Source organism: Glandiceps talaboti, chromosome 18 (genome assembly GCF_964340395.1).
Source record: "Glandiceps talaboti chromosome 18, keGlaTala1.1, whole genome shotgun sequence".
NCBI classification, from domain to species: domain Eukaryota; kingdom Metazoa; phylum Hemichordata; class Enteropneusta; family Spengelidae; genus Glandiceps; species Glandiceps talaboti.
Window position 1 is genome coordinate 6617429 of NC_135566.1, and position 288358 is coordinate 6905786.

At 36.0% G+C, this 288358-nt stretch overlaps 20 protein-coding genes across 34 annotated transcripts in view; 5 read left to right on the forward strand and 15 right to left on the reverse strand.

The window, feature by feature from the left end:
- LOC144449304 (Na(+)/citrate cotransporter-like) overlaps window positions 1-7248 on the reverse strand; it is an 8988-nt gene extending 1740 nt beyond the window's left edge. Inside the window, exons 1-10 of the mRNA XM_078139822.1 lie at window positions 7166-7248; window positions 6392-6542; window positions 4819-4904; window positions 4217-4486; window positions 3449-3568; window positions 2661-2786; window positions 1969-2070; window positions 1522-1619; window positions 1003-1121; window positions 35-196 (exon numbers count right to left, since the gene is read on the reverse strand). Coding sequence (XP_077995948.1) covers window positions 35-196; window positions 1003-1121; window positions 1522-1619; window positions 1969-2070; window positions 2661-2786; window positions 3449-3568; window positions 4217-4486; window positions 4819-4904; window positions 6392-6542; window positions 7166-7248 — 1317 coding nt within the window. The remainder of the gene's footprint in view (window positions 1-34; window positions 197-1002; window positions 1122-1521; window positions 1620-1968; window positions 2071-2660; window positions 2787-3448; window positions 3569-4216; window positions 4487-4818; window positions 4905-6391; window positions 6543-7165) is intronic.
- Window positions 7249-37683: 30435 nt separating this feature from the next.
- LOC144448873 (E3 ubiquitin-protein ligase RNF10-like) lies at window positions 37684-49808 on the forward strand. 2 transcript variants are annotated; one of them, XM_078139209.1, is made up of 18 exons: window positions 37684-38093; window positions 38715-38882; window positions 39417-39603; window positions 40078-40168; window positions 40785-40969; window positions 41860-42064; window positions 42299-42352; window positions 42851-42895; window positions 43431-43509; window positions 43768-43835; window positions 44145-44451; window positions 44865-44998; window positions 45383-45500; window positions 45761-45862; window positions 46066-46242; window positions 46605-46765; window positions 47307-47532; window positions 48199-49808. In XM_078139209.1, exons 1-18 carry the CDS (start codon window positions 37997-37999, stop codon window positions 48288-48290), a joined length of 2496 nt encoding a protein of 831 aa, XP_077995335.1. In that variant the 5' UTR covers window positions 37684-37996; the 3' UTR covers window positions 48291-49808. The 2 variants fall into 2 exon arrangements, with proteins under 2 accessions (XP_077995335.1, XP_077995333.1); XM_078139207.1 differs by having other exon boundaries at window positions 38715-38878; window positions 39413-39603.
- Window positions 49809-51623: 1815 nt separating this feature from the next.
- On the forward strand, window positions 51624-100059 carry LOC144449566 (CAP-Gly domain-containing linker protein 1-like). Of its 8 annotated transcripts, none has more exons than XM_078140120.1 (25): window positions 51624-51700; window positions 61540-62225; window positions 64030-64062; window positions 65555-65653; window positions 67455-67942; window positions 68802-68944; window positions 69419-69659; window positions 73054-73095; window positions 76154-76257; window positions 76694-76754; window positions 77175-77279; window positions 77817-78074; window positions 78594-78651; window positions 79211-79617; window positions 81697-81912; window positions 82490-82693; window positions 83338-83582; window positions 84268-84388; window positions 85435-85487; window positions 92451-92568; window positions 93347-93539; window positions 93980-94032; window positions 94814-94938; window positions 95297-95466; window positions 95879-100059. In XM_078140120.1, the coding sequence occupies exons 2-25, from the start codon at window positions 62117-62119 to the stop codon at window positions 95923-95925; spliced, it is 3693 nt and encodes a 1230-aa protein (XP_077996246.1). In that variant the 5' UTR covers window positions 51624-51700; window positions 61540-62116; the 3' UTR covers window positions 95926-100059. The 8 variants fall into 8 exon arrangements, with proteins under 8 accessions (XP_077996246.1, XP_077996247.1, XP_077996250.1 ...); XM_078140121.1 differs by having other exon boundaries at window positions 92466-92568; XM_078140124.1 differs by lacking the exon at window positions 73054-73095.
- Window positions 100060-101156: 1097 nt separating this feature from the next.
- LOC144449305 (sodium-dependent glucose transporter 1A-like) lies at window positions 101157-103536 on the reverse strand. The gene is made up of 3 exons (XM_078139823.1): window positions 103291-103536; window positions 102674-102956; window positions 101157-102373 (listed from the first exon to the last, which is right to left on the reverse strand). The coding sequence occupies exons 1-3, from the start codon at window positions 103534-103536 to the stop codon at window positions 101157-101159; spliced, it is 1746 nt and encodes a 581-aa protein (XP_077995949.1).
- A 1986-nt stretch (window positions 103537-105522) lies between these two features.
- Window positions 105523-107939, reverse strand: LOC144449306 (sodium-dependent glucose transporter 1A-like). Its single transcript, XM_078139824.1, has 3 exons — window positions 107790-107939; window positions 107110-107392; window positions 105523-106739 (listed from the first exon to the last, which is right to left on the reverse strand). The coding sequence occupies exons 1-3, from the start codon at window positions 107937-107939 to the stop codon at window positions 105523-105525; spliced, it is 1650 nt and encodes a 549-aa protein (XP_077995950.1).
- A 564-nt stretch (window positions 107940-108503) lies between these two features.
- On the reverse strand, window positions 108504-112688 carry LOC144449100 (sodium-dependent glucose transporter 1A-like). Its single transcript, XM_078139543.1, has 3 exons — window positions 112132-112688; window positions 111025-111307; window positions 108504-110731 (listed from the first exon to the last, which is right to left on the reverse strand). The coding sequence occupies exons 1-3, from the start codon at window positions 112336-112338 to the stop codon at window positions 109530-109532; spliced, it is 1692 nt and encodes a 563-aa protein (XP_077995669.1). The 5' UTR covers window positions 112339-112688; the 3' UTR covers window positions 108504-109529.
- Window positions 112689-113761: 1073 nt separating this feature from the next.
- Window positions 113762-115920, reverse strand: LOC144449307 (sodium-dependent glucose transporter 1A-like). The gene is made up of 3 exons (XM_078139826.1): window positions 115729-115920; window positions 115118-115403; window positions 113762-114873 (listed from the first exon to the last, which is right to left on the reverse strand). The coding sequence occupies exons 1-3, from the start codon at window positions 115918-115920 to the stop codon at window positions 113762-113764; spliced, it is 1590 nt and encodes a 529-aa protein (XP_077995952.1).
- Window positions 115921-117674: 1754 nt separating this feature from the next.
- On the reverse strand, window positions 117675-121385 carry LOC144449309 (sodium-dependent glucose transporter 1B-like). The gene is made up of 3 exons (XM_078139827.1): window positions 121170-121385; window positions 119631-119916; window positions 117675-119358 (listed from the first exon to the last, which is right to left on the reverse strand). The coding sequence occupies exons 1-3, from the start codon at window positions 121383-121385 to the stop codon at window positions 118061-118063; spliced, it is 1800 nt and encodes a 599-aa protein (XP_077995953.1). The 3' UTR covers window positions 117675-118060.
- Window positions 121386-123708: 2323 nt separating this feature from the next.
- LOC144449310 (sodium-dependent glucose transporter 1A-like) lies at window positions 123709-126732 on the reverse strand. Its single transcript, XM_078139828.1, has 3 exons — window positions 126541-126732; window positions 125535-125820; window positions 123709-125018 (listed from the first exon to the last, which is right to left on the reverse strand). Exons 1-3 carry the CDS (start codon window positions 126730-126732, stop codon window positions 123709-123711), a joined length of 1788 nt encoding a protein of 595 aa, XP_077995954.1.
- Window positions 126733-129637: 2905 nt separating this feature from the next.
- LOC144449461 (sodium-dependent glucose transporter 1A-like) lies at window positions 129638-134352 on the reverse strand. Of its 2 annotated transcripts, none has more exons than XM_078139995.1 (4): window positions 134249-134352; window positions 132501-132684; window positions 131976-132261; window positions 129638-131238 (listed from the first exon to the last, which is right to left on the reverse strand). In XM_078139995.1, the coding sequence occupies exons 1-4, from the start codon at window positions 134269-134271 to the stop codon at window positions 129827-129829; spliced, it is 1905 nt and encodes a 634-aa protein (XP_077996121.1). In that variant the 5' UTR covers window positions 134272-134352; the 3' UTR covers window positions 129638-129826. The 2 variants fall into 2 exon arrangements, with proteins under 2 accessions (XP_077996121.1, XP_077996122.1); XM_078139996.1 differs by having other exon boundaries at window positions 132501-132678; window positions 134249-134290.
- A 3045-nt stretch (window positions 134353-137397) lies between these two features.
- On the reverse strand, window positions 137398-140183 carry LOC144449311 (sodium-dependent glucose transporter 1A-like). The gene is made up of 3 exons (XM_078139829.1): window positions 140028-140183; window positions 139492-139777; window positions 137398-138809 (listed from the first exon to the last, which is right to left on the reverse strand). The coding sequence occupies exons 1-3, from the start codon at window positions 140181-140183 to the stop codon at window positions 137398-137400; spliced, it is 1854 nt and encodes a 617-aa protein (XP_077995955.1).
- A 3593-nt stretch (window positions 140184-143776) lies between these two features.
- LOC144449312 (sodium-dependent glucose transporter 1A-like) lies at window positions 143777-146884 on the reverse strand. Its single transcript, XM_078139830.1, has 3 exons — window positions 146714-146884; window positions 146176-146365; window positions 143777-145047 (listed from the first exon to the last, which is right to left on the reverse strand). Exons 1-3 carry the CDS (start codon window positions 146882-146884, stop codon window positions 143777-143779), a joined length of 1632 nt encoding a protein of 543 aa, XP_077995956.1.
- A 2426-nt stretch (window positions 146885-149310) lies between these two features.
- LOC144449313 (sodium-dependent glucose transporter 1A-like) lies at window positions 149311-151714 on the reverse strand. The gene is made up of 2 exons (XM_078139831.1): window positions 151432-151714; window positions 149311-150713 (listed from the first exon to the last, which is right to left on the reverse strand). Exons 1-2 carry the CDS (start codon window positions 151712-151714, stop codon window positions 149311-149313), a joined length of 1686 nt encoding a protein of 561 aa, XP_077995957.1.
- A 2757-nt stretch (window positions 151715-154471) lies between these two features.
- LOC144448960 (sodium-dependent glucose transporter 1A-like) lies at window positions 154472-168928 on the reverse strand. Of its 2 annotated transcripts, XM_078139347.1 has the most exons (5): window positions 168820-168928; window positions 163934-164178; window positions 160016-160305; window positions 157485-157770; window positions 154472-156943 (listed from the first exon to the last, which is right to left on the reverse strand). In XM_078139347.1, the coding sequence occupies exons 3-5, from the start codon at window positions 160211-160213 to the stop codon at window positions 155601-155603; spliced, it is 1827 nt and encodes a 608-aa protein (XP_077995473.1). In that variant the 5' UTR covers window positions 160214-160305; window positions 163934-164178; window positions 168820-168928; the 3' UTR covers window positions 154472-155600. The 2 variants fall into 2 exon arrangements, with proteins under 2 accessions (XP_077995473.1, XP_077995474.1); XM_078139348.1 differs by lacking the exon at window positions 168820-168928 and having other exon boundaries at window positions 163934-164388.
- A 5289-nt stretch (window positions 168929-174217) lies between these two features.
- On the reverse strand, window positions 174218-177412 carry LOC144449604 (sodium-dependent glucose transporter 1C-like). Its single transcript, XM_078140170.1, has 3 exons — window positions 177295-177412; window positions 176417-176702; window positions 174218-175609 (listed from the first exon to the last, which is right to left on the reverse strand). The coding sequence occupies exons 1-3, from the start codon at window positions 177376-177378 to the stop codon at window positions 174486-174488; spliced, it is 1494 nt and encodes a 497-aa protein (XP_077996296.1). The 5' UTR covers window positions 177379-177412; the 3' UTR covers window positions 174218-174485.
- Window positions 177413-185528: 8116 nt separating this feature from the next.
- Window positions 185529-195140, forward strand: LOC144449506 (vitamin D3 hydroxylase-associated protein-like). The gene is made up of 15 exons (XM_078140051.1): window positions 185529-185747; window positions 186066-186179; window positions 186674-186730; window positions 187158-187247; window positions 188143-188276; window positions 188513-188719; window positions 189401-189441; window positions 189875-189999; window positions 190532-190657; window positions 191063-191172; window positions 192000-192090; window positions 192536-192622; window positions 193311-193422; window positions 193809-193951; window positions 194464-195140. Exons 1-15 carry the CDS (start codon window positions 185529-185531, stop codon window positions 194578-194580), a joined length of 1773 nt encoding a protein of 590 aa, XP_077996177.1. The 3' UTR covers window positions 194581-195140.
- Window positions 195141-218103: 22963 nt separating this feature from the next.
- On the forward strand, window positions 218104-229962 carry LOC144449328 (vitamin D3 hydroxylase-associated protein-like). 2 transcript variants are annotated; one of them, XM_078139850.1, is made up of 15 exons: window positions 218104-218322; window positions 221587-221700; window positions 222307-222363; window positions 223302-223391; window positions 223602-223735; window positions 224459-224665; window positions 225228-225268; window positions 225944-226068; window positions 226469-226594; window positions 226814-226923; window positions 227226-227316; window positions 227804-227890; window positions 228338-228449; window positions 228693-228835; window positions 229436-229962. In XM_078139850.1, the coding sequence occupies exons 1-15, from the start codon at window positions 218104-218106 to the stop codon at window positions 229544-229546; spliced, it is 1767 nt and encodes a 588-aa protein (XP_077995976.1). In that variant the 3' UTR covers window positions 229547-229962. The 2 variants fall into 2 exon arrangements, with proteins under 2 accessions (XP_077995976.1, XP_077995975.1); XM_078139849.1 differs by lacking the exon at window positions 218104-218322 and adding an exon at window positions 220862-221145.
- A 3533-nt stretch (window positions 229963-233495) lies between these two features.
- LOC144449433 (uncharacterized) lies at window positions 233496-245161 on the reverse strand. The gene is made up of 6 exons (XM_078139965.1): window positions 245039-245161; window positions 238899-239142; window positions 237824-237971; window positions 236429-236574; window positions 235486-235665; window positions 233496-235033 (listed from the first exon to the last, which is right to left on the reverse strand). Exons 2-6 carry the CDS (start codon window positions 239104-239106, stop codon window positions 234849-234851), a joined length of 867 nt encoding a protein of 288 aa, XP_077996091.1. The 5' UTR covers window positions 239107-239142; window positions 245039-245161; the 3' UTR covers window positions 233496-234848.
- Window positions 245162-245444: 283 nt separating this feature from the next.
- On the forward strand, window positions 245445-274215 carry LOC144448769 (SH2B adapter protein 2-like). The gene is made up of 7 exons (XM_078139047.1): window positions 245445-246181; window positions 261360-261461; window positions 263640-263758; window positions 265460-265557; window positions 267065-267274; window positions 267926-268167; window positions 268494-274215. The coding sequence occupies exons 1-7, from the start codon at window positions 245555-245557 to the stop codon at window positions 268968-268970; spliced, it is 1875 nt and encodes a 624-aa protein (XP_077995173.1). The 5' UTR covers window positions 245445-245554; the 3' UTR covers window positions 268971-274215.
- Window positions 274216-274617: 402 nt separating this feature from the next.
- Window positions 274618-288358, reverse strand: part of LOC144449588 (serine/threonine-protein kinase NLK-like) — a 32966-nt gene continuing 19225 nt past the window's right edge. For 3 of the 4 annotated variants that reach the window (XM_078140149.1, XM_078140151.1, XM_078140152.1), the window contains exons 5-10: window positions 283501-283586; window positions 282317-282526; window positions 280142-280330; window positions 279351-279549; window positions 278509-278602; window positions 274618-277780 (exon numbers count right to left, since the gene is read on the reverse strand). In XM_078140149.1, coding sequence (XP_077996275.1) covers window positions 277726-277780; window positions 278509-278602; window positions 279351-279549; window positions 280142-280330; window positions 282317-282526; window positions 283501-283586 — 833 coding nt within the window. In that variant the 3' untranslated portion in view covers window positions 274618-277725. Of the gene's footprint in view, window positions 277781-278490; window positions 278603-279350; window positions 279550-280141; window positions 280331-282316; window positions 282527-283500; window positions 283587-288358 lie in introns of all 4 variants that reach the window. The other variant, XM_078140150.1, reaches the window with a different exon arrangement.

Here is a 288358-nt window from a genome sequence, read left to right on the forward strand (position 1 = left end):
ATGTAGGTAAAAAAACCACACCGCATTTACTCACCAGTGATGCCAGAATTGGGAGGAAAATGGTGGCTATTGCAGTGTTGCTGGTGACTTCGGTGAAAAAGCAGACGACAGTAGTACAGACAAGGACAAGAACCCAGGTGTCAAGATAATCCAATACCGTCAACTGTTCACCAATCCAATGAGATAATCCTGACAACTAGAGGAACAAACACATATCATCAGGATCAGATGAAAGGCCTTACTACTCTAACAGTGTCACAGTATAATTCATTTTTCTATGTGGTACTTTTTTTTAGTCGGTCAAAATTATCTGCAAGTTTCATGTATGGGATCTGTATGTTATTGCTCAGTTGGAAAACTCCTGAGGCCCTTCCTCAAGTGAACAATAAAGACGTGTTCGTAACTTAAAGTGACTAATCGGTTTCAAGAAAAGACGGAATGCTCACAAGATTTGAAAACCAGCTTATCTTTGTCATCATCATTAACAACAAAAAATAACAGATACCCCCCCCCCCCACTAGACCTGTTCGGAGGCATGCTGTAACCATCAATTATTCATCTATTTAATGTATATTTGCCCAGCGCCTTCAACTCGAAGTACCATGACTGCGCTATCAGCTGACTATCTCTCGGGTACTAGGTGGAGGTTCATAGCACGTAGATATGGAAAGCTGAACACGTACACAGACTTCAACTAGCACGCGTACCACCGTATTATAGTTTAAAGATGTCATGTAATGATAATGAATAACAGTTTCATCATAATGGTAGTTGGACTGACAGATTCGTTGTTGAGGGCGCACAGCATGTGGCGTGCACAACAACGAATCTTTGCAGACAGTGCAGTGTGCAATTCTATAACGATAAAAAGACAATTTGTTCATTTACAGTAGAGCCGATCACTAACCTGGTTAACATGTCTACCATCATTGAAAATGTGGCGGCAACGTTTGGGAAAATGGGCAAGAAAAGAATATAAAAGTAGTGTGACCTAGAACATACCTCACAACCTTCGGCAAGTGCATAACCACCTCCTAACAGAAGCACCAAACCCCAGGGTAGATTTTTATGAACGGCTGGCCAGTTTAAGATACTTGGCTTAGAACCAGAAGGTGAATCATCTGTCGTACAATCGAATTGAGGAATTCAAATTAGTCATATCAACAAAATTATTTTTAATTTTATCAATAAAATATATTTTCTTCGTTCACCAAAGGGAAATAATACGAGTGACCTAACAGGCCTAGCCACTACGAGTCGATAGACGAGTAGTAATTTAACGGGGTCACGAGTATTTTCCGGGCGATTTTGTATGTTTTGACTTATACTTCGGACATCGTAGAACCAATACTGCCGTGATGTAGAACCGCCACGGGCAGTGTAGAAACCCCATATTTACTGTTCGAGTGGGTTCAAACTGTTTGTGGGGTAATAAGGTTTATATATCCGTGTGTTTATTTATTTGATTTGATTTCTTTGATTCGTAATTGGTGACAATATATAGTCTGAGAAGACAATTACCTTCTTCAGGACGCATGCAGAAGAAACTTGGACATTCAGAGGGTATGCAAAACAAGATGACAGCCATCAGAATGGCTGGGGTTGAGTCGGCAACGTAACTACAAGAAAGTGGACGAGTTTGTGAATGAGTACGCGGTAACAGACTCGCGCCGACAGAAACATCTCACAACCGCGGATTATAGTTAATCAAATACTGTATGATTGACGACTTGATCAGTCATCCTTATCACTTGGTTTTAGCATGTCTCATATCCCAATTGATTACGTGCCACATTCCTAGTCGATGTTATCTGCACTGTCAGTATTGTCGACGGGGTGAAATTTTTTTGTAAAATGGTACTACTACTTGCATTTAGGTTTTGGTATTTCAAAACACAGTTTACATTTTAGATAAAACTAACCAGGAAATAATCAATGTAGAAAACAAGTAAATATAACATTACTTACCCATCAGCAAACAAACTACCCCAACCATATCCCCCTATATCCCTAAAAATCCAGAGTAAAGCCAAACAGACGAAATGTACCAATACAGTGATTTCAGCCCACCTGATACAGAGGAATAGAATGAAAGTGGTGTATCAACATGATGTACATATTAGATCGAAGCTACAAATACATACATACATACATACATACATACATACATACATACATACATACATACATGCATGCATGCATGCATGCACGCACGCACGCACGCACGCACACACACACACACACACACACACACACACAGACAGACAGACAGACAGACAGACATGTATGTATGTATGTATGTATGTATGTATGTATGTATGTATGTATGTATGTATGTATGTATGTATGTATGTATGTATGTATGTATGTATGTATGGATGGATGGATGGATGGATGGATGGATGGATGGATGGATGGATGGATTTATTTTATTTATTCCTGTATTTATTTTAAGTGCGTTTATTATATGTACGTGGTTATCTTACGTGCCTATATGTGCCTTGCCCAAGGAAAGATCAAACAGAATGCTTGCTTTAAAGTATGTATCGCTGTATGCTTTTCAAAGTCTAATATAAAGTGTTATCTTATCACTTACAACCTGTATGGTGTAGTCAATAGACATCGACTTCTTTACCAATACAGTCGATATTTATACTTACGTCCAGGATCCAAGTTTCTTATATTCGTCCTTGATCACTTTGTTAATGATTTTTTCCTCCTCAGTTGATTTGCAAGAACATGAGCATGAGCATGCACACTTGCCGTCTTTTCGCCAATTCCTTGGACTGGTGGTGAAAAAAAGTATCGAAACAGTCATTTCAATATTCAGCGATAGATTCTAGTGGAAGGTGTACTGTATATACAAGCTTTGTAAATTGATTGATATTGGTAAACATTCGAACAGTGACGAATTGTGCCGAATTATGTGTGCTTGGGAGTAATCACTAGAACTAATAAATGGTGCTTGGTTTGAAAAATAGTTTTCTGTAGCTAGTTGTACATATACAAAATTAGCCCTCAAGACTAAATGAATATTTCAAACTGTGTCTTACGGCTCCACTGATTAAATACCACTAATTAATACGAAAGCCTTAGAAATATAACCACAGGGTCTTGAATCACAACACATACAATATAAACGAGCAAAACTACACTTTATATACATGTACAAACTATATCGTTAGATACAAACTATGACTGTGACCCTAGTGCTTTTAGACCGCTTCATGAAGCGCCACCAACGATATATCGCAAATAAAACCTTTGGTAGCGCTCTTTGAACTCCGCCACCAACGACCAATCTTACAGTCTGTGGAGTGCACCTGTATGCCGTCATACAAATGCAACCAGAACCGTGTATGGTGCTCTACACAGCTCCACTATCCAAGGGAATGCTAGTAGAGCTATACATGTGTGGCTGGCTGCCGTATTTCACAGTGTAACTTACTTGAGATCGAGGTAGACGAACAACAGCCACAACCATGCCACGAACAAGAAAATGAAAGCAGCTGGCAGAGAGTAGACCATAAAACTCAGAAAATTTACAGGATGATCAGTACCGTAACGGCTACAAAACAAAAATGACAAATAAATGATTTAGATCTCCATCCGTTTGCTCAATATTGACAACAATCCCGACGAGGCATCGATATCACACGACAAGGGGGTAAATAGTTCACCCACTTCCAAACTTTGTTGTGGTGGGGGGCGGAGGGGTTCAATGTTGGGGGGGGGGGTCACTGTTACATTGTACTGTAATTGTTCATGTTAGAATTAAAAGTATCAACATTTATATTACATCGCATTGTTTGTTTCTTCGGTTTGTGGAAATACGATAGTTAGACCTATCCGGTAGTATATTACTATGAGTCGGAGACGAGTACTAATATGGACTAGTGCCATTGTGTGAAGTTTGCAACGAATCCTCTGTATGTATTTCGCCCCATGTTGTTGGGTTTTTTGTGTTGTTAGTTTGTTTACTTGTTGAGGGTGCCTCTGAAAAATCTATAATACGAGTGAAGTCTCTCAAAATGATCAGATTACATGTATTAACACATCATAAACATCGGCAAATTGTGCGTCAATATTCTTAATAAAATTCCTGGCAAGTGTTTGCGCCAGTAAATTTTAGTAGACTTCACGAAAATAGTAACAACGGTTGAAATGAGATTGTTAGACATTAAAATATGTCTGACTGTGTTAGAATATTACTTACTCGTCAAATACTCCTACCAGTACCAAGTTTGGCGTTGTGCCGATTAATGACGCTGTACCACCGATATTAGCGGCATAAGCAACGCATAACATCATGCCTTTACTCATATGTTTATATTCGTCAGCAACTTCGAATTGGTTTTCCATGTCTTCGTCTCCGTTTGAGTGTCCATTTCTCGTTTGTCCGTTTTCAGCGTTTCCGTTTTCATTGGATGTATCTTTTTGCGGGTCTGATTTTTGTTCGATTTTTTCAAGATGTAGATCTGCTCCTCTGTAAGGTGAAGATTATGACGTTATTGAGCATGTTGTGACGTTATATATTGTGAATGTTGTGAATGCAGTGACGTCAGTGCACGTTGTGACGTCAGCATGCATGTCCACCATATAAACGTGTATGCAATTTACTGGAATTCCATGTATGTTTTGTTTTCTACCTGTTGCTTTAGTTTGTAACAGAACGCGTTAAACATAAATATGGTATTCGTTTTGCATGTACACCGTTTTCGGTTTGTATCTGTCAATTCAGCGTTTAAACGTAGGATATGCCTCGGAAATACAAATCTAAACTTGTTATGTTATTTTACTCTGTGTGTCGAAACTCACGGTAATGCTCCATCAGCGTGGTCCATGACAATGTGGGCTTCGGCACCATCGTAATGCTGTGGAAACGGTTCCGCTAAATCTTTTCCCTACAAAAACAAAAACATAAAATCTCGATTAAAACATTGTGAGGTACGCATTTGTTTTGAGTGATTCTTTGTCTAGCGATTTTTATGATTTACCACAATTATTACTTTTCGTAAGGAAAGGTGTGTCATAGCTCTGTCTGTTTGTCTGTTTGTTTGTCTGTCTGTCTGTCTGTCTGTCTGTCTGTCTGTCTGTCTGTCTGTATGTATGTATGTGGCACGCATGCACGTATGTAATGTATGTATGTATGTATGTATGTATGTATGTATGTATGTATGTATGTATGTATGTATGTATGTATGTATGTATGTATGTATGTATGTATGTATGTGTCTGTCTGCTTGTTTGTATGGCGGTCTGGCTGTGAACACGATATCTAAGAAATTGCCGCACCAATACTAATGAAACTTGACTATGAGAATCACAAGAACTGATCGTGTTTGAATAGGAATTATGATTATAGTAATTATCATGTCTTAAGAATGCAAGTGTCAAATTTCTTTCCTTCATACTTCAAAGTTGTAATTTCATTTACTAAATCCCACAGGGAAATTAATCAAATTGCTTGTTTGTCCGTAAGGAAAACATTCCGCTTACATATGGTTTCAATTTTGCTAATCTTTGCAAGGTATTTACATACAATACCATATAAATAGATGAAATGTAAATATATGCAAATGAACACATCCTAACTTGTTTCATCGATTGAACTGATAAAAGTGTTTTTGCATCCAGGAATCTCTCAGGTTCAGTTAAGTCATTTAAAGGACGTGGAAACCTGATGACAGTTGTTCTATGTATATTCATGATTAATTTGCATAATTCATGATATTTACAATTAGGTGATATATCATCAAATACTGCTCACAATTTCATTCAAACTTAGCGGTTATCATGCTGATGTCATGGAAAATAATTCCTATTGATTGGAAGGTGTGGCTTTACATCTAATTAGAATATACTATATTTCTTTTCTTTTCTTCTTCAAACTTCCTTTACAGAAATATAAACAGGTATAAAAGTTTATCACAAAGGTAATTGATTATTTTACATAAAAGTTATTTCTAATGATTATGCAAGAGCTACAAATTGATTTGTCGAAATGCTGCACAGCCTAGTACTTGCACCGATTATTGCATTATGATAGGCAGGCATCCATGAATATTAATCACAGTTATTTGCATATAAATTACTATTTTTAATAGTTGTGATTTCTGTTCAAGGAATGTATTGGTATGCCTGCCTTTTTGACAAAGAGATATGTCCGTTCCTCCTCATCGCCCTCTTCTCCACAACGTCGACATAAAACTACACACTGAGATGGGTAGATAGATAGATAGATAAATAAATAGACAGACAGACAGACAGACAGACAGACAGACAGACAGACAGACAGACAGACAGACAGACAGACAGACAGACAGACAGACAGACAGACAGACAGACAGACAGACAGACAGAGCGATAGCGGGTCAAATGGTATTCTTACATCAGTTTCACTTCCAGTCTCGGACTCTGTCAATCTGTCAGACAGTCGTAATAGTACGGCCTGTGCGATTGGTAACATCATGGCTGTGGTGGCAGTATTACTAATCCACATAGATAAGAACGCTGTTACACACATAAATCCTAACATAAGCCTGAAAATAAATAACATCATTTTATGTTTACGTCAAATACATGTTAGCCGATATCGTATGACCATGCATCAGATTTCAATCAAGTGACATGAACTTATTCTGTAGATACACGGAACGTCTGCATTCTCAATATTCAATATTCATTTTAGCTTTTAGTTTCGCAAACGAGCATGATGGTAAGTTGTGACCTGAATTGCGCCCCCACTGGCTAGGGAGGTGTCTGGCTAACGCAAACACACTACATAATTGCAGGAAACACCAAATTCAAACTCTTTTCAGCTCTATTGTTCTCTCACATCTGTCCACCGTTCGTCGCCTCATGGGACTTATTAGATGTACACTACTTAAACAGCCGGCTAGATAGACGTTTCGGGCTTTCTTCCGATACGATACGACAAGCGACCGAAGGTGATGACACAGACAAAAGCTAAGTTGAATGATCCTCTGAACCTCTATCTCGGTCGTAAGTATTTAAACGACAACGTCTTTATTACATTGGTAACTATGAAAGCATTGTCAGGAATAAATCCCGAAACTATGTAACTTTATCTCAGAAGCACTGAAACCAAAATATATTGTTTCGAATTTGTAGAAAATTCTCATTTCCGATTCTGTGCACTTACCATCTGGGTTTGGCTCCAACCACCATAAGTACGGCCAATGCTATTCGTTTATGCAAATTCCATTGCTCTATAGCTATAGCCATCATTAGACCTCCTATGAAGAGAGCGTTGGTCTCTTTGAAGTACATCATTGACGTGTGGCTCGCCGTCATCACACCGAAGAGTGGAAACATGAACAACGGTATTAGAGACGTCGCTGGAATGGGTAGGGCCTCAAATACCCAGTACACTGCCATTATAGTTAGAACGAAGCCACAATAAGCTTCCTGGAGAATGGAAAAAACAAACATTTTAATTAAATATGGTGCTTACGAAATACATCCCTAACTTTCTCTAACCGTTGCCTTTTACCGGCTTTGTGATTTTGATCTGGATTCTTTCGCAGCTCCAGCGTGCCTATAATGGATTGAAACATAATCCACTACAAGTCCAAGTTTAACGAGTTCGTCTTTTCAGTGCTACTGATGTCGTTATGTTGTTGTTGTTGTTGTTGTTGTTGTTGTTGTTGTTGTTGTTGTTGTTACATTGGAATAAACTGATTGTTTGGTTGGTTGATTTATTGGTTGGTTGGTTGGTTGGTTGGTTGGTTATTTGGTTGGTTGGTTGGTTGGTTGGTTGGTTGGTTGGTTGGTTGGTTGGTTGGTTGGTTGGTTGGTTGGTTGGTTGGTTGGTTGGTTGGTTGGTCAGTCAGTAAGACAGACAGACAGACAGACAGACAGACAGACTGTTTGTTTTACTTGGCATTGGCATTTCTTAGGGCCATCTCTACTTTCAAAATACATGCGAGGTCGACCTGTCCTTGCAACTCTTAAAAAAGTTTATCATGACATCCAAATGGTGCTCTAATCTGTCCATGTCTAATGGTCATAAGTAAGAGATAACATTATCTGTCTAGTCAGATCGACGTAGGATTCACTATTTTCACCGTGAATTTACAGACTACGACAGAGCGAGCATCGCACAGCACGAATATACATTTACTTCATTTACCTCTTGTTGTATGTTACAACACTGAAGGTGTGTTAGCACGTATTATGCACCAAGCGGCGACCAGCTTAACTATCTACAAATAGACGTGGATCCTATGGTGGCCCACAGGTGACATAGGAACTATACATTTTGTGGAAGAAATAATTAATTTTTTTATCTAACCGTATAGCTGATGTTAAGTATAATAGGATAGAGCTAGGTAAATAGTTACAAATGATGAGAACTGGGCGATAACGTGGCGATAAAACATGGATCATGTGAGGGCTATAAAATCAATTAAGATTCGTCCGTTTTTCTGATTTTTACAATTTGGAAATATTACCACAGGATACTTGTGGTTTTAGGACCATACGCACGTCTTGACCTGAGCCAGGAGACTATATTTGTCAGCAAATGCTAATTTTTTTTTTCAGATTTGAAATACTTCCTACCCGCCGTTACCTAGCAAAATATTCATGTTCCTGTTATTCGGGTTAAGGACACGAAAGCTTCAGTACCATGTTGTGATATTTCGGCAAAGGTTGTACCGATTTCAGTCATGGTTTCCCGCCAATTCGCGAATGTTCACGTAGCAACTGTCTGGCGTTTCAATAGTATATTCATTATTAAAAGAGTTTTGACATCGACATCATATTTTAGTACGTAAACAAGAAAATGTCGATATAGTTTGAAATTTTGTCGCATGGAGTATAAATTTCTCAGGCAAAGAGACAGTTACTAGAAGTCGTCGTCTTAAGTCACAGGCCCTTTTTTACGACACCGTCCAAAATGTGCTCGTATGTGCTCTGGCTTACGAGAATGTTGTCGAAATCAGAATTGAAATAAGGCCTACAAAAATATATTGTTTGGTTGCGGTTAACCAACCCCACCTCGTTTTTTACTGCCGACCTTAAACATTTTTTTGCGTATTCGAGAAAAAAATAGTAAAATCGCGAAAATTGTGAAGTCTCGCAAGAAAATATTGGATGCGAAAACTGACATCAACTCAAAAAGGCAATATAACACTGTTGTTCAAATCTGTATTGCCTGTACATCTGATGAGAAGAAACAAATAAAACATAGACCACATGGAAAACAACTGAACGCATAACTACCTGAACTAGACACTCACATTATGAAACAAAAATATATATATAAAAATAAAATAACAAATATATCTACCCCACCTATTCTAAAATTGAGCGTAATTGGAACCATACAAATTTTTTTTGTTAGGCTTAATGTACGAGTGTCGTAAATACAACAGAAAGTGTAGAATTTTCTTATATTTTTATCTCAACTTTAAAATCGAAACTAACTCCGTAGACACATAAGTGAATATCTTTCCCTAGAATATCAGTATGCCAGGATAGTTTGACAAGGATATCATGTCCATTGCACATTTCGGTTTGAACTGCTTGTCTTCAGTATCATTGTGAATGCCGATCGTGTTGTGTCTCATTCTGAGAAAAAAAGGTGCGGTACGCGGTATGGTTTAAAGGTTTTAGAACAGCAAACATAGCCACGCATTTATGACTTTAGGAGAGATATGGATGTTATTCTCTGGTAGTCACCAGGAACTTTACCTTAGATTCAAATACACAAGTGCGGTGACCTATAGGCTATACTAGTGCTATCATCGGAGGAGTACAAGCAGCTACACAGGCAGACGTAGGAATATTTTACACAATGTAATATGTGTGTCTGTGTGTGTGTGTGTAGGTGTCTGTCTGTATGTTTGTCTGTGTCTGTGTCTGTGTCTGTGTCTGTGCCTGTCTGTGTCTGTGTCTGTGTCTGTGTATGTGTCTGTGTATGTGTATGTGTATGTGTCTGTGTCTGTGTCTGTGTCTGTCTCTCTGTGTGTGCAACAGACAAGGGAGAAAGTTTGTGCATGCAACTGCACGAGCGTGTGGCCTTGTGCAATGGTATATGTGATGGTGAATTTTCTTTCATATATGAGACTTTACAGCAATGGAAACCCGAGGGAAAAAGGGGGGCCACGAAAAAAAATGGGGGATGCAAAGGGATCACGAAAATTATGGTAGTCTGAATGGGAGTGGGAGTGGCGGCAGCATCTGTGATCTATCGCAACTGGCCTGGACGATGTGTCGTCAATTAGTTAGAGCGCCAGCAACGGCGATTCTTTCACACTCTACTCGGGTACGCTAGTTACAACAAGTTCGTGTAGTTGATGTCTGAAATTGTTCTTTTGAGATGTTTGAAATATGACATCAGCAGATCACAGAGTCAACGTGCAACACACATTCTGTTCAGATTTCACCACAATACGGACCTGATAAAAACCAGAATAATCACAAAAGATTTTGAATGATTTGCCTTTAAGTTTTTGCGTGTTTAACAAACCATCGGTATTCCAAAGTTAAAAATTAAACTTAATTACCACTTTGATGTGTGTGTGTGTGTCGTGACAATCTACTACTGTTAATTGTGTATATCGATGTCCTTCTATGTTTGTTAGTCTGATTAAATGAGAATCTCTGACCTTGCCAGCGTACGCGTCCCTCAATATAAGTGCAAGTCACGTGACGAATGACGTATTTATGACGTAAAGCCAGTGTTTTTCGGTATTTTAAATAGTTGACCTGCTTTCATTCTACATGTATTATCGTCCTCACCACGTGTCTTCAACATTTCTGTGAATAAACTTTTTTTTCTTCTCATTTTGTTGTTTATTGATGTATATATGCAATTAATGTTTCGATCTTTAGATATGTTCCTCTTGTGGCTTATTTTGTTCTCTCTCTCTTACTCTCTCTCTCTCCATCTCTCTCTGTCTGTCTGTCCGCCTCTCTTTTTCTCTCTCTCCGTCTCTCTACCTCTATATCTGTCTCCGTCTCTCCCTTTTTCTCTCTCTCCCCATCTCTCTCCGCCGCCTCTCTAGGAAAAAATATGTTTCATTCTCGTCGATTACACTTTTGCTGTAACATGATTTGTTAAAATACGACTTATATAAATACTATCCATCGTGATGGTTGTAGTCTTTTAAACTTATGATGTCTCCATGGCACATATGTACTCAAATCAGTCGCGTGTTTGAGACATGTTAACAAAGGACCTTCATATGTCATTCATCCATCCATATTTGGATTAAGTAAAGAGTACGAGCCTTTATCCGGATCGATTATATGCAATCAGTATGACAATATCTCAGTTTACCTGAGCATGCGCATTTTGGTTAACCAAACATATTGTTACTCTTTTAAGAGTCAGAAACTCTCAAACAGACATATTATTGAGTAAACTTGAATCGATGCTTGTATTTTATGGTTAAATAACACGTCGAGTAAAGGATGAACTGTTCCAGCAGGGCCTGACAGTAGAGTCAGGCGCGAATGGTGAAATTGACACACCTGTTTGATTCGTGTTTGATGTGTGCTGGGTTCACGTCCTTGATATGTCAATTTCAGTGTCTTAATTTCATGTCATTTATGGATTTATAGACATCGTTAACTGTACCGTGACCACCATTCACAAAAATGAATTATTAATTATTGAGTATTACCTTTCAAGTCAAAACCACAAACCACAGACACACTGCTAAATATGTACAACAATATATTATAAATTATATGTACTTAAAGTGACACAAGCTGAGTTTATTAGCTTTTACTCAAATAATAACCTCCTTTAAACTATTTCAAAATTGTTGTTTCTTCTGGTGTTGTTAAAACAGTTTATTGCATTGTAGGGATTTCTTGAACCTTTTTGATACGTACATTAAATTATGTCATTTGATCATTTATGAGTTATATCTTGATACCAGGTTTGAGTTCAGTTAAGGTATAACATATGTTATAAGGCAGTGGTTCTCATTTGAATATAGACTATTTACATTTTGCATCTAACGTTCTTATCCGAGTTATCATCTGCTTTCGAGGAGACATAAAGAACAGCTGTACTGAAAGGACGTTTTGTCAGATCGTCATTGTGTGTAAATTTATAGTGTCACCCACTTTGAATCAAACACATAGATATATCTTGTGTGTCATATGATTAATACGATCATATTTCTTTTTAAATGCAGTATCGTTTGAAGTGTGTAAATATTGCCCACGTTATCACTTTACTTCATCTGCTGCGTTATAATATATGTATTCATGAGGTCTATGGTGAACAATTTTGGACACATCCTCTATCTGGTCTTGGTGTATATAGACATTTCTCTCAAATATTGATTAAACTACATATAATATCAGTTTTTCTGTTGAACTGGTTTTCCTTACGCTCCATTTACAAAATGTCATTTTCCGATGAAAACGCAACTATTTTGATACGATTTCACCGACCGTTGAAAGAAATGAAAATGCAACACTTTGAAAACACTGTCGAAGATGGGTCGCTCCATTTCTATTCGAAAACAGAGTTCCAGTGTCCAAACAGACGAAAACGGACAAATTCGAAACCAGCTAGAGTCGTGTAAACGACCAAAAACGTAACAAGTCGAAAACACATATACATGTATATGACTCTAGGCATGGCCCTGTTACAAGTCCCATTGGAGAAGTTACGCATGCTCCCAACCGCGTTGCTATGGTTGTGCCTGTGCAACGACGTCACTTTCGATTTGTGTCATCGTTTGTGTTTCCGCGTAAGCAGCCAAAAAACGTTTACCACCCACGTGTAAACACATGAAAACACACAAACTATACTGTTGATTTTTAGTGTTTTTATTTGAAAACGTCGTGTATGTATGTACGTCAGATAACCGCAGCCTTATATTATTAGTTATCACATAGTGCAGACATTGTCGTAAACCTCTGAGGCCGCTTTACGGCATCAGGAGAACATTTTGGGAGAGTGGGGGCGTATTTTTGGAGTCGCCCGCAGCAAATCCCTGGTCTCTAGTGGGCTTTGAACCCATGACTCCACGATTGCTAATCCTGAGCTTTGAACACCACACTACAGTGAGCAGGTTTAATACATTGTATATTTGTAAAATTTGTTTCTTTGTCAAATAAAAGCATATGAGTTTCGCCTCATTCAAACGAACTTACAATCTCCTTTATTTAAAATCTGTAAACAATATGTTGTTTTTTTCCGTTAATCTTTACAACAGATACCATCATATATACAGACAGATATAGAGACAATGAGAACTCCATTTAAAGATACGATGGGGAGAGAGGGGGGACGGGGTAGAGACACGCACAGAGAGACAGATATACAACACACACACACACACACACACACACACACACACACACACACACACACAAGCAAATTTCTAATGATTCTTTAAATGAGCCGTTTGAGATGAGGTAGATTGGGCACATTAGCTTGGTCATAAATTTAATACGATTCGTCCATGAATTTTATTTCAAATCATGACGCATGTGTTTTCCTAGCTAATCTGTATAATCTGTATGAAGTTAGTAAATGTGTCGTGTGAAACTGCAGGTGTCGTTACACGTCCGGAAGGTTTTAATGATATGGTGGACCAATAGTCACGAGTTTCACATTTGAATGTCGTAACAAAATAAGCACGATGCGTTTTGTTAATATGGACATAAAACTAGAATTTCAACCTTAAGACGTTCTTCTTATGGCAAACCACGAAACATATGACTCATCGAATATGTTTTGATAACAGACAGAAAAGGGTGGATTAGTTGATCCTGCTCACTAGTTGAAATGTTACTGTATTGTGACATTTAATCGAAATTATTTAAACTAATACGCGGACTTTCAAAAGTTAGAGTTAAAGCATCGCTATAAGCTTATGTTGCTACATACTTCTGGTGGTGTATGATTTACGGTGACGCTGTTTTTCTGGTTCATATCTACGTACACACACACACACACACACACACACACACACACACACACACACACACATACATACATACATACATACATACATATACATACATACATACATTACATACATACATACATACATACATACATACATACATACGTGGGATGTAGAGCAATGTTGGAAGATAGAAAGATAGAGATGGTGGGCAGCCGACCTTTCATCTCAAAACAATGTCCCACCCTTTTGTTTTGGAAATTATCAATAAATTAGTCACAACCCAGAGGGCAATGACCTCGATGATTGCTATGACAGCTCTCATTCCACCAAGGAACTCTGTACATAGTGTATTGACAGTGTACAGATATCAGCTGCCATGGAATGAAGTGTCCACCAATATAATGTTAACGCTCAGACCACTTACAGATTAGTGGTCTGAGGGTAACGGGAATAACTCAGTAATCTATATATGATAGAGAAGGTAATCTAAAGTCTACGTGATGTGGACAAGATACATTTTTTGGTTTACAACTGCAGTAAGAAAGATTGACACATAATTAAACGGAAAGGATACAATGCGATTTCACGATTTTTAATAAAAATATGAATACTAAACATGATAAAATGTGATGGTTTCATTCACGTTCACTTATCGATATGGGAGAAGACGTCGGTCAAAATGTCTCTGCACTTACGGGCGGAAGTGACGTATGAACTTAGACGCTACTTCCGTTGTCTGCTCGCATTTTGCTTTCTTTACCATATTTCACGTCTATTGTATTTGTTTACGTTCTCATTTGTGTATACCTCGGGTGACGGCCTTCTTACCTTTAAAGAGTCATAAGACGAATTTAAACTTTTGTTGCTGGTAATTTTTGCAACATTATCAAAGGATACGCCTTGCATTCTAACTAAAAGCAATTCAAGGTGCTCTTTCTATAACTCTGTTAATAAGTCTGTTATTCTGGCATATTATGTAAAATAATCCATTTGATGACGTCATTTATTATACGTATGCTACTACATGTATCGAGGAAACCCTTATTTTGCCATTAACTGTGCTAACAACATTATCAATGACAACTTCTATTATACTAGAATAGTTTAATCAACGTTTTAGGTATTTACACTCTAGTAAAAAAAATCGTGTAAACTCAGCTTGTGTTACTTTAATGGCAACATCACTAATTATCTTCTGAGTTTATACTACTAAATTTACTTTAAAAAATGACCCAGATTATCAAAGGTTAGTGCTATCACTGACTTAGGAGGTCGTGATTAGTTATCACCAGGAGACATAGATAAGATATTTTCTGTCCGTATCCCCTAGCTCATTCTGAAGATGTCATCCTTTTAAGGTTTCTGTAGGTGCTCTTGAAAGTGGGAGGGGTGGGGGGTATTTGAAGAGAAAATGAATCATAGAAATTGTATTTGAATGGTTGCATGGCTGAAATATTTGTTTTCCAAATTGACTGTTTCAATTTTGTTGAGGATTTTAACCAAACCGTCTTACAAAACAGTTCAAATATATGCCAGTGTATACATATGAAGATTGATGGTGTACACGCAGCACGATATTCGTATATGGCATATGCACTATAAACTATCAAAGCTGAAGAAAACAGCATTAAAGCATAGACCCTTTCATCCAAAGAAATGGCAACGCATAGACCCTAGAAGGTCTATGGGCAACGGTAATGACAAATGTTCAGACATCGTGTATTATGACTAGAGAAACATCATCAGAAGATCTTTTCTCTCCCTGCTATTCAATCACTAATTAGTAAAACGTGCTTGGTATAGAGGTCGTGTATTTTTCCTCCACACTTGTTGAGATAGATTGAAATCAAAATGGTTACTTAATAGCACGAGCGAATTAACCTTTGCCTTACATCCAGCTTTTCTACTCCAAAAGCTATTCTGTACATGTATACATTGATACGAAAAAAAAAACTGTTACGTCACACAACACAACACAACACAATGTTTATAGAAATTGTGTTCAAAGTCTTGCAGTACTTCAATACCCCACTCCCTTCAGAATATTCACACAAGTTTCGCTTGTTTTAACATCAGTATTACTGTAATAATTCACTTGATAACGAACTGGCTGTTAGAGTTGGACCCCACGTCCATGTACGCAGTCCACTTATACAAGCATTTCGTTGAAAACGTGTACTGCTAAGTACATTTCAGCTTTACGTATGCTCCCTGGTAGCAGATCGATATACAGACTTGAGTTATATTGATGTTGCTCATCCATTAATCAAAACATCTACTGTACAGTAGTTATGTTACTACCAAACCAGAGAGGCTTTAGAGTTTCATTCAGGCGGCACGATGGTTTTTCTCATTTCACATGTTTTTGCTAGCATTACACAAACAAAATACAGGCACTGAAAGCGCGAACGAACATGAAATGCTACATATTATCTCACTGTGAACCCAAATAAACAGTTTTGTGTTTGAATCTTCCTTGTTTCACCCAAAAATGATGTTGATTAGTGTTCACAGTGAGATAAACTCTAACATACTGTGTTGGTGCGTCTGTGTGTCTGTACCTTGTTTCATGTAATTCGTTACAAAACACCTCGTGTGAGACGCAAAAACATTGTGCCACCTAATTGAAACTCTACAGTCACTCTGGTTTAGTAGTACCAAGACACTGGTAATAACGAAAACAAATTCGCAATAAGTATTCCAGTTGTTTTGGGACTATATTGGAAGAGTTTCCTCATCCAAATAAATTCGTTCGTAGTATTATATGTTAGTTCATTTTTTTTAAACTATTTTTTTCTTAACTTTTCAGTGGAACATTTATAACCTCGGGATTTGTATGTTTGGGAATAGCCCGTGACCTAAACATGACATGAACGTGAACTAACAAAAATTACATATGGCGGTGTTGGAATTCTGTACGTCATGGGTACCATGAACTGGATGCTATACTCTCTTAGACTACTAGATTTCCGTTCGAGTGTTGCTTGACACTAAACCGGAGACAAGACCACTTTATCTCGTGGTATTTTAGTTAAAGCACGCTTTGTTATCAGCGAATTACCACGACACTACTAGACGCATACCAAATTCGGAGACTGTCAGTCCGAGCCCCCTCCCAGTTTGTAAATACAAATGTACATATACACGTGACATCTCATGAATGAATAATACGTTTTTTTGACAGGAGCTGCATGGTTGTGAACTATGTACTGTATATACATGTCACTTTGTAAGTTGGTTCGAGACGCCCTGATTGATTATTTAGATAATGGATAAACTGAAACACGTAGTATTTACATCCTCAATACTACCATCCTCAATACTACCATGATAGTACTTTTAACATCATTTCTGTAGGTGTTTCTTTTGTAAATTTAATGCAAGATGTGGGTAGTCCATAATATAAGAATGGTGCAGTAGTTAGTAGACCACTGTATGGAGAGTGATGGAGTGTGTATGTATTCATTTGGAGTATTGGCCCTGAATGTGTTAATCAAGGTATTCTTAACTTTTCTAAATTTCCGTGAGTTGTTTCCCTTATGAAAAAACACACAAATACTTTACAAAAACGGTGTGATCATTCAGATAGCTACATCTCTGCCCTACTACTCGTTGAGGGCTCACTGACACTGTGTTGAGGTCAGTATGTAAACAATCGAGAAAGCGGTGATGTACAGACATTTTCTACCCGAGTACTACCTAACTAGAAAAACTAAAGTTTCAATTAGCCGGCACGATATTTTTTACATCCCACACAACGTATTTTGTGTTACTAATTACACAAACAAAATACAGGCACTGGTAGCACCCAAGCACATGAAATGGTATATTTCATCTCACTATAAACATAAAAAGTTCTGTGTTTCAATCTTCCTTGTTTCATCCGACAGTGATGTTGATTTGCGTTCACAGTGTGATAAAATATATTATTTTATATGTGTGTATGCTATCAGTGTCTTTGTTTTGTTTTGTTTTGTTTTATGTAATTCGTAACAGAAAGCGTTGTGTAAGACGTAAAAACATCGTTTCGCCTAATTGAAACGCTATAGTGACTCTGGTTCGGTAGTAATACCAAATTGTGAATTTGTGGTTGATAAAGTTTTAATTCTAGGTGATCATACTTGCTGTAGCAAGTACAATTATAAAGACGTCGAAAATAATAATATCATACTTTAATGTATCAAATATATGAAATAGTTGTTTATAAGTTTACTTATCACCTTTTCAATCGCACATTTGACAGTTTTTCGTCACTGATTAGAAAATGTATATGTATTACTCTTATAGATCGGTTTATACACATACTGTACATTGCGGCTTCGAGTCGTTGTACCAAATTCAGCAATACACAACTGCAAAGAGTGTATAGGTACAGGTACATGCATGTATGTTTTCACAGCTTGTGTTTGACTTTATCCCACGTGCTGTTGTTTTGGTTACACAAATGGAAACACGTAACCAACGTAGCCGTTTAAATTGCCACATATACACAACAAGCTAAAAGCTGAAGATTTGTAATATTTTTAATTCTGTCATCATAACAACCATTAACTGCCGTGATTGTTATCATTTGAAATTATCATTTCCAGGTCCCATTTTCCTATTTGGCAACATCGATGGGTTTTGTTTGTGTTCAATTATTGAATGCGTCACAGATTTGCAAGACGTACTTGGCAGTTTATGTTTTTCCTGAATAGTATGTTGAATAGTTGGCATTCAAAATCACACTGCCCTTAGATTTATATCAAAACTCAGTACCGTCCACGAAAGCATAGTGTCGCCTTGGTAACGTCCTAAAGGTGTAGAGAAACGTTCTATAGGATATGACAGGTTCCCTGACGGAACGTCCTCAACAAACAAACAACAACATACAAACCAATGCAACCACGGAATCAACAGGTTCTCGGTGTTCTTTTGCGCGTGCGTGTTCTGGACGTATGAACGTGATGTGTATATTTTCAAAAGTGATAGATTCACAACATTGAAAGCAAAAATTGGTGATTGTTACATAAATGCAGAACTAAACAAAATAGTATTGTACAGACCAAGCAAAACAGAAAAACGCTTAAAATTAGGACATGTGAGACTCCACATTGTCATTCTAGATCTGTGAACACAATAGAGCTTCAGTGTTTCAACGGATAACAAGGAAGTGTTCTGTGTTATGTGTAGACAGACAGACAGACGGTCCAGAATTTGACAAAGACATTGACGGGGGGGAATGTTGAAGACTCCTTCCTAATGGTCTCATTGTAGGTGTATAGAGCTTTGTGTGTTTACCTGTACAACAATTTGGACTGCTCATTATTTTTAGACATTGAACCAAGGATATAATCTAGTAATCTGTACGATATCCGGCCAGACTCTGTGGTGTATCCTTACCAACTATCACAACGTTAAGAAAGACAGATACCTTGATTATATCCAAGTTGTGATTCTTGTTTTCATGAAGGTTTATTATGATATATATTTCAACGATGAAGTTTAGAGGATTTGTCTTTTTAAGTGAATACATATACATGTATAGATAATTTTTACTATATTTGTCTTTGTCACTGATTTAATGTTGTGTGTTGTGTTGTGTTGTGTTATAATTTATATTATGCTGTGTTGTATTGTATTGCATTGTATTTTATTGTATTGTATTGTATTGCATTACATTGCATTGCATAACATTGCATTGCATTGCATTGTATTGTATTATATTGCATTGTATTATATTGTTGTTTGTGTTGTTGTTGTTGTGTTGTATTGTATTGTTGTTGTTGTTGTTGTTGTTGTTGTTGTTGTGTTGTATTGTATTGTGTTGTTGTTGTTTTGCTATGTTTGTGGAGTACTATACTGTATTGTTTTGACGATGTTCAACACTGTGTTGTGTTAGTGTCGATCCTAATATATGCTGGGTCTATGAATAAATGCAAGGAGAATCATGTAATATTATATTGTCCAATTATGCACATAAAACTGTCATCTATTGGTAAAGTGAACAGTTTATATTCTAAGTTTTGACGTTATTATTCCAATTCCATGAGAAAACGAAACGTGTTATTTACCTTTTGACTTTTCTAAACGAAGCGTTCAAATATTAGCCATAAAAGGTTTTACCAAACATGACACATCGTGTATATGTTACTACGCCCTGATATAATTGAAATATACACAATGAGCTATGTTGTATTTCTTATGACGTACACCGTTCACACGTGACCAAAACAGACACACAGTGCCGGTATAGAAACGCCCTCGCCACGCTCACGCCTCTCATAGCATCGTTAAAGTTGTAACTTCTGACAATGACAATGGCAAAGGTATGTAAAAGAGATATTATAATGGGCAGTGCAGGATGATTAAGATGTCAATTAAAAGTAATAAATAATTAGTTGGTAATTGAAAGTTTTTATTCTTGTTGGACAACTTACAGGTCTGGGAATGTCTAAAATATCATCACATTATATTTCCGTACGATATTATTTGCGGAAAAGAAAATACTTTAAATGAAAAATTTTCAAGGTTTACTTCTTGCATCCTGGCTGTGTAGATCTGCGACACACCGGTATACACATAACACCTTGCTATCAAATGTCAACAATGCGAAAGGTCATTTTTATACGTAATGCTGGCTTCGTGGCCCGCCGCCCATTTGGGCATTTTATTTAACAAGATAAAACTTGAAATAGAACTGTAACTGAAAAGCACTTACCGACGTCGGAATTAGGATGATTAGAGGAAGGCATAGTAACGGTGTTAAAACAACGATTTCTGTACTCCGAAAGGCCCAAAACTCCCAGCAAATTGTCTTTCCTGTCCATCCCATGTCTTAGCGGTGTGTGTTACAAAAGACTAACTGCCGGTAAAACAGTGCCAACTCAGATGTGTAGTATCTTATCTATGTTAATCAATAGATAGATAGAAGCATGTGACGTCCTCTGAATTGTTAATCATTATCAAAGTTAGCACGGCATGACTGTGTAACAGACGCTATTCATTTATATCGAAAACGGGACAGGGACAAGCTTAGCTTTAAGGACTCCCCAACACACTGACAAAAAAGACTACGGAGCCAATACCGGTACTGGTCACTTTATCGATCATAGGAGATTTGTATTTCCTTGGCTTTGTTCAAATTTATTTCCACCAAATTTTCAAGATGTTGTACAATATAAGCCAATTAACCTGAAACGGAACGTCCTCTGGCGTGACAAAAATTCTTTTTATCGACTGGCTTAACAAAAATGTTTTACTGAGTAAAATTGTCAAATTTTAATCCTTTTATGGATGAGATCAGGTATAGGTAGCTCACGCAAAAAAATGTTGAGAGGATTTTTGTGGCGTCCAACTCGCTGTTAAGATTTCAGTGTGTCGTGACTGACGATGAAATGTAGCAATGTTGGTTGGTACTCAATGTTGACCTAGATAGACGATATCGATGATATAGCAATATTAGTAAAATTTCTGTTGAGTTAGACGATCAAATGCAGCAATGTTTGTAAGATTTTCTTCGAGTCAATCATACAGCAATGTTAGTAAGATTTTTGTCGACTCGCCAGACGATGAAATGTGGCAACGTTAATATCAAGATTTGTGTATAGTCTGACGGCGTTGTTTCAGGCTAACTGGCTCCTACATGTATTGTATAGAAAATGCACTAGAATCATACTGGTATGGGGCACGAGAGTTACAAAATGTACTAGAAGCATACTGGTATGGGGCACGAGAGGTACAAAATGTACTTAGTAATTATAAGACATAATGATGAACATGCACAACTAAGTGTATTTAAAATCAAATTTATATTGTTTATCATATTTGAGTAAAACAGTGTAAGTTTATAATATAATGTTTAGTTAAATTGTTATTTTTTATTCAATTTTGTTATTTCATAAGAATGAATAAAGGAACACGTGTCAAAACAAAGAGTACCAAAACAAACAAACAAACAAACAAACAAACAAACAAACAAACAAACAAACAAACAAACAAACACACACACACATCCACACACACTCACTCACTCACTCACTCACTCTCATACACACACACACACACACACACACACACACACACAGAATCATCTACACGCTTAAACGATTATTAACTGTGCATAAACATTAAACACATACCTAAATACTAAATAGCTAATCATTATTTTGTGTCCATCAATTATTCGGTGTTTTCTGATGATGAAAATATTTTGATACATTTGGAATGGGGTGCAGATTGTTTACGTTTTGTTGAAAAGTACACTATTGAATCATATTAATTCCAGTATAAACCAAAAGACAGTTTAGTGATAATAAAATCATTAAATGAAATAGGATAAAATGACTCTCACTCATAACATAAAAAAGAAAATAGTATATGGAAAAGTTGAGAATACAAATCAAAAGTTAAAAGAAAGTTTAATATTTTAAGTAAATAGACAGACAGGCAGGCTGGTGGGTGGGACCGGGGGGACATGCAGGCAGGGCGGCAGACAGGCAGACATATAGACATGAAGGTATAGGCAGACAGACAGACAGACAGACAGACAGACAGACAGACAGACAGACAGACAGACAGACAGACAGACAAAGATGGGTGGCCTGATGGACGTCCGGACGGGTGAAATATAAAAAAGTAGCGCATTTGAATTTCTTCACCATAAGAATAAATTTTGTTTACGTTGCGTACAATTGTCTTTAAGATTTCAGTACCATCAGTTTAATACATGGTCTTACAATTGACAGGCAGGCAGGCAGGCAGGTAGACAGGTAGACAGACCAAAGTCGAAAAAAAGAAAGAAATGTATTCGTGTGAGAATATGTACCGTACTCGATACATATCCGGTCGATATCGACAAGTTTTCTATCGCATCATACTAAACAAACAATTGTTTCATATTCAAATCTTTGGGTAATATATATATCCAAGAAAGATAAGTGTGTGAAACGTACGTATTAAATCAACAAGCGCACGCTATGTGTCTTGTGATGATTCTACGAAATCGGTCACAGTCATATTTAACATATGGGCATGAATCAGGTCAGTATGTTCACCTTATAATTTTAATGATCGACTTCAATGTTGTCCAAAGAGTATAAAGACCGTTTTAATTAATTCATCCCACAGCACTGAGATGTGCTACAATGCTTTGCGTATCAGAAATTAATTTGCCATTGCGCATGATCAGTAGTTGGAGTTTACTACGACACTGTCGGTCGACTTGCTGGCTTATCAACCCCTATGATTTATTACAGTGTAATTGACAACACAAAACACAAAATTTTCAACAGCAAAGCTTCAATTCTCGGCACAAAAACATTTACCGAAAAACTTCGAAAACAAAACATTTTTTTTTTACAAATGTAAGATTAACTTGAAACAACACAAACTAAATCTGTGAATGTGCAAAACGTAATTTGGAAATAACATTTAGAGGCCACAGCATTTATGATAACGGGAGAGGTTTTTGTAAATGATAGGAATCCCATGAATATCAATTAAAGTGAATCTGAGAAAGTCATGTACAATAAAATATTTCCTTGGGATAACCAAGGTGGAACATTTCGTGATATTTTTCCTCGGCTTATGGGTGTTAAGCACTATCTCTCTGGTTACTTTACGTTCTACTCCAAACCAGAAACTCGAAGCCAGCAGAGACTTGTGTATAGGGTTTTATTGTAGTCTGAGATTCAATACTTAGTCTAGTATACTGGATCGCCATAGCAAACTCACTGTCATTTAAAGGCATGTGACTAAATCTCATGTTGTTTGTTTGTTTGTTTGTTTGTTTGTTTGTTTGTTTGTTTGTTTGGCATTGGTGACGCAGTAGATTATCATGTCTTACATTGAAATTAACCCTAATCCGAACTTGGCCTTTTAATTAACAACCTTGTTTTCTTCAGGCTATACATTGCTCATGTTGTCATTTCAAGACAACCTTTCCATCAATAATGCTGACTAAGCAGTATTCTGATATTCCATATTTGTTTGAGGCGTTGTGGCGATCTGAGTGTAGTAGCAGTAGAAACTATAGTTGTAAAATTCTTTGACTTCTTGATCCACACTCCTCAGTAAAATGTATCTACAAAGCTCTTTTTTCTGTTTTACATTTTTTTTTGTTCATCATTTACCATAATAGGGAACGACTACTATGTACATTCGCAAATTTTATTGCAGCTTTGCCACGATAATATACAAGCTTATATTGAATTATGAGGCAGGTGATAGCCTGTGTCTGTGTCTGTGATAGCCTGCCTCTCTGTATCTATCTATCTGTCTGTCTGTCTGTCTGTCTGTCTGTCTGTCTGTCTGTCTGTCTGTCTGTCTCTGTCTGTGTGTCGATCTGTATCTACATTCTCAAGAACTTCGAAGCTTTATGGAAGGAGCTTGAGTGTCGAGTCGAAAATAGAGTAGAAATCTTATCATAATACTTTGGCCCTGTTTTCACACCTCCTCGCGTATCTATTGAGGACAATGGCGGGAACAAAACTGCTAACCAGTATCTGATTTCTCAATATATCACTTTAATAATAAATATGTCATTGGAACGTCGACACCCTAGAGGTCATATCAGATAGATTGCTGCATAATGTACCCCTGGATGTCTCCGTTACTAGAGTGATCAAAACGTGCATATTCATTAGGTGTTTGATTTTTCTATCATTATTAAAGATTTCTTTATTCATGAAATATTTCTGTTACAGAAATCCCAGGAGAAGGACAGTGTTGAAATCAAAGTAAGACAGTACAGTAGAGTTATCGTTTCTGCAAGGAACTGTGACCACCCTAAGACGCTTTACGGATTTCTAGTGAAGAATGCGCCTCGCTGCAAAATCCCTGAAAATCAAAGTCATTAATATCTCTCCGGAAAACTTGTTCCGACTCGTTTTGAAATAATACAAGAAATGTGGGGGTTCACCGTCTTGTTTTCAATGAAATCATCAATCTTTTACTTTCCCGAAGAGTTTAACACAGCATTCGGCGGCCATATTGGATTATGTTAATTCTAATATATAAATTATATTGTATGGTGACCCTTGACATTTTTCTTTATTTTAACTGAGAATTGGGTTGAGTTTTCATGAACAAAATTATACCAAGAGTTTAAGACTACCATTTCTGAGGCGCAGATTACTCAGTATAGATTCTACCCTCACTTCAGGGTCAGAATGTCACTGTTATTTACTAGGCAAATTTGATTATTAAATGTCACATGATTCGACATGAGTTTAGTGTTATGCGATTTGTTCTATTGACAAAAGAAACTTTTTAAAATTTATTGCTCCTGCCAATGACACACAGGTCACGCGTGGCTTGATATGATGGACGAGAGCTGTGGCAGTGCAGTACATGTATAATCATTATAAAATTAATAAACTTCATTTCAACTCCATAGCCTTGGTATAGGTATACGCCTCTTTTCACAAGGGTCGAGCACAAAAAGAAGAAGATATTTATATACAAGGATAACTACAACACGGGAGATACGTCACAAAGTTACATAAAGAAACTGGCCATCTAGTAAGAATTTGTGTGTAAAAATTTGTAGATAAAATTTATAACAAGCATGCTTAAGAGCTCTAAGACTTGTACAACTCCTTATAGGTATTAAATTCGTTGTACAGGCTAGGAGCAGTTACTCTAAAAGACTGTTTTAATAATTCAGTTCTAACAAATGGTACTTGTAGGGCATTGCTACTGACAGGTCGTAAAGATCTCTGTGGATTGTACAGACAAGCAGGCGAGATTATCTTAGCAGCTTTAAAAATGTGTCTGCAACGAAATACGAAGTCTAATATTTACCTGGCGTTTTAGCCCATTTATATTTAAGAGGTACTGGCCGAGTTTATCAGCTCCCACTCTTTACTCGAGTGAAAATACTTACATAAAACCTCGATTAACTATTCTAGTATAATGTTACTGTCGATACAAACTTTCTATAACATTACAATTGTCTTCTGAAGGCATTGTTACAACAGTTGATTGCATAGCAAGGGTTTCCTTGACATTTTATTGAATTATGCAGATATATAACAAATGACGTCATTGCATCGACGGTTTATAAATTATCTGCTAATACCAAGTATGGGTTCAGTTAAATGCAAGTGATGATTAGGCCGAACTATGCTTCAGTAAGTAGAATACGGTGTAAACATTACGCCCCAAAACGTATAAACTCTGTGCATGGAAGTGACATGTATGTCTAACATCATAGCCTTCATAGGTGATTGACGAGTCCCTGTCAAAACTTTGAATTTGGTGTATTTACATATTCTTACTTGATGGATTGCTTGAAAGCAGAACCTGAAGAATGAAATATATATCAACGCCAATAGAGGCAATATGCATGTGGTGTGTGTGTGTGTGGGGGGGGGGGACATTGCTGTTACTACTACCCGTCACCTTGGAGACGTAGTTAAAGAGCGTCCCCATTGATTAATAAACATGCCATGAAAATGAAATGAGTCGTGACCTTGCTGCCATCACTTACATGTAAATATGTAACACTTTTGATGTCTCTGTCTGACTGTCTGTCTGTCTGTCTGTCTCCCCCCCCCTCTCTCTCTCTCTCTCTCTCTCTCTCTCTCTCTCTCGTGTCAGCTATGAGATAGAACAATACTACACAATTCCATAATACATATAATATATATAACTCCCCACCAGTCCAACATATCATGATGGACTTTGGACGTGTGGGAAAAGACGCATTACGCAAAAGATTACCCATTGAGTAAAAAACCCCACCTATTTTACATGACTACAGTATATGCTGGTACAAATCTCAAGTACCAAAATGGTGCACACTCAGGTTAAATGTGACTCTTGGATAATGATTGATATCAAAAACGCTCCACTCTAGATATGACAACTCAAAGTGTATCACGATCTTTACTCGGGCAAACATACTTTAAGGGTTTGAAAACACAATGCTTTGACCCAAACGACATTGAACCATTGACATGATGACACCAATGTAGGGACTCTGTATTTTGTTTATGTAATTTGTATCTAAAACCTTGTATGCCCTGGTTTCGTAGTAGGATAATGTATACGTGTATGATCGATGTAGGTGGCTGAGTGTGGATACAGATACTTGGAAAACTGAGAATGATAGTCTCTCGGCGAAATTTTGATACTCCAAGATTTAGATCATAATGCACCATTATCTGAATATTTCGTAAGGGCTTCATCAATTTGACAAAATTCAACATGTTTTCAGTTTGTTTAACATATTAAGTATTATATTTGAAAATTACCCAAACCACATAGTTACACACTGTGTCCCTTTAAACAAAAGTAACCACCAAAGATCGTAAAGTTACAGACTGTGCCCCTTTCAACAAAACTAAGTTTACACTAAAACAATTTACAGACGTCGAATGTACTTTTCAAAACGAAAATAACCATTTCATAAAGTTACTGACTATGCCAAAAGTAACCACCAAAGAGATACAGTTATAGACTACTCTGTCCTTTCAACGAAACTTCCCTCCAACGCGGGACTGTGTTTTCCGAATGGGTTCGAACTCCGACCGCAGTGGTAAGAGGCAAGTGGTTCAACCCGCACTCGGCCACCGACAACCTAACATACACATCTATACGATGGAGCTTAGCATGTTTACACTGGTACTGAAATAGACTTGTGTCTTTGAACATGAACACAACTGTACAATATAAAAGTACATTCGAATGTCCTCTCTTACGTCTTATGTATAAGCCAGGTTATCTTGTAAGATTGGTTGATTGTATCATAACTATCTGACCTTTGACATAGAACTCAAAGTCTGGTCAAAGACCATGCTGTTCAGACTTTACATGTTTAGCTGTTATACAACTTGTGACCCCAATATAACTTTTGATGTCACATTTATGGATATATCAATTCATATCTGAGATCAGACCATCTGTAAACATATTATAAACGTAATATTTATTATTACATATAAATACAAAATAACGGAATAAAATCAACCCCCAGCCCAACTGTAACTATGACCCGGTGCTGTATCTCGTGGATAGGGTTTCTGATAGTTTATGAAGTTACGGAGCCGTCGTTACCTACGCGTTGGATGGTCTGAGAAATTAAGGGGGGGGGGTCACTCGAAAATTCGACATATACAAGGGTGATGGGCAATGGAAAAGGCGAAATGGCAGGGGGCACTTAATTTGAGTACCTGAGCAAAGCAGGGGTGGTCTCATTTCGCAGGGTCTGTCGGAAATCCACCCCCCCGTCGTAAATAATGACTACCCCTTAGTCGTGTGTGGTGGTACACGCACACATACAAACACAGTGATAAAGTCCTAGATTCTTTCGAAGTTTGATATGAAAGGACCCTGTGTACGTACTGAGTTCCATACAGTTCAAAGGTTTGCTACTATGGGTTGATGACCGAGTCATCTCGTGTGTGTGTGTGTGTTCTACATCTGTGTAGAACTTATAGAAGAATGCTACGCTAACTTTTATGATTATACCAAACACAATTGCAACAGAAGGTACGATTTTTTGTCGAATTCACATAATCTCCAAATTTTGTATTTTTGTGTTTATAAGTTAATATCAATAAAAGTTAGGAATGTCATCAAAAAGTTATCATGAAGTGCTTTGATTCGAACATTTGGCCCATCTTCTGTCCGCAATGGGGGGGGGGGAGACAGAATTCGATATACACCTCTCCACTCGTGGTAGGGTAGTAAATCTCTATGACTATGTTTGGAGGGAAACGGGCGAACTATTACATGTAACTAGACTAGTCAAGATGTACTTGGTCTTGCACGACAGCCAAGGTCACAATAAAAGTGAACCCAAATCAAAAACAAATTATTGACACCCACTGCTACATTTGTAAGGCATGCACCCCAACAACGATGGAACAGAGCTGAGGTTATGTTTTCTTGTTTCATCCTTGTTCACATGACGAGAAGGCTTAGCCTATATGTAATACATAAAGATCTTCTTGAAATAAGAATATTGTCTTTCTGTTATATGACGCACAGTGAGGAGGGGGTGTGGGCTAGTTTGGAGGAAGGTGGGAGGGTGCATGTAATGTGAAATCCAAGAGAAATCGACCAACTCAGTATCCGGGTTATTCTGGGTTATAAACGGATATATAATCAATTGATGGCACTAGAGGACACATTAATGAGAGATGTAATCACGATGACAACCCTGGATGACACTGAGTATAAACAATGTCAAGGTTTCTACAATTCTCGTGGTTCATAACATAACCACCACCACATTACCCTCAGCTCCCCACCCCACCACCGACCCTAATTACGACACACTGCTTTTGACATGCTAGGGGCTAGAGCCCATATCAATCGAAGTTTTAAAAGAAAATCTAGTCGAAAATACGACATACTTGTATTGACTTCATTAAATTTGATTTCTGTCAACTTCCGTGTCCTTATCGCTGAAGACGATTTACAACAACATGATGGATTGGAGATAGCTCGGAAGAGTACCGTTAACGGCACACACGCTTCATCATCAATTTAGAGTATCCGGGTTAAAAACAAAAACAATTTCAAGGGTTATGTGGAGGCTCAAACAGGAGTTTACACACTCACGTATCACGTTCATCAACTTCGCCATGGTGCAGTTATATACTCTAGACCGATAAGGCCAAATAAAAAAAGTTGTTTGGTTCCGGTTACCCAACCCCACCTAGTTTTTCACGCCGACCCTAAACTTTTTTTTTTACGTATTCGAGAAAAATGATAATAAAATCGCCAAAATCGTGAAGTCTCGCAAGAAACATACAGTGGGTGCGGAAATTGACATCAACTTAAAAAGATAATATAAAATTGTTCTTCCAATCTGTAATGGCTGTACATCTGATAGGAAGAAATAAACAACACAGAGACCATTTGGAAAACAATGGAAAACCTGAACTAGACTCACACATGAAAAAAAAAATATAATAAAATAAAATAAAAAATCTACCTACCCCACCTATTTTAAAATTGAATGTAATCGGAACCACACAATTTTTATTTTTACGCTATAGCTGATGCTACGATAGGGACTATCACTAGCTACGTTCATGTGTTTACCATCAGACAACTTTCAGACATTCAATTAGAGAGGTAAATTGTATGAGATAACCTGTTGTACTATCTACGTTTTATTAGAAGGAAGACCCATATGAAATTATACAATGAACTGCTATAATATGACTAGAATAGTCCTAATAAACTGAAGATGGTATGTTTGCACTCTTATGCCCACACACACCACGCGCTCAGCGCGGCAACACATACATGCAATACATGTTTACACGTACACCCCCCCCCCACACACACACACACAGTAGTAACACACACAAACTCGCCCACTCAATAGGCTATGATGGCAGTCTAGCATCTGCAGCAATGTTTTGTTTTCCTGAAAGTGTACCTCAAATCAAACTAAATTTGTTTCGTCGCAATAATAATTAATACTCTTACAATTAAAATATATGATAATTATTATAACTATCAATTTATGCTGAGTTACATCGAAGCTTCACAGTATAGGTAATCACCGAGTTATATACTTACTGATACCGATAGAGGGCGCTGTTACAGGTAGCGTCAAATACATTGAAATTAAATATTCTTATGAAAACTATTTGATGATCATCTCTTATATTTTAATACAAAATTTATTTCACCATACAATACAATATAAAATAAAATTAATTTCCAAATCCTAAATAAGACTTTCTGAAATAAAAGCAAACACTGCTGTTGCCAATATCCATAAAAAGTGAGACATCAGGGGTTCACTGAAGACTACCCTTTTCCATACTCCATTGTGTACAATACTGCTGACTTGATGTCCCATTATCAATAAAATTAGCAGTAACAGGGGTAATTTCACTATATTTCCAATTTGCACTATAAAATGGTAACCCCCCCCCCCAGGTTTTATCTTAAAGCTGAATCTTTTTTTTAGGTACAATTACTTACTCTTAATATCGTATACGGTGAACAGTACTGCATCACTTGTGGGTAGACATATTTTATTTTTTTGTGTAGCTGTATACATGATAAACCAAACCTGTGCCCTCAATGGCGATTCACAATTTCAACTTGTTTCTGGACTGCTTATGGATATTAATCATTTATTGACATGTACGATGTCTAATTATTGGTAGTTGAACAGTTTTCAGTGAATATATTGTGGTTGTCTGATTGAAAAATGATACTACAGTTACAACTAGTACAGTTTTAACATGATGATACATTCAAAACCAAACTTTTGCTCAAGATTTAAAATTGTCACTACACTACCCACAGATAATATTGAACACATATTCCCTGGCCATGAGGGCTATAGCACCTGTTTATTACACCTGAGGGACTGTGAGTTACCAGAATCACATGCTATTTCCCGAGGCCAATAGCATGTGATTCTGGTAACTCACAGTCACGAGGGGGTAGTGAACGGGTGCTATAGCCCGAATATAGGCCAGGCAATATGTGTTTTATAATATACCTCATGCTGTGAACTCGTGGTGGCAGACGACATCGCCAGAAGCTGCCATTTTGACCTGCTGTGAACGCGCGGTGGTCACGTGACCATGTAAAAGTTGATGGAACTATTTCCCTAGGGAAATAGTCATTCTATTTTCCTATCACGTGACTGATTTTAGCGAATCATGGCACAGCATTATCACTAGGTATATTATAATGGCCACTAATTAACAGATACAATGTCTTTTTATAAGTAATTTATCAATTTTAGTAAATATACCTTTGGTTATTTGATAAAAAAAATAAAAGCCCCAGTTGCAGATAGAGAAGGTTTAAGACTATTACATGATTCTTTTTTTTTTCTTTTTTTCTTTTTTTACATGATTCTTGTCAAGTGACAAAACAGAAGTATATACACAGGTAATGATTAACTAGTTGACTATCAACCAACTGACCGCAATCACTCTGAACTGAAGCCATAAAAAATGAAGAATATGTACAAAGTTTGAAAAGACTGAAAGCCGACTTCTCTTTCAAGGAGAGGTAAAGGCACTGTCGTTTGGACTATTAAATCCACTACTAGGACTAGCAATGCTGTAAAGTGGACTTCTTGTGTTACGGAATTTCTCTAGAAGTTGGACATTAAATGTTGTAAGCGGACTGGCAACTTCTTTTGGGGCAGACAGTTTCCTTTTGCTGTTGCTGTTAATGCATGGAGTTCCCCCAGGCGATCTGAAACAATTATGGAGAAAATCGTATTTCACTATACATGTATATTACCCTTTACTCTAATGAATTTTGCACATGAGCCAGAGACTCCAAAATACAAAAAGGGATTGTTGTTAGACTTGTTCCAATGACTGTTCTAAACTTCATTTTCTGGATTGCTTGTGAGGAGGAGGGGATTTTCTGTTTGTGATAGATCTCACTAGGTATTAGTGTGGGTATTGAAGAGGGGGAAATATTTCCACTCACGCTTTCAGTGCTTTCTGCCACTCTTACAACACCAAACACCAAAAGCACTTCTGCAGTATGTCACACATCCACTCATACATCATGGGATAGTTATTTTTACATAAATATAAGTTTATCCATATCAAATTTCACAAGAGATATTACTGTGTGTTCACATGCTTTAGTGTACTTGGAATGATTGTGTGCTCATTTGCATACAGGTTGGCTATACTGTTTTCGGTATGCACAGCAGGGTAAATACCACTGGTATGGACACACAGATACAAGTTTTTGTATGGTGTTTGTCTCTTTTAACTTATTGTGCATTGCTTTTGAATATTTTTAAAACAAAGGAAGCACTTTAGAAATGAACTAAATGTTAAACGTTAAATAATAATTTTATAAATCACTGCCATCATCACATTTGACAATTGGAAATGAAAAGGATCAACTATTCACCAGTTTGATATAATAGGGCTTACGTTCTTACCTAGTTTGTCCTGTTGACCTCAGGTTGTGATGGCTGAATTTCAGCAACTCATCATGAAAGCTTGCCACAGATGCATTTTGACTGAATCAACAAAAAGAAGGAAGAATATACCAGAAAGAAAGTGAAATAAACATGCATGTAGCAATAATTAGTTTGTGTACCATGATGAAGGGTTCTCATTACTTACAGGTAGTATTTCGCAAATATCATCGTCAGAGAACAGAACACGTTATCAAGGCAAATTAGATGATCTCTCCACATCAGAAGACAAGGGGTAATACTATGAATAGGGACAAGGAGGCATACCAATTCAATCATCTCTACAATCACGTCATCATTACTACGCTGCATTTTTTGTCAGTCACCACATAGTAAGAGATAGGAGAACACCGAATTTTGGTGCGTCACTAGAAACTGTGTGCATCAGTGGTGAGTGTCAAATGGCTTCGAGGGCACACTGATCTGGAGTATCCATAGGTTTGTTGTTGCATGAAATGCCATCTTTACAGTTCCCAAGCCACTTCAGAGGTTAAATTCCCCTACCAGGTGTTGTATTCTAATTTCTATATCTCTTTATTTTAATACATGGAAACCCATTTATAGATTGTGTATAATCTCCAACTGATTTTTCAAAAACCATACAATCAAATAAAGTTCACCAGCCAGAAAGACACCCTGTTTTTCTTCAAAGTTATTGCATATCGCAAGAAGATGTGTATATGAAGGCTATCTTTATACAAACCTTTGAGATGACTCAAGTTTTGACTTCTTACTTCCCTTTTTTAATCCTTCACCACTTTTCCTCTTTACTTGGGGTGATGAAATCTAAAAAGAACAGAATATGAATCGATAAAATCTGATATTGTTAATCAATGTTTTTCTTTGTTCAACCAAGGAAAATACGAGTGACCCATGGGGCCTTGTCATTATGAGTTGCTAGACAAGTAGTGACAAATTTGTTAGTCACAAGTAGAATATAATCATATCTTTGCATGTGTGGGGAAAATAATGCTGATTCTGAATGTCTTGTCTCATATTTACAGTACCACAGAACCAATGATGTAGACAGGCACTGACTGTTGTGATGTAATACAACCAGGGTATAAATTCCATATTTGCTGTTTGAACATGTACAACTTGAGCATGGTTTAATATTTATAGATGGTCTGACATTATCAAGCCTGTAGGGTGTTGATAAGGTGGATGCCCCGGTATTAATATGGTTGGATTCCTAGATGTTTAATGTTAACAGGAATCAGATTAGTCCCCCTAACTTAAACTTGTTTTTTCTTCAGATAGGGTTAGGAATAGAATCAGATTAGACCCCCTAACTTAAACATGTTTGTCTTTCACTAATCATGGATGGACACTGTTCTGTATTTGTTTTCCTTGACAGTAGCTTGATCACTCACTGTGTTTGTCTTTTCTTGAAGTGGTGTTGACTTGGTATCATTTTGTTGATCTAGTGGTTTTCCTGGTGGTTTGGACTTTGTTTTCTTTGTTTTGACGTCAGGTGTCATAATTGTTGGAAGTGGTGGTGGTGGTGGTGGAGGGGGGTAGCTTGGTGCTCCATTGTTGTTTTCAGTTTTCTTCTGTTGTTTTTGTTCATTTTCTTTTTGTTGATGTTGTTGTTGTTGTTGTCTGGCTTTCTGTCTAGCCCTTTTCAATGCTATTCTTTTGGAGAATCTGACTGGCGTATCCTTAATTTCTACAAAAAGATATAAAAAAAACCCACATCTATTGTAGAAATCGTTGCATCATTTGATAACAAGTTTTATGGCTCCTTTACATGATACTGTAGCTAAATACACAAATGGAACTAAAATTAATTTGTGAATGAAGCTATGAAGTAAAGAGACATAAATTATTACTGCTTGAATATCTCCTGTTGTAAAGACAAAAGATCGTATACTTTGTCCACTAGGACTAAAGTAGGAATTCAAATCCAAACCCTGCATAATGGCTGTCTAGGGCAAGAATTGACATGAAGAATATTTCTATGATGGATAGGAAACCTGCCTGGAACAAAATTTTGAAATAAAAATCACGACTTCATGTCTCTCTCTGAAGATCTGAGGAGTCAAGTTGACAAGTAGGATTTTATTTTAAAGTATTTGCTGTAGTAAAAAGTTCAAATTGATTTGTAATCTGTGTTTCTATATCCTCATTTGTCATACTAACCTAAACTGTAAAATACATCATGTCATTCTGCCCTCACTGGCCTCCTCTCACCATAGGAGGGGTTGACTGATGTGTGAGGGCAACCCATCACAGCGTACCTTACAGACTAATACATACCTTGATTGTAATCAAATGCTTTGGCCATATTATCAGTCAGTTCTTGCATTTTTTCATTACATTCAGTGTCATCCACTTCAACAGCTTGTTGTCCCATAATATTAACAAGAAACCTAGTCTGGAAAGTAAAATGAACCAAGGTCTATGTTATATACTAAACTGCTGTATGAACTAGAAATTGAATATACATGCACAATACCTAATTTTGTTTAATTTACTAGTTGTGTCAGTTCTGCCATGTGGATTTGTCAATGCTATATTTTACAAGCATTATATCCTGAAAACTAAACTGAAAGCTGCACTAGTCGCAACTGAAACATTAAAAAAAAAACCTCTTTGTTAGATTTAAGAAATTACGCGTAATATTGTACACCCTGAACAGTATTGAATCACATGTAGGTAATATATTTAATGTATGTAGCTGTATACATACTGGTAATATGATTCAATAAATCCAACCACATTGATTTTTGGGTCCACACCCAAAATTGAGAGAGACCAAATGCAATCACAATTACAACATATTACTGGACTACTTCTAGACAAAATTGACAATCTAATTAATGTACAATGTCTAATTATTGGTATTTTGACAATATTCAGTGAATATGACATTGGTTGTCTGATCAAAAAATTATTATTTCAGTTACAGGCTTACAGCTAGTGCAGGTTGAAGGAGTATCGCAAATTGGAGTTTTGAGGAATTGTATTTTCTATATTAAAACTTAAAGAAATCAAGTTGGAACAAACCTTTGGAAAACCAACTGATGAAAGTTTTGGCTAATATCTGTTTTCTAATTTCAGGTTTCTTACCTTTAGAAATGAGAATATACTTTCGTTCTCCATTTCATCTTGTTTCTTCTTCCTCAATATTTCTTTATAGATATCGGGATGTTTTTCCATGTACAATATCAAATCCTGTATTAATTTAATATAAAACAACAAACTTGTGAGTGCCTTTTTGTGAAGAAATCTATTCTTCATACTCCTACCCAAAGTCAGTTGTTGTCCTTGTAAAACTAAAAATATATGTTGAACCTCAGACCACTAGTTGTCTGAGGTTGAACCCACCTTAACTTGACTTTGGATTTCTTTGAGAAGTCTCCTTAAGACCCCTCTGAAACCATACATGTACTTCTAAGTTAGACTCCCTAGCATGGGAACTACTAAAGAAGAGAAATGGAGGAAATCAGTAAATTGAGTAAAGATTCTTTTTGTTCAAGACTACATACTTCAAGACCTTTGGCAGTCTCCTCTGTTCCTTGCTCTTCAAAAACCTTCACAGATACCGGTGTACAGTATTGTCTTGACACTGGTGTAGCATTGTCAAATTCACCCATGGACTCCATAATCTGTCAATAAAATCAATTATTCGACATGTAAGTTGTCACCTCTTTTAATGGTGTTGTTGAGGATTTTACCAATATAGGTAAGGGTGGCCTTACTAATGTCTCATTGTAACACCTCAAAAAGGATGGGTCAGTCGGTTGATTAAAGTTGGATACTGTTAGGTAGTCAATGGATTTGCCTGAAAGGATACACAATGGTAATATACATGGAGTTGTCTACTTTTCCGTGACTACGTCTTGCTTTTTTTTTTCAAAGATATATGCTCATCAATGTTCTGTTTTGAATGAGTCCTTGTAAATACCTAACCTGCACATTTTCTCTATGAAAGAATGCATATGTGTTTAAAGCAGAATTACACTATTGTAGCAGCCATATGAAAAAAAAAAATATTCTAAAATGAAAAATATTTAGAAACAAAATAAAATATAAAAAAGAATAAAAAAGTATTGCAAATAAAAACAAAGCTACAATTATATATTCAATACTACATGTATGACAATAGTATACTCCTACTGTGTACAGACAACTGCTACTGCAAGTACTTGGATAAAATAACTGACAATTGGACGTTGCAGGTAGAATTTCTCTTGTACACAGCTGTGGAATAATCCAGTATTTCAATCTGCCTCCTAGGGTGCGAGGGTGAGGAGATACGAGAGCTAACGATGCAAAACAACAGCGCAGACAGAACCTCTCACGCGTCAAGTATCAAAAGTCAAATCTCATCTCACCAACGACGAGAACGTAAACATTGCCAAATCTTCAAGAACAGGCAACAATTCCTCGATAAATTCCTGACAGAAAAACAAAGTGTAGTAGCCAATTAAAACCTATAACCGTTACTCACCTATATTTACAACGTTCGTTCTGAAAAATGTCAGGTAAGTACTTCGTAGATTGTGGAAACCTTTTATAGAAACAATGATCATGGCAAAGTGATTTTTAAAACTTCGCGGAAAGACTGCTTAACTTTTGTAAAATAATCAATATGGGTCTAACGTCTCTTTTAAACTGAGGTCATTGATAGCCGCATGCTGTGATAAAAATATTCAGAAACTCTGTCTTTATTGCAATGAAATAAGTAGTCAATTTTTTTTTAACAATCAAGTAATGCACTAGTTTTAAAATTACACACAAAGACTAGACAGAAAGCTAGGAGGTTTGAGATTCGTATCATCCTCTCGCGACAATCTCGCTCTACACGAGACATCCGGGAAGCGCTATTAATCAATGTCCACCATCTTTGCCGGTGGGAAGTGTTTGCGAGAGCAAAATCGTTCATATACGTGCCCAAAGTTTGGCCTTCTGAGCCAATTTTGGGGAGTGACTGTCAGAGCAATCTGTTGGTTGTGCATATCAGCACAGGTACGTTAACGCCTTTAGCGTTTGCAATCTATATTTTCAGTGCAATAATTAAGAATTTGCACGGAAGTATTTCCTTTTTCGTCTGAAGTCAACATGGAGTTTTGATTTACCATGAAGTCTCAGAAGTTCAGAGTCTCTCCAAAGTGCGGAGCGACCGCCTGGTCATCAGTATTTACTAAGTTAGTCAATGTTAGAGGAGGAGGAGATGGAGAAGAAGTCAGCTACGCGTTCATCGTCTGCACCACCACCCAACAAGGGGTCCAGCGGGGAGTCTAAGAGTAAAGGTAACGATTTTACATGTAATCCACTTTATTACTCAAGTTACTGTACACATTGTGACTGGTAGTTATAATATTATTATGCTCAATTAGTGTCAGGTGACATCACAAAGATGTACTATATGATGTGATTGAGTGAGAATCATTTGCATGCTATCCCTTGTCTTGTTCACCCTATAGTAATAAATGACCCGGACCCTGGTACGGTCCACGGTCCACAACTGCATGTAGGTCATCAAACATGATGTCTGGTGACGTCACGCCCAACACAACAGTGTCTGTCACCTGACATCATCGCAAACAAACTAACATAGTATTTCACAAGAAAACGCAAGCAGGGTGGTTTACTACGGTGTTAATGGGCCACACGACTCGTGAAAGGACCATTCTAAGTCTGCCCATTCTACTGTAAATATCCTATATTTCCGTGTTTCAGATAAGTAAAATGAAAGCACACAAGGATGAAAATATTCATATAATGACATTCCTGTTTCGCATTGGGACTACTACTTCTGACATTGGTTTGGAACGGTCTAAACTGAAAAATACATACCTAACAATTAGTTTTGGGAAACCTTATGAATTCCAACTCGGAATTGTGTTCAAATATGGGTCATCACTTTTCAGATGGTGCTAGATCGAATAATGGTGGTCCAAAGTTCAACAGAAGGAGGGAGCCATCATTTCCAAGAGGGGAACCAGGTTCTGCAAGGAAACCCATTCCCCAGAAAAGTAAGGCCATTGACAAGAGACCTCGTACTAGGAATAATAATGGTGGCAGACGTGAAGAGGTCAGTTCTTTATTTATATTTCATTCATCACAAATGTACCAGTTCTGCTGGATCTAGCAGTGCACTTTGACTCACAGTCCCTCGAGGAATCAGTAGTTGATTTCCCCAAAACCTGTGTGATTCCATGATGTAAACAAACATTCACATCTTTCTCTCTACATTTTGTTGTGTCAAGTTATAATTCACACGTTATTACCTTTGATAATTTACCTATTCAATAAAATCTGGAACCACATGAAGCAAGTGAAATAAAAATTCATCCTTGAAATGACTTTTGAAAAGAGGCAGTGAAGTTGGGTCATGAGATATGTTCAACTTAAATCATGATGAAAGCAAGGAGTCATGCAAAGAACCATTTATAACATAATTTCAAAATAGACGTTTCTAGGTCGGTTCTAGAAGGAGTGGTTGAATGAATGAACATTTTTGCAAGTTGTACAAAAAGTAACCTTTCTAGAACTTCAGATACAGTAAACACTACAGTATACTTTTATATCAGTATCTAATTCAGACTCTCTTCGGTTTCTTCTTCAGGTAGCAAAACATCAAAGAGCTGAGTTTGGCTCGCCGTTATCTTATGGACCTAAAAAGATCAACTTGAACCATTTGTTGAATTTTACCTACGCTCCAAGGGAAACTTCTGGTCAAGATAGATCATGGAAATCCCGAAATAAATGGGGCATCAGACGTGTGCGTTACAATAAGGAACAGTTTCTTCAGGCAAAGTAGGTACCAAACATGTACTTGTACATGCGTTTTCCCATTAGCAATAACATTGTTCACCTTTCAAGTAAATTTGTCAGCAAGTCATATCACTTTCAAAACCCTGGAAAGTCCTTGAATTGTAATAAAGAGTATGAGCCCAGGTACATTTTGTGTGCCAGTTCACCAACCATGGGCTTAGATATTCACATTATTTTCCCTATTGATGTTGAGAATTTTCATGGACTTACTAGACAAGTAAACATTTTGACAAGTTAAGTCAAATGATGGTATGTCAGTGAAATGTACTCCAAACTTCTCCTGGATAATGGTACAAGTTGACAATGAAAGAAAACAACTTCAAAACTCGAACACTGCCAGAACAGTCCTTGAATTTTGATAGCAGTATATGAACTCTGATGTGATAAATTTGTATGCCAGTTCACAAACCATGATTCTAAATAATCATATCTTTGTCGCTTTTTAAATCTTTCCAGCTGTCAATTTATAGTAGCAAGCCAAGGAGACTACACAGTGCATGCAGCTGATCCTGATATCTTGGTTGAATGGGATCTGATAGAACAAGTGGTAAGTTACATCATATGGCACTTGGTTATTTTGTGATATGTTAGATATGTTGGCATACAAATGGTATCGTTACAATGCCTCAGTCAGCTTTCAGAATATTTCAATTTCCACACACATTGATGTCCAATATCGATACATCACAGATGACAGATATAAAGATGCAGGTTACTTTTCATGACTTGAAATCAACAAGAAGTCTATTGAAATTTTACCTTGAAGAAATTTCACAGTATTTGCTGATTTTGTCTCCAGTGTTGTAATGTTCTTTTAAAAGCATTAGACAAGATCAACATTATGAATATGTCAAAAAGATTTGACATTCCGTGTATGGATATATATGTGCTCATCAGAGATCAATTCACATCATTTGCCATATTTTTATCAAAATTGAAGATGCCAAAGAAATACATTACAAAATCAGATTGATATTTGAACTCGCCCTGTATTAGTGTACATGTGTGTGAACATTCACAAGTGACTGAATTTTGAGAGATAATGGTATGGCAACTTGAGAGTTGTATGTAGTATATGCTTCTAGACTTCTCAGATAGGTTGTTTTGACTTCTTCAGATAGGTTCTTCTGAAATTTACACTTGTTTGTGATTATTTTGACTAGCGAATCTTCAGTCATGATGTTCCATCTTGTCCAATCTGTCTGTATCCACCGACTGCAGCCAAGATAACCAGATGTGGGCATATGTATTGCTGGACATGTATTCTACATTACCTATCACTGGGTGAGAAAACATGGAGAAAATGTCCAATATGTTATGAAGCTGTGCACAAATCGGATCTCAAAAGGTACATAAGTTATATTTTAGAATGGAAATTTATATGAAATGTGTCACGTACTTGATAGTGTTGCTAATATTATATTTCCTATGTTGACATACAGTTGTAAAGATATCAAATTTTGAATGCAATTTGTTATCCAATTCATGAATGTCAGTTGGTTTGTAAGACAAACAAGTATCAGTCCAGCTACAATATAAAATAATCACCAGTTGTTGTACACAGAAACCTGCCTTTTGGGAATTGTGGTAGATTTTTCGGAAAACCTGTGCTTATGTATTTTCATACCTACACAAATGTCACCTAGGTTTTAGAACCCAGTTGAGAAAGAAAAAATCTGGTAAAAATGGTCATCAGTTACCCCATCTGAATTACTGTGCCAGTAGTTTAGTGGGTATAACGCTTGGAGAATGCATGTGAAGTGTGACCACATGAATTTCAAATTCATGTAGATTTTACCCCATACCAGCCTTCATAGAACTTATATGGCTCTGTGTACACAAATGTGCTGGTACTGTTTCACTATCCTTGGATAATGCCTCGTCATTGTTCAAGAGTAAACCCTGCAATGCATATAGTATCAGATCACACAGCCATCTTTTGAAATCAAGGCTTTTATAGATTTGAACTCAGTAGATATGAACAATGCATTTGAGTTGAAGACCAATAATGGTGCTAGATAAGATGCATCTTATATAGTCCAGCTGCAAGACCATTCTATTCTTCTAACTACTAACACATGATAACAATGTCAAGCTCTCCTCTGGAGCTGTGTACCACAGGAACTGTCAACTTTTGTTGGGCAACCTTCCAAGCGCAGATCCAAGTTTGCCATTACTTGTTTTGTCATTATGTCAAAAACTTGTCACTAAAAAGTTGTTTCTTCTTTGATGCCACAGTGTGATGTTAATGGAAACACATCATTACATACCTGGTGAAAAAATCACCATGAAATTGATGAAACGAGAGAAAGGATCTAATGTGGGATTTCCCAAACAGCAGTGGATACAAACTGAGGCTACTCCATTTGCATTGGGTAATGATTCTATTGATACATGCTTTGTCAAGTTACTGGTTGCAACTCCAGAACAAGTTCAAGAACAGGTACGAAAAACTTGTGAAATTTTGTCAGAAGTAGCATTGCTTTTAGCCATTGGTGTTGTTTTTATAAAAATATAAGTTAGTGAACAAGCAGGTTTCTTGTATTTTTAAAGGATCCATGAATCAGAAAACATAGTAATGTCCATTATCCAAGTGATGTTTGTTCTTTTACTCTTTCTGTGGTTATTGATGACAAACCATATTTGATACACAAAATATATATCTCAATCCTTGCAGATAATTAATGTTGAGAAGACAGCATTGGAAACAAAACTTGCAGACAAGGATGAGGTATTACTAATTTAAAATATTTGATTTACAAAATATGAATTTAGTAACAGGATATGTAGTGTGTGATTTTTCTCCCAGCAAGAAAATGTGTAGCTAGATACTTGTTCAACACCTTAAAAGACAGTTTCTCTATGGTATAGTTTGAGTACAATTTTAAGTAGATATTTTAAAATCATAATGAGTTTTATACATTTTCCGTCTGATACAATTTCGTAAGTGTTTATTTTCTTCAGTACAAAGCATCTCTCATGAATATTCATAGTGCAACTATGACTATATTGTTTCTGCTGACTCCCATGAAGCCACAACAAAGATACCCTGTAAAAGCACAAGGTCAACTTGATGTTTCTCTGAAATCGCAAGTAATTATAGGTGATGTGAAATCATAAAATTGCTCTAGAACCCATAGTTTATCAAAATGCTTGTATTTTATGAAATGATGTTTCCCAAAAATGATCTCATTATGCAGTTTATCAAAACCTTTTGTTTTTCTTCCAGGAGTCTGAATCCTGTTTCATAGAAGCAGCATTTGCATCATTGAAAGTAAGTCAATTGGTGAAACTGTATTAACGTGTGTGGTTGCAAACAGTGAAGAGGGTTCACCCAATTGATGGCTTGTCTAGCGATGGTCATTTGGAAATGATTTGTTTGCTGTGAAAGAATTCACATTTTTGATTTCATCAAGCTTATATACACAAGCAATAATGATGAAGACCTTAGAAATAATTCACTATCTTAGTGGTTTTTCTCAAATTTTGAATGTCATCATTTTATTGTGTGGCACATTGTATTATGGAAAAGTGAACTTTCAGAGAGCAGGGCATTAAAGCTCCACTATCCATAACAGGAGCATAATTTTTTTGGTCAGACAACCAGCAATATATCTATTGAAAGTTGTTAAACTACCAATAATTAGATATCGGATATGTGAATGTGAAGTTGGTTTTATCTGAAAGTAGAATGATAACAAGTTCAAATCATGCTCACGTGAGATGCAGATTTTAGGGTACAGACCAAAAATCAATTTGACTGGATTTATTGTACCATATTGTGAATTGATAACTATTGATTATCACAGGAAAGGGAAAGAGGAATTGGTAAGAAAGACGGACATACCGATGAGAATGAAAAACAAGAAATTGACGAAGTTACACAAGGTAGGCTGGTTTGAACTATTAGTAAATAAGTTTGTAGCAAAAGATTTGATCAACATTTCTTGTGTCGCAATTCTGTAATCTGCTAAATACAGTATAATGCTTTGGAATGTGAAAATTAGGAAAAGTTGTCACAACTCATATTTTTGCATGGATGACCCAGTCATATTTTGCGTAGAAACTGTTCTGAAAATAAGTTTGACTCATATTTTGGAAAATTATGATATTGTTGTCATGTACTGTCTTTTGATTTGTTCACAGGTTTGGAGGACGTTGATATTCAAAGTAAAGAAGTTGATGTTTCTCCAACGAAATGGGTGGCAAAAGAGGTAACATAGCTGGAAGTTTGAAGTTGAAGTTGTTAATCGTCTATAGGTTAACTAGTTATTAATTACTTTGTCTGCCTCATCAAACCTCGTCTTTATGAATATAGATGTCGTTTGAAAATAGATTAATAAATTGTCTGTAGTTTATTGTAAATAGTAAATTTCAAACTTCTACAAGTTCTAGTTGTGTATTGGTGAAAAGTACAGGATTTCATGTAATAAACAAGGTACAATATTTGCACCTCGATATATTGCTGTCAGTTGAAAATCGTATATTTCCAACACTTTATTCTCTATTGTTGATAACTACAGGATGCCATAGTGTATTCATCAGCATTTGATGATGAGATAGATGCTAGTTACACAGCAGACAAGAAAGGCCCTGAAACTAAACTGCATCAAGCTGAACCAGATACACAAGTATCTAGCCCTGCTGATATAGCTGAACAGTTGGATGAATCAATGGAGGAATCATTGAAGGTAGTAGACGAAGAGAAGGTAGTAGACGAAGATATTGATAAGGAAAGTGAAACTAAGGAAAACAGTAGTTTTCCTGAAGGAAGTAGTCACATGGCATCTCCAGCTGCTGAAACAGGACACATGTACTACTTCTATCAAGGTAAGTTAACATAGCGTGCACTTTAGAATCTTATATTTATATTTATGCTGTTACTTTGTTTATGAAAACTCATCCCACTGTCATAAAGAGAGAAAAAAGGTAAACTCAGGATCACTTTACAGCCTTTTAATATCGAGCCCAAAATGAAATAAATTTAAACCATTTTAGAATTCAGAATGGCCACCAAGTACTGTGTTAACTGAAGAAAAGTAAAGATTGTTCTTAAAATTTAAGATGATGACCCCTAAATTTCTATCACTATTTCAAAGGATCAGGAACAAGCTTTCATATGGCAAAGTTTGGAGAGATTGGGAAGAACTTTGATTTTAAGTGAATTGTCCCAGTGGCACAATAAACCAATTTTGATGTGTCTTTTGATGTGTCTATCTCTGGATTTTCTGTTGTTTTAACAGCTGAAGATGGACAACACTTATATCTGCATTCGATCAATGTGAGGTGTCTTATCAAGGAATATGGAAGTTTGGAACATTGTCCTGAAACTATCACAGCTGATATCTTGGAAGTTGAAGATAATTCCATGACAGAGGTACTGATATCCTGTTCATTATTCTCCCTTTGGACACACTTTAGCAATAACTCTATGCATTATGCAACTTGCATGGGAGGTATAACTATGAGCATTGGTACATTACATGTAATTATTACACAGAACTACAAAATTGTTATTTTCTTACATCATATTTATACTAATTATTACATTACTTTTGAAAATACATCTGCTGGCAGACACAAATGTTCTTGCATGTATACATATATAAATCTCACGATCTGTCATTTATGCTTTCAACTCCCTCCATTCCTTGTTTGCTCACTCACAGACAGACATACACACACACGTACACTCACCCACCCACTCACTCACTCACTCACTCACATTTCCATCAGTAAACTTTGTATATTTTGTCTGTAGGAGTTACGCAAAAGGCTTAGGTACCTGCGTCACCTACCACTAACTTGTGAGTTCAGCGTGTGTGAACTGAAGTTACATCCACCAATCGTCTCAAGGATGACTTTGGACAGCTTTGCTGGTAAGCCTGAATTTGTTGATTTTAGCAAAGCTGATCTTTGTGATTCTGTTGTTCAAATATCTTGTATGCTATCACAGACTTGAAAACTTCAGGTGTGAAATGTTTGATGATACAAACTATAGAACGATATGGTTTCTGACATTTGTTGATGCTACCTGTGAGGGCGCTCTATACATTCTCATCTATGTTGCCAAATGACATACATTTCAACGTTTTGTATCGTCAAGTTAAAAATATGCCACTGATGTTATTTCTACCAGGTGACTTCTTGAAGAGAAAAAAGACAAGAGACAGAAAAGAAAGAGATGAGAAGAAAAGAGAGAAAAGAATCCAGATTGAAGAGGAGAAAAAACAAGGCAAATGTAAGTATTTGGTTGTGAAGGGAATTTGCAGTTTGATAGTTTAGTAACCACTGGGTTTTGATATTTGAGATAAAAACATTAATTTGTTCATGATCTTTCAACATTATAAATCAGACTTAGGAATCATACAAGACTACAGGGAAAATGAAATCATTTGACTTTCAAGTATTAGAGCACTGCTCTCAACTTTTTCTCATGTATAGATCCCAGAGCAAATATCACCTTGGAAAGTAACAGACAGTTTCCTGTATGTGGTGGTATACAGAGTTCTTCGTCAGCCACAGCAGTGACCACTACCAGTCAGGCATCTAGTCCTGCACTCTCAATTACCTCTGGTACATCTGACAGCAGTAACTTCCTTTTTGGAAGCCCTCCACCAGGTGTGTAAGGAATCCGGAAAACATTTAAACTATTGTATTTATTAAGAAAGTTATTTGTTAAACATGCATGGATATCATGTCATGGGAAATGTCTACTTCTGAGAATTTACTTTCTATGGCTAAACCAAAAGAATGAAACAACTTTATAAAATTTATCAGGCAGCAAAATTGTCAGGTATTTCAGTTACGGTTTATGTAAAGTGTATGACTGAAAACTACACTTCTGAAGAAATTTTTTTCAAATTCTGAAGAAATATGTAGACTTATTGTGTAGAAATGTGAAATGCAATGGATGGGAAGTCGCCTTTCATGACTCTTAATCACAAGTTTATTCATATCTATGAATGTCAATAATTTTTCAGAGACTGCATTGAATCCGAATGCTAGAGAGTTTACTCCTGGATCACCACCACCAGTGGTTGGTAGTCTTGATAGTGTTGGTAGTGTAGATAGCTCTGGAAGTTCGGTTGGTGTTGGTAGTCCTCCTGGAGGACACCTCCCTAGATTTCCATCCTTTGCTGAGGTAAGTACATGCAAACTTCACAAATGATAAAAGACTTACCAGTAATGAAATCGTGATGGTCAAATGGTTAGAGTGGCAAGCTGGGAATAGGGAACTTGCAATCCAGACTGAGCATGCTCAGCCGCAAAGGACTATGGGATTATCTGTGGTTATCGTAATACCTGATCTTGAGCTACGGATAAAATAAACCTCCCACAAAGATCAGGGTGACTATGAATTGCTCATTCGTGGTTACAAACAATGTAACAACATCGTTTACAATGCCTATTGATTAGTATTTATTATCATATTTCCCATGACGCAACATTCAGCATGGCGGGTTTGCAAGTTCCCTATTGAGTTTGTACCTTGATTGTATCATTAATTTAGTTCATGAATATTAAATATGTAAATTAGAATAAATATTAATGAGTAACCAGGACTAATCTCAAGCTTGGCATAACCCTGCTGTTAATGTAACAGTGATAGTTCCTTTGAGTTTCGTCAAATGCAACTGTTGTTACTTCAAAATGAAAACAACTCTTTACTTATACCCCTATAGATGTTACGTGCAGGTAAAAACAAAGAATCTCTTCCGAGACCAGCATCTGTACCTGCCAAGTTAGAGCTGCAAAATCAAGCAGCTAGTCGTCTACTCTCACCAGATACTGAGGATAGTGAATCAGAAGACTTTGTACCTGTACCATTGTACAAAGATGCATTTAGTGATGCTATACAGTTAGCCATGGATAAAGCTGCCTTGGGAAGTGCTGCTGCAGCTAAGCAAGGTAAGCATTATTTTCAGAATTTTACAGCAGTGGCGAGGTATGTCAAAGCATGGCATTTCATGTGTACACAAATAAATGGTATGTCTACATGAAAAGACACCACGGTTGCTTCTAATGACAGGCATTCTATTGAGTTTCTTATGTTATGTCCTTATGTAAACTACACAGCATTGCATTAGGCAATAACTTACACTGCTTCGATAATAAACTCAACATGGTGTTTTTGACACAACTATGACGCACATTAACATGCCATGATGTGAAAATAAATCCTTTAACAGGAAAAGCTAACTTCTTGGAAATTCTTACAGTCCATTATTTCGCAAGTTGATATTTCTGACAAACGCATTCAAAATCCTGATTTTTGTTAGGACTTGGGAGTTTACCCATGGCAGACAAGAAGGTACCCCCCCCCCCCCCCCCCCATGATGTAGTGATACGATGTCACCATGCATTTAGTTGCCAACTAGTGCAGATTGATGCAATATTGTTACCAAAGAATTGAACTAGAGTATCTGCTTTTATACCGCACAAGACTTATTCGAGACCAGTCACTGAACAACTTGAGATTGCAATGTATTTTTGTGAAATTTGTTTTTGACCTCCACTAGTCTTCCTTGCATACAGAACATAATATGACATATCTCTTCTCAATTCTCTGTATAGATGAACAGCCAGTCAGTGGTGGTGGTAAGAAGAACAAAAAAGGAAAGAAGAAGCAACTGTTGTTTTCCACATCACTGTCTCGTTATAAATAAGCATTATCTCTCAGTATAAAATGTGTTTAACTTTGAGTGCTAATCAGCAAAAAATGGCCAATATTGCAATTTCAATTTGAACAACTGCTATATGTCAAAAGAACTAAGTGAGTATTTACACAACCAATCCCCAAACATGAATGTATCTGTGTATTTTACCATGCTGATAGGAGATTAAACTTCCATGTCAAGTTACAATGTTTATTATGAGAAATCAAGCCAGGAACTCACATTAGTATTTTTTTCTGAATTTATGGCAGAAGGTATATGATAAAATTACTGTAGTCCAGATATGTGTTTTAAAGCTTATGTGGCCTTCTGAACCAACTGAAGTAAAAAGATTACCATTATTATTGGGGATATTTAAATTTCTCTGCGAAGTTTAGAATTTTTTTTATCTATTCAGGGTGCAAGTACTTGTGTGAGAGAGTTGCTCCTACCACAAATCACATGTAGGTGTACCGCTACAAACATTTTACTCTACATTGCGTGTGGCAAGGAGAGAATTTTGTCATGATAGTTTTGCTGCCTCTGTCGTAATGTTTTCCATCATTAATGGTTATTTTATTGTAATTTGAATTTAAAACTTAAGACATAATTATTCCTTTTGAACAAGTGACGTTTTATCTTTTGAATTCACATTCTGCTATTGTTCATACTTAAAAGTAATGCAGGTAAGATATCAGACAGAGAAGTGTATTTTGATGAAGACATCCAATTGGACTGTGTCGGTGTTAAAAACGCAAAGTTAAAATCTTACAGAATGACAACATGGTAAACACATTTAAATACTAACCTGAAACGGAGCACTGTATATCACATTAGCAGTAACTTATGAACATCTCAGTAGTAAATACAGAAACTTTATCATGGAAGGCTTGTAAGTTTTCAAAATTTGGTTGAAGTGCATAAGTGAGGTTTAGCAATCACATTGACGCCAGACCCTCTAAATGAATGAAGTTCATTAATTGAGCTTATGTGACACTGTGTGATCATCCCTAGTAACTCTACTGCTAAATCATGTCATTTTCGCAGAATATGTTAAATGGAAATCTGCCAATTAATTTTGTCAAACTTGATACTGGCATATATTACTTTTCCTGAATTAGCTTGTATTAAATTTCATTCAGTTATACATTGTGTAAGACCTTGGTTTTAAGGAAATAGTAATTAATATTCATAAACTGTGGTAAGTAACCATGGTTTTAATTATAATTAAATTGATATATTTCTGTACATTTATTTTACTTTGGAAAATGTTTCGGAGCGTTTTACGTTTTAATTTTATGTACAGAGAAAGCATGGCAAATAACTAAGTCTTTAAAGTGTTTTCAACCATACAAAGGTCTGGGTCAAAGTGGTGTATTTTGCTTTCAGTAAAAAATATATTATGGTACTGTTCAGTAAATAAACTTTACATGAAATAATATCCAGGTGCTGTGTAACACGTAAATCTTTTGAGCTGTTATTGAAATTGTCCAGTTTGGGTCAAAGTGGGGCATTTTACTTTTCATTGAAAATGTAGTACTGTTCAGTAAATAAAGTTACATGAAATATTACTGTGTAACATGTCAATTCTTGAACAGTTATTGAAATTATCCTGTCAGTGCTGTTGTGGAGTTGCACAATGACAAGTCTTTGAGCTAGCCAGTCAGTTAATACAAAATTATTGCATATCATGGTTGGTAATATTGATGTGTCTATATTTTGTTGATAGTATCTTTAAAATCGTTGATGAGTGTGTTTATAACTTGTTTGTTAGCAGAGTTTTCAATGTTTACGTCATATCCAAGATATGTGTATGGCTGTTTGCGTTCGAATATCGGCATGGGTGCATTTTGTATTGTCACTTGCATATTAACAGTTGTGGCATTCCTTTTCCACTTCACTGGCTGTGAAGAATTTAAACACTTCCGGTGCTTTTTTTTCCATACAACTTACTTCCATAAAGCTTTACATGCATGTATGCATGCATAATACATACATATATACATCCATACGTACCTACATACATACACACACACACACACACACACACACATACACAATGATCTATATGCAATTGATGTATGTTGCATACCCAGAAAGTAGTTTCAGAAAACTATTACATGATGTAGAAAGTTGAGTTGTTACATAATACTTAATAGTATACTCTTGAACGAATTCTACAATATTTTACATGATAACTTCATAAACTTTGAGAATCACAGCATGAGATGCCCTTTTCTTGCATTGTAATTCAAACTTTTTTACTCTTGAGATCTGCACTTCAAAAAAAGTGCTGTGAAAAAAACCAATTTAAAAGCAAGTATATTGCATAAATTGCAATCTAAGCACTACTATTATTTTAGAAATGAAAAATCAACACAAGTTATGAACTGAATTGATAATGGAAAACATAATGAAACATCCAAAATTATCAATTGCATACACCCCAACACACTCCCCTGACATTTAATTTACATTCGATCCACAAGTATTATTTCACTGTGACAACATTCAGACCTTTGAATATAGATAAAAAGTCAAACAACAAGTCTTAACATTCAGGGTTAAAGCAAAGTTGCATGAAAATAAAAATGTTCTTGGCTTTCACTGACACTGAAACACAAATTTCAGTGTCAAAACAATATGCAAAATTTGGCATAGACCAGATACATGCTTACACAAAATAGTTAAAACCAGAAAGAAATTTCTTCCTTGTCTGTGTAAAACTAAGCCATGCGAATGGAGCTGTTATAAAAAAACACAATTTGAACCCAGCCACTGATAGTCTGCTAATAGTTGTCCATATGTCACAAATAGAAAAGTCATGTCAATATAGCACATCTAAAGTAAAAGTGTTGTCATGAAATTTCTTTTCAAACACAAAATAACTGGATAATTTAAGAATGCCAATATTTTTTAATATTGAACATTACATATACATTTATATATTAAATTGCTGGTGAAGGGTACGTTAGAGAAGATTCACAAATGTGTTGTTCCATAAATATACATTTTCAATTCTCCATCTATTTTTTACACGACCTTATGCGAACACTTCGCTACCTTGCTCACCTGCGACTTGACACTTTACCTTCCTTAATATAATCTTCCGCAATAATGAAGGAATTATAATGCTATAGTGAATCACCATATTCCAATAGTATAACTTAATATAAAAGGCAATGTTGTATATAAGTAATTATCAATCCATTGAACTGGTTAGTTATTGGCCTCATCTCAATATCACCGGTCTGAATAAAAGGTACTACTCTTCGCGGATGAATATTTCAGCTACTTTGGACGCCATTTTGAATATTAATGAACTTCCGGAACTCTGACTGGTGGTGATTTGTCATTAGGTTTACATGTTTTCTGAGACGAGCAAAGGCGTGTGGACTGTGGACTATCTGACAGTGTGACAGGTAAGAATAATTCGCTAAAAAATCGTCTACACCTAGTAACCCACCTTCTCTGTATATCGCTTTCATGTAGTCTAAAATAATGAATACGGAAACAATCTAACGGATTTGATCGCGAGAAACAAGATAGCAGTTGTACAATTTTCTCAGTCTCGTCTGCAGAAAGATCTGATTCGCTGCACATTGTATTTTAGGGGAGTGTCGTCCATCTGTGTATTGTTACGGCTGCTTGTCCTTAGTCAACGCGAAACTGCCAAATATTTGTAGTTTAAGCTTCTTTGTTTATCCAGTCAGAGATTGGGTTATAATCACATAAAATTTCAACAGTTGGAAATAGATTTTTCTGTTTTGAACTAATTAACTCATCCATAATAATATGCTGGTCACGAGCCAAGTTTGTAACAGTAACATGCTACTGTATGGTCCTTGATTTTATTGATTTTATTTGTTTACCTAGTGCAACTCTCAAAATTTGTGAGGGTGATATTTTGAAAAAAAAGACATCTCTATGAATATTGTTACAATATGGACAGTGTCAACGTGTGTATTATGTATATTATGCAGAAAAAGGCAAATCAGCCGCATGAGTCATAATTTCTATGCCACAGCAAGACGGTTTATGTATGTGTATTTGCTGATCATTGTGTTACTGTTACACATACACAGGGGTAGCTATTTTCTAAAATATGACCCAGTTGTGATGTTGTTTGATACAGGAGCACATGTATAGAATCGGGTGATGAATTATTAAATTTCAATATCACTTTCTGTTATGCAAATGCTTCTGTACTTGACATTATAGTTGTAAATCATTACATGTAAGAACTCTTACCAGTAATGGATATAACCTTTTAGCTCACATATACATTTGTAGTAGGCAAGCTGCACCCACAAAGTGTATACTATCTAATACAGGTAACAGATATATAAATTAATTGAATTCCAACCCTTTGGTCCAATTCCACCCAATATGGTCTGTATAATTCGTATGCACGTGTGTGTAATCAGTTTGAGCTATTTTTTTTGGCTCAGATGAGATTGCCATTTTGGTTATAGGTGACAGGTGTGAATGTGAATGTGTACACACTTTGCATACATTACGATGTACAGTTAGTGCTCACTGACATTACTGTCTGGATGAGTGATGATTTGCCCCAGTAGTGTGACAATAGGAAGAAAGCACAGTGTAAGAGACAACAACATGAGAATAGTGTGATTTGTACCAGCGCAGCGTAAACAATCATTGTGAATGATGACCTCATCTTGCACATGAATATCTCTAGGCAGGTAGAATTAGCCATGGAAATAGCCGTCGGGAAACATTCGTTACAATAGTCAATACAGCTACAGAATGTTGACTAGACTGGAAACACATTCTTTATTACTGACACTTAATCCTGTTAAGATCACTAAAAGACTCCCATATTGATTGACACCTTGTTGTGTAATATTGGAATGCACCTTTATTTACCTAAGTAATTATAATATCAGTGTACTTGAATTTTGGACTTGTTTGTTTTTGAAACCTAGATCTCAAGGTTGCTACTGTGCATGTTCTAGACACTTAAGTTGCTTAAGTTACAGTAATTTGATTATGTAGGAGTTAATGTAATTGAAATTATATATATATATATATATATATATATATATATATATATATATATATATATATATATATATATATATATATATATATATATATATATATATATATATATATATATGTATGTATATATATATATATATATATATAATATAATATGTGCAGTCTATATACTGTAAAGCTAATTTAATAATTGTCTGGTGACTTATAAAAAATGTATGTTCATTCCTTTTTGCCAAGGTTTTTACCCTTCTTAGTATGTCTATGGTTATTGATATCAGAATTTGCATTCAGCCTCCTAGGTTAGGAAAGTACATGCTGAAACCGGGCTTACTGTTTTGACATAAATTGTGTTAATCTAATGGCGACCAACACATCGAGCCAGATAGTCAAGTTTCTGGGCAAGGAAAGTCTGAACCAGTATCTAAAATCAGATGAGACTGGACCACACACACCAACTCGTTGACACTAGTATAATTCAGAATGTGTAATGTTGTGTTTGTTCATTATGTTACAAATCAGCAAGTGGCAGGCATCCTGGTAATGGTTAAAGGATTCAGAACCTTTTGTCTGAAGCTTAATTTTAAGTAGCCTACTTGATGTACATCACCAACAGTAAAAAGTGCAACATACGTTTCAGGGTTTGTTTTACATTGCATTCTCGCAAACCAGAGTTATATTATTTCTACCACTACATTTCAAAATAAATGTGCCTCCAGTGGGAGGCTCATTAAGAACATTGCCGTAAAACAGGTTGCGAGGATGGTACATTGGAGAATGAATCTATTAGGCAGGAAAGTTTTGAATTACAATGTACATCAAGGACAAATAACTGATTTCTGAGTGACAAGGCAATAACATCATCTACAGTCATACAAATGCCAAAACACACCCAAACTAGTAATTGCCAATATTTTGGATTCCACACATGCAAGAATTGTTTGATTTGCATGACCTAAAAGTATGCAGTGGTCATGTTTACAGGTTGTAAAAGATAAATTACTGTGTGTGTGCATAGGAACAAGTCTGATTGTCAGCATCTCTCTTTTCTTAATTTGTCATGCGGGGCAAATAAAAGAATAAAAAGCCGAAGGCGTCATTGAATCTGTTCATCTAAATTAGGTTTAACTGGTTAATTTGACAATAGGTTCAGGGAATTATCATGCTGCAGACAGTTGAGGGCTTGTCTTATGAATTAACAATGTTTTAGTAAAGATGCATATTTATAGCTTGAAATGGTACCATGGGTTATGTCCCATGGGGAAGGACAACAAAGCTAATTTGCAAGTAATGATCATCATCTACACATATTAGATGAGTAGCATTTAATTTGTAATCAAATTTAGGGTGTACATGTACCTACAAGTTTAATTAAGAATAAAGAATGTTTGATCAGGAAAGGTCATTTTAGTAATAAAAATATGAGTGTGTTTGTTACACTTTAAGTTTTGATGTGTTTCAACTTTCTTCTTAAAAGTCTTGAAATGTAATATTAGTTGGTGAAATCTATACATTATGCATGACTTTGAGCTGGGTTGTGAATGGAGAGATCAAGGATATTTAGGGCCTGGTATTTAGTCCAATTTGGAAGTAGTTCTTGACAAGAGATTTTGATGAAATAAAAGAAACCCTGTGTGATTTCTGCATTGAACAAGTTCAACACAGTGGCTTTTGTGTGAATGCTTTGTTAATGGAGTGAATCAGATATAAAGAATGCTGCCTCAAGGTGTGCTTTGGCCAGTCTCGCTCGATAATAGTCCATTGTGAACAAAAAATGGACTGTTAACTCTCAGAATAGCACTTTAAGGTTGGTGCCATAGGAAAAAGCTGAATGCCCTGTAGCTGACCCTCCAACCCTCTTTTAGTGGGCAAAATCACGTCATCATTAATTTGTATAATCCTTACATATTCTAAGGTCAGAGTATAATGTTGATGACACAAATGAACAAAAACACGCATTGTGCTATGGAAGCAATGCACATCAACTTTCTATACAATGCATTCATGTAGTTTATGTGCTGCTGCACATATAATGAGCAGGTAAAATACCCATTGCGTGCTGTCTCAGTGAAAGTTGGAGAGTCTGTCAACAATACAAGATTGATCTTTTTTCTGTTGTTGATCAGTCTGTCAATAGCCCTTACTTCAGTGAGTTATTTTACTGTTCAAAGGTTAAGAAACAACTTTAGTCTGTGGCATAACTGGTCAAGAGTGTATTCATGACTGACCCCTAGATAGTACGGTGATAAACAATAATACATGTACGATGTAGTTGTTGGGTGTGGAAAAAAGTAGTTGGGGAGTCATGACACTCAGTCACTCTAAATCAAAATCAGTTGATTTTGTTTTAAAACATTCTTTGCCTCTGTATGTTTACATGCATGTTCAACATTGTGTGCTTGGTCCTGAAAAAGAATTGTATCAACAAAAGTCTAATCATCTACATGATTTACTATATGCACACAAGAGTAAAATGAATATAAATGAGAAAATTATACCAGTAATAGTCAATGAACTTTTTCTTATTTAGCTTTTAAGTACAGTAGAACAGCTGGAACATTTACGAAATAGCTAAGTCTAAAATCCCCTGCTTTGGACTTTGTATCTCTCATGCCATGTTCATTATCTGTAGACCATGGGCAAAAAATGTACATCATGTATCACGGTATGTATGCAGGTGTAAGAATTAACTAGGTGTACTTCTGGAAACTGTCTTTCAGTTCCTCTATTTTTGATGCATATACAAGTGTAGTTGCTGTTGCGCCATATTCCATGATTTGATTAACTTATTTTGTATTTTAAAAAAATACTAAACTATCCAAGTTATTCTAATGCTTGGTGGCCAACTTGCCACAGTGGAAAGACCTACATGTAAGAATCTTGAAATGAAGTATGGTTCGGGGTAGTAGTAATTGATATAACTCATTGACATTTAATAACTTATAAATTGATACAGGCTTCATTAAACATGTGAGAAAAAAGTGTAACCATATACATTGTACCTTACATTTTCAAATCTGTAAGCTCAGTGGTTTTATGTACAATAGCTACATGCATTAGAGTGTGAATAGGAATCAAAGCAGCAAGAACAACCTTTGTACTAGAATTTAGAAATTGAAAAACCAGTTAAATCACTGGTAATGTGTACAAGAAGTGGGTCAGGGTGAGGAATTGTATAATGCTATAAGACCTCCAGACATGCAGCTATGCATTCTTTTGATAGTAATTACTGTTTTGATTACCTTGTCCCAGATACCACATTGCCAAGGTCAAACAATGACATGTACAATGTACCTCCCTCCTACTAAGATGTGGAATGCATATAATTCATTGTAACAGAGATTCGTACTTGAGGTTCAAGTCAAACTTGAAAATCAAAGAATATGTATTTTTTACAACCTGTGTAAACATAACCAGTGCATAGTTTTCAGTCCATGGTAAATCAAACAATTGCATGTGTGGAATCCCAAACTTTGCAATTAATATTTTGATGCATTATGGGTGTGGGCATTTTGTCATGACTGTTGATAATTTTATTGGCCCGTTCAATTAATCAGAAATCAGTTATTTGACCTTGAAGTAATTCCAGATTTTTTCTCCAATGTAAAATTTATGTTGTACTTTTTGCCTTGTCAGTGATTTATGTCATGCTTAGTGGATTGTATTGTTCTTCTTAAAATGGGTAAGACCAGTGAGTTTATACAGTTCTTGACAGGGCATGAAGTGTTAACAGTTATAATGACATGAAGCACCTGTTGTTGAGAAGTAAATCCCATTTGTATTATGCATCCCTGTGTAGTTGTGGTAGGGCGAAGGATATCATGGTATTTCTGGTGTTTACTGTGGCCACATTGCTAAGGTTCTATTCATTTACATCTTGTTAACATTTGGTGGTTGGGGAGTTGCAAACCAATGCTATAGAATTCTTTGTACTGATACCATTATACACGATTGAAAAATGTAAACTGTACATGTACATCTATTCCCTTGGCTATATTCTCTCTCCAGAGGCCTCCTACTCTTTCCGTATCAAAAGGTTCGTTAATGTATATACTATTTGCATATATATTTTTAATGTACATATTGAATGTCACATTTCTCACATATTCATACATGTACATGTACATCAGCATGCAGCAACCATATTGAATCATATACATATGATAAGACAAAGGTCAAAGTGTACAATTTTTGTTGCTCCTGTGGATGGAGCACTGCTGGCTTACAAGTACATGTATCCATTGCTTCATGTGTTCATATCTAGTTGGTTTTTTTGCTGATACTAGCTCTGTACCAGTAGTATGAAATGATAAGCATCAGAATTCTCAAAGGAGACAAAGACTGTATTAGCCTATCATTATAACACTCATCCATCAACTGTTACATATTTGTAACTCACACAAGTCTGCACGCAAATGTTGTAGCCTTCTATCTCATTCAGCAGTCCAGTCAGCAAGAAATAATCAATACAGTCTCTAGCATTCTCAAGATGTGACTACTTAAAGGCCAGAGTTTGAATCCTGTGTTCTCATTAGTGTTATCTTCTCAGTGGAGCCATAAGAGTTATATGGGATCATTCTTTTGTCCTGGACCAGCTTTTTCAATAACTTTCCCCATACAACTTTTTTTTTTTACCTAATATTTTTAAAGTTTGACTAGAACTTAGAAGAAGGGAGGATTCCGTACACTTACAGTGTAACACACTTACTTTTTGTGCAGCTGCATTGTGAAATAGATTTTGCCTGTCAACATTAAAATTTCCCCATGCTCTTTACATTACAAGAGAGTAAATTAACTGACAACAGTTGGGATAAATATGTAACTTCAAAACTCGTGTTGTGATGGAACAGGAAAACATCCTGATGTGTTGAAGAGAAAGTATTTATAACCATAAAGGATAAATAACAGCACATCTAACCAAGATGATGATGCTGTTAAACTCTGGGGAATCGCAAATTAGCTCAATATTCAGTTAATTTACATATATGTAAATTATTCATTAATTTATATATTAATGTATTAAAATTAACATGTCAATTTATGTAAATTCATAGTAAATTTGTAATATATGTGCATATATGTATGTACAGAGGTCATGTTAATGCATTATTTGTGCATATTTGACACCACATTTATTTGACACTGGGGATGCAATTTTTTGGATGTATGCGTCACATTACGTAAATGTATACAGTAAATATGTGTAAATTAACATGAAAGAAATCAAATTTGTCGATTACTCTACGATATGTACATGTAATTAAAGGTAATAACAATGAGACACTGGTAAAATAAAATTTTTAATTCTGACTGTATAATGAACTGTGGGATTGATTAATTATAACATGTAAAAGTCCACTATCTCAACCAGGGAAGAAAAGGCTAAGCATGGAGTACTCCACATTCCGATGTTTTGTTTTAGAGGGTGTTGTCATTTTAACATATGGCTATCTGTTACCTGCCCTATGGTTAGACCTGCAATACATGTAGGTTTGTTCAGTCTTATGGCTACTAGACATTTGTGAAGTGTAAGAACTGTGGACAAATACTGTGGGATATTATATTTACTAATAAATTACTGATTTCAACAACTAGATGACAGACACTGTAATTTATCTCCTTGATACTTGATATTGCTGAGTTTACAATTACTTGTAGTGCTGTAAAGCAAAATCAATCAGTAATTGTTAATCTGACTGCCATCCTTCATTTCATAAAGCATCAAAGAAAATTATACAGTGGATTTCAAAATACTTTTCAGTGGCTCTGTTTGATACAACCACGTAGAAATCAATAAGAAACTGCACATGTTACATTTCAATAGCAAGATTGTAATTTATTGATACATTTAGTCTGAATGAAATAAACAATTTGAAACCAATGTACTGCAACAGGACCCAGACATGGGAGTGCCAATGTTCTGATGTCTGTATTTGATGTCTGCTTGCTAGCACATAAGTTAATTTCATTTAAACAAAATGTTGCAAGAAACTATTTATTCCTGTCGTGCTATCTTAAAGTGTAGCATGGGTAGTTTTGTATTATTAGTTTCTGCGTGATTGTATCAAACAGATCCGCTGAGCAGTATTTTGAAATCCGCTGTAAGATTCCATTGTCTATGATTTGATTGAGGGATGAAACCACAAACCACAATAAATTTGTGAGGTCTAACATTTTCAAAATAAGGATAATCAATGTACTGTAGATAGTTAGATAAAAGTTTTCCCTTTCACCAATAGTAAAATCAGTGATTTCATAAAACATAGCCAGAATTGGTCTATCAAAATTAGTTATCAAAATGCAGATGTATGTTTTCACTATGTCGGAGTTTACATGTAGTAACTGACATTTGACCTGGTACATGTATCATATCAAAAATATAACTCTGCCTGTCAATCTTTACAGACTTTTGACCTGGTATCACTTAAAAAAATATAACCCTATCAACTGTATCATTTGCAACCTTAAAATAGCTGCCAGTTTCTTTTGTGATGTGTTAATGATCTACCATGTCTAGTAAATGTATACTAGACTATATTATAGTCAGTTATAGCACATACTATAGATGAAATGATCATAATTAAAATGAAAGAAATAATAAGAGTCAGTTCTATCAGCAGTATTGCTACATGTAAGAAGATAAAGCTCTGCTGTTGATGAAAGAGAAAAAAAAATGAAAAGATATGCCATCTTAAACAGAAATCAAAATAATCAAACTACGAAATGAATTACCATAGAAAGTACTAAATGTGTTGTTGTTTTTTGTGTGATGTATTTCAGTGTTATCAGGTGAAACAGATCAGACTGTATTATCATGGAAATTACTTTCAATTGTATGTATTCAATACTAGGATCAGTTCATCAAGTAAACAGTTCATGTCACTCTCATTCTGAGTATATGTTATGCAGCATTCAAACCCTTCTAACAGTTCATGTCTGTGTCTGTCTGAACAGTGCAGTGCGTCACTGCGATTGAAATAGTGAAACGCAATGACATCATCAGCAGTGTCTAGCATGCTGATGTGGTAAGTGTTATTCACTACCACGCACATTATTTGTGTCAGGAAATGTATATGTAATGATATGACGTAGAGAAAGTGTGAAGTATAGCCATACTTCTAGTATGAATCTACAATGTTTCAATAGATAATCACTGTCTGATGGGAAAGGTATTGTTTTTTGCCAATGTTGGTAAGAAGGCAAATTTCACATAGTTCCTTACAATGTAAATGATGGGTTTCTTCACCAAAACAGTGGTACAGTGTATGGGAAACCATGTCAATTTTATGTGATTTTCGTTTCTCCTGATCCTAGAGTTCCCAAACCTGCTGAAGAAACATTGTTTAGGTATTGAAATGTTCCTGTAGTGAAATATTGATATACACTGTACTGTATACCTCCTGTATCTGCAAATCTACAAAATGTACTTCAGCTATGTATTTGTCAGACACACTCACGTAGTTGATGATTAGCTTTGAATTTACAATAGGTTGATAGTGGATTACCTACATGCAATATATCAGTTTTAACTGTAAGGGATACAGCCTGCATGTGTTATAAAAATAATGTGTTTATGATTATTGTGTGTGCTTTATTTCGAACCTTAGAGAATTCCATAATCTAGTTGTAACAGCAGACAGTGAGACAGTGAGACAGTGCTGTGTTCAGTCTAGTCATTGCCAATTGAAGCTTTGAATACATAATCTAACAGAACATATTGCAGGTATCTGCTAGATATACCTCCAGAAATAACACGTGTAGATGTGACAGTTAATCTTCCAGATCATCACTTGTATTGCTATAAGATGTGGCATCTCAAGTTGGTATTGTGATAATCTTGTGAATTTGCTGTCTTAACTATTATAAAGTCATGCAAAGTGATGTATGGTACCTCATGTACATGTCATATGTTGAGATTGATACATCAGTGAATATAATAGAAAGTACAGCAGAACTGCTTTGTGACATTTCATAATATTTTTTGTAGGAGGGGAATGGCTTAACATATTTCATTCATGTGTTATGAAAAAGAAAAGAAAATGTATGTAGAAATAAATGATGAAATTTCAATGTAGGACGGGGTTTATTTTATTATCAATATCAAGATGAACTAAATACATACATACATATAACTGTAACTAGAGTACACTGTACAATGTACATATCGCTTTATCTTATTTTGCTATTGATTTCCATCTTCAAAATTCTGATTAATGAACATAATTTGTTTTTCCTCCAGTAGGTGGTCTATGAATCCTGCTGGGAGAGACTTTGGTGGATCTATATATAAAACAAATCATACAACACATCCTAAGAATAGAGTGTAAAGTTCAACTCTCCTTGATCTCAATGAAATAGATATTCCAGACAACACAAGGAATATATTAAAGTCAAAGGAAGTCAGCGTCAAAGGAAACCACAGCACTGAAATCGGAAAGTTATGTCAAAGTGTTTCCTGGGTTTTCCATGATGTTGTAAACCTCTGCTATATAGGAATATCGAATGAGGAAGACATCGGACAGGATTGTGATTCATTCCCGTTGATATTTTTGCATCCCATCTTTCCATTGTATTTGAGGTCACTGTTCAACTTCAAGTCGATGTTATGACAAGGAAACAGTGAGACTCTACCGTATATCTGAACTCTTCTCTGCTCAAATTTAATGTCATCACAACTTTTTTTCTGCTTGAAATGCTGTACACATATCCACTGAGGCAGCTGACTAAGTACAGATAAGACAGCAGAGATTCCAGTGAAATATTCCAAGAGCTTTGAAGACCATATTTTTCTGATATTTTAGAAGAACTGTTGAATCATGAGTGGAGGAGGAAGCAAACCATCTGGTCTTAGACCACCATCTAAAATAGCAAGACCTCAAGCTCCAAGTGGACTACCAAAACCAGTACAACCAGGAAAAGTTGAAGGTAAGCATGTTCAGACCTGTAATGGGAGAACTTCCATGATCTTTACATTGTATTTTCATATTGATCCTGTTTCCAAAATGACAAAAGTTTTCAAACATGTAAAATGTAAATGTTGATGCATGCAAGAAAACATTGGTACATTTGTATTTCAACTCATAGACGTTTGATGAAAATTTTGCTGAATGACAACATCTTCAAAAAATAAAATAATGAGGCAAGGAAGAGAAGATTCTTATTTCAATTCCTATGCATATTTTGATGAATATTTATTGTTAATCTGTATTGATGCAAAAATATTTATTAATTTAGTCCTGACATTGTGTGTTGACCATTGGCATTATTTATATAATTTTTAAAGCAATGAAGCAGATACTTCAGTGATGCTCAGTGAAGCTATACTAAGTATGTCTAGCTAGACACAATGTGCTTGTAATCCCAAAACAAAATTATACAGCATGACTTATCTGAAGCATTCACATGCAGAAATGCACTGTTGCAGTTGGTGGCGTTGATTTTTATATTATATTTATTTTATGTTTGTATGTATAATTATTTTCTTCCTTTTATAATGATACAGGAATGAATCATCAAGTTTTGTTTGTTCATCATTTTGTTTCATGGTTAATCACTATCACTATGTCACTATTTTCCCACAATCACATTTGCATATGATTTGCATATGATTCACATTCAGCACATGATTTGCATAAACTAGTCACAAACATCACATTTGCATGTTATTTGCACATGATTGGTAATAATTGCATATATTGACAGCACTATTGAGAGATATGCACTTATTATTAGCCCTTGTCATGCCAGACAACAGTATGAAAAGTTTCTTTTGAAATGATGAAGAAATGAAATAAAATTACATAATTTTATTTGTTCAATATTTCAGAATGGTTTCTTACATTGATACATTCATTTTTATATCAATTTATACCAAGCAAACTTTTGTGTCAGTTCTACCTTCAAATTGGAAAGGAAGAAATTTAGGAGAAATGTGAACAGTTTGTGTTTTCTAATACCAGACACAAATGTGTTATATGGAGGCGACAATGGCTAATGACAACATGGAAAACTGCAATATATAATGTACATGTATGCTAAGTTCAATACTGATGATCTGATCATAGTACTGTAGTTTTGAATGTACATGAACTGAGCAATAACATAACAGTCAAAGCATAGTCAAATACAAACAAATGAAGATTCATCACGTCAGGATTCTGATGTAGACCAAATTTAGATTCCAATATATTGACTGATTTGACTAGTAATATACTATATAGTATAGTAATAGTTTGTCAAGATTTTTTGTGTGTTTTTTTCATAAAATCACACTGAAAACAGACCTGAACAAAAATTGTGATTTATCATGATGAAACATGAATGTATGGATGTCCAAGATTATAAAATGAATAGGAGTATTATTGATCTTGATTTCTGCAGCTTGGTCAGATTGTCAGAGTATATGCCTTAATTTTTCATGCTTGCTTTTTAAGAAATTTGCAGATTTATGCCACAGTAAATACACAATGTTGCTATGGTGTGCCATAGAATAGAATGCTTCGGACATATACCTTGTAATCACTGCACAAAATAAGCACCCACCTCACAAATAAAATAAGAATCCACCTAGAGGGTTATGGTAAACTACATTCCTTAAAGTCCCCATAGATTGTCATATAGGTGAAACCCCTACCCCCACCCAACATTCATCATTGTGTGTGGTAATTCACATTCTCTTGTTCCGTGTTTCTTTCTTTCTTTCCCTCTGCTGTACTATATATCCCAATAGCAGCGAGATTGTTGAATGCCACACGCACTGAAGGTAGGACATTGGTGTCATCCACCCATCCGCTCATCATTGCTTTGACCCCCATTCCATACCATTGCTTCTAAACTCTCCCTAGCATCATAATTAAATTCATGCATGCCAATCATATTTGTTAACCCTTGACCCAAAGCTATGCCATCTCATTGATATTGATCCTATGTTTGATTACTAATTATGTTAATTATATGTACTCTTTCATATCGTCTTCTCCTGAAGCCATAACCACATCAGGTATTGTAATTCATGTTATCATCGCTGACTTTCCGTTATTTTTTATCTTTCATAGTGTGCTGCAATACAGAAGGCAACCTTTATTAGTATACATAATTATGTATATTCCTCACCGTTTCATATTTTCATCCAATTCCCAGTCCCGTAACTGTCACAAAACTACAAACAAATCATTACCAGATTTGTCAATTTCACATGAAATGTCACTTTCATGTCTGTTTCATACATACATACGCATAGAAATGAAAAATGACAAATGACAAATTCAAGGGCTGTTGCCTATATATGGGATTCTTTAAACATTCAATAATGTGTCTTTTGTTCAATATATGTGGTATACATAGGATGGTAGCTCGATTTTGAGATCAGTCTTTTTAAATTGTTGCCTTCTGATATACAAAATGCAAGTGTGTGAACTAATTTCAGAAAAATCACCATGGATGCAGTCTTTACTTTAACTTGTTACTAACCAAAGACTCATTCAGATGATCGATCTAATGCAAACTGCAGTTATTCTTCTCTAGCAGGAACAAAGTTCCAAAAATATTTTGTTGAATACACAACATGTGTGTCTCAAAATATTTAGATGCGTATGATTTAAATCTACTGAATTTTTTCCCATACGCGTTTGTGTATTTCCTTGTTACTGATTAGAACAAGTCTAATGTCATTGCATACCATTTTGTGCAGAGTACCAGTGTAACCACCATTCTACCATGGTAATTTCTCTCAAGTCAAACACAGACAATTTATATTTTTTTGGTTTGCCAAAAGTATCATTCTGTGAGAGTATTGGTACTTCTAATTCTCTTTGAAATTCTGATTTATGGTGGTTTTTTTTTATACATTTGGAAATACACTGTGGCTGAGATTATTCTAACAGCAAGGACATTTCATGCAATATGGAATGTTCTCTTTGGGATGCGCGTGCTACTTCTTCAGCAGGGATATTACGTAGTGCACCCATATACATTCTAACCAATTCGGTATCAATGGAAACACTGGTGATGGTAGGGGTCGTTATGATGAGCACTTGACAACCTCATGTCACTTCCCTCAAAACTTGCATCATTGCATCTTTTTATTCTCATTTTTTGTTATCTTTGATATTTTTTTTTTTAACATTGCAGTCTTAATTTTTTTTTTTTTCAAATTTGCTTACAATATTTCACATTGCACATGAACATTCGATAAAAAAAAACTTGAATTGAGATTCCAAGGAATTAAAGGGTTTTGTCTGGGATTTTACATGTAGATAAAAGGGTCTACTATGTCTTCGAACAAACTGATGAAAGTTCCAAGACAAGCAGTGACAAGGGAAAAAACAAGTTCCCATGGGAACGGAAAATGGAAGGTCAGTTACCCTAAAGGCAGTACTGATCTGATGTCATTTCCATGATGTGTAGAGCAGTGTGCAAGTGGCCATCATCACGACCACTACCATACAATGTGCCATACAACCATCGATACATTGGTTACATTGCACAGAGTTGTCAATCTTTTTGCACACCTGTGTGAGCGATGCTGTGTGGTTATTCTGTGTGTAACTTTGAAGTTTGAGCTGTCATGGATATAACATGCTAACATGATATTAATAAATCATGGATTCTAATCTTGGTACATACAGTGTGCTCCCTCAAGGATGTAGTACCAATCCATGTGTGATTGGCAACTGATATTGTACACTGTACTTATACGTTTTTATTTTTCCAGTATTTTCATTCACAGTTTCAAAAACATATCAGATCAATGGCAACTAGTGGAGTTTTAATTTTTCCAGCATTTCATTCTCAAAGTTTACAGCCATAAGGGTGGTCTAACTTTATTGAATAATGTCAAACATATATGTAATCTGCAGATATTGCATTATTTCAGAATTGTGCATAAAAATCTAATGTCAAAATAAGTCATCAAAATTTCAAATTTCTAATAAGTTGAAGAAACTGAATGATTTCAGGTCTACCGTTATATAGCCACTACATTTGAGGTGTACAAATTGTTAAAAGTCTCATCTTTCAGGGAGAATACTGTGCCTGTCATGATTTTGCAATTAAATACATCATGAACAAGCTTCTTACATTGTGATTAATAATATGCAGATGTAACAAAAAATCAGTGTCGTACTTTTGAAAAGTGCTTATTTCCGAATGATACCTTACTATAGTTTAATGTTTCAAATCAAGTAATGATTACCAGCTAGGTGGATACAACATGAGGGTATAACTGATCATTAACAACTCTGGCATCCCTATACCAAATGACGTACATGATGAACGTTACATGTGAAAGGGCAATACAGATGATAAAAAATGAAATTCATATGACCAGTGTGAAAGGAACTTTATCTCTGACTCAGTTTCAATGTTTAGTATGTTTACTGTACTTAGTCAAGAGGTCACGATCAGAACATAATAATCAGGGAGCCCAGTCGACCTAAGATACGTTATGTCTGTCTGTCTTACTTGGCCCTCTCATGAGTGGTGGCTGATAGGGTGGCACGACACATTGTGTCTTGGAGACAATCTTTGCAGATAATCACGCTTGAGATGTTTAATGAACATTATGATTACTATTCTAAATGAGTTAAGCTATTTCACTTGATGACTCACCATGTTTTAAATTCTGGAACAATACAAATGTCTCAGTTTTAAAACAATTAATTAAAAAAAACCAGTGTTTGTCATCTGTATTGCCACTTTAACAACCAACAACTGACATTTATTGATTTCCTTTCGGCTTGTAAATGCAATTCCATTAACAAAATAAAATTACATAACATGCTTTATTACCAAATGTTAATTGACTGTTACGGGAATAACCAGTCTAATATCGATATTCTGTTAAACACTTTCAGCTCTGTAGAATAAGGATCTTTTGTCTATCTTAGTTTAAATCAGTATGCACTGAAATACCTACAGGGCACACAGGCCGAATGCTTTCCTTGTAGATAATCTTCATTCTTCAGAAGCTGAAATCAGAAATAAGGCGTGTGTGAAATTAATGCTGTCATTTCATATTGCTTATAATCAACTTGGCGTCTCATCGTAGTTTTGCATGTGGTGACTGATATTAACCAAACTAATATCATATGCCTTGGAAAGACATAAACTCCATCGCCCACAACAACGGTCATCTCGTTTTCTTACCATTTGTAGATGCTATAGCACATTCTGCTAGGGCTGCGGGTATGAAGTCAACCGATGCAGCTCAGTATGCTCGCCAGCTTGCCCAAAAAATGAGCATGACAATGGCTGACAGTACAGACAGAGGTGATAAGCAAGATGATTTTATCATAGGAGATAGAGTATTAGTTGGAGGCACAAAGCCTGGAGTAATCCAGTTCCTTGGAGAAACACAGTTTGCTCCTGGACAGTGGGCTGGAGTTGTTTTAGACGACTTTGTCGGTAAAAATGATGGCTCAGTTGCTGGTATCAGATATTTTCAATGTGAACCCAAAAAGGGTGTCTTTGCCAAGGTGTCTAAACTTATGAGGGAGACACCTGCAGGGACTCCGACAACACCAGGTCTACACAAACCAAGTGGGGCACCAAGCACCCCTCGTATGGGTACCAAAGTGGGATCTAAAATACCATCTGGGAACCAGAGTGGTGCTGGTGAAGGACCCGATAACCTAGGTCTAAAGGTAAGTGGAATCGGCAATAATATATCATTCAGATTAGGGTGGTTGGCCAGGACAGATCAAAAGCTCAATGCCAAAAAACGTTGAACTGCTTGTGTATTATTACCATCGTAAATCATTTATTAAAGAACTGATATTTGCATTGACAGTGTAATATTTTTGTTGAAAAGAAAGTTTTTATTCATGAGCAAATCACTGTAAACAATAGCATACACTGAACTAGGGTCAACTGATATCAGATTTGTTGTTGACATAATGGAATTTGACACTTAATGATCAATGTATTGATCAATTGAGAGTGTACAAAATTTGGTACAATGGCAGAACCCCATGTGGCATGAGGTGCCAGTGTGACATACTCAAGAGTGTTGACACAAGTACTTGAGGTGTTGTCTGTGGATGTATGCGAAAGGAAATACAACAGAAAACATCTCAAGTGCAAGTACAAATCAAGTTTCTGTTTTTATTGTATTGAGCAAATTTTGTAAAAATAAAAAAATAAAAAGTATTTTAAAAAATACAACTGTGCATTCACATGATTTATTGTAATAAGTTGTACATAACATGGAATGATTTCCCATTCATTCATATGTGTACTGCTGTCAGTATAATTGCTCTGTAGTGAAAAAGTCAAAAGTCTGTATCACAGTATATGCACCAATGTGTGCAATGAGAATGAGTGATAAATATATGTAATAACATTGGTTTCTAGAAAGCGGAACACACAGAAAGCATGTGTTGTATTCTAACTTTAGACTTGTTTTCTTCTATGATGAATGACACGCACAGGGCACTAACACATTCCCGTTTATACCAGGTATCATTATGTAATGTTGCTACGTCATATAATGTATGTCCATAGGTTGGTGATAGAGTAATTGTGAGTGGTACTAAGCTGGGTACACTGAGATACATTGGTACAACAGAGTTTGCCAAAGGAGAGTGGTGTGGTGTTGAGTTACATGATGAACTTGGTAAAAATGATGGCGCCGTGGCAGGCACCAGGTGAGAGAATGCCAGTGTACTATGTTAATGATGTTACAGGGATTAATTGGCAGTGATTTGTCAGTCTGTGTGTTATCCTGCCTGTATACCTTTTTGTTGCTCAGTTTGTCTTTTGTTCTGTCTGTCTATATCATGTATGTTTGTCTGTCTGTCTGTCTGTCTGTCTGTCTATGTATGTATGTACCGGTATGTATGTATGTATATATGTATGTCTGTATTTCTGTCTATGGTAGTATGAATGTTCAATCCTGAAACAAATTATTTTTCCATAATTGTGTCTATTTTTGCAATGAGCTGAATTCAAAAGTTTATCACAGTTTCATACTATTACTACATGCATCAGTACATTGATCTGTCTATTTTAAACTATTTTACAAAAAAGTTCAAAGTTTTGTAGAATGCAGGTGTGTAAACAAACCTGTCACTTTGAAGGTTAATCTTCTTTTCTGACCATAAGTTACTTCTTGTCTGTAGATACTTCACATGTAAACCCAAGTATGGCCTATTTGCACCCATTCATAAAGTGGCTAGAGCCAAGGGTGGTAAAGCTATGAGGACAGTGCCCCACTCGGATGCATTGTCCAAGGACAAACGTAGTGACAGTACTAGTTCTATGAGTTCAGTAAGTTCTATGTCTAGCTTGTCACGGAGTGCTGGTCAAAGTTCAGTTGATCTGACATCTCCAAGATCACTGGAAAAGAGGAGACAGTCACAGGTAAGTTTTCTAAGAAAAAAGTGAACTAGAATCTTGTAAATTTAGAAATATAATTACTATTCTGAAGATAAGAAGATATAAAATTAATATGCACCAAAATTTCTTGGAAGATAGTTTTCCAGCTACATGTATGTAACCCCATAAGCTGTCTTTCTATTGGCTATTTTCCAGTATTGGGTGCTTAGGTAACCAATCACATGGTGGGCACTTTGATGCACTTCTCATCACCATTCATGTAATGTCAGGTTTCTTACAATGGATTTACTTTTACCAGCTTTCAGAGGTCATATTGTCCTATGAATATTGCAGTTGTTGTAAAAGTACACTTGAACAATCTGTCATTGTTTGCAACTCCTGCAATTGTTCATGTCACACAAAAAAGTGATGTGGTGAACAATTCAGGGCCTGCCCATGGTGAATCTATCAGTGTATGGTTAGAATATCAAGTTGATTCTGTCTATTGATGTTGGTATATGAATTTGAAAGAAAACATTTCCCCTTGCAGTCAGGTTTTCTTTTAATGAATATTTTTTGCATTTTGGAAAGCTATGTCTCAGCAGAATTCTTTCATTCTCTTTACTTGGTGTTTTATTTTTGTTGTTTTTATGTACATTTGGCAAATATTGTATACATTTTCGGAAGCTATTGTACCTTTCAGCAAAATTATTTCATAGTCATTCATCCATTGTTGTTGTTTTTTTGTTCTTTTTATGTACTTTCTGTAAGTGCATGATTTTTTATTATTTTTTTTTACTTTTTATCATTTGCTGTGTTCTCTTTGTGGAATGGTTCTTTGCTTTCTAGGACTCTTCTGCTGCTGAAAAGCCAGCCCAACAAGAGCAGCATGCCGCTGCAGCAAAGCTAGACACTGAATCTCAGGTCGAGAACAAAGACAAAGCTTCAGCCCAAACTGCTGAGGTATGCTGTGTCACAAACAAAAAAAACTGCATCAACTTGTAAAACTTGTAATATACTAACTCATCAGTTCATGTTAACAATCAGGGCTTGAATTTAATGCATAGACTTGGTAGTCAGATTCAGTTAAATTTTCTCTTGATTTCCATTGGTCTAATGGATTACCCACCTTAAGGACGATCACATGATGTCACTCAAGCTCACTAAACAAACTTTGTTCGAGTTCGACCTCGAGGAGGTCTGGTATCAAAGCAATTGCTGAACTTCATTTTTGCACTTCTTACCAAATTTCGAACTTTTTCACACCTTCAATGATGAAAGATTCTGCTAAGATGTTGACAAGTTCATTAAATTTTACTGCTAATGTGATATACATTGTTGGGTTTCTGGTTACCATTTTAAAGTGTTTAGCATGTTTTTACACCGTATTGGTTGTAGTGATGTCAACACTACAATTTTCACCATGGTTTACATCATACATAAACATGTTGATGTTGCACTTGTGAATGTCCATGGGGAGGGGGCGGGGTCTTTTAGGGGAGGGGTTTTCACCTAAACAAACAACATTTTTTTTTGTTGAGCTTATGTGACATTGTGCAATCGTCCCTATAAATGTGGTAGTCCAGATATGATGTGTAGTATACATGCCCTTGACTGCTGCTAATTTCAAGCCCTGACAATGTATACAGTCAATCTAGTTTGCATCTAGTCTGTGGCAAGGGAAAAAAAACAATGCTTTACATAGAAAGTAAATTCTAATCTTAAAATAGTCAGTTTAAACTATTAAAACTAACTCAACAGTTCATGTTACAGTATTTATACAGCTACTTTACATTGACCAAAATCGTGTCAAGGAAAAAAATAATGCTTAGCATAGAAAGTAAATTCAAGCTGTAATCAGAACATACTAACTTACACTAGTTGTAATGTGTAGTCAGAAGGGTTTCATTCCCTCACTGAAAAGATAGGATATTTAGTAGGCAAGGGGGATGAAATTTATTGTCGAATTAAAAAGCTTGCGTCCAATAATTCTTTGATTTGTGAAGTTAAAATGCATGCTTAACATTTGCAAATTTGAAACAAATCATGAAAAAGAAAATAGCTTAATAAGTATATAGAAGTCTATTAGTAAAGATAGTTGCATCCCAAATTCATAGCTTTGTTATTAGTCTCTCCTCTTTGTGTATACCACACCAACCTAGTGACTCTGGGGAAACGTTACAGAAAACTCTCTGGTTTTGAAGCGAACAAAAACAGATAAAACATGTACGCACTTACTAGCCTAGAGACATTTCATGGTCTCATTCTGTCAAACTGTAAACCAAATACTGTAGGCTTGAGATAGTGAGACCAGGGCAAGTCTCTGGGTTATATAAATGCAAGTGTATGATGAAGGGAACAAGTTGGAGGTATGAGTTATTTGTATCCCTTGTAAATTCAACTTCTGATCTGTGTATCCTAACTTGACTACTTTTATCTTGAATCAGCCATCGTGTCTAACAGATTATACAACTTACAGTGTTTCTCTAGATTCCAAGGGTTGACAATGTGTGGACAGAAAGAGACTACTTATTAAGTTAGCTATATTTACAGCAAAATAGAGAGCTTCTAACTTTAATCTAAATAATTATCAATAGATTCCATTATTATATGGTTTCAGTTGTAAAATGTTAGATATATATTTAAAATTTATGAAATTTAAATTTTATTGTAAGGTGTAGATTTGCATTCAGATCATTAAACACTTAGACATAACACAGCTTTTTGTCAGTGATAAACCTTAGTGGTACTAACTCCATCCCTCTAACTTGTGTTATTCTGTATAATCTTGCATTCTAGCCCACTTACACTTTACTCTGATTTCTCATTTTCATTGCAATATTGCTTACCAAATACTAACAAATAGAAACCCAGATAGTTGGTATAATTATTGTAGACGTGCTGTGTTGTTATGTTAGTCATAATATATTTGTAATTTTAATCAGTGAATTGTAAAATAGTTGGTGCATATTTCCTAAAATGTCAATAACCCCGTAGCAAACTGAATTATGACAAATTAGAGTATAAATTTATAGGACTGAGATTCCTTGATCAGTTCACCTACCATCAGCTGTCAGCATGAAGACCCAACTGCTTTGCTTTTCTCTCTAAAATGTTCATGAATGTATGTTACTACTAGCTAGCTAGCTCACTTGATGCTGCATCAGTTTGCATTTCTCATACCCAGCAGTGCAGAGTTTGGGCCTCAAACTGGTAAAAGTAAAACACGTCACTTGTAACCCCCCATACATACATACATAAATACACATACAACATGCACATTGCAACTACTCCAGGTGTGTGTGCACAATGCCATGTAGTTTCCTCCCCCCAGCAGAGATTTGCACACAACGTGGTGATGTTGTAACCAGTGCTGCTGTGCATGCGATGCCCCACGGATCTTACTCTCTTGTCCTTTTTTCTTCATTAACCCCAACAGGCTGAAAGTGAGCTTGCAGCTCTTCGTTCAATTCATGACAAGGTACATTACATATAATCTAGCTATCCTCTATACTTTAATTCTCTCTCATTTCTCATCCTAGTATGTTCAAATGCTGTGTAATATTAGCACTGGGTGCACAAAAACGTGGTATTCGTAAAATGTAATGATTTAGTTATTTCTTGTGCCAGCGCTTCTTACTACATGTAGTGTTAAAATACTCCTAGACATAGTCATAGTCATAGTCATAGTCATTGAATTGTTTAAAGTAGCATATACCATAATATGTTTTTATTTCTACTTTGTACTTTCTATTTACTATTTTATACAAAGATGTACACGTACAAGGGAAGTGAATTAAGCAAAGTTGAGACAAATTACTGAGAAAACTTCATTACACAATTTAAGGGCCAGGGTTTCAGTCCCAGGTTCTTTCATTAGTGTTACCTTATCAGTATATAGCCATAAGGATTATAATTTACATAGGATACCGGTAATTCTTTTGTTCTGGATCAACCTGTTCTGCAATTTTGCAAGTGATGAACTTGTATGATGAAGATTGACAATTTTAGTACATGTTGTGTGAATATACATGTACGGTACTTGTTTGTGCTGATTCAGCAAATTATTGCTGATATTGAAACCAAACTAGTATTCCTGTTCAAGAACATCATCATAAATTGAATACCAAAAGCATAGTGTAGACAAATTAAACTATTCTGATCCATACTGTTGAAGTTTATTTTTAATCATTCAAGTGTTATTTCCAGACTAAGTGCATGTTTGTTATCTGAAAGTAATGTGAGAATGCAAAGACGCTGCCAGACATTTATAAATCAGTGACAACAAAGCATAGCTGACATACCAAAATAATAGGATGACATAAATTACAGACTGAAATAAAAACATAAGATGGTGTTCACTCATTCAGCTGGTACAAGTCTTTAGTGCTGTGCTGTGCTGTGCTGTGCTATGCAATGCTACATGTATGTTGTGTTGTGTTGTGTCGTGTTGTGTTATGTTGTGTTGGGTCGTGTTGTGTTATGTTGCGTTTTGATTGATTTGTCTTGGGATACTCTAGTTCTAGAGATAGTGTCAATATATTGTGTGGTGAAGTGCCTCTTGTATGTTGTGTTGTGTTGTATTGTGATGAAGTCATGGGGTAGTTCTAGAGATAGTGTCGATGTGTTGTGTTGTATGGTGTTTCATGTAAATGATGTATGTTGTGTTGCGTGAAGTTGTGTTGCGTTGTAAGATTGTCTTGTCATGAGGTAGTTCTAAATATACTCAAGATATTGTCGATATTTGTGTAGTGCTTCATGTACATGTATGTTGTGTTGTGTTATATCATGTTGTGACACGGGGTAATCCCAGAAATATAGATAATTTGTGTTTTGTTGCATCGGTTCAGGTCATTTCAGGTCATACCATATTGTGTTTGTACTATATGCTATATTGTTACTGGCTTATCATGGGGTAGTCTTAAAAGTAGCGTAGATATTTGGATTTCTTTTTGATATGATATTAATAGTTGATATAAGTGTAACAAAACTAGTTGATATAACAAAACTGAATGCATGTAGGGAGACTAAGGTATTAGTACATTTGTACATACAGAGGTGATACTTTATATACAGTATATACATTAGGTGAAAATTCACAACCTGTATCATATTAATCTTCCCTTCATCCCAATCACGTAGGTTCACTTTAACTTGTGTACAGAATTCCAGAGTGGTTGACCCTTGTAATGACTAATTATTGTTCATATGATATCTACATGACTAATGAATGCTGGTCTTATTACCCAAGTAATGACATATTCACATCATAGAAATATTTCTCCCATATACAATTACTTTAAACAGAATTTATTGAAAGCTGAGACTGAAATCAACACAGCTGGTTAATTAACCATAGATTCATTTCTGTATGCAGTTGTTATATAATCAACATTAATTGTAGCAATTACTGTAGTTAAAAAATTCAATGAATTATTCCCCGTTCATTGACCTTGCACTGTATCACTTCCAGAAACTACACAACAGAGACCATTGACATACCATGTCAATTCTACCTGGGTCTTTTTATAGTTTTGATTTCCTTACACTAGTTTCATAGTGATTGTTATTAGACTGAGGTTTAATATAGAATCAGATGCAGAATTTTTAAATTTATTTATGCCTAGAATAGTTTAAAATATCCAAAATGTGTTTTGTAATATTTTTATGATTTTAATTTTTGTGCATTAGTGTCAGTGATAGTTACAAGATTGAGTCTATAGTTGAATTATTATCAGTCTAGAATCCTTTAGAATAAAAAAAAATGTATTTTGTATGGTTTTGATTTCTGTGATATTAGGTGTACAGTGATAGTTAGAAGATTGTGTTGTATTGGAATAAGTTGCAGAATTACTAGCAAGTTGAACGATACTTGAGAATAATATTTGTAACATTGATGCTTAGCAGTCAGATTGTCTATTTTCAATTTGTACTTATTTTAGTAAAAAGTCTATCAAATGTGTATATCTAGTCTAGTCTACTCGTGATATCAAATCGTCTTTTTACCTTCGTAATGAGAGATCTTGAGATTTGATGCCACAGATACCAGTAAACTAAAATATATCAGGCTGGTGTAGTGTAGTCCGTATGTAGCACATTAGGTTCACTTTGATTATTCATTCACTAACTCTTGTAAAAAGATGATATTTCATTTTTCAGAATGGAATATTTTCTTTTTGGCCTGTGAAAAACATATCAATATACCAGTACATGTGATGGCTTTGTGAACAAAGATGGAAATCAGATTCAATCTTTTTTTTTATTAAACCATAAGTATGGATTTAGTTTTATTTGATATATTTTAAAGACATTATGAAAAGTTATGGAATCACAATAGAGCACGTTTAGGTCAAATGTGATTGATAGTTTTGAATCAGTCCCAAATCCTGAGAATGAATTCAAATGTTTACCAATTCAGTCAGTCACTGTGAACACAAATCATGACAGCTATAGATTAATAGATGTATACTGTGCAGCTGAGGAATGTTCATTTTTTTTATTGGCATAGAAATAACATACAAGTTTGTTTCTTTGTGCAGTATGTAAAGGAATCAGAAAGTAACCGGGATGAACTGAGGGCATTGGTGGAATCAGCTGATAAAGAAAAAGTTGAACTATTACAGCAACTAGAAGAAGAAAGAAGGTAAGAGTAAACTTACCCTGCACTAGCTGTAACAAAGGTATTATTTTTTCAATCACACAACCAACAATATATTCACTGAAAATTTTTAAATACCAATAATTAGACATTGTACATGTCAATTAGAGGTGTACTTCATCTATAAGTAGTATAGAAATAAGTTGAAATCATTATTAATTGTGGGTGCTGATTTTTGGGTGCGGACCCAAAAATCAATTTGATTGGATATATTGCACCACACTTTGTGTGCTGCTACACAAATGGGTTACCCAGGTCGAGGGTATTCAGTACATCTTGTGGTGAACAATACTGTGATTAAGTTATTATAGCTAAGAAAACAGTTTCATAAATGTTCAGGTTACTAGTGCAGCAGTCTGAACATATCCATAGGAGACTACATGTACATACTGATTTTTAACAAAACTGTCTTTTTTTACAGGAAAGTGGAAGATCTTCAATTCCGTCTTGAAGAAGCTGCTATCAGTAAAGATGATCTTAAGGTGATTATGCTCTAGGTAGTTGTAAGAACTTGGACAGTATTGATGCCAAGGACAGTCTAGCAATGCTTGTAACGGAAAGTGATAAATCTGGCAAAACTGATAGTTTCCAATACATTATACTATAATTATGATGGGAAACTCTGGTAAAATGACAGGGGCATGCAGGTATAGATTTTGTCTACTTTATAGTTATACTACACGTAGCAAATCACAGTGGTAATGATGTCCCCTATTGGTGTTAGTATTAGAGCATCTGTCTGACATGGACAAATTCATGATGATATGAGGAAATGTTATAAGCATGTCTTTTTAAGAAGGGGTGGATTTGGTCAGGTTGGCCTAGATTGAAGTATCATGTTTTTGGCTTCTATTTTGAGGAAATATTTGTCAACCATTACCTTGTTGTTTGTATGCATATAGGCTGCCAGTCAAGAAGAGTTACAGAGAGTGAAAATATTAGAAGACAGATTGGTTGAAGAAAATAAAAGGGCTACAAGGTTACAGGAAGAAGTGGACAGCCTTAAAGTAAGCAAATACGTTGATAGGGTGCAAAAGTAAGCAAATACGTCGATAGGGTGCTTAAAGTAAGCACATACGTCGATAGGGTGCTTCACAAAGTAGTATATGCTTAGTCTAGAAGCTATGCATGGTTTTGATTCTCTTTGATGTCGCTCTCACGTCTAGTCAAATGCACCTGATCAAGTGAAAATCTAGCTTGATCACATGTTGACAAAAGTTAACTTCTGGTGCAATTTGCCAGTGCCATTGGCTGAGTAGTTAAACCACTGACCTCTTAGCACGGCAGTCAAGGTTCAAAACCTTCATCTGGGTTTGATTGCATTTTTCACGCTGCAAGTAAGAAGAGTGTTTTTACAGTTAGACTCTACCAGAGAACATCGGTTTTTCCCCTGGCTTTCCAGTTTCCTCCTGCATTAACACTGAACCCATGAGGGTCAGCCGTTTGACTTCTTTGGAGACAAGTATATAAAAACTATCCAGTGTAGGTAAAGATGATCTGTTATTAATATGATCTGTTTTGCTGTTTATCGTGTATTCTCTCAGAGTGCAAATGATGAAAAGGATTTCAAGATTGCTGAGCTTGAAATGGAAGCATCAACGTACACAGAACAGATAGATGAAATGCAATCCAAGCTGAAAGAGACACAAGAGAAGATCTCTAAACTTGAAACATCAAAACTAAAAGATAGCGAGCTTGGAGAAGAACTAAAACAGAAAATCACCAGAATTCAGGAATTAGAGTCACAAGTACTATGTACAACAAAAGACAGGGCAGATACAGTAGCTAAGCTGTCAGAAGTGGTAAGTAGTAAAAGATCTGTTATACTTTGAACATTGGTATATCAATGTATAAGGTTATTTTTGCTGCCTATTCTAGTCTAGTAACTATATGTGTGGTTGTTTCCTATGATCTCTCTCTCCACGTATAGTCAAATGGATTTCTCTAGTACAGCATTCTGTTCTTACCACAGACAGCAGTAGTGGAGCACTGATGTAGTCATGGTGACATTATCGCGTCCTCACATGACTCACTCTAACGGCTGGAGGTTGAGTTTGTAGTAAACTGAATGAAGTAATCTATTACAACCACCTGTCAGTGTCTTAGTAATGGACTACTACTGACATGCACTGTTCACCCTTTCCCCAGTAGGAGATTTAGCTCGATTTTTAGTAGATTATGCTCAGTTGACTTGACTTGTGGAAAGCAAAAGTTTATTGAGACTGTATGTTGAGGGCACCCAACCAGTTAAATTACAAGTCCAGAATACGGAAATGTTTCATAAGTTTGTTTGCTTTATTTGTTTGTTTGATTGATTGTAGAGAGAAGAATTACAAGATGCGGTAGTTGCAAGGCAAAAATTAGAATTGTCAGTTGAAGGTAAGTTAATTGAAATGCAAATCTAAATTTGTTCTCATATATAGTGCAATATAATCTAATATGTATGTCATAGAAAGAGTAACAACAATTGCAGATACAATTTTAATAACTGATAATTGTGTGTACACACGAGTGCATACTTGCATGTATGAATGTATGTATGTATATGTGTGTGCATGTGTGTGTGTGTGTGTGTGTGTGTCAGCATTTTAAAAGTCAAATGTGATTAACATGTTGAAGTGCTCTTATTAGTTGAAACCATACATATTGTGACACAATTCTTTGCATGCATAGACACTTGACAGCAGTCGGTGACATGCTCAGAACATGTTTATAAAGAGTATTAAAACAGTATATGCTTACAATTGTAGTTAACAGTTTTACCTAAGTTGTGTGTGTGTGTGTGTGTGTGTGTGTGTGTGTGTGTGTGTGTGTGTGTGTGCATGTCTACATTGAGCTCATGTCCAACCAGAGACGCTTTAGCCTATAGCATGACTGACATGATATTCTAATTTTTTATTCTTTTGTTGTAATTACCATTTTTTGTTTTTATCTGTAGAAATCCACAGTAAATTGAATAGCAAGGAATCATCAGTTAGTAATCTAGATAAAGAACTTCAAGATTTTAAGAAATCATTTGCTGATCTCCAAAGGCAGTTAAAATCTAGTGAAGAAAAATGTGAACAGCTTGTGCAAGACAAGGGCAAGTTGGAATCAGAAATCTCTGAATTAATGCAGAATTCAGGAGATAGTTCACAACAACTCAGTTTACTCAATGAGCAGTTAAGGTCAAAGGAAAGGAAAATAGAAGAGCTTCAAGATGCTACATCTTCAACTTCCCAGACTATCAGCAAACTAAATGACACCATTCGTCAGAATAAGGAATCATCGGAAAAAGAAATACAAGTGTTGAATGAAAAACATCAAGAGAAACTGCAGGAAGTCAGCAAAGAAGTCAACACTTTTGTAAGTACTTGGTACAAATTAACTATCAAAAATCAACAACAGGCAGCATTTCTGAAATTAGCTAAATTGAGAATGTTTGTTTAAATATTTACTCATGAAAGATGGTTATCAGCAACTGCTCAAACCAAATTTATCAGTGTCAAAGTTTCATATTTTGAGAAGAACCCAAGAGGGAATTTCTTTATTTTACAAGGTCTTACTCTTAGTGAAGTTAAGAAGTAATTGTATTCTGATATTCTGTAATTCTAGCCATAGATATGTTTCTACTGGCAACTTTTAGTTCACAGTTGCCTTTGATAGAAGTTTACATAGCACTAAAAGGATATAAACTGAGTTTATATATTGTTAATTATGTTTGCTACATAGTAATGAAGTGAAACAAACCGAATAGCAACAATTAAACTACCTAGCAACAAATTAAACAATTACATAGTAACAATGAAACAACTATTTAGCAACAAATGAAACAAACTACATAGCAACATATTAAACTACATAGCAAGAAGATAATTAATTACATAGTAACAATGAAACAAACTACATAGCAACAAATTAAACAAACTACATAGCAACAAATTAAACTACATTGCAACAACTTTAATAATTACATAGTAACAACTATTTAGCAACAAATTAAACAAACTTCATAGCAACAAATAAGCCATTTAGCAAGAGTTACTGCACCTCATTGATAGAAATAAAACTTCAAGAGTCGATGCAGTAACTTAAAATGACCTGTTGAGATTTTTTCTGCAGCTTGAACTGTCATACACACTGGGTAAGGAAGAGCTGAAATGTGATAAAGGTGTTGGGTACTGGGCTGATGCATGACTAGAATGATATCAAAGCAACCTCTGGTGTGATATTGTATCTGTAGGGTGAAAGTTTGATAGCAAATTGCATCTATCTCTTATGCCCTGGTAGCTGTAGCTATGAACATTTTCCTGCTACATGTACTGTATTCAACCAAAACTGAAGATTTAATAGCAGTATACATATTTGGCACATCTCTAAAAATGCTGTCACTGTTTTAAAATATAATTATTATAATGTACATTCACATGCATTGTTTCCCAATATAATTAGTAGCTTTGACACAACAAAAGCTAGACCTGTGTGTTTTGTTTTTAATTCTTAAACGCATGAAGCAACACGATGCACTCCTCATCATCTCACTGTCATATCTTTCAATCTCGTAACTATGCTTTCAATGTGACTTTGCTATGCTATGCTATGTTATGCAACAAAGCTGTCCTATCAATCTCATTAAAATCTAATGCAGTGGTTGGCTATTTACTATATTCACTGTTTTCTTGAAGTGTGCATAGTTTTACATGTCCATGTTTTGGTCTCTGTTATCGCCCCTTTATTTGACTGATTCTCATTACTGATAACTTTTTCTTTTTTTTTAAAAAAGCCTTTAAATTTCATACCAATGAGAATACATATTAACTGCACTTTATAGCTAAAACTAAGGTAATAGATCAAAGTGAACAACTAGCCAACCACTGCATTAGACTTTAATCAGATTAGCTGTCACATACACCTGCCGTGTCTGCTTTGTATGATGCTAAATGCACTTTACACACACTTACGCATAACTTCAATCATTTATTGCTCTCTGCGTGTGTGGCTGCAACTGTCATATTTTAACATTGTTGCTCACCACGAGTACTCTACATTGACAACGCAAACCATTGCTGCTGCATGAATGTTAACATAATGTTTTATTTTTACTTCTTCAGGAAACAGAGGAGGTTACCTACCTCTAAACCCTTATTTTATTGCCCTGTTTTACCACTTCATTCTTCCTCTGATGAAACACTACTACCCTGTTATCTTTACAATCTAGATATCTCATGTATTTTTAGTTTCCAGTTTTCCTGTATACACTGTGCACTAAAACTACTTGCAAAATCTTTATTTTGGTAGTATGCATGTGCATGCATGGCATAGTATTTCCTTCTCCTGGCCTGCCTGTCAAGAAATCTATCCTTTATGTACACACGCACGCTTTTCGTTTTATTTCTTAACAACACGTTTTTGTAGGGGTAAATTTTGCTTTATCTTAAACTATAGCAAGCTGAACTGCAGAAAGCCAATGCCAAGATTGCCAAGCTTACAGAATCACATTCCAAAGAAAAAGAAACCATGCTAAATACTAGCAGTAGAGATATAGCGGAGTTAAAGAAAACGTTGGAGTCCAGGGAAGATGAGTTGAAGAAATTTACAGATAAGAACGACGCCTTTAATAAACTGGTTGAGGAATTGTCTGCAGAAAGGGACAAATACAAGGTAAGTGTAAATTTTGAATGTTTTGAGAGCAATTAAAGTAGATGAAATCTAACCAAGTACTCCAGACACTTTACTTATGTTCCCAAACAAAATAATTGTACTGTAAACATGTAATAGGTATCTATGCCAGCTTTACCTGATTTCCTCCTCTCTGTTACCAGGGTTCCCCCAACCTTAGAAAAAGACTGTTTGATATTTCAATTTCTTTGCCAATGAAATTATGTTCAAATATATATCTTCAGTTCCATGACACAAGTACAAATTGAAAGTGAACATGTTTGTCGTGTTATTTACAAATTTTTGATTTTCTATTCATTGAAACTGCATATGAACATGCGTAGACTATGCTTCTATAATGTGCAAAGTTGACAAACATATTGTCAGCACTTGGAAGTTCTTGCAAGTAACCATCTTATGGCCAATTAAAATGTTTGGTTGTGGAAAACACTTGTCTGGCAGAGCTACCGTATAAGGCATGATCACAATTTATCCATATGGTTCCACTGATACAATAGTACTAATCCAGGACTGGGATTCAAACTTTGGGTTTAACCTAATGTGTGTATTTTGTTTTCAGAGTGAAAAAGAAAAACTGAATAAAGCGTACAAGACTGCAGTAAAAGAACGAGACTCTTACAAAGAAGAAAAAGAGAGAGTACTTGTTGAAAAAGCTAAACTAGAAGGTCAGCAGCAGTTGTCACAACTTGAAAAAGGTCATGCAGAGAATAAAAACAGACACCTTGCAGAAGACAAAGAAAAGGCCGAGGAAGAAAGGAATAATGTAAGAATAGGGAACTTGCAAACCCGCCATGTTGAATGTTGCATCATGGGAAATGTCATAATAAATACTAATCAAATAGTATTGTAAACAATACTGTTACATAGTTTTTAACCACAAATGACCAATTCATAGTCATGCCAAATACCAAATTACTAAAATGAATATCGTGAACTAGAAGATATAATGAAATTTGTGTACAGCAATTTATGTAGTCTATAAGGTACATTTGTACCATGCTATCAATTATCATTCATGTCGTGGTTTAGAAGCCTGATAGGGCTGAACAACAAGACATATCTTACAGTCAACAATGCAATTGTTGAGATTTGCATAACATTGTGGTTGTTTTCCATTTGAGCATATTTGGTTATTATTCAATAATTTTATGCATCTAAATGTGACATCATTATGTGTATTGAATGATTGAACTTCAAAGCATGTCATACGTGGTTCTCTGAGATTAAACTAACTGTTACAGTTTACTGAGCCATCATACATTTGTTGTCAAACTGTGGAAAAATACCATCATCTACTAAAAATTACTGACATTTTACTCGTACATTTGTTGTTGGTGTTGGGGATGTGTCATGTACAAAGACTTGGTAAACTTTAGAACCTTCCTTCACTTTCTTCTGTCCTTTTAGGCTATCAAGGAATTGGAGGAAGCTAAAAGTAGTCAGAGACAACTTCAGGAGCAGAGAGATAATGCCATGAGAGAGAAAAATGAAGCCATTGCCAAAAGCCAGCAGAGTGAGATGAAAACACATTCATTGGAAGAAGAATTAGACAGACTGAGAAAAGATTCAGAAAAATATAAAAACGCACTAGATAAAACTAAACAAGAAACTGTAAAGGGAGCCCAAAGTGTAACAGAGCTACAAACACAGCTGTAAGTATCACTGAACTATGCTGTTGAATGAAATCATGTGATTCACTTTGAAAGTACAAACACAATTGTTAGTATCATTGAAGACTGTGTTCTTGGATGAACGTTCTCACCATGCGTTATTAGGCAGAACCTTGTTTGTATGTTTCTCATAGTTTGGCTGGTTGGTTAATAAAAAAAAAAGTATTAAATGTATGCTCAGAAAGTAAGTATAAACAATCTAGAGGCAGAGTAAGCAGAAATATTTAAAATTATAGTATTCACATTTGTTATGAATCTTTTAAAGGAATGATTTTCAATATACAGTGCTGAATGATTAGGCACTTCTGAATAGTGTCCTCTAGTGGCCAACATGTATAATCTTTTGTCTTTCCAATAACCAGCATATGACATATTGCAGGAAGTACTACCGTAGTATAGAGGCATTGTGCTATCTATAAAGTCTGTTTTATGACAGCTGTGAGAAATCATGCTGTTAATGTATTGCAAGAAAAAGTCTGTATTCTACAATAAATTATCAAGTTTCTTACAAACCTGGCATGGTAGGTTGGTGTTTTTTCACTTCATATTGAGTTTCCTAGCTTGATAAAAAAAAAATTATTTGTTTTATAAATCATGGTACATTTAGCACTCTTGATTTCATTTTGCCATTTTTTTCATTTTTTTTTTTTTTTGGCAATGCTTGCAGCAATGGAGCACAGAGTTCACTAGAGGCAACAAAAAAGAAATTATTAGAATTTGAAACAGAAAAAAGTAACATGAAGCAAGAAATAAATGAACTCCAATCAGCAAAGGAAGAAAAACAACAGGTAAACAGTTACTTACTTAATTTGTGTAATAATAGCATGATGATTATCAGCTAGGCATGTAATTGTGATGGTATGATTTCTGTGTTCACACACTTTATTCTCAGTGGATGTACATGTAGTAATGATAGCATGTGATTGCATATCGTAGCCTGTCCACCTACCTTTCTATGTTGTGTTTCTGTATATGCCATGCCAGGTTATGAAGAGTAGGTCAGACTAGGCGAGTACAAATATTGACACCCTCTCTTCCACTTAGTTCTTTCACTCTTCACTTTCTCTCTCTCTCTCTCTCCTTCTGTCTTTTATTACCCTCCCAGGACCAATTCTGCCAACTCATTGCAATCGCAGGTTTGTTTCTCAACTTTTGTCTGTATAAGCCCATGTCCTAGTATTTCATTCCTGGTTAGCTGCAACTTCACACTTCAGTATTTACTATTAAGCTACTGTATGTACGTATTATCATTTCTGGATAGGGGCTAGAAATCTCCCCTGATGTGAGTCAGCCTCTCTTATTTCACATGAACGAAATATATTTTCTTAATCTATTGCGTAATAAAGGGAAACACTTCAGCCGGAAGTAAAATTTGTCTTTTTGTAATGTTTGATTCTGGAGTAATTTCATTTACATCATTTACAACATGTGCAATTTGCAAGACAACGTAAGTTTAAACTTGGTCCTCATTCATTGTTATGGAAACGAGAGGGGGCAAAAATATGTAAAAAAAAAAAAAAAAAAAAAAAAAAAAAGTTACATGATTCTTTATGTTGAGGGCGCTTGCCAGCATGAGTGGGAAACCCCATGCATCATGAGAGGACACCCTATGTTGATGTACATTGAATCCCACAGTACTAGGTATAGATCAAACATAATCTGGCATGGCAGACATTTTGTCATCTTACAAACTGAGTGTATAAAACTGTAACGTGTGAGATAGTACATTTGTATGTGAATTGTGTTCTCTGAATGTCTGTACTGTATTTGTTGTGTACATCTATCCTCACTGATTGCTAGCTGTTTTTTTTTTCTGTTCCATTTTGTATCTTAGCTTGAAGAGGCACACTGTCTTTTGAAGAACCAGTTAGAGGAATTAAAAAAGAGGTACCACAGCACTCCTTGCTCTACCATTAAATCACTTACAATAATTACCCAGTGTAGGATAGTCACACTCACTCACATGATAGCTATGTAGACACTGAATTGGTAAAAAGTAGATGAATGTATCATACTGTTTAAAATATTAACATGTTATGCATACACTCTCAAGACTAACAGTATGCATATGTCTTGTAAATGAATGGTTTGTCTTCCAACAACAGAAGTTGCACTGTGTGTGTTGTTATATGTAAATGTCTTAGTTTACATGTTAATTGTCAAATTAGTGATCATATGTCATGTACATGTACCACTAACTAAATGCAATGTACCATTTTCATGTGACGTTCATCAATCTATGGATAATTTCAGCATTGAAAGTGTTCATTTATGAGATGGATTTCAGTGGTCATTTTATGTCATATCAATGTAACGTGCTTTAGATGTCTGATTTTCTGCACCAAAAGCGGTTAACATTCATAGATGAGACATCTGACAATGAATGTTTTGAAGTCACATCAATCATTGTGCATTACAACTAAGATCACTGTTGTGTCTAAAGTACAGTTTGCTCTACACCAGACATGGTTTAATCAATGAAAACACTGTCTTTGGTAACATTCTGGCTGGTGTTGAAAATGTTATGTCTGGTGTTGAAAATATTGCCTCTGGTGTTGAAAGTGTTGCGTCTGGTAATTGAAAGTGTTGCGTCTGGTAACCTTACTTGTTTATAATTCCAGTTAAACAACGTACAGTACTTACATTTACACAGTACTACAAACACCTAATTCCACACACAGGTTCTCACTGAGCAGTGTTACAAATAGAAACAGTTGGCAGTTGAATCCAATTACAATGATGTTGAGCAAACTATGGTAGACACAATCGTGATCTTGGTTGCATTGTATAGATATGTATTCATGTATACATATATACTCAATATATTTTGTTGTATATGTGTATACATGATTCATTGGTAGATGTAAAATGAACATGATACTGGTAGTCATAGGAATCTTGGTAGTTGTAAAGATCTTGTCGTCATAGTGATCTTGGTAGTCATAGAGATCTTGTAGTCATAGTGATCTTGTAGTCATAGTGATCTTGGTAGTTGTAGAGATCTTGGTAGTCATAGAAATACACATCGTAAACTTGTATTGCTTGTGTGATTTTCAGTTCATCATGTAAAAAGTACCCCAACTCTGCATTCTGGTATGATTGAACAGTTGGATACAATTTTAATTTCATTTTTGATTTCAATATAACTCTGTGTATGAGTTTTTCCCTGTCCAGTCAATCATATAACTTGGTTGTGCATGTTGATATGATGTCAACAAATATATGACTTTCTGTCATATATAACATATGTGAATTTGGTATACAAACGCTCTTGGTTCATTCATGTTTTAGACAACCATAGTTGTGCATGTCGACAATATGAATATAGATTTAGTAGTAAACAAATCATTATCTCATGCGTGCCACCTACAACCTGCTAAAAAAACACCGATATATTAATTGCTTGCTCATGACAAGCAGGAATGAGACATGTACCATGCAAAGACATACAGTGTAATTAGCGCTTTGATAACTTATCAAAGCGTAAACATTACATGAGCCTTGGATCCCATAACTCTGTGTACTGATGATGTTGAGTATGACTGTTAGTGTTACATTGTAACTTCTACAGATATAAACAAATTAATAAAAGTGTCATCTGAACCTACATCAGAGGCACCCAGTTATTTTTTGTATCAGTTGTATTGTTGTTTTTACCAAATTTAGTCATTGTGAAATCTTTCCTTGACTCACTTCATTCAAGTACACACACACACACACACACACACACACACACACACACACACACACACACACACACACACACACACACACACACACATACATCGGTGTGTTTTTTGTGGGTTGTAGTAATGGCATCCCTACAAGTAATGCATTGGTAGTAAATCAGCATGTAGAGGTTCACTGGAAATGAACCTAGGGTATGACTTCTCAGTCATGTAGATGTTAGTCTCAGTCATGTAGATGTTAGTCTAGATGCTACACATGGTATCAAATCATCTCTTTACCACCGTCTAGCTCAGTGGAAAATCATGAACCAAAAGTTGTCCATGCGAATGAGTCGGCACCCCCCCCCCCCCCCCCCCTCACCACCACCACCACTGTTACAATGATGTGAACAGCGTATAACTGGCATCCTGATATTTGGATATTACAAGACACAAATTTATCTTGGGCAGAATTCTGTGATTGATTATGATTAACAAAACATGATATTAATGACTGTGTGGGTTGCTTTGGTGAAATTTGAAATTTCATCTCAGCACCTCATTGTGCTAGACGTAATGACAGAGAGATTGAGATTTGATGCCATGGATAGCATCCAGACTATGTAGATGTATAGGGTATGTAGGATATGCTGCATTGGTAGATTTAATACGTACAAATCATGAAAGTTCAGAATAATGCATACAATTCAAATTAAACCCATCCTTGTAATGTATGCATTACTATTAAAAATGTGGTCTGTACTGTCTGGTTTTGAAGGAGATATCTAACTCTGTATGCAATTCTTAAAGCATCGTGAACCACATCCACATGTAGGAAGTGTGATACAGAATGATAACCACCTCATTGGCAGCCCTATAGGTTGGGTGCTTTCATATCTCAACACATATATAGATTGACCTTATGGGTTTACATCAGAGCGACTACATCTGTGTAACTACATTGTACAAATGTGTAGCATGCCGACTGTACACAATTCAATGCATACATACATACAATACATCATATTCCAGTTACCATTTTTTGCAGCCATTTTGAAAAGAAGCATTGTTTCAGGATGCCTCAGATTAGGGTTAATAGTCATAATGGCAGGCAGTGCAAGAAGCAGTTGATAAAATGCATGCAAAAGAACTTCATGAGTACTGACATACATCAACCCAAAAGGAAAAAGTACAATTATTAAAGTGGCAGCAAATTTTGTCATAGCATGCTGTATGGGGAGAAATTTCAAAGCTTCTAGTCAAAATATTTCAGGATAGCACCCTCAGTGGTTAAACTTTACAGTCTTTTGGTGTTTCCCCATAACTGGAATATGGTGTTTTCAGATCTACATATCACTACAGTTCATTGCAAGTTGATCTGCATGTTACAGTTTAACTGTGATACAAACATGCATGCAGAGTTTTGAGTTGGGTTACTCCAACTGTATATTTGTGTGTACTACATACATGTCACCTCCATTACAGGCCAATATTGGATGATACAGCTGTAGCTGGGTGAGAATGGTGTTTACACTTTATGAATGCTTTTCTGACATATGTTTCTACACTTTCTCTCCCTTTCCTGTATCGCATGCAAACAAACACTGTGTCATCGGTAAGCCAAATTGCTCTCATACATTCTTACATTTCTCCTTATCAGTCATACAGTGACCAGCAGTTTTGAATCTCAATTTGCATATCTCCTTATCAAGTTCAAATAATTACCATGATCAATAGTGAAAGCTGAAATCAACTGAAACAAGAGTTAGTGCGTATTGTTTATGTAGGCAAAGCACATTTTGAATGACCACAAATAAGCTCCAGTTGGCTGTGTATATGCTTTGCTGGCTTTTATGCAATATTCTCAAATGAATAGATTGGCCTGCATACTAGTTTATGCTGTCAGCAATTATAGTGTGCAGAAGACAAAAAAGTATTAAAATCACAAACCAAATCTAAGACTCAGCAAGGCAGAAATATGAGAGAAAGAGAAAGAACACAATGCAAATTAGGTGCAAATACCACACATCCAAATTCATGATGCGAAAAAAAATTTGTAAATTTTGCAACGAGACTTTAAAAGTTTGCTATTAACAGCTAGTTCCTTTTCTAATTCTCATGGGTATGGTGTTTGAAGCTCACACTAACATGGCTGTAAGCTTGATAAACAACAAGAGCAGTACTGAATGCATCACTCTTGTCTTTCTGTCTTTCTCTGTCTTTGTCTACTCTGTAGTTTGCTAGACTGGACCTAATAGAAGTGGGTGTTGTTGCCGTGTGCGACAAAGTGATGAACTAATAGTACCTAATTCTGTTCTAAATGCACCAGCCTATTCCAGCAGGTACCCCCAAATACTCTACTAACCTTATCAATGTCTAATGCTTCAATCTCATTTTCAATGTCACATATGGTATCTTCACCGCATTAATCCTCTCATGCACGTAGTATACTTTATATGCCATTTTCAATGCACTGTTGCTTTTCCTTTGCAGCTTCATGTTCAAATTATATTGCTGTTGCTTGGGTCTGTTGTAAATGCCAGTGCTGTGCTGGGCAAAAATATAGATTATATGAAAATTTCTTTTGCTCTGGCATGAGTCGAACTATATGTTGTCAACATGTGGAATGCATTTGCCGTTTCTTTTCTTGCATTAGGTGTGGTGCCAAGTGTTTGCCTTGCAGCAACTCATAGTACTAGAAAGGGGGGTGTAGTGTGTGACAGTTATAGGGGTAGATGAACATTTAGAAAGTAGTCAACTGCCATAGATGTGTGAATCATACCATATAGGTCTATAAATTCACAAATGGTGGCAATTCACTGTCTCAGACTCAACAAGTACTGCACATGCAGCCTTAACATGCAGACATCAGAAATCTAAGATGGTTTGAAATTAAATTTGTACATATAGGCTGTCTTAAAAACAGAGATCTTGATGTTTCCCTCTGATGACGTCAAACTGTTCTTAATATCCATATATCTCATTCAGGATGCTATATTTTATATTTGTATTTCATCCATGATGTTATCTTAACTGTACGTGTCATGCATGTATGTTGCAGAATCTGTCGATCGTTACTGATACAACTATTAATGACTTTACATGTCAGTGTTTACAAAACGTAATATCATATGATGACATTAGTCTCAACAGTACATCTGTAGTTAACTTTTCTGAATTTCATGATAATATTAATGTAGAATTTTCATCCAAAGTGATAAAGTTAAGAGGGAATATGGATGCAGGGATATGAAAAACATTTACTAATCAGTAAATGTTCATTTTGTTGGCATTTGTGACTGGTCATAAAAAAATGATTTGTCGTGACAGCATTTGCAACATATCCAAAAATTATAATGCAAGAAATGCAAACGTACAATTGTTGTCAGTACAGAAACTTTAGGAGTGTCAGCTTGTATTAAAAAGTGCAATCAAACGAGTCATGAATGATTGAATTCAGTATCGAATTAAACTTTTTCCAAACACAAACTTGAAAATTGTACATAAAATTTTCAACTGAACGCTTCAGTCTTTATTCGATACTATGGTTTATCAAAATTTGAAAATCATTGAATTTGTTTGCATTTCATAAACAGAAATTATAAAGTTACATTGCAAAAGAAAACTGGAAAATATGCCAATATCATCCATATGGCCTCTTTAATGTAATATTAGGCCGATCATGGAAAATAAAAACACAGTACATTTAAAAGTTATCTCAAGTCAGATATGCACTGTCACTAGCACCTTACAATTTCCATACAGTTCTTTCTAGTATGTAGCTTATATAATGTCATATAATGTCAGACCAAGATGTTTTATCCAGGTTTTGCTGGGCCGTGTCAATATAGAGCCAATATATATATCAATGTATTATCTATATAATAAGCATTAAAGATGCACTAGCTGCAACTAGAACAATTTTTGAAACTATTTTGTCAGATATAATGACTTAATTGTAATATCGTACACCCTGAGCAGTATTGAACCACCAGTCGGTAAATGTATTTGTGTGGCTATACACATACTATAGTGAAATACATACAATCAAAATTGATTTTTTTGGGGGTCTGCACCCAAAAAACCAGAACCCACAGTGCAGTCGCGATTTCATTCTATCACTGTACTACTTATGGATAAAATAACCTATATTTTATGGGTATTTTAACAATTTTCAGTGAATATTTTGTTGGTTATCTCATCAAAACAATAATACTCTAGTACAGCTAGTGCATACCGAGACAGCCCAATAAAGTCAGAGTGAAACACCTTGGCTAGACGCTAAAACTATCTAAATTTTTGTAGGAAATTTCCAAAGAGAGTAAATGTATATTAAACTGCTGACTGGTTTCACAGTATGTGTATTTTCAGATGTAATGACACTGTCAGCAGTAATACATCATGCTGAATTAGTTTACTCATGAATTTCAAATTACAGCAAGGCTTCCGTTACTAGATTTTAATACAGTAAAAAATAATAAATCAACTCATTTGTAGATTTGGTGTTGTTGATATTAAAAATGAGAACACTAGATTTAATATACTGAAAAACATATCCATGATATTGATGAATGTTTTCATCGTGAATGTATCACTATTTAGACTGATGGATTGGTCGTTATGGGTATGCCACATTACAGGCATTTATGACAGTGTGGAGTGCCCACAATGACCAATCCTGCAGTTGTATCACTGTTGTAAATCAAATATCTAAGCTACACACTGTGTTAAAGCTGCACTAGCTGCAACTTGAACAGTTTTTCAAACTGTTTTATCAGATATAATGAGTTACTCACAATATTATACACCCTGAACAGTATTGAATCACTTCATGATTAAACATGTTTATGTAGCAGTACACATAGTATGATGCAATATATCCAATCAAATTAATTTTAGGTCCGCACCTAAAAATCAGCACATCAATGAATCACAATTTCAACTTATTACTATACTATTCATAGATAAAATTGACGTAATTGGCAAATACAATGTCTAATTATGGGTATTTTAACAATTTTCAGTGAATATATTGTTGGTTGTGTGATCAAAAAAATAATACCCTGGTTACAGCTAGTGCAGGTTCAAGTATTTGATAGGATTGATGGTCAACAAGGGAATATTCCAAGACTGTGATCGTACATATGTGATGTTTTACCTATTTTGTATTTATCTATTACAGGGAAAACAATCTTAGAAGCCAATTTGATAGTGACAAAGAATCTTTACAAAAAACTTTAGACTCCACCAACTCTTTAATTTTACAAAAAGAAAAAGAAATCGAGAAACAAAAAAATGAGGTAAGATACTCATGACAGTGGCATAGTATGGTTTTATGATGTGATAATGTGCTTTTTCCATAATTTTCTCCACCACTTTGTGTTTGCGATAGTGGGTATTCCCGATCAATAGAATGTAGTAGTACATATTATGTAGCAGTTCTGAACTCGGAGCATAAATTAGTTACCTAGCATATTTCAACTAAATCATTTAGCCATCTTCAGCTCTTATTGTAATGTGGTTCAATGAGTTAGACTTGTCATGATGCAGGAGGGCGATTAACTTTACAGATCCAGTTGTTGTTTCCACTTGTGTAATATATGTGGGCAGCGAGTGGTTACGTAAGTGGACCAACAACTGGACCCCGAGACTGAGGTATACTAACAATATTTCCATCCCCTTGTTCGTGTTACCCAGAATGCATTGCTGTTTAATCTTGATGACTTCTTTCATTCAACATCAATGCAATGGTCCTCAGATGAGATAACCTGGATGTTTTGTAGGTTTGATGGAATGCTGACATTTCACAAGTCTGTGTCATTGAACTGTGTATAATAACGTGCAGCTGATGGCAAAAGAGAGCTGGGTGATTTTAATAGCCAAAATATACTCTGGGTATATGATTCTAGAGTAAGGAAACAAAAGCTTTTGGTTGCAGTAATATTAGTAGTCTTCATGTCTCTCCAAAGAATAGCCCTAGTACATGTTAACAGAGAGTTATGTGATTGGGGGGTCAAATGTAAGGTATGTCAATCAGACTAGGAGTAACACAAAACTGCATGATTATTTCTTTGCCAGATCACTTGCCTTAAAGGAGAAAATGCCATTGCTAAAAGTTACAAAACCTCAGTAGAAAACCTTGAACAGGACAAATATCAACTACAACAACAATTAGAAGATCTCCAGAAAGTTATAGTAGAGTTAGAGAGACGCCAAGACATCGAAAACAATGCTAATACCACTACTAGTAGTAGTACAGATGACATGAATGGTAAGTCAGCTGTAGAAAGGAAAAAAATAGATGTGTATGAATAAGATGAGATGCAATATCATGAATGAAATTCTGTAGTTATTCGGGAAAATGCCTGGATGGTCACAAATAACTTATCAGTATCTCACTGAAATATGTCATCAAAAATCTAACCCCACTTCCCATACACTTTCAAATGCAGAGTAAAGTTGGCTGAACACTGTGGAAACCAATACAAGTTATATAGCAACATCCTAAACATAATATGTACTTTTAAAATGACCGTATTAGTAAATAATTCAGGAGTCTCATCCAAGGAAGTGTTTTAACTGTGTGAGAAGAAATTTTCGTTAGTAACTTGTGTACCCCAGAATCAATAGACATTCACTGTCACAACTTACTGTCTGCTTCCACTTTGTCACTATCATCATCTAAGCTAACTTGTTTTGTTATTTTTTCAGGTGATACACTGATAGCGCAGATGAAAGAAGAAAAAGAACTTGCCGAGGGTCAGGTAAGACAAAAATATTTTTAAAACTTTATAAACTATACAGGAAAGATTTCATATTAAAATGAAATGTCACTGTCAAATTCTGTTTTGTGTAAGAGATGCACCATCAAATCTGTAAGACTGTCAATGTTGAACACACACAACATAAGGGCCTGCAAAAAGTGGAGTGACCACAACAAATCTTTCATTCTAAATTGATGGTACTGGGGTGTAATCTACACCTCAACACATAACAGCTGTGTATATGGTGCATAGATTATCAAACTGCCACCAAACAACTGCATCTAAGTTCATTAAACAATTTGTCAACCCTTAACATACAAGTGAAGCACTCCTTTAAGGCTTTTATTATGAGCCTTGTATGTTGCCTTTCTCATGAAGTCAATTTGTAAAGTGATTGCAGTGTATGACAGCCATCAACTGATTTTATGTAGCTCTCAATAATATTTTATGGCATCTATGTTTACACTCTTAGACTAGTCATTTACACTCTCGTCATTGACTATAATATTTTTCAGTGGTAACATTGTTTGCAGATGGACCACATTTAGACACCTATACTAAGCTGATAATGAAAGCACTTGAAACAGTACTATACTTTTACACTTGATGTAGGTGCTATAACGATTATGACAAATCATGCTAACATTGTACTTGAGTGTTACAAGTTGTAGTAATGCAGTATGCTATATACAATCACTATATATCTCTGATAAATACATATACTACCTGTCTATATTGTTCTTGAAATCTTGATACTAATGAGGGGTGATGTTATTTGCAGGTTAACTTCCTGAATTCAGTTATAGTTGATTTACAACGTAAGAATGAAGAGTTACAGGCTAGGGTAGAGGCTATGGAGGAAAGTGGCATTAATGGTACTGATGAATATGATGCATATGAACTAGAGTAAGTTATTATCATTTGTTATACATTATGCCATACTCAAGCCAAGTTATTGTCCTCAAACAGAAAATATGGATTATATACCCTGCTTATATACCCTACTATCTATCAGCTAGTATCAACTATATATGTTGTGCATTATCAGCAATTATCCATTATCGTCAGTTATCTACTGCCTGTTATCATCCTCTATAGTTGTTATCCTTTGACTGTCACAGGTGGTATTCTGCTAATTCCATAAAAGAGATAATGCTCAAGACATTTACTCTTACAGGATCTTTTGCATGAATCAAACATTTCAGACAGAAAGATGTATGGATGTAACATTTGTATTGATGAAATATATGAATGTTTGTTGCAGTGAGTCAGGCCATCGATTGTTGGCACCACGACTGTTCTGTGATATCTGTGATGAATTTGACTTGCATGATACCGATGACTGTCCAACACAGGCCATGTCAGAGAGCCCACCACCAACACAGTATCATGGTAGTAGAGTAGAGGAGAGGGCCTACTGTGAGATCTGTGAAAGTAAGTCGAGATGTTAGAATAGGGGGTTCTGTTAGACAGCCAGCCAACCACCAACACAGGTTAGAGTATGGGTTCCGTCCAGACAACCCACCACCACCAGATTGAAGTTGAATAGAGGAGAGGAGAGGAGAGAGAGGAGAGGAGGAAAAGAGAAAGAAAGATTTGATTAGTATTTTAGACATCTCACTAGCACACTTTGAAATCAGTATAAATGAACAGGGAATGCTTTTGCAACATCATAGTACATGTATGTCCAATTCAAGTATAGCTGAGGGCCTGACCCTGGCCAGAGTTCACATATTAAATTCTGTGATTAAATTGATATGTTTGTTGTTGGCAAGTTCTTCTTCCACCATGACTTTCAATCCAATTTGTATAACTAATGTCATTCTTTCTCTTTGTTTTTTTGCAGTGTTTGGACACTGGACTGTAGATTGTGATGATGAACAAACTTACTAGATGTATCAATGTGTGACTGTAATTGTCAGAAGTGGAATGGTCTTCTCAAAGTAGTGGAGCAGTGCTGCCGTACAGTTGTAACTATGCAACCAGTGGTATTATATGCAGCTCTCATTAAAATGGCCAATGGAATTGTGTCACATGTTCCTGGGCCAATGGAATTGTGTCACATGTTCCTGAATTGGCCAATGGAATTGTGTCGCATGTTCCTGAGCCACACTCTACAATGATTTTCCCAAGACTTGAAAGAAGTGATCTTTACAAATAGTTCAAGACATAACATTACATGGGGATCAAGCAAGATTCAGGGGTTTATTACAAGTCACTTCAGATCAGAATTATTCATAGCATTGGATATTACAACCATGCTTAGTCTAAACATAGCACAAAGATGATGTCTCCTAGATTGGAATAAATAATCTCTGTTACTACAATGTATAAACATATATATCTATTTCAGACTGAAAAGTCTACATTGGCATTATCAACATTCGTGTTAGTTATCTTTAAATAACATAATCAAGGAATTATTATCAACAATCTGCTGTATCTGAGAATAACACAATGGATATGATCTCTGAAGTTGTCATGTGCAAATTAGTGACTTGCACTTCTACTTGGTACATGGAAGATCCAGTGATTGGATATAAAACTAGAATTTCATAAGAGATCATAGTAGGGGTCGCCAACCAATCACCACCTGCCTGTGACTGAGGACAGTGTAACTTGCATCCATATGGAACATGCAGTGATTGGATGTAAAACAAGACTTTCATCATACTAGGTGGTCACCAGCCAATTACCATTTGCCTGTAAGGACAGTTAACTTCCATCCAAATGGAAGGTGCACAGTGATTGGATGTGTGAGCTAGCCTTTTAACATAATAGATGGTCACCAGCCAATCACCACTTGCCTGTGAGGGCAGTGTAACTGTGTTTCTCTTTTAAATCAGAGGATACTGTGCAAGTGATGTAGACACACAGAAAATATTCCAGTGGTGTGAAACCAGTACAGAAAATGAATACATGAAGAGGTGCCAAGAATACTGAACTTGTCAACTTTTTGAGTGTGATGTCTTTATGAACATTTATCACACAAACCTTTTGATTCAGATCGCTATCAAATTTGGTCGGAGAAAGTTTCCCTGTTGGTATAGCTAACGTTGTTGCATAGTAAAATATACTATTACCTCAACAAAGATGTAATGCAGTGTGCTGCATGTTACAAGAGATGCCTTGTTTTACATTCTGATGCTATTTCCAGTCGTACTTTGCAGACAACTGTTGTGTAAAAACACAAGGGTATTGTTGATTGATCAATTTCAATAAACTTGACTTTGGCATTGATTTTTGATAAACTTGACTTTTGTCGGCATGATTTGTAAAATAATTAACAGGCAATGGCTCATGTTGAAAACTGTATTTGGAATGTGATAGAGTTATATATTTGATTTATTTATTTATTTGCATGTGAATTGCAGAGCTTTTAACGTCTACAATATAACCACCATTATTTGGTTTCAACTCTTTGTATAAAAAAATATATGCACAGTGCAATCATACTCCCACCACTAGTAATAGAGTCACTTTGGTATAAATAAAATGAAATTTACAGTCAAAAAATGAATAAATAAGTAAAGAAATTAACACATCATTGGTCATTTTTATAATGAAATGTACATGTAAGTAAACATTGCAGGTAGAAAATGATATTGTGTAGTACTTAGTGTAATTTGAGAGAAGTTGACAAAACTTTTTTGTGAGATTTGCACAAAAAAGTGTCTGAAGTGTAAAATAGCTGTGATGAATACTTGTCAGGGATGTTTTCATACTGTGGTGTCAGTTTGAAAATTGGTAAGATGCAGCTGTAGCAGAATGTGTCAAATTTTACCAACGTGAAGTTATGCTTTGTGCACCTTTCCATCAGAGGAAAATTTAAGTTAGGTTTAGCTATACAAATTCACATCCTCAAGACTGCTCTGTATCCAATATACCCCTGGATGTCCAAAATAAAAGTGATAGCGTTATCAAGTTATCTATTAGTTCGATACTGTACTCACTCAATGACAACATTTTGGGATGTCTTCCATAAACATCTATTGTCAACCATAGAAATTAAAAAGCATTTTTTTTGGTTTATTAGTGAAGTACAATGACGTAATGATAAGATATTTATATATGCTATTTTTGTAATGAAAGTCTTAATTTTTGTTTGTATATACACAACATTTGTATGATTCTTGAAAGAGGAATTTAAGTTTGGATTATTTTGATACTTGAATGACACTTTATTTTGATGTTGACACTTTTTTTTGCCATGCTTGCAGTGTTGACATTTTAATCTGTTTTTGTTTCGTTTTCATATTGAGTTCGATATTTTTTCTGAAAGCGGGTATTATTAATTTTGTAATGACGAAAACAGTCCCCTATCACGCATACCAGTAACAGTATGGTACTTTGGAAAAAAAGTAGAAACACTGGCGATAGAAAGATGAAAGAAATTTTGCTACACTGTAAAATTTATTTTGAGATACCAGGTGTAACATTCACATTTTATCATCAACATTTCAAATAATTGTAATTCCTCCACACAGATGGATTTCTTTTTTTGAAAATAATCAAATTTAGCAGCTATGAGAGACAAAAATCACAATATATTTATTTTGAAACCGGTACATTTTAGCACTACTTATTTTGTACAACTGAATACAGCTACAGGTTCTGATATGCACAGAGAGGAGGAGGGGGAGATTTCATGATTTCAATAGTCACAGTTGGTAATCAATGTTCTTAGCTACAAGATAAGTTGAAAACTGATTGAGAGATCCTTGATAAATATCCTGTCTAAAAACTACAGCTGATGGACTACATAGATAAATTTACTAGTTAGGTTACAAAAGAAACATCAAGTTAAAGATTGCACACTGCTGATGTCATTTTGATGCATATCCTTACAGGGGCAAGTAAAACGGGATTATTTTTAGGTGTTAAAGTACCTGTAGCATGAACCTCAGAAATCAAATTTATAGTATATTGCTTTTTTTTGGTCAAAAAAAGTGATACACCCATTCTCAGTTAAAATCAAGAGAGACAAATCGGGTCACTGGACAAATTTTGAAAGAAAGGTCAAAATGATATCAAAATTAAGTAATTTTAGAATCCAATATGGCCGTAGAATCCAATATGGCTGTAGAATCCAATATGGCCGTAGAATCCAATATGGCCGAAGAATCCAATATGGCCGTAGAATCCAATATGGCTGTAGAATCCAATATAGCTGCCAAATAATATAGTAATGTGATGGGATAATGAACTATTGTCGATTTCCTTGAGGGAACCCTCAAATTTCTGTGATTATTTCAAAAGGACGAGAAATAAGCTTTCATATGGCAAAGTTTGGTGAGATTGTAGGAACTTTGATTTGGAGGGAAATTACAATTCTACCTTAAAATTAATTGATCACAAGGTTTGTTGTTTGTTCCTTTAAATGTCGATATCAAATGTTGATATTTTGTAAAGAGTCATAACCCTGCAGTTAGTTGGAGATCATAGGAAACAGAACAATGTGTTCACATGTTGTAAAAAAAAAAAACAAGTTATAAATTGATGCAATTCTGTTCCTTTATCTCTCATTCATCAACTTAGTCATTTTGAAATCTTGTTTTAAAAAGCAACATATCAAAATAAACATATAAGTAACTTGCCAATTTTTTTGACATGAGCTCAGAGGTAGAATCGTAACATATATGTCAAACATTAATGATATATCAACCAGTGAAACATTGCTGCATAAAATAGTTTACAGACCTATAAACAATAAATATTAACGTACACAGATAATATTAATGTAAATAAAACTACACTTTTCAATGAAAATTGTACAAGCAGAAACTACAAGGTTGTGATTCCATTTCTATTCAATGTTGCACTTTTTCCTAAGTATAATATTTCATGCAATGTGTAATTTTAAATTGTTCTGTGATATAATGGATAAACGAGAAATCTAGAACGGTCAATATTCTGTTTCAACTTTCTTGTCTCGGTGTAGTAAATTTTTTGGTGCTAATGTATATTTGTTATGTGTACTACATTATAAATGGCCTAAACACGAGTTTTGAAAGAAATAAAAAAAGAATATTGGGAAAACAATTTGAATCCAGCTTGGTGTTTTTTATTTACAGGAATTCAAATGAAAGAGTTAAGGATGACCCAATTATTTTGTTTGTTTCTCATTACCCGATCGACCCAATTTTGAGTTCCACCATCAAAATAAAAATATCGCCTTCCCTTAATATTTTACAGGACAGCGCCCTCTCTGGCAAGAATAAGCATCATTATTAGTTTCGTGGTTCATGACCCTATTGACGTTTGCCCAAGAGTCAATACACTATAATAACTAAAATATGACATTATGCACATCGATATATTGGGTACAGTCACATGCGTACGCTGATAACCAAAGCAAATAACAGGGAGTTGGCTATGGTTTAATGTTTATTTTATTTGTATTCTCTACCACTCAAAAATATATGATTTGTTAGTTTTTCATTGACCCTGTGATCTACCATTGTATGCAGATATGGTTATGCAAGACAAAGAATGTCTTGGTAACAAATCAGCTGACTTTACTCTTTAGGTTACCACTGATGTCATTACACCAGTTTAAAGTGGTACATACTGAGTTTATAAGCTTTTTACACAAATGAAAATATTTCATAAAACATCGATTAAGCTTTTCTCGTATTATAGTAATGTTACTGTTGATGTATATCTTCTATTGTATGCTGGCATTATTAAAACAGTTGATTACATAGTAGTAATTTCCTCCGTTCGACTTTTTTATACGTATGATCAATTATGTCATTCAGTCAATTGCAAGTGATGTTTTAAGTGAGTTTCAGTAAATAGAATACTGGAAGTACTTTTAGATAATTCCAGGACACCTAAAACAGATAAACTGTCTAGATCTGCCTGTGTCCCTTTAATCAACAAATAGAATGAAATACATTGATTATAGGCCAAAGTTGTAGCTCAGTTTGATTACACGCAACATTTGTTCATCATAAACGTATGTATATATGTGTGTGTGTCTGTGTGTGGAGAGAGAGAGACAGACAGAGACAGACAGACAGACAGACAGACAGACAGACAAAGGCAGAGAGAAAGACAGAGAGCCAGACACACACACACACACACACACACACACACACACAGATATATGAAGGTCAGATTCAGTGATTTTCTGGAACGTCTACCTTTTTCTGGGTGGTGTGGTTGTGACGGTGTCGATTCGGTCCAAAATACTTGACAAATAATACAGCCATAGCAAAAGATATGATCAGACCAACTGAGAATGCAAACAGTGTATACATCATGATTCCTATACCGTATGTATCAAAAAGGGCTCCTAATATTAAAGGATCAATTATTCCTGTAGCTGATGCTGCCATTGTGAAAATGGATGTTGCTTTGCCGCTGAGAACAATCTGTTTTTCTGTCCACGATATTCCAGTAGGATAACACGGCGCTATACTTGCACCAAGTAGAATAGTGCCAACCCAAAGAACTATTTCGTTGCTCCCTCCCCATATTGCCAACATACTTGTTGCAATTGTCACCCCAGTTATTAGTAGAGTTATCATCTTCACAGGTGAAAGTCGCGAGGCTACCAAAACTGAAATTCCACGGGATGCTGCAAAGCTAGCCCAATAGGCTGAGATGAGATAACTTGCAGTGAAACTGGTAAAGCCCAAACCGCTCTCAATCGCGAATGTGTAAGCGTATGAATTGTATACCACTTCATGTGATACAATCATAAAATACATTATTGCTAGAATGCTCATAAGAATGTATCTGAAACTTCGCGATTCACCAGTCATATCGTCGCTAGAGATGGATCTGTCAGGCATATATTTATAAGTCGACAGCATGTTGTCATTCTTATGCAAGACCTTTCGATTCCCATTCAAGAATAACACGAGGAAAGGTATAGCAGCAATTAGATACATCACGCCGCTGATGGTGTATGGTACCCAAAGTGTTGGTGAACTAGTCTCTGTCTCATTGTCATCTGTGTACGAATCTGCTAGGACAGCAAATTCAGATAGACCATAAAGGTTGTGTTTTTCTTGTCGATGAGCTTCTAACATGTGTCCGCCGTGACCTTCAAATAGATGATGGTCCATTACATCCATAACTTTACTTTCCTCTTGTAGGGAAAAAAGATACCACTTCTGAGATATCGGCACACCTGGATACCGGAGTTCCATTGCTTCAGGTAGCAAAGTCGGAGCAATCGTTGTCACTGTGGTGTTTGTGTCGACATGGGATAGGAATGGGGCAGCGATGAGAGGTCCGATTGTGCCACCGATTGCAAATGAAAAATGCAACGCCTGCATGTAAGGACCAACATTCTTGTGCCACAGTCTTAAACATACAGCATTGCATCCTGTGTACAAACAAGATCAAGTTTTGTTGTTGAATATATAAACAGGATATTTTTTTGTATAATGTGCCAGACCGTAGACTATAAACATATTTCTCCAGGTGAGAGACATTACTATCATCTGGATGTTGAAATAATAGGCCTTTAATAGCTAATAGTTCAGATCATTTTGTCATCATCATCTCTCTCTCTCTCTCTCTCTCTCTCTCTCTCTCTCTCTCTCTCTCTCTCTCTCTCTCTCTCTCTCTCTCTCTCTCTCTCTCTCATATGTACATATACATAAACATATGATATTTTTCTTGCCTGTATCAACATATCCATTCGCGGTCCCAGTAATGAACCGTAGCGCACATAGACCAGCTAAATACACTGTCCATGCATTCAGACCATTAACAGAGCTAACGAAAGAAGCCAATGCTAACACCAGATAGTTTTGGATTTCATCAAGGGTAACGCCGGAAAAGAAAGATCCAACGAAGTAACCGATGCTCCAGAATGTAATTATAAGACTTATTTCTTGCAGTGTCGCACCAACTTGTAATTGGAGATCGGGTATGGTTGGTCCAGTGAGGGAGGTTGATATACCCTGCAAACGTGACAGTGAAACAACGGTATAAGTGAAAAAAAATGAGAATTAAGGTAATATAGTTGTTCATTAGACTGCGTCAACTCCAACAGTTACTATGGTAACCTCATATAGTACGTAATGTGCTAGTATAATGGAAATACTTGTCTTAGTCCAGAATAAGGTCTATAATCATTCAGGCTAATCAGTCTCACTCACTGAACTTGATAATTGCATTTGTAAGCTAAGGCAAAATCTGAAATGCTAGGGCAATACATGTACAGATGTCTCTTGCTATTAAAGGATGCAGAGACCACAGATTTGGAACAATGATAAATTGTGCAGGATCACCTACCAGACAAATAAACAGAAAATATAGACAGAAAGATACAAAAAGTCGTTTGCTGTACGTGTATGGCAGATTTTCATCGTTGCTGCCATCATCAACCTTGTTGTCTTGATCAGTCAAAATAGCTTCGGTAGATACTGCGTTATTACCAAGATAATTTTCCTTGATGTTGTTTTCTTGAAGTGTTCCCGTATCCTCACAACTACCATGATCGGGAAAGTCAACTTGTGTAGATTTAGTGACTGACTCCATGGTTTAATGTATGCTGGGTCGACCAGCCTGTTCTTTGTTATTTTAGAAAGATCAGTGGCCTCACAGTGTACTTTGACCAAGACACCAGTATACTGTTGCAGCCCGTTTCATTTTAGTCTTCACTGTTTCTGTTTGATAAAACCACGCACACACAAAAACTATACAAGAAACTGAACATTCTACTCGTTAAGTAGAGGTTTGTTTAATGGTTCGTGACCTTAGTTCAACTTATCTGTTGAACGAAAATTAGTTCACATCAAAAAAGTTTTGAGAAGTATTCATAAAGTGGTGGTGTTCGTCAAGCGCATTCTGAAATGATTCAACAGTTTATTCATGATTCCAATATACAACCCTTCATATGAGTACAATGCTACTATGGCAAGTTCTTTTTTCCGGATCAAACGCATGTGTCAGTGAAATATATTTGCAAACTCGTATGTACAAGTTAGAGTCTACTTACAAATCTTAAAAAACTGAGCAGTTTTCGGATACAAGTCCTTCTACGCAGTATGGGAAGCTGTCATGTTCAAACATCACGTGCCATGAACGAGTTACACAAGACAGACATTTATTAATTAGTTTAAAGTTCATTTGGAGTCGAGTCAGCATGACATGAATCACACGAGATTAAAGTACAATACTGTGATGACTTACTCTTACATACAATGCTGTTTCATAATCATGATCAGAAAAATACATCTAACCCAGGGCTTGAAGCTAAGGTCAAACTTTGTCATAAAACAAGTCTTCGTTGTCAAAACATCACAACCTCTCCCCCCCCCCCTTTACTTGTTCAAAGCTCCTATACCCACTTTTGAAAAAAAAATATCATTGATCTTCAAAACACATAATCTTTACTTTTATCTTCACATCCATGTCAGCTTAATTAAATGGTGTTTCTAAAAGTCAAGGTTGAACTTTACCAATCTGGGCTCCCTACATTTTGTATATTAGTAAAGAACAGCTGCTAGGAACAGAGTACAAATCAGAAGTCCTTTCTGTTTGATGAAGTCCCAAAGGTGGTAGGAATAAAACGACTAAGACAGACCTCCCGTGTAGTGTCGAGAAATCTAGAATGGTCAATATTCTGTTTCAACTTTCTTGTCTTTGTGTAGTAATTTTTTTGGTGCTAATGTATATTTACAGGAATTCAAAGGAAATAGTTAAGGATGACCCAATTATTTTATGTTTCTCATTACCCAATCGAACCAATTTTCAGTTCCGACATCAAAATAAAAATATTGCCTACCCTTAATATTTTACAGGACAGCACCCTCTCTGTCAAGAATAAGCATCATTATTAGTTTCGTGGTTCATGACCCTATTGATGTTGACCCAAGAGTCAATACACTATTAACTCAAATATGACATAATGCAGATCGATATATTGGGTACAGTCACATGTACACTGATAACCAAAGCAAAAAACAAGGAGTTGGCTATGGTTTAATGTTCATTTTATTTTGTCGTGTTCTATGCCACTCAATTATGATTTTGCACGCATGTGATTTGTTAAACGGTTTTTCATTGACCATGTGCAAGACAAAGAATGTTTTGGTCTCAAATTAAATCAGCTGACTTTACTCTTAGTTTACTACTAGTACTGATGTCATTTTTACACAAGTGAACATATTTTATAAAACATATCTAGTATTATAATAATGTTACTGTTGGTGTATATCTACTATTGTATGCTGGCATTATTAAAACAGTTGATTGCATAAGTAGTAATAATTTCCTTGGTTCGACGTTTTTGATACGTATGGTAAATTACGTCATTCAGTAATGATTAAGTGAGCTTCAGTACATATAATACTGCAGCAAGTAGCCGAGAGAGATAGAGAGAGAGTCAGAGAGAGAGAGAAAGAAAGAGAGAGAGAGAGAGAGAGAGAGAGAGAGAGAGAGAGAGAGAGAGAGAGAGAGAGAGAGAGAGAGAGAGAGAGAGAGAGAGAGAGAGAGAGAGAGAGATATGAAGGTCAGTCAGATTCAGTAATTTTCTGGAACGTCTACCTTTTCCTGGGTGGTGTGGTTGTGACGGTGTCGATTCGGTCCAAAATACTTGACAAATAATACAGCCATAGCAAAAGATATGATCAGACCAACTGAGAATGCAAACAGTGTATACATCATGATTCCTATACCATATGTATCAAACAGAGCTCCTAATATTAAAGGATCAATTATTCCTGTAGCTGATGCTGCCGTGGTGAAAATGGATGTTGCCTTTCCGCTGAGAACAATCTGTTTCCCTGTCCACGATATTCCAGTAGGATAACACGGCGCTATACTTGCACCAAGTAGAATAGTGCCAACCCAAAGAACTATTTCGTTACTCCCTCCCCATATTGCCAACATACTTGTTGCAATTGTCACCCCAGTTATTAGTAGAGTTATCATCTTTACAGGTGAAAGTCGCGAGGCTACCAAAACTGAAATTCCACGGGATGCTGCAAAGCTAGCCCAATAGGCTGAGGTGAGATAACTTGCAGTGAAACTGGTAAAGCCCAAACCGCTCTCAATCGCGAATGTGTAAGCGTATGAATTGTATACCACTTCATGTGATACAATCATAAAATACATTATTGCTAGAATGCTCAAAAGAATGTATCTGAAACTTCGCGATTCACCAGTCATATTGTCGCTAGAGATGGATCTGTCAGGCATATATTTATAAGTCGACAGCATGTTGTCATTCTTATGCAAGACCTTTCGATTCCCATTCAAGAATAACACGAGGAAAGGTATAGCAGCAATTAGATACATCACGCCGCTGATGGTGTATGGTACCCAAAGTGTTGGTGAACTAGTCTCTGTCTCATTGTCATCTGTGTACGAATCTGCTAAGACAGCAAATTCAGATAGACCATAAAGGTTGTGTTTTTCTTGTCGATGAGCTTCTAACATGTCTCCGCCGTGACCTTCAAATAGATGATGGTCCATTACATCCATAACTTTACTTTCCTCTTGTAGGGAAAAAAGATACCACTTCTGAGATATCGGCACACCTGGATACCGGAGTTCTATTGCTTCAGGTAGCAAAGTCGGAGCAATCGTTGTCATGGTGGCGTTTGTGTCGACATGGGATAGGAATGGGGCAGCGATGAGAGGTCCGATTGTGCCACCGATTGCAAATGAAAAATGCAACGCCTGCATGTAAGGACCAACACTCTTGTGCCACAGTCTTAAACATACAGCATTGATTCCTGTGAACAAACAAGGTCAAGTTTTGTTGTTGAATAAAATCAGTATATGTGTACTGTTTTATGCATTTGTATAATGTGCTATAAAGTCGACTATAAGCATATTTCTCCAGGTGAGAGACATAACTGTCATCTGAATGTTAAAATAATATGCCTTGGCTAACAGTTGTCATTTTGTCAATCATGGATATCTTCTACTGAGGTTATTATGACTATTGTAAATGAGTTTATAGTAACATGTCTACCAAACTCTCTCTCTCTCTCTCTCTCTCTCTCTCTCTCTCTCTCTCTCTCTCTCTCTCTCTCTCTCTCTCTCTCTCTCTCTCTCTCTCTCTCTCTGCATATAATAATATATACATATAATTTCCCTTGCCTGTACTAACATATCCATTCGCGATCCCAGTAATGAACCGTAGCGCACATAGACCAGCTAAATACACAGTCCATGCACTCAGACCATAAAACGAGCTGACGAAAGAAGCCAATGCTAAAACAAGATAGTTTTGGATTTCATCGAGGGTAACGCCAGAAAAGAAAGATCCAATGAAACAACCAATGCTCCAGAATGTAATTATAAGACTTATTTCTTGCAGTGTCGCACCAACTTGTAATTGGAGATCGGGTAGGGTTGGTCCAGTGAGGGAGATTGATATACCCTGCAAACGTGACAGTGAAACAACGGTATAAGTGAAAATAAAAAATGAGAATTAAGGTAATACAGTTGTTCATTAGACTGCGTCAACTGCAACAGTTACTATGGTAACCTCATATAGTACGTAATGTGCTAGTATAATGGAAATACTTGTCATAGTCCAGACTAAGGTCTTTGATCAATCAGGCTAATCAGTCTCACTCATTGATCTTGATCCATTGTTTAATAGCATTTGCAATCTATAAAGACAAAATCTGAAATGCTAGAGCAATACGGACAATGATAAATTGTACAGGATCACTTACTAGACAAAAATGCAGAAAATATAGACAGAAAGATACAAAAAGTCGTTTGCGGTACGTGTATGGCAGATTTTCATCATAACTGCCGTGATGATCAACCTTGTTTTCTTGATCAGCAAGAATAGCTTTGGTAGACACAGCATTACCAAGATAATTTTCTTTTATGCTGTCTTCTTGAAGTGTTCCCGTATCCTCACAACTACCATGATCGGGAAAGTCAACTTGTGTAGATTTAGTGACTGACTCCATGGTTTAATGTATGCTGGGTCGACCAACCTGTTCTTTGTTATTTTAGAAAGATCAGTGGCCTCACAGTGTACTTTGACCAAGACACCAGTATACTGTTGCAGCCCGTTTCATTTTAGTCTTCACTGTTTCTGTTTGATACAACCACACACAAAATACTATACAAGAAACTGAACATTCTACTCGTTAAGTAGAGGTTTGTTTAATGGTTCATGACCTTAGTTCAACTTATCTGTTGAGCGAAAATTAGTTCACATCAAAAAAGTCTTAAAAAGTTTCCATAAAGCGGTGGTGCTCGTCAAATGCATTCTGAAATGATTCAACAGTTTATTCATGATTGCAATATATAGCCCTTCATATGAGTACAATGCTACTATGGCAAGTTTGTTTTGCCAGATCAAGTGCATGTGTCAGTGAAATATATTTGCTAAGTCGTATGTACATGTCAGGGTCTACTTACAGATCTTAGAAAACTGAGCAGTTTTCGGATACAAGTCCTTCTACGCAGTATGGGAAGCTGTCATGTTTAAACATTACGTACCATGAACGAGTTACACAAGACTGACATTTATTAATTATTTTAAAGTTCATTTGGGGTCGAGTCAGCATGACATGAATCACACGAGATTAAAGGTCAGTACTGTGTAAAATTTAACGTTCTGTGACTACGTTGTCACCAACCACTTCTTACAGGGAATTACACTCACTCAGGAATCGATGCACATTGACCAACAGGATGCTTGTAGATAGATTTATTTCACAGCTTAGCGGCAAGTATAAGGCAGATAAGATCAAGATCTTTATGGAGGTAGGATATCTGAAGGACTTCCTACCTCCATGGAGAGAACCAGCTCTCACCATATATTCACCCCTTACATTCTGCCCTTCAGATTGCCCTCCCGGCTCTCCATTCTTTCAGTACTATTAAAATGTAACATATATATAGCACAGAAACTCGGCGTTTCTACATGTACAAAACATATTACAATTCTTATTCTAAGATTGCTGGTTGGATTAAAATCTATCTCTGACGTGGACTTATTGATATTAATGAATTCTTTTATCGAGTTGTAACAACTGTGACGAATTTATCTACTCTGTTTATTAATCAGTGAGTACTTTGGCCACTGGCCCAATGTACAGTCTCGAAAAAAGAGAAATCAAGATAACGTCTAAGGTCAAAGGTACAGCTAATATATAATACAAAACATAATATGGGAGATACAAAGAATATAATACGAAAATTAGCAATTGAAAATATTTTTTGTTCTTATTCAAACCTCTTGTAAAAATAGACTGTGTTCTTTTTTCAAAAGCATAAAATAAATATCTTGCACAGTTTCTTATAACAGTAGGATTGTGATTGTTCATAAACCTCAAAGATTTATAATCAGATAATGGCTTGTCTATATAGATTGTGGGAATATACTTTTCTCTGAGTTCTTCATACTTTTCTCTGAGTTCAAAAGTGAACATACATACTATTACTAAAACATAAACCGATTTACACATTGTACCCTGTTAATAACATATCAGACGACATAGTTTGCACCACAATCCTGTCACTGAGGTAAATTTAGCCCCAGTGGCAGTTCAAGTTCTTTGTGATAGGTCGATGTGGTCTGTTTGTCGATGGAATATAGTTACTAACACAGCAATTACAAACACAATAACAAGTCCACATGAAAATGAAAACATTACATACATCAAATCCATAATACTGTATTTATCAAAAATGGCGCCTAAAATGAATGGTTCAACAATTCCGGCAGCCCCCGCTGAAACCAAAAAGATGGACGTCGTTTTACCAGTGAGAATGAGCTGTCTCTCTGTCCATGAAAATCCTGTTGGAAAGCATGGTGCTATGCATGCACCAAGTAGAACTGTGCCAGTCCAGAGAAGTAATTCTTCCTGCCATCCCCAAACAGCTAGAATGCTAGTTGCAATTGTAAGCCCCGTTAGATTCATTATCAACATGTTCCTTGGTGAGAGGCGAGTAGCTATTAAAACTGACAAGCCCCGGGACGCTGCGTAGCTCCCCCAAAACGCAGAATTAAGATAGCTTGCAGTGTGAATAGTAAAACTGAGATCACTTGTAGTAAGATAAGTGTACAAGTAAAAACCGTAAACAGTCTCGTGAGAAACAACGAGAAAATAAAAGACGGCCATTATTCCAACGAAGAGGTATCGGAAAAGCGGTGTCTCCTGCTGAACACTGTTATTTGCTGTATCTTTGTTTGACTGGATGCCTGGAAATGTGTTATCATGTTCCAATAAACAAATCCTGGACCCAGAAATGTAGACAATGAAAAGAAATATTGAAGCAACAAAATAAATGATTCCACTGATTGCATATGGTATCCAAAGTGTACGTGGGCTTGACCCTGTCTTATTTCCCTGCATTTGCATATCACCAAGAACCTGAAATTCCTGTTCGGAGTTAGAGTTTTGCGTTCCGTGTACTCGGTCTTCTAACTTCTTAATGGATGCAAGATAAACTGAGTGGTCAAGATATTCTATATCTCTGTGGTTTGACATGTTCACGATTTCCCTTTCTTCAAGTAAGCTGATTTGCTCCAATTGCCAATTACTTTCCCGTGTGACATTGTACGCATAATTTACCATTTCAGTTGGCGCTACTGTTGTTGTGGTTGTTGCACTGTAATTTACTGGTGTTAGAAACGGTGCAGCGATAAGAGGTCCTACTGTTGATCCAATGGCAAATGAAAAATGTAAGGTTTGGATATACGGACCAACTTGGTTCTGCCACAGTCTCAGACATACAATATTTGACCCTGAAAAATAGAAACGATTTTGCCATTAATATTCGTATGGCCATGATTATATTCTGAAATGGCAAATATTGCATAACACAGACATGTATTGCTGTTATTAAAAGACAAATACATTTACCAGATGTATCTCACAGGGGCTTGTTTTGATTGTACAATGTAAATTGTACAATGTGACATGCATCAGTATTATTCTGTTTCCTTAAATTTGTTTATTCTTTGCTTCTTTGTATTTAGAAACGTTTTTCCAAACTTGTATCAAGTTGTTAAACAATTACACAAAAGTCATCACCTACCTGTATCAAGAAACCCACTAGCGATTCCTGTAATTCCTCTAATGGCAAGTAATCCTGTCAAATGTTTGGTCCATGCATTTAGTGCTGTTATACAGCTTACCAATGCAGCAAGACATAGGATGATAAAGTTGTTTAGCTTGTCCAGGCATATTCCACTGATTAGAGCACCTACGATGTATCCAGCCCATTTGAAGGTTGCAATAAGGCTGATCTGTTGAAGACTTGCCCCTACTTGTTGTTGTAAATCGGGTAAGCTTGGTCCGGTGATTGAAGCTGAACTTCCCTATATGACAGAAGAGGATGAAAAGACAGACTGGGTTTCACTAATTAACAGTTATTTTTACTTTCAGGTCTACAATACAGACTATTTCTATACTCTTTTCAGGTTAAGACTGCAGACTTTTTATACCAGGTTTCATAACAATTCATATTCACTAAAAACACTATTAGTATGATATACTAGTTTAGAGACAATGTTTCCTTCTGTGTGTGCAAATCGCATTACAACAGGATGTGGTGTTGGTAATATATCACCAGGTGCTTGTAATAGGCTATATCATTCAAATCATTATTAGTCATAAGTTAATATCCTAATAGATTGACTGTGCCACCATAGCGATGTAGGCACGTACAAAGTTACTAGGAGAAACCACCACAATGGTTTACATCTGTGACTGTGTGCCAACTGGATTACATATCGGCTAATAGCATAGCTGCTTATGGTCGACATTTCATTCCGCCAAGATTTTTGTGCTTATGCTTGGAGTGACAGCATGATCATGAGTGCAGGTCTATGAGATATTGCTGATTGCTATTGAAGTGCACCTGTGCAGAGATGGGAAAAGGTTGTGGGAAAGGGCCCATGTCAAGCTATTTCGAGTATTATCACATTCTTTTCCTTGTATGCAATGTACGCATGTATGTATGTATGTATGTATGTATGTATGTATACGTATGTATGTATGTATGTATGTATGTATGTATGTCTGTATGTATGTATGTATGTATGTATACGTATGTATGTATGTATGTATGTATGTATGTATGTATGTATGTATGTATGTTTTGACAATTCCTGCATTAATGACACTGACAAATGTTACTCACCATTCCGAAAAAGGTGAAATAGAGGCAGAGAGATATTAGTAACCTTTTCCGAAAAGTGTATGGCAGATTGTCCTCATTTCGAATACTTCCACCTTCGACCTTCTCGCCATCGGAAGTGTTGGAACCTGAATCGCCTGTCAGAAGATTTTCAGTTGAACCGACGTGTTGGTCTTCATAATTGACACTACCATGCACGGATGGCTCCATTACTCCAAAACCGACCTGATATCATAGATCTAATCCACAGAGTTGAACTCAGCACCTTGTTGTTTTATCGGTGTGACTGACTGATTCATGTATATATACAATACACTGCATAAATGTGATGACCTGCTTTCAAATTGAAGTTGAATACCTCATGGACGTCAGGCTAATATTATTCAAACCCGTGATGTTTTTACACATACTCGACAAACAAATACACAATAAATCACATTGATACTGGGGCGATTTTGAATTACACCAAATGACCATTGATTCCATGTATACAGTATGCGAATTCAACTCAACACATGAACAGTCACGCGTTTCCTGCAATCAGTTAAACTCCTTAGGATTGCTAAAAAAACACTGTGTTATTCAAGGTCGGCTTCTGCATATCACGTGATGCAATGTAATGTGAATGCCGGATGGTACGTATGTATGTCATAATTGGGCGGCACGACCACAGGAAGCCCAAGTACCGTGTTAGAAACAACAAACAAACAAACAAACAAACAAACAAATAAATAAATAATAAATACATGAATAAATAAATAAATAAGTTAGTAAGTAAGTAAGTAAGTAAGTAAGTAAGTAAGTGAATGAATGAATGAATGAATGAATGAATGAATAAATAAATAAATAAACATATATTCATAGGGTATATACTAGGTATGTTTTTATGCTACCATACAAACACACACACGGTGAGTATAAAAACATATCTAGTATATACCCCCATGAATATATGTTTGTTTGTTTGTTTTTATTTATTTATTTATTTATTTATTTATTTATTTATTTATTTATTTATTTATCGTTTTTGTCTGTCTGTCTGTCTGTCTGTCTGTTTGTTTGTTTGTTTGTTTGTTTGTAACACTGTTCCTGGGCTCCCTGTGCTGTACATCGTAACGATACTGTATGGGAACTAGACTAGACATGTTGTATCTTACATACTATATTCAAAATATAATTATATTTAATACTAGTTGGTTTACTATTGTTTACATGTGTTGTAGTTAGGTTAATTCAGATGCCAGCAGGGGTAAAGAGGAAAATGGAGTTTAATACAACAGTATCGGTGTACTATTTTAGGACTAGTATTTTATTGGACGTTTTTGACATTTTGTTTTTGGAATATTTTTATTTTTTAAAGAAATGCTTTCACATTACATGACGGTTTTGACATTCACATCAACTTAAAAATATGAAACAGCAAAATGCAACGAAAGTTATAACAAGAGACTGGTTTAAACTAAACACCTAGAGAGACACCCTAGTCAAACAAACACACAAAATTATCTCTCTCTCTGTCTCTCACTACACACATACATCTCTTTACACATACATACATACATACATACATACATACATACACACACACACACACACACACACACATGACTCACCACGATATACGCATGTGGACTTATAAATGAGGGTCTCTCTTTCCAAGCTTTGATGCAACAAATTGCATGATCACATACGTCACAGCAGTAAACAGACACGCTGCCGATGTGACGTACATTAAACATAAAACTCCAACGGTGTCAAATAACACTCCAACAAACCATGGAAAAATCATCATGGACGAAGATGTAACAAACAAAAACACGGAAGTCACTCGACCAGTTACATGTATATATAAATTGGCCCATGACAATGCTGATGGATAGAGTGAAGCCATGGAAGCACCTAGCAGTATACTGCCAATCCAGAGAGCCACAGCATTTTCACGAGCAAATATTGAAAGTAAGGAACTGTCGAAACAGACTCCAAAAATGTCTATTGTTAACATTGTTTTAGATGCTAACCGTACTGCGCAGCACACTGAAATTCCCCTGGCTGCTGCAAACGTGCCCCAAAATGCCGAATTTAGATATGATGCCATTTGTGGCGTGAATTTGACATTTCCTTCGACTGCATAGATATATAGAAAACTGCCGTAAACTATTTCCAAGGGAGCGTAGACGAAGAAAAACACGGACAACAAGATAATGAGAAAAATGCGGTAAGTTTTCTCTCTAGAAACCGTCTCAGTTTGAACGTAATCATCTTCCGTCGCTTTTTCTTCAAGGTACATACAAGAGTTCGAAGGTCTGGCAACGAAGCAACAATGTATATAAGCGAAAAACACGGAAACAAGGAAAATGTAAGCTGAAACGATAGTGTATGGAACCCATAGCAAACCACGACTCTTGTTTTCATATTCTTGATAAATTGGTGAGTACGTTAAATCACTCGCATATTCTACAGTAAAATAGCTACCGTCATTATTCCTGTAAGGTAATACAGTGGCGGTCTCATTGGGTAAACTAAATTGACGGTTACTGACTGAATATATGTCTGAAGAAATATTTGGTAAATTCGATGCCAATTTCAAACTGTTGTTGGTCACTGAGAGTTGCTGGTCTGGGGAACTAAGAAATGGTGACGTAATGAGTGGAGATACGGTGGCTCCAAGTGCAAACGTGAAGTGGAGAGCTTGCACATAGGGAATGGATTTATCTCCCCATATCTTCATACACCATGTATTACAACCTGGGTGAAAATAAAATATGCATGAGATTCAATACACACTTTGGCATCTATCTAGGTACGATTTTCAGTGGGACGGAATTTACTTAAATAATTCTATGCATTTCGATTTCATAGTTACTGTATAGGGCGATTTTGTTCTATAACCGAAAAACCATACAATATGAAGTTCAAATAAGTTCAACATGGTAAAATATAGCACTTTCACTCACAGCTTCCAGTTCAAGTGCACACTGTAATAACGCACCTGTATTATTAAAGCCAGCACTGACACCCCATGTTACCATGGCAATAACCAGTAATGCAATGTTTTCTACATGTGTCATAATCATACCCACTATTGCCATGACAAGTAGTGATAGACATAGGACCAATGAGGTTTCTATTTTGTCGTATACTAATCCACCAACCACTGTTCCTATCAGACTGCCTATACTCCGAGCCGTAAAAACGAAAGAAATCCATTTCAAGGAAGCCGACACTTGGAGTTGGAAATCCGGTAAACTTGGTCCAAGGATGCCCGCTGTCAATCCCTGAAAGATACGAACATCTTTTTAATACACAGTCAGAAACGACGAAAGCCAGTTTACCCCACCCCACTCCCATCCCACCCCACCCCACCCCACCGAATCAAACATATGGCACGTATATTATGATGTACGTACTGGTATTCATAGTAAAATGTATTTGCGAGGTGACAAAAAATCATATTCGGATTGTGTTGATAGATTATCAATTAATCAATCAATCAATTAATCAATTAATCAATCAAAATCAATCAATCAATCAATCAATCAATCAATCAATCAATCAATCAATCAATCAATCAATCAATCAATCAAAACAAATTAAACTTACCTGACCAAAGAAAGTTAAATATAAAGCTAACGTCTTTATCTTCTTATGTTTAGATCCCTCAGAATATGTTAACGATTCTGACGTGGCTGAGGGTGCATCGTCGTTTATAGAATCTTTATCATGGATGCAGTCGAATTGATAACTGTCATAATCAATCGGTTGTAGTCTGTACTCGCCAGGAGGTGACGCCATTGTAGTCTCTGATTTCTGACTCCAGAGAATATTTTGAAACCGGTGAGGCTGGGCCCTAGGAACACAGATTGAAGTACAGATGAGGTCAATGTATGAGTGTGATTCCGGGGGCATCGAATATAGTAGGCATTCCTTTTAAAGTAATTTTGGTTCGTTTGTGCGTGTTTTTTCCTAAATTGTACATCAGTAGTGATTCTAATAATCATAATGGAACCGAATTCTATTTGACTTGTATCCATTGCCCATCGTTACTAGTCCTGCTTGCATACGGAGTAAGTCGTCCCTTCCTTCTTGCAAGCAGGACTACACCGTTGTAATATCCACAGGTACTCGAATAAATCTGTATGATTTTTTTAAATCATACAGATTGATTCGAGTGCCTGTGGTAATATCCGTTACACATGTCCGTATTTTACACCATAAGGCTTGTACGCTTGAACCTTGAACTTGGAAAGCTGTTCTATAACTTACCTTGCTTGAGTATTAGACGTTTATACTTCTAACCAAACGTTACTCCACTGTCCAAAAATATCTTCGGTACATATACGTAGTACGTATAAAAGGAAATGTAAAATGGTGGCTCATTTGATATGCTGGGGTTGCGTAACGTATGTTTACACTGAAACCGAGTAGACCAGGACGACTGACTAAACGTATGCTTCATCAGTATTCCTCAGCTCACACAGTCGAGAGGGGGTCAATCTAATATCTAGTCGAGGCGATATGACGTCTATCATTGAAATTGTGGTTAGAGACAAAACTGTAATGACGGAACATGTAAGACATCCACCCTCATGGAGGAATGTTAATGATATTACGTAATACCAAATCGATTCAACTGTGCATATGTAAGATACTTTAACACAACAAAACAACCTATTACGTATTGTCACAGACAATTGGTATTGTTAAGTTACACAACCACCAATAATATTCATTGAAAATTATTAAAATATCAATATATAGTCTTTACATGTTAACTGGATGCTGGTTTTATCCAAAACTTAGTACAGTAACAAGTTGAAATCATGATCGTGTGGGCCCGCTGATTTTTGGGTGCGGATCCAAAAATTAATTTAATCGATTTTTTGTACCACATTATGTGTATAGCTACACATATGCATTTACCCATAGATGATTCATTACTATTCGGGACGTGCGATATTACGATTAAGTCATTTATATATCCAAAACATGTTCAAGAAAACATTCCATTTGCACCTAGTGAATTAAATCATTGTGACTAACTCGTAGCTCGATATGCCTGTCAACATCACATCACTTGCTTTGCACCTGGATCACCCATTAATCACATAAATTGATTTTTAGATGTGTTTTAGATCCCACCGTACCGGCAGAGGGCTATATTCCAGTATCTACACATATGTTTATAAACTTAAGTCAGACATTGACCTCGACCTTGACCTTCATCTTCAATGTCACTTCAGTAGCAATTGCTATAAATACTTAGCAATGGCATGTTTTGTATGTAGCCTGCACACTCGAACCAGAGGTAAGGAAGCCTTCAGTAATTACAAGGGTGTCATAACTCCATCTTTTCCATTCCATTGGTATGAAGTCATTTCCCTCTTTTTCTAATACATACATTCTATGACTGACTTGTTCAGGCGTGTTCTGACCTGGAGAACTTTAGCTTTTTCCATACAATAGAAAGCAAGTACTGCTGTTAAAAGTTAAAATCGGTTTAGAAAAAGAACCCCAGATTTTCAATTCATCACTTTATTACATGGCACCTTGTAGGGGAAAGATATTTTTCAAAGAGCAAAAAAAAACATTAAACAAACAAAGAACAATTTTTTGTAAAGAAAGAAAGAACAGAACGTAAACAATAAATTTAACAAAAACAACTTTTTGACAAATATGGCCAACTTTAAGCCCCTGTGGTTGACAACAAGATTCTGCTTCACACCCTACACATGGATAATTACAATAAGAAAACAAGTAAACAGGCCAACATTCTCTTTATAATTCAACCCTTCAACCCAGAAGCTTTAAGTACATGTACAGTGTTAATTAAGGTACCGAAGATTACATTAAAAGTCTTTGACATATACAGAAGATATAGGAGAATGTTAAGTCAATCTTTGCATCCACTTTTCATTCAGTTTGTCGATGTCAATTAGACTGTCTCCTCATCATTGCAAATATCAATATCAACTGCCTTCTCCTCCACAGAATCAAGTTTGTACCTTTCTCCATGCTTTGAGGCGAACGCTTGCATGCATATAAATGAAGCAGTTGCCCCAACAGCTAACGCCAACACTGTGTACATTAGAACATCAATTCCGAAGGCAGTCATCATAAACCCCATGACAAACGGGAGAAGGGAGTCTGAAGAAGATGCTGCCACAACAATAGCCGCTGTTGTTTTGCCTGTGAGTTTGATATATATTTCTGTCCAAGATAACATTGAGGGGTAAGCAGATGCCATGGAGATACCAAGAAGTATAGAGGCTAGCCAGAGGATTTCAATACTCTTATTACCAAACACTGCGAGTAATGATGATGATATTAACATACCAATGACATCCATGGTCAGCATAGTCCTCGGGGTTATTTTAATTGTCAAGAATATGGCAACGAATCGAAAGGCTGCGTAACTTCCCCAAAACGCTGAATTGAGATACGCAGCTGATACAGGGGTAAAAGGCAAGTCGGATTTCATGGCAAAGCTATAGAGGAAACCTCCATAAAGCGTTTCAAATCCTAAGTATATGAAAGTGAAAGCACACACTATCAGAAGAAGAATCACACGAAATCTCCTTGCACCAGGGTTGGCAACATGTTCAGGACTTTCCGCTGTTTCATCTGTGCTTTTCGTCTGGTGTCTTTCCAAGCAACATTTGCGATTTCCGCAACAGAAGGCAATGAAAAATAGAATTGAAACTAAAAGGTTGTAAATGGAAACGATGGTATATGGTATCCAAATTTTCAGTTGTACTTCCGTGTAACCACTTTCACTAGAATCGGCAAACTCTAAGTAGGTTTCAGCCGAGGCGTTTACATCCTTGATGAGTCCATGGTAATCCGTCGAAACAGACATTTTAGGGAGGGAAAGCAAAGAATGTTCACTTATATTTTCGGAGACTTCTTGCGAAATTCCATAGACGTTCTGCGTTGGTTCCATTTTTGGTCGTATATGATACTTGCCTGTGTTTAGCAGATAACTGAGTGAGTCAGACTCTCGCTGAACTGAAGTTCCATTGTCTGAATAAAGGAATGGTAGTGTTTGTGTAGAATAACTAGAGACTGTTGGTGTAAGTGAAATGTTTGTTGGCGATGCCTCTGGTGAGACCATCAAAAAAGGTCCGGTAAACAACGGAGATACGGCAGCTCCGAAAGCGAAACAGAAATGAACGGCTTGCATGTACGGACCTGACTTATTGCCCCATACATTAACAACCAATACATTGCCGCCTGCAAAGAAATACATTAAAACACGATTATAACATTTCGAATATCATATAAATGAAATTTTGTATTCACAGTTATATACACAATCCATGGTATCATGATAATTTAGCACACACGACCTAGCGATCAAAACAGCCAATTAGGCAATATCTTAGATATGCTAGCTTCAAATGTCACATAGTTTGGTATGATTAATTTGCCATGTATGATAGCAATAGAGTTTTACTCTCCTGTTAGTCTCTGAAAGGAAGATACTCGACTTGCTATATACTTACCTGTGTCAACTGATCCCTTGGTTAAACCCCATATGGTGGAGATAAGTATCAAAATACCCAATATTGAAAACCAAGGTAGCAGAGCCCCAACAATAGCCAGGGACACCATGTTCAGCCCAAGCACCAACTCCCTGTTAAATCGGTCAGCGCAGACGCCGCCAAACACGGATCCCAGAAGATATCCAGCACCACTCGTAGTAAGGGCAATGCTTACTGATTTGAAGCTAGATTGCACTTGAAATTGAAGATCTAGCAGTGTTGTTCCCAAAAGCATTGATGCCATCCCCTATGATTCAAATATGAATAGTTAAATGACTATTAACAAGACGGACGTATTTTAAATGAAGCATAAACGAGATTTCAGAAAAAAATATTTGTCAAGCCAGACAATATGTAAACGTAGGAATAGTAGTAAAAACAAGTATTCTGCATGTGAAGACATAGTCTACCCAATACCCATGTGCGGTTAATTGGTGCCCAAGATATATAAGTCCTACAATGCATAAGTATAAGATAATAGTTAACACATAGCTGTGTCTATGCTTAACATAAACTGTGATGTGAATTTACCTAAATTCACTACAGGAGACAATTGAAGTCAACTATATGTATACTGAGTCCACAATATTGATATATGAGCTTAGTATGACACAAAGTCAGACTGACTTGACAACCTGTTTCTCACAACTTTAAACTTTATGGCTTTAAGCTTTATTTTGCAAATTACTATTTGAGCCTAGAGACTGATAGTCAAGGTCAAAGGTCGGTTTACACAGAAATCTAAAAGTATTGATGGACACTTTAATTGTACCTATACATGAAAAACTTCAAATGTTTGTATGCTAACTTATTACTGATAATACAGGTGTAGACAATTCCATGGTGACTTTATGAATGAAGCTCCTATTTGACCTTGGAGATGAATGTCAAGGTCCAAGTTTACCTCTGACAGTGTGGGTGTAAACACTTGAATTGAGTCTCAGTATGTTCAACTTGTTGAGATATGGCAGAGACACATTTTGACTATTTGACCTTGAACATAAAAGTCAAGGTCAAAGTCATAGAAAGCTAACAACTGGTAATGTGGAGTTGACACTTGAATGGTGTCTATGTGTATTAAACATTTGGAGGTATGGGGCAATATGTGTATTTTAGAACAAATACTGCTACTGTTTTGTCATAGTATAGGTTAAGGTCATGAAATTAAGTGATATGCATATGTACTCTATAGTGATTGATACTGTACCAGGTTTGGTTGAAATTGAGTTGTGGGTGTCTGAGATGAGGCTGACAACTGACAGATGCACACACCTCATGGACTGACGGACGGATGGACAGACAGACAGACAGACAGACAGACAGACAGACAGACAGACAGACAGACAGACAGACAAGACAAACAGACAGACAGACAGACAGACAGACAGACTGGCTGACTGACGACAGACAGACAGACAGACAGACAGACAGACAGACAGACAGACAGACAGACAGACAGACATGGGTCATTCGTATAGCTCCCTCCAGGCGTTGTCTTACCAAACCAAAAAATGCCATGCCAACTAAAAGCGTTAAAAGCGTTTTGAATCTTCGCAATTTCTTAACATCATCGTCGTCCTTCAGAATAACGTTGTTTGTTAATAGGTTTCTTCCGACCTCTGGTTCATGGAGTTGTCGACTTCGTTCGTCTTTAACACATGTGCCTAAGTTACCAGTGGTTATCAGTGGACGGTCCTTGTATTCAACATCTGCCATGTTTTAAATGTGTACTGTGAACACAATATACAAACAATTCAATCAGAAAATAATGCAAAGTCAGGTAATACTAAGAGCCGAGGTAAAATGTGACAGCCCTATTTACCTTTGCCCCTAAAGTAAAGCCCTCCCCCAAGAACAGATTTGTAAGATTGCCACCCCCCCCCCTTGTAATTACTGGGGGATCCCTAATGTTTATAAAGGAGCAAAGTGCACTTCCGGGCAAACTGATACGGACGTATATGTTGATATCTGTAGGGTACGTAGCAGCAATTCACAATCCCTAGTTCGGAAAATGGAACACAACAGACGGTGTTACAGTGTCATGAAACAAGATACATTTTGATAAAATGATGCTCGACGATTATATATGCGTCTGCTTAATACCATCAGAATGGACTTACCCGTGCAGTGAAGATACCATGAGTTAAACTCACACATTTATAATCACTGTGTGCGCCATGTGTCAGCTCACTGAGCAACTTACCGAGCTTGTCGTGTAGCGTTTAGCCGAGCAACGTACAATATATGGAGTTTTGGGTCAACCTTTCATCAGCAACCAGCTGTCAAATAGCAGGAGGCGTGTACTTACAGTTGATCCAGTTTTTGCGGACTGGTCACCTCTTTACATGTAATTGTTGGTTGGTTATTTACTCTCCTTCATGTCTGCCCTCATCAGTCTAGTGATATCCGTGCACCGATCTCAAGATCTCTGTGTTTACGAGATGATTCGATATCACGTGAAGCATCTAGACTACGTACATATCGTCCACGTGCTATATCATATGTTTCTTTTATATAACACTTTGCAACATCAATTAGCTAGACTGAAACCAACAAGCATAAAATAGTTTCCATACTTGATGATTATACGATCTCTTGATGGCCAATGGCATTAGCTAAACACACATGTTATATTTGAGAACTCGTGTATTATGCAAACATAAATGGGGTTACTTGTATTTCAATGATTTCATCCGAACGTCCCAATAAATGATCTTGACAGACAGACAGACAGACAGACAGACAGACAGACAGACAGACAGACAGACAGACAGACAGTCAGACAGTCAGTCAGTCAGTCAGTCAGTCAGTCAGTCAGTCAGACAGACAGACAGACAGACAGACAGACAGACAGACAGACATACAGACAGACAGACAGACAGACAGACAGACAGACAGACAGACAGACAGACAGACAGACACACACACACACACACACACACACACACATCACAAGACAGCCATACAGAGGGAGAGTCAGACACAGCCAGGCAGCCACAGAGAGAAACAGTACGTGTGTACAACACAACCGATGACTTTATTTGAGATTCGTCTTTCACTTTTCAAACTGGATTTGTGTACGTATAAATAAGTATAATCAAAAGTACGTGGCTTACATTGTTTAGAATATTTCTTCATTGATCGATCCATTTTGATATTCACTGATACAATGTAGATCTATTGATCCAGTGATCAAAAGGATGGATGGAGGGTTGACAGAATGCTTGATCGATTGCTTAGTTGATTGGTTGGTTGGTTGGTTGGTTGGTTATTGAAATCGATTAGTTAATATAATATTATATGCGTGAGCACTTTTAACATGAAATGATAAGAGTGTATCTTTATCATTTTATTCCTTTGGTGTCTTGTGTATATCACAGACAAGTAAGTTACTTGTCCGTGTGTATATGTAATAATCTAATCTATCACACAGGATCAAATCTATATTATTTTCTGAGCAATCAACACTGCTTGGCATGGCATAGCTCCATAGGCACTCTTGATAATTGACAACATCTGATATCACTATTATTGTGGTAAAAGTGGTCTGTGATATATCGAAGAACACCTGACAACATTGTACTGTAAAGTCTTTAGGCGAAATAAACCACGCAGAGTTGGTCAGTTTAAGTAATAACTAGCGGAGCATGCACTTAAATAGTTACGTTAAAATCGTAGTAGTACTTGATCATAAATGAAAATATGGATTAAGTTAACATCTTGATAAATACGTTTCGGACTTAAAAGTCACCGATACTTTATTCAAACTCATTCTCAGTTAAAATAAAAAAATATTAATCACTGGTCACCATGCAAATCTTTTAAGTAGAGGTCAAAATGATAAAAAACTAAGGCATTTTTTATCCAATAAGGCCGCTAAATACTATGTTACTTCAATAGGAAAATATGTGTAAAAAATCGAAAACAAGACGAATTTCGTTGATTATTTTAAAAAGATGAACAAGTTTGATTTTCAGTTAAATGTGTTCCTGAGACGCATTGTACAGATAAACGCTAACTTGTATAACTCCCTGCATTTTCATGCTTCATTTTCTCTTCTTTTCCCCTGACGTGAGGCAATAATTTGCATAATGATATAAACAAGAATATTAACAACGCAGAGGACAACGAGTAGGTAAGCGAGGGTGCCATATCCATACGCAGTGAAAAGTTCTCCCAGCACTGCGGGCAATATAATCGAGGATGACGAGCAGGCGACTAAAAATATAGACGTAGCCTTTCCCGTCAATCTGATGTATTGTTCGGTCCAAGATACCCCGGATGCAAACATGGACCCCATGAATATACCAAGGAGAGCGGCTGACAGCCATAGAACCCATGCGATGGTTCTTCCAAACGCTGCCAGCAAGACAGTGGAGAACAACATACCTGCAAGGTCAATTAGAAGCATTGTCTGAGGTGAAAGAAAAGCGGCACAGAAAATACCCATACAACGAGATGCAGCAAAACATCCCCAGAATATAGAATTCAGGTAACTACCCATTTCTTTTGTAAAACCAAGACCTAAATTCATGGTGAAACTATACAGGAAGCTCCCAATAGACCTCTCTTGTCCAGCATACGAGAAGTAAAATGCAAACATTAAAACGAGAAGGACTCTTCTGAAAACTTTACTTTCTTTTGGAGTAGTAATTTCAATTTCCTTTCCAATCTCTTTGCTCCTCCCGATTCTAATTTTTCGAGGCCCATTAAAATACAAGATCAAGAAGCAGCATCCAACCGTTATGTTACATATGGAAATGATCGTGTACAGAATCCAAAGTTTAGAAGCCTGTGAAGTTGTTATAATGTTATCTTGAGTTGTGTATCTGTAGTTCTCTGCTGTACTATCATTGTGTTTGTCATGCTCAGTACTCAATTCTATGGTTCGGTATTCTGTATTTTCTTGTTGTATTACTTTGATTGGAGGAACTGCCCCACTGATATTTCCTGGTGTAATGCTCTTGGGTTTGGTATGTCTGTCTGTATGACTCTTCGCAGAACCTAGCAAGCTCTCGTTTAAATTTGTGAATAACCCATCTTCATTGATATTTCTCGGAGTCAAGTCTAACGTGTATGATTGCGTAGAAATGGCCTGTCGCAAGTTGTCATCTCCATAAGTCGTTGTCGTATTATTAAATCGAGAAGGAAATTCCGTTGCTGCATTTGTATAGTTCGCGAGTAATGTAACTTCCGCGAGTAATGTAACTTCAGTAGAGTTAAGCGGTGTTAAGAACGGACCCGCTATTAATGGACTAACAGTAGCACCTACAGCAAAAGAAAAATGAAGTGCCTGCATATATTGGCCAGACCTTTTCCTCCACAGATTTACGCAGACGACATTCCCACCTGAAAAAGAGAGGTGGTTTTATTTATTCAATGTTAAGAGTATAATTTTTTGTTCTGAATGTATCAAGACATTTAATTAGTCGGTTTCCCACCCTCAGAAATAGGGGAGAGAGAGAGAGAGAGAGAGAGAGAGAGAGAGAGAGAGAGAGAGAGAGAGAGAGAGAGAGAGAGGGGGGGGGGGGGAGGTAGAGTCTGTTGCATACACTAGCCTAGTATTCCTCTCGACCGTGTATTTGAAATGGAAAACGGCCAACGAAAGCATGTGAGTAAGAGGTTGGGAATAAAGATCCAGCCTGAATAGCTGAGTAGGTAAAATATATCCATTATATCTAATTCTGTAGAGAGTATCTTCCATTGTCGCTTTGCAATAGAAAGAGCTTAATTGAACTGACTTAGCTATCTACCCATGATGACTCAATAAAAAATTGACATAATTATTTCTCGAAAACTGAATGGATATACGATGATGACATTTGCTTACTAAAATGCCATTCCATTGTGGAATTATTTCCATACCTGTATCTGCGCATCCATCAACCAACCCTGCCAGTCCTGAAACTACGAGCAATGGTGCTAAGGAGTTACACCATGGAAGGAACCATCCGAATATCCCTAACCCTACAAGAGATGTTGCCATCACCAGGTTGTTTTCAAAATTGTCAAAGCATATCCCTCCTATTATCGAACCCAGTAGGAAACCTAGACTGCTGGCAGCGATCAGGAAAGCTATTCGGTCAACACTTAATCCAGTGTTCCGCTGAAAGTCAGGAAGACTTGGTCCTATTGCAGCAACATACATTCCCTACAGTGGAAAAAACGAAAGTGTTACTTCTGAACTGTTCCTGTAAAGATTATTGCGCTGAAGTCAATGAAATTAATAATACACCATTACAACTTTTGGCGCAACTTTGAATCACGATTTCATGTGAGGAAAGCCAACCTAAATGAACATTATATTTTGCCACATCTACTTGGTATACATGACTTGACTCCTGCTGAAGTATACATTAATCATTCAGTTCTCCAAACTTCAAAAAGTTGGTCATCGATGTATCTTAATGACTGCAACCTTGAACTTATTGTCCAAGTGTCGTCAATCCCAAGTAGTTCTTGTTTAGATCAATGCCACCATGAACATGAACCAACTATTTCTTAGCGAGTCCATGAACTATACATCGCGACGAAAACAAACAATATAATATGTCTTCATAAATTATTTAAAATCCGATTGTATAAAGTTTACGATAAAATGTAAACTTTGCGTTGTCATGCACTGCTTAACATGATAGCTAGGCGCCTTGCAACATTATACTCATATTCATTGTATGTTCACATTGCATGGCATCGAATCACTTCATATAGCATAACATTGCCAATAGTGTCCTATGCATTACACTGAACGGACATCACATCAACCCACAGCGTTATTTTTTCACATCTTGTAGTCAAAACCCTCGCCCTTGCCTTGATAATTAGTAATACATTTTAACACAAACACGGTAAAAATGTAAATGAACCATACCAAACCAAAGAAAGCTATATATAACAATACGGTTGTCAACTTCTTATATTTAGGAGAAAGTTCTTGTGACGTGGCTTGGTTCTTTGCAATGGTTTGGTCAGTGATCAGGTCATTATTATTTTGTTCTCCGTCTATGTCACCAGTCACTTTATGATAGGAGATTTTGTCACTGTGCTCTGCCTTTCGTTCCATCTTATCTCCAAGTTACCGTGTCTTGAGAAAGTAATATATCGTCTCAAACAAAAACTGTAATAAATTTGTAGTAAATTTACTATTTACATGTGGTTCACTGTGTAGTAAAATGTCAAAACACAAACACAGACAGACAAACAAACAAACAAACAAACAAACAAACAAACACAAACACAAACACAAACACAAACACAAACACAAACACAAACACAAAAAATAAAATTTCCTAAGTATATTTCTACAATAGAAGTCGAGACATTCAGTTACAAGCTGAGTAATATTACGACAAATGGTCTTTGAAATTTTACAGTGCCTAGGCGTTGATACAACGGTATTGTCGCCTTTCTTTTCCATTAGGTGTAGCACAATTTATCAAACAAACAGATGCTTATAACTTCATAAAATATTGTTTCAACTGCAGTATAACAGGTGTAGTACTTGGTAGAGTAAGAGTCTTGTAATGAAGGAATGGTCAGCGTATACATGTACATAAATTAACATCGACATGTCACAAGGTCCTGATATCATAGTCCAATATAATATGCGGTCTGCAGGGCAAAGGTTAGTTTACTCTCCAACTACTATAAGCTAAAATCGTTTAGATGCACATTCAATGACGAACGATTATATCTTTCAATATGACCTTATTGGAACGTAATCTATGTAGAATGACCTTAAATACATTTGTTTGCTCGTCACTAAAACCACACACACTGTCTATGGGGTCTACAGTGAATCAACTTCATGCATTCTATTCCTAAAACTTATATCGTTATAGATCTTCTTGTTTATAAAGTAATAGCTTACCCTAAAGTTTGACCACGATCATTACTGAACTTTACCCTTATCGCAAAGTTTGTGAACCATTTCCCGTCTCCTTGCAGTTCAGTTTGTGGATTACTGAAAGCTTTCGTTGACCATGTAGTGGGTGGGTTGTGGCTACCTTATTAGCATTTCTAGATAACGTCAATATTGGTCATGTGATCAATATTTGGCCTTCAGACATCAATATATGAACGAGCTGCCTATCATATGCATATTGATTCTGATATTTACGGACAGTACGCATGACAGGACTGGTTGGCTCGATTAAGGTACAGGGCACACATTACAGGGGGGGGTGTCACCATTTTCCATGCAAGTGCTTTGGTTAGGGTCACTATTTTTTGATCATTTCCAAGCACCAATCATTTCCATGCACCAATGAAATTATGAAAACACTGCCCCTCCCCTATAATTTTTGTCTAGTCTCCAAATGGGAATGTCATAGGTATTTTCTGTTTAATTACTAAATTTGTTATTTGTTTTCCTGGCATTGAAACTCTGGACTTTAATGTATAATGTAAAATGATATCACTATTGCAGTATAGTATTATATTATATATGTCGTATTTTATTATAATTCCAGCTACAAATACAGAAATTGAAATACATAAATGCTGACATCCAGGGTTTTTATAAAACAAACATCACGTCTGGAAGGGCAAAGTATTCGGTATTATACTGTTGCGGATGACGGAACACAATCCAAGTTTGACGTGACTCACAGGGGCCAGCGAGCATGTAATTAATTGATTGATCGATTTATTGATTGGTTGATTGATTATTTGGGTTTGTAATAAAAACTGCACTCAGTCCAACTACAAAAGGGATGCACCATGGACTTGATGGAAAATAGATTGGGTTTGATAAAAGCACAAGTCCGGTTGTCTATAGTTGAAAATTGGAGAAAGCATAAAATGGGAAAGATAAATGAGATAAAATGACAACCCGTAATGTCCAAGCTATCATTTAAAAAATGTGTAGAATGGAAGTAACATGATGCTAGTAAAAAAAAAAATTAAACTTACAAAATCTGGCCTGGCATATAAGCCTAGTCCCACGGATGGTAAAGGGCGACTGACACAAAAGATGTTAATTAAAAGTGCTCCCTGTGACAAGCAAAATACTATATGAAAAGACTCCCTAGAAATGTGAAAATAAACACAAATCCTTTTAATTTATGCCGTTGGGAAATAGAGTATTAAGCTCAGTTATTTTAAGTTCCAGTTGTTTTCTAATAGTCTTTCTTGGAAAATACTTTGCATAAAGCAGTTAATTGAAAATGGCTTGAGGCGTGACATGTACTATTAAAGTGTACAGCAACCAAAGTGTCTTTATGTGACTTGATACTATATAAGTGTTCGTATATACGTTTGCGTAGTTCTCGCTTGGTTTCTCCAATATGATTACATTTTTTGCACGTGATGACATAGATCAAGTTCCGTGTAGAGCATGTCATTTTACCTGTGATAGGACGGGATTTGTCTGTGAGATTGTTGAAGATAATTCCGTTTTCTGGGGCGTATTTTTTGCTTTTTATTGGCTAAAACCAATTTCCCGAGTTGATTGGTTTTGTACAACAACCCAGCTGAGAGATCATGTCACGTCAATTATTCCACAAAGGCCATTTGCATATGTAAAGTCACTCTTCTGTAATCAACGTACCTGTCAATCTTCTTTACGTATGCAAAGCCTTGTACATAAACATTCAGGCATTGAAACCATATAAAACACACATCGCGTTAGAGTTCATGTCATTTTTTCCTTTCAAATTTATTTGTGGATAAAATAAACGATTTTCAAATACTCTTTTAACCAAATAATGGAACATACCATGAAGCTTCATAATGAGTAAAATAAAAAGGCCAAAATTCGCCAACGAACCTGCATCTCATCCTTAAGTTGATGTCAGTTTCTGCATCCACTATTTCTCCTGAGACTTCACACAGTTTTTGCGATTTTGATATTTTTTTCTCGAATAAGTAAAACAGAATTAGGATCACCAGTGAAAAACTAAACAGAGTCGGGTAACCGGAACCAAACAATTACTTCTTTTATTGTCTTTTGAAGTGTTAGCAGCTTAAATAGTTATGATACATAGCATGAAAATCCCTACCAACAGCCTCTTTATAAGGAGCAAAAGTTCTATTTTGTAGAAAGTTATTCGTTCCTTAAAACAAAGGAAATAAATGTAGCCAGCATACAATACCAAAATCCAACTGGGAAAACAATAGCTTAAATAAACTATGATTTAACAAATTTATATTTGATGTTATAGATTTTCAGATACAGCCCCTGTATTGCTCCCCTTAGGAGAAAAAGGATCTTCGACATTATTTACCATTTCTTCATCTTCCGTAGATTTAATATATCTTTTGCCGTGTCGGGAAGCAACTATTTGCATAATGATATACATGACCACACTGCCAAGACTCATGGCTAACGTCATATACAACAGTGTGTCGTAACCATAAACAACTATAAGTTGACCCAGAACCAGTGGTAAAACGACGCCTGTTACAGACTTAGATACCATAAAGACAGATGTCGATTTGCCTGTTAGATGAATATATTTTTCAGACCAAGATATCCCGGACGGAAATATCGTAGCAAAAGAGATGCCAAACAGTCCAGTAGCAAACCATAGTACCTCGATAATATCTGAACCAAATATCACGAGAAGACAACTAGAAATATTCACACCAATTAAGTCGATTATTGTCATGTACCTTGGTGACAAAAATACGGCACAAACGATACCAAAACCTCGACCAGCAGCAAAACATCCCCAAAATAACGCATTCAAATAACTTGCTGATTCTTTGCTTAACCCATGACTCGAGTGAATAGCATAACTATACACAAAACTACCGTAAATAATTTCAGAAGAAAAGAAAATATATAGCGCAAGTAATGCCAGAAGACACACTTTGAAACTGTTATTCTCCTTCAGTCGTAATTTTTTACCTTTCAATGCAGCTTTGTCTCTTTTGGTTTTCAAGATTCTTAGATTTCGAGGACCATTCAGAAATAACCAAAGAAAAGGGAATGTTAACAGAAGAAAGTAAACAGATATAAGTGTGTATGGAACCCAAAGCGTTGATTTTCTTTCATATTCGTTGGTCGAGTTCTGATAAAACTGGTCATCTGTTTCATCTGGAATTGTTGCTGTGAAGTTTCGTTCTATTATGTTTTCAGTCTCATCGTTTCCATCAGGATCAAAAGCATAGGCTTGATCTGAAGGGGATACAGGAGGAGATATGTCCATGGTAACGTTCCTTGCAGCAATATCTCTCCTAAACTCAATGTCTTTATGTATTCGATTATGCAAAAGGTCTAGAAGTGCTCTTCTGTCATTCAATTCACCTTCGAGGTCTGCGTAGAGTTCCCGAGTGTCATCCAAATCGATGGAACGTTTCCCCTGTTGCAGAGATTCCATAGGATCGATGTAATTATAAGTTGTCATCGAACTATTCATTATTGGTGAATATGTGGAATTGATTACACTCATATTTGTGTGATTATTAGGTGTAGGAGAGGGTGTAATAAGTACATTTGCCGGAGTTAAAAAAGGACCAGCTATCAGAGGACTTGCAGTTGCCCCCAACGCAAAAACGAAATGAAGTGCCTGCATGTACAACCCAGAGTCGTTCCTCCATATATCAACGCAAACGGTGTTCCCTCCTAGAAGGAAAATAAACACAGGTTATTATAGAGTGTTTAACTGAGGAGAAACTGTGACTGAAGTAACTCAATCTATCTATTAGGACTATAGGTGCACACAGTATATGATAATGTCGATGGTATTATATAACCTACATCACCAGCAATTACTTGCGATTTCAGAGAAACATTTGTTGATCTTTTGCCTTCACTGAGTATCGTATAACGGGCCATTGCATGATTGAGTCAGCACTCATGAATATTTAGTGTGCAACCATGAATACATTATTTCTGCTGACCCCTGGTGTGATAGCCAACTCAAGATATAACCTACAAAGACACAAGGTCAAGTTGATGTTTCTCTGAAATTGTAAGTGATTTAAGGTGATGTAAAATCATAAAATGACTCTTCACAATCCAAATAGTTTATCTCTATTTCCTTGAGTGGTGTTCTCTTTTAAATGTAATTATTGTTTCACTCTGGGATAATATTGTGGGTAATGTAGTTCAAAAGAAGTCTAGGGGGTCCATCTCTGTCTGATAGTATGCTTATTTTGTATTGAATATACGTATGTTGTGTGGGATTATAAACAATGTTATGTAACCTGGCATTTTTTGTTTTTTGATTAAACCAGAAAGCTAAGTTTAGTGTTGTCAGAATCAAAATGGCCAGCATATATGATACATGCAGTTAGAGAACAGCAACATTGAAAACACAAAAATGTTCATAATTCATAGTTCACAAGGCATGGAAATACCTGTATTAAGAACACCAGCTGCAAGTCCATATAAATTTGAAACCAGTACAAGAACTGCCAGGGAGTTACACCAGGGAAATAAAAACATGACAACACCAGAGGCAAGGACGGCTAGTGCCAGCAATAGGTGGTTGTTGAATTTTTCGACTAATATGCCTCCTAGAATAGAGCCAATGGCAAATCCAACACTGGCAGTGGTAAATATTAACGTGATGCGGTCAACGTTCTCACCAGTGTTTAACTGAAAGTCCGGAAGACTAGGTCCAATTACACCCGTTCGCAATCCCTGAAAAGAATGTTAACATAGTCTGTTGGTTTTGTTTCTGTTGTTGTTTTTACATTCCTTGCTGTAGCATTAACGTAGATATCATTACAAAACTGGATTGGCAGTTATTAAATATATAATATTTATTTGTTCAACTGTTAACACCTAGATAGTATTAAACATAATGTCATTACTGTAACATGTCTTCAATATACACTGTCGTTTGGAATAAAAGATGAATGTAATGAACGGTATCTTACCAAGCCAAAAAATGCAAGATAAAGCAGCATGGTCATCCATAGTCGACGACGATGACTTCTGTTAGCTTCTCGCACTTCAATAGCTTGATTCGTCATCAAATTCCTCTGGTTTGATTTATCCTTCATCCAATCACCGCCCAGTTCCTCTGTAGCCATTTCATTCTCTTCTATGGCCCCTCTAGATCTTTGAAAAAGTTTATATAGAGAAGAGTGGTTACGTTTTGTTGTTAAAGAGTTACAGGGCCCCTGTAAAGACACTCTTTTCATTGCAATTAATCTATTGATTGACTAGTAAGTCAGATGGAAGGATGTTACATTATTTCTATACAAGAGGTAGATAACTCTTTTTCTATATTGTTGATATCTTCATTCCATACTTTTTGTCCAGTCATAAACTTCACATTAGGAAGCAAGATGCATTGATAAAGTTGTTACTCCGTATACATAGCATGGATGTATGTAGCATTGATAAACACACACACACACACACACACACACACACACACACACACACATACCTACATACATACACTGTTTTACTCCTTTTAGACCCACTGTGACTTCTCTAATCACAGCACACCTGACAATTAAGTCACTACATGGTTGTCAGCATGCAACAATTGACATGGTATCTAACCCTAACTGTAGCCCCAACACTATCCTTAACCGATGTGGCAGCAGTGGGATACGAAATGCAAAAAAAGACAATATATGACTCTCACCCTCCCCTAATTCCCCTGCCCCCCTTAACTACTGAAGGCTCCCTAAAGGCCAGGAGAGGAAGAAGCCTAGGACTGGTTGGGAAATGTTACATCGTGATCTGGGAAATAAAAGGGAGAACCATTTGATTTCTGGGGAGGAGGATTGGGGGGGGGTTGTCGGCAGGTGAAGGAGAAAACAAATATTTTATCCCGTAATGGCTTGAGAAAAAAATTGTTCCAACAGACAGAAGTAAAAAAAAATTGTTTTTATGTGCTGAAATCAGCAAAATTTTCTCTGGAGGCGTAACATCTAAGGCGGCACTAATATTTTCAGTATTCGTGAGCAAGCCCTGTGTTTTTTTCATACTCTGACGTGAATCAACTTATAAAGTTACCCTAGAATGTATTGCATGGAATGAGGTAGTAAACCGAGTCACAATATATGCAACACCTCCAATAGACATGTTTGTGAAAGCAGCCTCAGCTCATAACAAAAGTCTGGTTTAAACTCATTGCACACAATGTTTTCACTGCAATGACAGACCCTTGAAAACATATGTCAGGGCTTATGTTGCAATAAGCATTGATGCAATCAGTGAACCAGTGACATGTAGGTATAGTTATGAACCGCACATTACAAAACTGGTAACCGAGAAAAAGATTGCATTGCTTCTGTATATGGAAAACATAATTTCATGAAGGACTGACAACAGAAAAAACATGCTGTCACAGTGATAGGGAAAAAATGTGCTGCCATACCCACTTCCTCCCCCCTGAAATCAAATGGTTCTCCCCTAAACTGGCGAATCATACATTTTGGTCTGGTAGCTAGAGCTATTCATGGGTGCTCGTGTGTTCTCAGTACGAGGGTGTACTGTACAGTTGTATTGGCGTTCGCTTATTGTTATATTTAGAAAAAACTATATTAAGCGACACTAGTTGTCAATATGGTCGCCGTCTTTCTGGGGATATTACACCAATGGCACTGTCCCGATGTGTGCATGGTTTATGTATTACAGATATGATCTCCCTTAACAACAATCTTACCGTTTACACGTCACAGGCCACATTCGAACAGAGTTAGGGTGTTTTGGGTACAATGTCGACGTGCCACTCCATGACTGCTTTTCCACGGGTCATGTTGAGGTCGCTGCTACAAGTCACTCAGAAAATATTCATTTAACCCCACGTAAAATCAGGCGCCACCACCGACAATTCAGAGCTTGTTTCTAAGGTCTTTTCTGAACTGTTAGTGCAACTTGTGTATCAAAGGGTGTCATATGTTGCACATTTACTGTTACTTAGAGGAAAATCGCCAACAATTTGTATAGTGGTGTGTCACCACCGACAATTCAGGTTGTAGGTCTTTGTCTGTCTAAAGTCAGGGATGCATATTATCATTCGTATTGGTAATTACATTGCAGTTCTTTGACAAACTGTGCCCACCTTTCGACTATCTAATATATTACAGATATGGTTTCATACAACATAATTCCTACCTTGTATACGTTGTAGTCCACATTTAGAGTTCAAAGTTTTGGTAAACAGTTTAATTCGTCGACGTCAGCAGACTCTCAAGACCCTAATAATTCATAATGATCTAATGGCTTGTATTTGAGGTCATTCAGAAGGTAACAGTCATCCCTTTGTGAGGGAGGCTCCACCAACGCACGACAAGAGTTTATTTCCTAATGACTGAGGTACACCATCAGAATTCATTTCAGAATTAGGATAGAATGAGTACAGTTGAATACTACATGTTGTTGTTTGTATTTACACTAGTTCATTGAATATGTAAAGGAAGACTATGATTCTGTATTCGCTAAAAATAGACACCTTGTCCATTTTTTCAACCATTCCCACTCTTTACTGGTATTATTTAGGTGCACCCAAACAGTATATCATATCAAATCATTTCCTAGTTGCAAATGATTTAAAAATACTTTTCGAATCTCAAGCAGGTTTTCGTAAAGGATACTCTAAGATTGATAAAACTTTTACTTTACAAGCCATTCTAACAAAATACACAATAAGACGAAAAGGTCGTTCTTATTGTTTATTTATTGATATTAGTAAAGCCTTCCACAATGTTAATCATCAGTTTCCTTTAGATAGATTAATGTCTTATGGGCTTCATGGCAATTCCTTACAGCTATTGAAATCAATGTATAGACAATCGTGTTCATGTGTTGGGACAAGTCAGGGTCTAACTGATTATTTTGACTGTTCAAAGGGTACAAGACAAGGTTGCATGCTAAGTCTACCGTTATTTAGACTCTTTATCAATGAACTTGTTAAATATATGAACAATACAGATTGTGTTAGTGTGCATATCAACCCAGAAACAAGTTTATATATGCATATGTATGCCGATGACATTGTTGACTGTGCAGATCTACCTATTTACTTTCAGAGACAATTACATAAATTAAAACAATTCTGTGATGACATGGATATGGCTATAAATTTGAATAAAATTAAATTTATGGTTTTCAGAAGGGAAGGACCACTTAAAACAGTGAAGTATGGTTCTGAGGAAAGCATAAAGTCGACGTCGTTCCGTTTTATAAATATTTGGGCATTTTTACACCCAAATCAAATTGGTCGGAAACCAAGAAAAGTCAAGCATCACAGGTCAAAAAGGTGTTATTTCAATTGAAGCCTCTAATAAGGAAATTATTAATAGATGGTTTGCCTTTTTCGTGTGCCTTTAAGATATTTGACACATTGTGGTACCAATTTTACGTTATAGTAGTGAGATCTGGGGATATAAAATTTCTAACCTTATAGAACAAGTGCAAACTGAATTTTGTAAGTTTTTGCTTGGTGTAAGCCCTAGACAAGTGATTCTGCTGGTCTTGCTTGGTGAATATGGGCGCACCCCCCCCCCCCCCCATTTTATATGAAACGCTGTATATCATATTGGTCAAGAATTCTTTAAATTGAAAATACCAGGTATCCTAAATTATGTTACAAGATGTTACTGGAATTAGATAATAATGGCAGAATTACTTGGTTGACTAGAATTAAATTTTTACTTTTGCGTTATGGTTTTGAAGAAGTCTGGCTAAATCAAGGTGTAAGTGCACCAGAAGCTTTTATTTCTATTTTCACACAAAAAGTCAATAATTATTTCTTCCAAGAATGGCATGATAGTATAAATTCACTTCTAAGTTAAGGAGTTATTGTAATTTTAAGACACTTTTAGAATCTGAGCTTTATTTGGATTGTATTAATATTCATAAATTTAAGGTTGCCTTAGCACGATTTAGATGTTCATCGCATGATCTGTGTATTGAGACCGGAAGACGGGATTGGATAAATTTGCAGGATAGACTTTGCAAATTTTGGTCAATCAAAAACCATAGTTTTATTGAAAACCAGTATCATTTTCTGTTTATTCTTTATGATTTGTATACTCCTCTGATTTATGGCAGGTAAAAACCCTCACCACCTAAGACAACTTGCAATGTATATCTATAAGGCATTTAGATTGAGAGAAAACTTTACCATTTCATAAGTTATGTTTATTCTTGACATGTTTTCGGTTGTATACTTTCATTCCATGTACGTGTGCAATTATTATACTTTTTGACTTGCTTTATTTGTTCGTAACTGTATTTTGGGCCAATGGCCTCTAGAAACCACATAAAACACACATCGCGTTAGAGATCATGTCATTTTTTCCTTTCAAATTTATTGATGGAAAAAAAACGATTTTCAAAAACTCTTTTAACCAAATGATGGAACATACCATGTAGCTTCATAATGAATAAAATAAAAAGGCCAAAATTCGCCAACGAACCTGCATCTCATCCTTAAATTGATGTCAGTTTCTGCATCCACTATTTCTCCTGAAACTTCACACAATTTTTGCGATTTAAATATTTTTTCTCGAATAAGTAAAAACGAATTAGGATCACCAGTGAAAAACTAGACGGGATCGGGTAACCGGAACTAACTTCTTTAAGGCCTATTGAATTGTTATCAGCTTAAATAAATATGATACATAGTATGAAAATCCCTACCAACAGCCTCTATATGAAGAGCAAAAGTTCTAATTTGTAGAAAACTTTCATTATTCGTTGTTTAAAACAAAATAAATATATGTAGCCAGCATACAATACCAAAATCAAACTGGGAAAACAATAGCTTAAATAAAGTGTCGTCACATTTATCAAAATTTAGATTTGTTGTTATAGATTTTCAGATACACCCTCTGTATTGCTCCCCTTATGAGAAAAAGGGTCTTCGACATTATTTACGATTTCTTCATCTTCCGTAGAATTAATATATCTTTTGCCGTGTCGGGAAGCAAATATTTGCATAATGATATATATAACCACACTGCCAAGACTCATGGCTAATGTCATATACAGCAGTGTGTCGTAACCATATACAACTATAAGTTGACCCAGAACCAGTGGTAAAACGACGCCAGTTACAGCTGTAGATACCAGAAAGACAGACATCGATTTGCCTGTTAGATGAATATATTTTTCAGACCAAGATATCCCGGATGGAAATATCGTAGCAAAAGAGATACCGAGCAGTCCAGTAGCAAACCAAAGTACCTCAATAATATCTGAACCAAATATCATGAGAAGACAACTAGAAATATTCACACCAATTAAGTCAATTATTGTCATGTACCTTGGTGACAAAAATACGGCACAAACGATACCAAAACCTCGACCAGCAGCAAAACATCCCCAAAATAATGCATTCAAATAACTTGCTGATTCTTTGCTTAACCCATGACTCGAGTGAATAGCATAACTATACACAAAACCACCGTAAACAATTTCAGAAGAAAAGAAAGAATACAGAGCAAGTAATGTCAGAAGAAACACTTTGAAACTCTTACTCTCCTTCTGTCGTAATTTTTTACCTTTCAATGCAGCATCGTCTCTTTTGGCTTTCGAGATTCTTAGATTTCGAGGACCATTCAGAAATAACCTAAGAAAAGGAATTGTTAATATAAGGTGGTAAACAGATATAAGAGTGTATGGAACCCAAAGCGTTGATTTTCTTTCATGTTCGTTGGCAGAGCTCTGGTAAAACTGGTTATCTGTTTCATCTGGAATTGTTGCGGTGAAGTTTCGATCTATTTTGTTTTTAGTCTCTTCGTTTCCGTCAGGACCGAAAGCATAGTCTTGATCTGAAGGGGATACAGGAGGAGATATGTCAATGGTAACGTTCCTTGCAGCAATATCTCTCCTAAACTCAATGTTTTTATCTATTCGATTATGCAAAAGGTCTAGAAGTGTTCTTCTGTCATCCAGTTCACCTTCGAGGTCTGCGTAGAGTTCCTGAGTGTCGTCCAAATCGACGGAAGGTTTCCCCTGTTGCAGAGATTCCATAGGATCGATGTAATTATAAGTTGTCATCGAACTATTCATTATTTGTGAATATGTGGAATTGATTACACTCATATTTGTGTGATTATTAGGTGTAGGAGAGGGTGTAATAAGTACATTTGCTGGAGTTAAAAAGGGACCAGCTATCAGAGGACTCGCAGTTGCCCCTAACGCAAAGACGAAATGAAGTGCCTGCATGTACAACCCAGATTCGTTCCTCCATATATCAACACAAACGGTGTTTCCTCCTTGAAGAAAAAGAAGGAAAATAAACACAGGTTATTATAGAGTGTTTAACTGAAGAGAAACTATGACTGAAGTAACTCAATCTATCTATTAGGACTATAGGTGAACACAGTATATGATAATGTCGGTGGTATTATATAACCTACATCATTCCGATTTCAGAGAAACATTTGTTGATCTTGTGCTTTCACAGAGTATCTTATAACGGGCCATTGCATGATGGGAGTCAGCAGAAATAATATATTCATGTTGCACAATGAATATTCATAACATATATTTTACACTGAAGGGAATATGTACTCACCATTTATGAATATTTAAATGATTTAAGGTGGTGTAAAATCATAAAATGAATCTTCAGAACCCATATAGTTTATCTTTATTTCCTTGAGTGGTGTTCTCTCTTAAATGTAATTATTGTTTCACTCTGGGATACTATTGTGGGTAATATATTCAGAAGAGGTCTAGGGGGTCCATCTCTGCCTGATAGTATGCTTATTTTGTATTTGAATATAGGTATGTTGTGTGGGATTATGTGATGTAACCTGGCATTTTTTTATTAAAACAGAAATCTAAGTTTGCCAGAATAAAATGGCCAGCATATATGATACATGCAGTTAGAGAACAACAACATTGAAAACACAAAAATGTTCATAATTCATAGTTCATAAGGCATGGAAATACCTGTATCAAGAACACCAGCTGCAACTCCATATACATTTGCAACCAGTACAAGAACTGCCAGGGAGTTACACCAGGGAAATAGAAACACTACAATACCAGAGGCAAGGACAGCCAGTGCCAGCAATAGGTGGTTGTTGAATTTTTCGACTAATATGCCTCCTAGAATAGAGCCAATGGCAAATCCAACACTGGCAGTGGTAAATGTTAACGAGATGCGGTCAACGTTCTCACCAGTGTTTAACTGAAAGTCTGGAAGACTAGGTCCAATTACACCTATTCTCAATCCCTGAAAAGAATGTTAACATAGTCTGTTGGTTTTGTGTCTCTTGTTGTTTTTACATTGCTTGCTGTAGCATTAACGTAGATATCAAAATTACACATCTTGTTTGGACTGGCAGTTATCAAATATATAATATTTGGTTGTTTCAACTGTTTACAGATAAACAGCATTAAACATGTCATTACTGTAATATGTCTTCAATATACACTATCGTTTTGGAATAAAAGATAAATGCTTGTAATGAACAGTATCTTACCAATCCAAAAAATGACAGATAAAGCAGCATGGTCATCCATAGTCGACGACGATGACTTCTGTTAGCTTCTCGCACTTCAATAGCTTGATTCGTCATCAAATCCCTCTGGTTTGATTTATCCTTCATCCAATCACCGCCCAGTTCCTCTGTAGCCATTTCATTCTCTTCTAGGGCCCTTCTAGATCTTTGAAAAACTTTATATAGAGACGAATAGTTAATTTTTGTTGTTTTGTTGTTAAAGAACTCCTGTAAAGACACCCTTTTGCTGGCTATTAATCTATTGATTGACTTGTAAGTCAGTTGGAAGGATGTTACATTATTTCTCTACAAGATCTAGAGGTAGATCACTCTTTTTCTGTTCTTTAAATCTTTAATCAAAACTTTTTGTCCATTCATAAACTTCACATTAAGAAGCAAGATGCATTGATAAAGTTATTACTCCCTGTATGTACATGTATGTAACATTGATAAACACACACACACACACACACACTGTTTTACTCCTTTTAGACCTACTGTGACTTCTCTAATCACAGCACACCTGACAATTAATTCACTACATGGTTGTCAGCATGCAACAATTGACATGGCATCTAACCCTAACTGTAGCCCCAACACTATCCTTAACCGATGTGGCAGCAGTGGGATACGAAATGCAAAAAAAGACAATATATGACTCAAAGGAAAATATCACCCTCCCCTAATTCCCCTGCCCCCCCCTCTTAACTACTGAATGCTCCCTAAAGGCCAGAAGAGGAAGAACTAGTTCAAGACTAGGACTGGTTGAGAAATGTTACATCGTGATCTGGGAAATAAAGGGAGAACAGTTTGATTTCTGGGGGAGGAGGATTGGGGGGGGGGATTTGTCGGCAGGTGAAGGAGAAAACAAAATAATTTGATTCCGTAATGGCTTGAGAGAGAAAATATTCCAACAGACAGAAGTAAAAAAAAAATATTTGCGATGTGCTGAAATGAAGAAAATTTGGGTATCCGATTCTCTCATTTTCTCTGGAGGCGCAACATCTAAAGGCGGCGCTAATATTTTCAATATTCGTTAGCAAGCCCTGTGTTTTTTTCCAGCATTTATGATATGTATAAGGCTGCTTTTACAAAAAACTTGTTTGGGGGAGGGGTGACTCCTCACACATGGGAAATTAACCTTTTAATGGTTGGTCAGCCTTTTTCAACAATAACAACAACAACAAACACACCAAAGTTATTAAGAAATTAATACAAATAACAAACATTTTGATATTAAAATCCTTCAAATTGCACATGCGAAATAATACATCAATGTAAGGGTTGAATGGCACTTGTTCTTTTTGGTCCAAAAAATACCAGTATCTTAAATGTGTAGAAATCAGCTTCAAAGTTGAACATATCCAGGACCAGAATTATTGTAAATTAGCCATTTCCTCTGCTTTGTGCAAAAAATCAGTTTCAACAAACATATCAAAATGCATTTAGAGCAAAAGCTCTCCGATTCCAATGATTGCATGCACTATCACAACACAAGGAATATATGTCATATTTATCAGCTCTTTCTATCTGATCACATAGCTTTTACTAATGTGGTATACGGATATGCTTTACGGTATACTGCATGTTTCAAATTCCTTTTCCACTTTACTGAAAACATTTCATTTAATATGACCATGCATCCTTCCATTGTTCCTAAGTAATATCTAACTATTTCATGTAAACTGATGTTTGTACATAGCATAGAATACAAATATGGATGCAACATTTTATATATTAAGACAACTCTCAGAAGTTTTAAAAACAAAGTATATCTCAGCCTGCTGCCAAAGTAGAATATTAATGATAAAGAGTTAATTGAGAGGAACATGCAACAAATGGAGTGGTTGACAAATATCAACAACTCTGTAAAGCATCCTTGTAAAATTCCTCTCCTATTGACATAACTATAACTTAACAAATTGATATAAACTCTAAGGCATGCTAGATACTTTCTAGTAATGGTGAGTTGAACACCAGCTGCTAAATGTGTAACAAATAATATTTGGCAAGTTAACTATCATAGAGAAAAAAAAGAAATAAACTTTTTTATTCTAAACTTTGCATATAAATATAAGTAGGGTGTACTGTACAGTTGTGTTGGCGTTCGCTTATTGTTAGGATTATATTTAGAAAGAACGAAAAGCGACACGAGTTGTCAATACGGGCGCCGTCTTTCTGGGGATATTACACTAATGGCACTGTCCCGTTGTGTGCAAGGTTTATGTATTACGGATACTAGTATCTTACCTTGTACACGTCACAGGCCACATTCCAACAGAGTTAGGGTCTTTTGGATACAATGCGGACGTGCCACTTCATGATCGATTTTCCACGGGTCATGTTGAGGTCGCTGCTATGAGTCACTCAGAAAATAATCCCACGTAAAATCAGGCGCCACCACCGACAATTCAGAGCTTGTTTCTAAGGTCTTTTCTGAACTGTTAGTGCAACTTGTGTATCAAAGGGTGTCATTTGTTGCACATTTGCTGTCACTTAGAGGAAAATCGTCAACAATTTGTATAGTGGTGTGTCACCACCGACCAAATTTCATTTCAGGTTGTAGGTCTTTGTCTGTCTAAAGTCAGGGATGCATATTATCATTCGTATTGGTAATTACATTACAGTTCTTTGACAAACTGTGCCCACCTTTCGACTATCTAATATATTACAGACATGGTTTCATACAACATAATTCCTACCTTGTACACGTTGTAGTCCACATTTAGAGTTAAGAGTTTTGGTACACAGTTTACTTCGTCGACGTCAGCAGACTCTCAAGCTTAAGACCCTAATAAATCATAATGATCTCAAGGCTTGTATTTGAGGTCATTCAGAATGTAATGTCATCCTTTGTGAGGGAGGCTCCAATAGAGTTATATACTGTTGTCGTTTGTATTTACACTAGTTCATTGAATATGTAAAGGAAGACTTCTAGTCTACGATTCTGTATTCACTGAAAATAGACACCTTGTCCCTTTAATTTGTACTGATAATGTCGGTAAGGCCTAATAAAAATTGTGTGGTTCAGATTACGCTCAATTTTAGGTGGGTAGGTAGATTTTTCATTGTATTTTATTATACTTCTTTTTCATGTGTGAGTGTCTAGTTCAGGTTTTCCACCGTTTTCCAAATACTCTCTGTGTAATTGGTTTCTTTTCATCCCATGTACAGCCATTGCAGATTCGAAGAACAGTTCTATATTGTCTTTTTAAGTTGATGTCAGTTTCTGCATCCGCTATTTCTCCTGAGACTTCACAATTTTAACGATTTCAATATTTTTTCTCATATAGGTAAACAAGAACTGAACCAGTGAAACATTAGGTGGGGTCGGGTGACTGGAACCAAACAATTATTTCTTTTAGGCTATTGAAGTGTTATCAGCTTAAATAATTATGACACATAGCATGAAAACCCCCACCAACAGCCTCTATATAAGGAGCAAAAGTTCTAATTTGTAGAAAACTTTCATTATTCGTTGTTTAAAACAAAATAAATATATGCAGCCAGCATACAATACCAAAATCAAACTGAGCAAACAATAGCTTAAATAAAGTGTCGTCACATTTATCAAAATTTACATTTGTTGTTATAGATTTTCAGATACAGCCTCTGTATTGCTCCCCTTATGAGAAAAGGGGTCTTCGACATTATTTACGATTTCTTCATCTCCCGTAGATTTAATATATCTTTTGCCGTGTCGGGAAGCAACTATTTGCATAATGATATAATTATATAACCACACTGCCAAGACTCATGGCTAACGTCATATACAACAGTGTGTCGTAACCATATACAACTATAAGTTGACCCAGAGCCAGTGGTAAAACGACGCTTGTTACAGATGAGGACACCAGAAAGACAGACGTCGATTTGCCTGTTAGATGAATATATTTTTCAGACCACGATATCCCGGATGGAAATATCGTAGCAAAAGAGATACCGAGCAGTCCAGTAGCAAACCAAAGTACCTCAATAATATCTGAACCAAATATCGCGAGCAGACTACTAGAAATACTCACACCAATTAAGTCGATTATTGTCATGTATCTTGGTGACAAAAAGACGACACAAAAGATACCTAAACCACGACCAGCAGCAAAACATCCCCAAAATAACGCATTCAAATAACTTGCCGATTCTTTGGTTAACCCATGACTTGATTGAATAGCATAACTATACACAAAATCACCATAAAGAACTTTGTGCCCTGAACAGAAGAAAGAATACAGAGCAAGTAATGCCAGAAGAAACACCTTGAAACTCTTACTCTCCTTCTGTCGTAATTTTTTACCTTTCAATGCTGCATCGTCTCTTTTGGTTTTCGAGATTCTTAGATTTCGAGGACCATTCAGAAATAACCAAAGGAAAGGCAATGTTAATATAAGGTGGTAAACAGATATAAGAGTGTATGGAACCCAAAGTGTTGATTTTCTTTTATGTTCGTTGGCCGAGTTCTGATAAAACTGGTCATCTGTTTCATCTGGTATTGTTGCTGTGAAGTTTCGATCTATTGTGTTTTCAGTTTCAATGTTTCCGTCAGGATCGAAAGTATAGTCTTGATCTGAAGGGGATACAGGAGAAGATATGTCCATGGTAACCTTCTTTGCAGCAATATCCCTCCTAAACTCAATGTCTTTATGTATTCGATTGATCAAAAGGTCTAGAAGTGCTCTTCTGTTATTCAGTTTACCTTCAAAGTCCGTGTAGAGTCCACGAGTGTCGATGGAACGTTTCCCCTGTTGCAGAGATTCCGTAGGATCGATGTAATAATAAGTTGTAATCAAACTATTCATTATTGGTGAATATGTGGAATTGATTACACTCATATTTGTGTGATTATTAGGAGTAGGTGAGGATGCAATAAGTATATTTGTTGGAGTTAAAAAAGGACCAGCTATCAGAGGACTCACAGTTGCCCCCAACGCAAAGACGAAATGAAGTGCCTGCATGTACAACCCAGAGTCGTTTCTCCATATATCAATGCAAACGGTGTTTCCTCCTTGAAGAAAAAGAAGAAAAGTAAACACAGGTTATCGTAGAGTGTTTAGCCACAGACAAGTGAGAAGTTTCTGACTTGTCTGTGGTTTAACTGAGGAGGAACTATAACTGAAGTAGGTCTCAATCTCTATCTGTTAGGACTTTAGGTGAACACAGTATATGATAATATAACCTACACAAATATGTTAAAGCGGAATGTCACTCCAGGAAACTAATTTATTTTCATCAACTATAAGTTCAGGAGAGTCATTTCGTGATTTTACATCAGGGCGGCCCTATTTATTTTTGTTTCTCGTCTCCCGACCGACCCTAATTTGCAGCTCCGACATCAGAAAAAAAAAACTTTTTTGTTATTTCCGACCGACCCCTGAGTTCAACACAGCAAGATTGTAAGGTTCGAACGAACATCAAACGTTCCCCATGGCGTCTACCCCCCCCCCACCCCATTTGTTACGTCGGAGCATCATAACATGTGTCTTAGAGGTTTAAGGGACAGGGCTCGAAATTAATGCCGTCGAACAGTATATTTTGCTGCAATGTAATAGCTCAGACTATTTCTATCATTTTCAAAATTATGCTTAAAATTGGTAAAAGGCATATTGTATTCCTCAAAAAAAAAAAATTTTGGCCAGTTTTTAGCTTTAAATCAGTTGTATCATCGGGGAAATGACCGACTCCGTAATGGTAATGCGTTTCATGACCCATGACATGCATGACCTTGGAAGACGTTCTTTGTTCATTGCACAGAACCCATATAGTTTATCTCTATTTCCTGGAGTGGTGTTCTCATTTAAATGTAATTATTGTTTTGCTCTGAGATAATCTCTGTCTGGTAGTATGCTTATTTTGTATTTGAATATACGTATGTTGTGTGGGATTATGTGATGTAACCTGGCATTTTTTTTATTAAAACAGAAATCTAAGTTTGTCAAAATCAAAATGGCCAACATATATGATACATGCAGGAAAAAGTAAAGGTGAAATTTTAGAGAACCACAACACTGAATACACAAAATGTTCGTTAGTCATAGTTGATATACAAGAAAACCGGCAGCAAGTCCACACAAATTTGAAACCAGTACTAGAACTGCCAGGGAGTTACACCAGGGAAATAAAAATCCAACAACACCAGAGGCAAGGACAGCTAGTGCCATCAACAGGTGGTTGTCGAATTTTTCGAATAATATGCCTCCTAGAATAGAACCAATGGCATATCCTACACCGGCAGTGGTAAATATTAATGTGATGCGGTCGACGTTCTCATCAGTGTTTAACTGAAAGTCCGGAAGACTAGGTCCAATTACACCTATTCTCAATCCCTGAAAAGAATGTTAACATAGTCTGTTGGTTTTGTTTCTCTTGTTGTTTTTACATTGCTTGCTGTAGCATTAACGTACATGTATGTATCAAAATTACAAAGCTTGTTTGGATTGGTCGTTATTAAATATATATTAGTTCCTTGTTTCAACTGTTACCACCTAGATAGTATTAAAACCAATTCACTTCTTTATTTACTTTGAGCAATTTCTGCTCATCAGTTACAGAACTAGAAAGACAAAGAACGTCACAAAGAAAACATAAAACATAATGTCATTACTGTACGGTGTCTTCAATATACACTGTGATTTGGAAAAAACGATAAGTGCTTGTAATGAACGATATCTTACCAAGCCAAAAAATGCCAGATAAAGCAGCATGGTCATCAATAGTCGACGACGATGACTTCTGTTAGTTTCTCGCACTTCAATGGCTTTATTCGTCATCAAATCCCTCTGGTTTGATTTATCCTTCATCCAATCGCCGTCCAGTTCCTCTGTAGCCATCTCACTTTCTTCCATGGTCCCTGTTTGATAAAGTTGATATAGAGATGAGTAGTTATTTTGCCATTAAAGAACTTGTGTAAAGACACGTTTTCCTCCTTTTTTTACTCCTGTGAGACCCACTGTGACTTCTCTTCTGATATCACAGCTGACATTTCATTCACTGCATGGTTGTCAGCATGCAGCAATTTCATTGGCATGGTCTGGTATCTAACCCTAACCCTAGTCCTAGTCCAGACCCTATCCCTAACCGATGTGGCAGCAGTGGGATACAACATGCAAAATTAGACAATATAATGACTCAAAGTAAAATGTGACCCCTCCCTCCCCTTATCCTATTTGGCACTCCCCCCGAGAACCGATTTCTGAAAAGTGACACCCCCCCCCCCCCATTCTCCGGGCCATCCCCCTTATATTACTGAAGGCTCCCTAGAGGCCAGAAGAGAAAGAACTAGTTCGAGACTGGGCCTGGTTGAGAAATGTTACATCGTGATCTGGGAAGTAAACTGGAAAATCATACATTTGGGCTTGTAGATAGAGCTATTCGTGGGTGCTCTTGTGTTCTCGGTACGGGAGTGACTTCAGTGTACTGTACAGTTGTGTTGAGGTTCGCCTATTGTTAGGTTGAGAAAGAACAAAAGGCGATATATGCGTTCTCGTTGTGGGGATGTTACACTAGCTCTATATGTTTTGTAAGGTAAATAACGAATGACACTGTGCCGATCAACCCTATGTGTGCATGGTTTACATATTACAGATATGATCTCCCATGACAAGTTCAACAAATCCTACCTTATACCCGTCACAGGGCACGTCCCAACAGAGTTAAGGTGTTTGGGTACAAGGTCGACGTCAGCCCACTCCATGACTGATTTTCCAAAAATGGGGTCATGACTTGTTGTACTTTAGAGTTCATTGCTATGGGTCACTCATTGAATAATCATTTATCTCATGAGTGACCCCATGTGAAGTGAGGCGCCACCACCGACAATTGAGAGTTTGTTTCTAAGGTCGTTCTTGAACTGATGATAGTGCAACATGTATGTGTGTCAAAGGAAGTCACTTGTTGCACATTTGCTGTCATTTAGAGGAAAATCGTCAGCCACTTGTATAGTGGTGTGTCACCATCGACACGGTATCATTTCCAGGTGGTAGGTCTTTGTCTTTCTAAAGTCAGGGATGCATATTATCATTTGTAACTATATTCAGATTCTTTGACAAACTGTACCCATCCTTTGACTACATGATATACCATAAAACAACCAGACACACACACACACACACACACACACACACACACACACACACACACACACACACACACACACACACACACACATACATACATACATACATACATACATACATACATACATACATACATACATACATACAGATCGGCAGGCAGGCAGGCAGGCAGACAGACAGGCACACACACACACACACACATACACACACAGAGACAGACAGACAGACAGACAGACAGACAGACAGACAGACACAGATAGATAGATAGATAGATAGATAGATAGATAGATAGATAGATAGATAGATAGATAGATAGATAGATAGATAGACAGATAGACAGACAGACAGACAGATAGATAGATAGATAGATAGATAGATAGATAGATAGATAGATAGATAGATAGATAGATAGATAGATAGATAGATAGATAGATAGATAGATAGATAGATAGATAGATAGATAGATAGATAGATGACATAAGGCAGACAAAGAAATAAACAGTGGGCCGGGTACGTACATACACAGGTACATGTAGGTAGATATACTTGTAGATTAATAATAAGACCTTCCACTGTGGAGTCATTGTGTAGTGGCTGTCTTAGGTCCATATAATGTGAAATACACTAGATATATCACAAATTATTATTTATAGATCATACATAGGATCAATCGTTGTGACACTTTGTTATCTAGCAAACCAGAGATGTGTTGCCCCGAACAAACATCTCCTATAATAGAGCTTCTTTGGTTCTCAATCTGAACAACATACAAGTAAATCCCCAGCTCCAAACAAACAACTCCAGCATTATTGCACGTTATTCTGCAGCAAAGACGATTACTCAATGATGATAGGAAGAATAGTTTCTTTAACTTATTACTGTTCACTACAATTTGCCGTGAAACTGGTGGATTGTATTTCGTTATTCAAGTAATATTTAAAAAAAATAAAATGAGATTACCTAAAATGAAGCAAACTAAATTGAAAAAAAAAGTTAGATAAGATTTTAAGAAAGAAACTAAAAACTGAGACTTTGTAATTGAAATCTTTCTCGGAAACAAGGACCATTGATGTCAGACACTAAATTTTATATAAAGTTATAGGAAATGTTCATTTCGTACCGTTTTTAAAGCTTGCTACATCTATCTGCTCAATATTTCAATAGTGTTGTTATATTCATAGGTAACATCCTTCTTGTTATTCATAATCATTTTCCGCGTTGCTTTCAATACGTGAAAACGGGTTTTCAGCATTATTCTGCCTTGCTTCATCTTTTCTAGCTTTACTATAAAGTTTGCCGTGTCGGGAAGCAACCGTTTGCATTATGATAAACATAACCACAGTACCTAGACACAGGCCGGCCATCATATACAGCAGTGTATCGTAACCATACATAATGAACAGCTGGCCTAAAGCCAGCGGTAAAACGACACCGGCCACAGACGCAGACACCAGAAATACAGATGTGGACTTCCCTGTTAGACGAATGTATTTTTCGGTCCAAGATATCCCGGATGGAAACATCGCTGCCATGGAGATCCCGAGCAGTCCCGTAGCAAACCATAGTACCTCAATAATATTTGAACCAAATATCGCGAGAAGGCCAGTCGAAATACTCATACCAATCAAATCGATTATTGTCATGTATTTCGGTGACAAAAAGACGGCACAAAGGATACCCAAACCTCGACCAGCAGCAAAACATCCCCAAAATAACGCATTCAAATAGCTCGCTGACTCCTTGCTTAATCCATGACTTGAGTGAATGGCATAGCTGTACACGAAACTGCCGTATAAAGCTTCTTGGCCTGCATAGAGGAAAATATACAGGGCAATTAGTGAAAGGAGTGTTACTTTGAAACTCTTACTCTCCTTCTGTCGTAACTTTTTCCCTTCTAATGCAGAATCTCCTTTGGGTTTCCAGACTCTTAGATTTCGAGGACCATTCAGAAATAACCAAAGGAAAGGAAATGTTATTAGAAGGTAGTAAACGGACACCAAAGTGTATGGAACCCAAAGTGTTGATTCTCTTTCATGTTCTTTGGTCGAGTTCTGATTAATTATAACATGGTCGCCTGGAGTTGTTCCCTTGTAGTTTCCATCTAATTCAGTTTCAGTTTCACCGTTTTCGTCAGGATTGAAAGTATATGCTGGATTTGACGGAGCTACATGATATGATGTTCCCATAGTAACGTTCATTGACGTAATATCCCTCCTAAAGTCAGCGTGTTTCTGTATTCGATTGACCACTAAGTCTAGAAGTACTCTTCTGTCTTCCGGTTTACCTTCGACGGCGTAGAGTTCACGAGTGTCGTCCAATTCCAAATCGATGGAATGTTTTACACGTCGCAGAGATTCCGTAGGATCGATGTAATTATGAATTATAATCGAACTATTCACTATTGGCGAATATGTGGAATTGAGAACAGACATATTTGTTTGGTTGGTAGGTGGTGCCATGATATCAGAATTTATTGGAGTTAAGAAAGGACCAGCTATCAAAGGACTTGCGGTCGCTCCCAACGCAAAGACGAAATGGAGTGCCTGCATGTACAACCCAGATTTGTTCCTCCATAAATCAACGCAAACTGTGTTGCCGCCTGAAAATAAACAATGCAAAAATATAGCAGATATAAATAAGAATGTAGCACATGATGCATCAAACTGTTGTTTCAATAAACACTGAATATACTGTCTGCACCTTTACAGATTGGAACTGAGGACAATGTCGAATGTAAGATGATGGTGTTTTTTTATAGTCATAAGATAGAAGGTTCAAAAGAATAGGGTTCTATATTATGGACAGTCTCCTTAAAATACATGTATGTACTTTACTGAATTTTCCAAGTCTTTGTGTACTGTGATTACATTGAGATTACTTGTAGTTGAATAACTTGAATCTACATGTATCTTACAGCCTCCGTAGAATGATGGTCGGTTGACCTGGCAAATGCTCTCTCCACTCGGAGAAAGCTTTCCAGGTCAACCCCTAGTCCCTCTGTAGGCTAACTGTGGTTTAGTTTTTGTAACAGTAAATATTAAATATATTCTAAACTTGTTTAATTATGTGATTATTGTAAAAACCGTAATTGTTGTTTTCATCGTTCGCTAACCAATCTCGTTACGATCTGGTGTGTAGCCATCAAAATACTGAGATTAAAATATGGGGTTCGCAGGCTGAGTGTAGAGAGACGGCGCTTGCCAGATGAACTACACGGTGGCGTACACTTAATAATACGTGTTGGCGTGTTTGCTTAGCATTCCAAAAATATGCATATAGGGACATATTTCATTCAAAAGTTTCGAAACTTAGAATACCTGTATCAAGAACACCAGCTACAAGTCCAGCCACATTTGAAACCAGTACTAGAACTGCCAGGGTGGTACACCAGGGAAATAAAAATCCAACAACAGCTGATGCAAGGACAGCTAGTGTCAGCAAAAGGTGGTTGTCAAGTTTATCGAATAATATGCCTCCTAGAATAGAGCCAATAGCATATCCAATACTACAAGTTGCAAATATTAACGCGATATGGTCAACGTTCACGCCAGTGTTTAACTGAAAATCTGGAAGGCTAGGTCCGATAATACCCACACTCATCCCCTGCAAAAGATAAGGTACCCTGTTTTATATTCAATCGCCAAATTGTTTGATTTTTTATATTTGTATACGTTTTGTGTAAATTAAGTCTCGATTTCAATTTCTTTACCCCTTTATTTGATTTGAAATAGTTTAGTTGATAAACTTTCTATCATTGAGTGGTGGTACACAGAAACTTTTAAAATTGAATATTTAATCCGTTCAAAGTAGAAAGGAAACAGATATTTCTAGCAACCCTTGGGTTCTGGAGAGTACTTTCCTGATTTTAATTACATGACACTCGACTGCGGAAAGAAATCGAGTTGGAACTTGTTGCTTATTATTTGTTCACTGCAGTTCCTTTCCATGGGCATGCATTGCATCATGGGAGTCAGTAGACGTGGGTATGCAACAGAAGAACATGCATATATTCATGACTTGTATTTAGTAACTCTTCATAAAACTCTTGCGAATTCTAATGTTCAACTAGAACATACTGAACAAGTTTCAGCTGTTTTTCTCCACAGTCGCGTGTAATGTAAAATCATCAAATTTCTCTCCAGCACTCAGCATTGTGCCCCCTCTAAACAACTGCACTGTACACAACAAGTGATAGACAGTAAAGTTAAAAAGCTTCAATGAATGCAAATTCTAGATTTAAAATATACTGACGAGTCCAAAAAATGCCAGGTAAAGCAGCATGGTGGTCAGAAGTCGATGATGGTGACTGTTTTTATCTTCTCGTCTTTCAATAACGTGGTTCGTCATTAGATCCAGCTCGTTTGGTGTGTCCTCGACCTCTGGCCAATCATCGTGCAGCTCCTTCGTAGCCATCTCATTCCCGTTCCCGTTCAAAGAAAAATCCGCTTTTATGAAGTTGCTCGATCAAGTTTGGCTCTTTGTCGTCGTTCTATAAGAATCTGTCTGTAAAAATACTTTCAACAGTGATTAATTGTTCAACTACTTAGTTAAAGGAGAATGCCCGCCACTTATGGAAATAAATATATTTTCATAAACTTGATTCTCAGTGGAGAGTCATTTCATGGGTCAAATCGCCGAAACTTTGGTCGGTTGCCAATAAACACCAAATCGAAACATTTTCATCACCTCTACTGTTCTTTCAGTGGTACACTGTTGCCACGTGGTCTTAACAGAGGTTAGATTACCATTTAATGTTCATGACTCCTAAGTGCTTATTTCCTTCACATAAAGTCATGAATATACATTGTTCATCTAATAAATATTCATACATGCTAAGACCCATTACGCATCAGTGTACAACTGAAAGAACAGTTGAGGTAGATTGGAAAGAGTTTAAATTTTGTGATTCTTGGTAAATGGGTGATGTTATGAAATCATGCAACAATCCTCCAAGACATATACCAGAACTTAGAGTTTATGAAAATACTTTTATTTCCTGCAGTGGCGTTCCAGTATAAAGATTGTTACGTTACGTTATGTCCGTCAAGGACATCTTTACTTTGATTCCTGACTTTACACAATGTGCTAGCTTCGTTTTCTTGAAAGCTTCGAATAAAGAAAGGTAGTGTATTGATATTAAAGGGGGTTACCTATATTTCACTGCGCATGTTATTGGTAGTAATATAATCCAGCAACTCTATCAGGGGAGGGATGATAGTTTACGATGTAGTTTACAATGCCTGTATTCTTACAAGCCAGGGCATATTTTACCACGCAAGGTGCGTCACGAACGGTGCCGTAAAAAGGACTAAGGTTTTACGACGATTAGCAAACACTTATCCATATTGCACCACGACCTTTAATTATTTCGTCACTGTACTTGGTGGATTTACAGTATGAAGAAAATGTCGTCACAAAGTGAACTTTATACCCTGCCAGCAGCAACAGACCATTTTATTGATCAGGAACTGATAGATCGGTAGACTCGCATACAACACCACATGATTTCCATACTGACAGTGTATATACATCACTCTCAGATCATACTCCTGGTCGTTGGGCTGATCAACGTGATTGTCAAAGCACGTGGGTTAAGGTCACTATACATATGAATAATTCTCCTACCTTGAGCACGCCACTGACCGCAATCTCTATGAGTTTAATTTGGAGAAGTGCGAGACGTCCACTCACTCCGTGACCCTAATAATTCACAGGTACAAAATGAACCGTGACTGCGAGAGGACAATACAATAGTAATACCGGGGGTTGAAGTGATTGGCGCCATCAACGACAGGAGTGTAAAGACAAGTGGATACACAGTATCTGGATACATGAAATAACCTATGCGGCTATGACAACATTCTGCTCGGGTCATCATTTATAGCAATAACAATGGCTTGTCGAACAGCACGAATGGATTTGTTGTGTTTATGTGATGATTTTCGGCATGGTTGTATGGGGGGGGGGGGGGGTTATAATAAACTGGGCCACTGAACAGTGACCTGCGATGCGCTGTGAAGACTTATCAACAGTACCAACATTCTCCTTCTGCTCTTTGTCTCCTTGTCCCTGGTCATTTCTCTTTCTGAAAACACGGTGATTTAGTAATTTTTGCGTGTTTCTCAAAATAACTTTCACATAAAGATCACTAAAAACCCGCACGTGGCGTACATGAACCTGTCATCGCAATATTCCAATGTTACAACCATCATGTGGATGTACTGATCACGTACTGCGTAAGCAAGTGTGTTATCATTGTTTGTGTTACAAGAAGACAAGCAACAAAGTTTTGCAAAAAAAAAGTATATTCACAAAATTTTTATTCAATATTAATACTGAAGTAAAATTAACGTGTCATTTTCTCATAAAAGAGGGTATAAAATGAGTATAATAATTTAATATATTGATAATGAAATACCAAAAATGTCATATATATGCATATGAATTTTAAAAAAGTAATGCCTTTATCAAACGTTATAAAAATGTTGATTCCGAACATGAGTTAAAACACTAAATGAGCTTCATCCATCTTACATAGCTGCATTCAAATATGTATTACCCCGTTCTTTGAAGTTGTCAATGCTTGCTAATCTCATCTACCAGTGATAGTATGACTGGGGTACTATAGCAACAACTTCTGGAGCACGTTAGTGTCTCATCGAAATTGTTTTGTCTTAACATCGAACCCCGGTAGTTCTTCGTTAAACCAAAAATATTTTTGAGACTGTGCCAAATGAGGGTGAAAATCTGAAAGATGGCGTCCATCGTACGACTTTAGTCAATGTAAATTCTGACCGTCGGCATTTCTGTTACAACCAGCTTCTGACTGGAGGGTTACAACTAAGTCAATATTATGAGGACAGGGTAAACTGTTTCTGCATCGAATATATTAGGCGACCCTTTTTAATTCTATCTTTCTCATCGTAACAACTTTTATAATTATTCAGTCGGTAGCTATAGGTCGATTAAAACACTCGAAACTACAATGGTGAGTAGGGAGTGGGGTATTTGTGGTGTTCTCAATTCGTTCATATCTTTACCGATATGGATGGAATATTCAAGTCAGAAAATGCTATCAACCATTTGATTTTATCAATGGTCTAAAATTTGACCGATAACCGATATTTTTCGCTCAAATACACATCAGTGATGTTGCCACCTTATCATATGAAGTTGTATAGTTACTGAAAGCATTGTTTCTTTAAATAGTTGGTCAGACTCAAAACAGAAACATCCTTGTCATTCAGAAATGTTGATGTCATGGCAACTTGTCAAGTGTGTTTACCCGAGGAAAAAAACACATGCAGAAAATACACAATGTACTCGACTAAAATCACAACTGTTAAAGATGAAGTGAGGGGAAATTGATATCTTTATAAATTTGCATAAAGTTTGAACAATTTGGTCCTCGTGGTATGACCTTTGACATATTTACCCATATTATAAAAGTGCTGTCCCCATATCATATGAACTTTGACACGTTTGACTACAGTGTTGTCTCGAGGTGAATAATCTTAATTTTCTCTTCAACTTCTCTTTCATCATCACCATCAACATCTTCTTCATCATCATCCGATTTCCTAGTTCTTTCACCATGGAAAGATGCAGTAATTTGCATAAATATGAACACTAAAGTTGTAGACAGCGACAAAGCCAATGTTATGTACATAAGCATCATATTACCGTGTGATGTGATCATAGTACCACATAACCATGGTAATATCATTTCTGATGCCGACGAAGCTGTAATGAAAGTTGCCACTGCTTTGCCCGTCAGCTTAATATACGTTTCAGTCCAGAATATTCCAGTTGGGAAAACTTTTGCCAAGGAGACACCAAGCAGGACCGTTGTACCCCATAGCATCGCCATGCTGTCGTCGCCAAAAACTGCTAATAATGCACCCGCTGTACACAGTCCAGCCAGGTCAATTATCAACATTGTCCGTGGTGTCAATGCCAATGCACAACAAATTCCAACTGCCAGTGAGACGGCATAACTTCCCCAGAATGCTGAATTTAAATAGCCTGCAAGTTGTACTGAGAAAACAAGGTCACTTGTCATTGCAAATGTATATATAAATCCACCGTAAACTATCTCAACTCCAATACACGAAAAGCTGAAGAAAAACAAAAGTATCACAAGTATTATCCTAGAGATGGCGAACTTCTTCCGCGTTCTTGCTTTTTTGGCTGCGCCATATGTTTTGCCCTTGGGAAGTACTATGCGAAATGAACCCCTCACGAACATGCAAAAGAATGGAGCGGCTAGAGTGATTTCAAAAAGTGCTATGATAGTATATGGTATCCATAACCTTCCTTGAGATTTCATCGTTTCGTTGTAGTGAACTGTTGTGCTGATATCAAACTCCGCAGTCCAACTGTTGCTGGTTACGTCGGCTGCCGCAGGTGCAGATGTGTAAATATCCCCTGCATATGCAGATCCAACATTTGTATCGTTAACGGAAAGTGTTCCACTCAGTCTTCGTTTTCTGCTTTCCTTTGGAACATTTTGCATAGATTCCAACCTCTGTTGTTGAAGTGATATCAGCTCGTTCAATCTATTTTCACTTAGCGGTAACAATTGTTGAGATTCTTTACTGTCTGGTTGCAAAGCTAGAGTTCTCTCAAACTGTGACGTTGAGGGCGTTGTAATAATTGAAGTGGTTGACAAATTGGAAGTGATGTTCATAGCCACAGGCGGTGGTGGTGTAAGAAACGGAGCTGCAATTAAAGGCGCCGTGGTGCAACCCAAGGAAAAGAAAAGATGCAGACCCTGGATCCATGGACCTGAATCTTTCCCCCAGGAATCAACACAAACCACGTTCACACCTGTAAATAGAAGTACGTGTATTCCGATCAACAAATAGAATTAAAGATGGTTGACATTTTACTCTGACGTGCTTTTTTTCATGTGAGTGCTTTGTGATCAATCATATTGATTTTTCTATACATATACTTGTGAATTTGTCTTTTTTTGTTTCCGTGTCTCTATGCCTGTTGTATGTTCCCTGTTTCTCTGCGTGTCAGTGTTTAATGTCTTGCCTATATGTGTGTTTACATATTGGTTGACTATGTTGTTTCGTTTTAATAAGAGTAATTTAAATTACACTCAACAATTTATCAAATATTGTTGCAATACATGTTTACCCAAACCTAAGAAAATAATGACATGAGTCCAAACAAGTTCAGACGTTTAGTAAATATCATCCTCCATAGTTCATTCTATTTAATGTATATGAAACTCATCAAAGAATGACAACAGAGTGTAGACCGACTTCAAAAAACACCGTCATTTCAATATTTGAAGAACTACATTTTTGTTTCAATACACTTTGAACTTTGATGAGAATAATCATTGAAAGTTACTAACCCGTTTCTAACGAGCCTGTAAAAAATCCCCATGCTGCAATAACGATGACGATGAAATAGAAATAGTCACACCATGCGACGAACAGACCACAGATTCCAGCTCCGAATAACGAAAGAGCTAAGACAAGGTGATTCTCGATTCGGTCCAAACAAGCGCCGCCAACGACAGACCCGAACAAGTGACCCGTACTTCGAGCAGTGAAAATGAAGGTAGTCGTCTCGAGGGACGTTCTAAGCTGGAGTTGAAGGTCCATGAGACTGGGTCCAACAATAGAAACACACGCACCCTGTAATGAATGAAAGCATGGTTAATGACCGCCATGGCCTTTCTTTTATAAATTATATACATGTATATTACTGCGTCAACACCGTTCTTCAGCTCAGCTAATAACTAAGAAAGGCGCAAAGTTTAACAAACCAGAACTATTGTTTTTCATTTTGATAGATTACACATTCAAGTGGTGCCTTGATAATGCTAATATAACCACCCTGTAATCAAGAAAGTGTAAAGATTGAAAATCCTCCAAAATTCAAAGTGATAGATCTGGAAATCTATAGAAATAAACACTCGAGAAAAACTTGTTACAAAAAACGCTACAGTAAGCGTAATGACAGCATCCTGCAATAGCTCATATTAACATGCTGCAACCGTTACAATAATTTAAATTTGTGTTTCTCTAAGTTAGCTGAAACTTGAAAGCTTCCTTTTCGCAGTCGTAAGAGAAAAATGCAAAGTGGATATTGGGAATATAGGTATGATCTTCGCCCGAAATGCAAAAAAAAAACCACCATTCCAATGCGATATGAGCATCTTGGTATTACATAGTAGAAGTTTATTTACGACTTGTACATGATTTGGTGAGGGAAAAAATCTACGAGTATGAGGGGTCGGATATGAATATTTTTCCGCGTCTAGTCGTTTATGTCTAAACGCTGCACGCGATGAGTGATTTTATAATGATTAACAATCGTAAGGGAAATGGGTCGTCACGTTATACTTCAGGAAATGTAAAAAAAAAAAATCAACATATTTAGACTTGCCACTTCACGTTCTAAATTTTAGCATAGACATCGCCTTTCTGGATTCTTGAGGCAGATTGCGACTCACGCCACAGACTTTAGAGGGGATGTGTCGAAATCCACCGGTGAGATCAATGTTGGTATACGACCTACATATCGTGAGTTCGTTCTTATTTGAAATTAGTAAATTTAAGCTACCTAGTGTGAATGGCAATGCAAATAAATCTCGAAAATACATCTGCGAATCCTTAGAGTTGGAAACATAAAAAGAGAAAATGATTACATCCAACAATTACAGAACAGTGCCGGCCCGATGTTTGCAAATATAAAACAGACGCCATTGAAAGCATAGATAAATGAAGAGCCAGTAAAATATTTAATGCATCCTTTTTTTTACTTTACCGTACATCGATCATAATATCTCTATTGATGCCACCTGAGAACCATGTGTAGGAATCAGACCCCTGGATCCGGGAATATGTAATAGACCTTTGTCGGCGATAAAATATGTGACAATAAATCACGTAAGAGGGAATGAATTGCCAACATCAGCTGCGAATTTTATATCTGCGTACTGAAAGTAATAATACCGCGGTGTATCATAATCATGATGGAAGCCAGAACAATGGCGACGAGAGATTTGAGGAAGTTGTTGCGTACATTTTCTCATTTATATACCGGTTACATTGGGAATGGATGTACAAGGAATTCAAATAATATTGTACATTTATTTCTATATTTGAATGTTACTGGTTCATTAATTCTAGGCCTTAAATTCAAAATAGTTGTCTGTAAAGTTCAGTTTTCGCATTGTATGATTCATTCAATATTATACTACAACGGAAAGCTTTCACCTAAACTAAGATTGACACCGATGAAATCTGTTGTTGCGATATCTTTGAACAGACTTTGATTTAATTGTAATTGTACTTGCAGTATAAGGGTGGCGTTTCGGATTTGACTTCCATTGATTGTGCAGTGAACATTTTGGGGACCTCAAATGTATACACTAGCTCAGTGATTACAGGGATGATTATACTAGCCCAAAAGAGGCACTGATATCACTCATTTGTATAATCTACCACGTATGTGCACATCGAACAACAGCCGTTTTAGTTTGTGTCTATCTAAGGAAAGTAAAAGCTCGATTTCCACAGTCTAGTAACATTGACAAAGCGGAATATGACAGTGTATTCGTGATTTTCAAAGTGACCCACAAATCCATTGTCCAGTACCAGTCAAAATCATGACTAAGTAATGTTCCTTTGTGTTTGTGTTTTTTGTTAGTATTGTATTTTTCTGTATTTTTTATTTATTTATTATTTTTTCTCTAATTTCTCATTATTAGTAGGATATGGTATAGATATTGCCTTATTATGAAGTCATTCCAAAATGCTGACTGCTATCAATTTGTTTACTCCCCACGTACAGTTAATATGAGGGAATCAGATAGACCGGCCAATTTAATTCAGAGATAAAACTAATAAATACACAATGCAGGTTAATACTTACCAGCCCAAAATATGCTAGATAAAGAAGGATAGTTTTCACTTTCCTATCATATAAAGTCTTACATCTCTCCGCTTCTTTACGTTTATGTTCGTCACTAGCCTCGAGATCCTTATCCAGGAGCAATTGTAACCCTGGCGACCGCGTCCCATTAATATTGTCTTCAAGGCTGCCTCTTAAGCTTCGTTTTTCCCAAATCATCGTTGCGATGTTTTGTGATGGGTTTGCACTATTCGTTAAGTAAGTCAGCCTCGTGGAGAAAGGGGTGCATGTACCATGTACGTACGTCGTACCTGAAACGAAGAAGAGAATGTATGCGATAACGTGTGACACCGTAACATCCGGGTACAACTAAAAACCAAACTGCTGACAACATTTCAGCTGCTGATATCAGATTGTGACGGATATGGCAATATCTTTTAATTACACAGACAGCACTGAGACCTGCGATGAACTTCCCACGTAATTCATTATGACAGGGTTGTCGAGCGAGAAACATTGCGTGCCTATTAAAAAAGACTGATAACTGCTACTTAAAGAGTGAACAGAATGAGTTGAATATTTGAAAGCTATATTTTGATGACATACTAAATTATTCCATGAGGGAAATGAATTTTTCATGAGAATATACTTCTATAACGATTAGGACGATATTAACTATTTGGCAATACTTTGTAGTATTAATAATTTTTAGTTGATGAAACAAGTCTTTGTAGAAGACACAACACTCCCCAAATATTTTACTTCTAATTGACCGAGTGATGACACGTGCGTACGTGCATGCATGCATACAAAACTGTCACTATACTGTACCAATCTGATTAAAATCCGATGTGGTGAAAGCGGCGAGATGTCCTTATTTACCTCTATTCATCGTGTTGTGACGTTTGTTTTGTGGGAAGGCGGCGATCACTCCGAACAAAACAAACGTCACAACACGATGAATAGAGGTAAATATGGACATCTAGCCTCTTTCACCACATCGGATTTTAATCAGATTGTATACTGTACCTACGTCGGATAACACTGACCAATTAACCGGCACAGTGTCTATTTATGAGCTGCTGACAATTTTAGCGAATATATCTTTGGTTTCTAAATGAAGAAAATATCCCAGTTGTAGCCAGTGACGTGCAAGTTTCAGAAGTCATGTAATTCTAATTTAACAAGTTTCCATAGAAGAATCCCCCCCCCCTTCTGGGTACCCGAGGCTACATAAACTAACGAGTCACTGAACACATATGGTATATTTATATTATTTACATTGCATAGTTCGGCTGATATTTGAGATGAAGTTAATTGTGAGATTTGTAAACTAACATACTTCTTGTCATGACTGTGATGATCGATAGTTCCAGTAATGATGGAAAAAATGTTTGACTTGTATTCAATGAATGCCATGAAAATGACAATTCCACAGTCTATGTATCAATGGTATCAGTTTAAAGATCAAGGTTAAGTCGACTTTTCTATACAGAATTGACAATATTTAACTGTCAATCAACGCAATTTCATGTGATTGAATGTCAAGTTTACAATTGTGCAATATGCGGTCTTTGCATCATGAATAACTATAATATAATTATATACCTCTCCATAATCCGACATGTGCAAACACGACCTCGATTTTGACATTTGACCTTGACATAGAATGCCAAGGTCAAATGGGATAATCAGGACAGAAATTACCCGTCACTTGAATGGTCGTTTCTATGCTTGCTAATTGGAATAGTATTGTCAGGTGTGGATTTGTATAATCTATCTGACTCCCTGGAGATTCAAAATGTAAATTAGTCTTCAATGCAATTATGAAGTGAATTATTATAACAGTGATACGTTTGGCTGCCAATGCGATCAGCGTTACATTATATCCTCATAAACTGAACTCTAATTACATTAGACTAACATATTTCAAATTATTGGATTTCAGTTACACGTACTTCATGCATGGTTTGTCATTTCTCCCCCATTTCCTCTGTCTACATGTGTCTTTGTCTCTATAGACTAAGTCAACCCCCGGCACTCTGTCTTGTTGTCTCGGCCGTCTGCGTATCTCTACCTATCTTTGTATATGACTCACTAGTATTAGATTGAAGTGCATTTCTCTCTGTTTCTTTCAGTTCATATCATCCATGTCTGTATCTCTGTCTGTTTCTGTCCCGGGTTTCCGTCATCTATCTCTGAATTTCTGTCTGTTGAACATCTGTGTTTGACGTTCTGTATGTTTTATGTCTGTCTGTGTCTGTCTGTGTGTCTGTCTACCTCTGTGTCTGTCTGCCCCTCTCTGTATCTCTCTCTTGCTCCTCTGTCATCTCTATTGTTGTACAACCTTTAATTAAGTTCATATGTATACATTTCGTTATTTGTCACTTGGTCACATATCAAACAGTAAATCATCAAATCATCCATTTAATCTATGTTCTCAAAGTATATCATATATGTCATGTATCATTCACCGGATACCATTTGATTACGTAGGTAATAAAGGCCACAATTCCTACATTGTTTCAGCAACCTTTCTAAATCAAATTTAAGCTAGTTTTATGGTGCATTAACGGTTGGTCACTATAAAATCTGTATCATTTACATTATGCTGAAAACGTCATTGAATAATTCATCACGTTCTCTATCGATCTATATATATATATATATATATATATATATATATATATATATATATATATATATATATATATATGTATATATATATATATAGTCTATCTATCTATCAAATATATCTGTCTGTCTGTCTATCTGTCTATATATCTATGTGTCTGTCTTCCTCTTTGGTTGGCTATCTCTCTCTCTCTCTCTCTCTCTCTCTCTCTCTCTCTCTCTCTCTCTCTCTCTCTCTCTCTCTCTCTCTCTCTCTCTCTCTCTCTCTCTCTCTCTCTCTCCCCCTCGCTATGTCATTATGCATTACCATGCGAGTTCTTCTTCGCTTAGCTATTGCTAATCAGGAACGCGTTGTTCGATTATAATAAATGTGGCCACCTATAAACGACATAAACGTACTTTTGAACTCATAGGAAAATGGGCGAACACATAAATCAACATTCAAATAGACAAACTCGTCATCCATAAACCATGATGTGCATTATATCAGCCGTGATGTTATATTAGCCGTTACAGACGATAAGACGGGTGACACGTCCGTCCATAGATAATGCCTATCCTGCTAATGGTCTACACAACCTTTTGAATTCAAATAACTACAACCCATACAAATGATTTTATAAAAAAAATAACCAGCTCGCTTGCATGCCTCTTGCATTGTCATTCGGCTTAGAGCTGTATACCTTAGGGAAAGGATCTGTTTAAAAAAGCAGAATTTAAAATCGTAATTTGCTAATTAAAATCAAACCCTAGAGTGACTTCTATCAAATCAGTCGTGATAGTGTGTTGCCATGGCAACGTACATAGGCAATCCTTCAACTTCTTAATTGCCGAGGCCCAAAAGGGAGATTTTCTATTGTAGCAATGGTAAAAAAAGTGTTATTCAACTCAAACTATATCTCCGTTTTCCTTTTTTAATACAGATTTGCCACACTTGAAAAACACTAGTGATATGTATCGCCACTTGAATTTTTAGAGTGACCACTAATACTCTAGTGGTCTGAAGTCGAATGGTTGCCACCATTGAATTCTAAAGTGTCGATGAACATACCGCTCTCTGTACATAATAATAATGTGTGTGGTAGTTAGTCTTACAAAGGAAAAAGTGATGGCTCCCCAGATATAGCATCAGAAACACTGAATAACTAGATGTGTGTAGACAATATGTCAACACATACACAACACGAAACCCAAAAGACAATCGGATACGTTGTCACGTAAACATTAGGGTGGGATGGTAAACAACATGAGCCATAAACTTAAACACGGAGACGTGAAATAAAGAGACATGTAATTGAAACTTACTTTCACTGGCCTTCTCCTTGTAATGGGTAATACATCTATAACAGCGTTACAGATCCTATAAGATAGTCGTCATGGCAACAGGTGATATATATCAATACGACTTTTGTTGTTATCACGAGGAATATGCACGGAGCATCATGATGTAATTGAAATGCGCATTTCAAACCATAGACGTTCTTTCCCTACTGCTTCCAGGCTCAGACAAACGTTGTAATGTGTTCGACGTAACGCTCCATTCGGGCCTCCTATGTGAAATTGATATGAAGTATAAGACGGGTTTTATTCATCATGTGGTCTTAATGAAAAGAACGTGACCTTTGACCACCTTCCAATAGCCAATTAAATGAAGCAAGAGAGTATGAGGGTAACCTTACAGAAACCACCACCAATGCCAAACACATATACGTATGTACGTACGTACGTACGCCAATGCTTTTTCCTGATTACGCATGTTCTGTTTACAATCGATAGTTTTCACAGCTGTTTTTGGTCTGGAATGCCTACTGAACGTGCTTTCGTCATCATCACGGCGCATGCTGATCCCATACGGTGTCAAAACAAAATATGACATTATCCGCTGTAGAGGTCAGAGATGCCGTGAGAAATCGTCAACATTTGAACTAAGTTCCGGAGTATTTTAACGACTTTGGTGAAAAGCATTAAACTTTCTAATGATGTGTGGTTATGTGAAATAATAATTCATATGGAAGTTCGGTTATTGACAGCAGTGTTTTGTATTTTAAAAGAAAAAAAATAGGGGATGTTTCCCATCACACTAAAACATCTTCAGGAGTTGGCTAAGAAAATTTACAACAACGCAATGGTCGACTTTTGTTAGAGTTTACTGACAGTTATTCTTTTCATCGGTCTATTTTATCCATAAGTAATACAGTAATGGGTTAAAATCATGAATCATGAGGGACACTGATTTTTGGGTGCGGACCCAATTTGATTTTATATATTGCACCACACTATGTGTACTGCTACACAATCATGTTTATTCATAGGAGATTCAATACTGTGTGTGGTGTACGATATTTATAAGATCACGTCCTTCTATCTAACAAAACACCAACATCACTAAAAGGTTTCTTCTCATGACCTATTTCCGCGAAATAAAATTTGTGTCGAGTCAGGCGACCAATTTATTCAACTTAACTGGCTTCCATTGTAATTGTCAGGGGAATACAAAGTAGTTCAAATTCGGAGGCCAAGTTTCAGAACAAAGGTGTTATTCCAGTGAATAAAAATATATTCAAGTTTTGTGAATCCTGTGTTTCAATATAATGACTACAACTTCTGTGACGACCTTGACATTCTTTTTACAAGGCTAATGCCAATGTCAAGGTAAAGTTATATTATGACAAGCTAAATCCTGGACGGATTGTTGAAAACACGAAATGGTGTTATGTGTATGATAATCGTTGAAAACATTGTACACCCTTGAGAATGTATTCAGACTAAGTTAATCACACTTCAGTGATACACTACACAAACTGTTCTAGAAATAATGATTTAGATTTTTCAAATGAAAGAACTTAACTAGGCCAAGGACAACGCCGATCAGCGAGTGCATTCTCAAGAACACAGTAAAAGACAGCGGTGCCATGTTTTCATTGCTTATGTCTCTTTTGTGCCAGATTCAATGCTGCAACAGGAACTCTCTTTTTTGAAAATGTTTTGTTAGGCACAGTAACTTACTCGTACTATCGTACACACAGTATTGCATCACCTATGGTAGGCTTGGTTACCCAGACTCTCGCCGCTGGGGGCTCTGCCTACGAGACCTCCCCGGCGGCGAGAATCTGGGTAACCGAGACTGCACTCATGGGAAATTGGTAGATGTCGTTTTGTAGCTGTATACACGAGAAATCAAATCAAATTAATATTTGGGTCCGCACCCACAAATCAACACTCTCAACGGCGATCACGACTTCAACCTGTTTCTGTACTGCTTGTGGATAATATCGACCACTTATTAACATGTACAGTGTTTGATTATTTTAACAATTTGCAGTGAATATATTGTAGTTGTCTGATCGATTTTTAGTGAATACATCTTTGGTTATTTGATGAAAAAATGTCCCAGTTGCAAAAGTGCAGGTTTAACAGACCGAGCCGACAGAACTGAAAGTTGAAATTTCTTGCGTAGGTAGACTGCCATTCTCACCAAACCACACAGACAAGGAAACTCTGTGACCCGACATACCCCTTTAAATAAGCCAGTACTGATTGTACATGAGGGCGCAATTCAACAACTTCCGTTTACTGGGGTTGGGGGGGGGGCATCAAACATGGCGATTTCTGATTGGTGGTAGCAAAGTCTACACATTAAACCATGTCCCTAATCAAGATTACAGTCTATACACTTATTTAAGTATCTTTCGAAACGCTCTGCCGAGATGGCACTTAATATTTCACAGACTATATTCTTACAAAACAAGTAATATAGAGAAAACAGAAGCCAGGTGCATCGTAATGAGTAAAACACAGGATGTCACTCGCCATTTGTATCAGCATATTCAAAGAGTACAACGCAAACAGACAAAAATCAAACGTTCATAAGTCTATTTTATATAATCGTCAGAACTGTGGCATGGCAACTACAGACCTATAAAAAAAGAACGAGTAATTCCTGTATAGGTTATTGTATTTCCGACTAACCAATGACGGATATGAAATGATTCTTGGGGACAATCACAGCATCAAACCTCGAGGTGGCGTTTATCCGGATAAACTTGAATGGCGCATTCGGAGAACGCCTTTAATTTTCATTTATATATTGTCTTTAGTATTCTACATGTTCGGTATCCAAATTTCTGACGACATTTGATTACTGACAGTTTGCGATTCATTTCTCTGAATCATCTCATATCATCACAAAATTGTCTCATCACAAAATCGATACCTGCTTTACTCGTCTATCGCTTATCGTTCGTGCTTGAACTAATATTTCTCACCATGGATATATATGTATGCGTGTTATGGTGTCAGTAAAGTATTAGTTTGCAGGGGTCAATAATGCAGGGACCTGGCTGTGGCCTTTCAGTTGTTTACTAGAATTTAGGGCAGAGGCAATGTCCTCAAATTTTACCAATGATGATGATGATGATGATGATGATGATGATGATGACGATGACGATGACGATGACGATGACGATGATGACGACGACGACGACGACGACGACGACGGTAGCTGAACACATTAGTTATATACATCAAAAAACCTGATGTTATATGACTTATTCGACCGCATTGATGTGTGTACATATATATATATGTGTGTGTGTGTGTGTGTGTGTGTGTGTGTGTGTGTGTGTGTGTGTGTGTGTAATGTTCCATCGTGAGTAAACAGATCATTTATTGAATTCAAATACATGTTTGGCAGAGTTCTACTAGATAGTTATAATGCGTTACTATAAACACTTCAAAATACACACAGAATGCGTGTTATGTTATGTACATGTATGCTATCAGTAAACACTTTATCAGATGAGTTTTAATCTTTACAAATCAATCAAACCGATATATCAATTTCAGGGGAGACCTGTCGAGAGGGCACAATTTTACTTTTGATTTATCGTCGCGTTGAAATATTTGTGTCCTTAGCAGGACGTTTTCCTCATTAGGAGTTGACAGGATCAGTTTAAAGTGTGGCTGATAACGACAACTTTCTAAAAATAGCACATTTTATTATCGGTGGAAAAGCAGTTCACCATTCTATTGCCTATCATGAATCAAGAATAGATCGGAAGACAATAGAATTGTTACATTGGGTCGGGCTTTTTTCACCCGTTCAATTAATTTGTTGAAACCATAATGCTCGATGTTTTACTACATACAATGGGAATCCGTTGAGTAGATTCAAATTATCGTCTGCCTCGACAAAAATCTTACCGAAATTGCTACATTTTATCGTCTGGCTCCAAAAAAATCTGAATAACATTGCTAAATTGTATCGTCCAGCGTAACAAAAATCTCTTCTCATCACCAGGTATGACAAAACATTTACCAACAATGGCAACATTGTTATACTTTTCTTTGAGTGAGCTACCATTACGTCGCCAAATCGAGTTTTTCAGGCGTGTCGATAAGTTGTAGTTACAAAATGTGCTTCAATTGGTATCATGACAACCGATAACATGTAGCAATGTTAGTGAGAATTTTGTTGATCCAAAGGACGTTTTAATTCAACTTAACTAGATTTCATTGTATTGTATATCATTTCGAGAAATGAACTGGATTGCAGTGGTGTTACAAAAATTTATAATATATATCTAATTTTTGCTGAATAACGAAAGTCGATAAAAAATTACTAACAATTTCTACTAGTGTGGCTTTACTTTAGTATGCGGGCCGAAGACTGAAAACTCCTCTTATAGCTACGGATTTGAAAGACGTATTAGGTTTCTGTTTGTTTTATTATGATAAGCACCGATAATACTAGTATTTGATTCATGTCAACAACTCGAGAGTGAAAGCAATATGACCTTAGGCGGGTCGTTGCCCAGAAGCTAATGTTGTCTTTACCCAATTCAACTCAACTCGACCTGAATTGACCGCACTCAAGAGAAAATGAAACTCAAGATGAAGTATCACCTCAACCGTATTGCATTATGAGGTAATGATTTAACAAGTTTAAGGTGTGGAAAACACCCAAGCAAAGTTTAGATTACTAGTTACTACCACTAAATCCAATTGAGTGCAAAAATGGGTCAGTGTTGAAATCACTACTACTGCTGCTGCTGCGAGTGGTGGTGGTGGGCTACAATACATGCACATCGCCTCGCCACGTCTGCTTTCAGTTGTCGTTAAAAAGAGAGAAGTCCGAACTTTCGTGACAGTGTCGCAAAGTTCTGCAAGTTAACAATAAACGATTAACTGACCTTTTATATCAATTACACGATGATAACAGCAACCCCGATGTGATGACGTTCATTTTTGGGACTGGTGTATTGTTGTGTATTTCAATATAAACCTGATTCTATAACGCATCCAGCTATTTGCTATTTACGGCTTTGTAATTTGTACACTCGACCGTAAAATGTCAATGCGCATGGCTTCAATTCACCACTCTGGTCTAATATGTGTATTCTATAGTTAGAGATACGCCCATCATTGAGAAGTAGGGTCAGCCTCCACAGCAGACAAAGGAAGACGGTACAGATTTAAATCTAGTACATTAACACATACGTACAATCCAAGGGTCACTATATAACGTACCAAGATATCAAAATACGAACATCTACATTAAGCGCTTTCAACAACTTTAATACTAATCTTTTCTCCATGTAGAATTCCTGCTGGCTGAAGTATTTTTCACTCTTGCGGTGTTTGTGCATCATAGAGATTGCACAAATACCAGTTCAAATTTCATTTCCAGAAGTTCAGTTTGAAATTTAAAAAAATACATGAACGCGATAGCAGACTCTGTTGTAACGCCATGTGGTAGTCCACAGTTTTGAGATGAATGCATATCTATAGAAGCCTTTTCCCCCAACATTCAAAATATTTTTAATGAACATTTTTACTACACAAAAACAATATTATAACTATTCATAAATAGACGTGTTATAGCATAATGTAATTGACTTTGGTATTATTAATTCAGTGTTCTATTTGACATGTTTATCGTTCATATGGGATGAGGTAAGAGTTTGTTAAGTTTTATCATCCCTAAAGGGTATTCTTGGGTTTGAAGTCTGAAAGGTTACGAACAAGTACGCAATTTCTATCTAGAGTTACTACGTTTCAACTTTATTACGAATGAAATGAGCTGGATAGATGAGTCTACATACGTCTATCTTTAACCTCTGATAGCGGGAAACTTCAAAACTGTCGAAAGCTTGAATAGAATAAGTTATGGAACAGAAACATCAACTTGACACAGAATGACAATAATGATAATGTGCATGTTGTTTATTCATTCATTCGTTACCCAAGAGCCTCAACCCATAAATGTGTGACGTCAACTTTATGCCTTTAGTCGCTGTATCGTTATCAACGAAGTGACAATTTGTAAATCACCGTAAACAAGTGATTTATAAATTCCAATTTACGGCGAGGGGTCACACATTTACGTCAATTGGCACAATGAGTTATGATAAATGAAAGTGCTGAGTTGCATATTGATACCCTTGGCTGGTTCCAAGCGGAGTGTGACATTGTAAACTATATAATGATTGACCTTGATTACTTCCTTTTCTAAACATTATATTTTTAAGTTTATAGGATTTAAAAGAGTGAGATTGATATAACGGAAAATCAAAAGTTCATCAGCTTTTGTTGTTCGTAGAGAAAACGCATGTACCGGCAATTCTTCGCCTTACTGCTTGTTTTGTTTTATTTATTGTGTTTGTGTTTGTGTTTGTGTTTGTGTTTGTGTTTGTGTTTGTGTTTGTGTTTGTGTTTGTGTTTGTGTTTGTGTTTGTGTCTGTGTCTGTATCTGTGTCTGTGTGCGCGCGCGTGCGGATGAGTGTCTGTATTTGTTCGTGTACGTGCATGTGTATGAACGCATTGAAAATACAACGTAGACGTCGAATGTCCTGTCCTGTGAGTTCATATTTGCGTGTAGCAACATTCAAACTCTACAAACTCTCTGTACAAGTGCGTAATTCTTACATGTATGATTAGGAATTGTTTTTTATCATGTATGTAGGTATGTACGTAAGTACGTACGTATATATATGGATGTGCACGTATGGGATTCATTAGTTTAGATCAGTTACACAAAGTGAAGGATAGTGTGCGGTACATAAGTCACATTATGTATAGTCAGTGGAGAATATTCCCCCCGCCGTCTATAAACAAATAGAGTCACATATTCCCATATTTGTGAGACCAGTATTAAAAATTAAACGTAACAGACCAACTTGAAGAACTATATTTATAAGATTCCTTGCTTGATGACTGATCAATGAAGTTAAGTACATCAGTCATTTGAGCATTAGTAATTTCGACAGGTACTATTTGCTGTTCTGACCTAACATTCATTCTCAAAGAACACGATAGAAGATCAAAAGAAAGGGTAAACTCACCTGTCATCCAAAATGAATGCTGCCGCTAATAAATATCGAATTCAAATAACTGCCGCTTCGGTAGTTATTCATTCAATCTTCTACTGTTAATGCGAGACGACATCGATAGAAGTATATACACCACAGCTCTGAGTGGATGTTATTTAAAGGGAAATAATATATAAGGACCTTCATAATATGTAATGTTATAAATCTTGTATTGTTTTGGGAGTAATATGTTGTTGTCTAAGTACGATTACAGTAACAACATACATACATACATACATACATGCATACATACATACATACATACATACATACATACATACATACATACATACATACATACATACATACATACATACATACATACACATACATACATACATACATACATACAACGGATTTGTTGAACTGTTTTATTTTTGTCTGGTGTTATCGGTACATTTTAAATACATTATCGGTTATAGTTACTACTATAGTACAGGCACTTGAACCCATATCTATGAAAATATGAATACAATAGTATAGTGTACACCTCTATAGTGTCAGTGTCTATCTTTGAAAGTAACAGAAGAGCATGTACGGCAAAAAGTATCCTGTCGTCTGCACCATTTTTTCAAACCCCTCTCTCTCCGTTAAATTCAACAAATATGGCGATAACACCATGCTTTCTAGAAACCAACACACATATATTTAATAAGACCTACCATCAATGGTCAAGTATTTCACGGGAAGGTGTAAATTTTGGAGACTTTTTCCGTACGACTGTCACGAAATACGGACGAAACACGGTAGTTGACAATTCACTCTTGACCTCTCAAGTCAGGTCACACAATCACGTCGCTGACTGGTGAATGACACCCACCACCACCACCAACCTACCCCCATATGACTCAAACGATCGTGTACAAGTTGTCGCCTGCGTAGGTCATGAGAATGTAGATAAAACTCAGCACTGGCTGCATCTATTTTTTCATTGTATATTAGTTCATTACTTATGGAAAGATATTTTATCTGTCAGTGAGTGGTCGATTGTATCCATAGGTATTGAAGTGACAGATACTGAGCGAAAGCATGGTTGTCCATCCATAACCTTGTTAGTTTGACTTGCCTTGACACCTGTATATGGTAGTGCTTATATATTCAATGTCGATGCATAAGCTAGCTAGTTTATACACTTTTGGTCACAGCGATTCACTATGCATCCTTTCACAGAGTGGTCTCGTCGACGATTTCGTTCTGTGTGCGAATTCAACATGTTTTGTTCGATAGAGGAGCTGGTCCGTAGCATAAAATATAAATTCATAATGAATTCTTACCGTGTTATGTGTATAGCTTCACACACAAGTTTACCTATGGATGATTTAAAACACCTCGGGTGTACGATTTCGAGAAGTAAGTCGCTATATCTAAGAAAACAGTTTTAAAAAATACCACCAATGGCGTTGTAGCACAACTGTAGTTTTTAAAAATGTTTATCCATATGCTAGTCTATGCTAACAATAGGTGTTTATTTGCTGAATAACTATCCAGTTGCCTATCCAACCATGTTGCTATCTTTACGATAAATGCTATCATTTGGCTGTTGCTATGGGCGTGGTCATGTTGTTAGAGATATTTGCATACATTTGTGTATGTTTTTGTTCACTTGTGTATGAATTCCTGATATTGTCTTTGCAATATACGTGATCATTTGGCTGTTGCTATGGGCGTGGTCTTGTTGCTAGGAAAATTTACATACATTTTTTGAATGTTTATTCAATTGTCTATTAAACCCTGTTGTTATCTTTGTGAAATACACCACCATTTGGCTGTTGCTATGGGCGTGGTCATGGTTACTAGGGTATTTGCATACATTTTTTGAATGTTTATTCATCTGTCTTTCTATTCCTGTTGTTATCTTTGCAATATACGTGGTTATTTGGCTGTTGTTATGGGCGTGGTCTTGTTGCTATGCAAATTTACATACATTTTTTGGATGTTTATTCAATTATCTATTAAACCCTGTTGTTATCTTTGTGAAATACACCAACGTTTGGCTGTTGCTATGGGCGTGGTCATGGTTGCTAGGGTATTTGCATACATTTTTTGAATGTTTACTCACTTGCTTACCAGATGATGTTGTTATTTGACCAAAATATACTGCCATTTGGTTGTTGCTAAAGGGCGTGGTCATGGTCGCTAGGGCCAATTTTGTCAAAATGTTTTTAAGAAAATCTGCAGAATAACAGTTTCAGAAACATCTCGCCAAGTTTCAGACTAATTGACCAAGTACTTTTTGAGATACAAGTTTTTGACCAAAAATGAACATTTTTACACCTAATTTGCATATCACTCATGGAATCATGGTATGCTTAATATTTCTTCGTCCATACATCCCTAGATACATTCCCATTAAATTTCAGCCCAATCTGCTCAGTAGTTTTAGAATTATAGATTTTTAACCAAAAAGACACATTTTTAGCCCTAATTTGCATATCACTGATGGAATCATCCCGTCATGAACAAATCTTACTTTACACCCCCTTAAGAATGTTCCCACCAAATTTCGCACCAATCTGCCCAGTAGTTTCTGAGTTTAAGTTTTTTGACCAAAAATCACATTTTTTGACCCAAATCACACACCTGTGATGCGATCATTTTGATTTGAACAATTTCCCAACTAGACACCCAAAGTAATGGACCCACCAAATATCGTGGCAATCGGTTCAGCGGTTTTTGACTTTAAGTTGTTTACACACACACACACACACACACACACACAGACAGACAGACAGACGCCGGGCGATCCCTATAGCACTACTGAACAAGTTCAGTTGTGCTAAAAAACGGACCAGTTGCAGCTAGGCATAATGACAGAACTCACTGGTCAAGGAAACTTTGCCGTCTTATTCTGCGTAATTTTCAAAATGAGACATGAAATTCTAGAAATTGTCAGCATTTATAATATATAATTATTACATTGAGTAGTTTCGAATATTTTAATGAGGTAGAAAAAATATTGTCATTATGTTGGTCACTCACATGTTGCCAAATTTTGAAATGTTGAAATCAAAGCAGTACAAATCAGTCCAAAGTCATTTTTTACATAGTATGCGCCCCAGAGTTAAACAGTTTAAACTTTTTCTCTTACTTTGGTCAAGAAACCTGAAACCCATTATCAGTTCATATGAACATGAAATGAAGGGCTGCCATCGAACCTTTTTAAATAGAGGTCAAAATGATATCAAAATTAGGTCATTTTAAAATCCAATATGGCCGCCACCCAATATGGCCACAGCCGACTGCAGTTCTATGGGGAAATGAAACACTGTTGATTTCCTTGAAAACAAGTAAACGGTAAACCCTCACTTTTCTTTTATCATTTCAAAAGGACCACGAAAATTATTTACATGGCAAACTTTGGAGAGATTTTAAGAACTTTTGATTTACAAAGGCGCATTCTACCTTAAGAATGACTGTTGTCAACATCCTTCTTAAAAAATATGAATGTTTACACTGAGATTATTGCTACGCGCACGCTAGATCAATCTTCAAACACTCTGTGGGCTACGATTGGACAGCTCTATGTCACGTGTGTTGACGTTCATTTCGTCATCACTTTGTTGTATCTCCTGGTACCTCTCACCGTGACATGATGCGATAATTTGCATAATTATGTAAACAAATGTTGATGAAAGAGACAATGCCAAAGTCATGTACATCAGCATCATAACATTGTATGCGTCGAAAAGTAGTCCTAATACGTATGGTAAAATCATTTCTGAAGTGGCTGCAGCCATGGTAAAGGTTGACATCGCCTTCCCTGTCAGTTTTATGTAGCATTCTGCCCATGAAATAGCACTTGGGAAAACTGTCGCCAGAGAAAGGCCGAGTAATATAGAAGCGCCCCAAACGACACTCAAACTTGTGTCGCCGAAAATAACCAAGAGCGTGCTTGCAGTACACATACCACATAGATCCATAATTAACATAGTTCGTGGAGATAAAAACATGGCACAAAATATACCCAATCCTCTAGCAGCAGCAAAACTGGCCCAGAAAGCTGAATTTAAATAACTAGCGACTTTCACTGTGAATCCATAATCAGATTTTATGGCAAAAGTATATATGAATCCACCGTAGGTTATCTCATGACCGATAAAACTGAAACTAAATAAAAACAAAAGTATTATCAGAGTTGCCTTGAAGATGGCGCTTTCCGTGTCTGCTTCTTGTCTGGATTGTTCGAGATCTGAGTGGCGATCCTTTGGAATTGCGATAAGACGAGGGCCTCGTATGAACAACCAAAAGAATGGCAAAGCCACGGCGAAGAAGAAGAGTGAAAGTATAGTATAGGGTACCCACAGCGTTCCGTTTCCTCTAAATGTTGGTTCGGTAGTTGTATTGAAGTTCACAATGTTGGTCTCGCGTATGTCCGAAGAATTTAAAAGTACACTCACGTTTGGATCAAAAGGTAATAATGAAGGTATGTATGTGGGTTGTGGTCCAATGCTAGATGCATATGTGGTATTGAAAGACTCAGTAGACGGCGGCGTCAGAAATGGTCCTGCTATTAAGGGAGCAACCGTAGCCCCTACGGCAAAACAGAAGTGAAGACCCTGAAGCCATGGTCCCGAATCTCGTCCCCATACATTAACGCAAACCACATTTCCTCCTGAAATGTACAACGAGTTAATATATTTAAATGATATGCACCGTCTCTCTATATCGAATGATAATTGGTGTAACTATTCATTTTCTCCGAGTGTCAAAATTACATGATATTGTGTGACTGAAGATTGGAAAATGCCCTGACGTACAAACTGATAGACAGACATCGTCATATGAAACAACATATATAATGTGATCAATACTGATCGATAGATATTGTTAGATAGATAGATAGATAGATAGATAAATAGATAGATACTATTATATAGATAGATAGATACTATTAGATAGATAGATAGATAGATAGATAGACAGACAGACAGACAGACAGACAGACAGACAGACAGACAGACAGACAGACAGACAGACAGACAGATAGATAGATAGATAGAAGATAGATGGATAGATAGATAGTTCCCTATCTGTCTCTCTGTCTGTATGTACGTATGTATGTATGTATGTATGTATGTATGCATGCATGCATGCATGCATGTATGTATGTATGTATGTATGTATGTATGTATGTATGTATGTATGTATGTATGTATGTATGTATGTATGCATGTATGTCTGTCTGTATGTGCGTAGGTATGTATGTATGTATGTATGCATGTATGTATGTATGTATGTATGTATGTATGTATGTATGTATGTATGTATGTATGCTAGTATATATTTATGTATGCATGTGCGCACGCACGCACGCACGCACGTACGTACGTACGTACGTATGTATGTATGTATGTATGTATGTATGTATGTATGTATGTCATACAAACTATAAAAGAAAGGTTTAAGAATTCTGCCATACCTGTCTCCAGACCTCCTACACAGAATCCCCAAGCAGCTATCATACAAATCAGCAAGGCAAACTCTTTGCACCAGGCTATGGACACACCAGTAATGGATGCACCAAGCAGACAAGATCCTAAAATAAATTGGTTGTCAAATTTATCCAAGCAGGCACCCCATACCAGACAACCAATGAAATACCCTGTGCTCCGAGCCGTAAAAATGAAAGTGGCCTTCTGTAATGACGTACCCAGGAGAAGCTGGAAGTCTAACAGACATGGTCCAAATACTGCAACAACAAATCCCTATTGATGCAAAAATAAATATCCGAGGTTTACATGTTATGAGATTAAAATGGATTAGTCTAATTTCGTATAGTCTGAAGTGATGTACTAACTACAAAATGAAATGTTGCTTTCGTCAAGTACACGTAGTAGGTATAGTTGCGGTTACGTTCTCACAAGTCAGAGTACATTTTACTACAGACACCAGGGCGTATGTTATGTACTGCCGTAAAGTGGCTCGTGGTTTTACGATAGTTGACGGTTGGCGTTGTCATATGTGGTTGTTAAAGCGCGGCAGCTGTCAATTCACACACGCGATTCACACACACGATTCAAACACAGGGTCCCATGCTACTAAAACTTCAATACTTAAATAGTATTTTTTTCATTGGTGTCATTGCATTTGTGATTACCATTGTATTTTTAGTGTTGTTGTTGTTGTTGTTGTTGTTGTTGTTGCTGTTGTTGCTGTTGTTGTTGTTGTTGTTGTTGTTGTTGTTGTTGTTGTTGTTGTTGTAACTAGTTCTACAATTTCAATGATGCTAATGTTACCTTCATCTTATTCCATGAAGTGCATTCCATCACACACAAAAAACATACATATATAACTTACTACGCCAAAGAGAGTTAAATAAACCAATGACGTCTTAACTATTCTGATAAACGATTCTTCTTTCTTCTCATCCTCACTTTTCATCACGTCCACAGTTTGACTCGTCAGTAGATTTGAGTTCACCTGCGGTGGCGGTGCCTTCGCGTCGTCTACTACGATATCATTCATTGTTTCCCAGCAGGTAGAAGTCAAACTGTCCAATGTAAGTCGTAGATGTTGTACTAATCCATACAATACCTGAATAATCACAGAAAGAGACCGTGTAACAAGTTATTTTGTATTATACAGCATTCACTATTGTGAAATCATGGCAATCTGCCTCTCACACTAATAATTACTGTCATTAATTTTTCATAAATTCTTCTGCATTGGGACATCTGCATCCTTTCCTATATTCGTATCTGCTTCCCATTTCAACATAAGAAGGAGATAACACTCGAATATAGTTTTATTTCCTTGATGTAATAACATCGACCTCGACCTTGACCTTGCGCTATTCTAGACACCAGCAGCCTTTGAAATACAGGAAAATACAGACAGTTTCGTGTGCTCAATCGTACATAGCAAAAACTACGAGAAGATTGCGAGAGCTGAGCAAGAAACATTAAAAAAAATCTGAATGGCTTGCACGACCCTTGTCGGAATGTCACATCTTGCAGGTCTAGCTTTCTGCAAGAACTTGATGATTATGCGTTGCTTACAGCTCTAGCTGCTCTATAGCAGTGTGTCTGTATGACTGAATTTACTACACAAGGTCTGTTGAAGTTCAAGCAAAATCCATGGTCACCAGCCAGTGAAAGTTGGTAGAATCTGTTAAAGTTTACAGCTGATTTAACAAAATAAAGAACGAAAATCATTGAAAAGATCATATATATACAAGATAACTCCTTCTGTATATTCACTACATTTTTAGGTAATATCAGAGAGTATGTGTCTAAACTTTTAACACATTCTACCAACTTTCACTGGCTGGTGACCATGGATTTTGTTTGAACTTCAAATGATTATACTTTGTGTAGTAGTGTGCATTCTGTTACTGTTTATATCATTAACTAAGTAAAGGGCCCACATAGTGAAAGTGATGTGTGTGTGTGCTATTTTTATGGTGTCTATCTCAACATGAAACCTAGTGACCAGGCTCACTGATCTTGATAGTTCATTCAATGGTTTTGACTCGGTCTACGGAAAACAGCTGTAACCCTTGTCACATTTTCTTCTGTTACTGCTTGTCGGAGTCAACTGAATGGGGACAGAATGGATGGCCTCTAACCTTTCGCCTCGCTGTCTTCGTAAATAAGCATAGCTTCAACTGTCAATAAATTCCCGTATATATCCTGTCATAGGGTACCTGAGAAGTTCACTCCACGAAGTTTGAGCAGATCGGGTCCGGGAATGGGCACAGAGGAACGTCTTCGATCGTGTAGTCTTATTGTGAACATTCTTAGCAATGGATATTCGAGAGTTCACAGATACGTCATGATATCCTACATTTGCCATTGAGGGCGCCAAACCAACATATCACACATAGCATGCACAGTTCACTGTGTGGCTTTATCATGTTGATCAGTCTACGAAGGTGGTGGTGACCTTGAAATATGAGATATGTTGTATGTGTCTTAAAATACAACGTATGTGTCTTAAAATACAACGCGTGTACAAAATAAAGAGAATGTAACATACCAACCCGATGATCTTCAAACCAGACCAGACGTTGTGTTATATAACAGTATTGATTTCAGAGCAAAATAGTATACATTGTGGTAGCATCAATTGTTCAAAAAAAAACTTTGGAAAAGCATTGTTAGCCGCGACTTTTCACACTTGTTGGTCCTGCTGTTCTATACATGTGTTTGTTCTCCTTTTGATAAAATATCATTGAAAGAATTTTAAAAGCTAGCTATATTGTTCCCTTTTTTTCGTATTATGTAATGACTAAAATTCTCTGTATGGACTTTTGTTGATCTGCATGGTATGTCGCGTCAATTCACATTCCCTTTATTGGATTGAGGGAATGTGGTCAAATAAATTTGCACAAACTTCTGCATCGCTTTTCCAACTTAAGTAGTATAAATTGCTTCGAGAGTTTACTTCCTTCTGCTAAATAACCTTCGGATATTCAGTGTGCAACCAATAAATAATGAAAGTAAGCTCTTACAATGAATATTCAGTGTGCGAGTTACAATTGTGTTTCTTGGCAACCGACCGAAAATTACGACGCGAAATAACTCTTTAGAACCCAAGGTTTATGAAAATACCTTCTTTTTTTCCTGGGTGTCCCCTCTAAAATATATTTCTATATTAAATTATGACGTTTTATTATTGTGACACTTTGCAGTCACATAATTATTTTCATGTTTATACTAGTTTTCTGAGTTCTGAGTGGCTAGACTAGATAATTTAATTAGTAACAATTTTCAAGCCTCTCGACCGCTCTAATACAATTTTACACACAGTGTGTGTATTGTATGCTTTCAATGTTATTTTTTTCCCTCTTATGATGGGTTAATAAACATATCGTATCGTATCGCATCATTCATGTCATATCATATCATATCATATCATATCATATCATATCATATCATATCATCTTTTCATCAACTATTATTTCTGACTGTATAGAAACTTAGTGTCACATTAATTTCCCCTTGTCCCGAAACATGGGAGGGCTTGAATTGACACCCCCCCCCCCATAAAAAAAACTGATAGAATAAGAAAATTTTAAGCAATAAGCTTTAATAGTAACCAACCCCTCCTAAAATGGTGTACCCATCATATCTTTCATTAATCTCTGTTTTTCACATAAATTGTCTGCATTCTATAGAGTTTGCTGTAAAATGATAACACAATAACGACACAGTGAGGAGACGACGTTGCCACACACAATTACAGTAGTTGTTACTGAAAACATCATTTTACATGTGAAAAGTGATCTGCTGAGTATTGGAGGTTATGGAATGGTGAAGAATAACCCATATTCTATGAAGCATAATGGTGAGATGTTTTGACTGATAAAAAAAAGCACTGTCCCTACATACACTTTGCAATTAAAGCTAACATATGTGGTGACAAACACGTTTGGAATCAGGAATCGTAGTAATGTATACTGTGAATTGCTCATCAATTCTAAATTCGTTAGTTAGTGCATTCTCAGTCATGAATGGATCATACATTCAAACCTGTCTCCATGGAGACTGGTTTGAATGGATCATACATTCAAACCTGTCTCCATGGAGACTGATATATAATTAAGGGTAGAATACCAGCATGTTATTGTGTCACTCTAAAAATACAACCTACTATATTACTACATACCTAACACGTGACGAGGTCATACTGTATACAACGCTATCACCATTTCTGAATTAACCATATTGACCTCAGTTATTATATATCACAGTAATTATCATATTATTAAAGTCCGTCACAGTCAAAGCTATAAACAGTTCAGAATTTGCACGTCCTTTACAAACCATACTCTACATCAATTTATTTCCCGTAATATCAAAATGCTGTTATGGGACACTAATGATTTTATGATTTCATTAATTAGACCATGAATAATTAATAATCTAATACTCTTCTGCAATAATTTTTTTTCCGACGGTGCAGCCAAAGGAAATACTAGTGACCAATTAAACAGAAGTTACAAAACCTTGGGTCACACGAGTATTTTCCGACTGGATGAAGAAGAACTTTGGCAATATAATATGATTATACTTGCAAAAGCATCATTTATAATTTATGAAAAATCTAGATGGCGACTTTAAACATTTTGATGTATACTTAAAACACCACAGGACGAATTATATATTGACGTGACTTAACAAGCTTAGGTGTAAATCCCATATTTTTCGTTTGAACGCGTTCAACTTGACTATCCCATGGTATAATGTAAGTTTGAATGAATAGTAGTAAACACGCAGACACTGAAAATAAAAATAATAATTATGTATAATATAAAAATGGATAACGTTCATATACCACTGTTATTTTGAGCTGTGCACACGATGAACTTTGGATCTATCTCTACAGTGTCTAGTATGTAAATAATTTAATAATATATGAACAAATGGTAGCGAGATAGCGTGACGAGTAGGTGATCCTGAAAGCCACATTCACCGATCAATCGTCCTAGTGCTGTGATGATTGTCGCTAAGTGAAATCGTTTTGTCATAAATTGAAAAACATGACATCTGATTTGAGTGATAGGTGACTCAAGGTCACGTTGCACTAATCGAAAATTCACTTCAATGTTCGTTGTTGACAAATGTGTTCGATTTAAATGTTGCAGGAGTACAAATACACTAGAGAAATACTACTGTGACTAAATATTTCAGTTGGTAAGATCTAGAAACGTAGTATGCAACTGAGGACGTATCTGTGCAGACAAGCGGATAGCTTCATTAATGACTTGCGGCGGAGACACGATCCTTTGATGTTCGAGATCTAGAGTAATCACTAATTCATGTCCAAAGCAAATTTTAAACTGTTATAAACCCAAGTTTCATATTATCCGACAGCAGGTAAAGTGAACATTCTGAAGTACGACTTCCGGTTCGTATTCGATTCATACCCTTGTGAAACTAAGGTCTTATATGCTGTACGTAGGACACTGATCGTACAGATTCATGTGTATTTAGAAGTTATACACTTTTCATCAGTAGTAAATAAATATGATTCCTAGCAATGTTTTGGTGGTTGGTGTGTTAGATATTTGAACACACTTACCAGATAAGAATATTATCGTGTAAGAAGGACGGCGTGTATCTGGAATCCTTCGACGAAAAATAAAGCTGCAATCGTCCCACATACGCTAAACGTTCGATGATATGATAATCAACTGATCTAGTACAACCGACATCTGTCACTGTATCTCATCCTAGCGATCGACAGGCTTGTAGGATGGCTGGATACTATTGGAGTATGAGTCCCGTTGCGAGAGATTGATATATAGACAACAAGGTGACGAGGCTATTTCGATATACGGCTGTTTCTTACAAAGATGAAATGCCGTGTACCTTGGGGGAAACACGCAAGTCATGTGCACATGCGCGTTGCAAAGATAAGCATATGCAATATGAGATATCAATCATTATGAAAGCCTATTTATGTTCAGTAAATACGAATAATTACCTATAAGTATTGAGGTTCGACCTTTTGCATTTGAGTTGCTAATAAATAATCATTAATAATATATATCGTTCCCGTGACTTATTTGAAAGTGTATTTTCTGAATCCATCAAAATGTGACGGGTTAAAATGTGACGGGTTAAAATGTAAAGGGTTAAAATGTAAAGGGTTAAAATGTGACGGGTTAAAATATGACGGGTTAAAATGTAAGGGTTAAAATATGACGGGTTAAAATGTGACGGGTTAAAATATGACGGGTTAAAATATGACGGGTTAAAATGTAAGGGTTAAAATATGACGGGTTAAAATGTAAAGGGTTAAAATGTAAAGGGTTAAAATGTGACGGGTTAAAATGTGACGGGTTAAAATGTGACGGGTTAAAATGTAAGGGTTAAAATGTGACGGGTTAAAATGTAAGGGTCAAGTTAAAATGTAAAGGGTTAAAATGTAAAGGGTTAAAATGTAAAGGGTTAAAATGTGAGGGTTAAAATGTGACGGGTTAAAATGTGACGGGTTAAAATGTGATGGGTTAAAATGTAAGGGGTTAAAATGTGAGGGGTTAACGTTATCTTTGGAGTTGACATTGCAATTTATTATGACCAGCCGGCCGTGGGTGTTATATATTATATTATATCTTCTCAGTGACTGTTTGTCCCATTCAAGTGATACTTTTAGTAGAAACATGAGACATTTGTATGTAGTAAAACTCGATATAGACTGATTATGATATCATTTGCAACGTTTTGTAATTTGTCTCCCATTTTCCCATTATCGCGTCATATATATATATATTATTTATTACTCTTCATCACAGGCAAAAATTGAATTACACAATAATGAAAAAATATTAACAATGTAACTAGACAAGACAGAAAAAACATACATATAACAAGAAAGTGGCAATTAGCAAACAATGAAAATGATAACATAGACATTGACATCAACAAGTTTTGTATATATCATATATATATATATATATATATATATATATATATATATATATATATATATATATATATATATATATATATATATATATATATATATATATTTATAATATACCTAGTGATAATGCTTTGCCATGATTCGTGACTGTGAGTTACCAGAATCACATGCTATTTCCCTCGGCCTTTGGCCTCGGGAAATAGCATGTGATTCTGGTAACTCACAGTCCCTCGGGTGTAATAAATGGGTGCTATAGCCCTCATGGCCAGGCAATGTGTTCAATATATAGACACACACACACACACACACACACACATACACACAATACATACATACATACATACATACATACATACATACATACATACATACATACATACATACATACATACATACATACATACATACACGAATCCAAGGAATTAGTCGGTTATTAGTATATATATATTATTCATTCTGCAACGTTCGTCTGCATCACCATGCCAACATATGAACAATTGTTTATTTTGAAATATTTTAGTGCTGTTAACTGTTTAAATAGTACAATTACAGACAAGTAAGCGTCACGCTTTGCTTAATTAAATTATCTACTACAGCAGCGACTTTCTGGATTTATCACAGTGTAATCTTTCACTCCGTATTGTTTAACCGTGAAATAAAATGTTGACAAGGGCAAGGCTAGCACAACTTGTCTCTGTGTTGTGTCGTTGATGGATGTCATAAAAGAAAGCAAGAAAGCTCACAATCAATGTAATGTATACGCGCACGCCAAACGTTTTTCCGGTATAAATATTTATAAGATAATTAATTTCAACTGATTTCCGACCACGTACGATCTAACCTTGTGTTGTACCGTGTTACATCCTGGCACTTTATTTGTATACCATGTACCATTTACGTGAAGGACAATAAGCGAACAAGCAAATCACATATATGATTGTGTAACAAGGCTGTTTTTTCTGTTTTATATGCAACATATCAGATAACAGGAGTAGAAAACCGGAGGGCGCATCTTGTTGTAGATTTGTGAAGAGTTGTAGAGCCCACAAGTATGATGTCCTCTCTTTTTTAACGATTAAAAATTAAAAATTAATAAGAGAAATCATAAAGATGACCTCAATTCTCCGTTGATGCATATGTGTTGTCCTTTCGGTTCAAAGTCATTGTAAATATGATTAATTACTATGTCAGACGTTTATATTCATAACGTTGGGCGTTTTACTTACGACATGCGAGAGGTGTTGTAATGATTACATTTTGATCTTTATATTCAAACGAGTACTAATTGTGTATAATGAATCATTCCCAGCCTATCAATACCCCCTAACTAGTGAATCTCAGTGATGGTAGTCAGGCAGCTGTGAAAATGAACTTCACATAAAGCTATTTCCAATTCCTTTAACCCTATACCTACGAGAAAACAGCAACGCCAACGCTCTCCAAAGATCATCCGAAACAGTTACGATGTCGACGCAGCTGGTTGGCAAAACTATCAGTCATGTACACTTGTATGGTATCATCTTGAACTGAAGGCTACGGTGGCTTGTTAGTGCCATTGGGTGATTCCGACGTTTAAACGTGTGAATTTTTAAGTTCATTGTCAAAGTCCAAACCTGAAAATGTGGAAAATACAAAAATAAAGAAACAAAGTAAAAATGTCGGAAATTCAAAATTGACCTGAATTAATTTCCACCGCGGCTGTTTTACACCATGGCGGAATGTTTTCACCTAATAATGGGGAAGGGGACTCCGTACACCATCATTATTATATCAAGTGTATGGTATTTCGTTTACCAGATAACAAACTATGGGGTGTACGTAGATCAAGTTTTTAGTTAGCGGAAATATCTCCCAAGACTGGTTCAAACTTGATTATTTTATGTGGTATTTCAATGCAACAGAAACCACAAACGTTTTGAAAACCATCATTTTCGTCAACTCTGTAAATATATACAGAGTTGATGAAAATGAAAATTCAGCATCATATTTGTCCAATTAGTGACTGTCCCTGATCTCGTCAGCGGCCATTTTGCTCCTCAATATAGGTGACATCGTATTTCCCAGACTCAGCTGGGGTTATGCCCTCAACGACAAGAGGCTGGATAACGTCATATCACCGGTGCAAGGGCAGTAAGTCATCATCAATACAACAGTGAACGATGTCATTACTAACATGGATAAAGGAGCTGTTTGAAACATGGGGAAAGCAAAATGTGATAGCAATACTTATGGTGGTAGTTGGAGGTGCGTACATCGGAAAAAGAGCAGCAGATCGACAGAAAATTAGACTGGTATTTAAAGACGCAGCGGTCACCAGACGACATGCAGCAGAAGATAAGAAGATAACACTTGCTGAGAAACTACACACAGATGACACGGTAAAAGACCCTCTTCCAAGATACAAGGGTATTTTAGTGGTCTGTAGTATGTGTCTGAAATACTCAAGGATCACAACAATAATTCGATGTTTGAGTGTTAATTGATATAGTATCATCCATTTCCAGTTAGCCTGACAGTACATGCAGTGTACCAAGTGTAGACTTTAGACACCCCCCAAAACAATGTATGGCCATGGATCGATGAAGGATACAGATGCAAACAGAACAGAATATGAATAAATTGAAAGGCAACTGCAACATCATATTTCAATGGGTAAATGTTACCCAGCAAGGTTTACTCTCGTTTCTATTTTTCAGAAAGTTTTATCGTTAAGACAACAAATAATTGGTATGCCAATTGTGGAACTGATTCAGGAAATAAAATCTGGGACGTTTACCGCTGTCCAGGTACTGCATGCCTACCAAGCAAAGGTCAGTAACAGCACTAGTACGTATAAAGCTATAAGGTAAGTCAGAAATGTACATAACGACTGTCAACAAAAGTCAACAAACTTGTGGAAAATTTGTCTTGGACAATATTTTATCAAATACATTTTAAAACATCATGATAAATCATGATGTACAAATGGAATACTCTTATCACCTTGTTATGCGGTGGATTGACCATGAAGTCTTACACTGAATGAAAGAAAGACTATGTTAAACTTTTTGTGGTGTTGTTGTTTTGGGTTTTGTTTGATTGGTGTGATGAATGGTTCATGAACAAAGTCCATTGTAACTATTTAGTGGACCGTAAATTCAGGCCTGCACTCAAAGAAAAAACACAGTCACCGTATACGTCACATACAGCGTGAGAAATATCATATTAAACACTTTAAAGGGTGTACATGCATTAGTAAACTAGTACCATTATATATGAAATACCAAGGGTTATGATGCATTTTACTATATATTACTATATTTAGGCACTGGAATGTACTGACCAATTAAACTGTGTCACTGAACCTATCATGGAAGCTGAGGTGAGTGGTAACGTAGGTCATAACCTATGACCTATGACCTCTTAGTTGTTTGTGGTCTATTGAGTTAAAAGCAATGATGTACAGGTAACAGGCAATACATGACTAAATAGTTATGTTGTGCATGCCCCGTAGTAAAGTATGGGTTACAGGTTTGGCTATAATAACAGCCGCTGAATGATAAAGCACAACTAGTTGGTAAAATCATAGACCCTCGTGGGTGGAGATTAGTAAAATAAGTAGTGATGATTAGTCAAATAAACAATGATGATTAGTAAAATCATGTAATGCAGTTAGGCACACAACTGCATTATTTACACAAAGGTCAATGACGTCATACTGTATTCTATCTATGCATATTTCCTATGAGCATAAAGACTCGAGTACTGTTCACAAATTTAAATAAAGTCTATGTATTGAATACTAATAGAAATGGGCCAAGGAACTAGACGGTCGTGACGTCAAAAGTGGAATTTTGTTTGGTATTCCATTCAGTGTGAAAGAAAGTCTAGCAGTCGAGGTAAGGCAGATACACAATAACATGTAATACATAATGGACGTATTTGTCATTAATATGTCGACGAAAGTGCCAGTTAATTAATTGGTGATTTCACAAGAATTTCATCGAAGACGTATGTTATTGATATGATATGATATGATATGATATGATATGATATATGATGATATATGATATGATATGATATGATATGATATATGATATGATATCATGTCATATCATATCATATCATATCATATCATATCATATCATATCATATCATATCATATCATATCATACGCATGTGATGCGATGCGATGTGATGTGATGTGGTGTGATGTGATGTGATGTGATGTGATGTATGATACTACATGGTATATGATATGATTATATATGATATAGGATGATATGAAATATGATGTGAATGTAATCTCTAGGACAGGATTTATACCATAACATAATACAATACACTATGTCACTAGTATTATTCCCCAATATTTTTCTTCGTTCAGCCAAGGAAGATACGAGTGACCTAAGGGTACTTTGTCTCTTCAAGTCGACGACAAATGACAAACCGCTCTGGTCATGAGTATTTTCCAGTATAGTTGATATAAAAATGTATTGCAGAATGATATCATTATTATACTTGCACAGGTATGAAAATTCGAGAGTAATGTCGACTTTGGGTGGTTTGCATCATATTTGAGCACCACAGAAGAAATGACGTAGATGCACATTGCCATGACGTAGATCGATGAGGGTATATATCCAGTAGATTTTGTTCGACACATTCAACAATTTACTTGCCTGTGGTATAATAAACGATGTCAACGCCATACCTCGCCTTATGTATTCAACGAGATAAGCCGTATTTAAAGATCTTTATAGTTCAAGCCAGCTTTACTGTATTCACATGCAGGGATATGATTGCAACTTTGGTATGGCCAAGTACATTGGTAAAATAGCCGAAGCTGACCATGTGTTGATCAAGATGTTGAAAAGTCAAGGCGCTATACCATTCATGAGAACAAATCTACCACAGACTATGTTCAGGTTAGTGACGTCACCATTAATGTGAACAAAACTACCACAGACTGTGTCCAGGCTAATGACTTACTTGAAACTTGTTCCTCATTCACTGTTCAGTTGGGGTCCTTGCGAGTTAACTACACCCATAGTGTTGGTGTTCTGCTACTCTTCATACATAAATGGAATGTGTCACTTTTATTTTATTGCCACGTACACATTTCCTCTTGCTCAATAATTAAAATTGTTATTTCCTTTGACAGTTTTTCCTGTAGCAATCCCATATATGGAGAAACATTCAATCCCTATGATTGTGAGAGATCTCCAGGTGGTTCGTCTGGAGGAGAAGGTGCTCTGATTGGAATGAATGGATCTCTTCTTGGTTTAGGGTCTGACATTGCAGGAAGTGTTCGTGTTCCAGCTCACTTTTGTGGGATATGTTCATTAAAACCAACTCATAGGAGACTCAGGTATAAAGGGGGTGTGTGAGACATGTCGTGTAACTTACTGTGAACCCCTAAAACATCCGAAGTAACGCTACAGGGAGCTCTGAAGATGGTGTTTTCATATTCTCATGCAAAGTGTGTGTTTATGTTTTACAAGACATTACATGATTCAAATTGAGATAGTGGAAACTTAAATTTTACGATAGAAATGACGAAACCTGAAACAAACGTCGTCTGGCTCAACAAAAATCTTGCCAACAGTGCTACACTTTATCGTCTGGCTCCACAAAAATCTAACGAACACTGCTAGAGTTTATCGAAGGGCTCAACAACAAAAAATCTTGCCAACAGTGCTACACTTTATCGTCTGGTCCACAAAAATCTAACGAACACTGCTAGGGTTTATCATCCGACTCCACAAAAAAACAACAGTGCTACGTTTTCGCGTTGGGCTCAACAAAAATCTTACCAACAGAGATTGTTGTCGGGTAAGACGACACAATGTAGCAATTATATTAAAATTTGAGCAAGATGATAAAATGTAGCAATGTTTGGAAGATTTTTGTGGAGCCAGTTTTTGTGATTTAAATCGTAAAATTTATGTGACAGTTGTGAATGGCTCAGTGAACACTGATATTCATTTAACGTCTATATGATTGTTGATAGTGTTGTGTCATCTGACTATTACATTGTTATATCCTACAGTGGGAAAGGCGAACCAACTGTTGTCCCTGGTCAGAAAGGAGGTAAGTAGTTATATACCTAGCAATATGATGTTGTTTTCTTAGTAGTCAATATAACCTGTGTAGTCAATACTACAGTTGAAAAACACAATAATGTTTAATGTCTTTTGGTTATTCTGTATTAATTTTAATTTTTCAAGTAAAACTTCAAAAAACAATCACAAGAAAAATTTATATACCATGTTAAAGTCTTTATCACTTTGGGGTGTGTGTAGGTAAAGGTAATGGAGAGGTCTATGAAAACATAGGTTGAACAGGTCTCTGTTCATGCATTAACAACATTTCATTTTGGTTATGAAATTGCAACATCATACTGGTGATAGTATTGGCCATATTTACTTATAATTTAGACCAAATTGTAAACCATTTGCACATAATGGTTGATAGCTGTGACAAATAGCAGAGTATATTTAGTTTTTCGAATCATTTTTCACAGTGCCTGGAGTTAATGGTCCAATGGCTCGTGATGTTGATACCCTGGTACTTGCAATGAAGGCTTTACTACAACCTGAAATGTATAATTTAGACTGTGGCATTGTACCTTTGCCTTTTAATGAGGAGGTAAACGAAGTAAACCTATTTGACTTGATTTGAGACCGGAATATATCCATTTTGATTGAAGATAAGTTTTTCAAAACAAGAACAATGAATATATGGTCGAACAATGAATATTCATGAGTGGTATATATGGTTTAACAATTAATATTCATGAGTGATGTTTTTGTACTACCATGATCTATTTCTACACCTTCCCATCATGCAATCGACCAAAGCAAAGATACCCTATAAAGGCACAAAATCATCTTGATGTTTCTCTGAAATGGCAAGTATTCTGGGTGATATAAAATCATGAAATGACTCTCCAGAACACATAATATATAAAAATGCCTTTATTCCCTGGAGAGGTGTTCCCCTTTGTATTGCATTTTGATATATTGTAATCTGCTTGCAAGCGATTTGTTCCTAGCAAGCAAACAAGAGGGACCTTTTACGGTGTATCATTGTACTGCATACAGGCAATATTGTCAATGTCCCATAATTGAGCAGCGTGTCTTTTGATATTGAAAAACAAATAAGGCAGTGTGTATTTCAGATATATTCAGACACGACACCTCTTACCATTGGTTATTATGAGGATGATGGTTACTTTACTCCAGTGCCATCCTGTAGACGTGCCGTTACCATGGCAGTAGAAGCTCTCAGGAAAGCCGGACATAAGGTATATAATCTGCTGAAATCCGAATCATTATTTTTGTAAGTATCATTCACAGTAATGTAAATTATTATTACCATGAATGCAAAGTTTTGAGAGAGAGAGAGAGAGAGAGAGAGAGAGAGAGAGAGAGAGAGAGAGAGAGAGAGAGAGAGAGAGAGGGGGGGGAGAGAGAGAGAGAGAGTGAGAGAGAAATGTATTTTTCGTGAAAATTATATAGAATTGGGTTAATGGTTAAGTTTTGGGTCAAAATTATGCAAATATATACTAAATATGGATATCATCACGTCAGCTGGATACTCTCACTGACATCATGACCACACGTGGCTACATGCCCCTTTCGGGGATTAAACAAACTATGAAAGGTAATGGAATGTGATCCAATCAGCTTTCTGGATGTTTTATCAACAGTTAATACCATTTAAAGTGCCTCTATTGAGCGATAATGGTGATGAAACAGCTGGACGTCATGTATTTCGTCTACTGCATGCAGATGGCAACAGACTTTGGTTTTCACATTTGTAAGTATTTTAATCAAACTGAATTACTATTATTATGTAGAAATGTTCTCGCATACTTATATTGACTTCAGCATTCATTAATTTATCAGTAGTTTGACATTTAGCCTTAACCTGCCGTAGCTATAACTGGAGTGTCATTTTTTTGTCAGACAGCCAACAACACATTGACAGAAAATTGTTAAAATACCAATAATTAGACATTGTATATGTTAATTAGGGGTAAATTGTATCCAGAATTAATGCAACTACAGTTTGAAATCGTGTGCGCTGGTTTTTAGGTGCGGATCTGAAATCAATTTGATTAGATTTGTCGTACCATATGATGTGTACGGCTACACAAATACATTTACCGACTGGTAATACTGTGCAGGCTGTACGATTTTACGAATAGGTAAATTATATGCAACAAAACAGTTTCAGAAAACGTTCAGGTTGCAGCTGGTGACAGTTTAAATCAAGGCTATAAACAATTAAGAACGAGTAAATAACCAGTCCCACTTTGATTTGACCAAATTAAATGGCATGTCCCAACTTTTATCTTTCCCTTTTAAACAAGTACAACGCATTGTGGGAAATAAACTTAATGTTCAGGCCTACATAACTTCAATGAAATGGTTTGAACTAGCATTAGCAATGGAGAAAGTTTATCACAAGGAACACTTGATCTAATGTGGGTTTTTTTTCAAAATACAATCTGTGTTTACAAAGTATATACAAATGTACATAGTTCATTTATTAAAAAGTAATATATATTGTATTTATCAGTAATTTTTTCCATTCCAAGTACATGTGGCTCATATGATTATGAAACGAAATATTTTTCATAGGCAAGGAGAAAAGACAGATAAACATCTTGGAACCCAAATTGCTTGCACTGCCGATCCATCACTGGCACAACGTTTATTGCTACCGTTTAGGGTAAGTTTAAGTACACAGCAATAACTGGAAAAAAGCTTCACACTGTCCGTGTCCGATACGCCATAGAATTACATTCCCTTGTAACTTACTGAGAAGGAATTGAATGTGCAATAACTTCAGTATCTTACGACCAAATATGGAATATCTTTGTCCAAATATGAAATATCGCACAGCAGTTTGCAGGTCGAGGTTCAGTTGATGTAAAGAGTGAACCGTACACGTCTGAGCGCCCCCACACGACATGATGAGAGTTTAAATTCTTATCGCGCGATCGAAAATATTGAGGTTTCCTTGTATGTCTGCCTGTCTGTGATGGTTTTTTTCTCACCTCCACCTATAGGTAGTGAATATTTAATGATTGTACGACTTTTTAGGAGGGACTGTGTCATCAAAATAGTTTGTATACTTAATATGGTAGCTTAAAAGGTATATTTTTCTGTTTAAGTCCTGCAGGATGAAAGGATTTCTTGATGACGTAGTAAATGGAATTAAGACAACACAGGAACTATTCGCTAATTATGCAAAGAAAGATGTAAGTACCAGTGACGTTTACCAGAACATTAACACTTCACATATTTGTTATTATGCATACATGGCATGTTCCACTTGGGATTACATGTTGTTAACATCAAATCAAAAATCTTAAACTTTTTGCTGTCGATTTGTTCTTTGACATTTTAACCCAATTGAAGTTTACACCAAGACGAAGAATCAGGGGTCCTCATACAAATATTTGAAATAACAGTCAAAATGATATACCAATATGAAGACATTTTAGAATCCAATATGGCTGCCTAATCCAATATGGCCGCCGAATACTGCTTAAATCTATTTGGAGAGTAAAACATTGTCGATTTTCTTGAAAACAAGACAATGAAACCCAATTTTCTTTTAGTATTGCAAAATAACCAGGATCAACCTTTCATATGCCAAACGTTGACAAACTTGATTTTCAGGGGAGTTGGTCCCCGGGCGCATAGCAGCTTAAATATTCTGTAATATTTGTTACAGTATATGTTTTGTAAGGTGAGATGAAATCCAAATGATTAATTATTTTCTTTTACATAACCTTAGGTCATAGAAGACAGTTGGTTGAACATGTTTTGATATATTAGGGGATCTGAATAACTATATGCAATACAGGTTTGAAAATATCAGAATTGGACAGAGTGAATACGTGTATAAAAATTAGAATTGTCATTTTGGAACTGTCATTTCAGGACTATGTGGCCAAGTTTGTGAAGACATGGGAGGATGCTAAACTTGATGGTCTTGTTTGTCCAGGATTTGGAATAACAGCTCCCAGTAATGATTTTGCTGCAAAATTAATGTGTATGTATTTACCTAGAGCAATAGCGTTTATGTGTAACTGCAATGCTGTCTCTTGAAGATCATTTTAAGTATAAGAACACCGAAGGAATCATGATATACGATACACACTGAAAATGGATCGAAGAACAATAATTGTTTAAGTAAAGACCAGTTACTTTGTTGAAACTTTCAACTCTCGTAACTTTGTTTATCCTTACCTCACAAGAACAATACCAACTATATCGTTATTCATTTTTAATTACCTGTATTTTAATTGTACTACTATTAAAGTCTTCCTACATACCAAGAACTATTTCAGAGGACTTCAATTTACAATCACAAGATGGCGTCCATTTTGAGACGCCTTTTGTCATTATTAACACACTGTGGAAATTATATTTTAACAGTTCTTGGTGGTACAACTGGACTGTATAATATGATAGATTTTCCAGCTGGTGTTATCAAGGTAACCAATGTAACCAAGGAAGACGAAGACAATCTTGAGAGCCATTTTGTGGTAGAGGATACATATGACCAAATGGCTAAAGAGGTAATCCTCTTCCTGTGTGATACAGTGTAATCTCCAAAATTAATGTATATATATACATCTATTAATATTATTTTCAAAATATCAATTCATGTGGTTAAGGTTATTTTGAATTCAGTATAATTGTTTGTATAATGCCGGGTTTTGTAACTAATATAAACATACTCAAGCAAAACTAAAGTTTGTTTCTGAACAGAAATGTACAGGATCACACAAAAGACTTTTCCCAAATGAACTTTGACATTATGCAAATAAGCCAACATCATGGTGGTCAGAACAGGGGATGGATATGAGCTTAGATAGTGACGTCATGCATCGTATTTGTCAACCGGTTACAGAGACACTGGTTACAGAGACACTTGACCCAGACAGGCGTGTCAGATCGGACGACAGCTGCATCAAAAGCTGTTCACCGATGAAAAGAACTGAAAAACAATCACATTTTCAGACAAGTTGTCCCGAGGCGAATTCTCCAATGCATTACTTGTGTTAAATGACATGAATTTGTTTTTCAGGCCTGTACTGGTTCGGTTGGACTACCAGTTGGTGTACAATGTGTGGCATTGCCATGGAGAGAAGAATTATGTCTCAGACTGATGAAGGAAATAGAAACAGCCGTCAAACAGTATTAGTCTAGTAGTGTCTTTCATATGGATTTGAGTGTCTGTTAAAGATTTGAGCTCAAAATAAGAATTACCCAAATAACACTGTGTCTTGATTGACGAACATTTTTAGTGCTTAATTTGGAATTTATTTCATGCAAGTTAACACTTCAGTGACATCAAACTGGCTTGACAGTGACAGATTTTGTCCATAGAATAATTGTTTGAAAAATGAAACACATGCAGCTCAGTGGCACGTTTAATTTGGTAGGTACTATTACTAAATGTGGGGCGATGTGACCCTAATATTCAAGGTTGCCACTGATTGGAAAATATACATATACTTAATCACTCATTAACAATACAACCAACAGATGTGTTTGATTCCTTTGTTTTCAAACCAATCAGAATGAACCTTGTAAAGTGTTTCACAATATCTGGTAAATATGGTACATTGTATGATAACATCTTTGCTCGGACTCATGACAATGTTGAAAGTCATGATGTGGAAAACAGTCAATGACAACGGTAATCGATAACACAAAATTACACATTTAGAAATTGTATTCACCGATTCAAGCCAATCTTCTGTAAGGTGTAATAAAAATGGATGACTTTAACAAGGTTTGTGTCGTAAGTAAGTAAAAATGTTGAATTTGTAGCACAAGTTGACCATATACATCGCCGAAGTATTGTTTAGCTAATATACGTAGAGTCAGTGATGTCTTTGGGCAGAATTTTTTCCATATTTTGGTAAATTGACCACCAAATCTAGGATGGTTGTCCGTATTTACAAACACCTTCGTCGTTTCGCCGGTAAAAGCAAATGTCTATCCGCCAAATCTCCCTTTCCTACTTTGCTCTTAGAGGCATGTGTTTCTGTCAAGCCAGCTACTCTTTGGTTTTTTAATATTTCATTGTTAAGAAGTCGTGCTACCAGGAAACAGGTTTTTTACCCCCCCCCCCCCCAAGAGGTTAACAACTTGTCTCCTGTTAACCTCTGACCAATCGCAGGTTGAACAGCAGTCTATAAAGTTTCATGTGCCAAATCACATTGAAAAGAGATAAAGCTTCATCCAACGAAACATACGGCTGTGATTTGTAAACCTCAAAGTAGCACCTGGTTTCTATCAATACAATTATCTTTACTAACATCCAATCAAGGTAAGATATAGCATCTTGTTTCTTTCCGTACAAATAATCAATATCCAATCAAAGCTGTCCACGACTTGGAACTGTGTATATATATAACAAGGCATTGCGGGTGTACCGCCATTCCGGAGAATCTTTCACTGTGTTGTACTGGAGTGACTGAAAGACAAGATGAACCGCTGTGGACTGGTTGTTGCCTTGCTGGCTGTCCTGGTTATAGTCCAGGCAAACGATGACAACCTGAGTGGAAAACTGGAGAACCTGCTGACCAAGTTGGCTAACATAACCGCGCATGAGGTAAAGTTTTCGTTAATCTGGTATTTTCATATCCATTTAGAGAAAATGCTATTTAAAACGTTACTGCAACATTTGAGAGGGCGAACCAATGAAAGTCTTGAGTATACTCGTCAGACATATTGCGTGCAGTGGGCCATTTCGTTTCAAAATGTGATACAATGAATTTAAGGCTCAAAATAGCTCGTCATATGGCTATTGATTTACCAATTCCTGGATTGTTCTAGTTGTTGTGTTCTTCGAAACATTGTGTAAAATCTTGGTGCACATTAACGCTACTGCTCGCCCATAACTGTAGACTCGTTTTTCAACTGAAATGTGTACAAAAACCCCACACGCTAAAACTACTTCAAAAGCGAATTGGCTTAACATGTGATAATAGAGTTGCGCATGTACAAGAGGCTTGGTAACAAACGAGTCCTGGACATTCCTCTTATTAGTACCAGAACCTGTCGTATTTATATAAAATTCCTTGCGAGACCTTTAGTATCTAGACATTCGTCTGCATTTTTCTAGGAACACTAGGTACCTTTTTTCATCAATTTGTCACCTTTCTTGTGACAATGGCGTTTTCTTTAGCCAAGTCTCGTGTTGCAGAAATGGCGTGTGGAACACTGGATGTTGTACATGAACCCTTGTATTCTGAAAAGAAAGCGTTTTCCGAGAAAATAGTTGTTTGCATGTTCTCTCAACCTCTTTTTTTCTTTCAGAAACGGAACGGTACCAGCAATAACGAGAAGGGTAAGCAACTCCATCTATTCATTTGTCTTTGAGCGTGCTCCGAATGATCACTTGTGAAAAAAGGTTTTGACCACATGCTTGCAGAGGTTTTACTTCTTGATGTAGTCTTCATAGAAACGTTCAAAATGTACTATTTTACAAAACTCCAGGAGCAATGACAAAGTTATGGTCAGGTTTACCTGTTGGACACTTCTCCTGGCACCAACTATTGACTACGCATCTTATAAATCTACAACTTGGTCATTTTATTCATACTGTATTTGGTCACTACATTTTCTCAGTTGATAAACCTACAGTTTCAGTCGTCCATTTCGGTATGCATAATGTACATTAAAGAAAATGATTTCACTTTTACCACAGTCTTGATACGGACTTTGTATTTGTCGAGACAAAATGTGACAAATGTTATTACCTCCCAAGGTTTTCACAACCGATACCGTTTACAGGAAATCCCAAAACATAAGGAGCAGTCGGGCTTTCTTGTAAGATTTCAGAGTTAAATAAGTTACAAAAAGATGCTATTTTATCACCCATCATCGTATGCAAATTGATGGCAGTAATCCATACAAAATATGCAAGAGGCAAAATAAGTCTTGACTGGACTTGCCGTTCATTGATCTTTCACAGGTTTCACATTCAGATTGTCGCGTTTAAAATTTCAGACTATCGTCTTAGCCTCATCTGGCCTCCCTACTATAGAGAAGACGGGAGATGTGGACCAGGCTTTATAGCACCGAATGGTGAGGTAGCAGAGTGTAACCCGTTGGGTGATGCACCCTGCTGTTCCAACTATGGCTGGTGTGGTTTTGGCGATCCATGGTGTGCATGCAGTCAATGTGTTTACTATCAACCCAGAGGTAATAAAATTTCTGGTCACTTCAAATATACTATGCAGGTTTCAAGTGATGTAAAGTATCACTATAGTATATCTTAAGAGTATTTAACGATGTTGGGAGTGTTTTGCTATTGTGTTCGCTCGAGTATTTGGCAGTAAGCTAAACAGAAAGCTTTATTCCCATATCTAATACTTTTTGTGGTTGCAATATTTTGTCCATGGCGTTGAGATTCGTTGTTACCAAAGAAACACAAACCTGGTTTCTATAACTGCACCATGGTCAGTCTAACCTCGATGACAATATCTTCATCCCCAGAATATGTACTTATTATAGGTCTTAAGGTTTGTTTCAATCCCGGGTCATCGAATTAGTGGCATCTGAAGGTCTACATCTGATCATTTTCGTTCTGAGCCAAAATTTCCTAAAACTTGCCTACAAAAATTGTAGCATTTGTTGTGATTTTGAGGGTATTTTCTTCTGTTTTGTGTTTTTTTTCCGTTCCGATGTTTAACTAACAATCACATTTCACACTTGCATTGCAATCATAATCGAAGTGGACCTTTTAAATATAACCTCATGTAAACATTTATATTCTGTTGTATTCTGTCGAATTCAGCTTACAGAGAGGACGGGAGATGTGGATCTGGTTATGTTGCCCCAAATGGTCAAACGGCAGAATGCAACCCGTCGGGTGACGCACCCTGCTGTTCCAACTATGGCTGGTGTGGTTTTGGCGATCCATGGTGTGCATGCGGTGGATGTATTTACTATCACGGATATGCTGGTAAGAAGCATTTGAAATCTGTTGGGTAAAGATATGCAACAAAAGATGACACTATTGGCACTCTTAACATTTGAAGGATTGACGTCAAGACTACAGCTTTGTAATATAATTATTTCATGTATAGCCTTCGTAACGGTTTGGTTGAATAGTAGCCCAGATACACCATTTAATTCAAAGTTACGTGGTTGTCCAAAATGCGTTGTGAATTTGAGCAAAACATGTACAAGGTCGGACCAAAGAGGGAGGGTCTCGAAATAGTGTCAAAGAAGGAAAATCTGTACAGTAACTGCATGTCCAGAATATTTTTTTCCCAGAAACCAATTTCCACCAATACCAGATGTTCGATTGTTAAGAAATTAAGTTACTTTGAACTCTTTTAACATGCATATAATAATCATTCTGGAAACCATTTGTCTTTAACTCCTAGATGTAAACGTCTTAAAGAAAGACAACTCTACTCTGAGAGATGGATCTCGTGGAAATCACTACTGATGTACGCAAAGAAACTCCAACGCTAAATCCAATATACAGGATGGCGGATGAGATCGTGTGCTGAATGTAAACAGCAAAAGTATCTTTAAAAATGGCTTACTCTTCAGGAATAATCTGCATATTTTTGATGGGCAGTTTGGACTAACTGTAATTTATTTGAGACAGTTCAGATTGCTTTAAATGTTTTTATTCTTTGGATAGCAAAGGCGTTATTTTTAAAGTCCCTTTCAGAGTCGTTTGCCCCTCCTGATGAGGTAATTACTTTTTTTTGGAATATTTTTCTGAAATGCATTATATTGGTTGTTTTGAACTACAACTTACAAGCTTGGTTTGTTTGACGGTACCAACTTTTTTAAATCGTTTTTTTCTAACGAAATAGTTTTTTAGAGTTGAGAATTTCTTTAGTGCATTGGAAAACTTATGATCTGCATTTTACTGTAAACTTGTTTACAAGTTATTTAGTAGTGTGGTGAACATTCCATGACTAATTCTGTACAGTTTTGTTCCCAGTAGTTTATTTTATTTATGGAGGCGACTTGAGCATTTGTTTTGTACAGAAAATTGTTTTTTTAATGAAGCTTGTTTTCAATAAAGTTCTGATTAAGCCAATGTTTTACCTATCTTTACTTTTAGTAGACTAGTGTTTGAGTGTCAGTTCGATGATAGCTGAGTGGTTTGAAAGAATGCCCTATCCTACCCCTACAATGATTATTTAAACATCACCTTGTCTATTGCTTTTGGTCAAAACTTTTCTCCCTTGGAAATGTTATCTTGGAAGTGTGAATCCTGACTGGTTCATTTTTGGCCAAACTTTAGAGGGAGGTAGGGAGCTTTTGAGAATTTGAAAGAACATGTCAATCTAATGTTCTGATTCTCTGCACACTGATTTACGTCCACCCATCTGGCACCTAACTTGATAATTCACTAGCTGCTAATTTACATACAAAGTTAACACTCGCTGATTTTCATGCCAACCCAACATGCTTGACCAGGGTTAAACTTGAGGTCACCATTTTATGACATGGCATTTATTGCAGTTACAAAGTTGCATAGACTTCTTGGTCTGTTTCACATTGTTTTTAAAGTATAAAACATAGCATAGTAGTACAAAGCGAATTATCCATATTGCCACTTCAAAATCTACAGCAATAGACAACAATACAAGAGACCTTATTCCGCTTTTAATGATAACGCTAAGAACTCTGGGATACTTGCTGCAAATGACATTTACCAGTGTATTACGTTCTAGGACGACACACACTGTGCATGGGCCAGAATTTCAGGTTAAGACACATCAGGATGTCGGTACTGGACTGGATAAAGGAACTATTGGAGACATGGGGAAGAAAAGCGTTAATAGCAGCCCTGATGGTAGTGGTTGAGGGTGCGTATCTCGGAAAACAAGCCACAGACCGAAGAAAACTAAAGGCAATATATAGACACGCTGCTCTCGACAGACGACAGGTAGCATCTGACATGAAGATTGAACTTGCCAAGAAACACTGTAAACATTTAAAGATCATAGTTTTTATTTTGATAAATCAAAAGGTTATATATAGAAATACATTATACTGGAACAGCATAATACTGATCGGCACTGTGTCTCATCTGTAATTGTGTGCTAACAACACACATATACCACTTTATAGGACATAATGTACAATTTCCCAGCCTGAACTAAAGGGAACGATGTTTACTCAGTATATATGATTACATTGATCTTCAAAATAACAATGTACTATAAATGATGTCACATCCCTGCCTCGGCATCAAGTTGCATTAAACCTTCCATTTTCCACAAATAGTTAGTTGCCTGTGTCTCTCCGAGTATGTGTTTGAGACATGTTTTGTACATGAAAATACTAAAAAGGTAATGTGCAGTTAAAGTGGACACACTGAAATCATGACCTTTGGCAAACGACAAGGTTATAGTCTCTGGACATGCTCGATTGTGCACTATCAATAAACCGAGGTCAATATTGGGGAGTCATTCCAATCCGTTCGAAGTCCTAACAAAAATCTACTCTCCAGATGATAACTGCTGACACTCTTTTCATAAGTTTTCTCTGTAAATCATTGTGAATGACACTTATTCATGTTGTTGTAGTCACCATCTCAGTTTACAATAGTGGTCCTTTGTACAATGAATGGGTAGTCATTTTGGGCTTTTTCATAAACAATTGTAATTTTTCAAGTAGAAACCAAAGTAAGTTATTTTATTGATTAAAAACATTCCAAAATAGTAGGCTACCCTTTTCTCATCCACAAAGCCACTTCAATGTATGTTCAGAGACAGAGGTTAATGAACGCAAATAATACATAGATGACCTTGAGGTAACTTCTACATTCTCTAACTACCATGAGATGTTGTCTCGTGACGTTTTCTTCAACAGTGCTACATTGCCTTCATTGGGCACAACAAAAATCTTACCAACAGAGATATTTGTCGGGTAAGACGATACAGTGTAACAATTATAGTTTTTGTAATTTTAATCATAATATTTATGTGACAGTTGTGAATGGCTCAGTGAACACTGATATTCATTTAACGTCTATATGATTGTTGATATTGTTGTGTCATCTGACTATTACATTGTTATATCCTACAGTGGGAAAGGCGAACCAACTGTTGTCCCTGAACAGAAATGAGGTAAGTAGTTATATACTTAGCAATATGATGTTGTTGCTTTCTTAGTAGTCATATAATCTGTGTAGTCAATAATATCATAACTAGGCAAAGCCCATAAGCTCGAGCAGGGTAGATTCATTTGTGACCGGCTGCCTCTCAATGATATGGTAGATAGCGGCCTCCGCGTGGAGAATGCGCATACGATATAGAGGTACATGCATAGTCATTGTGCCGCAATGCGTCCTTGGGTAAAACCCACCAACAAACATCACATAGACAATCGCACAGTATATAGGGTGTGCATGTGTACTAGTCATTGAGCCGATACGCGGCTGCTGCATGAGCTACTACAGTTGAAAAACACAATAATGCTTAAATGAGTATTCTGGTTATTCTGTATTACTATTGATTTTTCAAGTATAATTTTAAAAACAATCAAAAGAAAAGCTTTATATACTATGTAAGTCTTTATCATTTTAGGGTGTGGTAGGTAAAGGTAATGGAGAGGTCTATGAAAACATAGGTTGAACAGGTCTCCGTTCATGCATTTACAACATTTCAATTTGGCTATGAAATTGCAACACCATACTGGTGAAAGTATTGGCCATATTTACTTATAATTTAGACCAAATTCTAAACCATTTGCATATGGTTGATTGCTGTGACAAATAGCAGAGTATATTGAGTTTTTCGAATCATTTTTCACCGTCCCTGGCATTAATGGTCCAATGGATCGTGATGTTGATACCCTGGTACTTACTATGAAGGCTTTACTACAACCTGAAATGTATCATTTAGACTGTGGCATTGTACCTTTGCCTTTTAATGAGAACTAATTTGACTTGATTTGCAACCGGGATATATCCATTTTGATTGAATATAAGTTTTTCAATGAAATTCATGAGTGATGTTTTTATACTCAAGGGCTCAACCATGCTCTATTTCTACACCTGCCCATCATGCAATTGCCCACCGCAAAGATACACTATACAAACTCTGAGATACAACACAACATCAACTTGGTGTTTCTCTGAAATAGCAAGTAATTGTGGGTGATGTAAAATCATGAAATGAGTCTTCAGAACCCATAGTTTATGAACATGCCTTTATTCCCTGGAGTGGTATTCCCCTGTATATTGTATTATAATATCTTCTGATCTGCTTGCAAGCGATTTGTTCCTAGCAAGCAAAAAAGAGGGATCCTTTACGGTGTATTTGTTATTCGTTAGCTTATAGTATTCATCATTATACTACATACACGCAATACTGTGTATGTCCCTTAATTCAACAGCGTGTCTGTTGATATTGAAAACAAATAAGGCAGTGTGTATTGCACATATATTCAGACAAGAAACCTCTTACCATTAGTTATTAAGAGGATGATGGCCACTTTACTCCAGTGCCATTCTGTAAACGTTCCGTTACCATGGCAGTAGAAGCTCTGAGGAAAGCCGGGCATAAGGTATATAATCTAATGACACCCGAATCATTACTTTTGTAAGAATCATTCACAGTAATATAAATTATTGTTACCATGAATGCAAATTTTGAGAAAAATATGTAATTTTTGTGAAAATGATATAGAATTTAGGTTAATGGTAACGTTTTTGGTCAAAACTATATAAATATATACTAAATATGGATTTTATCATCACGTCAGCTGGATACTCTCATCACTGTCATCATAACCACAGCTGCTTACCCTTTCGGTGATTAAACAAACTATCAAAGGTAATTATAATGAAATGTGATCCAATAAGTTTTCTGGATGTTTTATCAACATAAACATACTCAAGCAAAACTTTGTTTCTGAACAGAATGTACATGATTACACAAAACACTTTTCCCATCAACTTTGACATCATGTAAATAAGCCAACATCATGATGGTCAGAACAGGGGATGGCTGGATATGAGCTTAGATAGTGACGTCATGCATCGTGTTTGTCAAACAATTATCAGATCAGACGACAGCTGCATCAAAAGCTGTTCGCCGATGAGTCTGAATTCGTTTTAAAAGAACTGTACAAAAAACAACCACATTTTTAGGCAAGTTGTCCCTTGTCGAATTCTCCAATGCATTACTTGTGTTTACTGACATGAATTTATTTTTCAGGCCTGTACTGGTTCGGTTGGACTACCAGTTGGTGTACAATGTGTGGCATTGCCATGGAGAGAAGAATTATGTCTTAGACTGATGAAGGAAATAGAAACAGCCGTCAAACAGTATTAGTCTAGTAGTTTCTTTCATATGGATTTGAGTGTCTGTTAAAGATTTGAGCTCAAAATGAAAATTACCCAAATAACACTGTCTCTTGATTGACGAACATTTTTAGTGCTTAATTTGGAATTTATTTCATGCAAGTTAACACATCAGTGACATCAAACTGGCTTGACAGTGACAGATTTTGTCCATAGAATAATAGTATGGAAAATGAAACACATGCAGCTCAGTGGCACGTTCAATTTGGTAAGTACTATTACTAAATGTGGGGCGATGTGACCCTAATATTCAAGGTTGCCACTGATTGGAAAACATACATATACTTAATCACTCATTAACAATACAACCAACAGATGTGTTTGATTCCTTTGTTTTCAAACCAATCAGAATGAACCTTGTAAAGTGTTTCACATTATCTGGTAAATATGGTACATTGTATGATAACATCTTTGCTCGGACTCATGAAAATGTTCCAAGAAATGATGTAGAAAACAGTCAATGACAACGGTAATCGATAACTCAAAATTACATATTGAGAAATTGTATTCAATGATTCAAGCCAATCTTCTGTAAGGTGTAATAAAAATGGATGACTTTAACAGTTTGTGTCGTAAGTAAGTAAGTAAAAATGTTGAATTTGTAGCACAAGTTGACCATATACATCGCCGAAGTATTGTTTAGCTAATATACGTAGAGTCAGTGACGTCTTTGGGCAGCATTTTTTCCATATTTTGGTAAATTGTCCACCAAATCTAGGATGGCTGTCCGTATGTACAAACACCTTCGTCGTTTCGCAGGTAAAAGCAAATGTCTATCCGCCAAATCTCCCAGTCCTCCTTTTCTCTCAGAGGCATGTGTTTCTGGGTTAAGCCAGCTACTCTTTGTTTTTTAATATTTCATTGTTACGAAGTCGTGCTACCAGGAAACATGTATTTTACCCCCAGAACAGGTTAACTATTCGTCTCCTGTTAACTTCTGTCCAATCGCAGGTTGAATCGCAACAGCAGTTTATAAAGTTCCATGTGCCAAATCAGATTGAAAAGAAGATAAAGCGTCATCGAAGGAAACATACGGCTGTGATTCGTCAACCTCAACGTTGCACCTGGTTTCTACCCAATACAATTATCTTTACTAACATCCAATCAAGGTAGGATGTAGCACCTTGTTTCTTTCCGTACAAATAACCAATATCCAATCAAAGCTGTCCACGACTTGGAACTACGTATATATATAACACGGCATTGCGGGTGTACCGCCATTCCTGAGAATTTCTCACTGTGTTGTACTGTGGCGACTGAAAGACAAGATGAACCGCTGTGGACTGGTTGTTGCCTTGCTGGCTGTCCTGGTTATAGTCCAGGCAAACGATGACAAACTGAGTGGAAAACTGGAGAGCCTGCTGACCAAGTTGGCGAACATAACCGTGCACGAGGTAAAGTTTTCGTTAATCTGGCATTTTCATATTCATTTAGAGAAAATGTTATTTAAAACGTTATTGCAACATTTGAGAGGGCGAACTAATGAAAGTCTTTGATTATACTCGTCAGACATATTGCGTGCAGTGGGCCATTTCGTTTCTCAGACCTTCAAGTGGCAATTTCAGTCGCTCACTTTTTCAAAATGCGATACAATGAATTTAAGGCTCAAAATAGCTCGTCATATGGCTGTTGGTTTACCAATTCCTGGATTGTTGTAGTTGTTGTGTTCTTCGAAACATTGTGTAAAATTTTGGTGCACATTGACACTGCAGCTCGCCCTATAACTGTCGACTCGTTTTTCAACTGAAATGTGTACAAAAAACCCAAACGCTAAAACTTCTTCAAAAGCGAATTGGGTTAACATGTGATAGTTGCTCATGTTCAAGAGGCTTGGTAACAAACGAGTCCTGGCATTTTTGGACATTCCTCTTTATTAGTACCAGAACCTGTCGTATTTATATTAAATTCCTTGCGAGATCTTTAGTATCTAGACATTCGTCTGCATTTTTCTAGGAACACTCGGTTCCTTTTTTCATCAATTTGTCACTTTTCTTGTGACAGTGGTGTTTTCTTTAGCCAAGTCTCGTGTTGCAAAATGGCGTGTGGAACACTGGCTGTTGTACATGAACCCTTGTATTCTTAAAAGAAAGCATTTTCCGAGAAAATAGTTTTTTGCATGTTCTCTCAACCTTGTGAAATCGGAACTCTTTTTTTCTTTCAGAAACGGAACGGTACCAGCAATAGCGAGAAGGGTAAGCAACTCCGTCTATTCATTTGTCTTTGAGCGTGCTCCCAATGATCATTTGTGAAAAAGGGTTTTGACCACGTGCTTGCAGAGGTTTTACTTCTTGCAGGTCTTCATAGAAACGTTCAAAATGTACAATTTTACAAAACTCTAGGAGCAATGACAAAGTTATGATCATGTTTACCTGTTGGACACTTCTGCTGGCCCCTACTATTGACTACGCATCTTATACATCTAAAACTTGATCATTTTATTCATACTACTTTTGGTCACTACATTGTCTCAGTTGATAAACCTACAGTTTCAGTCAATGTACATTAAAGGAAATGATTTCACTTTACCAGTCTTGATATGGACTTTGTATTTGTCGACACAAAATGTGACAAATGTCATTTCCTCCCAAGGTTTTCACGTATAACCGATATCGGTTACAGGAAATCCACAAAATATAAGGTGCAGTCAGGCTTCCTTATAAAAATTTCAGAGTTGAATAAGCAAAGGTGCTATTTCATCATCCGTCATTATGCAAAATAAGTCTTGACTGGACTTGCCATTTCATTGACATTTCTTTAATTTCAGGTCTATCGGCAGCAAGTTTCAGAATTGATGAAAGATGTGGACAATATTATTTAGCACCGGATGGTTTACCGGCGAAGTGCGACCCATCAAGTAGTGGTCCTTGCTGCTCCGAATGGGGCTGGTGTGGTATAGGCAACGACTGGTGTGCATGTGATGAATGCAAAGACTTTAGAATTAGTAAGTGGCATTTAAATTCTTCAACCTGTAAACTTCAATCTGTATAAAAAGCTACATATTGTACTACGTTCTTCTAATTTTGCATTATACTTTTCGGTCTCTTGTCTCGTTCAATCTTGATGACGGCTATAAATCGAATTTGTCCCTTCATACACGTGCGATTTAAAGTTGGTGAACATAATTGCAATCTTAGCTGAATGGAACTCTTCTGATCCTGCCCAGTGCGTTGTCTTAATGTTACTATCAAGAAACGCACCACACGACACCAAGGCAAGGCATGGCATATGCACCACTGTGCAATATTTTACCAACAGCTCTCAGATTTGTACTGTTGGACATCATGCATCTCCTTGAAGTAAGACAAATCTCACCTGTGTACAGGGATTTGTAAGAATATTTTTGCCATTTGGGAAGGGTAGAATTGACACCGAGTTTCTGAATACATATTTTCATTGGTTCTGGTATCAATGATTTATTGTAGAAGTTGGCAATTTTAGAAATTTGTCAACAGATTTCCTTGAAAGACATGCGAAATATTTGCTACAAAACTAAGGAAAATACACGCACCTGTTATGACTTTGCCGAAGATGTAAATTTATTTGAATAGGTATAACAAAAGAAATTTACATACTAAAGAAATCAGAATTTAAAATTATAATCAGGTTTCACATTCAGATTGTCTTTTAAATTTCAGACTATAGAGAAGACGGGAGGTGTGGACCAGACTTTATAGCACTGAATGGTGAGGTAGCAAAGTGTAACCCGTTAAGTGATGCACCATGCTGTTCCAACCATGGCTGGTGTGGTTTTGGCGATCCATGGTGTACGTGCAGTGGATGTATTGACTATCGACCCAGTGGTAATAAAATTTCTGGTCACTTCAAATATGCTATGCAGGTTTCAAGTGATGTAAAGTATCACTATAGTATATCTTAAGAGTATTTAACGATGTTGGAGTGTTTTGCTATTGTGTTCGCTCGAGTATTTGGCAGTAAGCTAAACAGAAAGCTTTATTCCCATATCTAATACTTTTTGTGGTTGCAATATTTTGTCCATGGTGTTGAGATCCGTTGTTACCAAAGCAACACAAACCTGGTTTCTATAACTGCACCATGGTCAGTCTAACCTATTTTCATCCCCAGAATATGTACTTATTATAGGTCTTTAAGGTCTGTTTCAATCCGTCATCGAATTAGTGGCATCTGAAGGTCTACATCGGATCATTTTCGTTCTGAGCCAAAATTTCCTAAAACTTGCCTACAAAAATTGTAGCATTTGTTGTGATTTTGAGGGTATTTTCTTCTGTTTTGTGTTTTTTTTCCGTTCCGATGTTTAACTGCCAAACAATCACATTTCACGCTTACAGTACAATCGTAATCGAAGTGGACCTTTTAAATATAACCTCATGTAAACATTTAATGTTGTATTCTGTCGAATTCAGCTTACAGAGAGGACGGGAGATGTGGATCTGGTTATGTTGCCCCAAATGGTCAAACGGCAGAATGCAACCCGTCGGGTGACGCACCTTGCTGTTCCAACCATGGCTGGTGTGGTGATGGCGATCCATGGTGTGCATGCGGTGGATGTATTGACTATCGCGGCTATGCTGGTAAGAAGCGTTTGAAATCTGTTGGGTAAAGGTATGCAACAAATGATGACACTATTGGCACTCTTAACATTTGAAGGAGAGGTGTCGAGACTACAGATTTATAATATACTTATTTCATATGTAGCCTTCGTAACGGTCTTGGTTGAGTAGTAGCCCAGATACACCATTTAATTCAAAGTTACGTGGTTGTCCAAAATGCGTTGTGAATTGAGCAAAACGTGTACAAGGTTGGACCAAAGAGGGAGGGTCTCGAAATAGTGCCAAAGAAGGACAATTTGTACAGTAATTGCACGTCCAGAATATTTTTTCCCCAGAAACCAATTTCCACCAATACCAGAGGTTCGATTGTTAAGTTACTTTGAACTCTTTTAACATGCATATAATAATCATTCTGGAAACCATTTGTCTAGATGTGAACGTCTTAAAGAAAGACAACTCTACTCTGAGAGATGGATCTCGTGGAAATCATTCTATCTACTGATGTACGCAAGGAAACTCCAACCCTAAATCCAATACAGGATGGCGGATGAGATCGTGTGCTGTACGTAAACAGCAAAAGTATCTTAAAAAATGGCTTACTGCATATTTTTTCATAGGCAGTTTGGACTAACTGCAATTTGAGACAGTTAAGATTGTTTTAAATGTTTTTATTCTTTGGATAGCAAAGGCGTCATTGTTAAAGTTCCTTTCAGAGTCGTGTGCCCCTCCTGATGAGGTAATTACTTTTTTGGAATATTTTTTCTGAAATGCGTTATATTGGTAGTTTTGAACTACATGCTTGGTTTGTTTGAAGAAGGTACCAATTTTTTTAAATCGTTTTCCTAACGAAATAGTTATTTTTATAGTTGAGAATTTCTTTAGTGCACTGGAAAACATTTATGATCTGCATTTTACTGTAAACTTGTTTACCAAGTTATTTAGTAGTGTAGTGAATCTTTCATGACTAATTCTGTACAGTTTTGTTCCCAGTAGTTTATTTTATTCATGGAGGCGACTTGAGCATTTCTTTTGTACAGAAAATTCTCTTTTTTTATGAAGCTTGTTTTCAATAAAGTTCTGATTAAGCCAATATTTTTACCTATCTTTACTTTTAGTAGACTAGTGTTTGAGTGAGTGTCAGTTCGATGATAGCTGAGTGGTTTGAAAGAATGCCCATCCTACCCCTACGAGGATTAGTTAAACATCGCCTAGTCTATTGCATTTGGTCATAACTTTTCTCCCTTGGAAATGTCATCTTGGAAGTGTGAATCCTGACTGGTTCATTTTTGGCCAAACTTTAGAGGGAGGTAGGGAGCTCAATGAATGGAGAATTTGAAAGAACGTGTCAAACTAATGTTCTGATTCTCTGCACACTGATTTACGTCCACCCATCTGGCACCTAACTTGATAATTCACTAGCTGCTAATTTACATACAAAGTTAACACTCGCTGATTTACATGCAAACCCAACATGCTTGACCAGGGTTAAACTTAAGGTCACCATTTTATGACATGGTATTTATTGCAGTTACAAAGTTGCATAGACTTCTTGGTCTGTTTCACATTGTTTTTAAAGTATAAAACATAGCATAGTAGTACAAAGCGAATTATCCATATTGCCACTTCAAATTCTACAGCAATAGACAACAATACAAGAGACCTTATTCCGCTTTTAATGATAACGCTAAGAACTCTGGGATACTTGCTGCAAATGACATTTACCAGTGTATTACGTTCTAGGACGACACACACTGTGCATGGGCCAGGATTTCAGGTTAAGACACATCAGGATGTCGGTACTGGACTGGATAAAGGAACTATTGGAGACATGGGGAAGAAAAGCGTTAATAGCAGCCCTGATGGTAGTGGTTGGGGGTGCGTATCTCGGAAAACAAGCCACAGACCGAAGAAAACTAAAGGCAATATATAGACACGCTGCTCTCGACAGACGACAGGTAGCATCTGACATGAAGATTGAACTTGCCAAGAAACACTGTAAACATTTAAAGATCATAGTTTTTATTTTGATAAATCAAAAGGTTATATATAGAAATACATTATACTGGAACAGCATAATACTGATCGGCACTGTGTCTCATCTGTAATTGTGTGCTAACAACACACATATACCACTTTATAGGACATAATGTACAATTTCCCAGCCTGAACTAAAGGGAACGATGTTTACTCAGTATATATGATTACATTGATCTTCAAAATAACAATGTACTATAAATGATGTCACATCCCTGCCTCGGCATCAAGTTGCATTAAACCTTCCATTTTCCACAAATAGTTAGTTGCCTGTGTCTCTCCGAGTATGTGTTTGAGACATGTTTTGTACATGAAAATACTAAAAAGGTAATGTGCAGTTAAAGTGGCCACACTGAAATCATGACCTTTGCCAAACGACAAGGTTATAGTCTCTGTACATGCTCGATTGTGCACTATCAATAAACCGAGGTCAATATTGGGGAGTCATTCCAATCCGTTCGAAGTCCTAACAAAAATCTACTCTCCAGATGATAACTGCTGACACTCTTTTCATAAGTTTTCTTTGTAAATCATTGTGAATGACACTTATTCATGTTATTGTAGTCACTATCTCAGTTTACAATAGTGGTCCTTTGTACAATGAATGGGTAGTCATTTTGGGCTTTTTCATATACAATCATGGTAATTTGTCAAGTAGAAACAAAAGTAAGTTGTTTTATTGATTAAAAACATTCCAAACTCGTTTCAAGCCAATCTTCTGTAAGATGTAATAAAAATGGATGACTTTAACACAGTTTTTGTAAGCAAGTAAAAATGTTGAATTTGTAGCACAAGTTGACCATATACATCGCCGAAGTTATATTTAGCTAATATACGTAGAGTCAGCGATGTCTTTGGGCAGCATTTTTTCCATATTTTGGTAAATTGTCCACCAAATCTAGGATGGTTGTCGGTATTTACAAACACCTTCGTCGTTTCGCCGGTAAAAGCAAATGTCTATCCGCCAAATCTCCCATTCATACTTTGCTCTCATAAGCATGTGTATGTGGGTCAAGCCAGCCACTCTTTGGTTTTTAAATATTTCATTGTTACTAAGTCGTGCTACCAGGAAACACGTTTTTTTAACCCAATCCCCCCCCCCCCGCGATCGGGTTGAGAACTCGTCTCCTGTTAACCTCTGACCAATCGCAGGTTGAATTGCAACAGCAGTTTATAAAGGTTCATGTGCCAAATCACATTGAAAAGAAGATAGAGCTTCATCCAACGAAACATACGGCTGTGATTCGTCAACCTCAACATAGCATGCGCACCTGGTTTCTACCCATATAAGTAACCAATACAATTATCCTTACTAACATCCAATCAAGGTAAGATATAGCACCTTGTTTCTTTCCGTACAAATAACCAATATCCAATCAAAGCTGTTCACGACTTGGAACTACGTATATATATAACACGGCATTGCGGGTGTACCGCCATTCCTGAGAATTTCTCACTGTGTTATACTGTAGCGACTGAAAGACAAGATGAACCGCTGTGGACTGGTTGTTGCCTTGCTGGCTGTCCTGGTTGTAGTCCAGGCAAACGATGACAAAGTGAGGGGAAAACTGGAGAACCTGCTGACCAAGTTGACTAACATAACCGTGCACGAGGTAAAGTTTTCGTTAATCTGATATTTTCATATCCATTTAGAGCAAATGCTATTTAAAACGTTACTGCAACATTTGATAGGGCGAATCAATGAAAGTCTTTGATTATACTCGTCAGACATATTGTTGCAGTGGGCCATTTCGTTTCTCAGACCTTCAAGTGGCAATTTCAGTCGCTCACTATTTCAAAATGCGATACAATGAATTTAAGGCTCAAAATAGCTCGTCATACGGCTGTTGGTTTACCACCAATTCCTGAATTGTTCTAGTTGCTGTGTTCTTCAAAACATTGTGTAAAATCTTGGTGTACATTAACGCTGCAACTCGCCCTATAACTGTAGACTCGTTTTTCAACTAAAATGTGTACAAAAATAACACGCACTATAACTTCTCCAAAAGCGAATTGGGTTAACATGTGATAATAGAAAGAGTTGCGCATGTACACGAGGCTTGGGTAACAAACGAGTCCTGGCATTTTCGGACATTCCTCTTATTAGTACCAGAACCTGTTGTATTTACATTAAATTCCTTGCGAGACCTTTAGCTTCTTGACATTTGTTTGCATTTTTCTAGGAACACTAGGTACCTTTTTTCACCAATGTGTCACCTTTCTTGTGACAATGATGTTTTCTTTAGCCAAGTCTCGTGTTGCAAAAATGGCGTGTGGAACACTGGATATTGTACATGAGCCCTTGTATTCTTAAAAGAAAACTTTTTCCGAGAAAATAGTTTTTTGCATGTTCTCTCAACCTTGTGAAATCGGAACTCTTTTTTTTCTTTCAGAAACGGAACGGTACCAGCAATGTCGAGAAGGGTAAGCAACTCCATCTATTCATTTGTCTTTGAGCGTGCTCCGAATGATCACTTGTGAAAAAAGGTTTTGACCACGTGCTTGTTGAGGTTGTTTGCATATCGAACGATAACTTTATATTTTATTGACAAGGCTTTTACTTCTTAGAGTATAGTCTTCATAGAAACGTTCAAAATGTACTATTTTACCAAACTCCAGGAGCAATGACAAAGTTATGATCAGGTTTACCTGTTGGACACTTCTCCTGGCCCCTACTATTGACTACGCATCTTGTAGATCTAAAACTTGATCATTTTATTCATACTGCATTTGGTCACTACATTGTCTCAGTTGATAAACCTACATTTTCAGTCGTCCATTTCGGTATACACAATGTACATAAAGGAAATGATTTCACTTTTACCACAGTCTTGATATGGACTTGTATTTGTCGAGACAAAATGTGACAAGTGTCATTTCCTCCAATGTTTTCACATATAACCGATACGGGTTAAAGGAAATCCCCAAAGTACAAGGTGCAGGTCGGCTTCCTTGCAAGATTTCAGAGTTGAATTAGTTGCAAAGATGCTATTTTATCACCAGTCATCAGATGCAAATTGATGGCAGTAATCCATACAAAATATACTAAAGGCAAAATAAGTCTTAACTGGACTTGCCGTTTCATTGACCTTTCTTTAATTTCAGGTCTATTGGCAGAATGTTTTTTGCCATTTGTGAAGCGTAGACTCCAATTGAGTTTCTGAATACACATTTTCATTGGTTCTGGAATCAATGATTTATTGTAGAAGTTGGCAAATTGTGAAATTTGTCAACAGATTTCTTTGAAAGACGTGCGAAATATTTTCTACAAAACTAAGGAAAATGCATGCACCTGTTATGACTTTGCCAAAGACATAGATTTATTTGAATAAGTATAACAAAAGAAATTTACATACTAAAACTCGCTATACAGTCTACCCAAGTTGGAAAGTGTTTTATTCAGCGTTTCATTTAGTTAGTACATTTTTATGCAACATGTGTAACTTTATTGATTCCTAAGTGTACTTTTATTGATAAAACGCAATTAATGCTTAAAATATTGACAAATATGGGTCAATGAAGTTATGAAATACGGAACCTCCAAGAATACCAGAGTTGTGGGTAAAATATTGTACAGTGTGCACCTGGAAGCATGGAAATAACTTGGAATTTAAAATTACTATAATCAGCTTCTAAAATCTAAGTGGCCCTTAATAGAAGCGGGCACTTGTAATTGGTCACCATCCTACTGCAAGTCCATGAAGCAGCGATTACGTCATAGGTTTACATACAAAATCCACTTATTCAGAGTCATTGGTATTAATTTCGAATTCCAAACTGGTCCCCGAGTGCAATGTCTTGGCTTGATATGTAGAGGACTCGCTCCTTTTTAATAGATGGTCGCGTGGCTATATGAATTCCTGCTAGCTGCGCCGTGTATTACTACCGCAAATCTTGTCTCAATTCACGAGTGAAATCAAAATTTAAAATTATAATCAGGTTTCACATTCAGATTGTCGCGTTTAAAATTTCAGACAATCGTCTGACCCTCATCTGGCATTCCTACTATAGAGAAGACAGGAGATGTGGGCCCGGCTTTATAGCACCGAATGGTAAGCTGGCAGAGTGTAACCCGTCAAGTGATGCACCCTGCTGTTCCAACTATGGCTGGTGTGGTTTTGGCGGTCCATGGTGTACATGCAGTCAATGTATTTACTATCAACCCAAAGGTAATAAAATTTCTGGTCACTTCAAATATACTATGCAGGTTTCAAGTGATGTAAAGTATCACTATAGTATATCTTAAGAGTATTTAACGATGTTGGAGTTGCTATTGTGTTCGCTTGGTTATTTGGCAGTAAGCTAAACAGAGCTTTATTCCCATATCTAATACTTTAGTGGTTGCAATTTTTTGACCATGGTGTTGAGACTCGTCGTTGCCAAAGCAACATACGTACCTGGTTTCTATAACTGCACCATGGTCAACCTAGCCACAATGACAATATCCACATCCACATCCATATCCACATCCCAAAACATGTACTTATTGGAGGTCTTAAAAGTATGTTTCAATCCCGGGTCATCGAATTAGTGATATCTGAAGGTCTACATCGGATCAGTCTTTTTCTAAGCCAAAGTTTCCTAAAACTTGGCTGCAAAAATTGTAGCATTTTGTTGTGGTTTTGAGGGTATTTTCTTCTGCTTTGTATTTATTTCCGTTCCGATGTTTAACTGCCAAACAGCCACATTTCTTTTTTGAATTTCTGAATTTCTGTTCAATTTGTATTCTGTCAAATCCAGCTTACAGAGAGGACGGGAGATGTGGACCTGGTTATCTGGCCCCAAATGGTCTAACGGCAGAATGCAACCCGTCAAGTGATGCACCCTGCTGTTCCATCTATGGCTGGTGTGGTTTTGGCGATCCATGGTGTACATGCAGTTTATGTATTGACTATAGCGGATATACTGGTAAGAAGCGTTTGAAATCTGTTTGGTAAAGATATGCATCAAAAAATGACACTATTGGCACTCTTAACATTTGAAGGATTGGCGTCAAGACTAAAGCTTTGTAATATAATTATTTCATATGTAGCCTTCGTAACGGTCTTGGTTGAATAGTAGCCCAGATACACCATTTAATTCAAAGTTACGTCGTTGTCCAAAATGCGTTATGAATTAATTGAGCAAAACGTGTACAAGGTCGGACCAAAGAGGGAGGGTCTCGAGATAGTGCCAAAGAAGGGAAATTTGTACAATATGTACATCCAGAATATTTTGTTTCCGTTCCGATGTTTAACTGTCAAACAATCACATTCCATTTGCATTTCAATCGTAATCGAAGTGGACCTTTTAAATATAACATCATGTAAACATTAGATGTTGTATTCTGTCAAATTCAGTTTACACAGCTTACACAGTGTACAGAGAGGACGGGAGATGTGGATCTGGTTATGTGGCCCCAAATGGTCAAACGGCAGAATGCAACCCGTTGAGTGCCGCACCCTGCTGTTCCATCTATGGCTGGTGTGGCATTGGCGATCCATGGTGTACATGCAGTTTGTGTATTGACTATCGCGGATATGCTGGTAAGAAGCGTTTGAAATCTGTTTGGTAAAGATATGCAACAATACATGACACTATTGATGACACTCTTGTTAACATTTCAAGGAGTGGCGTCGAGACTACAGCTTTGTAATACAATTATTTCATGTGTAGCCTTCGTAACGGTCTTGGTTGAATAGTAGCCCAAAATGCGTTATGAATTAATTGAGCAAAACGTATACAAGGTCGGACATAAAAAGGAAAATTTGTACAGTAATTGTACATCCAGAATATTTTTTTTCCAGAAACCAATTTCCACCAATACCTGAGGTTCGATTGTTAAGAAATTAAGTTACTTTGAACTCTTTTAACATGCATATAATAATCATTTTGGAAACATTTTGTCTTTACTCCTAGATGTAAACGTCTTGAAGAAAGACAACTCTACTCTGAGGGATGGATCTCATGGAAATCATTCTATCTTCTGATGGTAGAAGACGAGATAGTGTACTGTACATAAACAGCAAAAGTAAAAAAAAAATGGCTTACTCTTCAGAACATGTTTTTTGAAATTCAGTTTGGACTAACTGCAATTTATTTGAGACATATTTTAGATTGCTTTAAATGTTTTTATTCTTAGGATAGCAAGGGCGTTATTTTTAAAGTCCCTTTCAGAGTCGTTTGCCCCTCCTGATGAGGTAATTACTTTTTGGAATATTTTTCTAAAATACGTTATATTCGTTAATGTTTTGAACTACAAACTAGGTTAGCTATAAAGTATCCTAAATTTTATCGGATTTTATTTTTCAAATGAAATGGTTTTTCATAGTTGAGAATTTCTTTAGTGCCTTGGAAAGCATTTATGATCTACTGACAAGTCTCTAAACATTGTACAAGTTATTAAGTAATGATAATTCTACGACTAATTCTGTAGTTTTGTTCCCAGTAGTTCATTTTATTCATGGAGGCGACTTAAGCATTTGTTTTGTACAGAAACTTAATTTTACGAAACATATCTTCAATATAATAAAGTTCTTTTCAGCCAATAGTTTTACCTGTCATCTTTACTTTTAGTAGACTGTACTGTTTGAGTGAGTGTCAGTTCGATGATAGCCGAGTGGTTTGAAAGAATGCCATATCCTACCCCTACGAGGACAAGTTGAACATCGCCTAGTCTATTGCTTTTGGTCAAAACTTTTCTCCCTTGGAAATGTTGTCTTGGAAGTGTGTTATTTTAAGGTCTCATGAATCCTGACTAGTTTATTTTTGGCCAAAGTCTAGATGTGGGGTAGAGCAAAGGAATGGTGAAATTTGGAAGAACGTGTCAAAAATAATATGCTGATTCTCTGCACACTGATTTACGTCCAGCCATCTGGCACCTATCGTGATACATCGAATTTTTTTAATTCACGTTACCTGCTAATTTATATACAAAGTTAACACTACGTGTAGACTGTCGACAGTCGTTCGTGCCTTTTTGCTACGTTTTATCTAAAACTGAAGTCATTGCCTCGCACCGATCCACAGGGGCGTGTAATATTGCATAGATTGTTGTTTTCCAGGTCTACAGACTAAATATAACAACCTTTTGAATATATATTCCTACCTGTATAGGGAAAGAGAGATTTATAGTATACGTAGTACTATACTAGATCGATACATTTGTAGCAGCAAGATTCGTATGATATTTTCCTAAGAAAACGGAAATCTAAGCAATAATACACGCCCCTGTGCACCGATCCGGAGCAATACTATAACCGCGTACTGATCAGCGAGTGCCGGAGGCACGAGCGAGAGTCGTTCGTCGATCGTGCCTTCAGCAATCGCAGTTCCTATCAGTACGCATTAGTATTCAGTGCTACGGAGCGAGGCGCCGACTTTGATTTAGATGAAACGTAGCGAAAAAGGCATGAACGACTGTCGACAGTCTAATTTACACGCTAAGCGAACATGCTTGACCAGGGTTCAACTGATGGCCATATGTTAGTATCTAGGTTAACATACTTGTGCTTAACATGTCACCACTTTATGACACGGCATGTATTGCAGTTACACTTCCTGGTCTGTTTCAAATTGTTTTTTAAAGTAGAAAACATAGCATAGTTGTTATACAAAACGAATTATCCATATTGCCACTTCAAATCTACAGCAATAGACAACAGTACAGGAGACCTTATTCTACTTTTAATGATAACGCTAAGAACTCTGGGATGCTTATTGCAAATGACATTTACCAGTGTGTAACCGCACTGTAATACGTTTTAGGACGTCACACACTGTACACGTCACAGGTCAGGATTTCAGGGTAAAACGCATCAGTATGTCGGTACTGGACTGGATAAAGGAACTATTGGAGACATGGGGGAACAAAAACGTTATAGCGGCCCTGATGGTAGTGGTTGGAGGTGCGTATCTCGGAAAACAAGCCGCAGACCGAATGAAACTGAAGGCAATGTATAGACACACTGCTCTCGACAGAAAACAGGTAGCATCTGACATGAAGATTGCACTTGCCAAGAAACTACACACAGATGACACGGTAGAAATTTAAAGATCATAATTTTTATTTTGATGGTTATATATAGAAATACATTATATTGGAACAGCATAATACTGATCGCCACTGCGTCTCATCTGTAATAGTTGTACATGTGTGCTAATAACACACGTAAAATATACCACCACTTCAAAGGACATAATATACAATTCCCCAGCCTGAACTAAAGCGACCGATGTTTACATGATTCAGATATATCTGTGAAAATAGTACCAATCACTTTTTTTTCAAATGTTCTCTATATAAGATTGTGGTGATCTTCAAAATAACACTGGACTGTACATGCTGTCACATACCTACCTCAGCATCAAGTTCCACCAGACCCTTCACTTCGACAAATATACAGTTGTTCGTGTCTCTCCGAGTATGTGTTTGAGACATGTTTTGTACAGTAAAAAGGTAATGTGCAGTTAAGGTGGCCCACACTGAAATCATGACCTTTGCCAAACGACAAGGTTATAGTCTATATGAATAAACCAAGGTCAATTGAAGGTCATTCCAATCCGTTCGAAGTCCTAACAAAAATCTACTCTCCAGATGATAACTGCTGACACTCTTTTCATAAGTTTTCTCTGTAAATCATTGTGAATGACACTTATTCATGTTGTTGTAGTCAACATCTCAGTTTACAATAGTGGTCCTTTGTACAATGAATGGGTAGTCATTTTGGGCTTTTTCATAAACAATGGTAATTTTTCAAGTAGAAACCAAAGTAAGTTATTTTATTGATTAAAAACATTCCAAAATAGTAGGCTACCCTTTTCTCATCCACAAAGCCACTTCAATGTATGTTCAGAGACAGAGGTTAATGAACGCTAATAATACATAGATGACCTTGAGGTAACTTCTACATTCTCTAACTACCATGAGATGTTAGCGGCAAGATCAATAGTTTATAGTTTAATAGGCCTCAGAACCCCGACCCCAGGCCACACCCCTTTCTAACTTAATTAGCAAAATTGAAAATTGTTTCAGACAGCATGCGCATCTGATTTTTATTGAAAGCTCTTTTTCTATTTGTCTGTATTTTTTACGTGGTTGAATAAAATTTATTTGAAAAATGACTTGACAGGTAATCAAAAATTGACACATTGGCAAAACGTATACACTTTACTTTACTTTACTTTACTTTACTTTACTTTACAAGTATGAGAACTTGCAATACAAAGCCACATCCGTCTAAACATAAACTGCTACGGCTAGCTAGTAGTAGTGGTGGTGGTGGTGGTGGTGGTGGTGGTGATTATTTTAAAATTAACATAGGCCCCATCTGTATTCATACGCTGATTATATTTTGTCATATTCCTAAAAAACTTTCTTAAATATTTTAAATTTATTTATTACTAATTGTGTGCACATACATAATAACATGCTATATAATAATCAGTTTGAATTGCGCGTAAATACAACTAAATGGTCAAAACTGGTACCGGTTGTGCATGGAGGTGTTTTCATGTCATATGGGGAACCGACAGATGCATGTACAGACAGGACGTGACGTAATGATTAATTCGATTTATTCACGTGAGTCCCGTACGTGCAATTACAAACCTTTACATAGTGCGTTATCTTTTATAGTTTTTTGCAATTATTGGGTTAAAAATATCGATCTGAATCTGAATACAAGAATCCAAAAGAAATATCCAATTTCCCTCCATGTAGACACTTCAAACTTCAAACTGTGTGTATATCAGTCACTAGACAACAATACAGGGTGTCATTAACCCATTTCTCATGATAACTCTGAGAACCCTGGGACGGTAAATGACCATTTAGGGAGTCTCCAGTAATTACAGGTGAGGGAGGGCTTGGGGAAGCTTTGGGGTTATGTTTTACAAATTGGTTCTCGGGGAGGGTCACATTTTAGAAAGTGAGAGTTAGTGGAGGGTCACAGTTCACGTTTGATTCATTGTATTATCTAATTTTGCATTATTTTGTGATTTTGGCATCCGACCGGTGTCACATACTCCACAGCTGCCAGATCCCACCACTGCCACAATTTTTCCAGAACATATCAGTCAAATCGCTGACGACAACCATGCAGTGAATCAATCATTAGTGGTATGAGGAGAGGTCAGTGGGTCTCAATGGAGTGATAGTTTGTTCAACTTAGTGTGGCTCCCTGAAAGTTAAATGGATTTATCAGGAGACTTTTCGGTCTTTCACGGGAATCAATTAACAAAGTGCCATCACACAATGAAATTCATTGCAATGGTAGTATTTGGAAACAGCCCATCCCTTTATAAGTATCATTGTTGTAACAGGTGAAATGGAGTCCTTACCATTGAATCTGGCTAGTGTCCATTTTCACATCTATTCATATATCAACATTCTAACCCATTTAACATATTCAAACCGGGGAAGTTCATGTTTTAGAGAAACAAACTTGATGCGATGGAGGGCCACTGTTAGATAAAGGGGTGGGGGTGTTACATTTTACGCGAAATTCCGAGCTTAATTTCTCCTGGCCCTCCTCCCTGTAATTACTGGAGGCTCCCTTACCAGTGCGTATTAAGTTTCGGACGACATACTACTCTAACTTCAAAAGGCGTCAGCAGGCCAGGCTTTCATGGTAAGCGCATCAATATGCCGGTACTGGATTGGATAAAGGAGCTATTGGAGACATGGGGGAAGGAAAAGGTAATAGCAGCCCTATTGGTAATCGTTGGAGGTGCGTGTCTCGGAAAAGAAGTCGCAGACAGAAGGAAACTGAGGGCAATGCATAGACACGCCGCTCTAGATAGAAGACAGGCAACATCTGATATGAAGATTGCACTTGCCAACAAACTACACACAGATGATACGGTAACAATGTGTCTTAGAGTATACCATTTTCAGCAAATGTTTTTCAAGTGTTTTGTACATGAAAATACTTAAAGGATCCGACTCCAATCATGATACATACCAAGTGTGCACTATATATGCACTAGCAGTTAACAACTAGGTCACGTGTTAGGGGTTATACCCTTGCTGACCCGACTGAAGTCCCAACAAAGAATCTGTCAAACGTGATAAACATGTCTAGACCTGTTGGCATTTCATGTGATAATTTCATTGAAACACCACTTATACACGCCATGATAGTCACCAAGTCCACAAAATATATAGTACTCATTTCGCATCCCACTTGAATTTACTGTATAATCAGCTGTGAATGAACAAATTAACAAATAGTAACTTCTACATTCTCAAACTACCATGGGATGTTGCTAACTGAAGTTTTCTCCTATTTGTCGGTTGTTTTAGGCAGTTTTGTCTTTACGCCAGAAGATTATTGACATGCCACTCGTAGAGCTGACCAAGGCATTAAAATCTGGCCAGTTTACTGCTGTTCAGGTTCTACATGCTTTCCAAGCCAAGGTTAGTATCGCGCGCAGCAAGTCATAAAAAAAGTTGTATTTGCATAAAATTCAACTCTGTCTTACTATCAAATCAGAATGACTATAGCGTTTCAATAGCGAACTTGCAATCCAGACTGAGCATGCTCAGACGCAAAGGACTATGGGATTATATGTGGTTATTGTAATACCTAATCTGGAGGTACCGATAAAATAAACCTCCTAATAAATTCATTATCACATTTCCCATGATGCAACATTGAACATGGTGGGTTTGCAAGTTCCCTATTCGGTGGTGTGATATTTTATACACCTCACACCACGTTTTTGTTGCGAATTACACAAGAAATGCAAGCTCTGATAGCGCACACACATGAATAGTTACTTTTTAATTACCTCATTGTGAACACAAACAAACAGTGTTATGGTCGAATCTTCCTTGTTTCATTCGACACTGATGGTGATTTATGTTCACATTGAGATAAAAAATAAAAAAATAAAAAATAAAAACATTTTGCTGCCTAATTGGAAGTCCACTCTGGTTTGGTAGTAAATCTGTCCGTAGACAGGTTTAAAATCATTCTCATCACAAAACAAAATTACTCTTTCGACCCCTTCTGTTTTCTAGGCATTAGAATGTACAAGGCAAACTAACTGTGTTACTGAACCCATCTGGGAGGCTGAGGTGAGTGTCAACATGGTGTTCACGTGACTTTCAACTGTCAAACAGTCAACAGATTGACGAGTGACATGGCGGGTTCAAAGGTAGACTGAAAGGACCATCGTTGTGTACACTCCTGACACTACTCATTGTGATCAACAAGCACACCAACAACAAGAAATATTTCAATAATATAGTACTTAATGTTCTTTGATACACAACCAAGTTGCTTTTGTTCATGTCTACGTTTCGGGTTACACAACCTCTTGCTGGGGGTTATGCCCTCAACGGCAAAAGGCTGGGTAACCGAGACTAACGCTTCGGCAATGTGACTGTTGCCTTCCTCAGGACAGTCTCAGTGACGTGGTGGTGAACAGTAATCATCGTCAGTTTGTCCTGAGGAAGGCAGCAGTCACATTGCCGAAACGTAGACATGAAAAAAGTAACTTGGTTGTGTATCAAAAAACAATTTACGGTACTATATCATTGAAGTTCCAACCTTATGAACCTGTTTACTGAGAGAAGAATTTTTTCAGTCTATGTTATATGGCTAATATGATTTTTTAAAGAAGGAGGTGGGGGTTAAATACACTTGGATCAGATTAACCTAATATTCGTACATGTTGTACAATCCTTCAAGCGAAGTCTATATTTGGTAGTGCAGTGAAAGTGAACCAGTTGCACAGACTACACAACCTGTGATTAGTACATCATTTACAATATCACGTCACGGTGACAAAATGTAGCGATTTGTTTAAATATAGATATCTGAACCACACGATAAAATGGAAGTAAAGTGTTCCCAGGGAACAATTATAACTTTGCTATGTTGATCGTTTTTCAACAATTAGCGCCAGATAAAAAGTTTTAATAAAAAAATAGCTATTAGTAAGATCTGACCCTTAGACAAAGTGTGGATGTGTGTATTCTCTAATCAGTCCCAAGCTACAATTTCTTGACAGGAATGGGCCAAGGAACTAGACAGTAGTGACGACAAAAGTGGAATTCTGTTTGGCATTCCTTTCAGTGTGAAAGAAAGTTACAATATCAAGGTATGTACGTATATATGTACTAGTATCATGGTTATTACTTGACTTTGTAATTAGGCCCTGATCACTCACGCTCACGGTATTCCATTCAGTGTGAAAGAAAATTTTAACGTCAAGGTGGGCAGATTCATACAACTTTATATCCTGGGTTTTGAAGATTCTTCCTTCTATCTACAACTTTTGTGTTCAATACTTGGTGTTGCTATCTTACAGGGATATAATACTAATTATGGTGTGTCTAAGAATATTGGTGATATAGCTGAATATGACCATGTGATGATCCAGTCGTTAAAAAGTCAAGGTGCTATACCATTCATGAGAACAAATCTACCACAGACTATGTACAGGTTAGTGACGTCACCAATCATGTGAACAAATCTACCACAGACTATGTCCAGGTTAGTGACGTCACCATTCATGAGAACAAACCTACCACAAACTATGTGCAGGTTAGTGACGTCACCATTCATAAGATCAAAACGAATTCCTTTGAAGGTATTAGACTTCACTGCGTCAACATAAAAATGTTAACACATCTTCAAAACCAAAATATTCTAAGCGGAAATGACGTGTTTGTGATAAGCACTACAGGTATTGGAAAGTCAAGTTGCCACAGTAAACACAATGGCTCACCCCATTGGCCCATTGAGTTGTCGATTGCAGCCAATCAGGTTGACCATTTTAGGGCGATCTAAGTTATATGAGTTTCAATAACTATCCTTCCAGGTAGTGATAGATATCATTGTCATAATGCCTCGATTATTCGGCCTCGATTACCTCACTCTCTTGCTAATTGATAATTAAATGCTCTGCGAGTTATATTGTTGTGCGAATGCCAATTTTCCCCTTTCTGCATAGTTTTTCGCTTGACAACTACTATCTCGTATTACATTTATATACGCAAGGGGAATTCAATAACAACAGACAGTGCCAATTGGGGACCAATTTCTTTGAAAAACAAAGTTATTCGAATCACTCCAAAAGATGCCAGATGAAAGCTCGTTACCCGGTCCTTTTGAAATAATCAACGGAACTACTTTTCCTCTCTCCCATTATTCATACTTTGACAGTTACTGCTGTAGCAATCCCGTATATGGAGAAACATTCAATCCCTATGATTGTGAGAGATCTCCAGGTGGTTCGTCTGGAGGAGAAGGTGCTCTGATTGGAATGAATGGATCTCCACTTGGCTTAGGATCTGATATTGCAGGAAGTCTTCGTATTCCAGCCCATTTTTGTGGAATTTGCTCATTAAAGTCAAGTTCTAGAAGAATTAGGTATACATATAAACATTCTATTTGAATCCTTGTCTATGGGCTTAAAGTGTATTTAGAGTCAATTGACGATAATGACTGACAACAGTAACTTAGATATAAAAGTTGACTTGTGTAAAATAAAAAAAGCCCCCTCCTGTATTTGTGTCCATGTCTGTCATGACCTGTCCGACCCCGTACTTGTTGAATCTCACAAAAATGGCGCCCTCTATGACCGAATCTGATAAAATTATCACTAATATGGAAAGATGGTGACATCGACAACACAAGCTTATATCTGGGTGAAAATTACAAGTGTCGTTTATCATTGAATTTCGGGACCTTCAGTAAATCAAATGGTCTACACTATCCATTTGACTTGAATTTTAATTTCGAAACCATCCAGACTGTTAAAAGTTTGATTATGAAATGAAAGTGTCTCCGATATATTCATACAATGTCCATTTACAAGACAATAGAATATTATGCATGATCACGAGCCACTATACTAGATATAGAAAACAAAGTGTTTCTTATAATGGTCCGTCTACACTATTTGTAAATGTTGTTGTTTTCTTTCAAACAGTGCTATAGGAGAATCAAACCCTTTACCTGGTCAAAAAGGAGGTAAATATTATTGTCATATTCTTCATAATACGTTTCTATAGTAGTTTCTGTACATGAAGTGAAGTTCTCAATATCATTATGAAGATCACTGGAATATTAGATATTGTAAATTAGGTCTCAAGCATACCCCGTACAGGTGCAGCCCAAGGACAGATTTGTGACCAAAATGACGTTTTGAATAGAAGCGCCCCCCCCCCTCAAAAAATGTGGGGAGGGTGTTTAGCTGGTCTTATGAGCCCTCCTACTGGTGGTGAAGGATATCTAACCCCCCTCCCTCCCTCCCACTGGATGTCAACTTGCCCGCCAACCCTCTGCCTGTCCAATATTATGCCTGATTTACCCACTCCCCACCAGGAAAGCGTTTGTGTTATCGACTAAACCAGCATTTCATTTGACTTACACAATGTGCGCACCTCCCCCCCCCCCCAATTCCATGGCTGTATCAAAATCAGGATTTCCCCGTCGCAATTCTCCCTTAGCCCCCCTCCACTACTGATCGAAAAAAAACTAGCCCACCCACTGCTGCATTCTGTATACTTCGTATAACAATTGCGAAATCAGAGTTAACGAAATGTCTGATACAGTACTTCACGTTTTTTTTACAGATATTAAACCAAAATAAGTGCATATATTCTCAGATTACCGTGGTCTGACCTATGATTTATTGTTACATAGTGCCTGCAGTTGATGGTACAATGGCTCGTGATGTTGATAGCTTAGTACTTGCTATGAAGGCTTTATTACAACTTACAATGTTTAACTTGGACTGTAGCGTTGCACCAATGCCGTTTAATGAAGGGGTAAGTGAAATCAAACTGTTTTAATAACTGTGTGAACAAAGAATTATGTTCAATATTTTCTGTACAATCATGGAAAGGGTTAAATATTTGTAATTCTTTGGGGGTAACGACGCCAATTCATCCCAGGCATAGATATCTGCTCTCCGTTATTTATCAAAAATGTCTGCAAAGTGGTGTCGAACTTTGTAAGATATTTCAAATCACACCACATTTGACATCATACCACATTTGTTCATACTTTTAGCGATCTTAAATTTTAAGACTGGCATGATCTTTATTCTCGGTATTACTTTGAATTTATTTGCTTACGTTGCTTTTTCAAATTCTTGCGATTAACTTTGTGTTGTTCTAAATTTTGTACAAATATACCAGTGTTTTATTTTTTTTAAATCGTAACCAGATATATTCAGACAAGACACCTCTTACCATTGGTTATTTTGAAGATGATGGCTACTTTACTCCAGTGCCATCCTGCAGACGTGCTGTTGCCATGGCAGTAGAAGCTCTGAGAAAAGCCGGACACAAGGTACTTTTACAGACCTCCATAAAGAGAGCAATGGTTTACCTATCGTCTGTGTTGGGCCACGGTAATATTTTTGCCAAATTAACCAAAATGAAACATCGCTCTCCTTTAGTAGTTTGAGAACAACCATTATAAAAGGAGCAAATACTGCAGTGTCAATGATTGTGACTGCGTAAAACAAATATTTATATTTAATTTTTATTTATGATGTTTTATCAACAGTTGGTACCATTTAAAGTACCCCCGTTGAACGACAATGATGACGACACAGCAGGAAATCATCTGTTTCGATTAGTGCAAGCGGATGGCAACAGGCTTTGGTTTTCACACTTGTAAGTTGAGTTCATTTTCCCTCCTTCTAATCTTTTTCCTTTGATTCAAGTTTCAAGACTTGATTACCATAGCTCGACTAGCTGAAGCTATGGCAACGTTTTGGTATCCTTGTTCTATTTTTACGAGAAAGTTCAGGTAATACTCCATGACACCTCAGTGTCACCTGTCACGTTGTCTGAATGCAGTTAATGTGTATACCAACAACATTTAATTGTCTTAAAAGATAAATGCAATCACTGAAACTGAAATCAAAATAATTCATTTGAAAATTGGAAATTCGTTTTGGTGTCTCTATCTGCAGTGAAGATGAACAGATGGATAAGCATCTTGCTACCCAAATTGGCTGTAGTGCTAACCCAACTTTTAAGAATCAGTTAAAGAGACCATTTATGGTAAGTCAACCAATTGAATAATTTGATAAAAAAATTCTTGTATACTTTTGATTATTTAATTATGAAATAGTCAAACTTTTATATTTTCCAGTTTGTGTTTGTAATCTTATAGTGCATATGGTATTTGGTTTGCGGTTCTCTCTCTCTCTCTCTCTCTCTCTCTCTCTCTCTCTCTCTCTCTCTCTCTCTCTCTCTCTCTCTCTCTCTCTCTCTCTCTCTCTCTCTCTCTCTCTCTCTCTCTCTCTCTCTCTCTCTCTCTCTCTCTCTCTCTCTCTCTCTCTCTCTCTCTCTCTCTCTCTCTCTCTCTCTCTCTCTCTCTCTCTCTCTCTCTCTCTCTCTCTCTCTCTCTCTCTCTCTCTCTCTCTCTCTCTCTCTCTCTCTCTCTCATAATTCCCTGTAATAGTATAAGAATAGATTACTTGTATCTGTACTTCTTGTACGCAGTTATAGTATACATGGTAATTATTTTTTTTCATACTGCTCATAGTCTCCTAGGATGCAACGATTCTACAATGCCTCGATATATGGAATTCTGACTACTCGGGAATTATATGCAAACTTTGCAAAGAAAGACGTGAGTGATCTTTACCATTAAATTTATATATATATGTTTTCAAATTGGGTTTACTTACTGTTTACTGTCTAGATCTATTGTGTAAATAATATGCCTGTAATAACATATTCATTGACATCATTTTATTCACCATTGGTAGGATAGAAACTAACCTTATGTTAGCTTTCATTTATTTTAACTAATCTTCATAGAGTTTTTACACTTGACCTTGACCTTCATCTTCAAGGTCAAACAGCTGAACTTGACATGTGCAGTTACTCGAAATCGTCAAAAATATTCAAAACCTTCCGATAGACATACAGTTTGTATCTGGATATTTATATAACTCTGGCAACCAGAAGTCAGGGCGATAACTATATCTTACTGCATTATTTAGTAATATTTACAAGGGTCAAGCTATCTCACAGAGAATTGTGTTATTGTATGTGCTTTTCTCTTGTATTTCAGGACTATATTACCAAGTTTGTGAAGGCTTGGGAAGATGCTAAACTTGATGGTCTTGTTTGTCCAGCATTTGGTATAACAGCTCCCAGCAATGACTTTGCTGCAAAATTAATGTGTAGGTATCTGTATATATGACATTGTGTATAATGGTCATCTCTATGGGGAGTACAAACTTAAGAGGCATTTGCTAAGCATGTATAAGCCATTATACATTACATTATCATTCTGATGGTTCTGATATCGTAATGCTAACAATTCTAAACGTTTGACCCTCCTTGAGTAGGTCAATTGAACTCTTCGATCGCATATCTTTGTGTCAAATTCATAGTGTCCAATAACATCATATCGTTCTCAACAGTTCTGGCTGGTACCACTGGTCTCTTCAATTTGCTAGACTTTCCAGCAGGCATTGTCAAGGTAACCAATGTAAACGAAGAAGATGAAGAAAACCTAGAACATAATTTCAGAGTGAAGGATGGGTATGACCAAATGGCAAAGGAGGTAAGGCCTAACTTAATGTGTTCATAAATCAATTGCTAGCATATTACACCATATTCCGGTTTCGAAGGAAGTGTCACAAGAGGGCGTCGCACATAGGGAAAATGAGGGCTAAATTCATAAGTCAATATGTGGCTACAGCAATTCCATGATTTGCAGAAAAAAATTGTGTTATCTTGAAAAAATGACAGAAGGTTTTCTCGTTGAGAATGCAACTGTCATTTGCCATGAAAGAATGCGAATAGTGAGTAACATCGTTGCCCTCGTTTCCAGATTTCTTCTGAACAGCACCCCTAGTGGCCAAACTATACAATCTTTTGTCTTTCTGATAACCGACATTTCCCGATCATCATAGTTATGTACAACACGTTTGTGCATGACATTGGCGAGCTTTGACTTCTGACTTTGTCCTTGCGACCATTTCATTTCATTATACACATATCTCTTTACACTTTAGGGTGCTATGTTTTTAATGATTGAATAATTCAGAAATCTGTCATGGAAAAATGAATTTTGAATAAAACACCCCTATAGTATGAGACATACTGACTTGGCATTAGAGATACTGCACAACGTATGCTTCAATATTGTTTTTTATTTCAGGCTTGCAAAGACTCAGTTGGTCTACCAGTTGGTGTACAATGTGTGGCGTTGCCATGGAGAGAAGAATTGTGTCTAAGATTGATGAAGGAAATAGAAACTGCGTTCCAATAGGACATTTTGAAGGAAACTAAAATTTGTGTCTTGCTAGCATGTTTAGTGGTGTAGTAGTCGCTAGTACTAATAGTCTTTCACATCTATAGGAAGGCTAAAATTAGCCTGGGTTTATACAATTACAATATGTGCATCCAATATGACAGTAAGGTATACTAGTAGAGTAGACTCTTATGTCTGTCAAATTTACTGATTGTCAATGGAGGGAAATAGTTCAGTGAAAATCTTATCATAAACACAGAAAAATTCTTAAATATTTTTTTTTCAGATGCACTTAGTACGCTATTGAAGGTCTTTGACATTTTTGTGCTATTTGCAAAAAAAAATCAGGAATAACTAAATTTTTGACATTAAAGTCAAAATGTTGTCATTTTAGAATCCAATATGGCTGCCAAATATGTTACCGGTAGGTAAATCTAAAGGAAAATAAAGCAATCATTGATTTCCTTGAAACAAGACGGTTTCTTTTATTATTTTAAAAGGGCTTGGAACAAGCTTTCATATGGTAAGGTTTGGAGAGATTTTACTAAATTTGATTTCAATGGACACTGGTCAGTGCAGCACATTCTACTTTAAATCAGTCTTACCGTGGAGAGAAAACAAGTACAGCATAATTTGTATTATTTCCTGTGACAAGCTGTTTTAATGATGTGTGACCCTTAAAAATGACAGATTTACATTTCACCTGCCTTGACATGTCAAAGGTCATCAAATGACAATTCAAAATTTGACATTTCATCAAGCAAAAAATAGATTTCCATCAAATTTCAACTTTGACAAAGTGCCCAATATAGAGGTTTCGTAGGGTGGTATTATATGTTGTTACATTCACAGTATAATATAATACACTTAAACAGACAACTGCCGACGTCTGGGACCCTATTTTGCATATGACTGACTGTATGTTTGGAGGTGGAGAACTTGTGATGACTCACTGGCAAGTAATCACCAAAATATAAACATTCCCTATATCTGGGTTTTTCACATGCAAATGCCGCACATTTGAATAATCCTGAATGACACACAATCTAAGCAGCTGTTTGCAGGGGAATTTGTCTCATTTGGAAAGATTTTTTAATTCTATGAAACAAACAGACTGATTTTCAACTAATTTGTGTATCAAGTTACCATCCTACGACATTCACAAACAACTTGTACATGATACATGACCTGTATGTTTCTCGGAGCACAGAAAAAATGCTGAAAACAAGACCCAGAAGCTAGTGCTCTGTACAGCAGTTTGAATTTCCCGCATTTGCATAGATTAGCCATAATCCTCTTTATATAGGGCAGTTCTGTCTATAAAACAAATTAGACTATATAAAGTATCTATTATTTGTGTTTGTAGATACTCAGAAGTCGTCTGATGAAATGACTTTATTGATAAATGACAGAGACAAACCTCAGTTGAGTTTAATAGCTTATCAGAATTTTCACCCAAGTAAAAATAACTCTGCGCTTACTTTTGATGAAATACCTGGTAATAGAGTGAAAACTCTACACAGAGTCCTGAGAATTGGGGAGATTTTAAAAGTACCTCACCTGCCTGTACATTTAGTATTACTGAGTTCACAGAGTATAGTTAAAGTATACTTGATTTTTATAGCTAGCACTGTGAGTATCGTCTCTAAGATACAACATGTCCTACCACCCTATCAGCCAAAGGGAAGGCACAACATGTCCTACCACACTATCAGACAAAGGGAAGGCACAACATGTCCTACCACCCTATCAGCCAAAAGGAAGGCACAACATGTTCTACCACACTATCAGCCAAAGGGAAGGCACAACATGTCCTACCACCCTATCAGCCAAAGGGAAGTCACAACATGTCCTACCACCCTATCAGCCAAAGGGAAAGGCTGATGGGAGTGGAACGACATGGAACATCTAGTGTGACAAGTAATCAGAGGATAACCAGGGTTAGGATGTACTGGTAGCAAATCACTCTACTGAACTGCTATTATAAACAGTGCCCTCTAGTGGTGGTTTGATATTTCTCAAGTGTTAAAATACACTGAAGTATTGCTATATAACAAACAAGTCATTGTATATCAAGCAAACAAAGGTATACTGAATCATTCACTGAATTATATTGAATTTGGGCAAATGAAAATACACACGTTTATTCAGGTGACATGTATGTACATGGTGATCAACACACTAACTTTTACCTATGTCTTGTGTTAGCACCAGTGGTTACTATATATACCACAAAATTTGCCTACGTACCATCCATATCCAGTGTGAACTCCAAATTTAAGTAGAAATAACAGTCTCCCATAAAGAGACAAAAAGTGTTTGCTTCACATTCAATAAACCTTAAAACGCACAAAATTTACATAAGTAGAATTCATCACCTTAGTAACCATGGTAACCATCATCTATTTTTACATCACAGTACAATATCTCTAAACCATACACCATCTTTTGTTTACACATGTTCATAAGTAAAGCTACACTAGTTGCACCTGGAATGCTTTTTTGAAACTGTTTTGTTAGATATAATTGATTTACTCATAATATTGTACACCCTGAACAGTATTGAATCACCCGTGGGTAAATGTATTTGTGAAAGCTGTACAGATAATATGCTGCAATATATCTGTACAGATAATATGCTGCAATATATCTGTACAGATAATATGCTGCAATATAGCTGCACAGATATGCTGCAATATATCTGTACAGATAATATGCTGCAATACATCCAATAAAATAGATTTTTGGGACCGCACCCAAAAATCAGTACCGCTTATATTTACCTTTACACTAAATTTCATAAATGTTCAGTCTTAAGCAAATCAGACACATGTACAACCATGATAATATATAAAGTATACCCTGATGTATTCATTAAATCTTCAACAAGGGAAATGGAAGGTAAAAACTGAAGTAAATATGGTTCAATGGAATTATAGAGATAAACGTTTGGAATGACCTACTAGTGTACAAAAATAAAACTGAAATTACTTGAATAGACAGATCTTCGGCAAGGATGTGTGATATATTGCACGGCTAAAATTAACATAGTTTGGAATGTATCATATACACTGGTCTACTTGGCAAGAAAATGTTGAAAATTCCACACGTAAAATTTTCATTTCGTGTGATGAACCTGAGCAGGTCAGAAAATGAAAGTGGTGTACATATTGAAGTGCGGTATCTGACATTTGTGCTAGGTTTGGTTGAAATCAGGATGAGTCACAAAGTTCAACACTGAGGGCACTATAGTACAGCCCTGCATAAAATTTTACTAGATCCTACTGTACAGTGGTAACTGACATATTTACTAGGTGTTAACGTCATTTTGTTATATCTTGTAGAAAGTAAAATGGAAACAACAAAGTAATACATTGTCTCGCTCTATAGCAATGAAAGGTAACAGTAGTCTGGAATACTAAACAATTGTCTGTGAAGTTCTGGTTTGATTTCAGTAGAAAAATTTGCTGTTACAAAACCAGGACTTTCATAATACCCTGCAGGATGGTATGTACATATGACAATACACTGACATACTATCATATAGCATTGATTGGTAAATTACATAACATATTCTGCAATATTTGAATTGTGTAATTAAAAAAAGGAAAACAAAAACTTCAAAATCTCAGCAATTGAAAATCAAATTCTGGGGTAACATTTGTTTGTTTACATTGTTCATGCAATTTCTGTTGTAAATATTAAGATTGCCTTCATGAACATAAATGGAAATATATCATTTTTACATAAGCAGTGTCTACAGATATATGATCATATCACACAGTTAGAAATACACGTAGACTTACTGAAGAGAGAAAAAGTCAGTGTGCAACCAATCTGTAGGTGTGTGTGTGTGTGTGTGTGTGTGTGTGTGTGTGTGTGTGTGTGTGTGTGTGTGCGTGTGTGTGTGTGTTTGTGTGTATGTGATTGATAATGACTATGTCAATGTATAAACAGTGTCTTTTCTAAGGTCTGGGAACCCCAGTAACAGTAAGTGAGAAATCTGGTAAGACTGATAGTTTTCCATACATTACAAATATGTATCATAATTATGGTGGAGAACCCAGGTAAAATGACTGGTGATTTTACCTACTTACCACCCTTAACAAAAACACTACTAAATGTTTCAAATTACAGAGATTCAATTTGGTACAGTAATTTGATTACATATCTGGACCATGTTTGAAATAGTGTAGACTTCTTTGAGAAGAGTTGAGAAGTTGTAAACAAAATAGAACATATAGAAAAGACTGGCAAGGACATACAATTTACAATAATAATATATTCCTGCTGTGAATTTTAGACTAATATGTGAAAGTATAATATTACTAGAAACAACCCAACTTTATAATACAATAGGAAGACATTAGGAATTGCTAATTATGTTGTAAATAAGGGCAAAACTGCACAAAACTGTCCATGCATAACCTATGGGTATTGTGATAAGGCATACAGTAAGGGCTTATCTATGGCCACAGTAACGGACCAACAAATCTATGGGTGTTACAACAGTGCAAACAACTTGGATATGGAATCATGGAATGAATACATATTTCAACAACAACAAATTGAAATCAACACTTTTTATATTTCTGGTAGATGATTTGATTTGATTTGATCTGATTTGATTTAATTTTGATTTTTACACTTCAGCAAAATATTTAGTGTAGCCTTCTCCTATGTTATTACCCATTTCAATACGTAAGTATGTGATTATGAAAACTGCATGTATCAATGTTGAAAACCCTTCCTAAAAGTTCCCTGTATTTCAGTTCTAGTGTTTCTATTACAAAAAAATATCACTTTTGGTTACCATCATGTTGAAAGCAGGCACACATTTCAAATACTACTACTGAAAATGTACTATCGGCAAACTAAGAAAGGCACGATATAAAACTATTGTTGCTCGATGTGGTAGATTACAAAAATGAGTGATACCATGGTTATGTGGATATTATCACCCTGTAATCAAGATAGTGTAAATACTGAATGAGGTTGAATGTGGCGCCACTTGGGAAAAACTCCCTATCACAAACACCACTCCACTGTGAGTATAATTACATCAAAACCAATTAATACATTAGATCAACATGTTGCAATAATAGCTTAACTTTTAGTGTGTGTGTTCATTAGCTTGCCGATAGTTCATTTTCCATTGTTGTAACTCTATTGTTATAAGTTTTAACTATGCCATTTCAACAACCTTGTTGCAGTGCATCTCTGATACAGTGGCATCATCTTATCCTTGTCCCTCCTAGATAAATGGAATGATCCATCCATTCAATGTTGACCATTCCAAAGTCTTGTAGGGGTGGAACCATTAATAATATACATTTTTGTCCAGCAATACCCCGCTCACTTCATTTCTTAATTCTTCTTCCACTTTGTAATGATCTAGACTAATCTCAACAAATTTGGACACCATGTATTTGTTGATTTCTGGTCCCCATTTAGGATCTGAGTGCATTTCTAGTAATGCAGTTGTTATGTCATGCTTTAGTTTCTCTGAAAAAGAAATCAATCAAAAAAAAAATTGTCAAAATATGTTAGTTGAACACTGTATAATAACAATAATAATTTACTATGATTTACTATGACTTTCAGTTCTCACTATTTTCACAATGGAAGGCTCCACTTGATGTTTCCACTAATGCCCTCTATAGTACAGTACATATAATGCAACAACTTGATCGCAGTACAACATCCTTTCAAAATAGCTGACATAGATGAAGTATGAACGAAAAGTTGCAGCTAAATATAAATACAACAAATACATATTTCTGTATCATAAAGTATATGCTACATTCAATATCTAACAATTTAAATTCCGCTTTGTCATAATTGTTCTACGCAAAATGATGTACACGACTATAACAGACTAAAAGTTAAAATCACTAACATTAATCTGTAAAAACAAAAGGCACTCTCACTTTTTAACTACAGAGGGCGTAACTCACCTGGCAATCTTGAATTGACAGCTACTGGATAGACTGGAAGTGGTCCAAAGGAGGTTAAGATGTGGATGTTTTCAGCTACTTCTTTGTCACTTTTCATCTGTAATGCTAGACAGTTACTGTCAATGGCTGCACATTCTACAGTTTGATCAACAACAAGTTTAACTGACTTCACATGTGATCCTACGTAGATAAAAAAAAAAAATATAGAATATAACACAATTCCTGTAATAGTTGAATATAAATGAGCCTATTCAAGTATAGCAAATACACAAAGGTGTATTAGCACTGAGTTGTATTTCCTACTAATACCACACCTCCCTTTGTGGTGACGACTTGATAATGTTCAGTATACAACTGCATCCTAATATCCTATTTTGACATACACATTCACTTCCAAATCTGTGCTTAGTTGTCTACGTATGTGCAACAATTTGGTTATGCAACTCGCCAAGAAATTAATTGCTGCACTCACTCGTAGTTGCTAGCCTTGTCGCATGCAACAAAGTGATCCATGTGTCACACCGAGTAGCTTGGCCTTTAGAAATGATGGTTTTTCAAAGTAAGCCACAGAATTCAACTGTCATTGTCCATATGTGTCTGAAAAGCTACTTTGAAATAGCACTCCTAGTGGCCAAACTAAGCAATGTTTTGTCTTTCTGATAACTGGCATATAGCATATTGAACTACATTACAGCCTGAGGTGAGGTGTTCTTCCATTTATGATACATCAATAAAATTGTTCCTCGGTTTTTAAAACTACCGGATAACATGATGTTGTCGAACTTTAAGCATGTAATAAAATTATTACTATGAGAGCTCAGACATCTCAAAATGGAAATTTCAATTCTATCAATAATTTATTTGTCTGCATCAATTGAGGGGTTCTAGTATTTTGTCAAAATTGACGTGGGAGTCTTATATATAACATTATGTTTAATCTCACCAGAATGTACAGTGTGACCAAAGAAACTGGCACTTTCCCCCATCTTCTTAAGTGTTCGGAGAGTAGTGTAGCATCCACTGAGAGAATGTGCATCATTGTACGCCCATTTAGCACCCCTCAATTTCACAAACTCTTTAAAACGTTCTCTGGAAAGATGAAAATTTGGTATCAATATAGATATGCAATTAAAAAAGAAGAAAAACAAATAAGTCTTGTACATTCAAATACATAGGTCCCCAAACACTAATGGTTTGTTTACTGGTATCTAAACTATCAAATTCAGTAACATGGGTGTAGACACTTGAATGCCGTATCTGTATATTCACACTCACAGTCACTGTTGAGTTGTGGTTAAAAATGTTCATTTTTACAACAAATATTATCACTTTTTAGGCTACACTGGTAAAGGTCACAATATGAAGTGATGTACATATCTACTCTATAGTGTCTGACATTTGTGCTAGATTTGGTTCAAATTGAATTGTGATGTCAGATATAGGGCTAATAATGGACACACAGACAGACAGACAGACAGACAGACAGACAGACAGACAGACAGACAGACAGACAGACAGACAGACAGACAGACAGACAGACAGACAGACAGACAGACAGACAGACAGACAGACAAGCAGACATGGGTCATTCCCATAGCCCCATACTGGACATGCCCATGAAGGGCTAAAACAAGGTCAAACAAATGTGATAAATTCTAGTCAAATTTGTTCAAAAAACATTAAGTGTTTTTAAAGAAAATATGGTCAATTTGGAACAGTAAATTAAACAAATTGTGACATATTAATCCATCCATCCATAGTTACACAGTGTTACTGTGTTCATGTCTTCAAAACTATAAAGTACTGGAATGAGACCACTGGCTATAACACATGTGTAAGAAAGATAACTTTGAAGGCCAGTACTAGATATCAATGGTATGGTATGCTGACATCTTTATAGCTAATAGCTTAGTTATTTACAATACTGTGACATTCACTTTATCTTTGGTATGGTCTGGGACCTTGCAGCAGGAAAGTTATGCCTTTATTCTCCCCGTCTTAGAGAAAAATGTGCATGCCAATTTATGTATAATCATCAAAAATTCAAGTCTTATTCTCACTGTCAAAAAGTTGGAAACTGAAAATAAGTAAAAATTCATAACTCATAATTTATTCTATGCTACATTGAATTTGTATAGGACATCTTCTAATGAGAATATTATTCATATCATTTTTTAAATCAGTTTTACAACAAGACATTTTAATTACACAAATAACCATGACAATTACTCAAATATTAGCTAAATTTGTAATTATCTAGCAATTTTCTAAATCAGCTTTAAAGGTTGCCGAACTCAATTTCCTATATGAACAAAAGTAACATCAATAATAATCTTACTTGTTATCTTTGTGTATGATGACATCTGAGAAATAGACTGGTCTACCCTGGGACCGTGGATGCATGTACACTGGTGCTGCAGGTAGTAATTCAACCGGTGCTTTGGTATCATACAGTAGCTTCATAAACGATGTACTGCAAAGAAACCCTACAGTGCAGAAGACATGAAAAATTTGAACTCAGTGTTGGCTTGTGTAAGAAGGGAATCCTAGCAGGTTTTTTTTGAAAATGTTCCCATGATTAATGCTACCTTAGAAGTGTTTGTGGTTGGAAATCAGTAAAATGTGTGTGAATTTTTTAATACATGCGTTTTACCTCAGTTTCACATACTAATCAAGTCTAAAAAGCATGATAACTCAGGTTATGTTGAAGAAAGAGATCTGCCTGAATTTTTCATGTTTTTAACCTAGCGTAGGTTGTCCCACAGGAATTCTGTTGTAGGGGCATTGAAAAATGATAACTCAAGAGTGTGGAAGTTATTAAAATCTGCATGAATTTTCCATGAATGTCCATGAATAGTTTATGAGTTATCTGTCTGCATGAATTTCCTAGTATGTTTTTGCTCACAAAAACTTCACTAGAATTTGATGTAAATCAGTTAGTTTATCTATTTACCACAACTATAACTTACATCAAAATATTTACGCTATTGTGACCTCTCTATTTTTTTCGTTTGTTTCGGCATTGTTAGTTGAACATTTACATCATTACTCTATAGAATGTATGTACTGAAAATCCATTTGAACTGAGTGAGCCCTTTTTGTGTGCTGTTATTTTCTTTACTTTATTGCAATTTTTTAAACTTCAGTCTGTTCAACGCGCTGAGACGCATGTGTAGTGCGTTTTCTTACAAAAAATAAAAATAATAATAAAATAATAATAATAAAAATTATGACACAGACAGACAGACAGACAGACAGACAGACAGACAGACAGACAGACAGACAGACAGACAGACAGACAGATAGATAACATAACCACAAATACCCCCCCCCCCCTCCATCCTTGACAGTAGGTGAAAAATGAATAATCTTGGATGGCCATGTCACCATTTTATGTCAAAATTCCAACCTACCGATATCAACTTCATTGCTAGTAAACAGATCAACTCTATCTGGAGATGGACCTGACCATCGACTTTCATAAATCAAGTACGCCTCCTTGTCCAGCTTCTCCTCTAAGTAGTAAATTATTGTCTCGAAGAACTCAACTGGAATACTTGGAGAGAGGTAGGTGATGAAGCGTAGTTTGTTGGCATTCCCTTCTGTAATACTGTTATCCATTGTGACTTGATTATATATACATGTATAATAGTAGACCTGCAATCACAAACAATACAGAAAAAAATTTGGTAAAGCATAAACAGATCGTAGATATAATGATTTTTACAGATTTTATTATTTACCCTAATTAGCATTTAACAGGCATCATTTGAATAACATGATTTCATAAATTGAGTGAAATTATTTTATGTGTAAAAACTTAAAGATATAGGGACAAAAAATCAAAAGCCCGATCGATCACTGAGCACACGGATATCAACGAGCATGCCACTTGCCATATTTGGACAAAGCGTGCCAAGGTGTCATATAGAAAATCATTTCACAAATTCATGAGCAGAGCAGCACCCCTCTTATGAAACAGTATACCACTTGAAGTTTGTTCATCACATACTGTCGATATTAAAATTCAAGAAGGATGTTGAGACATCTGTTCGCAAGAGCTTTCAGACTTTTACAACAATCTACTACATATATATACTCTACGTAGATGAGTCTTCATCATAAAATCTGCAATAGAATTGTTCCTGTTCAGCACCATAGAACATTACTTAGTATTGGATTTTGGCACTATAGATTCTTTTGATTGATTGATTGATTGATTGATGCACGCACACCCACCATTGCATTACATTGAGTATATAATAATGATTACTTTTCATATTTACACCTATATCTACATACAGAGCCCATAATTCCACTATAAATTAAAGAGTTAACAAATCTGTCTCCCCTGTTACTGACACAAAATAGTTTTTACCTGATAACACTTTCTATCCAAATACAACACATACAGCCTAACTACTTTTATAACATGAAAAACACCAGCTGTTGATTCCATTAAACTCAGATATTACTCTACAAATACTGTAACGTGTCAATAACCGGTTCCAAAGTTCACACACCACGCTATATGGCCTGACATGACATTTCTCTTTTGTGTCTGGCTGACTGAAAAACTCAACTCAAGGTCATTTCAACTCAGACCTAACCTTTGACCCCAAAGTAAACAAGAGCGTCTGAGAGTAACATATTTTTCCATACAAAATTATAAAATATTTATTGCATGGAAAGATTGGAAAACACGGGAAGGATTATGTTGTGTGTATTACTAGAGTTTAGCTATTATAGATACGTACTTGGTACAAGGCACCAACAAGTTTTGAATGGAACGTGGCTACCTGGCTAAGAGACTCTGTAATAGAGTACATAATATTGACTTGCATTAATATTAACGAAGTCTGTGTTGTATACATTTAGTCTGGGGCAATGACTTAGTCTTTCCATTGTCGTTTACAGAGAGGTTGGCTACCAAGAAAGTAAATCAAACTTACATGCCTATCAAACAGTCTCTTAAAAATCTGACATGATTTATAACTTAATGTTCATTTCTAACTGATAACCTTTCTGAACTAAGTTAATATAAGTTCATTTTAAAGAAATACCTAACCTGGTTAACAGTTCACCTGCTTACAGTACACCTCTGTGGCTGCCAAAGTATCACCACTATCTGAGTATAACCATACACCCTATATGTGTCTATGGTGTACCTTAACCTTTGACATACTAGATACAGGTACTAGTACATCATGACTTTGTCACCTCTCTAATGCATGGCGTTATTACATATATATGTATAATGTCATCTCATTTCACATGCATGGTGCTATCACTTCATATACTGGGGATGATGTCATCATATCTTAGATACATGATGTCATCATATCTTAGATGCATGATGTCATTATATCTTAGATACATGATGTCATTATATCTTAGATACATGATGTCATATCTTAGATACATGATGTCATTATATCTTAGATACATGATGTCATTATATCTTAGATACATGATGTCATCACATCTTAGATACATGATGTCATACCTTAGATACATGATGTCATTATATCTTAGATACATGATGTCATCATATCTTAGATACATGATGTCATCATATCTTAGATACATGATGTCATTATATCTTAGATACATGATGTCATCATATCGTAGATGCATGATGTCATTATATCTTAGATGCATGATGTCATTATATCTTAGATACATGATGTCATCATATCTTAGATACATGATGTCATCATATCTTAGATGCATGATGTCATTATATCTTAGATACATGATGTCATCATATCGTAGATGCATGATGTCATTATATCTTAGATGCATGATGTCATCATATCTTAGATGCATGATGTCATTATATCTTAGATGCATGATGTCATCATATCTTAGATGCATGATGTCATCATATCTTAGATGCTTGATGTCATTATATCTTAGATGCATGATGTCATCATATCTTAAATACATGATGTCATTATATCTTAGATGCATGATGTCATTATATCTTAGATACATGATGTCATATCTTAGATACATGATGTCATCATATCTTAAATACATGATGTCATCATATCTTGGATGCATGATGTCATCATATCTTAGATGCATGATGTCATCATATCTTAGATACATGATGTCATATCTTAGATACATGATGTCATATCTTAGATACATGATGTCATCATATCTTAGATGCATGATGTCATCATATCTTAAATACATGATGTCATTATATCTTAGATGCATGATGTCATTATATCTTAGATACATGATGTCATATCTTAGATACATGATGTCATCATATCTTAAATACATGATGTCATCATATCTTAGATGTATGTTACATGTACTATATCTTAGATGTATGATGTCATAACACTGTAGATGCATGAATGAAAGTCATCATACCACAGACATGTGATGACATCACATCTGTGACAGATGACTCAAAAGTAATTCGCTAGGACTATCTGTGTAAACAACTTCAGATGACCTAATCCTTATGAGGACACTGACCTGTCATCAAATCTCACTTGTCTGTGCAACTAATGAGTAAATCTAACAAATTCAAATCTAACTGATCAATGAAATCAATTTTACTCCATATCAATGAACTTGTACATCTTTTGAAGTATGTTCAATCACACCATAACACATTTGATAGGAGTAGTCATGTACTGTGTGACCTTAGTAGGGTAGTAATCTCTTTAAAACTGACATTTTATCTACACAGGCTTACACAATCAATAGCGCTACATACCAGCTTGTCTGACTGACTGACTGCTGTTTAAAAATTTAGGTGCAGTAATGTTTAATGTTTTAGAAATGTTTAACATTTGACTACCATTTGAAAGTTTAGTAAGGTTTAATTTTTTTGGTATAGTAAGGTTTTTATTTTAAATAGCCATGAATAATTTTTACTTGTACTCTGCTGTTACATGCATTATTTCCTTCAAGTTTTGACTCCAGTCAACGTACAGAAAAAAATACATGGTGGTTAGATCAAGAGAAACTTTTTTTTTAAAAACTAAAGGCCATTCTGTCGTGTTTTGTGACACATGTTAGTTGAATAGTGACTAATCTACAGAAAGTGACAGGCAGTTGTGTCCTTTTCAAAGTACCGGTACTTTTCACGAATCAATTTGATATATCATACCATCTGCCTGAACTTTGGCATTTTTATCAAAATGTTTCATTTCCTCAACATTATTCACAAAGCCATGTTTGATGTTTGTACTGGTCAGTCTGGAGATGTCAGTTATTTTGCTGTCAGTTGTCAGCAAAATAACAAAATTTAAACTGTTGAAAAAAAAATTTCCTACATATGTCATTGTCCGCACATTATTTCCGAAAGAAATGTTTGAAGTATATAAGTTGTAACTAGTAGGTCTGTCAGAAAGTTTCAGTTATTTTGGCCTCAGAAATAAAAAACAATGTAATGAAATGCAATGCAATGCAAAAAATAAAATTTAATAACTTCATATTCAGTTACAACTTGAAAATTTAGCTAATATTGAAAATTTCTAATCACAGAGTCAAAATATTTCTTGGAAGCAAATGCCCAAATTTTTGTTTCAACAGAACTGTTAGGGTGTACTACATGGGGTATTGAAAATTCATGTTATTTCTGCCGCCTTAGAAATACAGTGGCAAAGAGAGACATGGAAGAAGAGTAAAAAATCAAATTTATTGCAGTCAGTTGCAACTTGAAAATGACCTCATCAAAGGCCCAGGTCATCTATTCTTTTCGACATTGCATCAACACATCTGTTAATCGACAAATCAATACACTTCAAAATCAATAACATGAATTTCCAATTTTTTATTCTTTGTTTCAAACAGCTTAGGTTGTGTACGACACATGTCATGTTTTTCTCAAAAGCTGACTAAGTGTCCAAATGTGACAACATGTTTTCTTTGCATGCTCCCTTTAGAAGCCAGTGTATCCCCATGTTTTTTTGCAAAATTCTACTGAAAGAAAGCAGTGACCTTGAAAATACAATATCATCATCACCTGATGTTTGATGGGTTATTGAGTTACAAATGTTGTTGTTTATTAGCAAATCTCTCATTTTTTTCATGTTCTACATTTCAAGGACAAGACATCCAAAATTACAGACTATCCCCTTGCTTGAAAACACTCCCAATGTGTGTTACTGTATACTAACGATGACATTACACAGCAAATCACTGCACACCGCAGTGTGCCCTACATTGACAAACACTGCTTTCTTGTGACCAACCACAATTCTGAGTACTTGAAATAAGATATTACTGCCTAGGTGCATCATAAAAATAACGAACATTTGATTTCTTGGTCAACACCATAACTTCCGCTCCACGTGCTTCACATGTATAGGTGCACGTGAGAATAAGTCGACCTTCTTGTTCTATTTTGACCCTCTAGCATGAGGTAAAATGGTAATTTGCAGGTACTGAGAATTTGATGTTCTCTTATGCCTAACTACATGTATTAGTACTACGTGCCGTGGATTGGTGACTGACATTAAAACTTCTGTTTTATAATCTAGACCCACCACAGAATATGTTTATTACTGAAGCGTACACTACAGCACAGTATTGCATGTTGCCCATATCCACCAATAGAATAAATTTTATTTCCTAGAATATCATCACCAGGAAAGCAAACAACACATACTAACTTTCCCTTGCTTGCAACATTGGATATTGGAGGAAATCTCACCAAGTACCCATAATTTTGAATCCTAAAAGATCTCGGCAAATAGAAAGTAATACAGAACAAAATAAAATATGCTTTGTATTAATTTCATTGGCTTTCAAAATGAGTGTGTCTAAAACAGGTTGTCGTTTTTTATTATAGTGAAGATTGTAATTTATTATATTTTAAAACAGGTAAGTTCAAATCTGACTCTTGTAAACTTTATCAGCTATCTTCTACAAAAATGTTCCCACTTTTAACTCTAATAAATTATATCATAGAACACTTGTAGACATCATAATATGTTAATTACTTAAATTATGTCATAGATGAATGGTGGTACTTAGTAATTAGATGCAGGTGATAGAGAGACTGCGGTAGTGCATGGGTCCTCCACCCATGGGTGGAGGGTCTATGGGTGGTGCTATAAGCAGAGAAAGTTAAATGTACATATGTAGATAGTAATCACTCTACTGTAGGGACACACTATATATTCGTATGCAGTACCATAATTATATTGGTAAATAACAATATTTGATGTTGACACACAGCAAACATATCAATAATTGACAAATAACATTTTTTCACATAATCAAATCACAAAACACCTGTGCATCTAATGCCTAAATGTATTTTTGAAAGCTCCTTTTTGAAATAATCAAATTGAATCTTTGGAATGTAGTTATTGCAGTTTACGTGGCCTCAACTATCATTGGCCTTGGTAACAATTGGTATGCTGCTAGCTAAAAGACCCCCGTCCCAGGACCTGCCCACAAAAAAAATGTTGTCACGATCCAATGCACTACACTGAGTTGATAAGTTCTGAGATCCGTCAACTTCATTTAATCATTATCAGTATTACTATTATCTCCTCATAATCTTTACGCTTACCTCAACTCAATTAATCCAATGTCAACTTAGTATTTTCAATAAAATCACGAATTCTTATCGTAAGGAGCTCATAATTATCCAATCGTTGATCGAGTTGTAAAATATTCCCACGTTGATTGTCAATATTATAGCAGCAGCTGATGACCCAAGGTCAACATCCGGGTATTTTCATTATATACAGACCCCTTAGCATACGCATTGATAAATAATTAGAAATCAAAATAACTTTATTTTCTGGGATTTTATTTCATCTTTTTTGTCTCAAGAACATTTAAATTATATGATACGATGTATAATATGAAGTAATCTGTATGCAACATGCTTTATTTTTGAATGTACAGAAACGCCTTTTCGGCCGTATTGCAAATATTGGTTGCTTAGAGGGTTTTACCAGGAAATCAACGAAACCACTTCTTACTCGTAATCTGTAGTATAATCGGTCCGTCACGATCTACGACGATTTTGCACCATGATTTCGTGAATTTCAACTTCGCTTACAAGGTAAAGCATATATCGATGGAGAACGGCAGTGTGGGCAGCCATGAGGCAATTTCGACGGCGGTGGACTGGGCAGAGTTCTGTGAAAATCACGCCCAAGTTGCAGCCGCGGAGTTTGCCCGACATTTCCGTCACTTCATAACAGAACACCCTCAATACGAGGAACCGGAAGCAAGTAATAAGTTTGCACGAAGATATGTTGAACATTTTTTTGACCATTTCGAAGTTGAAACACACAAAGGCTTCAATGCGTCGGGGGACACAAGGGGTACGCAGTTGAACGGCAGAAAGCTGGGAGAAATAGAGTTTAGCAACTCACACTTTGCCGAGGAGACAAATAATCAATTTCGGCATAGTTTACATTCCAAAGAGGAGAAATCGAAGCCACCACCGTCTTCCAAAATTACTGTCAGTAAGAAACTCTCATTTAGAAACATGAAAGAAAGTGTCCGGGCGAAATTTCGAAGGCATTCGGAGGACAAGGATTTATCCAAACAACGTCCGAGACACGACATCTTGAAGGAAGGGATCGTCAACCAGTTAATTGGAGAGGATCCACATGGAAGAAACAAATGGGAAAGGAGTCGATTGAGTCTGGTTAAAACTGATGGAGGACATATGCTAGAATTCTACAGCCCTCCGAAGGTGAGTGGTTTCCTGTGTCAATTCTCTGAAATGATTAACACAATTAAACTGATGATTGTACTTTTCGCCCACCACAGTTTGACAATCTGGTGATATACTACTGCATGTAGTATGGCCTAAGTTTACATACATGTACATTATCAGGAGGTGATAATGAACCAAAGGAAGATCGGTGCTATCACTATGGCAACGATCTTCATCTTCCTGTCAATGTTACATGTAAATTGAAGTCAATTCATCTGTTCTTAATCTTATCCCAACATGATTCTGGGTAGAATTTTCTTGGTATTAAGTCAGTATTTGGAGATATTTTGAGCCTTGATGAAATTAACCATCAAATTTGTGTGACTTGCACACAAGTGAGAATGAATAATAGATAGCAAATCTGCAGCATGACATAAACAGATCAACGTGTAGCTTATTTCCTCAAGAAGCCATTTGTAGGATTTACTACACACACTAGTTGGTTGTAACCTGAGGCAGACACCATAATGTTATAAAGATCTGTGAACCGTGATGTCATCGTAGGAATCATGTAGGATGTAACAAATATACCTAATATCCAAATTGATTCAGTACAAATTTTGTGTAATCTCTACATAGCCTAGTTAACACCATCACCTGCTTTGCCTCATCACATGCACCTGTTGATAACTTGGGTTCTAGAAGTTTCGAATACAGTAAATATGGTTTAGATGTTGATCAATTATATATATGATATGATTGTCATGGCTGCCAGCATTTTTTTTTTGTGTGTGTGTGTACATATTTTCCAGCTTTTCTTTCACATCACTTCTCCATTATCCATTCTGTCCAAATTTGTCCAACATTTCTGTTTTCTGTAATTTTCTTGACAAAAATGATAAACTACTTTAAAACAGCCACTTAAACCAGTTTTGTTTTTTTGTTGCTTTTTGAGGTGGGGGGGGGGGCATGACACGCAAATTTATCACAAACAGGATGTTTTTTTACAATGTAATGTCTCTCAGGACTATGTACTTGTTGAAACAAGTGTTGTAAATAAATAGAAGCATTAACATACAGCATAATGAAAGAGTTCAAAGAGAGAGGAAACATCTACATTTTAGACGCACAACAACAAAAAAGAATATTAGTTCCACGCTAGAGTTATCAATTACTCCATTTTATCGTTTATTTTATGTAGAAAAGTCTTTGAATACAATGAAGAAGAACAGAGGATATCAAACTTAAATGTAAAATGAAAGTTGCTTTTTTTTTGGAATTCAGTATCCAGCCACACATATCAACAGCTCTTACCATTTTTTATCAGAAGTAAAAGAAATGTTTTAAGACAATAAAATGCAAAATGGCACAAAACTTTACTTTTTACAAAGTTTTAGAATTAACTGAACCCCAATTCAGTTGTTCTTTGTCAACTCATTTATTCGAACACAGTGGCATGTTTACATCACAAAATGTAACATTCAAGAGAATAACGAAGATGCAAAATTCTGATGAACTTTGTTTATATTTATTTTGCGAAGTTTTAGAATGTCAATCGCCCAATACAACTCAGTCATTTGTGAAACACATATTTGCATATTTATATTGATCACAAAAGTGCATCATTCAGGACAACAACATGAAAACAATCAACTGATATACATAGCTTATCAGATGTTATGCAAGTCTACATGCAAAGGCTTTTGTTGTTGTTCTAAAATATTTAAACGTGATGGTTGTGTTGTGAATGTAAAAGCATGCGAGTATATTTTCACTGTAAACCTCTACATAGAAATCAGACATATTTCAAATAATAGCATAGATATTTACCTCCTGCTTAGTTGTGCCATAAATCTGATGAAAGGCAGATCAATACTAACTGAAATGCCAGCAACTACTGGCAGTAATATTTAGAATATGTGCATGTACCTTTGTAGAGTTCTGGTTGTGGATTTATTTACGATAAATTTATTTACAGTATGGCAACAAAATATACGTATACGGAGAAACTTTAGACGTCATGTTTTACAGATTGAATGATATATATAGATATATATCTGTACATCTGCATACTCCTGATAATGTTTTTTATGATATTAATAATAATGTTTCAAATTTCAATACTTAAGCTATCAATTACCATGTACATGCAGCTTGGTTTCAGAACAAATGTGTTCATTTCATTGCAGAAGAAGCCACCTGCACGCTGTTGTTTCTGACAACGGTTGTATTTCCCAGCAGACCACTTTGTCGGCAAGCAAACATGGGCAAATCTCTTTAGATTGTACAAGGTTCTTCTGGGGTTATTATGTAAAGGAGAATGGATAATTATCAGTAGTTTTCTTTAGATTGGAAAAATTGATTAGTGGAAGTGCTGGAGTTGAGTTGAGTTTAGTTGAGTAGAGTAGAAACAAGTCCCTGGTAAAATAGAAGCTGACTGTGTGTCACTACATGGTTTCACCAACTTAGAGTCAATATGATCTGAGTATATCCAAAGCATGTATTAGTTTATAAATACTTAAAAAAACTGATGCAGTAGCCAAAATAAAAACATCAATGATAATAAAAGACATTTGCATAAGCGAACAGTCACTTACATACATGTATGTGTAACAACAACAACATTTACACATAATACATAGGTCATGTTTGGGTACCTGGTTATTTCCATAGCGATTAAATATGTATTGCTTCCCTTCTTTGATATCATTTGTTATGTCACCTCTGATTACATTTTGTGTTTAAGCTGATTGCGAGCAGTCTGGCTGTCTGTCTGTTGTCATGACAACTGACGAGTACATGCAACTTCTGTCAAGCTAATCAGTGGAATATCAATCATATTTGTCATTGCTGTGCTCAGTATGGTTGCAAAATGTGATTTGAAAATTGATTCCTTTTCTTATTTCAGCCATGAAGTGGCTCTGTTTGGATGTACTGCATAACAACATAATTTCAAAATGGCGTCATGCTAAAGTTAAAAGCATTTAGATCCGTTGTTTTATTAAAATTAATAACCAATATGAATATTAATAAATCATTAAAATCATACAAAATAAAATGACTAAAAAAAAATAAACATAGTCATTTCTGCCAAAAACTCATTAGCATGTAATCAATTGATAATTTGCATAAATTAGTAAATGTTAATGTCATATGAATTATCCAAATAAGTGGCATCTTCTGGTAAGATAATGATGTCCCCGTAACTTACCATAATTAATGCTACAAATCTGCTCCACCCAAATTATTTATTAGTGTATTTTTTTTCACCTTTATTTTTCAACTAAATTTTTCAGTTATATATTCTGTCTAACCTAACAGATGGTCATAACAAAAAAAGTAACGTATTTCAAATGTCACGCCTACGATAAAATAAGTCGCTTAGATAAATAAGAGAGAAATATCCTACGTGGGAGAAATAGTCTGCAGAGTTTGTTATAAAACAGGCATTTGTCACCTGTGTGTCATCTCATTCTGTAGCCCATATATAAGGAAAGCATCACTTTTCAATCACAGATGATTTTTCATCAATGACAGATTTTATTTCTGCCTATCAAGTTTGAACACCTGCCTTATTAATTGTCAATTATTGTCAGATATTACATATGAAATTTATGTGAAGATTTTAACAATTTAGATCGATAATATATTAAGATAAAATGAGGATGATCAGATTGAGTGTTCCATACAATGAATTCATAGTAATTTAAGTGTAGTGGGCACACAGGAGTGGGTGTAAATTACACATATTTTAAATCTGTGGCATATTTGTGTCTTTTTTTTTCATTGATGTATTTGATTGTATTAAATCTTTGTCCTCCTATAGAAATATTTGTGCGATGACAATACTGAAACAATAGATTTCTTGAACATGCAGGACTTGAGTATAACTTGTATGTTTGGTTGTCAGATTTCGCCAAGTGAAGTGAACTGTTTCATTGGTCTAACAGACTACCATAATTATGATGAGTAACACTGAAGTAAAGCACTTTCTCTGTGTGCTACACTCATTTATAGCATTCATATCAAGTGTAATTGGTCTATTTACAAGCCTAGCATATGGCCTTTCTATCTAATGTGGTCAATTTAGCAAATGAAAAAGTATACTTTTACACTTGATATGAATGCTATAAAGGATTGTGGTACATACAGAAAATGCTGTACTTTGGTCTTCTGGGTTGTATTTATGTAAATGCAACTACATGTGGTCTAGATATAATGTGTACCCTGTACCACTGCTAATGTGGTAGTCTAGATTTGGTGTTTAGTAGTTTATGTGCCCTATACTCTGTATTGTCAGGTTACATTCACATGCTTACTGTAAGTCTGCTAACCGTGTCAACCAGCTTCAGTGATATGTTAAATAATCAGCAGTTTTCATCACAGTTCATACTTTTCATAATTATTTCAAAGTACAAGTCTGGTAGTAGCGTAGGTTCTCTAGAAGTTTCAGAAAAGTGCTTTAATATCTCAATAAAACTAGATATGAAGAAGATCTTTGGGAATAAAGGTTCTCTTTAAGCCTTCTCAATGTGCTCAGTTCAGAAATTAATTGAATTCCATCTGAGTTAAGTCACATTTAATACAATGTGTGATAAAGGAGGACGTATGTAATTGGTTGTACACAAGATATGAGTGGGTGTAAAATTACTTGTACCAATATTTTATTACTAATTTTTATGGCAATATTCTCTTTCATGACATTTCATATCTAATCTACATTCAAATTGTTATTACAATCACCTACATCAGCCCTTCCAGACAGTTTAGGGTAACCTATTTTTTATGTTTTTACTTTTTCATGGCAACTGTGAGACAGTCAGTCGATTTTTAAAAAAAATCTTGTTCATGTTTCTCTGCCTAGCCTTTTCTTCCTCTCTATCTTCTTTTTATAGGATTCCTAGTAAAAAAAAACTTTCCCAGCTTCTCTACACAATTGACATGTCCCCAGTCCTCCCCCTACTTGAATAACTTCGTCATGAAAAAAATGCTCTGTTCATAAACAAGTGTCATTGCTACCGCCATGACTGAAGATGACATTGACAGTCCAGACACTTGCTTATTCTTGCCAGAGAGGGTGCTGTTCCACAAAATATTAAAGGCGGGTGAAAAACAAATATTTTGATGTGGAGCTGAAAATTTGGGCCGGTCGGGTAATGAGAAACAGGAAAAAAAATAGGGTCATCCTTAACCAGATTTTTAATGTGATATCACAGAGAGATACAGTAATTTATTTTTTTTCATTCTAACTTGAATTTTGACACCTTACTGCAGTTATTATTATCATTATTATTTTATAATTTGTTATTCTACTAGTCTGTACTGGATTTAGATTTTTTTAAAAGTTGAGTCATAATTTGGTGCTGTGACACCAGAGAACTGTGAAAATTTTATTTTAAAAAAAGGACAAAATAAGGACTCTTCATTCCCAATTTCCCAAATGATTGCATGTATCATAGGAGAACTTAACTTTGATGTTAGATTGTCAAATTTTAAGTGAACTGATTCACTTTCAGCTATAATTTCTTTTGATTTCCAATTGTTTACCACCTTATAAATTTGGTAGTCAAGTTACGACGTTTAGCATTCTAATGTGCTCTGTATTATTACTGGGAGCAGTGTGGAGTCTAGATGTGAGCTTTCGATTTCAGATGCCCAATACGAATATAACTTAGGAAGTAAATATACCTGTATGATGGTGAAGTTAGCTTATATATATGTCTCTATTAGTACAATGTATGACCTTATGTGACCTATTTTATGACAAGTACTTGACCTTCAAATTATTTTTGCTGTTCTCATTTCTGCAATGATGATCTACTTATTGTGAATTCACTCTGAGCAATTAGAACCTAGTGCATTATTTGCAATTCTAAGCATTTTTCTTGTTTTCCCTTCTGTAATTATGCAAGAATAACAAGTTTATGGCATTGAACAGTGTCAATTCTAGTGGCATCTCATGTCATCATTGCTAACATTCGACACTTTCTACACACAAAAAAAAATTGAATTTTTCAGTCTTTTGTTTAGCCGACTGATCTGAAAAAAATATGAATTATGTTGAAATTTGACAAAATTTTATTGAAATTTGCCGTATTGTTAGCAAAAGTGTTGAGATTTGTCAAAGTTGTCTTGATTTGAGTCTTTGACAAATTTTTGTTGAAATTTACCAAATTGTACAAAATTTTCCAAATTATGTTGTAATTTGACAAATTTGTGTTGAAATTGGACAAAATTTGTTGAAATTGGACAAAATTCTGTCAAAATTTGGAAGTTAACTTGTTTGTCTGCTGTGTAGTATAACTATAAGTTGTTTACCAGTTTACAAGATGAGTAATTGTGAGGTCATGACACCGTTTTTCTTCAAGGCATATATTTTACAGTGTGTACATGTATTGTAGCTTTGTAGGCAGCCATTGTCATATATATCCAGTGCAGCATAGCAACAACCATGTACTGCTTTAGAATTACATTATAGATACCAGTCAGAACTGTTTGTTTGCCAAGATGTAACCTGTCTCAATAGTATAACAGTTGAACATGAAATCATTCATTGCCAATTTCAAGTCGTGATTACTCCAAAACTGTTTTTATCTGTTGAGCAAACAAACTTATTGGGAAAACGATTTTCACTTTTGAAATAATCAATCAATGAAAAACATACATGTATCTATATAAGAACACACTGTCTTGTCCAAACAAATAATTCATATATTAGTTTATCAATTCATCAATTGTAAAAAAAATGGTTTTAACTACAGATTGGTTGGTGCTATTTGTTTATATAAATAAAATGATTAACATTATTACATGTATTTATTCTGTAAAAAAAAAAAATGGAATACAGATCAGTTTATATGATTTGTTCGTATAATCAAAAACTTACAATTTCAATATTTTATAAGAATCATGACTTTACGGTACATCATGAATTGGTCAAGATATGATTTGTTCAGTAATCAAATAATTAAACTTTACTGTCTTAAACAGTGGTAAAATGCAAGGACAGTGTTTAAAAGCAATGTAACCTTGAAAGTGATTTTATAGCTACAGTGTTATGGAAAAATCTTGTTTGTAATCATTCTACATGAAACAGGTTTTTAAATTATCCTTTATATACATTTGAAATATGCTTTTTACGTTTTCATTAACATCACGTGATAGATATCTGATTTGTGATCTTTAACTATCAATAACTTTACAAAAATAACAACCGTTGCGTTGCCTTCATCATATTTTTGTGAAATTCATTTATATATACTGTTCGTAAAAATTTCTATTCACAAAGTCAAAAAATTTCTTGGAAGCAAATCCCAAATGTTCACTGACATCTCGTCAGCATTGTCAGGGATGTACTACATGGGCTATTTGTCATGTGTCTTAGAAGAGATTTGTAAGAAGTTTACGATTTGCTTCCAAGAAATTTTTTGACTAGATGTGAATAGAAATTTTCATTACTATTAAATCTTGAACCCAGAGACCATGAATATTCATTTTCGCATCACTTATATATACATAAATTGTACATATAAAAAATTTCATAGTTTCATTGTAATTTAGATAAAGAATGTGATTCTGAAAAAAATAATGCTTGTTGATGTTGGTGTGTTCACCAATTTTTTTTTAAATCCATATTTTATATACATAAATTTGAAATATAATACATGTCATGTGGTCGTTTGTGTCCGATCAGATGTATGATTTGTGACTTCTAACACCATCCATAATTTGAGAAATAAGTGTTTGATTAGCATTTTCTCTCTCAATATCACGATAACATTCTAAAGTATTGGTAGTAAAAATGTCAGAATCCATCACATTAAGTGCACTTGTATGAAGTGTTAGGATTAAAATATTGTACAGTTCTTTGAGAGTAGTAAGTTGACCTTACTTTACATGAATGGTCCCCAGTGGGATATCTGATAGTAATACTTTGACATATAAGGTGAAATTATTTATACTATAGCCTTGAAATAGTCAACCTGTGGTGTGTCCTTAACCTAGATTGAACTTGCAAGAATGAATGTTCATGGTGTCTGGGCTTCATTGAACAGACAAATAAGAAATTCTACTCAGTCAATCAGAGAAATTTTTGAATTGTTCAAACTTGTTACTAATTGTAGTAAGTTTAAGTATTTTTCTAAGCCTGATATTTTGCGTATTTACATGTACGTACATGAGTCACAAAAATCCACTGAAATTGAACAAAAGTCCCTGTACTCTTTCCTGTTTCCGGTAGATTCAGACCTGTAATTTGTATGTTTTGTTCTACATTGTTCTTCCCTTGCACTCTTTTTGAATATTAATACAATTTTTTTTTTTAAATATGAAGATTCTGAGAATACAGTGAGTTGAATCTTTGGTTAAACAACAGGAAATGAGGCTGAGGAAGTGTACACATGATACCAGTACATACAATGTACACGTATGGTATATGGAAAATAAGTGATGAATTTGATCCCTATACATGTATGTACATGATGATGATTGTGTCAGAGAGAGAGACAGAAACAGAAAGTAATGAAATCCAAGAGGTCAAAGTTCAGATTGGTTTTTGTTGTCAACATAATTTGTACATAATCACAAATGTGATCTTTGAAATGTAAAATACAGGCCTTGTTTAATAAGATCGAGCATCGATAGATTCTGTTATGTACTGTAGCAGAGACTACATGTATATACTGCGCATTACTGTATTTTTTAATCTAAATATTATGTATGTTGAATTCCCAATCCACAGACACTGATAGACCTGTTGCTGGTTCAAAGATGCATCATGCATCCCTCGTTATACAACACCATGTATTCTGTATGTACAATGTATAGGTGGTTTTGCATATGCTACTCCATGGGGATGGTTGTTGCCTCACCATATACCCTGGGTTTACCTGTAAAATCCATCTTCTGTCATTTGATTGCATTTAGTTTTTGTCCTGTGAAATCACTCACAATTAAAGAGGTCAACATGTCTTTTCATCGTTTCTCGATAAAAATGTTATTTCAAATGTGATAAGACAACATAAGTGACATCATCTCATGCAATGCATCTTAGAACCAGAAATTGACTATACATGACGACACATACATGTATATATGTTGTATTGGTTTGTGTTTTTCAATAGGAAACCTGTAAAGACACATTTATATGTGAGAATGAGATGGTGTGCAGACTTTCTGTGTTCTATATTTGATGCACAGTAATGAATTGTAGTATTCCATCTACTCAGTAAAATGAAATTATTCAAAATAGCAGCTCAATATACAATCCATTTATGAATGATATGGTCTAGCTGCTATATGTGCCCGGTGGACTCAGTTTTCTATGATCTCTCTCTCTCTCAGTCTGTCAACACTGAATAAAATATCCAATTAACATAATTAGTTCTATAAATTATAATGACAATGAATTAAATATAGATTAATTGAAAAGAATTACTTTCCATATGTGTGTACACACATACATACACACATACATACACACATACATACATACATACATACATACATACATACATACATACATACATACATACATACATACATACACACACACACACACACACATACATACATACATACATACATACAACATACATACATACATACATACATACATACATACATACATACATACATACATACATACAACATACATACGTACATACATACATACATACATACATACATACATTGTACATACATACATACATACATACATACATACATACATACATTGTACATACACACACACACACACACACACATACACAGTATCTAAAATAAACTGAACTTAAGCTTGTAGGTATATTCATTTTATGTATATATAAATTACAATTTCCAACCCTCAGAGCCAAGACTCTTGAAAATATACTGTGTTTTAGGAATATTTTGTGGTAAATGATAACTTTACAGGAATAGAATATATCTAATTTATTGCTGACAACTATATCCTGAATAGGTACAAAAATAGTTTGAAATATTTATAACATGAGTAAGATAGTATACTTTGAGTGATGGTTTGCAGAGACAGTTTTCAGGGCATGACTTGAGTCTTTGGCATATGACTGGATATTGATATATTAGACAAGTAATAATGGATATGATGCAATTTGAATAAAAATGTGAAAATTGATTTGTATGCTTTCACTGATGAAGAGTTATTGCAGTGACAATTCATTTCTTGCATAGTAGTTAGTGGGGTGGGGGGGGGGGGGGGGGTATGTTGTTGTTGTTGTTGTTGTTGTTGTTGTTGTTGTTGTTGTTGTTGTTGTTGTTGTTGTTAAAAGTCCACTAACGCTTTAGTGTGAAATTTTGAGATAGACTTAAAGGGGCACAAGCTGAGCTTATGTTTTACAAGTAATCATTTTTGTTGCATATTCAGAAGATATTCACAGTCTTCTACTTACTGAAGCATACTTAGCCATCACTTTCAATTAACTGAACTCAAACCTGGTATTAAGATATAACTTATAAATTATCCGATGACGTAATTTTTCATATATATAAAATGTCAAGTAAATACCTACCTTGCAATGAACTGTTCTAATAATGCCAGACGACAAGAGTAATGTCATAGAAGGTGTACATCAACATTAGCATTATACAGCAACAGTTTATTCGGTGGTTATCACTTGAGTAAACAATTTATGAACTCAGCTTGTGCCACATAAGTTTATACTGGTATGTGTATAGCGCTGCTAGCACACAAGCACACTAGGGGTGGAAGCTGACTACATATGTCTTGGGGCTAAATTTTGTTGTATAATGAAAGATACCTGTAATTCAGTGAAGCATTCTTATAGGCAGAACTCAAACCATGGTATTTATGCATGATGTACAGATGATTTGATAACGTATGTCTAGGTGCATGCATACATATAGAGAAATATCATATTATTTCAAAAAGACCAGAATCTAGGAACAAATGATAAAGTTGGTGAGACTGGAGTACATTGTAACTTTGTTATTCCAAGAAATTTGTCCTTGAGGTGCATTCTACCCAAAAGATACAAGTCATATACTGTTCCATAAAAAAATAAAATTTGTTCATTTTTTAAGAAATTCACTTCATCACCTTAGAATGTCATGTGTGTTAATCTTTGTAAAAACTCACACATCATATCACGGGATCAGTATAATATGTAAATCTGTATGGATAGGAAGAATGTATAACAAATATATTATTTTACATAATTAAAAAATAATGTGTTATTCAAATGTCAATGTATATAACACAAAGCATATTCATGTACTGAAAATGATAGCCAAAAAAAGAGATTTCTGAATTGGCCAAGACGAGAAAAAAAGTAGACTGTAACGTTTGTTGTTGTTGTTGTTGTTGTTGTTGTTGTTGTTGTTGTTGTTGTTGTTGTTGTTGTTGTTGTTGTTGTTGTTGTTGTTGTTGTTAAACATACATGGTACATGTAAATACCTGTTTGTAAGACAGCCGCTAATCTTTCATTCTAAGGAAAAAATCATTGAAAAGTGAATTGAAAAATTGATTTCAAAAGTGTAGTGTTTAGATTGATGAAATTCAACCAGAAAATACAAATGTTATTACATTTAATACATTTAAAATCAATACAATTTAATTTATGTACTGAGACAAATCGTACTGGAAACGTTACAGATTTTTTAATGAAGTTTGATACATTTAAAGGTGTTTAAAGTATTCAAGCCAATTAGAACAAGAAGGGAAGTGTTGCCATCAGAGATCAAATGTTAACCATTCATGCAGACAAATAAAGGTATAAAGAGTGACACCGCAGTGATAGTTACCATAGTGATGACCACTCAGTAAGAGTTCACCTTGGTGGTGCCTTGAATTCTCAAGCTACATGTAACAAACCAGGTGCCTTGAAAGTAAAATAAAGACCTTGTTGTGAGTGATATTGCATTCTGTTTGCACTGTAGAACTCTTAACTAATTCAACTTCTGTTTATTTGATCATCTCCGAGTTCTAAACAGGTTTCTTTTGCAGTGTGTTTTTATTCAGGGATGTCAAATTTACCTGAGTTCTCAAAGTATTTTACCAGGGTTCCCCCACAAAAAATTATGGTACATATATACAAATTTATGCAACTTTTACCTGATTCTCCCTCTGTTAAGGGTGTCCAAACCTAATTGGCAAAACACTGTTTCATGTAAAAAAAAAAAATTTAGATAGAGATTGCGATGACATGGTACATCTACTTCAGAATATTAAAATTAAGTAAACTTATATATTTCTTATGTTTAATGAAAATGTAGTTTCATGTACATGTAAAGCTATCCTTTACAAAAGTTTTTTTTTCTTGACCTCAGCGTTTCACAAGAGCTAAGTGACCTCAGGTGTTTTTGAGGTGACAGTCTCATAATTCTTCATACCGACTCAGCTCAGTGATTGCATTGTGTTTACAGCTACAAAGACAGGCAGTAAAACTCATTGTTGACTCGCAAGAATACGACAGAAGGTTATAAACTTTTTTTAAAATGCCGCCCTCTGATTGCCCATTATAGCAAATAATATCGGAACTTTGATCGTCATAGTATATATTCATTTGTTCCATTCCAGTATGTACATGTACTAAGCAAGGGAAGGGAAATATGTGAAATAATTTTTAAAAAACAGCTTTTGAAAGCCGGAAAACTATTAAATTTATGTCTATGTATAGCCTAGGAAGTGTCAGCTGCACTTCTCAATTTAAGTGGATGAGGATTGGTATTTATTTTTTATTTCTTACTTGGAAAATTAAACGTAAAATAACATATGCCAAGTCCTAGTTTGTAACTCAATAAATTGCAAAAGACTGATAAGTGTGTAAAAAGTTTGTTATTGTACGTATAATAACAAATTTTTTACTAATTTTTTTAACATTTTGCAATTTATTGAGTTACAAACACAGACTTGGTTCATGTTGTTTTACATTCATTTTTCAAGTAGGAAGCCATGATAAAGTTGTTTTATAAATTAGAAATTCGAAATAAATATCCAATCCTCATCCATATGGCCATTTTAAGGTATACTTGCATACAAGGTTTGCAAGGTATAAAAAAAGTGAAATTTTCAGTGGTTTATTTTTAACCCTGCCTACCTATTATTTACATGAATACAGTTGCCATGTGACAGGAAAAAAACATAATCCTTCCTGTCAGGTTCTCAGAAATCATGTTATGTTTTTCAACCATGATCTAGGTCACATTATTTAGTTTTCATTTCCCCATTGCACATGTACATATATTCACCACGACTATATAGCAAAAATAAGACAATGTTTTTGCTAATATTATGGAATTTTAATAACAGAATTGGGTAAAAATGATATAGTTTACCATATATTTTACTTATTTTCTTTGGGGGAACCCTGGTAAAATGACTGGGACCTTGGTTTGATTTTACCTAAAAGCATAGCAATGACAAAAATAAAAAATTATATGGAACCCCAGTAAAATGAGTGGGGAACTCAGGTAGATTTTACATCATTTCAGCCCTTTATTAGCAAAAACACTGGTAGGGAACCCCAATAAAGTGACTGGGGAACTCATGTAGATTTTACTTTGGCTGGGGAACTCAGGCAGATTTTACCTAATTGCAGCCCTTAGCAAAAAACACTGAAGCACATTTTTCTATCCAATACAATTTGCTGCCACCTTACATTAAGAAATATGATTACATAATAATCCATTATTCAATTCAGTGAAAGTATTCAGACTAATAGATATGCAAATTACAAAAGAAGCTTTGTTACATGTCAGGAAGACAATTGCAACAATTTTCCAGCTGAATGGACAAAAATATTTAGAGAAAAAAATTTGATCATTTGCAATTCAAATTTGTGAAGTTGTGTAAACGTAAAGGTATTGAGCAATGTTCACAACCCAAAATGTGATGACAATAACACTGATAAAACACTCACTGAACCAATCCTGTATTATCAGCAGGAAAGCTACAACTTACAAATTATGTTTGTATGTCAAAATGTACAGTACATTACACCTTATACTAAGCACAAGCCGAGTTGTTAATATTCAAACCAAAAATACAGTATTTATTCCGTGATCATTCTATGTCATGACAATGTATGTCTAAGTTATTGGATCTGAAGTGCTCAAATGTCATTCGTTCTGTGGCACTTGAAATATGAGTCAAAATTTCCCACTTTTTCATGGTGTATGCATGAGGAGGTATAAATATTGTTATTCCCCGATATTTTTCTTCTTTCAGCCGAAAAATACTTGTGACCGAAGGGTTTGTCATTACTTGTGTAGCGACTCATAGTGACATGGCCCCTTAGGTCCCTTGTCTTGTCTTCGGCTGAACGAAGACAAATATTGCAGAATAATATAACTATTTTCTAGAGTATAGAAATATTGTCAGCTCCAGTATGTGACTATAGATTTAGGCTATCGAAATCTGGAATATGACAGAGTTTCAGACAGTTTATGACACTACCACATACATGTATCACAGACCTTTGAGGCTTTCAGCAACAGTAGAGTGTATGTAGTTTCTAGAAATGTGTGGTATTTCCCTAGGCTGTTTCAAACCCAGTGAAATATTGATAAATATTAGTTATAATTTCTTTCTAAAATCAAGTGAATAATTTAACATATTTGAAAATATTCTTCAGCTCTTTAAAATATAGCAGCAAAATCTGTCAAAATCCAACACAAAGAAAATTGAAAAAATAAGTACACAAGTTTGCAGTCATGTACATGTATTTTGTGGCGGATGGGTGTGTTGTGAAATTTGAGTTTATCGAACAACATCCACACTAAACTAGGCAATATAACATTCGTGATCAGAATATATAAAAGTTGATTTTTTTAAGTATATGGTTACAAAAACTTTACTGCTGTGAAATGGAAATAGATGAGATATATTAAAAAGTGGAAAGAAATTAAGTGAAGTGTTAGTCACTATAAAAGATGGAAGTTGAAACTATAAAAGATGGAAGTTGAAACCGATCATCAATCAGTGTCTCTTTAATGATAAAGTTTTCATATCTTGAAAAATGAGACCATAGCTGTATGTCTTTGCACACTTGAATGGTTTTCTTGATCTCTGCTTCAATCACACTGTTTACTTTATGTTCTTGGTTCATAGTTTGACAGTCTTCGTTGATGATGAAATCAGTTACGTCTTGCACTCCTTCATATGTATACGTATATGCAGTAATTATAATCCATGTATAATATACATTCAACAATGTTTTTTTTCTTATCTTGATTGCAGTCACATAAGCCTAAGAATGGAATATTTTGTTTCCTTATCAAAGAAGCAAGAGAAACCACTGCCTTAGAACTCCCAGACACAGAAAATACATTTGTTTTAAAGGTAAGTTTTATTAGGTAATAATAACTTTTAGTGAAGACAACTATATCATCAGCAGAAAGTGTGCACTAGATGCTAGATCAGTATTTTTGCTAAAATGTGTGACCCGCTAACAGAAAGGGGTAAATTTGGTCAAATTGGCATAGTTCCCATACGTTGTAATATAATTTTGGTTGAGAATCCTGGTAAAAAGTGACTGGGGAACTCAAGTAAGTTTTACCTACTTACCGCCCTCAAAAAACTGACTTATATATAAAGTTATATATAACACTGTTAGATACACATGCACATCAGCCACCTTATTTCATACATTGCAGTATTGAGAATGTCTCTGCAGGTCAGATACTATACTATGTGTATCAAGTAGGTAGAAAAATATACTCAAGTATTAAAACTGTCTGTATATTCAACCGTGCCTGTAGGGAATGGATGTATTTATATTGTAGGCACGTGAATTAATCGGGCATTGACACCACTTCATACACTCCCTCTTGGTACTGATAAAATTCTAACCATCAATTTTCATGGCATTAACAGCGATGGGTAGTTAGGCAAATTGATACATATTCAAGCAATTGACATATACATGTAGTCACCCAATAACTAAGATACTCTCCATAGCAACAGTGAAATGATGGTGTACATTTATATTGTGTTGGTAACAGCAGTGATGGATCAGCATGTGTATAAATATTGTCAAGAAATCAACCTGTAAACTATACAGCTGTGCTATATGCCATTTGTGCTATCTCTGCAAGCAATACTTATGTTAAGACTCTGTGGGAAAGTAATATTTTAAAATTCAACTATTACATAATATAACTTTGCTGTTGTGTCACATTTGAAAGCATTTTATACTATAGACATTATCTTGTTAAGCTTTTATAACATTGTAAATACCCATTTCAAGTACGTTATTGATGTAAGTATGCAAATCTGGACCTATTGGTTTCGTATCATTAACAGTGTTGAAGTGAAACAGGTAATATTAATATGTTGTACATGTATGTGTAGTGCAAACAAAGGGCTACTTATTTTTCAAAAAATATATCAAACTGCACAAACTATTGACATGGAAAGCCACTGTGGGAAATAAAGACAGTTTCATAAACTGGGTTCTGGAAAGTTATTTCATGATTTTACTTCATCACATGCCTTATGTGTGATTGCCAAGCACTGTGTCGAAACTTGTTCCTCATTTTCAGTGTTCAGTTGAGGTTCTCATCATAGACACTCATTGTCTGGTCAGAATTAGCAGAACTGCATATGTAATAGCAGAATATAATTATTCATGAGTCATCATTGCTTATTATAGTACCTTCATATAAAACAACCAGTATTGTAGGTGATGTAAAATCATGAAGTAACTCTCCAAAAGACTAAGTTTATGAAAATGCCTTTATTTTCAGGAGTTATCCATTCATTTGTCAAATTAAGACTCTACATTCAGTGGCATTCAAGAGAGACTGTCTTCTGTGGAAACTTTGTTAGATGTGCATTGCCCCCACATATTACACACATATACTTTTAAACAGGCCGTAGAAAGACTGGATTTGTATCCGCCCAATATTTCATTGCTGATGTCTGTGTATGATATGATCATATTTTGCTTGTCAAGCAATTTATGTAGTCGAGGCTAGAATCATCCCAGTATCTGTGTGATGACAGGAAAGTGAGACACCCACACACATACAAGTTGCTGTTCTGTATTTTAGGAGATTCACACCCACACTACACTTTACACTTTAAGGTAAACTGCACCTCAGGGACCTTTCCTGAAAATTGAAATCTTTCCAACCTTTGCCGTACAGCCACTTAAATCATGATTCTTTGAAAGAAATTTGAGGGTTCTCTGTCTTGTTTACAAGTAATTTGACAATCTTTTAATTTCCCACAGAGTTATTCTGAACATGTAGTATTTGGCGGCCATGTTGGATTCTGAACATGTAGTATTTGGCAGCCATTTTGGATTCTACATGTCTGGCCTCATTTTGATATTACATCATTTGACCTCTATTTAAATAAAATGTGTGTGGTAACCCCTGATATTTGTTTATAGAGATTCTTGTACTAAGTAATATCAAATGTTAAAAGATTTCTATTTCCGATGAAAGTAAAATAAGAAGTCATGTAGTAATTGGTTGATTTTTTGCTCTCTTTTTCACTTTTCGTTTTGTACAGACAGAGAATAAAATGGAGTATGTTATTGAGGCTACCAATGTACCAGAAATGAGAGTATGGTTGAATATGATCAAAGATTGTATGAAAAAGGACATTGAGTATAATGAAGTCAATCACAGGTAGGTTTGATTGCAAATCACAGGGACATGCAGGTCGCAGTGGGAATCACAGGAACATGTAGGGCTGATTTTGAATCACAGGGACATGTAGGGCTGATTTTGAATCACCGGGACATGTAGGTGTGATTTAAGTTTAATCATTGGAATATATTGGAATCTTGGGTACATGTAACTTTGCTTTTGAATCACAGAGACATGTAGATATCTTATATTGAATCACAGGAATGTGTAGGTTAAAGTTGATCACAGGGTTTGCTGTTATCACAGGGACATGTATGTCTTATACTTTGTGAAAACTGAAGTGGTAGGCATGTTTTATCAGAGACTTCAAAAATAATGAAGAGATTATTCAACAAGCTTTCAGTGTATTCAAATAAATGGTCTTGATGATACAATATTTCCTAGCACTTACCTTCTCATGATTAGCATACTGTAAGGACCCAGGATATAAACAATGTAGGTGTGAAAAACAGTTGTCTGTCAGAGTTATAGGACAAAAGAATTCACCCTGTATTTATGTCCCAACCGACCCCACCCCCACCCCAACCCCGAAAAGATCTATATACATTGTACCTGTAAATTCAATGCGAGAACCTAGGATTGAATCCTGGGCCTTTAAACATGGAAAGCATAAGCATCAGTAAATTTGAATCAGAAACTTTCTATATCATAGTATTAGAATGTTGTGTGTGAAACGTGAGAATATTTCTTGACTTTGAGCCCATTTGATATACATATATATATTTTTTTTTCAATTTTCACATACCATTTTTATTCAATATTTGTATTTTAATTATGTATAATCTTATTACAGCAACTGCTCACATAGTAAAGTTGTGTTGTGGATTATGGAACTGATTCATTAAACAAAATTCTGAGTTTATGTTTTGTTTTGTTTGGAGTCCCATATGATGTTATCAATTGAGTCTTTTAAAATATAAATGGCAAACAGATTGTTCCATCCTTTTGTATGGAAACTATTTTTGTCAAAACAAGGCCAACGCTCTTCAAATGATAGTATACTGTATTGTTTCCATGGAAACAGATACATTTGTAAGTGGGTATCTTGTCATAATACGAAGCCTTCAGGTTATAGGAGATAATAGGTATTGATCTGTTGCTGGTTACTCTTGTACAAAGTTAATAGAAGTGTAGATACACTGAAGGTCATAGTTTAAGGTCTAAGAGTGCTGTGTTGTTAATTTGTCTTTCTTGGAGGTTGTAGATTGCAAAGCTTATTTGCCACTAAGTATTACGATTTGTGTAATTATAAAGTATATATTAGGCCAAAAAAAAACAGGTTTTTGGTCAGCGTGAGCATCACTTAAATACCCCTGTATCAGTCTTTTGTGTGTGTGTGTGTGTGTGTGTGTCTTTGTTCAGCCCATGCAGTCTGCAGATTCGTGGGGAGACACAACAATAACCCTCCCTACTTCAGTGAAGACCACTGCAGAGCCAATCATGAACAAGTAAAAGACATCTACCCCACATACACACTTGCTCTAAAGTACCAAAATGAAAAAGAACAGTAACTGTCATAAATAGTAGACTGAGTGACAGGTTTGTTGAGAACTAAAAAAAAAAATAATATAAAAATATAAAAAGAGTCGTCACACCATTTTAGACAAACTGTCCTGACCAGAAACGGTTCTTTTTTTCTTTCTTGGCCTTATATGTCTTTCTGTTTCCTTCACCTTTCAGTCGACAGAATGTGAGTGGAGCACCAAGAGGTAGAGGAGATGTCAATGAAAGATTACCACCAATACCAAGTGCATCAAGAACTTTACAAGACGCTTATCGTATGTAAATGGTTTTACCTTACAAATCTTATTATTTTATATGGGCCTTGAGCCTGATTCAAACAATGAATAAATAAACAAAATAAATAAATAATTTAAAATTTCATAATTTTTGGTCAAAATTCTATTTGTTTTTTTTTCAGCAATATGTATCCAGATTTCATACTGTGCATTTGAAAGTAACTGAGTAATATTTGTCAGTAGAATAATCATCTATGAAGGTCACTTTGTACTAATTTAGTTCTCATGTTCTGGCATTACTATTATCTCTAGACGATCATGAAATGGTGAAACATTTCTCACTTATCCTCGTTTACCATCTCATGGGGACAATTTAGTTCTGTCTAGACATTAGCCCATGATTAGTAACAATAAACAGGGTGATATTCTGGATGTTCCTGGAATTACAAGTGATTTGAGTTAATGATATTCTTGGAATTGCAAGCCATACATGAATTAGACTCTCTCACAGTCCTTGAAGCTTTGCATAAATAGCTAAAACTTGGGTTGTTTTGTATATATCTACTGCATAATTGTACTCATATACTAGTATCCCAGTATCCCTAGCCCTGTACTGTGCGCCCTCATCGATCACATAGAGCTAACATTTTGTTGATGTGTTAGGCGAAGCTCTGAGTTTTAGCTATTTATGCGAAGCTTCGGGGACTGTGAGAGAGTCTATACATGAATGTACATTTCATATCATAGCTAGCCTATAGGTAAACTTTGAAATCTGAAATCTGAAACATATCTCCACAGCCACCTCAGATTTTTATCCAGACCAACTGAAGATTATTTCATAGAGTTTATGTGAAATCTGATACTCCCCATGTCTAAAGGTGACTAGCAGGTGACAACATACCTTGTCTGTCAACCAGCCACAGGTTTGGCTTTGGCACCATGTTGACATATACAAAGCTCAACTGTGTATTTCTCTGTAATTTCACCTGATAGAAGTAAACTGAAATACTACAACACAATGTTGGTTATGAATTATGACAACAGCTTTACATGTAATTCCTGCACTGGTGTTCCCCTGTATGGAACAAAATAGACACATACTATAAAATAGTGAACGACTCAAATAAAAATCATTCTAGTTGCATTTATTTATTTATTTAGTTGTTTTACCTTTGCTTCAGTACAAAAAGAACTATAAAATAGAATAAAATATACAGACAGATAGATAGTGAACAAGTACACATGACAATACAAAATCAAACAAAATCAACATGAAACAGAAATGGCACTCCCCTGTCTTACTAAATAGCTTCCTTAATATGCCAATAGGGGGTCTGGGGGTTAGGGGGTCTGATTGATTTCATCTTTATCTTTACTTATAACTGCCTAGCTTAATCACAAATGTATTATGTTGTCATTCCATTCAACAGCCATTGTGCTAGCTCAAATTGTGACAAGTTCTGAAAAGTTGACAGTGGTCATAGACTTATGATTGTATACAGTATTGTATTGATACTAGTAATTTTTATCTTTTATGTTTCATCAGCAAGCGGCCTCACCCCGATTGCAGCAGCCATAGACAAACCGACTGCTCATGTCACTCCCAACTCTATCATTGCAAACAACATTACTCCACCAGGAACACCACCACAGTTGCCACCCAGGAAACCAGCGGACTCTATGCGTTCAAGACTGTCTAGTGGTGCTTCTGATATCCAGCCGTCGTATGCTGGCAGGTCAGATTCCCCAGCAGTAGGTGAGTCACTGTCTTGTCTTGTCAGTCAGATATGACACTTAGTATTCATTTTATAGAATTTCACTATAGTCATATCTATAGTATCCAAGTTGAGTCAAAGATAAAGATTTAGTTGAATAGCAAACATGAATGAGTTGAACTTTTTGTATAAACTCTTTCACCATAACCCAGGTACTGATTCACACAATCTTTGCAGGGTATCACTCCAAATGATATGTGCACAGTGAAATTTGCATATGAATAATGCATATTGAGTGGTATGATTTACATAATATGAATAATAACACAACATTTTTTCAAAGTTTTTCATTGTAACCCATGTTCCGATTCACATAAGGTTTGCAGAGATTTTCTCATAAAGATATGCACAGAATGATATTTGCATATGATGCATATCAAGTGTGTCATTTACATAATATCAGGTTTTTAATATTCCTATACATTATGAAGTATTAACTGATAATTCAATGTGTTTATTGGATGTCTGGCTTACCCGGAAGAAACGTCTTCATTTATTTGTCCACTCTTTTATTCTGTATGGAAACTGAGTATGAAATATGGATGTAAATAGTTTATTTATTTATGTCACTGCATAATTTATTAATCTGACTGCATAATTTATTGAATCTCGCACCAAATATGTCATTTCAGCTTCCCTAGATACCGATTCAGTAGATTGGCACGCCATGACTGGTTACCATGGCAGCAGTGATATGGAAGATGAACATCCACTGTCAGGGTATCCATGGTTTCATGGTACATTATCACGTATTGATGCAGCACAGTTGGTGTTACAGGGAGGACCAATGAACCATGGTGTGTTCCTGGTCAGACAAAGTGAGACCCGAAGAGGAGAATACGTACTCACGTTTAATTTCCAAGGCAGAGCGAAGGTACGTCATTTAAACATTTTCAGATCTTCTGAGCAAAATCATATTAACTCTATACAAGAGACCAGGAAGTATATAAAACATTTTGTGAATATGTAAACATTAAAGAGTGGATGAATGAAAATGGCTGAGTGTATGCAGTAATTTTCTATGTGTGTTTTGAAAAACAAAGGCAGTTACATACGGAAAAAGACTGTAAAAAGATTTACAAAGGTATTCAGTATTGACTTTGGTAGGCCACCATTTTGTCTGGTTCATTTTTTGGTGAAATATGTCATCTTGTAAAATTCTTATCTTTTCTGTTTGTTTTTTTCTGTTTTAATTTACAGCATCTTCGTATGTCATTAAACAATGAAGGACAATGTAGAGTTCAACATCTATGGTTCCAGACTATCTTTGACATGTTAGAACATTTCAGGTCACATCCGATACCGTTAGAATCAGGTGGATCGTCGGACGTAACATTGACCAATTTTGTTGTAAACATACCGCGAGCTCCTGAGAGAACTATAGCAAGTGCCCCTGCCACACCGAATGCAATATCTGACTCTCAACAAAGCATACCCCAACTACAACAATCACTCTCTGTGCCTAGTCATTCAAGTTTGCCACTCTCAGATGTAGCAGCGCCCCCTAGTGGTGGGAACAATGGTTCACTCTCAGTTAGTAACTCTACAGAAAGTGAATTGAATCAGGTGCTGACGTTCAGCGGCTCCGTGCGAGTACGTACAAACTCGGCAGGAAGTGACTCCAGCCCGCACTCCAACCAAGGACGAGCGATTGAAAATATGTATTCTTTCATGTGAACCATATAAACTCAATGAATCAAGCTACATCATAATCCATTTCTATCTATGTATGATAACAGGACTGCTAAGCAGCACAAACTAATGTTTTTAATTTTTGGAGGAATAAAAAAAAAACAAGCAGAGTAGAATTTAGCTAATATATTAAATTATGTTTATCAAATTTTATTTTAATATGAGACTTAGACCGAAATGTTTACTAAAATGTAAATTTTACACTTTTGATGGTTCACTGTGTATACTCTCGGTTAAAATTGATCGAGTGGTCACAGTGATACACGGTGACAGCATTTTTGATGGCTGAAATAACCATTATGTAAAGACCTGTATACAAGTAGAAATGATAGCTGTAGTGTACTCAAAAACACAAGATTATACAGTTATTGTCTGTTGAGGACTAGTGTATACCCATGCTGCATCATAGATTGGGGGGGGGGGGTTTATGTTATACAAAAATCATGGTGACTTATATATACTTTGCAAGATCATTGGGGGCGATGTGAAGCTAGTACAAGGTTACCACTGATTGGATAACATCCATATACTTTTTCACTCATTAATAATACAACCAACAGATGGGCTTGTTTCCTTCCTTTTCTAACCAATCAGAATGGGTCTTATAAAGTGCTTCACATTATCTGATCATTGGAGACATTTCAAAGGTTTGTTTTGATGAACTGTTTTGTTACAATGAAGTATGTACTCCATATTAGAAATGTAATTTTGAGGGATATGAAAGGATGTTCATTATAACAGATTGTTCAGTATAAAGAGGTTACAGTGTGTAGAGACATGATGTAGCCAATGGTATCATATAGCTGCAATTGATATGCCAGTAATCAGCTAGTGTTTGGTAGATATAGCAACTCGCTGTCAAACTCACATGCTTTTTTCAACCACAAGAAACATGCAGTACTAACCAAAAAAAGAAATTCTGGTTAGTCATAGACCAAGGATGAACTCTGGGAGCTGTGGGTTCTCTGCTCTAGTCAACTTAGTACTGCATAATATACTAGCAGTCTGTATTGACCAATGCAGTGATGGTTACTTGAAGTTCTTCTGATTACTGACACATGAGGGCGCTGTTGCATAAGGATCAGAATATGTCAAAACAACAATCACTTTTTTTTGTCAAATGTGCATAACCTCAATATGCAAATAGTTGTACCCCTAGAAGAAGGCATCCCCAAGTTGCAGAATAACATTAACCTCCTGAGGACATAAACACCAGTTATCCCTCAACCATCCCTCTCCCCCTACCCAATCCCACCCCCCAAACTAACATCAATATGTAGAATGAAAGCAAAGTAACCAGACAGCATGAGATATCTAAATAAAGTTCTGAAAACATTTTTTTTCAAATTTCAATTTCATCAAATTATAGCAAAAAGAATTTTCTTTGCATTGGCAGTCCTAGTTGCCACCAAAATTGTTCTGTATTCTAGAAGAAGTGTTCAAATTTTAAATTTGTATCATGATTTTGCATGGTACATTGTCGGTGGGTTATTGGATCCATGTATTAACATTGTTAGGAATACCCAGTCATTTACAATTTGCATTTATCTCCCTTTTGTATGTTAAGTATTACGTCATTTAATAGCAGCTGTTAATCAATGAGATAAAAAAGGGATTCCGAACTCAGAAAGTAGTATCTTAATTTGTCAGTAACTACCTGACCGCCATAGCAAGCTTGGTGACTATTAACCTGACAACCATTCACCCACTCTGCTATGGTGGCTAGCAGCCTCGTCACCCCTACTGTCAGCAATTGTTGGCACATTCTCATTGTGTTCTGTGTAGTGGGTTGTGCCATATTTGCAAAACAGGGCTGATAGGGTGACTACGTGTATATACAGATGTAGAGGGTTTCTGAGATCACAATATACAACAACATAGGTTGATGGAAGATACCAAAACTTGACCTGGTGGGCTAAGAATTGAAACAATATTCCAGTAAGTGGAAATTATTCCATCATTGTATTCAGACAGTCTTATCCTAGAAATTGAAACAGGATCAAGAAGTCATTTTCCCTGTAGCAGGACAGGAACTATTAAGTTGAAATAACAAATTTTTAAAAAGTCAGAATTCAGTGTATTCAGAGAAACTTGTAAAAGGCATCACATTTTCATAGTAAAAAATACACAGTGACATATCACTGTTTTCATGTCCTTGGCAATTATTTCACTCAAGCTGCTGACAGAAGTTTGTTTAAAACATATACTGTATTCATAACTTTTAGTCTGCATATTTCACAGCAAGTTCTTTGTGGTAAAGGGAAAGATTCTAAACACCACAGTATTTTAGGTCTTATTGGAGAGACCATTTTTTTTTTGTGATAAATGCTTGTTGTTCAGTGTAGAAGTGTACCTATGTGCCACATAGATGTTTTGATATTGTGAAGGATGCTATAAAACACTTATTTTTAATCCGGAAGAAAAAAAATGACAAATTGTTGTCAGTGTCTGAATTCTGCCAAGTTGAAACTTGCGTACATTATGGAATATCAGTATATATATATATATGTCCATCACCTGTGAAGAAGTGCAAATATACATATGTCCAATACGCCATATTCTTGTTACGTGCCTTACTGTCATTTTCAAAAGAAGTGCCACTAGAGGACGCCCCACATGAAGACAAGTGAGGAGAAGTCAACAGAATGTAGATAAAACAATTCTGTGAGTTCCAAAAATTACATGATCTTTGAAACAAAGTTGGCAGAAGATCTTGACTGATTGAGAATGTGAACCAATTTTGCTGTAAACACATTTGGATATAGTAGTTACCTATCTTAACCCTGAGGTCTGGTCCTAAAAAAGCTTCTGGACAGCACTCCTAGTGGCCAAACTGTACAATCTTTTGTTTTTTTGATAACCAGAATATGGCTTATATCTAAGAGATGAAGATGATAATGATAATATTTTAGAGGAGGATGACAATAGTGGTAACCATGACAACATGATATATTTAAAGTTATTGTCCGAAGATGATCCAAGAATCGTCGAGATAAAAAAAAATTATAAACAATCAAGAAATGTCTATAACAATAAGTATCAAGTGTTCAGACTTCCATTGCTAAAAGATCTGATGCAAAATTCCATCAATCAATGCAAGTTTTAGACATAGTTATAAAATACAATGTACATTTTTTTGTTGATTTCCAGTGTTTACACTAGAGCAATCATGTGTGATTATACAAAATCACCAAGGCACATTAATTTATGTAATCTGCCTACATGCCATAATGATAATTACCATTTGTGTCACATTTTGCCAAAACTGTTCTCACCACTGTCGTATTTTTCTCCTCCCAGTATATACAGACATACACGGAAGTATGGACATAGTAATCCAGGAATGTGTATTCACAATAATAGTTCTAAATAGACCCACATGAATTATTTAATGTTGTAGATTTTTAACTTGAAAAGTTGTCATGAAAATTTATATAACGAATTATGCAATTTCGTTTCAATACTTCAAGGAATTTGATATTTTGATGTACCCAGTGGAGATGTGTGTTTTTATCTAAACAAGTTATCCAAGAGGAATTTGTTTTAGATGCTTATCATACCATCCCATACAGGAAGGTCTGTACTAAAAATGCTGTGAGCGTGTGTATTGTGTGGCTCTAAACTATTTTAGACCGTAAGATTCGTCATGTCATTCAGCCCTTTCAGGCTTCTCTAATCACAGTCTCGGTTACCCAGGCTCTCACCGCTGGGGGCTGTTCTATGAGACCACACAGACAAGAGTCTGGGGAAAACATATTCCAACTACCCAGGAACGGAAGTCACACAGTACATTACAACCATAAAACATGGGCTTACATGGCCTGTTTGTTGTAATTAATATATCAGTCGCTTGAGAAGTGATAATCTGTAGTGAAGGTACCCGAATCATTCAGCCTGCAATGTTGGACATAAAGTACTCCCCATGATGCACTGCTTCATAGGCTACTTCCTGTGTGAGATAGTTGGAATCTCGTTTCACCAGACTCTCGTTTGAGGTGGTCTCACAGGCAGCGCCCCAGTGGTGAGAGGCTGGATAACCGAGACTACTCTAATCAGTGAAATGGAACTGTAAACCTTGAAATTTTCGCTAAATTTTATTTTCACTTATTTCACTGGACAACAGAAATGTGAAAATAAGTAGTGACTAAACTGCCCTGTCGTACATGAACACAATATACCAGTCTGGTAATTAGTAATATTTGGTCTCTGAGACTAGCGGAAGACTGTAAAACCACAAACAGTTTCTAGTGGTGAAAATATCACAGGTTTACAGCATCTGATATGGTGGTGTGACACGTCGTATCTTAAACTATTTTTACATCAAAATAGATCAGTATGAAAATGGAATCGCTTTCACTTACAAATTCTGTCATGCAACTGCGGGAACTTAGAGAAGATTTCTTTCAATATAAATCAGTACATTTTGCTTCAAAAAGTGAGATGGCTATAATTTACCCAGTAGTCAAGATATTTCTTGTCAAGTCAAGTCAAAATGTGGAAATTTTCTCTCTGTTAATAGTCAAAATCAAAATCCGATTTCAAAATGAAACAAAAATCAACTATCATTTTTCTAATTGTCAGTTTTAAGTATATCATTGTCACAAATCATGTGAAATTGTATCTATTGTCCTATATTACACGTCTGTATATTTCCTGTATATCAGGTAACCTCTTTCCTGAATTTAGTTTATTTCATGCATTGGGATAACAAACTCTGTAAAAAAAAGTGATTCATTAATTATCCCATTTTTTGACATAATACAAGTAATTTGATGAGTTACCAATATTTACAGGCTTTATATATTGCTTGAATTTTGAAAAGTAAACAGTCTTTGATGCATTCCACATTTGGATTAAAAAATACTTCAATTTCACAAATCCTGTCGACTTCTCTGAAAATCTGAACATAATTTTACATGTTTCCTGCAGTGGTTACCATGATGAAGAGGGTAATCACAATGCCAATTTTTGCTGTCAGAAACGATGACATAAACTTCGCTTTGTAAACATTTGCTTTTTTTGAACTGTAGAGGGCGTCCTTCCTAGAGGGCGTCCTTCCTAGCTGCCTTATTTGTATGCATTCAGATGTAGTCTGTGCATTGTACAAGACGTGAACAATTTACTGTACACCAAGAATGTCACGCTTACTGTGAATTATAAATATTTTAACAATTTAACTACAGATTTAAACTTTTATTGTAACATTGTGCTATTATTAAAACATTTTAAAAGTTTACAAAGCCGATGGTAGTATTATCATTTTGATATGCCCATGCACATACATACATACATTCCATCACAGTAGTGAAAATTATGAAATAACCACAATAGAACAGAATACCGAATACACGCCCCACACACACACACAGACAGACAGACAGACAGACAGACATACATACACACACACACACACGCACGCACGCACGCATGCATGCATGCATGCATGCATACATACATACATACATACATACATACATACATACATACATACATACATACATACATACATACATACATACAATGAACATACATACATTCTACACAATTCAAATTGTGAAATAACGAGGAGACCCCACACACACACACACTACATAATGGAAATTATGAAATAACCACAAAGAGAAGGGAATAGTACTTTGTAAAACCTTGTAGAATGAGATGGCTTTTATTGACATAGGGTTGATCTCCATACAGTAGCTGTACAAAATATATAGGAAGAGAAATAAACCTTGAAAGTCTGTGGATTCTTCCAATTCCTGCGAGTCAAAAAGTTAAAGCTATCAAGTTTTGGACTCAGTCCATGGAACTTTTCCATTTGTTGTATTTTCAAAGACAGTGAAATGCTACAGAGAGGTGTTCAGTTATAAACAAATCAATAAGTACTACTGGCCATAAAGAGAGAGCAATATGCAGCCTATTATGATCTTGTTTACCTCGTCAATAAAGAGCAAAAAAAAAAATGATCAACTTATATTTCATGCAAACCTGAAGTTTTATACATTCCGTGGCATGAAAAGAGAATCATATACATTACTACATACTGAAGTGCCTTCAAATCAACAGTGAATGAAATTTCATAAAATGTTCTTATAAATAGCGCCCTCTAGCAGTTAATCTTGCAGTGACATCCTTTTCATGCAAAAATAAATTGTCACTCAGTTGTATTGTAAGGGACAGATAGTATTGCCTTCCGATTCTCATGAAGGGCATACATTAAATTTGCTGGTCTGAGGTAGAAGACAGTTTTTACCAGCTATGCCACTATAATTTGAATCATAAGAGAACCTTGCATTTTATTTCTATAAATTTGATTTCAACATGATTTCTGAAACATGGCCAATTCATTCAAGAGATTTCAATTTGTAATCATACGAAAAATCAACTTCACTTTCTACCTTCTCGATTGTTATTTTATCGTGCTTGCAAACTTTGACATCAAATTGCGCCACATTTTTTACATCTAGACAGCAAAATAAAGATAGATCGTACTAGCCTAAGTATGACAATGTGAGGGCGCTGTTCGTATTTCACTTCAGATTGGTTTACTCTCCTCAATCTACAGATATCGTAAAAGTCATTGTGTAAGATTTGATATCGTAGATACACTATAAAGTCATACTAGTATTAGCCTCTTACAAAGAAAGTTAAAGGCAGTGAGGGGGCTTACAACTTTTAAAACCCACTTCAAGTAAACTTTTGTTCTTAACATCAAGATTAAATGATATGTGGAGAGGGAGCCATCTTATGAATCGGCAGGGGCCTATTATACTTGAATGACTAATAATTGAAAATCTAGCAAATTTTTTGCATAGTGGCTACTTTTTCTGTAATGTCTTCCCATCATGGCCAGAGTGATGGTAGGTAAACACAGTGTGTGTTGTGTACCACCGAATGGCAGTATTTTTGTGCACATTTTGAATATCTTACTACAGAACTGGAAAGTAAATAATTCCCTAAAAATTCTTAGTAAATCTGAGAACTTGATGAGTAATTTCTCCTTCTGGAAGGGATATGCTGCCCTCACATGGTGCATAAAGTGAAAAAAAATACAAAAAATTGGCCAGAATCAATATTTTTACAAACAGTTTTAAAATGAATACAAAATGGCCTTTCAGGTTTGATTCTCAGCATCAAGAAGAAGGTGCCATACTATTCTGTTTAACTTGCTGTAAAAGTTTTGCATGAACACTGCTCTAGTTTATCCGGTGCCAACATCAATTACGATTTGGACGGGATGGGAAAGTTAAGAAAGTTGTGCAAACCTAAGAGTTGCGTTTTTGAGTTGTTGGTTCAAGAAACTGCAACACTTTCAAGTCAAATCTATGGTTACCAAAAGCAACAGAAACTACCAATCACCTGCTGACATGATCATGATAATAAATTTCATTGGCTAAAAAAACTTGGAAGAATCTACAGACTATGAATAAATAAATACATGATGGCATTGATTGGCATGACTGCTCTGATTCATGATTGCACAAGTCAACCTGTCCATTAAATCACTGAAAGTATTCTAACATTTGTAGTACCCTACTTCAAACTAGGATTCTTGTAATACCTACTACTGAGTTTTTTAATTCTACACTACTCGAACCTGAATCTTTTTTTACCTTTTAGTCTCTCTCTATGTAAGAATTGTAAAAAGTCTACTACAGTATCTAAAACTATAAAAGTTGGACAAACACACGGTCATTATAAACGACAGGCAGAATTTGGAATGCAAAGACGCATGTGACCATTGCAAAAATAAGGGATGGTTAAAAACTTAAAAACCTCTTGTATTTTTTTATAAGAAAGTAAAAAGAATTCTAACTAAAAAAATTCTACCAGAATGTGAAGTGCCCCTGCCCAGATATGTATGCTAGCCTGTTATGAGTGTGCAGTGCTGGTAGTACAGTGCATGGAATAGTGCAAATATTTCCAAAGCTCAAAATGGTATAGCATACTAATTATTCCACTGATTCCAATTTCAACCCAAATTCCTTCCCCAAAAAAATTCTCACTACAAATGTTTTTTTTCCTATTTCAAATAAAAAATATTTACAAAATGAGTTGGATAGCAGCTGTGCAGGCTTGTTTATCATCATTCCCTAAGGAGCTGCATTTAATTAGATTTCGTCACCTGCAATTCAAATATAGACAGCCTTACCACCCCCTCTATGATATGGTACATTCCCAGGCTTCAGCCAATAACACTGGGGCATATCCCACTGGAATGCAGTGTCAGCCCAATCAAAATAGGGCCTAGTACACTGGAATGCAGCTGCAGTGGGTGGCAGGTCTATCTGGATGTGCACAACACAAAAATTGTCAGCCTATCCTGTGCAAAGGGCCGTACAGCGCCCTCACCGTCCGAACACCTCAAAACTGTACAAAATCCAGTAAATACATATGATATTCCGAATCTCCACTATTGTACAGTTTCATTTCTAAGTTGACACTCTCTTTCTCTCCCCCTGTGTCAACATTCATTGCTCCTATCTTAGTTTCAAAGCCTACGCATTTCAGCAAAACCATCCACGGCTTATTTCAGGTATATACAAAAAAATCGTCCAGTATGTAATTTAAGCATCGTCGAGTCCAAGGCTTGGCAGTTTCGATGTCCTCCAATAAATAAGTTAAACGTCTTAGATTTGCACTTTGTATAAATTGTGTTCATTTTAAGTTCAGCACCTGCAAGTACATATCATACAGAGAGACACATGGGGTTGGTGTAGTACTGGCCGGTTCCCATAGTAACTTAGTCCCACGGTTGGGGTGATGGTGGTAACTCGGATGCACTTGCTACAGATGAGCTGAACAATAGAGAAGAAATATGTATATTACTATCAGATCAACAGACAGCATTCAAACATCAAATACAAAAACAGTCACTTCTGATTACATTTCACAAGGAGAGAAAAACCTAACAATGTGTAAACATGAATATTTCCTTTGTGACCACATTGCACGAGTATGCTACACAGAATGGCACACCTTGAAGACCAATTCATTTAAATAACCAAAGAACCTTGAATCACCTAAGAATTTTCATGTTCCTGGTCCTTTTTGACACAATAAAAGAAACTTATGGTTCACGGTCTAGTTGTGATGTTTTACACTGAAGGGAATATGCACTTAGGAGTCATGAATATTCATTGTTCAACCATGACTATATTGTTTCTGCTGACTCCCATGATGCAATAGCTCACAGCAAAGAAACCCTATAAAGGCACAAGATCATCTTGATGTTTCTCTGAAATATTGTACAAGGGGGCCATTGACCTAATGTACTGAATAAACTACTTTTTGTTTCTCCGAGATCACAAGTAATTGAAGGTGATGCAAAATCATGACATGACTCTCCAGAACCCATAATTTATGGAAAATCTTTATTTCCTGGAGTGGTGTTCCCCTTTAATGTAATAATTGACCAGTAGTTTCCAACATCCTGGGTAGTTGCAGATAAAACATTCACAGTATTTTTAGTTAGGAAAAGGTGAATATTTGATAGTAAGTAACTGACCATGGTATATCTTCTTACCTTGCAAAACTCTTAAAGGCAGCTGAATGGGGATTTATGCATAATGGAACACTATTGCCTTGGTGTCTGTCTGTGATAAATTTATGAAGGCGGTCTGCAGATTAAAACATATCAGCATCTCATCAGAACATGAAAAATATCACAGATATAATATAGAAATCTACATACTGAATTTAAAAGAAGGAAAACTCGTTTTATTTTGCATCAAAAAAAAAAGACTTCACAAAATATTTTACAGTTATGATGAAAAAATGCTCTGTTTTGTTAATGACTATAAGATTATTCACAAAAGGGTTAGATTTTTATCTGACCCAAAATAAAACAAGTTTACCTTCTTTTAAATGTTAACTGAGGTAACATGGTGTTCTGTTGATGTGATTATCTTTGCTGAAGGCATCATTCTTAGAGTAATCTCAAAACGTATTATCAATTATTCATTACATAACCACCCACACACCACCCACACCCCCACATACACACCATACACAAATACATGTACATGTATACTATGCACATACATGTACATGTATACTATGCACATGTGCATGTATAAAGTCGTGTACCCACATACATACATAGACACACACACACACACTCACTCACATACACTGACACACACACAGACAGACAGACAGACAGACAGACAGACAGACACACACACACACACACACACACACACACACACACACACACACACACACACACACACACACACACACACACACACACACACACACACACACACACACACACACACACACACACACACACACACACACACACCACCACCACCACCACCACCACAACACACACAGAGCCAACCTGACAGTAAAACAGTTTACCTTTAACATGATGGACAGATGACAATCCATCTTCAAAAGTTGAATTAAATGGCACTTGTGAGGCGGGTTCAAAGTCTGATGTATATTGCCTTCCTGATGATGTATTATGACAACATTTACACATACAAGTATGATACCGTAGTCTTCCTTCATCTAAATATGGATGTGCTAGTGCATCTGTACAATTGATTCTTTTATCCTACATGGTGAAAAAAACACAACAATGTTATTGCCATGCTATGACTTGAAAACTTACATTACAACAATATGTACAATTTATAAATGACATGTTGTATTTTAAACGAAAATAAATCCTTGTCTTTCAACACAACAGTATTTTTGTCTATGTCATCAGTTCTGTAGTACTTCTCTGTCATGAAAAAATGTGCTGATGTCATCAGTTCTGTAGTATGTCTGTCATCAGTTCTGTAGTACTTCAGTCACAACAACGTGTCTATGTCATCAGTTGGGTAGTACTTCAGTCACGACAATGTGTGTGTCATCAGTTCTGTAGTACTTCAGTCACAATATCATTATGTGCCTATGTCATCAGTTCTGTAGTACTTGTTATTGTATGTCATTAAAATATGTGTTCATGTCATCACCCATAGAAATACTTATGACATGAAACTCAACTTTACAAAAAAAAAACTTGAAAGTAATTCTCAATAATAGCCCTGGGGGCCTTAGGTCAAGAGAATTACTTCTGCATCTTACTGACGAAACAATTGAGAACATGGTCAAAAGAGAACTTGAAAAGCTCACATTTGAAATGAGTTTAACAAACTTACTGGGTTAAATACCAACATTCTGCATAGTAAATGTACAGCTTCATGAGTAGCTTGATTGGATAGAGTATATAGTGCAGCCAATGAGGGCGGTTTGTGGGCTACCCTGAGTATGTGTGCTTTAGCGCCCTCACAGGCATACTTCAAATCATCTATTGTTGGCGTTCCTAGTAGATCAGTTATCAAATCGAGCTGTGGGAGAAACACAGAAACAAAGGAATCACATACAATTGCAAATGAGGACAGCATTTCTTTTCCAGGTAGTGAACTTTACATAACATGCACACATTTTAATATTTGTTTTTTGGTGAAACAGAACTTCAACCAGATGCTTACAGAAAGTTACAGACGAAAAAAAAAAAACAGTAAAATTAACGTCTTCTACAAAAGAACCATAAGCCAGGCTGTGCCGGTGAAATTACTAAATATTTCCCTCTAATTCAACAGAATTAAATTAATGACTTGTACGATATAATAATGACATTATTATGGTTGCTAGGCAACATTGTAATTTTTAAATCTGTTGGGCCTGAATTCAGAAATATTTAAAGAGTCAAATATTTGTATTGTTTAATAGTTCACTTGCTAGAGTTTGGATCAGAAACTTTGCTAATATTTAGATATAGTATTTAACTGTGTTGTAGCATGAGAAATATTGCAATGACCTTCCTGTGACAAGTATCACCATGCTAACCTTTGTTTGAAATTCATATCAAAGATTTGCTGGAGCTATATCTTAAAAAAACTTGCCTTACAACTAAATAAATCATATATGTAGTTGTGTGGCAACATTTTGTAAAATGTACATATTAAACTTCTGGTCAGCAAAGAGCAATTTTTTTTCTTTCTGTTAGCAGTAAAGTAAGCCAACACAAAGACTGATATTGATAACACCGTCACAGCATTATGAAAATATGATGTCTTTTTTTTTTTACAGCAAGGTGTTTCTATTATGTATATGTCACAGATTATAAACATAATACCTCTACAATGAAATGAATATTGACAAGTCCTTCACCAAACAATGAATTAATCCTAAATCCCAAAAAATTAACCTTCTATTCCTGTTAATCTCCCATAAAGCAGATTCCACATTACAAGGATTATGTATTTTGCCGACAGATTTCAATGCTATATTCAAAGTTCCGTACATAATATTTGGCACACTTGGTACACCTGGTTGAAACATCTAGTGATATTTCTGATAAAAAAAACTGCTGTCTAGACACCCAATAAACACCATTACATACATAACCACAGACACCATCTCTAACCTACAGTGTTTACCTAAGATTATGTAAGACAAAAAAAATTATATAAATGCACTCTTGTCACGACTGAAAAATGATCAATAGTTGTAATACGTTAAATACTAATTCAATGATGGATTCAGTGGAAGTTCATCTATTGGATGTGTAATTGAATTAAACGGAACGGCTAAATTTGTCCCAATTCACTGAACGATCTCAGTAACAAAAGATAAAGCTATCAATGTAGTAGCTATATCTGCCAGCAGGTAATCAAATTCACAGATCTAGATCTTTTTTATCAGATTCATGAAGTATCATGTTTCCAAATATGCAGAGTCTACTGCTACTAATCACGCGTTGATAATATCACTGATAAGGAACAAGTAAAACAGTGAATATTTGATACTAGAGTTGACAGATTCATCTGCTGCGGTCGGTCACTGTAGTTTTAATAAACTCAACTGTGCTTCATCAATTTGAAATCATTTGATTATGAAAAGACAGAGATGTAGAGGGGAAATAGGGTTTTAGAAAAAAAATTCACAATTTAAGAGAAATTCTGAGTCAAAATAAGTCTAGCATGGTGCTAGTCATTGAGCTTTATGTATGATCCTAAAAGTGTCACACACACAGACAACTCATGATCATCCAACAGTACAGTGATTCCATTAAAACATTTCTGCCAAGAATTTACAAAAATTGGTGAAAGATTCAAACTGCTATTGGACTCATTTAGTGTAAAATCTACACACTCGAAAGAGTAAAAAAAAACATCACAAACATCTAATCCATGTCACTGGGTTGTGTGCATTCAACCTATCTCAAATACATAACCTACATGCATCTGTGTTGTGTGCATTCAACCCATCTAAAATATCTAACAAATGCAACTGCATACTCAAACAAACCACCACAAAAACTATCTTACCTGTGCAACTGGGCTCTGTGCTTGAAACAATATCCTCCTTCCTAAAAGCTCAGCAAATATGCATCCAACGGACCACACATCCACTGCAGTACTATAGTGTTTAGTCCCTGTTAAAATCTCTGGCGCACGATAGTACTGAGTTACTACTTCCTGAGTCATGTGTCTACTTTCATCTGGCTCCATAACCCGAGCTAAGCCAAAGTCACATATCTGGAAACAGAGGCAGGATTTGAGAAATTAATCATACATTATACCATGCACAAGCCAGGTTCAACAAAAAATATGGAAATATGCTCTGGTCATTCTACATCACAACAACACACATCTATGTCATGACTATGCGTGACTACATCACTGGTTCCACTGTGTTCGAAATCTGAGTCAAAATGTTCAAAATCGCTATTACTTTCCCTGAGTTTTCGTTGATATTACTGGTGCTGGTATAATTATGTTATTCCCCAATATTTTTCGTCATTCAGCCAGAAAATACTCGTGACCTAAGAGTTGTTACTACTCGTATAACAACTCGTAGTGATAAAGCCCCCTTAGGTCTTTTGTATTTACCTAGCTGAACAAAGGAAAATATTGGGGAATATTATCTCAGCATAGGTAGGTATAAAGGAAAGACATGAAATATTCATTGATGCATGCATTCACATAGAACTCAGTATGACAGCAAAGCCCCCTTAGCTATAAGACTCAGCATTATATCTTTGCAGTCCATCAAACTAGGCTTAGGATGATGCAGTTTTAATGTTATTCATCAAAGTCAGATCTCTGAGCATGTCATGATAACAAAATCTTCAGTTACTGTGCACTGGTAAGGTACTGACTGCAAAGAGTTTCTTGGTTTTCTTTGGTTTTCTTATCTAGTGATTCTGCATCAACATTATGTCCTTTGAAGTACAGAAATCTGTTTTGAATTTGAACTTACAACCAACAGTTCTACTGCTAAATGTAAGTGGATTCTATAATTTACCGGTATATGTAAACGTATGATATAATTGTTTCAAATTCAAAACAGATTTCTGTGTTTCAGAGGGCATAATTTTTGTCGTTGATGTAGAACTAGATTAGAAAGCCAACGATATTACAGTTTGTGAGCTAGCTTGAAATAACAAGACAAAGACAACTGTAAGAGGTTTCAAAAAGGAAATACAATCTTCATTTTTAGTTAGACTTACTTTAAGTACACAGTTACTGTTGACAAGTAGATTGCCTGGTTTAATGTCCCTGTGGAGTATATGGGCAGAGTGTAGGTACTTCAAACCTGTTGGGGAAGCAGACCACAAAACTCAGATATTAGTAGTAATACGACAAAGTGCTCAAATCAATTGCAAATCTATTCATCAACATAGTTATATTGATATCTAAATTGAAATCAAAACAAAAGTTATACTATATGCTTCAGGAAGTCCACAAGATTGACATCCTAGCCAGTATCAAAACTATTGTTACATATTGCCGTTTTGACGTATACCAACTACTCAGCTGCTAGTAGAAGTGCTCCAAAAAAATACTGACAAATCACTTGAAATTTACGTAAATTGAAACCTTGCTTTGGATATGACAATCCTCGATAACACTTCAGAGTTTCCTTCACTCATTCAAGGTTTCTACGACTACATCAATAACAGGTAATAAGTATTTTAAGAATAAAATGAAGGCTAATTCAATGTACATGTCACAGGAAATAAAATGCTGAATGTAAGGCAGAAGTCTAACACATAACGACTAATGGGCTAATATTGTGCAAGCTGTGTTTGGTAATAGTCAGTTCACAGTACATGTACAATGCGATATTCAATATTTCATAAATTCATTTGAGGAAATATGAAACTATAAAATAATCACACTAGTGTATTTGGACTTTATGAAAAATAGAAGACATTGAAAATAGATTTTTAGATTCTTTCCTTTATACAGAATTATGCTAATTCAACTCATCATTATTCATTAGATCGTTCCCTTTATACAAAATTATGCTAATTCATCTCATTATTATTCATTGCTGGTTATCCACAACTAAAAAGTCAAATTTATCTAAACTTGAATTGACAATCTCAATTTCTTGCACACCCTGGACCATAAAGTTATTTCAACTCAGCACAACTACTTAAATAAAAGATATTTTCTGAGGCTTGGAATTCATGCTCTGGATCATTGTCCACTGACCAAACTATGAAAAATAATGAAATTTTTGTAACTACTTTTGAATGTCTCTGAAGTTTTAGTAAAGTCAAAGAGTCTATGATTTTTATGATAGAATTAGACGTGTCACAAAGATTAATAACAGTTCAGATCTAGATTACATACTTAGGACAAAACACAGACAAATCTGTCAGCTTATGTATTTTTTAGAAAGTAGACACAAATTGTAAAAAGACAGAGGATTACATTGTCTTAGTCTACAAACTATACGTCTGGGCTTATTTTTTATGATCGTAGTGTCAAATGACTTTCTTTAGCACGACATTTGGTTCTTACCACTGACAGAAGTCAACGTAAGTGAGAATGCGATAATGTCAGTACGTTTACCAGGTATAGCAATGCTCCGATTGCTATACCTGGTAAACGTACTGACATTATCGCATTCTCACTTGCATTAACATTGGAGGTTGAGTTTATAATAAACTGAGTGAAGTATACAACTGCCTGTCAGTGTGTGATGGATTACTACTGACATGCACTGTTCACCCTTTCCCCAACAGGAGATTTAGCTAGATTTTAGGTTGAATTTGTCCATTTGACTATACATGGAGAGAAAGATCATAATAAACAAGCCCACATGTATAGTTTCAAGACTAACAATCATGACTATCTAGATTCCAACATGAAATCACATCAAACACCACAATAGTTGTAATATCAAATCTCGATCATAAATCGTACCATAACTAGCCATATGGGGGTTTATTCCAACATTAATATCATACGATGTATTAAATTGTTTATAGCATACATTGTAAAAACAAATCAGATTCTATCTAATATTATTCCTCTATCCTTCTTGTGTACATCAATCACTGATTTCGATATAAAAGATGGAAGGTGTTATCTATGCCTATCCTTTTTCTTTTAACTCCTTGGTAATCGTAAATAATATTTCATATATAAATTTATTTATATAATGGACATGCATTGATTAATTTATGATATTGAATATTTTATTATAGATGGTTTATTCTACATTGCATTTTATCTGTGTTCGCCATGAACAATATATAACATACAAAAGCCTTCCTGTAAAGTACAAGTACCTTCTTGATAAAAATGACAGTCAAATCCAGAAGGCAAATTTGGATCACCATTGGATAGATACAGTGCATATCAAGCTAAACTTGTAATCAGCCCATTAATCTCAAACTCAAATCACTTCCTTTTATCTTATGCAAAACTGGTTTAAAAGAGTCATCAAACCAACGATGCGCCTTTCTTGGTCCAAAATTGTCAAGTACAGATTATCTCTGAGAGACCTTATGTGATTTTTTTTTAGGGAGATCACCATAAAATACTGACTAGTTGATACTCCTATCAGCATACATAGCAGGGATGTAAACAAAGGCCAGTAAATGGCAAAAAAAACCAACAGGTTCTCCATAATTCCTGGCCGGCTGACAGGAACGTTACAAGACCAACTAATCACGTTGCCAAGAAAATATTTTTTTTTATCTGCTGTTGCTAAAAAATGCTTTCATTTGACACTAGGGCAATCATATTTGCAATAGAGTGACCAAACATGATACAACATCACAAATTACTTAGTAATTCCAAAAATTATGATTTTATACTTCTGTATTTGTTTATTTCAACTGTACGGTTGTCATCAAAAAAATTCTTATACTAAAAATTCCTATACTATGTTTGAATTCAATTTTATTTTAGTTTATAATACTTTTTAAATATTAATATAAATAACATAATAAATAACCACGAGTTGACATTTTCAACCAGTTTGAGAGTTGCTGTATGTCTAAAAGAAAAAAACTACCAAACATGTTTGAAAAAACAAAACTCCCATCACTGGAATGTAAAGTTGTGACTCATAGCAAACAGTGACACTTTGATCTCCTAATTATCATATTATTTCAACGAGTCATTTCCTATATCGGTAAGGTAGTCAGAAAGTATCTAAATATTTTGGGATAGACCTGCTGGGTATACACATCTACATGTAGTAATCCATGCATTTGTAGTTAGTTAATAGAAACCATATTAGGCAAATGCTAGACCGAAAGTAATGACTACTTCACATGTTAATCATAGTATGAAAGCTACTATTTTCAAGATCATTGTCAAAGTCGAGTAATTCTCATGGCCAATCTGACATACAGAAATTAAATTTAGAGTTATTTCTAACTATGAATTATTCATTATACAGTTAACAGAACCTAGATGAGGCAATCGCTAGTACAAAAGCAATGAAATACTTTGCAAGTTAATCACAGAAAGCTACAATTTTTATAGTGTACGTAATTCCTAAGTTTAACGTCAAAGTCAACTCTCATGGCTAATACAGATATGAAATTCGGGGCTATTTCTTACTTATTTTTGAATCATTGTACAGTTACGTGTAACAGAGTCTTTAATTAATGAGACAGTCGCAAGGACAAAAGTATGGAAATATTTCCCAAGTTAATCATACAGAACTATAAGATTCACGTGGTATACGTCATTCCTTGGAATTTATACATTGATCCCAAAGTCAAGTAACTCCCATAGATATATAGAAATGACATTCTAGACAGTTTCTTGCCTGTTTTTGAATCATTGCACAGTTATTGTTAATAGAACATGTGCGTAGGAGGCAGTTAGTAAGACGAAACAAATTAAATTTTGTAAGTTGATCATAGATGTGGTCAATCTATCACATTGAGTTCAATCTCTTAATTCGTGTTTTAATCCTCTTTCGACCAATGGGGTGGGGTGGGGGTATTTGTTTTAACACAAACAACGACAAGTCAGGGAAAACTGGATTATCATTACACACATTATCTTGTTTTCCAAACTTACAACTCACTCCACCCCTCACCCTTTACAAATTACCCTTCCACTGGTAAAAATGAGGATTAATCAACATTTGATGTTTGGATCTTTATCATATGACTGAATTCACTGTTAAAGTAACAACCAATTTTTTTTTAGTGAACTTTATTTTTTCTGTTCAGTTTCAACAATATTTTCAAAACAAGCAGCCTCTTCCTGCAACAACACAGAATCAGTGAAACATTTATAATATAGCCTGTGCTACATACTCTAAGGTCTGTGGCTGATAATTTTTGGTGACAAATACACAAAAGTGATTGTGAAATGGTACAACAACACTGCATGTGTCACATACCAGCATTCTCCCTAGATTATTCACACATTGGCTAGTCATGGGCCAGACTAACATAAATCTTTGTGTAACACCTCTCATCTTTTTTTTTACACATTGGGCATTAATGTAATTTGAATAAGAGCAGTGGTTAATATATTTTGAATAGATACATGATCACAAGTGTGTATCTGATCCTACTGTACAAGTCACATCAGATGACATGACATGTTTCAATCTTGAACCGAGCTTCTGATGTAGTGTCCAGTTTCAACACTTTGCTTTAGGCTGGTGTACAGTAATAGAGATGCATACAATTTTGATACATTCCTGTATAAAGGTACCTGTCATTATTCTAAATCTAAACTAACTAACCAACCGACCAAACTGGTAGCTGAGATCTAGTAGTACAGAATATTAGTGTACGGGTACGCTAATCATACCACATATACATATTTTTCATTGAGCTAGGGAGTTACAAGACAGGATTGAAATGACGACGACTGGATTGAATTCCCTAACTTCCTTCCAATTTGCAAGTAAAACCGTTCACAACCACTACAAATGTACCATTCCAAACTGACAAAGTCAATATGTGTCCCATTACTACTTTTCCTGGCTGACTATATACGATTACATGAGCAGTACGACAACTCACATCATCCCTACAATGTTTACACTAAACGTGGCATTATATGTGAAACAAAATTTCAACTTGATGTCTC

Coding starts and splice junctions, on each gene's coding strand:
- LOC144448873 (XM_078139209.1), top strand. CDS start 37,997: ATGTTAGAGGAGGAGGAGATGGAGAAGAAGTCAGCTACGCGTTCATCG. Junction 40,970..41,859: donor CACAAATCGGATCTCAAAAG/GTACATAAGTTA, acceptor TTGATGCCACAG/TGTGATGTTAATGGAAACAC. Junction 43,836..44,144: donor CGAAATGGGTGGCAAAAGAG/GTAACATAGCTG, acceptor TGATAACTACAG/GATGCCATAGTGTATTCATC.
- LOC144449566 (XM_078140120.1), top strand. CDS start 62,117: ATGAGTGGAGGAGGAAGCAAACCATCTGGTCTTAGACCACCATCTAAA. Junction 69,660..73,053: donor AAAAGAGGAGACAGTCACAG/GTAAGTTTTCTA, acceptor TAACCCCAACAG/GCTGAAAGTGAGCTTGCAGC. Junction 93,540..93,979: donor TAGTACAGATGACATGAATG/GTAAGTCAGCTG, acceptor TTATTTTTTCAG/GTGATACACTGATAGCGCAG.
- LOC144449305 (XM_078139823.1), bottom strand. CDS start 103,536: ATGGAGTCAGTCACTAAATCTACACAAGTTGACTTTCCCGATCATGGT. Junction 102,957..103,290: donor ATTTTCTGTTTATTTGTCTG/GTAGGTGATCCT, acceptor TCACGTTTGCAG/GGTATATCAACCTCCCTCAC. Junction 102,374..102,673: donor GAATGGATATGTTGATACAG/GCAAGAAAAATA, acceptor GTTTGTACACAG/GATGCAATGCTGTATGTTTA.
- LOC144449306 (XM_078139824.1), bottom strand. CDS start 107,939: ATGGAGTCAGTCACTAAATCTACACAAGTTGACTTTCCCGATCATGGT. Junction 107,393..107,789: donor TTGCTGATCAAGAAAACAAG/GTTGATCATCAC, acceptor TCACGTTTGCAG/GGTATATCAATCTCCCTCAC. Junction 106,740..107,109: donor GAATGGATATGTTAGTACAG/GCAAGGGAAATT, acceptor GTTTGTTCACAG/GAATCAATGCTGTATGTTTA.
- LOC144449100 (XM_078139543.1), bottom strand. CDS start 112,338: ATGGAGCCATCCGTGCATGGTAGTGTCAATTATGAAGACCAACACGTC. Junction 111,308..112,131: donor ATTTCACCTTTTTCGGAATG/GTGAGTAACATT, acceptor TCTGTCATATAG/GGAAGTTCAGCTTCAATCAC. Junction 110,732..111,024: donor TAGTGGGTTTCTTGATACAG/GTAGGTGATGAC, acceptor TCTATTTTTCAG/GGTCAAATATTGTATGTCTG.
- LOC144449307 (XM_078139826.1), bottom strand. CDS start 115,920: ATGGCGTCACCTCCTGGCGAGTACAGACTACAACCGATTGATTATGAC. Junction 115,404..115,728: donor ATTTAACTTTCTTTGGTCAG/GTAAGTTTAATT, acceptor CGTATCTTTCAG/GGATTGACAGCGGGCATCCT. Junction 114,874..115,117: donor TGCTGGCTTTAATAATACAG/GTGCGTTATTAC, acceptor ATTTTCACCCAG/GTTGTAATACATGGTGTATG.
- LOC144449309 (XM_078139827.1), bottom strand. CDS start 121,385: ATGGCAGATGTTGAATACAAGGACCGTCCACTGATAACCACTGGTAAC. Junction 119,917..121,169: donor GCATGGCATTTTTTGGTTTG/GTAAGACAACGC, acceptor TTTGAATCATAG/GGGATGGCATCAATGCTTTT. Junction 119,359..119,630: donor CAAGGGATCAGTTGACACAG/GTAAGTATATAG, acceptor ATTTCTTTGCAG/GCGGCAATGTATTGGTTGTT.
- LOC144449310 (XM_078139828.1), bottom strand. CDS start 126,732: ATGGAACGAAAGGCAGAGCACAGTGACAAAATCTCCTATCATAAAGTG. Junction 125,821..126,540: donor ATATAGCTTTCTTTGGTTTG/GTATGGTTCATT, acceptor TTTCCACTGTAG/GGAATGTATGTTGCTGCAAT. Junction 125,019..125,534: donor TGATGGATGCGCAGATACAG/GTATGGAAATAA, acceptor TCTCTTTTTCAG/GTGGGAATGTCGTCTGCGTA.
- LOC144449461 (XM_078139995.1), bottom strand. CDS start 134,271: ATGTGGCCTGTGACGTGTAAACG. Junction 132,685..134,248: donor TGGCCTGTGACGTGTAAACG/GTAAGATTGTTG, acceptor ACTTTTTCAAAG/ATCTAGAGGGGCCATAGAAG. Junction 132,262..132,500: donor ATCTTGCATTTTTTGGCTTG/GTAAGATACCGT, acceptor CATTCTTTTCAG/GGATTGCGAACGGGTGTAAT.
- LOC144449311 (XM_078139829.1), bottom strand. CDS start 140,183: ATGGCTACAGAGGAACTGGGCGGTGATTGGATGAAGGATAAATCAAAC. Junction 139,778..140,027: donor ATCTGTCATTTTTTGGATTG/GTAAGATACTGT, acceptor CATTCTTTTCAG/GGATTGAGAATAGGTGTAAT. Junction 138,810..139,491: donor AGCTGGTGTTCTTGATACAG/GTATTTCCATGC, acceptor TTTTTCTTCAAG/GAGGAAACACCGTTTGTGTT.
- LOC144449312 (XM_078139830.1), bottom strand. CDS start 146,884: ATGGAAGAAAGTGAGATGGCTACAGAGGAACTGGACGGCGATTGGATG. Junction 146,366..146,713: donor ATCTGGCATTTTTTGGCTTG/GTAAGATATCGT, acceptor CATTCTTTTCAG/GGATTGAGAATAGGTGTAAT. Junction 145,048..146,175: donor ACTAGCTGTCCTTGCCTCTG/GTGTTGTTGGAT, acceptor TTTTTCTTCAAG/GAGGAAACACCGTTTGCATT.
- LOC144449313 (XM_078139831.1), bottom strand. CDS start 151,714: ATGAGTGTGGGTATTATCGGACCTAGCCTTCCAGATTTTCAGTTAAAC. Junction 150,714..151,431: donor AGCTGGTGTTCTTGATACAG/GTATTCTAAGTT, acceptor GTTTATTTTCAG/GCGGCAACACAGTTTGCGTT.
- LOC144448960 (XM_078139347.1), bottom strand. CDS start 160,213: ATGATTTGGGAAAAACGAAGCTTAAGAGGCAGCCTTGAAGACAATATT. Junction 157,771..160,015: donor ATCTAGCATATTTTGGGCTG/GTAAGTATTAAC, acceptor CATTCATTACAG/GGTGCGTGTGTTTCTATTGT. Junction 156,944..157,484: donor TACAGGCTCGTTAGAAACGG/GTTAGTAACTTT, acceptor TTCTATTTACAG/GTGTGAACGTGGTTTGTGTT.
- LOC144449604 (XM_078140170.1), bottom strand. CDS start 177,378: ATGAAAAGTGAGGATGAGAAGAAAGAAGAATCGTTTATCAGAATAGTT. Junction 176,703..177,294: donor ATTTAACTCTCTTTGGCGTA/GTAAGTTATATA, acceptor TTGCATCAATAG/GGATTTGTTGTTGCAGTATT. Junction 175,610..176,416: donor TGTAGGAGGTCTGGAGACAG/GTATGGCAGAAT, acceptor TGTACATTTCAG/GAGGAAATGTGGTTTGCGTT.
- LOC144449506 (XM_078140051.1), top strand. CDS start 185,529: ATGTCATTACTAACATGGATAAAGGAGCTGTTTGAAACATGGGGAAAG. Junction 190,658..191,062: donor TCAGGAAAGCCGGACATAAG/GTATATAATCTG, acceptor TTTTATCAACAG/TTAATACCATTTAAAGTGCC. Junction 192,623..193,310: donor CTAATTATGCAAAGAAAGAT/GTAAGTACCAGT, acceptor CTGTCATTTCAG/GACTATGTGGCCAAGTTTGT.
- LOC144449328 (XM_078139850.1), top strand. CDS start 218,104: ATGTCGGTACTGGACTGGATAAAGGAACTATTGGAGACATGGGGGAAC. Junction 227,891..228,337: donor CAAACTTTGCAAAGAAAGAC/GTGAGTGATCTT, acceptor CTTGTATTTCAG/GACTATATTACCAAGTTTGT. Junction 228,450..228,692: donor CTTTGCTGCAAAATTAATGT/GTAGGTATCTGT, acceptor CGTTCTCAACAG/TTCTGGCTGGTACCACTGGT.
- LOC144449433 (XM_078139965.1), bottom strand. CDS start 239,106: ATGGATAACAGTATTACAGAAGGGAATGCCAACAAACTACGCTTCATC. Junction 237,972..238,898: donor TAGCAATGAAGTTGATATCG/GTAGGTTGGAAT, acceptor TCTGCACTGTAG/GGTTTCTTTGCAGTACATCG. Junction 235,034..235,485: donor TGTCAATTCAAGATTGCCAG/GTGAGTTACGCC, acceptor TTTCTTTTTCAG/AGAAACTAAAGCATGACATA.
- LOC144448769 (XM_078139047.1), top strand. CDS start 245,555: ATGGAGAACGGCAGTGTGGGCAGCCATGAGGCAATTTCGACGGCGGTG. Junction 246,182..261,359: donor AATTCTACAGCCCTCCGAAG/GTGAGTGGTTTC, acceptor TCTTGATTGCAG/TCACATAAGCCTAAGAATGG. Junction 263,759..265,459: donor TATAATGAAGTCAATCACAG/GTAGGTTTGATT, acceptor TTCACCTTTCAG/TCGACAGAATGTGAGTGGAG.